Here is a 281,914-nt window from a genome sequence, read left to right as displayed (position 1 = left end):
AACCTATCTCTAATAATCGGCTATGTACCACAGGCCTTCAAGGTGGCTGTAGTTAAGCCTCTACTCAAAAAGCCATCCCTAGACCCAGCAGTCTTAGCTAATTATAGGCCAATCTCCAACCTTCCTTTCATATCAAACATCCTTGAAAGAGTAGTTGTCAAACAGCTAACAGATCATCTGCAGAGGAATGGCTTATTTGAAGAGTTTCAGTCAGGTTTCAGAGCTCATCACAGCACAGAAACAGCTTTAGTGAAGGTTACAAATGATCTTCTTACGGCCTCTGACAGTGGACTCATCTCTGTGCTTGTCCTGCTAGACCTCAGTGCAGCGTTCGATACTGTTGACCATAATAATCTATTAGCGCGATTTACCCCAATTTACCTAGTAATGACATATCACTCAACCTTCAGAGGCTCAGCCAGCATTTACAGGTAGTTATGACGTGTTTTTGTTTTTAGCCCAAAATGGTTTCTGCTCCGTGCTGCACGCGCTCATGAAGGCACTGGGTAAGATTTCAACAGTGATGTCAGCTTGAGTCTCACGTATAAGGAAGAAAATGTGACTCAAGGCATTCGCTACCACATTTTTCTGTGTTGCTTAACTTTGTTTTCTGCAGTGCCTTTCAAAGTTTCTATCAATGAGTACATTTCAGGATATATAACTTTGCTTGTTATCAAATTATCAGCATCTTTGGAAACATTTAATACATCGTGATGGTTTAAATGCTGAGTGGTTTTCTGTTGTAGAATTAATATTCATACAGAAGTTTTACAAGCCCGCACAGTAAAAATGTATAAATTAAATGTCACTAATGGGCTCTTTTCAAAAACATCAGCGTCTGTGTCACACTGATTTTGATCAACTGACTTATTTTATTGTAACCAAACCTATGTCCATATTGTTGTCTTGTTTTTCCTTTAGCGAGGTGGTTTCCTTCCACTTGTAGCAGGACCAGTAAGTCTGCCAGCTCCAGGCAAAGCTCCAGTGACCAGGAAGACCTCAGCATTCGCCAATTCCTGCTGAATTACTGCAAACAGAAAGAACTGGCAGAGGACATTGGAATAGAGGAGGATGACACTGAAGACCGAGGTAATAGGTCTGTCTACGGGCCAGTGGAATATAAGCTATAGGTTGTAGTGGTGGTGAGATTAGATTCAGAGTGTAGAGGAGATGAATAACTGTACATGTGCTCCATTGCAGAGGTCCCTCCCACTGAGTGTGAGGATGTGGCAGATATTGGTAGTCCTGATGTGAAAGCAGAGCTTCCCTCCCACCTCAGCATTACTAAGGATGTTATGGAGCGCTGCATTCATCTGCTGTCTGATCCCAGCCTCAGGCTCCGACTCAAGGTACTGTATCAGTAGTTTTATGTAGAGTCAACTGTTGGACTAATAACAAAAATAATCATTCTTGTGAGGGTAGGACCGCCAGCGTTGGTACAATTCATCCTGTCAGAACTGTGTGGATGACTGTTCACTGGTGTAATGCTCATCAAGGAAAAACATTCAGTCTGGTCCAGGAGTGACACAGAAATAAGTCATGTCTTTAGAGAAGAACTGGATTGCAAATCAAAAGGTCCTTAATAGCTTTTTGTCTTCCCCGACCCTCAAAGCCAAAGTTCAGCCATGAGAGCTGATGGGACACGATTTGTAAAAGTGACATTATCAGAAACAAAGGTGATTAAGATAACATAAGATAACCTTTATTAGTCCCATGTGTGGGAAATTTGTTAATTACTTCATATTTGCAATACTTGCAAATACTCTATTTGCATTCTTTAGAGAAAAGAATATGAAAAGGCTGTCTGCTGTTTTGGATTGATGTCCTTCTCCTGAGCCTCAAAGAAGTAGGGCAGTGTCACGGTCCTTTTGGCAGCAGAAAGCTGCTGAGCGCTGGAAAGAAGCACGGCCGGCCAGCTGAAATGTCTCATTGACACAGAAACTGTTGGTCATCCTCTGTTTTGCTACTGTCTTCACCCTGCTGTTATTTGGTCTCATCTCAATAATGTACTTTTCTATATAGCTAAGCTTGATGAGCGATCCCTTGTTGGCTGACATTTATGTCTTTGAGCGTGTGAGAACTTTAATCATTATAAAACCACATGAATTTGACAAATGTCCTTTTAACTGTCAGCTCATAGTGAAGTACACTGAGCCACCCTGAGCTATAATATCAAAATAGAAGCTGCTACCTTTGTCAAGAGTGGCTGGATCTGAGTGCGTACTACTTTCAGTTATTCAAATTTTGCTGAATTTGTTACAAAAAAGTCCTGTCTATGTGCAGAGTGTCTTCCAGAGGAATGGTTCTGTGGGGATGTTCTACATCACAAACATCAGCCACTCCACAACAGAGAAAGTGTTTTTCTAAAGCCATTCCTCCAACCACATGTATTATTAGAGTGGACGGTCAAAATTGCACCAATATACAAGGTATTTCCTCATGAGATACTCAATTTTGGTTTTCATATGTGTCTACATCCAGTTAGAAATAATCTATTTAAGTGGTTTTCTCTTTTTTGGTAGCTCGCATTCTGCCAACAGTGAAGCTTCGAAACTGCTCCTGTGGGGGCGTAAACTTCACAGTGTCAGCAGGAAAAATAGTGATTTTAATCAACATTAATAGTAAACAGCAACCTGCTATTTAGGTTAGGGTGATGGATTTGAACATAGTGTGATGAAGCATGTTTTCTGCCCTTGCTGTACAATCAGAACATGGTATTGCATTAACAGAAGTCATCTGTGAAGGCAGTGATGTATTAGTCATGTTGTTTATTTTTCTTTTTGGTCCAAGGATGTTATAATGTGCACCAGGCGACATACAGATGTCAAACATGCCAGCAGCAGTGCAGCCCTGATTTAAAGGACCCGATTAGGAGTGGATATTGGCCAGCATCTGTCAACATGTCTACTCTTTACACTTAGACCCTTGAGCTCCTTCCAGGAACTAAAAGTATTTTCTCCATGATTCTCCAGGGAAGCTTTTGCAAAACTGTTGGAGCGTGGTACTAAGTGTGGGGGAAGGGTGAGTGAAGTATTTCTTTGATATTGTTTTTCAGTAAGCAGATGCAAATATTTATTTCTCCGTTATATTTCTGTACATACAGACTGGGCATGCCAACAGCGATGCAGTGCAGCACAGCTTTCTTGTTGAGGAAGAGCAGCTGTGCTGTGATGTCAGCTTCAGCTGCCCAGCATGCACACCTGAAATGTTGGCGGTTTCAGTTGATGGGAACAGAAAGCTATATCACTTTCAGCAAAACGAAAGGTGCTCATTGTTGATGTTATTTGTTTTTGTGTTTTTATGCATATATTTATAAAAATCTTCCATGGTTAGACTTTATTGTTTCTCTGATGTTGCTCTGATGACTGTGACTTTTTTGATGGCGTTTTTGTTGCTGAAGACAGCCAAGTGTCTGCATTTGTTGACTCTTTTTCTTTTTGGTTAATTTGACATAATAGTTTTTACTATAGTAACCAAATGTCTGTCTTCTGCAAAATGACTACTGTTAAATTAAACTAAATGGAAAATCTTGTCATTGACTTTATAATTCCTTGCTCTTTTATTATATTTGTTACATGTCATAGACACTGGGAAGAGGCACATGTGGGGATTCCCAGTGGACAGCAGCACGAGAGGCTTCAAGGAAGTGGAGGTCGCTGTGTGTCCACATGGATTAATGTGTCTTTTGTGTCACTTTCACTTCAGGGACAGCAAACAGGTCGCCGTGGTGTATTTTAGGAACGGTTACATGCCTGACAACTACACTTCTGAACAGGTCCAACTTTTGATTTGCACTCAGAATGATTACATCAAAGAGTTTAGTTAAAAACACTAAAGTGAAACCTGCAGACTTGCTTAAAGTGATTCGTATTCATGAGAAACTGGAACGTCATTATCATTGAGTTTATTTCTTTCCCTGCTTAGCAATACCAAGCCTAGCCCTGATTGGCTGATATAAGTGACAACAGACCTCTGTCGCTGTGTCAGTTTGAATGGGTGATTAGAGACCAACACATGTTTGTTGCTGCTCCATGTTCTCTGCAACATTGTGTGTAGTTACTGCAGCTGTGTGTGCATTCTGCTGGCAGGAACAGGAAACAAGTGAAAGAAAACTGCCGAGCACCCTGGAAGGAAAAGTTAATCGGACATAACAAGTTAAAACAGTTTGCAAGTTTCAAGCCAAACTGCTGAATCTACCGTCCAAGTTCTCCTTGATAGCGTGACTCTGTGTTGTTCTCCTTCATTCTTCTGTCTCTGTCTGTCAAATCTCAGCGTAATATAAACCAACTATTGTCACGCTCTGCTGGTCGGTGTGCTGGCAAGCAGAGAATTCATTGTCTGTTTTCAATTGCAGAGCTGGGATGCTCGTCTTCTGATGGAGCGCTGTCGAGCTGTGAAGAGTCCAGATATCAGCGCTCACCTGGCTGGTACCAAGAAGGTTCAGCAAGTGCTCGCCAGACCTGGAGTCCTGGAGAGGTTCTTCCTGGACCAGCCTCAAGCTGTGCAGCAGATCCGAGCGACATTCGCTGACCTCTACTGATGATAATACTTTTGAAAATGGCAGTTTAATTTATTGGGCAATTATAAAATCGTATTTCTTAGGCTGGCTTTTAAGGAAGGAGAAAAGGTATGTATCAGTTGGCTGGGAAGAAAGATGGAGGTGGAAAGGATGTGCAAGCTATGGGACAAAGTTGCTGAGACCAGGTTAAACAGAGGTGACGATCAGTGAGCAGGAGTGTGGCTTCGTGCTGAAAAGAGCACAACAGATTCTCTGGAGAGAAGGTGAAGGAAAGTCAGCTGAAGCAAGACAGTTTGTGGAGTTTGTGTTGGACTGTATGTTATGCTGGGAGCCTGGGGATTAGTGGACTTTGATTCCAAGTTAATATTAGCTAGTGTTTCTCACTGGTTTTTGGGCGGTGGAGTAAAAGGGATTGGTTGGTGGCTGTTTCTAATGTTAGCCTTTTCTTTGTTTTCTTACAGGCAGGGTAAAGACATGGTGATAAATGAGTGTGTGGGCCATCTGCTGAGGACCAAGAGCTCAGGACACTCAGACGGGGGTGTCACAGCAGGAGTCACCGTGCTCCACAATCCTCTGCTGTTGTGAGATGTCCCACTCCTGCCTGCACATAGAAACCACAGTGAAGTCAAAGTTCCACCTGCACCTCCACCTGTTCTTGTAACAGCATGAACACTGACAGAGGTGAGACAGCAGAAATGTCTTTGTTTATTTTTGTAATAAGTTAAGGAATTAAGTTAAGAAGAGTGATTAAATAAATTGTTTCTTGCATTTTTGATTTAATGGTTGTGTTTAGGATTATTTCAGAAACATGTTTAGAGGATCTTTGTAAGCCTGTATTTACTTTAAAAGAAGGGAAGCACTTCTTCATTCTACAGAAAAGGTGACACATTACAGATGAGTTCATAAAAAGTGTCTCTGTCACTCTTTCAAGGCTCTGTCACTTTTTCTTTTTTACTGGAACAGCATGGTAAAGTAGGCCTAGGCTGCCATCTTGTGGCAGTGTGTTGTTACTACAACATATGAAATTGTGTTTCTATTGGAAATATAATTCAGCGCCACCGAGCCGCTCTCTCAGTTACAAACTGAACCTGTTTTTTTAGACAGATAAATCACTAAGCACAGTGAAGCTTTTGGTTTTGTAAAAGTGTTTCTTTTTCAAAATGCATGTTGATTTTTATAAGGTTGAAGAGCAGTTAGCAGTGCATTCATGGACATCTTTAAACTATTAATTAAAGAATCTTTGGTCATGATGGCATGAACTAGAAACATGAGCTCCAGGTGAGACTGCACAGAAGAACAAGTGTCCTTAAACTGCATCAACTGGTGACTTCTTACAATTTTATTCTACTGTGTGTTTTTATCATTGAACGTTTATGTCTTTGTGTACACGTACTAACACAAGCTACTGTAACTTAGAGAAGCTCAGCAATATATTATTAAGTACACAAACAGTTCCAGGTGCTGGACTGTTTGAAGGCCCCACTTTGGATCATGTGAAGGACATTTAGTTTTTTGTTACAGGCATTGAAGGGTTAATGCTGTTAATTGCATAGTACAGTGATAGATAACTTGGTAGAGCTGGTCCAGCTTGTGAACCAAAGAATAATATCTAGTACGTTGTGAATGAAAAAACTAAATGGTATGACTGTTCATTTACCGAACCCTAACCTGTGAGATCAGGCTCACATCTCTGATCATAGAAATGGGGGACTTTTCAGGAAATGTACTTCAAAAAATAAAAACAAGAGTAAGATGGGAAAGTCAGAAGGAAATAAGAAACTTTCTCAATTGTGAGAAATTCTGTGAGAATTTTAGCTGGATTGTCTGTGGTATAACTGGCCTGTAACAAGAGGAGTCACCCACTGCTGCCCATTACAAAGGAAGAGGTTTTAGGACTTCCAAACCGTCTTCACTGTTCCCATCAGGAGGCATCCATTTCTTTGTTACACCCTATGCTTTGAGAAATACACTGAGATTGTCACTATTAATAGTGACAATAATGAAATACACTATTATCACTATTATCACAACTGGCTCACTGTGGTATTATCACACCACAGTGAGCCAGTTGCATGAACAGCAGCCTAATCAGACTTCTGCAGAGCCTCAAAGTTCTTTTGGAGTCTGCTTCTTGTGTCCAACAGGAAGAATTCTGTCCATAAACAAAGGATTTTAAAATGTACCATTTTTTTTTCTTTTTACTTTTGTAAAGTAACCTAAAATTATTATTGCCTCAAAGGGATTTATACTCTGACCTATGGGTTTTTGGTTTTTTAAATGTTGTTCTAAGCGGCAGGGGAATTGTTAATTTATCGTTTCTGGTTTTACTATAAACAGACTGGGGACGCTTGTGTTTTCTTTCTTCCTCAAATGACCAGATAAGACTTGAGTAAAAGAAATAATGCAAAGGCATTTTGCTGTGTTCACGGATGGTCTTGAGGGTCTGTGTAAATGGAAAGATCTTGGCGATGGGGCATAAATTTGGGCACCACAAAAAAAGAAATGAAATCAATATTTAGTAGATCTGCCTTTTGCAAAAATTACAGCCTCTAAACGCTTCCTGTAGGTTCCAATGAGAGTCTGGATTGTGGTTGAAGGTATTTTGGACCATTCCTCTTTACAAAACATCTCTAGTTCATTCAGGTTTGATGGCTTCCGAGCATGGACAGCTCTCTTTAACTCACACCACAGATTTTCAATAATTTTCAGGTCTGGGGGCTGAGATGGCCATTCCAGAACGTTGTACTTGTTCCTCTGCATGAATGCCTTAGTGGACTTTGAGCAGTGTTTCGGGTCGTTGTCTTGTTGAAACATCCAGCCCCGGCGCAGCTTCAGCTTTGTTTTTATTTTATTTTATTATTATTAGTCCTTTATTTATCCAGGTAAAAAATCTCAGTGAGATTAAAAATCTCATTTTCAACAGAGACCTGGCATCATGGCAACAAAAGTCAAAATACACATACCACATAAGTATATAACATTGATTCCTGGACATTGGTCTCCAGAATCTGCTGATACTGAGTGGAATCCATGTGTCCCTCAACTTTGACAAGATTCCCAGTCCCTGCACTGGCCACACAGCCCCACAGCATGATGGAACCACCACCATATTTTACTGTAGGTAGCAGGTGTTTTCTTGGAATGCTGTGTTCTTTTCCTCCATGCATAACGCCCTTGTTATGCCCAAATAACTCAATTTTCGTTTCATCAGTCCACAGCACCTTATTCCAGAATGAAGCTGGCTTGTCCAAATGTGCTTTAGCATACCTCAAGCGGCTCTGTTTGTGCTGTGGCCGGAGAAAAGGCTTCCTCTGCATCACTCTCGCATACAGCACCTTGTGTAAAGTGCGCCGAATGGTTGAACGATGCACAGTGACTCCATCTGCTGCAAGATGATGTTGTAGGTCTTTGGTGACAAGGACCCTGTGGAGCGAGGCGTCCTCAACCTCTCCACAGCACAGGTGGAATACAGCGAAGACCAGCAGGCCATGCTTAAGGTACGGTTTGAGGCAGGATAGAGAAAGGCTGGATGTAACACGCTTGTCTACAAGACTTAAAAACAGTTTCTACCATCAAGGCATACGACACCTCAACCACAACACTTAAACACACACCACACACTTGTGAAGGGGAGAAATATTTTACTGCTATTATTTGCTGCTATTTTTATAATCATCATTACCATTTCATGTGATGTTGCATTCAGATGCACTCAGATGTTCAAAATATATTGGTATTATATTAGTCTTTATTACAGGTTCAGTTATAATCAGTTGAATCTATAATTTAAAGGTTTTTGAATGTTTTATATTCTTACACATAGTCTTCAGTGGGGGAGAAGCTGAGTTGCAGGCTGACAGGAAACGGTGTGCTTTTGCAGAAGCGAAACCGAAAGCAGAGCGAGTGCAAGCCATAATAAAGAGTTAGTATGCATTTATCTTTGATTTAAGCTTTTAGTAGAGGCTTTTGATCAAAACATTAATTCAGTAGAGTACACATATAGGGATCACTGATAGGGGAAAGTTCAAGTTGCTTAAGTTGAGGTCAACTAAGGTTCAGAAAGCAGATGCAAACTCTGCACGCACAGACAGACAAATAGTGAGAGGTCATGACACGTACGCAGTACACAGCATGCACGCGCCCTTGCACGTGTACGCACACACACATACACACCATGGTGAATCTATTTTGGTAGGGCAGAAATGCAGAAGTGTGCCGAAGTACTTAGAGGAAGTGCACCCGACAAGCGACAGCGAAGAGGGGAAGCACCGACCCGAAGACAATGTTCTTTAGAGCTATGTTAAAGGTTCATGGAACAGTTTGTGGTTTGGATTGACGTAAGCTGTACTATTGTCTATTTTTTGTAAAAGAGGGGGCTTTGTTATTGTACCCATATAAAACCTTGTCTCATGATTGTAAGTTCAGTTCGACGCTGAAATCTGCACAGCGGTCGGACTCACACATGTGTTTATTAAAATACTGTCTAATTGCACACGCCTGGATCTGTGGTTTTTATGGATTCTTCTCTCAACATTGAACCCTAACATTTGGGGGCTCGTTCCGGTGAAGAGAGGGAATTAATTTTGGTGTAGATGGAGAGATCCAGGGTCTGTGGTGATTGGATGGGCAGATAGGAGTCAGTGGTCTGAAGTGAGTGGACATAAGCCGGCTTAAACAAAGGTAAGGCACATACCTGTTGAATTTTCCAAAATGTGCTAGATTGGACATGTCAAATTAAAGTCTACTCACTGAAAATTACTGGTGAATGTCTGTTTTTAATTTTGGTGAAGTTTTCATGAAGTTTACCGGTTGAAGTAATGATAATGAAATGGAAGTTTATAAGTGACAGTACTGAGTTAATGAGAATAAAGGAATGAAGAGAGTTAAGGCAGTTGGACTGCGAAGTGAACTTAGAATGATAGGGAATTTGGTCATTGTGTGGGGTGAAGCCCCGTTGGTCATTTGATCTACGTGTGATGGTCAGTTCGTGGGTTCAAGTCCCTTATGTCCACAACGGGAGATCTGCCTCAATCTTAATCCTGATCCGGGTGTAGATTGTTGTTTCAAATTATTATAAATTTTTCTAGGACGACAGCGGCGTCTGTTAAGAAGCGCATTTTCTCCTTGGTAACGCTTGCACCTGGGCAGGACGCTGACCCTTGGCCTACCCTGAAGAGTAGGGATAGTACCGTCGACAGCGGGAGAGAACTTGGGAACCTCTGAAATTGCTAGGAGTTAGAGTCTCCTATTTTTGCGCTTATTGGGTATGCTGGCAAATTAAGTTAGGTTTAGAGATCTGGACAGGACAGTCTGGGACCGCCCTGGTGAATTGAGCACAAAAAGTCTGGGACTGATCGGTTGGAGCCGTTATGTTCTATTATCGAAATTACATAGGAGTTGAAAAGGCCTAAAAAATCTGTGCAGTTGTAATTAAAGACGTCTGTAATATAAAATATGAGATCTATGAGTAGGATCAGTCTCTGTGTCAGTAATGCACAGCCGGATGTGCACGGATGGTGTGTGTAAATGCAAATGAGCAGTAGTGACGCGCAGAGAGGGTGGTTTCAATTTTGAGAGGACTGAGAGCTTTTTGCTAAATGCCTGTATATGAGAGGGTGGTTTTGCTTATTATGAGAGTGTAAATACAGTGTGAATATATTAGTGTGGATGCATAGGAAATGACTGAATTTTGATAGATGTATATTTCGTGAGCCATAAATGTTGGTGTGTTTTATTTTCAGTTATGTGTGTGTGGGGAGAAGCTGCGAGATGATGAGAGGTTTCAGTTTTCTTTTTCTTTTTCTTTTGACTTGCTCTTTCTGATCATGGAAGGCATGTCCAAAATACTCGTATGAAAGCGTATTTTGTGTGATTTTAACCGTGTGAATGCTGTCAGTATGTGATTTGAGTGACTCTGCATGATTTGTCTGAGTGAGTGGAAAATGGAAGTTTGAGAGAGAGAAGGCAGTGTGTGTGAGACGAGTCATGGCGTCTGAAAGAGGTTAGAATATTTAAAAGTGTGTGTGAGAGGAAGGTGTGTGTGACTGATGATGTCAGGGGAGCACCCAGAGAAATAGACAGAGTTAAATTCTAAGAAGATGAAGCGGATGCATGTTTTAAGAAAAAGTAATAAAGTAATAAAATTATATTAATTACAGGTTTTAGAAAAGAGACAGACTGAGAGAAATAAATACATGAACTAACAATTACATTAATGAATTGAAAACGCACGTACACAAACTGTTACATGTGAAATTATTGTTGGAAAGTTTAATAAAGAAAGCAGTTTACACTCCTTTAATTTCCAGAACCAGTGTGTCCCCTAGATCTGATAACACTCTTGCCCAGTCGGCCCCTGTAGTAGGCGGGCATGGAAGGCTGGACAGCCCATGACGGGTAAGATCCCACCTCGAAACCCTGGGACAACCTAAGGCAAGGCGCAGTCACGATTGCTCGAACCTAAGTCCCGGAGTGACCTTGGAGTCACTGGAGGAGACGGGATTTAACAGGTAAGGCCACTGGGCACAGACGAAGGGGAAATGTCATTAACAATGACCAGTGATGAACCAGAGAGAGAAAATACACCCTGTCAAAAGGAGTTTGAAACACTGCAAAAGAAACATTTACAAGATCACAAAGATCATAAAGAAACATTTATAAAAACCACACATACAAACAGAAAATGCACTAACCATACAGAGATAAGCTCATGAAGAGTAATGTATAGATAGTGATTAAAACTTGGCTAAGAACACAAACATATGTAATTAAATCAGCCTGGTAATTTCATGAGGGTTAAAATGGTGTGAATGTTGAAGAAAATACACTTAAAACATACTTGGATAAAATAGAGTTGTTGTGGAATAACTCAAACGAAGCTGTATGACAAGGGAGTGAGTTATGAAAAAAAAACAAAAAAAAAACAAAAACAAAAGAAAAGTGTCTATAAGAGTGACTCAGGAGTGCTCTTGCACTGATTTATCAAAGTAAGTGATTAGTATAGAAAGAAAATGAAAATAATTCAATAATGTGATAAGGTTTAAACATGTATTCCTCTTGTTAAGTTGGCTGTTGAGCTGTGGGTTTATGCAAATTAGCTGGAGTGAGTGAGTGACAAAGACACTTCCTGTGTGCGTGTGTGTCGGAGGCTTTCAGTTCAAGAGAGATCGGGGCTGATGAAGAGTATTTGGCGAAATATAATGGTAAAGTATCAGGATAGTTGATTACGGTGGTCAGGTCTGTTCAGAGGGGCAGATTTGGACAGGAAATTTATAATTTAAGGATGATATGTGGTTGAAATTGGTTTTTATCTTGTGCTGAATGAACATATGGCAAAGTGAGGAAGGGAGGCATTGTGCAAACGGTCTTTGATCTTTTGACGAGGTTTTCGGTGTGTTGAATGGGTGAAATTTAAGATTGTTTCAGATTTTTGAGGCTGTTGTTTTATTTCCAGAGAGGGTGTTTAATTAAGACATGGATATGTCTGAGAGGGGCCCCAAAAATTTTTTGTAGTAGTAAGTGCACTCAGGAAAAAACCTGTCAGGTGATTTTGTTTGGTACTTTGAGGAGCTAATAATCAGCTCTCTTTTTCATTTTTGTTCTAAGCAGGCCTGGAAGAGAGTGAACAGACGGGCGCTGACAAAATTACCAAGTACGAAAATCAGGTGGGCTTTACAGAATTATAATTGATTACAATCAGAGACTGATTGGCGGCAAGTCTCTGTCTAAAAATGGATTGTATCGATTCAATCCAGTCAAAAGTATAGAGAACTATTTTCCTAAAAAGGAAAACGAAAAAAAAATATCATGTGTGAATGCATGGGAGTGAATGTGAGTGGTTGGACCAAGGGGAAATAAATAAAAAGGTTGACAAACAGGAGAAGTGGAAGACTTAAATCTGGGGATGCTGATGTTCCTTTGAGTGAATTTCTGTTTTATTGATTTGGGTTAGACCATATTACTACATTATAAAATGCTAAAAGGGAAACATTGATGTAACTTAAGTTACCATTAACTGAGGTAACACATGATTAATAACTGTTCTGTTTAAGTTTGTTTTTGTCATGACACAGACTGGATCATAGAGGGAGAGTATGAAATGTAAAGTACAGGTTTTGTTTTCAGGAAATTCCAAGGATCCAGACTTTGCATGGAGCAACGAGTTGAAGGAGATTTGACATGATGATTAAATTGATTTTGTTCCTTAAACACAGGTTTTCAGGGCTGGAGCAAAACACCGGAGAGGAGAATTGCTGAGCTGTTCTGAGAAATGAAATGACTAACCTTTTTTCCTTTTGATTTGTTAAGCTTGGGTGGAGCATGTTGAGTTTTTTGCCACATGAGATGTGTCAAAAAAGAGAGGGATTTAAGATTTAATTTGTTTAATGTGAAAGGGGTTTTACTAGGATTCTATAATGATTGGGGTTGTTTGATAATCTAGATATAGTAAAACTGAGGACTTGTTAAAAGAAAGGATTAAAATGAACTGAATTAGGTTTAGAAGATAAATTGCTGGTGTTAATAAGAAGTTGTACACCAAATTTAAAGGGGAAACTGTGGGAATAAAGGATATGCTTTGGGGAAAATAGTGAACATTTGATGAGTAGAAAATGTGGGATTTCTTTTTGATTTTTAGGATAAGTTGTAACAGTGACATAATGCTAGAATGTTGTTATAATGTAGGCTTTAGAAACAGATAGTAAATAGATTTATTTCTAGGGGAGAGGAGAGCTTTTTATGAGGATGTTAAAAGTGTTATGGACTCAAATGAATAATATTGGAGATTATATATGTAGAAATGATTTTTTCTTACACATTGCAATCGTGCTCATTAACAGAGTTGATGGTTCGGTCCAGTTGAAGGTCATAAGCTTCGATGAGCGTTATGTCTCAGTCGATATATTGTAGGGGACTTGGAGCAACAGAAGGATAAACAGCATTCACGCTTACAAACACATATGGTTTAAACATAGGTGAGGCCTAGGGCCTGAAATTCCTTTAGCTTTTAACTGAATTTGAGTGGCCCAATAACAAATGACAGAAAGAGGAACTGAATAGGAGTTTTGCTTGTAACTAAACTGAGTGACATATAAAATATTGAGATAACACATGCAGCTCTAAATTAGTCCTCTTATATAAAAAGCAGTTACAGGATAACAAATACTTGTTGAAGCAAAACAGAAGCAAAGGGAGAAAGCTTATATATTTTGGTTAAGTCTGATAAAGTTTAAGTTAGAGGGAGTCATTACATTAAAAGCAGCAAAATGAAATAAAATGATATATTCAAACAGGTTATCACCCAGGAAATGGGAGTTCAAAATACTGTTAGAGTTCAGCTTTTAGCTATGATGAAGTTTATCTAGGAGCAATTAACTAGGTGCTTACACTTAGTGATTAAAATGGTTGTTTTTTCTTTGATCCTTGAGTAGAATAAGTGTTTAGGATTTTTCTTGTGAAAGGTGACTTTAGATGAGAGGCCCTTGCAGCAGTGACAGTTTGGTGCACAGGATGTTGATGATCAGATAAGGAGCAAAGAGGAAGCACATGCAGAGACGTGCTTCCTCCGATTCTCTTAAAGGCAGTGCTGTGAGAGTTTTACAAATGCTGAGTACGGTTGAATGAGATATAAAAATAAAAGTCAAAAACCAAATACAAAATTAGGTTCATGTTTTGAGTAACATTAGGTTGAGTAACATTAGGTTTGAATAAAGAAGACAACTGAGGGACATAAGGCAGGGAAGCCGTACTAGGGAGGAAGTGTTCTGTTTCCTTTGCAGGTGGCCAGATTTCCACTAGAGTGGGACCCAGAAGAGGAGCAGAGACCACTTAAGCATGAAGTGTTCTCAAGTGGGAGCGGGCATTTTATAACTAAGACCACCTAGATGACATGAGGTTGTCTGATTTGTTAAGTCACAGGATGCCAAGAGAGGGTCAGAGCTAAGAACAGTGATCCTAAATGTCCATGACGTCAGGGGTGGACAGGGAAGCAGTTGAATGGGCCAAGGAGTGACCCAACATAGTGTATGGCGACCTCTGGTGTGCCAGAGGTCGAGGGTGGGAGTGTGAAGGGAGAAATATTTTACTGCTATTATTTGCTGCTATTTTTATAATCATCATTACCATTTCATGTGATGTTGCATTCAGATGCACTCAGATGTTCAAAATATATTGGTATTATATTAGTCTTTATTACAGGTTCAGTTATAATCAGTTGAATCTATAATTTAAAGGTTTTTGAATGTTTTATATTCTTACACATAGTCTTCAGTGGGGGAGAAGCTGAGTTGCAGGCTGACAGGAAACGGTGTGCTTTTGCAGAAGCGAAACCGAAAGCAGAGCGAGTGCAAGCCATAATAAAGAGTTAGTATGCATTTATCTTTGATTTAAGCTTTTAGTAGAGGCTTTTGATCAAAACATTAATTCAGTAGAGTACACATATAGGGATCACTGATAGGGGAAAGTTCAAGTTGCTTAAGTTGAGGTCAACTAAGGTTCAGAAAGCAGATGCAAACTCTGCACGCACAGACAGACAAATAGTGAGAGGTCATGACACGCACACGCAGTACACACAGCATGCAGCGCGCCTTGCGTGTGCACGCACACACATACACACCATGGTGAATCTATTTTGGTAGGGCAGAAATGCAGAAGTGTGCGAAGTACTTAGAGGAAGTGCACCCGACAAGCGACAGCGAAGAGGGGAAGCACCGACCCGAAGACAATGTTCTTTAGAGCTATGTTAAAGGTTCATGGAACAGTTTGTGGTTTGGATTGACGTAAGCTGTACTATTGTCTATTTTTGTAAAAGAGGGGGGCTTTGTTATTGTACCCATATAAAACCTTGTCTCATGATTGTAAGTTCAGTTCGACGCTGAAATCTGCACAGCGGTCGGACTCACACATGTGTTTATTAAAATACTGTCTAATTGCACACGCCTGGATCTGTGGTTTTTATGGATTCTTCTCTCAACATTGAACCCTAACACACTCCACAGGATGCACTCAGAAGCTACCCTGCAGCTTCACAAGCACACTGTATAATCTGCTCTGGTCACTTCCCTTTATTGGTATTTATATTGAAAAAAAGAAAAGTGCAGATCCTCCTCAATCTGTGTACATACGCCGCCTCTAAACCCCCGATCGTGCCAGTGTCAGTTAGTGAGTCAGTAAAATACTCATCCATTTGTGTTAACATAAAAACTGCAGACTAACTAGAGACAAACAAGCGAGGATCGCTTCATATCTCAGCAGTTTAAAAAAATAAATAAAAGATGACCGATTGTTCCTGCAGGAGTAGATTTGGGCCCCTTTTTGCTTTTTCATCCCAAGGAGTAAAAACAGGGTTACAAGGAGAGGAGGAGGAGGACTAGGAGGATGAAAACGAACTAGAGAGAGAACTTGATTTGTACATGCGGTCTGTTCTGGGATCAGTGTGGTAGTTAACCCTCATATAACACATTCCTCTCTGCTCCTCTATCTTGCTCTAACTCGCATTTATTTCTTCATTTTTCAACCTTATTTTGCACATTAACACATATCTATAGCAAGGACAGAGACACAGCCACATATGTTGAATCCAGGATTGTATTTGAGCATCAGGAACAAATGATAAGAGCACATATCAGGAGTACACTGGATAGCTGTTTCTCAAAGGGTTTAATAGAAGGAAAGAAGTTAAAGGGACTACATATTCAAAGGTCCTATTTCTGATACTACCCCATGAAAATATTTGCTCTGTGTGCCCTGCTGCAGCTGCTACATTTGGCTCCAGATTCACTTTTTGGCGCCTACGCCTCTCGAGATGTGTTCATGTAGACAGGCATTAAAAAACTCTGGTCAACCAACCAGCAGTATGCCTGCTGTGTTGTGGAGGGGAGGAGAGGAGGAGGAGAGGAACCGACTGTCTGTTACATATAGATATAAAACAAAGCTCTGACGTGACCTCGGGTCAGCCAGTCTGACGGTCAGAGAAACAGAAACGTGCTGGATTGTGGATCTCTGAGCTGCACATTAAAGATGCACCTATGCACAGATCAAATCTCAAAAGTGCAATGTACCTCATATACATGTTGATGCGAAGCGCTGCCACTTCTTTTGCAGAGGTGTTTTTATTTTGGATTGTGTATTTATTGTTTGCAGTGTATATACATATATATATTAGTTTGCAGCTCTTTGCGCATATTAACAAAAGGTTCAACTAATTGATCATTTAAAGTCTGTGCGGTTTAGTTGTTCCACTCATATTAAACCAAATGATGGTGTGGCAGCCTGTTCTAGTGTGAACTAAAAGAGGGTTTGAATGTAAGAGAGAGGGGGGGAAGGAAAAGGAGACCTAATGTAACCCCTGCACCCCGACTGAGGAGGTGAGTTACATTAGTGCTTCCTCTTTATTAGAAAGTAGTTTGAGTGAATTAGAAGTCTGTTGTTTTTTTGTTTTTTGTTTTTTTTGGGGGGAGGATATCTACTCATTAGTCATGCTAGGCATCCATCTGAACTCAAAATCTGTAACAAAATAAAGGTGTATTTTAACTCATTTTAATTCTTTCTAATATCAGGGATATAGGACTATACAAAGTAGCTTGTGACATCTAAAACGACAGCACACTTAATGTGTCTTTCTTCACCTCATCACTTTTTTCTGTGTTTGTTTTTCCGTTGATGCCTTTCAAACGAAACTAGCCATGATATTTTCCCCCTCTGACAATTAATATCAGTTAACCCCGCCCCCTTTCAGATTTGTTCACCAAAAGAAAAGGAGAAAAAAACCCGTCATTAACACTGTACATTATTTGTCAGACCGGTTTCATTTTCATACTTTGTAAATATCTATATTGTATGGAGCTTGAGATCAAATGTAAATATGCTTACTGTATTTGTAATAATTATAATCCATTCGCTGTATAGCATAGATGTGTCATGCAGATATCCTAATTCTGTGTATGGTAATCTTGCACCATTGAACTGTTAGTGAATGACACAACAATAAAAGTGCAAAACGTGCATTAGCAGTTGAAGTGCTGCCTGCTTATTTCCTGCTTTATGTGAGCTTCTGCTGTAGTTTATGTGCTTTTAGTCCCAAGAAACCACCTTTTACTCTGGCGCACAATAAGATCTTCTGATGTTTGGTGTCATCTTCCTGTGATCCAGGTGGATTCATTCACTTCAAGTTTATGTATGTTGCACCAAATCACAACAGTCGCTGAACACTGTAAAGACTATAGAATAATTATGGAGGCACAACATTTAAAGCTCCCATCCTTCTATCCCACAGACCTAAAAGTTATTTATATGATAAATAGCCCCGTGTTTGTTTACTTGCTTTGTAAAATGCAAAGTGGTGACTTTTTCTTTTCAAGTACGTCCTCATATGGAGACATTTTTCATTAATGGCATAAAACAAGTCATAATTGTTTACAGAAATTTGTACATTTTATTGGGCAGAATGAGGTAAACAGTGAAGAAAAGTATGAGAAAACGGAGCATAGGATCTCCGGAGACTATGGCAACTAGAATTATTGTACACATGTGTATGTATTAAGGACTGACACAGACAAAGAATTAATCATACAATGAAGCAATGTCATTTTAAAATGTTTATTCATAAACAGGATAAAACCATTCAAGTATTGAGTCATGAATAAAACAGCAACCTCTCATCTGCTAATTGGGAAACAGAGGATGTCAGTGTATTTTTCAGTGCTAGTTGTCCAAATTGAGTGAGACGACTTTACATTTGAATAGATTTGATAACAAGTTATATTTGGTTTTAATTGAGTGCAGTTCAGTTTGATTTAAATCAAGCCAATTCACAACAACATTTTTCTCAATATGCTAAAATTCCCACCGAGACTAGATAAGATTATTCTAAAACTGGTAAAAATACAATTCTCTTCATGTACAAAAATCCCACCCAGTCTCACAACCCAGGACGAATACTCCTTGTGTGTTCTTGAGCTGGCCAGAAATTCCTCTTGCTAAGCGAGGTCCACGCCAGCCTCGTGCCAGGCAGACTAGGAGCCTCCTGTCCCAGTCTCGTCCGTCCACTGGGCCCCATCACATCCCAGCCCAGTTCGCATTCTGCATTGGAGTCCGTCGCTCGATACCACCGCGGCTCCCCTCACGTCATCATCTGTACGTAAAAACAAATAGGAAGCTGCCCTGGCTTATAGCCATGGCGACACTCTCCCAACACGGCTGCACCCAGTGAACAACAATCAGCCACTACTCACAAATGCAGGCAGTGGTATACATCTGCACTGATGTCAGTCACACGCGTTGTTTCCTACTGTCGCCGTTCCTGCTGTCGGGACTGGGTCACCACATCACGCTGACCGGTCTCCAGACGGGTTTCATGCGTTCCTCTTCCAATCTAGGGCCTCTCTCCTTCCAGTACTCAGCTTGCTTCCTTTTAATAAGTCCTATAAACAGCTGAAAGGACACCACTGGACAGACACATGCCTCAGCAGGTGATGACTATCAGCTAATTTGTCCCATGCCCAGCCAATCCACAGTGGATTAAAACAATGTAAAAACAGACTAAAAACATGTGATACAAAGAAAGTAAAATCATGGAGATAAAAACAATGCTCACAAATAAACACTAAACTCAGAATAAAACCAATATAAATGATAAACACAAATTTCTACTATGTGAAACTTACATTCATCACCACCTGAAACTTTTATATTAAAATTTCAAGTACGAACCTAACCTCATTTAATTTCTCTAAAAAATTTTTAACAGTCTCTCCTGATAGTCTCATATCATCTGCTCTAATCAATAACCCTACACTATAATTACAATGTAGACTACAGCTCAAAAGTCTGAGGTCAATTGGAAATGTCTTGTTTTCTGAATAGAATCACATTTGATTTCATGTTGAATCACAGCAATTAATCAAAAGAGTAAATAATCATATAAATGCTTAATATTAACACTGATCACAAATCATGAATGATTCTGAATAGAATATCTACAGAGGTGTTCAGAGACCCATTTTCAGCAATAATCCCTCCTGTGTTCAGTGGTACATTGTCTTATCTAATGCAAGTTTAACACATTAAAGCCAAACTTATCACTCAAAACAGCTTTTTAAGAGATTTTAGCACAAACTCAAACTATTGTGGTGATTAAAGAAACAATAAATGTGTCTGGATCATCCCAGGTTTTGTTTTTAACCTCATTAAACCAAGTTTACATTTTCCTGTAAAGGGGCTGCAACACCCAGCTGCACAAAACCTTCACTTTTTTAACAGTTTCACTCTTTGAATATTTTTCATTTCTTACCATCAGAATTCTCCAAAAGATTTTTAGAAGAAATTTATTTTCTTTCATGCATCACCAACTGAACCTTTTATGTAAACGTTTCAAGTTCCAACCTAACCTCATTTAATTTTGCTTAGCAAAGTACTTGTAACTCTAATAATTAGTAAGAGTATATTTCTTATCATCTATTGGTCATCTGACCTGATAAACTTCAATTAACATTATAACACAGGACTGATTGTCTCTAAAAATGGGCTGCTGCACACTTGCAGACATTTTTCCATCACAACTTATGGATGATGAATGATTTGATTAAAGCTGTGAAAACATTACTGATAAACTTCATGTGATATTACATTAAAGCCAATTTTCTATTAAAAGCAGGGACTTTTGAGCAGCAGTGTGTACTGTATGTTTGTATGTAACTGTGTCTGACCTGGATTTTATCAGCAGTTTCAAATAAGAATTTTCTTTAAAGTCTGTCTTTAAATACAAATGAAGTTCAACTTTAGCAAGGCTGATGGTAAACTGGCCCTAACAAGTCCACTTTATTGCGTGCTCATTGACTTTCTCCTATCAGAGCTGTTTAACAAGTCCACTTTATACATGCTTATTAATCTATCACGCTTATCAGTGGCTCATGGTTGCTTAAAGCCTATGTCTGAACTTGAGCACAGAGCCAGAGCATCATTCAATCCTACTGCTGCCTATCTTGGCAGCAGCTCAAGGATGACAAACTCCACTTTCTCTGCATCAAGACAGCTCATAACTTTTAACAGTCTCTCCTGATAGTCTCATATCATCTGCTCTAATCAATAACCCTACACTATAATTACAATGTAGACTACAGCTCAAAAGTCTGAGGTGAATTAGAAATCTCTTGTTTTCTGAATAGAATCACATTTGATTTCATGTTGAATCACAGCAATTAATCAAAAGAGTAAATAATCATATAAATGCTTAATATTAACACTGATCACGAATCATGAATGATTTTGAATAGAATATCTACAGAGGTGTTCAGAGACCCATTTTCAGCAATAATCCCTCATGTGTTCAGTGGTACATTGTCTTATCTAATGCAAGTTTAACACATTAAAGCCAAACTTATCACTCAAAACAGCTTTTTAAGAGATTTTAGCACAAACTCAAACTATTGTGGTGATTAAAGAAACAATAAATGTGTCTGGATCATCCCAGGTTTTGTTTTTAACCTCATTAAACCAAGTTTACATTTTCCTGTAAAGGGGTTGCAACACCCAGCTGCACAAAACCTTCACTTTTTTAACAGTTTCACTCTTTGAATATTTTTCATTTCTTACCATCAGAATTCTCCAAAAGATTTTTAGAAGAAATTTATTTTCTTTCATGCATCACCAACTGAACCTTTTATGTAAACGTTTCAAGTTCCAACCTAACCTCATTTAATTTTGCTTAGCAAAGTACTTGTAACTCTAATAATTAGTAAGAGTATATTTCTTATCATCTATTGGTCATCTGACCTGATAAACTTCAATTAACATCATAACACAGGACTGATTGTCTCTAAAAATGGGCTCCTGCACACTTGCAGACATTTTTCCATCACAACTTATGGATGATGAATGATTTGATTAAAGCTGTGAAAACATTACTGATAAACTTCATGTGATATTACATTAAAGCCAATTTTCTATTAAAAGCAGGGACTTTTGAGCAGCAGTGTGTACTGTATGTTTGTATGTAACTGTGTCTGACCTGGATTTTATCAGCAGTTTCAAATAAGATTTTCTTTAAAGTCTGTCTTTAAATACAAATGAAGTTCAACTTTAGCAAGGCTGATGGTAAACTGGCCCTAACAAGTCCACTTTATTGCGTGCTCATTGACTTTCTCCTATCAGAGCTGTTTAACAAGTCCACTTTATACATGCTTATTAATCTATCACGCTTATCAGTGGCTCATGGTTGCTTAAAGCCTATGTCTGAACTTGAGCACAGAGCCAGAGCATCATTCAATCCTACTGCTGCCTATCTTGGCAGCAGCTCAAGGATGACAAACTCCACTTTCTCTGCATCAAGACAGCTCATAACTTTTTAACAGTCTCTCCTGATAGTCTCATATCATCTGCTCTAATCAATAACCCTACACTATAATTACAATGTAGACTACAGCTCAAAAGTCTGAGGTCAATTAGAAATCTCTTGTTTTCTGAATAGAATCACATTTGATTTCATGTTGAATCACAGCAATTAATCAAAAGAGTAAATAATCATATAAATGCTTAATATTAACACTGATCACAAATCATGAATGATTCTGAATAGAATATCTACAGAGGTGTTCAGAGACCCATTTTCAGCGATAATCCCTCCTGTGTTCAGTGGTACATTGTCTTATCTAATGCAAGTTTAACACATTAAAGCCAAACTTATCACTCAAAACAGCTTTTAAGAGATTTTAGCACAAACTCAAACTACTGTGGTGATTAAAGAAACAATAAATGTGTCTGGATCATCCCAGGTTTTGTTTTAACCTCATTAAACCAAGTTTACATTTTCCTGTAAAGGGGCTGCAACACCCAGCTGCACAAAACCTTCACTTTTTAACAGTTTCACTCTTTGAATATTTTCATTTCTTACCATCAGAATTCTCCAAAAGATTTTTAGAAGAAATTTATTTTCTTTCATGCATCACCAACTGAACCTTTTATGTAAAGCGTTTCAAGTTCCAACCTAACCTCATTTAATTTTGCTTAGCAAAGTACTTGTAACTCTAATAATTAGTAAGAGTATATTTCTTATCATCTATTGGTCATCTGACCTGATAAACTTCAATTAACATCATAACACAGGACTGATTGTCTCTAAAAATGGGCTCCTGCACGCTTGCAGACATTTTTCCATCACAACTTATGGATGATGAATGATTTGATTAAAGCTGTGAAAACATTACTGATAAACTTCATGTGATATTACATTAAAGCCAATTTTCTATTAAAAGCAGGGACTTTTGAGCAGCAGTGTGTACTGTATGTTTGTATGTAACTGTGTCTGACCCGGATTTTATCAGCAGTTTCAAATAAGAATTTTCTTTAAAGTCTGTCTTTAAATACAAATGAAGTTCAACTTTAGCAAGGCTGATGGTAAACTGGCCCTAACAAGTCCACTTTATTGCGTGCTCATTGACTTTCTCCTATCAGAGCTGTTTAACAAGTCCACTTTATACATGCTTATTAATCTATCACGCTTATCAGTGGCTCATGGTTGCTTAAAGCCTATGTCTGAACTTGAGCACAGAGCCAGAGCATCATTCAATCCTACTGCTGCCTATCTTGGCAGCAGCTCAAGGATGACAAACTCCACTTTCTCTGCATCAAGACAGCTCATAACTTTTTAACAGTCTCTCCTGATAGTCTCATATCATCTGCTCTAATCAATAACCCTACACTATAATTACAATGTAGACTACAGCTCAAAAGTCTGAGGTCAATTGGAAATGTCTTGTTTTCTGAATAGACTAACGTTTGATTTCATGTTGAATCACAGCAATTAATCAAAAGAGTAAATAATCATATAAATGCTTAATATTAACACTGATCACAAATCATGAATGATTCTGAATAGAATATCTACAGAGGTGTTCAGAGACCCATTTTCAGCGATAATCCCTCCTGTGTTCAGTGGTACATTGTCTTATCTAATGCAAGTTTAACACATTAAAGCCAAACTTATCACTCAAAACAGCTTTTTAAGAGATTTTAGCACAAACTCAAACTATTGTGGTGATTAAAGAAACAATAAATGTGTCTGGATCATCCCAGGTTTTGTTTTTAACCTCATTAAACCAAGTTTACATTTTCCTGTAAAGGGGCTGCAACACCCAGCTGCACAAAACCTTCACTTTTTTAACAGTTTCACTCTTTGAATATTTTTCATTTCTTACCATCAGAATTCTCCAAAAGATTTTTAGAAGAAATTTATTTTCTTTCATGCATCACCAACTGAACCTTTTATGTAAACGTTTCAAGTTCCAACCTAACCTCATTTAATTTTGCTTAGCAAAGTACTTGTAACTCTAATAATTAGTAAGAGTATATTTCTTATCATCTATTGGTCATCTGACCTGATAAACTTCAATTAACATCATAACACAGGACTGATTGTCTCTCTAAAATGGGCTCCTGCACACTTGCAGACATTTTTCCATCACAACTTATGGATGATGAATGATTTGATTAAAGCTGTGAAAACATTACTGATAAACTTCATGTGATATTACATTAAAGCCAATTTTCTATTAAAAGCAGGGACTTTTGAGCAGCAGTGTGTACTGTATGTTTGTATGTAACTGTGTCTGACCTGGATTTTATCAGCAGTTTCAAATAAGATTTTCTTTAAAGTCTGTCTTTAAATACAAATGAAGTTCAACTTTAGCAAGGCTGATGGTAAACTGGCCCTAACAAGTCCACTTTATTGCGTGCTCATTGACTTTCTCCTATCAGAGCTGTTTAACAAGTCCACTTTATACATGCTTATTAATCTATCACGCTTATCAGTGGCTCATGGTTGCTTAAAGCCTATGTCTGAACTTGAGCACAGAGCCAGAGCATCATTCAATCCTACTGCTGCCTATCTTGGCAGCAGCTCAAGGATGACAAACTCCACTTTCTCTGCATCAAGACAGCTCATAACTTTTTAACAGTCTCTCCTGATAGTCTCATATCATCTGCTCTAATCAATAACCCTACACTATAATTACAATGTAGACTACAGCTCAAAAGTCTGAGGTGAATTAGAAATCTCTTGTTTTCTGAATAGAATCACATTTGATTTCATGTTGAATCACAGCAATTAATCAAAAGAGTAAATAATCATATAAATGCTTAATATTAACACTGATCACAAATCATGAATGATTCTGAATAGAATATCTACAGAGGTGTTCAGAGACCCATTTTCAGCAATAATCCCTCCTGTGTTCAGTGGTACATTGTCTTATCTAATGCAAGTTTAACACATTAAAGCCAAACTTATCACTCAAAACAGCTTTTTAAGAGATTTTAGCACAAACTCAAACTATTGTGGTGATTAAAGAAACAATAAATGTGTCTGGATCATCCCAGGTTTTGTTTTTAACCTCATTAAACCAAGTTTACATTTTCCTGTAAAGGGGTTGCAACACCCAGCTGCACAAAACCTTCACTTTTTTAACAGTTTCACTCTTTGAATATTTTTCATTTCTTACCATCAGAATTCTCCAAAAGATTTTTAGAAGAAATTTATTTTCTTTCATGCATCACCAACTGAACCTTTTATGTAAACGTCACAAGGTCCAACCTAACCTCATTTAATTTTGCTTAGCAAAGTACTTGTAACTCTAATAATTAGTAAGAGTATATTTCTTATCATCTATTGGTCATCTGACCTGATAAACTTCAATTAACATTATAACACAGGACTGATTGTCTCTAAAAATGGGCTCCAGCACACTTGCAGACATTTTTCCATCACAACTTATGGATGATGAATGATTTGATTGAAGCTGTGAAAACATTACTGATAAACTTCATGTGATATTACATTAAAGAATGTCTCTCTGTCCTCGTATTTCTATGCATTCTTCTGCCATAGATAAATATACGCTATCATTGTAATCAATCTACACTACAGCTCAAAAGTTTGAAGTCAATATTCATCTGCTTTATAATCATGTGATCGTTCCACACATCAGTGTCTAAGAAACGCTCATTTTTTTAGATTGTCTATCATCAAAAATTGAGTTGATGGCAAACTCTCCCTAAAAAGTTCACTTTATTGCGTGCTCATCAATCTCCTCTACAGCTCAAAAGTTTGAAGTCAGTAAGAAACGTCTTTTTTTCTTAAAAAAACAAGATTCTTTTTTATATTTTGTAAATTAGCTGTGAATGCAAATAAATATTATTGCTTAAAACTTGCATTGATCACCAATTATGATTGATGTTTTATAAAATATTAACTTTGTGTATGGATTACAACAATAATAGCGAGTGTGTAGATTATATTACCTATCCTCAGTTTATCACATTAAATCTCAGCTTACTAGTGACCCAGCAGTTTTTCCAAATACAGCCGCACTAACCAACATCATTTTTTCAAGTAATATAAAAATCATTTTTATATATTACCTTTTTAAACATCTGATTTTTCTTTCTAATGTCATTAAAACAAGTTTGCACATTTGTATAACAACAGTTGGACGTCCAGATCTTTTAAGCTTTCAGTTTTTTTCTCAGTGTCACACATAGATTAGTTTTCGTCTTTTTCAATAAGAAAGTCAAATCTTCAAACCCTAAAGCAATCTGTTTCTTTCAATCATTCCAATATTTTTCATCTCCTGTAATATAATTGCAGTTAACCAGGGCTTAGCTACTCTGATCTACAGTGATTTTGGGGGTGTGGATACCTACTTTTTTTTCACAGGTGCAGAGCCTTTTTCTACAAAATTACAAATAAACTGCATTTTTTAAAAGTACCATTAACATTAATGTAAACTGACAAGTAACTCAACATTTAACACAGTGATCAGTAGAGAAGAAAGAAAATAACCCATTTCAACATTTCTAGTTCAGATCAAAATTATTGTTCTGATTAAGGAAACAGTAAATTTGGCCACATTATTGTCCTGATCCTCCAATTTTCCCTTTCCAATGTGACTAAATAAAATTCAACTTTTGTTTTTTTAAATAAAAGCAGATGCAGACCCAGATATTTCTTACAGTAAGAATCCTCCAACAACCTTTCAAAAGAAACATTTTTTTTCTTTCCTCAGTTTTGAGACCAACTGAACCCACAAACCTGAAGCTCCAGACCCCAAACTAACCCAATTTAATGTTTCCTTAATCAGCACAGTAATTTGTAACTCTTTCTGTGTTATGTTTACTCACAGTTTTGATGCTTGCTTCTTTGACTTGATCCACGATTAGCTCTGCACCATCGCTCTGCTGTTTTCTCCTCATGCTTCTCCTTCATGCGTCCTGTCCTCAGATATAATCCAACCTGCCTCCTTGTTTCCTCCTTGACTTGTATTAACAAAATTTCCAGTTAAATTAAGAGAAGTCCAGAAAAGTTTTCCTGCTTCAAAAGCTCTTCCAGTTGCTTGTCTTCTTGTCCTCCTTCAAATGTGCATTTTTCTACATTTGTATTTATTTGACTTCATATTGCCATGACAACATGACACAGAGCATCATGGTAGATTAAGGCAGATGGTTCTCTCCTGTGCAGAAATGCTGGTGTTCCATAGTGATGTAAAAGCATGTTAATAATCTTTAAACAGACACTCACTGATCCTGTAAGAGCAGGAATTTAACTACAAACCCTCACAGTCCCCATCAGTATCAGGCCCTCAGGCCTCTAAATCCACATCCAGGTTTGGGTGACTACTTGGATTAGGGGAGCATTATTTAGAGCAATGTTTGTCACTTTGGTTAATTGCTCAACTCAGGCCGTTTTTGTTCAGTCTTTTTCTAACCGAACCTTCACATTTAACATGCTAACTGAAGCCTGTAGAGTCTGAGATGTAGCTCTTTTATTTTCTGTATTGTACAGTCGGACTTAGGGGTGAATTTGCTGGGATTGGTGACTGTGTTGCATGTTTTGAATAATCTTCTTCGGAGAAGACTTTTGGTGTAAGCTGATAGTGAATGAAAAAACTATAAAAAGCTGACGTGTTTTTAATTTTCCAAGAGAGGTAATGCACATAATGCAGAGACGAGCGCACGGGGGATATCCAAATTCTAGGAAGGCAGCCTGCTGCTGTACACAGGCGGATTCTTCTCAGTCATAGTTCTTAACAACTTGTCTGTTTTCTCAAACCACACAAAGAGGGCTGTTTCCATTCTGGGAAGTCTACTCATTGGTGTAGGCAGCTCTTCTAATTATAAGTAGCTATATATGAGCAGCTATATTAGCTTTGACTTAACATATGTTAAATAGTATACTTTCCTGTTTTAAAATTTATGATGGCTCAAAATTCAAACCTTACAAATTAAAACCCTGAATCATCACCACTTGTGTGAACTACAAGGGTGCCATCATTTTTCTTTTCAATCCATTAAGTGCCACATTTTACACACTGAGCAAGAAAGGAAGTAAGCTCTTCATGGTGACCCCAGAAATTTTAATGTATCACTTTCTAGCATACGGCTGACACTGCTCGACATCTTACAGTGCGGTATAAGAGTCCCGCCACAAGGAGACACTAAAGGCTTTCAAACCAACAGTTTCTGCTTCCAAAGCGGTGCCAACCGTCACCACCGATCATCGTACTTATGTGACATAGACGATGGATGCATGTTTGAGTTGATACATCATTTAAAGCCACCACTGTTCAGGCATCACATCTGTCCATTAGGTTTCCCTTTCATACACAACATTTTTATCCCTGGGTACTAACTTTTTTGTTTTTGTTGACTGTTTATTTATTTGTTTGCTTGTTTGTTTGTCTAATGCTCTTGTTGCATTGCTAAATAGGCTGTAGCCAACATGATTTATGAAGGGATTATAAAATCTAAGAAATTACTGCATTATTTTACCTACTCTTATTAAACTCACTTTCCTAAAAACTGATTACAGCTTCTACTTTGTGATGTCAATGTTATGTCTCTAAATGATTTCATATCATTCATGGGAGATATGCTTGACAAATGATAAGTTAACAAGTCACTGCTACCAGCTTAATCAATTCATTGGGGCGACCTGCGTGTTGTGTTGCATTGTCTGATTTGGTCATAGTGTGTAAACACCTCTAGAGGCCACTGTTGTATAGCTGCTGCAAACTGAATGTACCCGTACCAGAGGTTATACTTAAAATGGCAGCTGCCAGGAAGTCTCTTTGGAAATTTGTGTTCGCCCTTTATGAAATAGATATGTTGTAATACAAGGTACTAATGCACCCTTGCATTGGTAAAATAAATTCTACTAGAATAGCTGATACTCCCTTACAGAAGATTTCTTTTGACCTTTCTAAAGCCTTCTTTAAAATTTAGAAAATAAAATGAAAACAGGCATACTAGAAATACTACTCTGCATTACATCCTAACACTTGGCTAAATCCTAATATGTAATTCTGCTTTAATAGTTTATTACACTAAATGTGATTATGCACTGGAAAAAAAACATGTTGGGTTTACTTAATTCAATGGTGGACATTGGTTGCACACAGATGTTTTGCTTTGGCACGAGCTTAAACACTTGAGTTGAATTAACACAAGTTATTCATATTCAATAAACCTGTGCAATTTGTCTTGATAAAATATGATTGAAACATGTTTTGGTGAAGTAATTTGAGCTCTTGGAATATTTTAATCCTTCACAATTTTCACACTTTATTCCAACACTATTCAGTGACAAACAAACAAAACACTACATTTTCTGAAATATTTGTGGGTTTTTTCTTGTATTGTCCATGTTTTATGGTGTGGTCTGCTGGGGACAGGAAGAAACTGAACAGGATGATCAAGAAAACTAGCTCTGTTCTGGGATGCCCTCTTGACCCAGTGGAGGTAGTTATCTCTGTCAGATAACAGCTCCCACCCCATACAGGTCACTCTGGCAACACTAAGCAGCCCCTTCAGTGACAGGCTGCTGCACCCACAGTGTGCAAAGGGGACATTTTGGAGGCCTTTCCCTCCAGCTGTTGTCAGACTGTACACTGCACAACAGCAGTGAATGTACACCACATATGCAGACACTGGGGTCTTTACATATATACCTGCTACTATTAACACCCAAACACTGCACTATGAAATGTTTCATTCTTCTTCTAATAGTAATCTGTATTATTGCATAATATATATGTATATGTATGTATACAGATATAGATAGATGGATATAGATATAGATAGATATACTTACATATATAAGTACATATCTATTTCTTAGTCTATATTTCTTCTATTTTTGCATTATTGCTGTTAGGTATGCTGCATGTGTACATTTGTTCCTGCCTTGTCTACTCTGCTGCAGTAACAATTTGAATTTCCCACTCTGGGACTAACAAAGGTTATCTTATCTGAAATGTATCTAAACCCAGCTGATATCTGGCTACATTTTCTGGTGAGCATCTAAATCACACTGGACTGAAGTTTACACACTGTATAATGCCTGATTTCTTGTAAATATTTAACGATGGCCTTATGAAATATATATTGATAAAATGTTTACCAGGCCACAGTGAACAATGAAAAATAAAAATAAAACAAATAATTAAAAACACTGAAAAACACTCACAAATATATTTTTTTAGAGATGACGCATTTGTCTTAACCTGGTTATGCTGTACCATCCAGATGAAGACGTGAGCCAAAGAGCCTTTAAGTTTCATTTAATGAACTTACCTTTTCCTACATATGAGAAATGATCTGGTGTGAAGTAAATCGGGTTTTGTATGTCTGTAGCCTCAGATGAGCATGAAATTTCATTTTTGACCTGCCTAACAGCAGTCTCAAATATTAAAGTCTTGGTGTTACAAAATCAATTAACAAATGCAGCAACTGAAATATGACACCAGAGGCCACTCTTAATACAGACAGATGAGGATGTGCCTGAAATGTTTGTTAAAACAAATAACTGGACCTTACTTGTTAAGCTCAATGTTCTCACTGTCACATGGAGAAATTAATGTTTTTTCCCTAATAAATATACATTAATTTTAGGTCTAAAGTGTCTAAAATCTGCACTTTTGGAACTTTCCATGTGGGATAACAAAATTAAAAAACAAACAAACAAAAAAACACTCCAAAAAACAAGTGATACATGTGATGAAAGACTGGCATAATTTGATTCATAAGACTTTATTTGATATTCACATACTGTAAGCAGAAAACAGCTTTAACAAAGCAAACTTGGTGGAAAGGACTAACACCAAGCTTATCCATCTTTTCCTGTAAAGAAAAACTAAAAAAATCAAACCAAAGTAATAAATTACAGATCTATTCAGCTGGGTATAAAAGTTAATGTTAACAGTACCAAATTCATGGAACACATAACATGTGGAATAAAAACTGTCTCTGGCCTGAAATTGATAAAAACAAGGGTGTAAACCTTTATTGTTTTGATGGATAGAAGTGTGTGTTATACGAAACCATTTTAATGAAAAGAAAATCAATTCTGAATCAGTTCTATACACCATAACACTGTTGTTCTGCATTTACAGACAATAGAATAATAACATAAAAAAGCAAGCATAAAAATTGGGTGTACAAGAGTTGCACATAAGCAAAACACTTGTTCAGCACAGTAGCAACTTTTCACTTCTGAGTTATCAAATATCCCTTTTTTTTCATTCCAGTGAACAAAGTCATTAAGGAATCATCTCAGCCTTCATTTAACAAGCAGTTCCCATCCAGCCAGATGAAGGAGAGAAGCAACGTCGGCTAACCACTCACCGTTCATCCGGAGAGCTGCTGCAATTCCGACACCAGTGTGTGTTCGGCTTTGTGAAACAGAGCAACGGTCAGGTTTTTGGAGAGGACAGGAAAAGTCCAAGGACCAGGATGAGATTCCGGTCATGATAGATGGCGAGCCAACCACGTTGAGGACAATTCACCCCGAAGAAGATACACACCCACACACTCATACATACGTTCCAATTACACTCACAAGGACCTTTGAAGTTGGCTGTTGTCAACATAACTTGAATTCCTAAAGGGCCCTAACGAGTACTTTTATTTTGTTTAAGTGTGCACACTATTTATTTATTTTATACTTTTTATCCTGTACAAATTGGACACAAATTTTTTTTACACTTTGTAACAATACAAGAGTGGCTACTCAAAAGTTTACAGTGTCTCCAAGTCATTATTGCTGCTCAATACTTTGGCTCCTCACCAATTAGGTGTCTTCTGATTCTGGCCAGGGTCTTATTACGAGCCCAAGTAGTTATTGTGCTGTAATTCACCTTTATGTCTCTAAAGTTGGTTACAGAAGTGGTGAGCCAGCCAGGAGCCATTTGATTTGAGCATCAATATTGAGGCAATGACCAGTATGGATTTCATACAAAAGTCTGGTGTCAAAATACCTAATGCAGTTGTTGTCGCTGGGATAACACAGGTATCTGAAAAAGATGAACAGGTCATTGACTTTCTGAAACGGTATGGTAAAATTGGAAGAGTCCATTTTGTTGATGATTCACTGTCCGACTTCTACCGAAACCTGATCGTTGAATATTCTAGCAGTTCAGCCTTAGAAGGTTTAGAACCTCGCTTACCGTACACGTACACAGCACAAGCTGACCCCAGCATTGTCTATGAAATTAAAACACTCAGTAGCATGTACACTACCAAGGTTGGGGGTAATGTTATGAAGACCTACTTAGCTGAGCTCAAGGAGCTAGCTAAGCTGAGTGGCAAAGACTATGGTGAGGTGTTGAAGGAGATGATGTGTCAGATTGGGGAGGATGTTGAAGCCATGCGACCTACCACTGAAGAACCTTCCCCCACATATGTCGAGACCACTGTCGTATCTCCGCCCGCTCCTAAAGAGCAACAGTGTCACACCTCACATTCAGATGTTACACCAAGTGATATTGGTGCCACTGATCATGTTCCCCTCACCAATGGGAGGAGAGCAGCGTCCCTTTCAGTAAGTGACTTGAACCCACCTGACATTCAGAAGGTCGTGGTAGAGCATATCGTACGAAGGCAAGATGTCCCACACATCCAGTCCCAGGTTAGACTCCATTCCTTCGCCGGTAAGGTTCCCAGACCTAACAACGAAACTGATTATGACACGTGGTGCACACAAATTGAACTGCTCCAAAATGACCCCAGCATGTCACCCCTGCAAATATCCAGAAAGATCCATGAGAGCCTGCTCCCACCAGCAGCTGATATAGTTAAGAGTTTACGGCCTGAGCCACCACCTGCGACTTATTTGCAAATAAGTCTATAGATTCAGCCTTTGGCACTAGAGAAGATGGGGAGGAGCTTTTTGCTCAATTCCTGAACACCGTTCAAGATCCAGGTGAGAAATCACCCACTTACCTTCACCAGCTACAGCTACAGCTACAGCTAGCATTAAACAGAGCCACGAAGAGGGGGGGAATCGCATGTGAAGAAGTGGACCAACATCTCCTTAAACAGTTCTGCAGGGGATGTTGGGACAATGCCCTACTCAGCGCCCTGAAACTTGAACAAAAGAAGAGCAGCCCACCCCAATTCTCAGACCTCTTGTTAATGATTGGCTCTGAGGAAGATTGACAGCAAGCAAAAACTAGTCGTATGAGAAAACACATTGGCACCACAAAGCAGAGAACTTAGTTACAGTTCCCGGGTGCACATGTTTGTGAACCAGAGGAGAAACATGAGAGTAGCATCGCTGCTATTGAGGATCTGAGAAAGCAGGTGGCGAGTCTGCAAAGTCAACTAACTACATTCATGTCACAGAAAAAAACAAAGTTTGCTAACAGCAAGTGATCTGCAGGGAAGCCGCACAGTAAGATGTCAAAGCCACATAATGTAGATGGACGTCTGCAAAGGCAGACTACAAAGAAACAAACATGCAGACCCAAGCCCTGGCTGTTTCAACTGCGGTGAAGATGGGCACATCGCCCCATGCTGTGTTGACCCTGCTAACCCCCAACCTAGTGGCAGAGAAAAAGAAGCAATTGGAGGCAAAACAGCGCCAGTGGGAAGCGCAAGATGGTTCAGACTCACCATTAAACGACTAGCAGTTCCTGTTGTGGGACAAACAGGAGCTGAGAAGAGTCAACAACGTCCCTCAGACGTAAACAATGAAGACAAAATCACAGCTGAGGTTAACAAAGTAAGTACCCCAGCAAAGAACGTCATAGCACAAGCATGTTCTGGCTTAAAACATTCAGAGCAGAAACAACCTTTCCAACTCCCTAAACAGTTGATTGGCGCCAAGAATACAGCTCAAGTGACTGTGAGAGGTGAAGAAGTCAACTGTCTTCTTGACTCAGGCTCCCAAGTTACCACCGTTCCTGAGTCATTTTACAAGCAGCACCTTTCAGAACAGAAGATCAAGCCACTACATGACCTCTTAGAAGTGGAAGGTGCTAATGGCCAGCTAGTGCCCTACTTTGGCTACATAGAAATGACCACAACTTTTCCAAAGGACTTTATAGGTGTTCCAGTAGATGTAAACACACTTGCATTAATCGTCCCTGACACTTCACAATCCCTCGTGCTCATAGGCATGAACACCCTAGATGTACTGTTCAACATCTACTCAGAGACTGACTTAGCTGATCGTCAATCCCTTCCACATGGCTACAGAGTAGTCTTCAAAAACATTGAGTTGAGACGAAGGCAGACAAGTGACAACCATCAGGGGGTAGTGAAGCTACAAGGCAAGATGCCTCAAGTCATTCCAGCTGGTTCAACTGTAGTGGAGGAGGGAGTCATCCTTGGCAGGGGGCTTCAGGATGAAAAATCAGTTGTCATTGAGTACCCATCATCGTCCCCCTTGCCCGGTGGCCTGCTACTTAAAGCCGGTCTGGTTGGCTTCCCCCAGCGGCGGCCCCACAAGTTGCCAGTTGTTACAAGCAACGAGTCTGACCACGACATTGTCATCCCTGCCAAGTGTACTATTGCAGAGGTTAGTGCTTATTAGTGATGGGATTTCCGGCTCTTTTTAGAGAACCGGCTCTTTTGGCTCGGCTCACTGAAAAGAGCCGGCTCTTTCGGCTCCCAACCGGCTCTTCAGGTTGCTTTAATTAATTTATTATTAACAACAATATAAAATTATGCACAAAAGGAATTACTAATGTAAAAAAATAGTGGTTTTATCTATATATGTTTATATATAAATATATACAGTGGCCCCTAGAGACAAAGTACATACAAACTCCAAAGCACGTACAAACTCTCACAAAACTGGCTTTGATTACTTTAATGTAATCAAATACTTTAATGTAGTCAAGTAAAAATCTGAACACTTAAAATAAACTTAAATCAAAATAAAACCTTGTTTAATGAATCTTTATGAGGATACTCTTGTATTAGCATTTCAAGGATTGTTCTTTTTTTTTTTACCCATGATGCATTTTGACAAGTAAGAAAACTGAAAACTAAATCAGGTTAAAGTATCCACAAAGAAAGTCACACTGCCACTGCTCTGAAGACTTAAATCTGCCCTAACCCCTAACCAGTCTTTGACAGATTTCCTGGTTCTACCAGGGATTGCAACAGTTTTTCCTTCCCACTGTTGCTGATTGTGTTTGCTCGTAGTGGGCTGTCTGATTGGTGGGATTCTTTCTCTTATATTGTAGGCTCTCTACCTTACAATGTAAAGCAACTCTAGATGATGGATGTGATTTGTTGCTGTAGTTACAATTTAATTCAATTTTTAATGTCCATTCAGTAGTTGAAGTTTTATTTCTTAATATCCAATCTATACTCAATGTGAATTCCATAAATTTAAGAGAGCTGTTGACTGATCACCTAATGTGTGACAAAAGAACCCATTGTGATGCTAATGACAGTCTGCGCTCTCGTACCTGTCTGTAAAAGTTGGTCTTAACATTACTGAAGCGATTTATCGGATGTGCAGAATGTCACGCAGGACTGAACAGACTCAGGCACAGACACAGCTTGGAAAACAAAAGTTCACAATTTATTTACACAATCACCGGAGTGCAAGAATATTTACAAGTGATAGACGGGGTCCAGGACTATGGGGGGGATCCACACACAAGAATCTTCAATAATCGCTTGTCCACTCTCAGACAGTACTCACTCCTCTTCTGCCACTCATGCCTTTCCGCTCTCACACTCCAGTCCACAGGTCCAGGAAATCTACGCACAGAAGCAAGTGTTAACACTACACCAAGCAATCACAAAAGCAAACTTAGACTTAGCCGGGGTTTACAAACTCAGGGTGTTCAACGTTCCAGCAATGAGCTGCTGCAAGCTATAATCTTAAATAGCGGCCAGAGAAAACAGGAACTAATCAGCGTTAGGTGCGCGGGCCAAAAGCGGGAGCCTAGTAACGAGTTCCACCTAGGCACAGAGGAGAGCGAGGGGGAGAGAGAGGTACGGAGAAACAACAAAAACAACACTGTGGCCCAACGTGAGCCAGCCGGAGAGACACGGGGACCATGACACAGAAGGAGAGTTTAAAAATAATACAGGTGGTTCACAGTGGGCAATTTACCGCATTTTAAAATGATGTAATCCTTGTAATATTAGTTAAGCTACTGCTAAGACATCTACGTGATAATTTAACAAACTGTTTTTATTTATTTATTCATTGTCAGGATTCTGACGACTTGAGGGGTAGTATGATGATGAAGCTCTGATTGCACAATCCCAAGAAACAATATAAAAAAATGTATAAATTAGGTGTCAGCTGTTAATAATCTCCAGATTTTCATAGTTGAAAAACATGGTATTCTGTGGGGGCAGGTAGGGCTGTTTGTAGACTTGCTCATTAAGACCAGGTTGAACACTAGTAACTGTTAATTGTCGCCTACCTTTCAGCACATGGTGATTTTCCAACTATAACTAAGTAAATAAATACTGCAGGTTGGATATTTATTTGCGGGACATGTACCAGTTGTTGGATTTGGATTGCCCCTTTCACAGCGCAAAATTTTTGAACCAGAGCATTAAAATAAATCGCAAACGTACTGCTATGACTGTCAATTTATTTGGAAAGCGTAACGTCCTGTGCATCCACCCCCAGTTGGATGCAGAATTAGTGGCATGCAGTGGGAATGCAGAGAGTGTAATTTCCCCACGGGGATCAATAAAGTTTACATTATTAAAGACAAAAAACTCAAAATTAAAATTTAAGTAATTACACAGAGAGACAAGATACTAACACTCAACTAGACATAGAAAAACAGATTAGAGGCTCCAGTCAACTACAACACAAAGTTTAAAATATCAAGTTGTAAGAATTCTTCCCCTCAACCCCAGCCGGTCATGGCAGATGGCTGCCTCTCCCTGAGCATGGTTCTGCCCAAGGTTTCTTCCTGTTAAAAGGGAGTTTTTCCTTCCCACTGTTGCCAAGTGTCTGCTGATTCGGGCAGAGGTTCCCAAAGTTGGGGGCGATTTCAGGGGGGGAGCGGTATGAAGAAAAAGAAAAGGAAAAAAAAAAGAACCCTTGGACACCGTTAGCATAATGGAGATGTTTTTTGACGGGGCTCCCACACAAGCGCAAAGCAGAGGTTGAAGCATCGCCAAATATGTTTCCAAACCAACTTCCTTCCAAGCCAAAGGCTAGAAAATGGGGGGCAAGATTTTCTTGTAAAACAAAGGGGGACCTAGCAAAAAACAGTTTGGGAACCACTGTCATAGGGGATGGTTTGTTGGGATTTTGTCGCTCAAACTATAGGGTCGTGACCTTAAGCAGGTCTAGGTGGTGTGGAGGTTAGCCGCAGAACAACCGTTAGCAACAACAGATCTTTATTAGGCGTTAATAGAACAAGACCATACCAGCCAGGTCTCAACGGCTCTACTCTGTCCATACATACATGTGTGGGGTTAGGTAGACGCCGGTGCCAGCACATTACGATGGTACGGTTTCTCCCGGACAGATACACGAGCAGCATGTAATGGCTGCCACTACACTCACACACTAGGAGTCTCCCCAACTACTACAATAGTAGTATAACACCCCCTAGTGGTGCTATATCCCAATAATAAGGGTTGTTACATCAAGCCAAACCTTTGTAAGCGCCAAGACCATCAAACTCAGAAGTGAGTGGTTGTTAAATGGGACAGTGTAGCCTGCAACAGGGATATTTTGGACAGTGTTGTTTGACAGAGACCGGAGGATTTTTTAAATATCTATATTAATAATGCAGTAGCGCCTACATTAAATATATTATGTATAACCCAGCTGAATGAAATACAGTGCTTCAGTAAAATTTCAAGGCACATGTATTCCAGTTTCAGATCCTAGTTGTATCACTTTATACCATCTTCTAGACTACATTGAATATTTTTTATATCTATAAATGATATTGCAACCATTATGTTTGTCTGAAAGTTTTAGTAATAGATTTTCTAATTTAAGTACTGTGAAAAAACATGATCAACCTGACAGCTATCCAAAAGTGTAGCCAAAATGTCTGTATCGCCACCTGGTGTTTGACTGCGGTATATGTCATACCCCACCCACCACACCCAAACTTCATGTTAGCAGATGGGACAGGAGCAGCTAGAGTAGACATGCTAAGAGGAGAAAATCACAGTCAGAGTCAGCATGTAGTGGATTGTGGAAAAGATCTAATTGGCCAAGTTTTCATCATTCATCATTACAATGATCCCAAACACACTGCCAGTGTTCTAAAAGCATAGCTGGATAGGAAAAGACACAATTACTATCAGTTATGGATTGCCTCCCTGCAGGCCAGGCCCCAACATTACTGAAGCAGTGTGGGATTATCAGAGAACAGAAAAAAAAGGCAAAAAACATCCAAAGAAGAGTTTTGAATGTTCTTCAGGAAACCTGGAGAACTATTCCTGACGACTACCTAAAGAAATGACAAGAAAGCTGCGAGAGCTCAGGCTGTGTTTAAGGATAAAGGCTGGTCACATTAAATATTGACTTTCAAGCTCATTAGAATAGTACAAACTCTGTTTTTTTTCCCTTATATCCTGTATTTATCTTTATGTTTTTTTAAGGGGTTGCTCATGACCTTTGGACATTACCATAACTATCAAAAGAACATCCTGGAGTGCCCTCCCTCTTTCTCTCAGCTCATTTCAGCACAGATTTTCACAGGACCACCAGGGGGAGCAACGTGTACTGATAGAGAACTCCTATTCCTGAGAGTTGACAGCACTGATGTGGCTGATTCAGGTCAGTGTTACGGTACAGTGATGCAGAATGAAGTCACAGCTCACACAGAGTCTGGGAAAGGCAAGCGTCAGTGTTTTTGTCCCGTGCCTGATATTATCATCATTTTACCATGTGACAGTTTGCCATGAAAACATTATGATGCCATATCTAAGATTATTTTGAGTTACTGCAGTCGCAGGAAGCTGGTGTTAAAGCAGAGCTGCAAACAGAGACGGACACAAGGTGAGAGTGTTTTGATAACTTTTATTTTACTAAAAAAAAAAAAAGGGGGGGGAGAAAGTTCACATTAACATTTAGCCTCAATATTACAGTATATTGAAATTCTTCTCAAAGGAAGTAAAATACAACATTTTTATTTTCTTTTAACCTTATATTAAAAATATCAAATAGTACTCATCTAGCAGTGCTTGCAGTATTTTAAGATATGCTGCAGGCTTGATAGCAGAAAGGTTGGCTTTATACAGAGCAGTTATGTATTTATTTACTTTTTTTCTTTGCTTTGCAGAGACAACCTACCTTTTTGTTATCTGGCCTAGTTTGATTGACAAGCTGAACATGCAATGAGGGCAACTACACAAAATCATCCTACAGATTATACCGGTGCAGTAAGACACTTGGAACAGGCTTGCAATGCAACAACAAAAAACAAACAAACCAAAAAAGCTAAATGTTCCATTCGTTGTGTTCTCTCCAAACAACTGTCATGTCACAGGGTGCCCTCTCACCTCTACAAAGTGATCTGAAATGAATTCTGGGTGTATTTTCAGTACAGCTTACCAACCATGGACATGGTGAATAAGAAAAGTAGACTAAAAAATAACATCACTACCTGAATAAACTTCAAAAAACACACTCCTTAGAGCATTTCTCTAGTTGCACAGAACTGTACAGGCACACGTATTATATATATTTAAAATAAATAGGGCTAATTTGGCCGAGACTCAGTGAGGAGGGCACTTCTCTCTTGCTTGTCAGTACAGAGAGAGGGAAAAGAAAAATACCAGCCATTTACTGGGACGGCCGTTTTCTATAATTCTTGTGTTCCCTTAAACACGCAAGTACACACACACACATCATGTACATCCACACTGTCATTCAGACACATTGGCCTCCTCCTACCACACACACACACGCACACACACACACACACACACACACACACACACACACACACAGTAAGCACAGGGAAGGAAACAAAAATCAGGTGCTAAACATTATTCCAAAACATGTAAATGCCTTTATTTGTGGAATGCCTCTGACCAGGAAAACAAAAACAGAAAGTAGAGTTTGAGTCGACTGGTTTTTCAAATCATCAAACCAGAACTTGGCAAAGGGATGACAACACCCCACACGCCGAGGCATGATCCTGTGCCACTGCGCCAGGCTGTGGCTTCCAGACCCTTGTCCCCTCCCATTTTCCCCACAGTGGTCCCATAACTCCCTGTCTTCTTGCCAGTGGGAAGCAGCTGGGCTCTCCTCACGTTTACAGGACACGACACATGACTATAAAGACGCCCCGGAAATCTCCTTCACGTGCCCGGCTCCATCTCCTCACAGGACTGGGTGTGGTAGGGTGGGGTGGATGTGGGGTTTAAATGGAAGGGAGATGTGGAAGGGGAGGGCTGGGGGTGGGGGATTGGGGGGCTGTACAGTTGAGACGAGCTGCCTGCTGTGGGTGAGGGAGAGCTGAGGCAGGATTACTGAGTGCTGGGGACCAATGTTTGTATGGAGTCTCTCTCTCTCACTCTTTCGTCTCCAGGTGAAGCCCTGTGGGAGGTGGCCGGGGATTAAACATCAGTGGAGAAGTAGAGCGTGTTTCGCTTCAGCTCAGCATAGGAGATGGGAGGATGCTGCAGGTAGTAGAGCAGCACCTGGACCTAAGAGAGGAGGAAAACAAGGCTGTATGAGTACAGCTGCTGCTGGAACAATTTGCACTTGGATGAGGGTGAAAATGATCATTCTGGATTTTGTGACAGACACATTACAACCCACATATTTTTTAAAATATGGAAGCAGATATGGCTCATGAGCAGGCTGCTGTGATGTGCTTTGCTTTAAAATATCTCTGAATTTTCCTTTATTTTTTACTGCACAGGGCAGACAACTTGCTGCTGACTTAAAAATGAGTAAGAAAAGGTTGTGGCAGTAAGCCATGGACAGAAAGTCACCTTTGACCATTATTAAAAAGAAAACCAGCTTCATAAACATAGATGAATCAATCAATCTAATGTTCTTCCTCTCTCTGCTCCACAAATTCCCCTTAATCTCCGCTTTAATAACCAGTTTTATCATAAGGGCACGTGTGGTTAATGCTGTCGCAGCTCATCAGGAAAACCACCTCCTAGTGAGATTGTTACCACTTTGCTAGGTGGAGGGTCTCTAATTAAAAAAACAAAACAAAAAATACAAAAGAATCCATCACTAATTCACCCAGATTATACTTAGATTACATTGAGGATGAAGCACTGGCCTCATCTCTCTGACATGTTGTATTCTTAATGCAGTAAACATTTAGACTTTAAATAAGCCTCAGTGCAAACACTGGGCTTCACTGTAATGGACAGATGGGACCGTGCATGTGCACTCTGCCCCCATTTATGATGATTTACTCTGGATGTTGTTTATTCTGCCAAGCGGAGCTATTTGTGAACAGGAAACACATCTCTTTGCAGAGATGAATGGATAGCCTGCAGTCTAAATACAGCTGGGGTGGGGTGGGTGGGGGGCAGTGACATTGGTCACTGGGTGATGTGGGAGTGAAATTCATCTGCAGATCACATGCAGCAGCTGTGATACGCATATACACACCAATTTAACATCGACTACTTGTACCTGCTAGGCCAATCGATTTTTTTTTATCTCAATTAACAAAGTGCAGCTTTGTATTCAACTTTCAAAAACATCCATGCACCTGTGCCATGACGTCATGTGACCAGATGTCAGAGGCGGAGGTGATGTGCTGTCCCTTCGTGCTCTCTGACTCTGAGGGCCTGAGCAGAGTGGGGCCGAACACGGTGGCCAGGTTATGAAGGGACATCTTGTTGATGGGCTCCTTCTCAGCCACCCTGCAGGAACAACAACCAACAGGCACCGTTAGATTCTCTGTGATAAGCTTAGTCTTATGTATGAAAGAAGCGAATAAGTACGATTAAAGAATAACAAAAAGTGTGTGTATTTGTGTGTCTGTGTACCGTTTGAGGTGCTCCAGCAGCGTGAGGAAGGTCATGATGTTGGGCTCAGGCAGCGAGCGCAGGAGGTGCATCATGCAGTTCTCCTTGGCTGCTGGGTCTGAGAGAGCTGTGAGAGGGGGAGGAAGAAGATGTCAGATCCAATTATGGCAAAACGGCTTTCTAACAGTCCTCGTCTTCTCCAGTTGGTCAACTGTAACTCACTTGGGCAAAAATCTAAACACACACTCTTCCTGGAATGAATGTAAGAGCTCAAAGGTCGCACCTATGCCCTCCATGAAGGCGGGGTAGAGGCGGTCGGTGAGGAGAGGCTCCGGCAGCTCCCTGAAGTACAGCTTCAGCGTTCCTGCAATGGCGTTGATGTCCATGTCGCTCAGCATCACCAGGATATCTTTGGTATCTGCAAGTCAGACACAAACACTCATCACATTATTCGAGTTTTACACTTGATCTCTGCTTCCTCCGTCTCCAGGACTGAGGCGATCTCTTAACGACCCCGCATGCATTGGTGTTTGACTTTTGTTTGTCACATCAGAGTGGATACTAGGCCCTGCTCAGTCACATCTCAGCGAAGTAAAAGCAGCTGTGACCACAAAGACTCTTATGCAACGGGAGACCTTGAACACGATACAGCTGCTGCTCCTCATCTGTCCTGGATTGCCTGACTGTCAGTTTTCACTAATCCATCTTCTAGAGTGCTAAAGCAAAAACCTGGCTGCAGCAATTTCTCTACATCTAAAAGCAGCATAAGGTGCTACATTTTTAGGAAATTGCTGAGAACAAATGGGGTATGCTGGGCAGCCGGTTTTGTGTTAAACCTATTGCCTTACTGACTCTCACATGACCCAAGTTCAGGACACATACAATAAAAGCCAAATGATGATTTTTTTTGCTGTGTGGATCATTTTATAATGTTTGCCAGGAACATCTGTAACCTGGTTGTTCATACGTGATTCCTGCTAAACAGAGTGAGCGAATGAATTGCTGTGCTGGAAAACAGAGTGAGCCCTGCAGAGTGTCCTCATACAGTCTGTCTGCAGTTTCCTGTCAGTTTCAGCTGTTTGCTGCAGTGAGACCAGTGTTTTTGACAATGTGCAGAGTGCACTGGGCGCCTCACAGACTTTTAAAAGCAAAGTGCAAGAACACAGACAGATGACTCATGTATTCTGCTGAAAATCAGTATAAGCCATCACTGATACTGAACTATTGTTCTTGTGTCTCCATCTGACCAGCTTCAGAGGAATGTTTTTTTCTTTGTTAAGCCACTTCACACCAATCTGTGAATCACTCAAGCATAAAAAAGGCATCTAACTCAGGGGATGAACCAGTGTTGTGTCTACACATAACAGACAACTTAGCAAAGAGTTTATTTTATCTTTGGATCTTTAGGTACTTTGTTGCTAGCATCATTTGGCAAAACACAATTTGCCCCCATTTCTTTAGTCAACCCATTTACTGTTCACTAAAGCTTCATCAGAAATGGTCTAAGTGGAAGGATGACTGTTGCTGAGGTAGGCCAGATTACACAAGAACTGAACTGAAAGTCAGCAGCAACATCTTTAGGACGATGCAATACTATCAGTCATAGACTGGCCTCCCTAGATTGTGGATCTCAACATTACTGAAGCAATGTGGGATCATCTTGTCAGAGAACATCCATCTTTGAGTGTCCTTCAAGAAGCCTCTTCCTACTATTCCTGGGGACTTCTTAGAGAAATTACAAAAAGGCTTCTTAAAGTAAGAAAGTTCAGGCTCACATGAAGAATAAAGGTGGTCATAACAAAAATATTGACTTTTAAGTTTCAGAATCGTACAAACTCTGTATTTAGCTGCATCTTTGCCTCTCAATAAATTATTGCTATTTAGAATTTTCCTACAGCAAAAGAAATGAGTTGTGGCTCATGACTCTTGCACACTAGTGTATAAATGTAGATGTCATTGCACATATTCTGCATCACAGAATCACGTCTACTGCATTGCAAAGAGAAAGAACAATAAACAATATTCTCGTGCAGTAAAGATGACGGGAGGAAGAGCGTGCCACACAGAGACAGTGAATGGAGTCTTACTGGTATCAAATGCCGATTTGAGGGCCTGGATATCAGTGGCCACCCCTGAGATCCTGTAGATTCCCACTTCATCGATCCCCCTCTTCTCCACCTCCTCAATGCACTGACGGACTATGTAAGGCACCTTGGAGCGCTCGCGCCTGTGGACATACACAGCAGTTATTTTCTGATGACGGGACTGAGCTTGCACATCTTCATCACAGGCGCCATGAAAACAGTCGTTTCTTTTCATGAGTGGTAAGTTTTCTCATCATCTCACATATACATCAATGAATGCCTATTCATGAAACTTGCAATGTCTCATTCTATCATTTAGACACATGAGCTCTGAGCCCTTTTCAGTCTCAACAACAGGAGCAAGCTTACTTTGTAACAACGTTGATTTTGACTCCAAACACGCCACTCTGTTTTTTGGACGGCGTTCTCTTCAAGCTGAGGTCTCGACTTGTAAACTTCATGGAGAATTCCACTTTAATCTGAGGAGGAACAAACAACATTAAGAAGGGAAAATTGAAACTCTGGGATTGTTACGAGCCACTGTGTGTGCGAGCGACTGACATCTTTAAGCTAATCGTTTTAATATATGGAGAGAGAAAAAAACCTAAAAGAAAATGACAATTTGTGGAAAAAAGTTTATGGTAAAAAAAAATAAAAATCAAGATTTCCTTTGTATATATTTTGTTATTCTATTCAAAATTCTGTGTGTACAAATCTCCGACCTTGAAGGCTTTATTTACTGGACTAGTCCAAGCTAAAAGTCCCTCTCAGATACTTACCCCATTCATCTCTATGACATCCATGTGCCAGTTCTTGGACTGCACTGTCTGAGGATCCAGCTGAAAGACACAACACAGACAGAAACATGGTTGTTAACATTTTTGAGAAGCCTAAATAAGGACATGACTAAATTCATACTGGGATTTTCCCAGGAAGAGAAAAATTGCTTAATCACATCATCAGTGAGCAGTCGCTCCACATTTCTCGATACAACACACAGAGAGGAAGAAAAAAAAAAAGCCTGGCAACACTACCTATACATTTCCTCGAAACCTAATTCCAGCGTACCCACGGTGGGTGTTGTGACCAAACTGGACTTTACCACCAGGGAAATTCTTTTCCCACATAAATCCCCAGGAATGTTTGTACTTGTAGGACGGAAATAGAGTCTGCTTTTATGCTTTTGTCTGTCTCTAAATAAAACCTGAGAAAGCCTTAAATTTCCATTCTAAGACAGAAAGTGGTGAAGTAAAAGTGAACGTCCTCGTGTGTTTGACAGAGAAATGCCGATTGAACCTCTTTACATTTCACTACAGAAGAATCCCAGTGATGTACGCAGTAAGACATTCAAGTATGATCTGACACCTTTGGGTTTTTGTAGCTACAGAGAATTAAAACATAATTAAAACAACTGAAAAATATCTCCAAAATTATAACCACATGGTTCAGCGTTCGGTTTTAGTGGAGGAGGAAAAAATAAGGAAACTGGAGACATGAAACATGACTGCACTACCCGAAGCGCAGGTAAAGTAATGTTTGTAACTCCAGGCTCTAACGTAGATACTGGACGATAAACTGAAGGCAGCAACAACTTTTTCGCTTCTGCTGACCTTGTATGCCCTCAGCAGTCTCTCAGGCATCGAACGAGGGCTCCAGATTGGCTGAGACACTTCTCCTCGTTCACCGCACATATTCTCAAAGCGTGGCTCTCACGTCTCTCAGTGAGATAGCTTGTTGTTGTTTTAAGTCTCCTGGAGTCTGCGCCCGCTGTGCGAGGCCACAACAGCTAATGCCTTTTTTATAGACTGTTTCAGCATCTGCACTACACAGTTATGTCATCGCAACCCTGCACAGCGATGTGCTCAACGTAGAGGAAAATTACTCTTGCTGGGTGAGCGCAGGGGTAGCACGCTCCTCTTATTGTCGGCATTAAAAGTTTTTAGTGAGTGTATTTCATTACCTCGTAAAAAGGCCATTTGGCACCGGTTTCACGCATTCCTATTATCGCTAAAGCCTGTTTTCCCAGCAGTGTTTGGGCTTCAGACGAGGGACAGGTAATCACTGCAATCGGGGCTTTACACAGCAACTGCCGAGAAGGGAACCGGGCAAAGATCCAAGGCTCACTGATGACGCCTCTTTAAGCCCCCCTGAAGTAAACTAATTGAAAAAAATAAAAAGAAATATCCTACCCATTTCCTCCTTATTACTCTGCTAATTTCTAAAAATCCTGATTAAAAATGAATGTACTCAAATAGGGTTGTAAAAACAAAGCGGGTCCATTACAGCCATTTGTACACTCAGTGACCCTGTCCAAGCCTGTATCCACAACTGGGCCGTTTATTAAAAAATAGCTGAGAGGAACTTGCTCCCCCACTCGCCTGCTTCCCTGAGAAATGAGTTTGAGAGGAGGCCTGCATGAAGCAAGCTTTCATTTAGTTTATAGTAAGTATTTCATTCAGAATAAAGCACAAAATGTCAGCAGGAGGGATTGTACTGCAAGACGCGGTTTGTGATTTAGCAGAGGATGAGTTCAGTCAGCTGGTCTAACAGCAGAGGGAGGATTTAAGGTTTTATTCCGAGTGACAGCTCACAGTCAGGGAACCTTCAGGAAGATGGCAGGAGGTAACAGAGCTGAGAGTTGATATGAGAGACATAAAGAAGAAAAAAGAAGTTTGCTTTACTAGTTAAACTCTGAAGATCTGAATGTGACCACAGCAGAACACGACACTAATAAGACATACACTACACAGGATACATTTTAAAACCTTTCTTCTGGTTGTTCTTTACTGTGCATAAAGACTTTTTAAGGATCAGTAGAAGAGCACAGCTTCATTCCTGCCCACACCAATGAAAAATACAACGACCAATTTCCTTCTCTCAGGAATGCATGAGGCAGATTTGGAGCACATAAACATCTAGTATGTGGGCACATGTCAAGGAAGAGATAAAAGTCAGAAGCTGTCAGACATTCTCAGGCTTACATGGTTCTGAGGAGAAGCACAAAAACAGCTGAAAACACAAATTTGTTCACATTCCAGCTGGAGTACACACATACTGCTTCTTTTTTTTTTTGTTGGAGAGTACACGATGTGCGCTTGTTTTGAGGACAGAGCAATTGACCCGGCTTTTATATGGGAGCAAGTGTGCGCACAGAGTATGAGGTACAGCCGGTTTACTTCCATCCGGCCGTATATGTGCACGTCCCACTAACCCTGTACTCTGTGTGCTTAAACACACTAACCCTCATTTATCTGCTCTCCTGCATGTTTGAGCGTATTGAAATGAACATAACAGGAAGCATGTGGCTGCCATGTGATACAGTCCATTTGCAGAAACCTACAGAAAAGTCACGGTTGATTTGAGTATCCTTTTTCCTGCATGTTGCTGGACTCTTAAGTCAGTCATGCAGAATACAGGTTTTGGTATCATGACTAAGAGTCTTCAAATAAAGAAGCAGGCATACATGAGCCGGGACGTACATGCAGTCTGAGCAGAGTACAGGCTGTGCTCTACTCAGACTGATCTACAAGACCAAAGCTGATAAGTCATTCTTTTGTGCTACTAAATGGTTTCTTTTACACTGACAGGGCAGAATGTGGTTATCAGTTACACAGTATTACTCAAACTTGTACTCTGGATCTCAGTTTTAAATTTCAAGAAAAAAAAAAACTTGTTCCCGCCCGGTTTCGAACCGGGGACCTTTCGCGTGTTAGGCGAACGTGATAACCACTACACTACGGGAACTAACTGAGAGCCCTCCCCCCTCCTTTCTGCATATATAAGCCCGCCCTCCACCCTGCTGTGGATCTGAGACTGACAGCAACAACACATGGGTAATCAAGGGTCTGCATCCCCTGTGGAGCTGTTTACATTTGCGACACAGCAAAGCTGCACAAGCCTCAACACATGCAGCACTACAAAGAATCTTGATGCATCGGTGTACATCATGCACGATGTTCTCTGTGCACAGGGATCCCTCTTTGCATCCTCCACGGGAACGCTCTACAATGAAAGCATTTTCATCTGACAAGCGTGACCGATGCGGGTCTGTGACAGAACAGTTGTTTGCAAAACTATTAAGTTTCAGTTAAGTGCAAAAAGAAAATCTTGCACAGACATGTGCAAATTTGTCACCAATATGAAGATTTAGTATCACATGCTGCTCAGATTTAGTACAACTAAAGAGCGGTGTTTGGACACTTGTTTGTTTTGGGTGATTATAAATTTATGTAAAAGCAAGAGCTGAATAATGCAGACCAAAGAAAAGAAAAACAGCAGGAGAAGACTGAACCAAACATTCAGGTACAAAGTGATGTGTAAAGCCAAAATAATGAAATCTCTATAGACTTAATTAGCTTACTGTTGCTGTGCTTGGAGAGGTAATGCGTGCTGGCGACAACACCGCAAAAAGCATAACTTGATCTTTTGATATGCTAAATTAATGAATCGCTGTTTAATTTGTCCTTTGTGTTTCATCACATTTTTTCACCACTGCTTCTCTGCCTGATTAAATATTCATTCAGCTGCAGAAAGCTTTTTATTAGTCCTTTAATTAGAACTGCGCGGCTCCTTGGATTTAGCAGGATTACAGGAACCGTGTGCACAGTGACTGAACCTTTATTTCATTTTTTTTTCTTTTTAATTTCCAGCTAACACATCCTGCAGCAGAAAATTTGCTACTGCTCCATAAGCAACAGCACTATTTTTGGATTCATGAACCATAATGTTTATATGACTCTTTACTCAACAGCTGCTGATGTCAACGAGGCCATGGGAGGTCTTTGACTCGGTTGCCATGTTGCCTTCTGCCCTCTCTTCCTAGTTTGGGCCAATCGGCAGGGATTTTCAGCCGAATGAGAGTTGTGATTTGCAGACTAGTCTTTTATCTCTGCCAGCAGTGTGTGATTCTCATCCAGCGCCTGTAAGCAGCGACACACAGATGAGTACTACACTTACGCAACACCATCCTTGCCTGCAGCAGAGCGGAGCACTGATACTGAAGCGCAGGAAAAAAAAAAAGGGGGGGTGAAATATTTCTTTAATATTCAGAGTCAAAAACAAACACCTCCTTTATTTTCCTTAAAATACCCTTATGAGCTGTTTTTTGTGATTTCTTCATTGTGCTGCAGCATGAACGAGCTCAGGAAAAGACTGAAATCTCTTCAAATTCACGTGATTTCAGGAACTAACTTTGTTATTGACCAGTGTCATCTCTTGTTTCCACATGGAGGAGAGACACTTTGTTTGATTGTCGTTCACTTTGACAATTTATCATTTAAACGCACCGTTCCCACCGTCCAAAGTCTGTAAACTGTAGCCATGGCAACTAAACTCCCAGCTAATGTGAAAAAACTGGAGTAAGATTCAACTGAGCAACTATGCGAGTTTGTTTTCCTGATTATTTAGTAACTTTTCATCGCATCACTTTTGCTGCTCAGGCTCACAGCATGTGCTTTCTGTTTACCAGCAGTGACAAATAAACTTTTAGCGACCATATGTTTATAGATACCTGCATGTGAGGGGCAAAAGTAAAGTGCACTACACTACTGTGATTAATAGCACATCCCCAAAATCTCACTCTGTAATTAGATGATTAATGCCTTTGTGTCACTGTAAGGAGATTAAAGGCTATTTGCATGCTGCCTGCTGCACAGCCAGAAGCAAGGGGGTCACTGTGGGCATCAACCTGAGAATGCTTTACTGACCTGCCACTCCCCTCCTGGAGCCCATTAACCAATCACAGATCTTGCACACAGGGGGGGATGAATTGGAGCCAATAAAGGGCTATGCCCTCCGGTGGAGACAGGAGGAGATTTATGCGGCCTATATAAAAAGGCCATTAGGGGACTAGATGGCATTTTAGGCGCACAGAAAGGATGAAACGCTAATATCTTGTCTGCACTAATCAACATACTAAAATGGAGAGTATAATTTCCATATGGGGGCTGATATGCTGCAAGGGTAAGAGGTAGGATGAGCGAATGGGAGGGAAGATGATAATGGTCGGATGTTATTCTCCTCAATGGCTTAGTCTGCATTGTTCTCTGCACTAAGCTGGCTAAAAGTCCACAAAAAGGAGGGAAAAACAGAACACGGGCCAAAGCTATAACCCCACATCACAGCATCAAGGCTATTTGCTCCTTTTGTCGCAACACATCAAATATATTGTGTCTAGTTCTACACCAATTAGCGTTTTCCAGCCAGCTTCCCATCTCATCACACTGTGTCTTAATTAGGCGCTGCTTCAGGCTCACGTAGAGAGCACAATTCCCTGGTGTACTTCTGTGCCCTCACCTATCCTTTACATCGACATGACTCTAAACACCCGGTAAATAACATGATGCATACCACAGATGCAGAGACAGAAACAAGAAGCAGTATGCCCTGAAGTCTGCTTTTCCTGCCCCCAACAATTATGATTCAAATTTCTAAACGCATATCTGCATGATTTAATTTTAAAAGCATGCACAACAGAGTATTTCAGTTACACACACACACACACACTGCTTAACCAAAAACTAAGAATGAACCCTTTACAGAAAACAGAACTATTCAAAAAATCCATGCGTGCCTCTGCTGTGTTATGGTTTTAGATAATATCAGCGGATAGTTAAACATCATCGAGAGCAATCACCAGCACGTTGCAATGAAACCCATGAAAGAAAGGGGGGGACTGTAGAAAGACTGATAGGATCGAAAGGCAACCAAGCTTAGAAAAATGACAACACGAGCTCACTCAAGAAAAAAGAAAGAAAAAGTGACATTCAGTGAACCAAGAAAGAATTAAAGGATGAACCTTACAGAGCAGATGGGTGAACAGGGATTTCGGCACGGTGTGAGTGCAGGGTGGCAAGATACCAAAAAAACTTATTGCCAAAGCTGAGAAATTTGGACAGCAGTGAGACAAAAGGACTTCCTCCTCCGGTGCCTTGACATTAACACGGTGGTACCTGTGTACAGAGCAATAAGGAAGGAATCAATATATGTATGTAATCACTGTTTTATCCTGCTCAGAATAAAAGAGTGGACAGCTTTCCTCAGGCTCGTGCTGAATAATGGAAAACATGAAGCAAAGGTCAGCCTAAATCTGACTCTTTGTTATGAACACGATTATTATGCACACAAATTACAGCTCAAAACGCTGTTGATGCTGAAGAAGAGGAGGGCTGTGCAAGAACGTGGTCACCCCCTCCAGATAAATAAATACTTAAAAATTCCTCAGCTTATGTCTGCATATACTCCGTTTCAGCTGTGTGTGCAGAGCTGTGCACCGAATCACAGAACCTGTGCTGCTCAGACAAATGAGTCACAAACCAGAAACTGCATTTAAACTACGTTGCAACACCACGAAAGGCCAGTTGCAGACACTACAAAGAAAGGGATAATAACTGGCTGCATACCAAAACGACATCATGCAAACATTCCAGATGTATATGGAGTAATATGACACTTAATAAACAGAAGAAAAAAAAATATCGTTGCTTTAAATGCCAAAGAGGCGTCATTATCACAAATGAACAGCAGAGGGAGCCATTCTGATCGTCAAACATCAGCATGATATAGCTGCCTTTTAGTCATCACTAGTAGCTTTTTAAAAAAAGAAGAAAAAAAGGCTTGTGGATATGAAGACTGATGGAGGGGAGAGGGCAGGGAGCAGGAAATTATTATTTCATATTAAACAGAGTGCTTTTAGAGCGATCGTGAATTCCTATCTTAATTAAATCGTTGCACAGTCCCGTTTCATGTCTGTACCATTTTGTCAAATATTAACATCTTCCCACAAGTTATTCACAAGTGAGTGTAACCGATCCTGCATCAAACTCCAGTGCAATTCAGGATTAATCAAGGATATTAAATACTTTTTAAAGCTCAAATATTAAAGTTAGTAATAAAGATGCAGATTCTATCAGGGTAAAAAAAGGGAAATAAACCCATATCCTTATTTCTGGGTCACAGTTTAGCCATCACTATCATCACTAGCTACATTCAGTCATCTGACCTTTCAGAATAGAACAATAGTCAACTCTGCACAGAAATAAAGACACCCATTAAGAGAGCACACGCACACAGAAAGGGATGAACGGAGGATAAAAGAGAGGGAGAACCAACAGATGGAAGTGACACAGTGATAAATAGAGGATGGAAAAGATTAAAGAGCAAAACCACAGCTTGTGTGTGTGTGTGTGTGTGTGTGTGTGTGTGTGTGTGTGTGTGTGTACATATGTCAACCAGAAACCTTTTGTCTGAGCAGCTTGCTGCGGACGCGGCCCCATAGCTTGGCCCCGGTGTTGCTGTGCCTCTTGTGCACAGGGGTCTGTGGCTGGCTGGACAGATTGTGCTGATTCTGGTCCACGCAGCAGTGCTGCTCCAGACGCTCACACACCGAGTTCAAGTTTACATCCGATACCAAGATCTCCGTCATGCCAAAGCCTGTGAATTCCTCTCCCACCGAAACACAGGTGGAGGAAGCACACCGCTGACGATGAAGAGGATGGGAGTACGGATCCCCAAGGAAGCTCTTAGTGATCAGTGAGTCAGTGAGTCGCTTCAGCAATCAAGTTTCAGAAAAAGACTCCGAAATTCACTTCAAAAGAGGAATGCGTGATGAGTAGGAGGAGAAGTAGAGAAAGATGCTGCCATGGTGTGCTTGATAAGCCTGATAGTAGGTCCACGCTGATGCCCCTCTCTGTGAGTTCGCTCCACAGTCAGCTGCCAGCATCTCCTCAGTGTGCGATCTGACTTCCACAACAGCAAGCACACATACAGAGCGACTGAGCGAGAGAGAGAAAGAGAGAGAGCGCGAGAAGAGGGAGGGAGATGGGGGGTGAATGGGCTCCTGCTGTCAGTGAGCAGCTCTGCTTCTCCAGATGTTGATGGACACACCTCCAAAGAGAGAGGAGGGAGGGGAGGAGGGCACAATAAACAGTCAATGAGAAATGAGGGGGGAGAGAGGGTGAGAGAGAGAGAGATGGAGGGAGAGAGGGAAGGCTAAATGCTGGACTCAGTTTTGTTCAGTGCTTTGACCCCTTGTCAACCTTTCCCAGAGCCGGCCAGGATGCTCAGGAAGTGAGTAAACACAGAACTGTGATGATGAGAAAGAGGCAGTGAAAGCATGAAACACAGACAGGTAATATCTGCTTCGCCAAAAACATGACTTGAAACACACAGGCAGGCCTCTAAGAAGCTCTAAAGGCTCCTATTATTGTCATATCCTTTTAAAATCTGACAAGAAATATCTTTCCTCTCTCCTCCTCTTCTCTGTGCCTCCCTCTGCAGATGACTTCTCCTCCCGCATTCTTACAGTTCTCCAATTTCCACCGTCTACTCTTTGCGAATGCGTGCGTCATTTTTCCACTACAATGCTCGACGCTTTTCACCGCGCCTGTATGCTGACATTGGAAAGTCACTCAAAGACATCCACACGCAGGCTCACACCCCGGGAGACACGGCCAGCGAATCTCCATGTTTATTCAACAGGACAGCCGGAGCTGGCTGCTCTTAAGAAAAGGATTCCTCTGTATAATGGATCGATATGGGGCAAGGGAGCCTGTGTATGCCTGTCAAACTCCATCTCCATCCACCGTGTCCCATCCCATTTGAATTAGAGGGGGGTGGAGGGATGTGGGGTTCTGCTGGTGGAAAAGGTTACAGACATGAGGCTGCATTTTAAACCCTCCAGACTGGTAAGACGCACCGTCTACTGGGCTGAAATGTCTTTGTGATTCAGAGACGGTATCTGCTGGTAAGCAGCCTACTGCCTGCTGATTGTACAATGATTCATAAAGAAATTGGGAAAAGACGAGAGGCGCAAATTGCACAGTTTCATTGATCTACTACAATGATGGCAAACATGAAATAATTATAATTTAGTTACCTTCTGCTAAAGCTGCAGATTTTTTTATTTGCTGTTTTCGCCTCAGTTTGTAGCAACAAATTGGACTCATCCCGTCATCACGAGACGTCTCCGCTAACAGCAGACAGTCTGATACCATAGTGTAAAAACATGTGGGTTAGACTGTGTTCTGTGGCAATGATAAAACACTAAGGTGCGAGCAGGACGGCCAGCATGTCTCACTGTGTGACCGAAAGTGTAGTACAGAGATGCTGGTGGTGGAAGAGACCTCAGTCAACCCTCGCCACAGACTATTTTTAACTCTCAGAATTCGTAACTATGAAGCATACATGCTCTATGCGTCATATCTTGGAAGGAATGTCTGGGAAAACCATGTTTTTAAAATGGGAGAAAAAAAAAAAAAAAACCCCACAGGGCGACAGGAAATCTTTTTGGGCAACGCACTGAAAGAAAGAATCGTACTGTAGCTTGTTCGATTGATTTCTGCTATCACAGCATCCAGAAAAGAAAAATAAAGACTAAAACAAACAGAAAAAAACTACAATCAGCAAGTGTCATCATATGTGATTGAAGCTTTAAAATTAGTACAAGCAGCAGAGGCCAAGATACTCTGTCTGCAGTCTAGTCCTAAAATGATTTCACATCGTCATTATGAAACAATTCTAAATCTTTCATTAGAACTTTGTGGCTCGATTTCTTACTACTTTCAGATCATACACCTGCAGTCTGGTTCATGGTGAAAGCTTCAAGTTTCGAGCTCAAGCCAAGAAAGCTTTTCACACTTTGGAAAATCCCCCCCAGAGCTGCTTTCACAGGCCGAGCGGCACCGATCCTCGCTCGCAAGATCAGTCAAGTGCGTCTTTAGTCGTCCCACTTCAATACAAGATGAGACAAAAAGACAAATTCCTATCATTTCCAATTGAAACCCAATATGAGGACACCTGATTGCTTCCTTTTACTGGCTTACAGTCACAAAACATGAAGCATTAACAGTAAAAGCAAACAGATATTCATAAATGAAGCCTGCTGCAAACTTTGTAATTGAAAAGGTTGTCCAATCTCAGATTTCAGATTCCAGATCTCATTCATGGTTGAAAATAACCAAATGTGAAGAAAAGTTACTTTTAATCCATGATTAAAATTTTGCTTTAGTTTTTTAGGTTATTTTTTGGTGGGGGGGGGGTAATAGAGGATTAATGGTCTATTAATGGTCTGTGTCCATGTCTACAGAGTATAATCACGGTAAGTGAGGGGCAGCCAATTAGAAGGAAGCTGGTTTTCAGGGAGGGGCTTTTAAAGAGACAGGAGCTAAAACTATTTAGCTCAGTCTAATATTAAATAATATGGTGACAGAAATTAGTATAACAGGCCCAGATAAGCCCTACTTTCTTTCTTGGTGCCATAAAACCACAGCTTATGGCTGCAAGCAAAATTTAGCTTCATGTGTTGTGATATTAATTAGTGTGATCATCATCCAGCTTGCAGGCGTCACTTAGACAATGCTGTTCAGGAACCATTTCACACTTTATGGATGGCGCTATCTGCTTTCCAGTCATGTCTCGTCTTCACTTTGCAAATTTTTGACCTTTGGCTTCCCTTTGAAGTGTCAAAAAGCCCCAAAGTCAAAAGATACTGACAGCAGAGGAGTAGAGTAACAGCAGGTGTTCATGCAACCTATGTCGACTGCTTCACAGCCCATCACGTCAAATACATTCATGCAGCGAGCTCACACACGCACACAGAGTTGCCAGTGTTGCACTCTCTCTTGTGTTGGCTCATAAGTTATTTATGCCTGCACACTATATGCAGACATGTTAGCGCAGAATACCTGTGGGTTTACACAACTCGGCACACATCAAAAACTCCAAGCAGTTCTGCACACAGACCGCCTCCACTCACTCCAAAACTCAAACCGACTCCATACGTGGCATTTAAATGCAAAAATAATAACAGGCTGTCGATGTACCAGAATAATATTTTTCTCAATCATGTCAAAAGCAAAACTATTCGTTTCTGTGGTTTTATTGCTCGGTTTTGCTGTGCGCAAGAACAGTGGAATAATGGCTCCCAATTTTCCCTAAAAACACACACACACAAAACAGGACCTTGCATAGATAGATACGTACTGTAGAGATAAATTAACTGCATGAGATGAATTGTGTGGGGCTTTGAGATTGGGAAACTTGGGAATGATAACAAGACGAAAGATGCATGCAGGGGAGGAGGAAGAGGAGGGCGGCGCCCAATGGGGAGATAAGATTACGAATTCTTGTGAGAAGAGTAGAAAATGTAAAAGTACATGAAAGAAAAGACATGAGTAATTAGCAAAAGCCTCAATGCTAAAATAAATGTGTTTTTTATGTGAGGTTACTGTGGGGGATACTGTGGGGTTTGCCTTCTTTTACTCTCTCCGTCCATCTAACATCCACAAATTGTTGTTTTTATGATTTAACTGAGATATATAATAATACTGCTGGCACTCAGTCAGAGGTTCAGCACACACTTTTATTTAAAATGATCTTAATTTAATACCATTTGGCTACCACATGAAAAGGTGAAAAAGCAGAAGGTTAAGTCCTGAGTGCTTGTGCTCTGACATCATGGCCAGCCCTGGCTCTTAATTATAGATGCGCTGGGTGGCACGGCCCCTCGTAAAGCTGCTCCACATGAACAGACGAGGGAGGGGGCTGCTGAACGAGGCCCTCATTTACAAACTCCACCTAGTTGTGTAGTTGCTGCCTGACAAGCACTGCGATTCTGTTGACTGTGCGATTCTAGGGCCTCCAGTGCTGCGGCCTTCAGCAAACCTCTGCCAATCACACACACCTTCAGAAGCTAGAGACAAATTAATGATCAATCGCACGGCTGAGCCGCTCTGACATGAATATGGAGCAGCTCTGAATCCATGCCTGCCTAATGAACGCGGGATGGTCAGTCTATCAGTCTGCTGTTTTAGCAGGTTTAGTGTGTGCTGTGTGCAATAAGCTCCTGCTGAAGTCTACAAAACATGTTACAGCTGCTGCAGAAACCTACCTTTAAATTCCAGCAGGAGCTGGAAAAAAATCACTATTTTCTATTGGAGATGTGGAGCAGTTTGCTTTTGGCTTTAAAATAAATAAGAAGACCTGGCTGAGCGGGCTGCCAAAGGTGCCAAAAGCTACTACAGGGGTCTGGGTGTAGTCCACCCTAGACACCCCAAAAACCACCTCCTGCCCTCTGTTTATACTTTAAACTATCCTATCAAATAAAGGTTAAAAAAAGACAAAAAGAAGGTTTCACTTTCATGTATGAACAGTAACTAAAGCAGGAGAAAATTACCTCAGCTTCCCATAAACACTAAAAGTAGGGGAGTTATACATAAATAATTAATTACCAAATAAGAAGCTCAAATCTCTTCCAATGTCAGTCGACCCTTTTAATAAAAACCTGGGGAATTTTGCTGCACAGTTGTATAGCTAAGAGATTTGGACTTACAGTTAAAGCTGTATTGTATTTTTTAACATTTCAAAGGTTTAGTGGAGTTTGTATTTTCATTAATTTCATGGTTTTTTGATATTTTTTTTTTTTTTTTTTTAGGACATTCACTTTTTTAGCGCTTTCACCCAAAAAAAAAAAAAAAGGCATAACCTTCTCCAAAGTGCAGGCAGGCCATTAACCTTTATATTTTTCTATTTTGGCTGTCACGATGGACACACACACGCGGGTGTTTTGTTTGTTCCAGCCTGAAAACACAGCAAGAGCAGGATACACAGAAGTCTGGCATCTGAGAATGTGTTGTATGTGTACATCAATATTTTGGCCACACCTCAGTTCATCCCCGAAGCAGCTGACAGTGGAACAAAGGTGATTGTTTGGGGATATCAATCATGTGCATCTTTCTTAGGCCAGCGACCGGCTGACATCAGTGGCCGGGTGGCTGCGATAGCTGGAAACCACACTGCGAGCGGATAATTCAATCAGGGTTAATTCGATGGGTCTGCAAGTATGTTTACAGGATGATCTGCTCCACCTCTTTGATCTCTCCTGCTCCCTTATGGAGGAAGAAGGGGAAATGGGGTAAGAAAAGAGGTTTGTGCGTGTGTGTGTGTGTCGGGGGCTTTCGAGGGTAAGAGTGAGAGTGCTAAGATGAGAGTGCAAAGGCGGGAGGAGGTTTGGCTCGGTGGGAAATCACAGCCTTAGGGTGCACCACAGATTATTCCTGCATCTCTTTCATCTGAGCCATTGGGGGCATCCTCCTCCGATTAACCGCTCCATCACTTATTAAGCACTTTGGAACAAAAGTGGTGAAGGAGACAGAGGAGGGAAGGAAAAGGAGGGAGCAAAGAAAAGGCTTAGCTTGAATCTGTGTGTGTGTCGTTGGGCGTGGCTGAAGAGAGGTAAAGTGTGTTTTTGTGCTCTTTCAGAGTCAGCATATTCAGGGTGTACATATTAATAGATTGTGGTGCATCTAGCAGAAGAGTGAAGTGTGATCAGTACACGTAGATGCACAACGGTAAGGACAGAAAGTGAAGGAGAGGTTCAGGTTGAGAAGAAGGGTGATGCAAGAACAAATGGTGAAGCAGTAATGCTGCATTCTGCATCACAAACCAACTAAACAATGAGGTCACACCCTGTATACACCCAGTTATTCATGGATTTTACTAATTATAATTTACTGTACATCCACTCTGTTTGTAATTAAAAAAAAAAAAAAAAACACCTCTCTGCTCTGTTTAATGCTCGTCTCTTTATTTCTCCTAACGTCTGTGTCCACAAATCTTCATTATGGTTTCCCATGATCCAAGTCACTCTGTCCACCAATAACAGGAATGAAACAGCAAAGATGTTGCAATGCCTCAAACTCTTTGTGTTACATACATCCACCTGAAAAAAAGCTAAAGGCAGAACATCAGATGCAAAATCAACTCTAAGAGTAAACTGTGCTGTTCCCTGGCTCAGAGTGTATTTGTTCATCAAACACAAGATAATCATTTTTCCTCAAAAAGGCAAACAGCAAATCCTCTTTGGTGGAGATAATTACAGCAAAACAACACAGTGAACTTTTTCTTTAATTACAACTGATTCCCCTCCTACCGTCTCTAAAAAGAAATGACTGCATACAGTCTGAGCAGAGCTTTGAGTTTGCCTGAAATAAACATAAAATAAAGTCAAAGCTGCACAAGGCAAATTTATTTTTTTTAAACCCAGAAAAGAACTTTGTGGAACAGTTCCTAACTACTTAAGCACCATAACATCAGGGGTAAGCAGGTGAGGACGTTGTGATAAGAAGTCTTAACATGTCCACGTTTTGCAGGATGGAGATCATCCACCCGTCCGAGTGTCTGTCACACCTGGAATAAGCTTGATCTTTAAAACTGCACTCTGAAAGATGTATAGCCAGTGGAGGATGACACATTCCCCCTGTTTTGGTAACTATTCCCGATATAGAGCCTGGTGTTGGGTGTGATTTCATCATATGAGCCAACCTGCCCTTTGGTGGGATGTGGATGGGCACCCACTATGCTGAGGCTGTGATCTCAGTGTTGTGATCTCTGCTAGACTGGGGACAAGGCTGTGTTACATCTGAACATTGTGACCCAGTTTCAGGATGAAGAGAGCGCAGCCTCACAGAGCGGTGCTGCTGACCTGCTTCAATAATTCACGCTTAAGTGTATAACCGCGGCTGAATGGACGCAGCCACCTGGAAAGATTACACGGCCGGGGCAGGAAGCTGGTGGGAATTACAGAGAGGAAGAGACGACAGTATCAGAAAGTATAACGGAACTGAGATTTCTTAGTTTTTTAAAGAAAAATATGATTGTTTTGGGCAGAGGGTGGATAAGAAAGTGCTTTAAACAATACGCACGGGTTAGCCTGCTGCTTTTCTAAGAGGTCTGATCAATAATGAAGAGGAGGAGAGGTTTGATGCTATGCAGACGGCAGACAGTCCGGCTCTCGTGGCCAAAGAGAACACCTACATCTTCTGCTGAGCAGCATGTGTGCACGTGCATATCACCTCTCTGCTGATGAGACATTACTACTACATTCATTTTTCATAAACTCTCACAGATTCACCGTTTTCCAGCACATGCTACGTTTGTTACACTCCCCACTCCCACATGGCATTTATGAGAAATTTACTTACCAGCAAAGTTTCTCAGCAGTTTTTGAAACAATTACTTTGTGATTTTAGACAAGTCCACATGAGCAGGCTTCAAGTTTGTAGCTGAAGGCTGTCAGCTTTTCTAGGTTTCATTAGCTCCATTAAAACAGTGTTTCTATGTGGCTTTTTATTTGTACCCCTTTTGATGTGCACATTAGAGCTACACAGTACGTACTAATAGACTGGGGCAAAAGCCACTTAGTCTTCAAAAAATGCTAAATTAAGCACTGTAATTATGATAAAGGCCTGGCCTGCAATTTCTCATAATCATTATCAGAACAAATGAGGCCGAGGTGGTGCAAAAGCAGGCCAACAACTGAGAGCACACCTTAATAAAGAACACAAAGTCCCCATCACGAAAAGACCAGTTTTGTAAGCTCTGATGTTTTTGTTCCAGGAAAAGCAGGTCAACTCTCCTGTAACAGACACATCCATCATCGCTTTCCCACTTTCAATTCTCGATAAGGAGCGTTAAAAAAAAAAAATCGGTTTCAAGAAAAGCCATTAACTCGTAGTGATAAATCAATTAGTTAATCAACAGAGAAGCCACCGGCTTAAGCTCCCAGTGGCTTTGTTGCAGTGATGACCGGCCGTTTGTGTTCAGAAAACCATCTCAGACTAAAAGTGTCGTCTCTGATGCAGAAAACTGCTCTCCAAATCTCTCTCTCTGCTTTGATCCTCAGGCTTTTCCCCCTTCCTCCTTCCTAATCGCAGATAAACAAGACAAAGCAGAAACTAAAGAAAGAGTGCTTTCTACTAATGATTGACACAAAGCAGCCAGTGGCACAAATAGGGAGGCTGGATCGTGGCGCCTTCTCTTTAACCAGAGCTGACCTGCCTTTTTCACGCTGCCTGAGTGAAACACTGTCAGGTTTGCTGGGCGGAGAGAACGAGATACAAGTAGGCAGAGATGTAATCAACCCAAACAACTCCTCCGCAGCTCTTAGAACACACACACACACACACACACACACACACACACACACACACACACACACACACATATAAGCACACATCCCTCTCCTGGCTATTATACAACACACATTACATAATTCAAACAATTTGTGACTGTGAAACAGACTCTTGAGATCCCCTCCCTCATAAACGCCCACTCGCTCTTTGAAAGCAGGACTAACGGAGGAAACAGGTACACTCTAGAGCCAGAGCCTCTGTCGGATCAAAACATTTTCTGATTGTGCCAGGGACGCTTTTTGAAAAGATTGCTCGGCTGAATTCAACATGACACGCTGGTTATGCAACAGGCTGCTGCAAGCAAAGCCATGCAGAGAAACTGGAGCTGAAGAGAACAGTGCCATCCTCCAAGGTTATTAAAGGTGCTCTGTCTCTATGTCCACTGTGGACATGCTATCACAGAGCCAAACTGGTGCATGTTAGTGGGTACAGTTTAGTGACACTAACTTTTACTTCAACCACTGATGTGTTACATGTGGTGTCAGCTCAACATTAGATAGCTAACAGGAATGGCCTCATCCTTTACACAGCTGAGAAGTCCAAAACATCCTCACAGGGAGGTCTGGAGGGGAGATGCTTCTTCCATGTGAAAACAATTACATCACTTTTAGCCTAATTTGTGGTGACAAACAGGCCCCGGCACCGAGATCTCAGGTCAGGAAGCCCATAAAAAGAGTTTACGTTTTTACGGCTGTGGAAGGGTTAAACAAAACGTCAGTTTAACCGTTATCAATATATATTTACATAGTTTTAACTCATTACGGAGCAAGGATCTCTGCCAAGCAAGAAGCTAAGCACCTGCTGTGGAGTGTCCAGCTGTCAGCCGGCTGCAGATCAGTACAGCAGAAACTGGAAGGAAACTGCATCATTAGCTGTGATTACAGACTATAAAACATTAACACCACAAGGTCTGATTTAAGAAAGCCTCATTTTTATTAAATAAAAAAAATAAAGGAGGGAGTAGGATGCATCATATTTATCGGTCAAAAAGTAATGAGGGACTCTGTGTTTAGTACAGGAGCACTGGGGTTCATGTGGACAGCAGAGGAAAAGGGAAGCTTCCCTCCTTCGCCTTGGGACAGGAAGTCATAAAGCAGGATCAAACACCTGGCACTGCTTACAGTCGAACTATATGAAGAGCATAATGTCACGAGAGATCAAGGACTCAACAGAAACTCGGAGCCGCTGCAATAATCAAAGTTATAAAAACTTGATCCTTCAGGTGGCGGACAGTTTGCAGGCAGAAGCCGTCTGAGCACTACACTCTTTAACTGCACACTTTCCTGTGCATGTACATGGAGAACACTTGTCCCACTCTGATTACCGGAGCAGAAGCAATATGGAAAGGTCATCAGGACGTGATGAAATGCAAAAAGGGGAAAAAGAAAAAAAGAAAACTACACATGCAAAAGCACAAAGGTTTGGGCTCTAAACGCTAACCGCAGCGTCAGACACCTTATGAGTAAAAAGCATGTAGAAATCCATATTTTACAACAGTTACATTCTTAAACAGCAACCATAGAAAAATGTTTTTAATCAAAGACACGAAAACTAAATCCTTAAATCTGTTTTTCCTTCTTAAGTTTAATCAGTAGTCAAGCTCTTAATAATATTTGGAGCCATTTGTTTTCTTAAGCTATGTTCAGCCATAAACCAGACATCGTAAACAATATCGTCACCACTGTGCATCAGATTATGCCTCCGTTTGGGGTCAAAGGTCAAAGCTTGCATAAAGCTACAGGCTAAAAGTGCTATTTTAAAAGGGCTGACATTCACTTTAAACCTCACTAGAAGCCTTGAAGGAATGCAGTAACAGCCAAAGGATTTCATGTCCACTCGCTATCCTCTCCGTCTCACAGGCATATTCAGTGTATGTGTTTGTGACTGGAGGCTCAGGAACAAACTTAGATCACTAAGAGCTCAGCAGATGCCCGTGTAACACTCCTGCATGCAAAAAGTGCACGCAGTAACCCAAAAATAACAGCTGCATTACCTCAAGCTACTGATTAAGAGTCAGCTACTGTTTCATCTTCAGACTCTGCAGAGGAAACACAAGCTTTTTAAAAATGAGGCACCAACCAGAGACGTGTAAAATTGAGAAAACATCTTAGAAATTACGAGAAATCCAGCAGCAAAAGTGTGATTAACAGAAGCACTGCATACTTTCATGAGAACGTTTCAGGTTTTACGTGCTTACAGAGAAAGTGTGACAGCTGCTGGGGCTTTTGGGGGCCAAGCAGAGCATATAAAGAGTGATCTGCACAGACAGACTAAGAAACGTAAGGACAAGGAGCACCTTTAGGGAGGAGAACAGAAACATGCACTGTTCTTAAAAAAGGCTCAAAAATTGGCGGAAATTTGTAAGAGGAAAATACAGACAGACACCATCAAAATCTCTCATGAGCATGATGGTCATGTTTGCGGTTTTCTCACAGCTTCTTGGGAAAGGCCTCGGTTTGTTTAAATATCACATAGTATTGTGCTCCCTGTGCATGAACTGCACGAACTGTTGATCAGGGAGGTTTTGTGCTACCTTCAGCTCCCAGCAGTGTTCCAGAATGGAAAACTGGGACATCCAAAACCTCGCTGACACACTATACTACCTAACAGATTCTTAGGGATGCTGGGGAAACGTTTAGTGAAACACTGCAGAGCAGTAACAAAGTCCTGGGGAAGAGTGATGAACAGGGAGATCACACTGCAATAAAAGTATCTCCTGGTTCTTTAAAAGCTGCCTGGGACGAAGCTGTAAATATACAGCCTGATGTCCAACACTGACCTCTGTAGTATCTCATAAAAGCACAGAAACATGCACAAAGTATAATATAAAAGCTTTCTGGCAATATTTATAATTCCACATATTCACTTCTGATGCAGACCAGTACTTAGAATTTCTTAGAAGAAACCAGACCTCATACAGTGGGCATCACCCATTCTCTGTAATGAAGTGCAGAACCACTGTGGGTAAATTCTTGCTCAAGCATCAGTCTCCAGTTGTGGACATGTGGAAATTATTCAAGTTCCTGCACAATCATCAGGTCTAAACAAACAAAAGAGGAGGGCATTTGAACAATGCAGTCTTGTTCAAGCTACAGCTTCATAACTGTCCGACCTGATCAGCCATCCTTCCCAGGGTAACGTTGGGTTCACAGTCAGCCCAGAGCAACTGGCAGCCACACATTTTACCGCTGTAGAAACAGCTCGGGTCCCCCGGCTGACCACTTGAAAGCCAGAACAGGCTCTCCAAGCTGGGACACAGCGTGTAGCTGAGGCTCATTTACTTTAATGCTGGCCAGAAGACTGCCAACAACAACAAGAGGGAAGGGAGAAAGTATCCTGGTCTCACTGGGGTTTGGGGGATTTATATAAAAAAAAAAGAGTTGCAGCTGGTGTTCAGAGACTTGTTTCTATCAGAAATGTGAAATCTGATTAAGAAAGAAGGCAGAGAGACACCGTGGGGTGTCTCTGTAAAGCTGGCTCATCAGTCAGCCAAGGACAAAGGGGGACACTGAGGAAGGGCAGAAAAATCCTTTTTCACTTTGTTGCAGAGATTTAGATGAGGAAATCAATTCTCATACTGGTGCACTGATTACAAGAGTGCAGCCAACAGCTGTTTCGTGTAGGATAGAAATAAAGATTATGGAAAATCACTGTCTGGTTTTAACAGATCACACAAACAAATTCGAGCAGAATTTCTGATTTACCACCACCATGTTTAAAGTCACGTTTAGTCTCTGTAGCTCACATGCACCATGCTACCCAAATACCTCCTTTGCAACTAAGTACTTTAGAGTTTTGCCACTTGATTTTAAACACACATAAACAGAGATGAGAAAAGCCCAGAAGTGTACACAGGGCTGGGCCTCACAATGTGCTGGCAGGCAGAGTCAAGCATGAAATGGGCTTTATCCCTCAGAGAGTCAGGCGGGGACGTGATGAAAGGACTGAGGTGATTCGCTGCCCCGAGCCCCACCCCCAATGTCATCTGCTGTGTATAATTCCACAGCTCGAGAACAGCCAGGAGACGTGTGTATGTGAGATATGAGAAACGTACTCCAGACCTGAACTAGAAAATCCAAGAATACAAAAACCAGTCGGGGGAATTTTAAATGATCTTCCTCTGATATGGACTACAAAATCTCTTTTGTCAGCATTTACTGGCTTGGTAGCAGTGGCTGGATAAGAGCTGGCTGTCAGAAACACAGCAGCGTGACAAAGACAACGAGAGGCTGGGGTGTTAACTAAAAGTCTACTTGTCATTACTAATGACCGCTTCTTACTTCTCTTTCTGTTCTTGCCTCCATCTGCAGTGTTATTCTCTTCATGTCTCAGGCCACGATGTTACTTGGCAGCAGAAACAATGAGAACAAGACAAGGAAGTTTGATCAACAGCTACAACAAACGATCATGATTTGCTAAAAAGAAAAAAGAAAAGAAAAAGAAAAAACAGGCTCTTGAGGTTGGACAAGAGGCTCTCATCCTGATCATGATTTTCTGGCGATGTAGTGTTCGTGGCCTCTCATGTTTGAGTGTTCAAACATGACACTCTTTGTATTATCTGAAAGCCCCTTTAGACTGTTACCAATTATTCCTGAACCCTGAACTCTTTTATGAGACAAAAGGGTGGTAGCAACTGCACAGAGAAATTCACGGTTTCTCTCTGGAGAGCATTTCATTTCTCAGGCTGTGATGAGATCCTTTGTTCTCACTTTAACTCCCAGCATCACATAATTGGCCACCATCTGGGGCTCTCATTCCTATTCTTTTGCTCCATGTCATTCTCTTCTGTTTCCCTCCGACCGCCTTTACCACATGTGCTACATATGCATGTTTTCATGGTAGGAAATCAGACATCTGTTGTCAATGCCTAATACTTTCCTGAAGGATTATGTAATGTTATAATGAGGAACAATTACTGAGCTGCCTTGCCCTCGACATTTCGACGGTTCGCTGGAAAGCAGTGCATTTGTACTTTTTAGCAAGGGGGAAAAAAGAAAGGTACAAATGTGGCACTGAGGCAAAATGTGGCAGAGAGCAATGTGAAGGGGTCCCAAAGAGATCCTCTGGCCTTTAAGTGGCCTTTTCACATTCTCGCTTTATTCTTCCACAGTGTCCTTATCTATCCGGTAGCCCTTCTGCTTTACATGGATCACCGTTTACTTTCTTTTCTAGCTGAATCAAATCTAAGCCCAACGCCCACGACTAGCGCAGACAGCAGCAGCTGACGCTTTTTCTTCTGACATCTCTTTACTTGTAACTTTTTAGATTCAGAATCAAATCTGAGATGGCCTGCTGTAAAACTTTGTAAGCACATTCATGTTCCTCTAAAAATGAATTATAATAACTTTGGCAGTTGCTCAAATTTTCTAGCTCCATTATCCAAATTAAAAAGACTTTAGCCTCATCTGTACTTTGTTTTCACTGCTAATCAGTAAATGGTACTTTGGCAGGCTAAACTAGGACTGTAATAACACAACAAACGACATTATATCTAGTAAGTATCAGCATGTGCAGTCATAACCTCTTTACAATTCCTTTACAATTCCTTATTTTTGCTTTTCTTTCCAGTCTAGACTGTCCAAGAAAAACCCAACAAAAGCATCAAGCTTGATGAAAAACTGTGATCAAATGTGACCATTTTGTTGTAACACACACTCAAACTAAATTTGGCAGGTCTGGGGTTTTTCCTATTCTACTCCCAGAGAGAAGATAGATAGGGAAAAAAACGGGGGTATCTGCACATTTGCATGATCTGAGAGTGCGTGTAGTTATTTAGGGCATGCATATCCCAAGTGGCAGGGAGTGAATGTTTTAAGAGGGAACAAAGGCTGTCTAAGTGAGGGCTGTGACGAAGGAGCTTCTTTGTGGAAAGATGACAGGGAAAAAATAAAAATCCATCAAAAAGCTGCTATCAGCTCCACTGATCAAGGATCGTCTGATGAGGAAGTCGGCTTAATTGGGGCCCATCAATAAAAAAAGTGCCATATGCTCAAACACAGAGACCATGAGCTATGAGACTCATTAAAAAAACATGGCTTAAAAACTGCAAAGGGAAGAAACATAATAAAATAAGTAGGTTTAGGAGTAAGAGAGCAAACGAGCACTGGGACAATCCTTGTTAAGCAGTGAACATTCACACTCCCCACCCCAATATACAACACCAGGCCAGACAAAGGAGGTATAAGCTAATAAATGCCAGGTAATGTAGCAGGCTGAAGTTATTGATATCGTTTACAATGTATTAGCCTGTCACCCAGCTGTGTGTGTATGCGAGTCTGTGGTTTTCCCCCCAGGGGGGCTGAACACACACAGCGGAGTCCCATCTGTTAGCGTTGATGACAGCAGTGTGTGTGTGGATGTGTATAGCCACAGGGGCTGTGTGCATGGTGGAAACATGACAAATCGCAGCCCTAAAGGACAGGGCACAACAATAAAATAGATGACACCATCTATTAGACACTAATTAATATTAATATCTACACACTGACACATGGAAACACACACCTTCATTAAAACCACTGAGTTTTGAGTTAAAAACTAACATTGCATGAAATACCACCACCTTCCCAGAGGGAAGACGTGTTGGACTAAACATGCATTCTAGGAGAAAAAGCCTAGAAGAGTCCGAGGCCCAATTCCCATAAAAACAAATAAAAGGAGAACCTAATTTTATTCCTGGGAGTGTTAATAACATCCTTAGCAGCACCAGAATGTAGAATTTCTCCCCATAATAATGAGAAATGAAAAATGGAAAAATCTCCCTACGTTTGCTTACACTTCACTGTTTACATCATAGTGTGCATACTTCTAAATACACTCACCAGGCTGTATTCCATTCTAATGAGAGCTTTATGTTGGCACCAAGTTTGATGCAGTACTTGAGAGATGAGATCAGACCTCAGGGCCTGAGCTTTCTGCACTGGCACATTTCCACCGGTCAAGAAGTTTTACTGCTACGATCAGCCGGCTACTATCCCAAACAACGGCACTTTGACCAATAAACCCCTCAACCTTTGCATCTAATGCTTCATAGTGATGAAAGACCTCGGGCTCCTAAGTGGGAACTTGAGTGCACGTGGATGCTCACCTCAAACTTTACAACCCCTTTGCACCCGGAGCTTTACAGTAATGCCGGCCTAATGTGTGTGCACCCCTGTCCGGCTCCGCGGCTTCGGAGAGGGAGGCGAGAGCTGCCGGGAACAAACAACATCATCACTGCTCTCTTTCTGTACCTAATGCCCAACTTCTCTGGATCCCATTATCTCCGGGTGACTGCTCAAAACTATCAGGTTATTGCTTTTCGCGGCTTGACAACGCTGCGCTCCGCGTCGTCTGTGTCGAGATGAGGGGCTGCCACGCGCTCAGACCAATAAAAACAACCCCCAGCGTTGTGTGGTGCTGAAGGGATGATGGGAACAAGTGGGGAGGGAGATAGCTGAAGTAGTGAGGAAATTATTAGAGCTGTTACATGACTCTTGAGAGAACACGAAGCTCCTCTATAGAAAGAACACTGAGGAGGAGGCGGTTCAGTGCAGCACCACATGGTGTTGGATAAGATCGCTTTAGTGACAGACTGGAAACAACATGAACCTCGGTTTGATATTTTTAAAAATGTGACACAGACTTGAGAAAATCCTGTGACTTGCAATGCTAATTTGCATCAAAGTTTTGATAGTAGGTGTAAGTCCCATATAATCCACTAACACTGTCATCATGTCAGCATGCTAATGTGATTGTGAAGGAAGCCTCACATTTGATGCCAGTTGCAGAAATCAGCATTTTAAAGTAACTTCAAGCCTCAAATAACCAACTTCCTGTTGTTTTCAACTCATCTTTGAAAACTTGTGCCTGTGCAAGATCGAAGGAGTCAAACTAGAGTCTTGGGAAGCACAATACCTGCAGTAGGATCCCATTTCCTCAATTAAAGCCCTGATAGGTGGGAAATGGAGACCGACTAATGTAGTCATGTAGAGCTGGGAGCTGGTGACAAATTCCTCCTCAGATAAGCCAAGTAATTAAACCCATACAGGGTGAGCCCAGAGGAGGCTGAGATGGGCTGCACAAGGGTTATCAGACGAAAGGACTGGTGAAGCAGGGCGATCTGCCGCACAACCTACCCGGTTACATAAGTGGCCCTCTAAAGACGAGTATTGCAAGTTACAGCTGACACATAAAGGGCAAACTTGCACAGTGCATGAGGTAGAGGATGGTTTAGAGGCCAAGCGAGTGTCTGCACTCATAACCAGTGCAGGAGTTAGTGCCCTGTTTTACTTTGGCTGAATCACACTAGCAAAAATCCGAAAAAAGAAAAATGTGACCCTGAAAAGTTTATAGTTTCAAAAACATCCATGTTTTTGAGCTTTTAAAACTAAGTGCCACTGTTTGGAGGCAAATATAATCGCAGACCGAGGCCGTATCTGAGGTAACACCATGTGTGCCAAAAGGTTTCCTTAGCCAGAGAAAATCCTACAAACAATTCAAGCACTTGAGGCAAGGTCAATTTTCTCAATCGCCTGCTTTCAGACACTTTAAGAATGAATTTGTGTTTCCAGTTTGAAAGACAGGAGGGCTGCAGCTCTGATTTTGTTTCCGTTTAGTGTGGGATTAGCGACACGACCTCAGAGATCAGAGTTTATCTGCTGCGGGGATGTCAGCCCAAATGGAAATAAAGCAATTCAATCAAGTCACCTTAATTCCCACAGTTAACGCGTGCGTGTACACTGGCGGAAATCCCACATAATGTACCTCCTTATAAGTCTGTATCAAAAAATGCTTTCTTGGTACTATCATAATAAAATCTCTGGCTCGAATCGTACCACGATCTTCTGACGATAGAGGCGATCGACTTTCTCAACAAAGTAACCACAGCGGATTAAAAAAAAAGAAAAATGAAAAAAAAAAACTTCCCCCTCGATATGCCCTTTTACGGTCAGTCAGTATTCCACAAGCTTTTTAAATAAATCACAGGGTCTCCAGAGAGCAAAGCAAAACACTGAAGGCTCCTTCTCAACCCAGCTTCAGCAAAGCAAACAGCTCAGGTCCTGCTCTCTATCTGTGGGCTCTGCAGGACTCCTTCGTGGCTGTAATAAACATATGATATCAGACTCTAACACAAGTGCCACCATGTCTGAAGCATTCATGAACATTTAAAGAGTGACAAGAAACCAACTAATAAGCAGTGAGACCATAAATCCTCCTGTTTTAGGACACATATGTTGTTTCATTCAGAGACTAAAGCAGCAGTGCTGTGCTCACGATCTTTGCATTCAGTGGATGCACTGTTGACAGGTTCACCCACAAACCTACTAACTATGTATAACATATTCACAGTATTCCCACCCTCCAAGCGTCTGGGACAGAACATGCCATTCTATCCGCCTTACTAAACCTCTACCCCCCCCCCCCTCAGCAAAAGCATGTGGTGTATTTGTTTGTTTTCTGGGGGGGGGGGGTTCTGCCCGATGTTGGCTTGAAATCGATGTTCCCAGTAACGGCAGCAGCAGCAACAGCATCATCATCGGCCTCAGGTTTTTATAGTTAAGTCACAATGTTGCAGAACTAATGAGCTGATGTAGCTTCTATTGTATCCCATTGTCTGTTAAACCAGCACTAAAATCTCAGTCTTAAAAGTTTAACTACTCATTGCCTGATACTGAAGCTGTCGATAAGGCACAAAAATTTCAGGCAGAGTGTTTTTCTGAAGGACGTAAACCATCAAAATGAAAGAGAAAAGATTGCAAAGATGTAGTGACAAACAGGAAATGCTGTAACAAACAACAAACTTCAAAGGCCCTTTAAGAGACTGCGGGAACTTGGGTCTGAGGAGAAACATATCCGCTCATTCACATAAGATTTATAAGATATTTTTGAGACGCATTCCTCCCCTAAAAATCCAACTTTACAAACGTGACTGATGTGTGTCCCACTTTCCTGATATCAGAGGAGGGAGATTTGTATTCCTGATGCAACTTGTAACTGTGCTGTGCATCGAGCGCGACTACGAGTATTATGCTGCGCGTAGCAGCCACAAACAAAACTTCAACTGCTTAGTCCAGAGTCAAAAGCACGATTATAAATAACCTGCCATAAGCTCACCTCTGGCATAGACACCCGCCACTTGAGAGAAACATGAGGGCATGAATTGAAGATAACGGCATTTAAAAGCCCTCTGAGTTGACCCACTTTCATAATGTGAAGTTTGATCGATTACAAGGCAGCAGAGGAGGAAACTACAACAGCTGCAATTTGCAGAAAACTGACAGGAGTCAAGCTTCACTTGACCAAATAGATTTTTTTGAAGACGTCCTGGAAAAAATGGAAATGAGACACCTCTGTAGGCTTTTCAGCAAAAACTAAACAGTGAGTGGAGAACGGCATTTTGCCTCAATACCAAGAAACCGCAGATTCCACTGTGGAGGCCGTATCTAGTTAACGAGACTCTGAAAGGGAGTTTTATGGAGACATTTCTCACAATAAGACAGGGGGAACCCCCCTTAAATAAACTCTCCTTCACACTATTAATCCAACCAGCATCATTAGAGGCAACCACTACAAACCATACAATTGTGTGCAGAAGCTAGACAGCTAATTAAAATGAGTCATATGGTGGAAAATCTCCCCCCAAGAGGACACAGACGTCTCTCTTTGTGCATGGTCTCTTTTACAGCCGTTCTCCTACCTGGACTTGCCCTTTGCCCATGATCTTGTCCACAATCTCATTGTCGTCTTTGTTCAGCATGCTTTTGTCGTAACACTTCTCGTAGCACAGGATCCGAAGGTACTGGGAGCCCTCCAACTCAATCTCAAACTCCTGTGCAGTGACACGGATGTAAACAAGGAGAACAATGAAGATGAAAACAGCACAGTTAAAAAAATAAATACATTTTTAAAAAGAAAGATGTCTTTGCGACTGACTTCGTTCCACTGAGGCTCTGTGGTGTCCCTGAAGACTCGGGTCTTGGCCTTGCTGACAAAGTATCCAAATGAGTCTACTTCGAGAGTGCAGTATAGATCTGAAAGCACAGAGAGTAGTCAGGTCGGTGAGATGAAACAACAACAGAGTATGACAGATAAAATCTGAAGCACTGGAGAACACTTAAAATTGATCAAAGACATCGTAGATGTTTAAAAATGACTAAATCATGCTGTTACACATGTCTAACTGCCACAGACGCGTGGTGGACAGATACATTTATCGTTCCCTGTGTGGAAATTTGATAGTAGCAGAAGATACTTGACATTTCAAAGCACCATATAAAAAAGAAATCACATGACCATAAGACGTAAAGCACACAATATACAGACACTTTCACTTTCCATGCATCTTAGGGATGATTTTGGCCAGACCAGCTTAACAGCACTTGCAATGAAAGAGATGTGGATTCTTTTTGCACCGCGACTGATCGATTTATTGCAAAAGTTCAAATATATATATTTGCTATCTATCTATCTATCTATCTATCTATCTATCTATCTGTCTGTCTATCTATCTAATCTATCTAGCATCAATGCTCCAAGGGAACTGCCTGATATTTAAATATAAAATTTGGGGTCTTCAAAATATAAATAAAATAAAATGTTTTCCCTTGAAGCCGTAATGATGTGTTAACATGTAAAACCAACAGCCAAAAATCCATTAAAAAACACAACTTAAGACACAAGACTTGGCTTATGAAAAGAAGGAAAACAACTAAATATGAGGGAAGCTGTGAACAGTGAGTGTTGGAATCACCATAAGAGCACAGCCAAAAGTGCAAACATGTATAAAAGTATCACTTCTAAAGACTAATTTCACAGATTTCTAACAAATGTGCAATTAAAAGGTGAAAAAAGCCCTCCAATTTGTCAATATGCTACCGTTTGACAGCAGACAGGCATCAATCTCCTCCCCGTGTACACAATCAGCACTGGCAGCCCCTCGCCACTCTTAACATCCTCATACCGCAGCAGTAACCCGGCCCCCTTCCCTCCTCTGGGATCAGCTCACACTCAGCTCTTACACAGAGCAATTAAGTCTGTTAATGTGTTTCTTTAAATGCTCCTGAAACCACTCCTGCAGACTGTGCTACCGGCTGTCTGTACAGTGTCTCCAGTACGTCCCCTATGCTGGACTTAACCCCTCGGGTTAACTTCCATGAGACAGCATGATGGATGGGTGAGTGGTTTCGACCTTTCACCGGGACAGTCACTAAGATTAAGCAAGAGAGCTGAAGAGCAGGGGAATGGTTTAATTACATATATAATAACATAAAAAATACATTAATTAAAAAAAAAGAAAAAGTAAAAAGCAAAGTCATCAACACAATCATCAGATTTAAGAGCCTAACTCGAGCCGGGTTATGAAAGGATACCAACCACATCACCTGGATGAGCTGCGACTGGAGAAAACATGTGCACATGCATCTATAGAATAAAAAGGAGCGTACAGTATAAAGGAATGTCGTCCCATCTGGTTTTATTCCCCCTTTGTTTGTTTTCTCAGCATCCTAAAAGGTTTTGCCATAATCACTCCCAGTTAGGAAGAGATTAGCGGTGGTGGTACGAGGGAAGTTCAATGAAGGGGAATTCAGTGTGACCATCTGGGGGATATTTAAAAAAAACATGAAGCAGTTATTGTACGCTTCCGCTACATAACAGCTCAGGGCTGTCACTTCTGATTTGACATCTGGAAAAATCCTTAAACTACCTGTCACAGTCTGCTTCATTAAAGAGGCGGCAACACTCTGATGGTTGCAATGAGTGATTCAACCAGTTCTTTGTGTGCGACTCTAATGTGATTTTATCCTCTCCGTTTCATCTAGCCCTGGAGTAGAGAAGCGTATTCATAGTCCTGAGCAGCTCCCAGTTTTCTCTGGAAGTTGATTTCCTCTCCAGCTGAAATGGGTTTATGTGCCCAGACCTAAAATTCAAACAAGGCCATGGAGAACATATTTTGAGAGGTCTTTGTGTCCTCACAGTGGATCCAAGAGGGCTTTGAGAAGTAGGACAGACTAAAAGAGGCCTGGAACTCTGAGTTTTCATTTTTCTGGCAGGTCGCCATCAGGCTCAGAGTATGAGGGGGATTTATTGGTCAGCATGGGGTCTCTGACCCCTAAATAAAGGGTTAATGGATACCATCCTTTTCCATCTCAATTAGCTGTGGGCTGTAGCCCTTGTGGGGCGCGTATGTTCTTATACAGCAGGCTAATCTTTGCCTGAGGCTGCGCCGAATTCTGGTTCAAACTGTTGGTTCACAGAATCAGGAGACACGTGATAATCAGTTCAACTAACTAGTGTCTCAGCAGCTACAGATCATAGTCACCAAAACCGCTGCTTCAGGGCAAAATATTCTTCTCAGACTACAAAACATAATAAGCAGGGAAATGCCATAATTCAACTGTTTAAACAGAACCCAGAAAAAGAAAACTAATAAAAGCCTGACATAGAGCGACTGAGAATACATGCAGCCATGGCTGGATTGGATTACACAGAAACGTGTGAACACTTTCAGCAGTATTTTGAATTTGAGCTTTACAGGAAAAATGTTGAAAAGCAAAAACGTCAAAACGAAACAAAATTTAAAAAATGCCAAGTAGGTGCTTTTACTGTGCAGTGACCATAAAATAACATTTAAAAATGCACCATCTCTCATCTTCTAATGTGGATCTGTGCCCCCACCCTATGCAGGAAGTGCAGTTCTATAGGCATGAGTTGAGCTAACTATTGCATCATTTTGAAGGGAACAACATGTGAACACTCACACATACAAACAAATAAAAACAAAGCAAGAATAAAATGACATGACATGCTTTCTGCTTCTCTTCTAGGTCAGTATTTCCATAGATCTTTTTTTTTCCTGAGTTTTTGGGAGACGCTCAACTCCCAGCTTTTCCCTCTGTGACCCAGTTTGACTAACTTTGCCCTGGGCTGCGCTTCCAAGCCCTTTCCCACTGGGGGAAGATTGTTGTGGCATAAATAACAGCTTCAGTAAAATCTTCGACTACATACTTACTCGATTTTTTTGATTTAAAAAAAGAAAAAAAGAAAAAAAGGAGGTGGAGGGGGGGCAACAGAAAGCCTACTGTGGAGCATTCAGTGCCAACTTAACCTGACACAGTGAATAATGACTGCTGTTTCAGATCATTACACATTTCCATTCTAATATGAAAATAATCACCATTCGCAATAACAGAAACCACATGCGCACACATGATTATGCAAAAGAGGAAATTGCTGCAAAATCCTCGCACAGTGAAATCTGAAATGGCAGAGATGATAAAGAAGAGTACCGACAACGCAACTGGAACCGCGCTGAACCTTTAACACAGGCTGGATTACACAAGGAACCCAACATCGCCACACAAAACCTGCACACAAACCGAATCCCATCATTAAGCTACATCTGGAGGGGGCTTTGCAATTTAGTCATTTGTGGTATTGGAGGAAATTCTACAAGCAGAGGAATACAGTGTGTCTCAATGATCTCTTTATGATTACAGGGCTGTGTTCAAAACCCCAGAGAAACTGTGCCGATGCTGGACAGGTTTTAAAAACTAAACATGAATATTTAAAAAAAGCTATAGGAAGCAATTGGCAAAGATGGACTCTGTACATCCGTCCTGATGTTAGTCAGACATATTCACCTTAATCAGGGTGTATTATATTACTAAGGGTTTATTTCATTTGAGCGGTTATTTGATTTCTTTTGTTGAACTTTCAAATTAAATAAAACTGTTGTTGCTGAATTGATCACTTAACCTTTAGTGCAGTTAAGCCTTTTCTATAAAATGAACCTTGTTCCAGACTGATGGACGACAAGAAGAGAGGTGGATGAAATGATGCATCCATCATGCCTTCTACGTACTATGTAAGCCTGTGGGGGACGTATTTTGATGTGGGGTGCTTCAGATGGTCAGGTCCAGATTCACCTGAATATACTGAATGACCAGATTTTTCCATCTTTATCCTCTGACAGGAGAGGATTATTTCAAGAACACAATACAAGAATTCATCGTGCTCAAATTGTGAAAGAGTGGTTAGGCAGACCTCATTTTCTCACATGCACTGGCCACAGCAGAGTCCAGACCTCAACCCCATTGAGATTTTTTGGGATGTGTTATGTAAGACTTCATGTTCTCCCATCATCAATGCAAAACTCTGAATGGAAACAAACGCTGTGACATTGCCAAAGTTTATTAGGGACTCGAATGTTACAGGCGATCTGAGGAAATTCTGGAGCATGTGACTGTTTTTGTTTTGCAGGGCAGAGTATGATAACAGACACTACACTTTCCTCATTCTTCTTTTTTCGATTGCTTCCTTTAGGGGTCACCACAGCGAATCATTTGCCTCCATCTCACCCACTCTCCAGCATCCTCCTATGTAACACCCCCACTGTTGTGGTCTTCCTGTTTTCCTACTGCCTGGCAGCTCCATAGTCAGCATCCTTTGTCTAATACGTGCACTGTCCCTCCTCTGCACATGTCCAAACCATCTCACCCCTATCTCCATGTCTCCAAACTGCTCATTCCTTCTCTCTATCATATCAGTCACCTTCCTCCCTTTACCAGTCACAGTCCCTACATTTAAAGGTGTTTTTGTTTACATGGGGACTCAGAACCCACAGCAGTTCAAAACTAGACTTTTTGAGTAACCTATCAGAATTGAATTCCAATATATAGTATTAAAAGAATATTGGTATAACCATACTGAAGAGACTGCCCAATCCTGAAATCACAGCAATAAACCTTACAAAATAAAATATGAATAATGAACATGTGCCACTGGAAATACATCATCAGGTATAGTTGTTAAATTTACTTCAGTGACTCACACACACACACACACACACACACACACAGTGACCACCGACCCATTTATCTACCACAAGTAAAAGGACTTAAACCTGTGTAAACACACATTAGAGGACCTGTACGAACGAATGAAATCAGATATAAGTTATGGATGGCTGAAGCTTCACTTTAACTCCAATAATTAAATCTGATAATTAATAATTTGACTCTTGTCCTCATTTAGAACACTTGTCTGTGTAACAGTAGTGTTAAATATCATCAAGGTCAGCACTTCTCTCACGGCATCGCCGTAAACCTTCCTTATCACGGTGTTCATCATCATCATGAACACCACAGTCCCAAACAAGTCCAGCACATCCTCCATGCCTCCATGGCTTGCATGCCCCACCCTGGGTCTGTACGCTCCACTGGAGATACTAACATCAAAACTGTATCAGTGAAACTACCAAACTTGCTTCCACACACACACACACACTCCATAAAGCCTTCAGCTCTCTGCGCTCCATTGAGGATCAAACAGGCTTTCAGGAGAGAGCGCTTTCCAATCCATTAACTGGGAAATTCTTGTGGGCCAGCACTGAAGGCTGTCATGGTAACTGAGGAAATCATTTCTCCCTCTCCATCTCTTCTCCTGATATTCGATATTTGAACTGGTGCTTGAGCAACACGGGGCACGAAGTGTACCAGAGCACCAGCTGTCCACCGCTGACACATCTGAAACAGCCTTTGTGGAGGTTCAGCCAACGTCAGGCTCGGTAGATAACACACACACATACACACAGCTATACAAAGAAACATTTGTGCAAGGTAAGGCAATAACATAGTGTGTGAACAAAGACGAGTGGTATTACAATTGCCAGCTGTCCACTTCTGAATGCTGCTGTATGTGATTTTGCCGTTGCTCCTTTTCAATGTGCCTACAGCGTCTTTGTCACTTGTGATGTCTGCTTAACGAAAACAACCACAGGAATCCCACTTTGGCTTCAACTCTTCCTCTGAGACAACCTCACTCTCTCCCTCTCTATCTTGATTTTTCCTTCCTTTGCATCTTAGCCATGTGATGATGGAAACTGCATGTGCCGGCTGTGATGATTGACTGGGTCATGTGTTTTGCTGGCAGACGCGTATATGCACAGCCACTATGTGTAAGCGGATGCTGAGCCAGAGTGTGCGTACAAGTGCAGTTAGAAAAAGAAAAAGAAAAAAGCTGTTTCTGGCAGACTTACTGGCTGACTGCTTGAATCCTTTGGCAGAGTGGACAATCACATGCAGAAAGCCGTACAGGCCAGGAGTCTCCTCATCTGGAAAACAAGCACGCAGAGCAGTTAGTGCAGCACGGGGTGCAAATATGGGAGTCCGAGCACAAAAATCAGCAGGGTAAGAAGAAGTCACTGCAAACTATAAAATGTATGATCCTCTGGCATCCTGTCTTTATCTCTGCGATGACATTGTGAAGAAAAAAGATAAACTGTGAGAGAAAGAAACAAAGGAAAACGAACCCGTCTCATGGAGCATGAGCTCTACCAGCAGGTTTCATTGGAGGCACGTTTCTGCTGCATCTCGTACATCCCAGCCTTTTTTTTTCCTGTACTGCCTGATCACTAAATGCTAGTGATGATACTAGCTCTCTTTCGAGTTTACCCTATTTTGCACCTGTGTGCAGGCTGTTAGTCTTTATTATCACTGACAGCTGTGGTATTATTTTCTATCTGTTGCAGACTCGTTTACTGGCACTGACACTAAACTTGCTTCTGTTGTTTCCAGCAGCAGGACTTTAATGCTACATGCTCTTTGAGCTTTTTGTGAACGAGTCTCTTTCCCTTCGCTGGAAGCGGGTCAGCTCACGTGGCCATTTAGAGCACCTTTTCCCCTCATGAATTAGTGGTATTCATCGAGGTAAAATGAACCGTTCAAATATGTGCGAAGTTTGAAAGTTCAGTGTTAAAACGTGCGTCGCCACATCCAGATCCATTCAAACTAAAATTGCTCAGCGGGGCAGATTAGTGGGAACTCCGGTGGGTTTTTTATTCTTTCTTGGGTGGTCCGAAATGGAGATTACCTTCTTATTGTTTTTAATCATTCATTTGAGTGTTTTTGTTCTCATTCCCTCCAACAGTCAGTTATCAACATTTGAGAAGAGACAGATTAAACTTCACATGACTTCAGAAAAAAACTGAATAAAATGAAATCAGGGAAACGGCTGAGGAAACAACTATTGGAGGATCTGAAAGAAAATTAACCGTTATTACAGCCTTTTGTCAGATCGGCATCAGACCACACATTAGCAGTGCACAGACGTCTGCCATCAAAACTGAGCTGGCCTTTGAATAGAGATCGTGGGTGGAGCTCTTTTTTTTTTTTTTTTTTTTTTTTTCTTTGGGCAGCCCATACACCCCTCTTTGTACCGCCGACAGAAACATGAAGAGGATACAGTCCTGCTTTGGTTGAGGCCTGTGAAGCCCGGCTGCTTCCTGGTAAATAAACTAGGGTGGAGGGCAGCAGGACCGCTGTGAGCTCCACTGTAGGCAGCTGAGAGGAGAGCAGTCAGCCCTCGGGGTTAACTGTGCGTGTGTGTTTTATATAACTAACAGGGGAGTTTCACAGAGAGTCAGTTCATAGGTTCAGCATTAAAGCAGACCGACTGCCCTTTCTATCTATTATGCTCAATGGAAAACCATGAACTAATATGTGATAACTGATGATTATTCAATGCGAGGAGTCAAATGAAAGAGTGAGTATTTAAGTCATCCATCCTCTTAAGTATGAGAAACATTCCTCCACCAGCTGGTCTCCATTTAAACCCCTGCTGTGCTCCCTGCATCACATGTCAGGATGGAGGTGTGTGTGTGTGTGTGTGTGTGTGTGTGTGTGTGTGTGTGTGTGTGTGTGTGTGTTTATTCTAGCTTTGTAATGAGGAGCGGGTCAAAAGTCTAAGACAACACAGGAGTTGAAGTCTGATTTAAAACACAGGAATCTCAGTAAGCTCTCACGGAGAGCAGCAGGAAGATAACATGTAAGGAAAAGTCCACCAAAGCAGTGAGAAGAACCCATTTAGGGAAAGCAAACAGAGTTAATTCTCTTATTAAAACCATGTCAAGTGGTGCAAATGCATTTTTAACAGTAATCTGTCTGTATGTCATGTTGTGTATCCATGTGTGGTGTTATGTACTGTCACGTCTGACTTACTTATCTGTTATTTTGACAGCTTTATGCTGTGTTAAATTTTAATTTAAAAAAAGAGAATCAGACATAAAATTGAGTTGCACTCAAATAAAACACCAGGTTTGGGGGGGGTGAAAGACACCAAAAAATATGCTACCACTTAAGTGTCACTTGTCATTCTGCTGACTACTTTGAAAATACAAAACTAAAATCCCTCAGAAAACGACTTTAAAGCTATTGGATATTAAACACAGGGAAAGGAAACGCAACACAAAAACATCAGGACACTGTGCCTTTCAGTGTAAGAGCTCTGTGTCTGTGCATGTGTATTGTCTCTGTGTGTGAGAGACCCTCTTGCCATCTGAGCAGATCAGAGTAGATGGACCAGATGGCTTTAATGTCACCCCCCCCCCCCCAAGACTCTGAGAGTGGCTTCAATGAGGAGATTGGGAGGAAAAAACAAACATATAGAAACTGCGAGCACGCCACCGACACACTGCGTGGCACTGACCGCTCCGAGCTAGATGAGAAACATATTGTAGCCTAAATTTATCTCCCGCAAGGCCCCCCTAACTTATTATGTGGCTTTTTAGTGCTCAGAGTGTAACAGGCACTTTTGTGTGAAGTTAAATTCAAAGCAGAGGGAAGAGGGAGAGGGAGACAAAACTGATCCTGCTCGTGTTTCTTACCGTCTTTGTTACCGGTAACAGGAATGTTGTGGACCGTTCTGAGTTTGAAACAAGAGCTGGTCAATACTTGGAGCTCTACAGAACTTAACATGCATGACTGGAGGTCTGGAAGAAAAAGAAAACAAATAACCATCATAAACATCATGGAGGGAGGTGGGGATCAAACCTTTATGTTTCTGTGGAGCAGTGTTTGAAAAGTGAACACAATCGTACCTTTCTTTTGGAGTTTCTGAATGCTTTCCCTCCACTCTGACCTCTCGTAGTCAGAGGAGAGCAGGAACAGGTAGCACTACACACACACACACACACACACACACACACACACACACACACACACACACACACACACACACACACACACACAGTTAGCAATTCTCTGATGCTGTTTTGGGGGATTCAAACTTCAAATCTGTAACAGCAGACTCTTTGAAAGTGAAATGTAAAGTAAAATGTGTCCCTCTAGTGGTGAAACCTGCACAGTGCAGTGACACAAATGGAGCCAGCAACAGATTAAGAATACCTTTCCATGTTTGTTGTGGATGCGAAAGGGGATGGTGGGGGAGTGCAGGAGCAACCAGGACTCCTGTTCGTTCATCTTCTTCCTGAGACGCTCCACACGGCTCTGACCCTTTGGTGCTTTCTGCACAAGGACACGGACAGGAAAAGAGACTGTTTAAATCTCACTGATTGCTGAAACGTACTCATTAAAGTGAAAGAGAGTAAAACAGCGAGCCCTTCTGTGCAGCATCCGAAACAGGGCTGTTCTTTTTCCTGATTGTGACAGTGAGAATTGTACTTCTCTGACTCATCTCGGGTCTCCACACATACAGACGCTTATATTTTTAGATTCAGTGTGACTTACAAAATGAGGGTCGAGGTGCAAGGTGGGGGGTGGGTAATGGGGGGTGATATGATTTGACTTTGAGAGCTCCTGCTCTAAGTTATAAGACTGATTTCCTTTTGTATCCATTTCACTGAACGTTGGGTTTTACTGTGAGACCAAATATCTGAAGCTACTTCAACTAGAATTGTATTTTTCCATTAACAAACAGAATGAAGCAGATGTAGCAGACGCCTGACATGATGGAAAAAAGAGTCACACTGAGTGTACAGTCAGCTTTATGGATCTCATTAAGTTATTTTAATGACAACGTGACTGACAGTTAAAACATCTTTATTTGTACGGCACAGTCATGTTTAGCCTACAAAAACAAAAACCCTCCAACGCAGACAAGCCTCCGTCAGGGAGTTTCACAGAGACGTAACACCAAACTTCCACCTCCAAAGTGTCATATTCCAGTAATGGTTACCTAACAACGCGGATTGGCAAATCTGAACAAGTTTAGTGGCTAAAAAGGGTGTGAACGTATGAAGACGTCAGAAGCTGGTGCCCTTTTGTCCCACAGTGTTTGTCGAGTTTAAATTTAACCAGAGCATGATAATCATAAAGTAGTGCACCAGTTGCAGAGAACAAGAGAGTAACGCACAAAGAAGAAAAACATATGCAGTAAAATCTAGTTCCTCATTTAAACCAGGAGATTTAGTGGCCTGTGTTTGGTTAGGTTTCTATTGTCGCCTCTTCGAATGAAAAGCGGGGCGTGAAAGATTAAACTGCAGCTGATTAGTGGTTTTTGTTACATCTGCAAAGCGGTTGCAGTGATCACACTTAAAGGACCTCTTAGGTTTTAGACCCAACCATGTCTGGTTGTGTTTGGTTGGAGGTGGCAACGTAAAATTCATTAACTGTTCAAGTGAAGATCTTTCAATAACACCAGAATTTCTATTATTAATGAGTTGGATTTCTTCTGCTTCTGTTCTGTAGGACATGACAAAATCAAACCGCCCATCGTCTATATTTTTAACAACATACAAACTGAACTTTAAAGTGAGGACTACTCAGCGCTGCCTTATTGAAATCTTTCATATTTTCCAGCAAAGTGTCTATGAGCTGCTTAAAGCAAGCCCCATACTGTGAGAGTCTTTATTTATAATTCATGGAACAGTTTCTTGACGTTATTGGAGGAAAACAAATTCATACACAGTCCCAACCCTCACCAGGAAGCGATGAGTCAGAGCCTGCCTGGATACAATCAGCTCGATCTCTCCCGGCATTCGCCTCCTGCGACTCCACATACCAGCCGTGGTCACTCACTGTGCTCCGGGTGGGCGAGTTTTAACGCCGTGAGAGGGGAATAACAGAAACTCTGCGCTCCTGAAGCCTTTAAACGCAGCTATGGCTGCGGGGGTGGATTACTGTGTACTTGTAACATCTTTTATTTCAACCTCAAAACGACAACTGAGCGTTTCAGCATGTGCTAAACAAAACAGACTCATACTGTGGCACACACAAGTCCCAGTGTAAATCCGGATCAGCACTTTTGCCACTCATACGCAAGGAAAGGCAGCTGTCCTCAGTTTCAGGATGTTTATTATTCATACTTAGACTTGTTTTGCTGCTTGTATTCAGTCACACAATAGTCACAGTTCACTTAGTAAAGCCCACGTAGGCCATAATAAAAAATGAAGTAAAGGGTCACAAAGCTTTGATATGACACCAAACTTCTGATTTGCTTCTTATTTATTTTTATTTCTTAAATAAAAAGAATCCAGCTGATGATTAAAACTAAAAGAAGCTCCTTTTAAAAGAACCAAGTTCTCCTAATCGTGTGGCTCTTGGCCTCAAATGCATTTGTTTTATGCATATGTTAGAATTTAAAGATGAACATCAAAAAGCTCCTGTTATTCATAACAGGACCAGCAACTTTTCTTACTCTAAAGCTGTCTAGAACTGGGCTCCAAACCCTGAATTTGCCCCTTTATTCTTTAATCCTGGATCATCTCAAAATTAAACCCAAGATGGCTGAATAAGCCATTGTAAGCCCCACGAATACATTGAATTGGGCTCCAAATGCCAGGAAAAAGGATTACCTTCTCTTTCTGTATCTCATTCTTTAAGACCGAGATCTTGATCTTCATCTCCTCAATCTCGTGCTCTGGCAGGACCTGGATGCTTGGGCAAGCGTCCGAGTCGTCCAGGGTTTGGAAAGTTAAGTCCGCTAGAGGGATGTACCACTTGCACTCATACTGCTGATGGCGACTGCAGAGAGACAAAAAGGAGGATGGAAGGATGCAGGAATGGAAATGAAAGAGATGAAACAGAATTAGTCAAAAAAATATATTTTCTCTTTTTCACTCATGACTGAACTGAATGGACGCACAAAACCGAAGCAAACCAGTTTACAATTTGAAGCCACACTAACAAATGTTACACTTTTCTATTCAAACGTGTGCTCAGTTGACCTCTTTTCTTTATAGCCCACTCATTCAAAGTCACATTAATAAAAATGATGAATGCACAACATTATTTCCACAGGGGCTGAGGACACTAATGTGCACCGTCTAATGAGATTTTAATTAACATTTCTGAGTGCTGCACAGTCGACTCATCGACGACATAATACCTTCATCAGACGGCTAGTTTAAGCAGCTTGATGTCACAATGAATCCATACTAAACAAGCATTTGTTAACACTACCGGGGTTCTATATATAAGACTTATTGTCAACTATATGCATTTATTTTAACAATCAAATCAAGCAATCAAACGCAGTTTAATGTTTTCATTTCTGTGATATTCTCCTCTGCACTTTGCACTTACACCACTACAACCACCTGAAAGCTGGAGCCACTGTGGACTGGGAGTGGTTCAATACTCTGGCTTCTCTGGCCTGCATGTTAAAATGTCCTTGGACAAAACAGGGAACACACGTAAAGTGACACATGAGATTTTACTGATTTCAGCGCAGCAGCTACTCTAAACACAGTTTATCTACTTTATTTACTGCACTCGTTTTTTTCCGGCGTGCACTGTAACTGTAACTTCAAAGATTTGTTCAGCCGTGTCAAAAAAAGGACTCTTGCTTCGTGTTTAGTCTCACGTTCCCACTCAAAGCTTTCGCAGTGATGCTATCGGCTCCCACCAGAAGGACTTTGTCATTTCTTCATTATCCAAGTACATTAATTTTACATCCTCCCGCTGCAGATTATGTTCCCCTGATCTTCTGCCCCACCCACCCACTCCATTATCAAGCCCTTCTTGTTTCAGCACTCTTGGGTCTTTCGGGAAGTCCTTTTAAGTTACAGACCACCGATTTGTTTCTGTTCTAATCAGACTCTGACACAGACTTGTAGAAACACAAAGAAAAGGGGGTGGAGCTAGGTTTGATACATGACTGAGAAGGAAATGAATAAATCACCATATCAAATCATGTGGTTCTTTAATGCCAGACAGCAAAGGTGGTGCATATATAAAGAAATCATGAATTATCCAAGGCGCAGAACGTGCAGCGGGCAATCGTAAATCTGACTAATTCTAAAATAATAGAGTGCAGATAATCATGGCTTTTGGCAGGGATTAGGGATCCTCAGTGACTAAAGTCAAGGTGATTGAGTTTCTGGATGGTTGCTCTGTTCTGTGTGTAAGCGCGTAGGCCGTAGGCGGCACACTGAGATAACAACCCAGACCATATAATAGCCCCATTTACAGGTTTGGTAGTTATGGCAACACTATGTGTTCCTCCAAGTGAGGGGCGGCTCTAATTGACACAGACAAACGGCGAATGTCAACCAAAACAGGCTCCAATCAGACGAAGGGGAGGCGAGTCGGTGCTGTAAGCGCGACACTGGATCTACTGACATGTCTCAAAGATTCACACGCAGCAGTGCACACAAACACAAACATGAGAGATCTTTTTCTGTCACCTCTCTTTACTTTAACCCTTCTCAGCTTGCACCCTGAAACAACACCTTCAGTTTCTACTTACACTTTTTGTCTTCTTTTTTAAAATAATTTTATGATTCACACATTTAGCCTAACTCTGTCCTGCGTGTAGATCTGCTACTCTGCTGCACTGCTGAAAACAATACAGACAAAAATGCCTGCAAGTCTTTCTCTTTGTTACTGACGCTTCAAACACCACTGTGTTAGTCACAGCTGGAATCAGAGAGGGAGACTGCGTCTTTCCGAAGTGATCCTTTCTGTTGCACGCCGGGTTTGACGAGCTGATGTGGAAGGAAAACTGCACGACACATGGGCAGAAACACAGAGAGGACGAAAAAGCGTGGATATTTAAAGAGGCACAACCCAGTTCAACAGGCTTTATGAGCCTTAAGCTAAATAATAAAACTGCATTGTTATGAAGCAGATGAATGTTTCTGTTAACACTGGCATTTCTATCAATTTATAAAAACGTAGCTTATTTAACGTAGCTTAACATCCTAAACTGTGCAAGTCAGACAGAGTGAAGTGACACCATGACATTTATATGTAAAAACATGGCTGACGCCCTCCAATCAGAGGCTTGTGCTCTTAAATGGAAATCTTTGAAATAGCACACGTTATATCCAGACTGAGTCTCATCATTTAGAACAGTGGTTCACAAACTTTTTTTGCTAGGCCCCCCTTTGTTTCACAAGAAAAATGTTCACGCCCCCCCCAAAAAAACCCACGTCCTCCAACCACACACACACCCATATTTTGTTTTCAAACTCCATTGCGGTTTATTTCACACCTCAAACATTAAGTAAACAATTAAGCAAATACAAGTAAACTGCAATAAATTACAGGTAGTAATAAAATATACTACTAACTCTTTTACGCTACGTCCACAACTACACGGGTATTTTTGAAAACGCAGCCGTTTCTATGCGTTTGGGCCTTTCGTCAACACGTAAACGGCGTCTCAAATCACCGAAAACTGAGATTTTTTAAAAGTCCTTTTTTGCGTTTGCGTGTGGACGAGGATTACAGAGTTCGTCATGCAACGTCAAAGGTATGTGCCTCTTTTCACGTCACGCTGTGCGCCACGTTATTGTTTACATGAGATAAATTGCAGAATGGCAGATAGAGACAAAATAATCTGACTATCTGCAGGTTTTACACGCTTACCATATACACACGCAGTTCCTGTCCCTCCATTTAGAAAGGCAGAGGCGTCACAGTGTAATTATTTTACGTGTAGTTGGGTTTTTTTTTCCCTGTGTAATAATATTCAACATTGCTATCAAATCAAAAAATGTCTCTCTGTGCAAAATGGGTTCAAAACCATAAACAGCTGTGGGATACTGTTTGTCCGTGATTTGAACAGGGGGAACAAATTACAGCAGGGTTAGCCTGATATTATTTATATCCCACTGTAACTTTACTGTATAAAGAGCTAACATGTCCAAAATGTCAGGAGTAGTTAGTCGTTACAAGAAGTGTTTGTGAACTAAAAATCAAGAATGTTGGATACTGTTTGTCCGTGATTTGAAGAGCCCAGCGCTGCTCCTGATGAAGGGAAACTAATTCGGCAGGGGAGACCTACCTCGGCACTTGTGCAGGTGAAGCCAAAGGGAAGATATGCTTCACCATATTTTCTAGTCTTTGGCTTGGAATGAAGTTGGTTTGGAAACATATTTGGCGATGCTTCATCTCCTGCTTTGCGTTTGTGTGGGCGCCCCGTCAAAAAACCTGTCCATTATGCTAGCAGTGTCCAAGCGTTCTTTTTTTTTTTCCCTTTCATACTGCGCCCCCCCAGCAATGGCTCTGCGCCCCCCCTAGGAGGCGGGCCCCACACTTTGGGAAGCTCTGATTTAGAAGTTATTGAGCTGACTCTCTCAGAGTTTTGGAACTTTAGATCAGTGGCTGGGTGATTTTGAATTATTTCCCTTCACTTCCGCCTACATCTGTGCACATTTGAAGATTTAATGAAAGTACGTTGCTGTGACAGGGAGCAAATGAAAGAAAGAGGCCATTACCGCCCAAAGCTGCTTAAGCCTCGAATGAATATACCTACAGTCTGCTTCTAAAGAAAACTCTGTGACAGAGCTGTGTCACCCAGCATTTTTCTCTGCCCTGAGAATTAATAAGCGACTCCTGTGCCGCACCATCCACGCCCCGTCCTCGTTCCACTTTCTGGCTTTGGCATATCATTTTAGCATTTTTCAGATGGGAATGAGGATGGGGGGGTGACGTTAACGATAATAACACTCAAAGCTTTTCACACTGTCAGAAGATGAAGGTGGACTCACCCCACAGCCGTCTTTTTCATCTTGGCACAGAGCAGCAGATCGGTGAAGAGGAAGACGTGCCGTAGCTTTCTGGAGCTTTCCGACACCTCCACCAGGAAGCCATCCTTCACCAGCTGACGGGCCTGTAACAGAACTCTGTGTTAACTGTTGTTGTGAATCGAAACATCGTTGAGATTATGGATTAATAAGTTGACTTACAACATTAACATATATATTACAGTTTGCTTTACAGAGACGTGCATGTCTTTGTTTTTAACTTAAATGTTCCTTTTGGAGTTTTAAAGCAATGCAACCATTTATTATAGTTTTCTCAAAGTCCCTAATAATATTTCATATAACAGGAAAAGTGAAGACAAATGTTCTAAAGATATGAACATAAGTTCTCTATACTTGAGAAGATGTGTTGTAAGAACACACACACAGACCTCGCCCTTGGGTGTAGTAACAGCAGTCCTGCGGGGGTCAATCTCCTCATTGATGGAGGAGAGGAAGTTCTGAGAAATCCGCAGAGCGTCCTGCAGGAGGGGGAAGTCCGGGTGGTCCTTTGGAGTGTGTTTCAGCAAATCCTGTGAAAGTACATTCAATCATCTAAAAATGTATTTACCACAAAGCAACTCTGACCTTTGTGAGCAGAGATTCAGATTTAGTTTCATCTTCTCTTTGAAAATGTCATCGCGCTGCACAAACACAGACTTCTTACAAACACTAAAGCAATCTTAGTTCTTGGTTTTTTTCTGTCAAAGATACTTTTTCTTACTTTCCTCCCAGATTAACATCAACCAATTTTCTTCTGTTTGTTTGCATACGTGACAAGAACATGACACACATCCTCACGCTGGATGCACAGAGCATCTTACTGTCAGCTTTCATGCAAACCTGTTCGTGCATTACACTACAACAACCACACTGGACACATCCAGAGATCTCTGCTTTGCTTCGCTGGCACTTTCTACACCATTATTTCTCTTCCAAAGAGGTAGGCTGATTTAGACTGAGAGGACTCAGCGATAAACATCAAAAAGCAGGCTTTAGGCCTAATTCTTGCATGTCTTTTTAATCTCATGGATGTGTTTGCAACGTGCTCCAATTATTATTTTTTTGTTTTTTATCTTGACACAGTTCTCAGTCTTTCCTCCACCCTAAAACACTAGAAGTAAGACATTTCTGCCAGAACAGCTTTAGAATCAGCTGATCCTTGAAAGCCTTGCAAGAGCAAGCTGTGTACTCACATGAAGAACCAGGGTGCTTCTGGTAACACGGTCAATCGGCTTGTAAAGGAGAGCTGTGGGAGAGAGAAGAGGAGGGCTCTGAGTCAGTGTTACTTACAGGCAAATCAATACATGCAGACACACACAGTAGGTCACAGTTTCACCGCTCACACGAGGACAAAAATGTCCACTTTGGTTACTCTGAGCTAAACACAGCTCTTACAGTCTGACTGCTGATGATTCTTAGGTTAACATTAAAGCCTAATGACGACGAGCTTCCTGCCTGAAGCACTGCTGAAGCAAGAAAAACACTTGATCATAAATAGCCTTGTGGGGGGGGGGTCAAGTAAAACACTGATTTCAATATGGGAGCAGCAAAGGTTTGTGCTACTGTTGTTCATCAGTTTAACAGCTGTACATATTCAGACTTGGACATAAAAGCAAACACACAACACATGCATCTATAAAAAGTGCAATAAGACTGCCTCCTGCCTCATGCCACCCTCCGTGCCTCTCAGTCAGAGTTTAAGCCTGTATCACCGCACTTGGCTAGATTCCCTGGGGAAGGCTTTGCTGCTAAGGTGGTGTGAACAGCAGCAGCCGATATACATGACAGCTCTCTGTGACAAACTCCCACAGACAGGGCAGAGTGAAGGATGGAGAGAAAATAAAATAAAAATAAAAAAACTAATCACAGTGAGGAGATACGCAGGAGGAAAGATGGCAGACATGAGAACCTCTAAGAGGAGACAAAGAAAAAGCAAACAAGACATGTAAGGAAACGCCCTAAATTACCTCAAGGTCTCAAAATAGTAACTCTAGTATCACACTACACATTCGATAAAGCACAGTAACACCCCTCTGCTCATGATCTAGAAACTGAGCGAATGCAATAAAAAAAATTCCCACAAGGTTATAAACATTGTGAAATTATCGGAAAAATTTCCACTTAGTGATCATGCTAATCTCCATTTATTCCAGTGAAAACATCAGAGTTAAAGCAGCTTCTTTCTGAAGTGAAGAAGAAAAGCCGGCCAAGTGAGACGGAGAGGACTGATGTGTCTTCTGTATGCAGGCAAGCTTGCCCCACACTGACTGTGCTCTGCTCCCACAGAGAGATCTACAGGCAAAGCTACACTTCTATTTGAATTTTAAACCTTATCTATTTAAAGCATCCAATAACACTCTCTTTTATATGTACAGCTCTCACTTGCATGCTTTTAAGTGTTTAGTCTTTCCGCCACACCTCTGCCTGCGACTTACGAAATTAAGCGTGAGAGCAGAAACCTGCAGTGACTCTTATCAGATCTACTGATGAGACGCGTCATATTAACGCTCTACGCACACCCTCTGCTTTTAAAATATACACTGGCTCACATGAAGTGTATAGGACCAAAGAGAATCTTTTAGAGGGACTTGCAGTTGCTCTTTGAAGTTTCTCCAACGTCTGGTCATTAATAATGCTGCCTCCACTGAGGGTCCTGGGTCAGTGAACCAATACTGATACCTCCAGGAGGATTTACTACAGAGCCTGTATTGACTGCAAGGGCAGTGAATATCTAAGTGTTTGTGTGTGTCTGTGTGTGCGGTATGTTGGCAGTTTTGTATTCATTTCAATGCAGGGAGGATTAGATGACTTTAGGATAACTTGAGTATGTCGTGCCGGATGACAAAACTTCCTAGTGACAATCTGAGCTAAAAGCTAATGCTAGCATGCTTATATGTTCACAGCGCTAGTCTCATGTTAAGCAAGTATAATAACTGTATACCAGGTATACCAATGTAGCATGTTAGCATGATAATACTTCCTAATAACCGCAAAACGCAAAGTATAGCTGGAGCTAAAACATGTGACACCATCAACCTCCTTGGATCACAAGGCAACCGTACAGGTCACATGGAGGGAGGCAACCTGTCTCCAAACAATTGTTACAATTTAACCAGAGTCACTTTCACACAGATTAGCAAAGCTTTGCAGGTAACTGTGATCTAATTTCTAAACGCAGACAGACGTTGCAATCAATCTGAGTCGTCTCAATCAATAATATTCAGACTGTATAGTATTCTTCATACAGTACTGTGCATTTAAATATCACAGTTGATCAATGATTAATACTCATTTATCAGGAAACTATGAAAAATTAGACACATTTTGATTATTTTGGGGTTAAATAAAAAGTCAAATCCATCAGCAAAGCATGCAACCAGAACTTTTTTTTTAACATTACAAGTTTCAATCAAAGGCTTTTTTTAAACTCAAGATCACATTTTACTGCTTTAGAGTCAAGTCAAGTCTCTTTGCATTACTATGCAAGATAGGTTCAAGACTATTAAGGATGAACCTATCAAGGAAGCTCAGAGATCTCAAACTTTACTTCTTTCTTTTTCTCTTCTCGTTTTCCTGCAGTTTTTCAACCATGCAAAACATAATAATTATATACAAGAGATTTGAATAATGAAGTTACTCTCCTGAATACAAAGACAGATTAAGGATTGCCACCTGAATGCTAATGTAGACAGAAATCTACTCAAGTTCTGTCCGAACGCAGGATTAAGCGTCATCACTTTATGACTCCACATCATGTGGAGTATCTGACTTGGATGTATTTTACAGACAAGGACAGAGTTAGAAGTCTAGTCAAAAGTCAGGACGAGGGAGGATGAAGACACAAAGAGAGAGCGAGAATCAGATAGAGAGAGGGGGATTATTGGAAGTCGATGTCACGTCCCAGTGAGGCTGGTCGTTTTTCCAAGGTCGCCTTGATGACTTGGCTGATGGACAAATAGTTCATCTTTGCTAACGAGGTGCTTGACCATGTGGGCGAAGTGTTTGACAGGACTTTTAGACCTCAGTTAGGACTGCCAGGTTTCAGGCCTCGGTATTTTGGCAAAACTGTCAGCTACCAATGCCAGCCATAAGCCTGTGAAGGAGGGCGAGAAGGACAGGACAGAACTGATAACACAGAACAGGGAAAATAAAGAAGGATTAAGAGAAAATGGTCGTGGTGTAGGACATGAGTCCCCATTTACATTTAAAACATATCAGATGCTTGTTTGAGCGGGTATTTGTGTTTCTTTTTGTATTCATTCATTAGGAGGAGGTCAGGGGCTTTGGCCAGCAAACAGACTTACTTCACTGGAGAAAACACACAAACCTATCAACCTATCAGCCATTTACTGTAGCTGAGATCCTGTTAAATACTTTGGAAAGTAAAAAAACCGCTGATGGAGCAGAGAAAAGAAACAAGGGGAAAATAATAAAAGAAACAAAGAGAGTAGAGAGGAGGCATTTGTTGCAAAGTTAAGGTAGAGAAACCCCTCGGCTGACCCAGCGGGTAATTAATGTACTTTAATATAAACAGCAATCAAAGGAAGTGCCCTGGGTGTTGACACACCCTGATTGTTAAGGGCATATGAGACTAGTTTCATGACACATAGCAGCCATGTGAAACTACAGCAAACCAAAGACGTCATTTTAAAATAATCTGTAACAGGAATGATGAGAAAAGAAAGATTAAAACAACTGGGACAGGTTGATTATTCCTCATTTGCAATGCATAAATTAACAGACACTTCACAGGTACATGCCACTGAAAACTGACATACAAATGAACATTCACCCAGCCACTCTCAGCCCGACAGAGCCGCACAGTCTACTCCTCTTATCTGCTAATGACTGCATACAGCTCTACCCACCAAAATGAATGCAATCCCCAAAACGGCCGAAGTTACCAAGGCGCAAGCAGAGTGCAGGCACGTACCGCGATAGACAACCTCTCTCACACACACACAGACCACACTTGTTCCGATCCTCTTGAGATAAGTATTCTGTGCGAGGAGCAGCCTGGGGCCAGCAGTCCTTATACAGACTAAACGTGCCCAGCTTGTAAACAGACAGATACATTTTGAAGATGCTCTCTATTGTATGTTCTATGTGATCGAAAGACAGTCGTGTATGACAGCCTGAGTGAACACCACACTCCAGAGGCTCATCACTCAAAAACCACACAAAAAGCTCATCACAGGCATGCAAATGTTCAGAAAAAGCAAAATTCCTCAGCAGGCATGAGCACAAAAGTCCAAACGTCAGTCTGACAGCTAATTAATAACTGCCTCCACACAGTATACTATAAGCGCCGTAAAAGCTGTAGATGTCCTCACAGATACCCGACATCAAAAAGCGGGAAGCTCATATCATGCAGTCGTTACCGTATGTGCAGTTACAACACAGTCTAAGGACCAGAAGCACCTCCATATCCCTCTTCTCCTCTCCTCACTCTACTCTCCTGCTCACTGCCTCCTTTCTCAGGCACAGACAGAGAGAGAGAGCGGGAGAGAGCGGGAGAGAGCAAGAGAGAGAGCAGACTCACACATGCACCAGTTTGCCTCCCAGAGCTCACCACTGCATACACAAGAAGAAGAGGCAGGGCTGGAATCTTAAAACAGCAATCCAGCCTAGACACACACACACATGCATGCATAGAGATACAAGCAAACACCAACTTACCCTCCATTGAACTAGTTGTTGTACAGTCTTTGGAGTCTTTAGGACCTTTTACTTTGAGGTTCTGAAAGAAATAAAAGAGTGGAATAATCAATTTAATTAATTGTGCACACTCACAGGATTGTGCTGCACTTGCTTGGCTGAGGCTGAACTAATGGAAGTACAGGATCAGTGCAACCAACTGAGACAGCTGAAGAAGACTGGGCACGGGAACTTTCACAAGTTTCCCTTTAAGTAAATAATACCACCAACAAACCTCCACAGCAGGTCCCAAAAAGCTGATTTGAGTCATCTGGACGGGAGAAACGGTACATTTGTATAATGACTAAAAAGGTTAGTTTCTTGATCATTAATATGCAAATGACCACTGATCACAGATTTGATCATTGGCCATGAGTACCATTCACAGAGAGTTGGGGAATGGCTGCAATCACAGCATTGTAAGATGGTGAAAGATGTACTCTTTGCAGGTGTAAAAGATAACAGGGAGTGGAAGGTTTGATGCTTAAAAATGAAAGATGACCATGCTCCTTAAAGGATGATGAAGATGGATAAACGTAGTTAGATTCTGTAAGCACTTTCCTTTACTGTAATGTCTTTGTCTCTCGATCTTTGTTGAACACACCTAACAATAAGGAACAATCTATAACTATATCCTGTGTTGACCTAAGGTGTGAAAAGCAGACATGGGGGCATGAGGGGTTGTGTTATTATCAGTCACTTCTGCCACAAACATTTTCAGCTAATTAACATCACTGACACCTTCCCAGCAATCCCCCTCCTCCCCAAATACACACACTCTTTTGTTCTGAACGCTCAATATATTCTCTGCGCTTCAAGTGCGTGTAGTCGTATGGTGAGTAAACTCAGACTAGCCTGGATGTTTTTTCTGTGAATGTAACTTCTCATCTTTTTGTTACCTAATACGCGTGCTGGCTGAGTGCTGTCCCAAGCACATTTAACACAAATACCTCTTAACTGTGTTTTCAACAACAGTTCCTCAAAATAAGACCACATTTCCCATAAACATTGCCGTTTCCTGCCAAAAAGAGGACGTTTCGACTCGCCTGGTTTGTGTCGTCGTGTATTTGTTCTCCTGTTCTCTTCACTGAAGAGAAATCATATAATGCCTTAAGACCCTTGAGACCAGTGAAGGGGAGGTTTGATGTATCCTTATTATTACTGCGCCAAGTTTGATATGCTGATGTTAAAATGCAGTACATAGCAACAAAATGACATGTTTGCTATTTAAAAGTTCTCTTGTTACACGTTGTTTAAAATCATGGAGGTTGAACTCACCTCAGATATCTTCTGGAACTGGCTGTTGGCTTGGCTGCATTTCTCTGCCGTCTCCAGCGCCACCTTGTAGTTGTCCACAAAGGCCTTGTACACGCCCAGCTGGCTGGCCTGGGGGAAGCAGAAGCAAAGACGTTCAGCAAACAACAACGAGAAGGTGTGAGGCAAACTAAGACAACGATGATGGCATTTAGTCTTCTCTCATTTTATTCAAATTGTTAAATGAACTTCGGAGACTCAGGAAGTCAACACAAGTATGTCATGGCACTGATGGCAGCTAAAATAAAATTCAGCAAGCCCTACTTTGCATTCACCTTAAATGATCACTTCCAGAGTTTTTCATGCCACAGAATTCAATTTAAATTCATTGAGTCAACACATATAGTCTGATCACATTCCCATAAAGCCACTTCACTAGCAGCGCTTTGCAGTCCCTCCTGATTGAGTCCCTCTCCTTCTCTGTCCTCTTCTCTTTCATTAACAGCCCCTCTCTGCAGCACTGTATGTGCATTGTAACACAAGCTGCAGACCAGCAGTGCATGAATATGCATCCTGCTACAGCTATGCTTGAATGCCTAGGCTGAAGAGCTGACTGCATCCTATTAAGGCAATGAGATTGGATTCAGCTGAATGAGTCCATGAGTAAGACTTTTGTCCTTAAACTCCATGTCCTCATATTTTCATTTCCTCTCCTTCCTCTTCCCTTCGGAGTGAGAAGTAGAAAGTTGGGCTCAAAAGCAAAGACGTGACGGAAGTGTGCGGCCTCATGCGGCATTCGAAACATGTTGCAGCAACAAGTGATGGAGGGAAACATCAGGACACAAATATGTGATTGTAGAATACTGATGACAAAACTGTCAAACCACGTAATGTGTGACAATGGCTGAAGATGAGTGAAACAAATGTCACCACGCGTGGATCATCTATTTATAACTGGAGACTATTTTATGTCAAACCAAAACTGTGGATGGAAAAGAGAAACCACGGTGTGTCATAGCTGAATTTCCAAAGACGGAGATTTGGCAGCTTGGCTGGAAAGAACAAACCAAGCAGAATGACGTTATGAGATTTCATGAGTTCATGTTTCACGAGTGTTTCTCGGACGCACTGTGACCAGTATGAAAGCGGCGTCAGTCACAGTCCAGACAAAACGCCCACGCTTCAGAAAACAAAAATCACAGGTCAAAGTGGCAGGACAGAAAACAACAGCTCGTGTTTGAAAGTGAACGTGGGAAGTAGAAGATGAAGAAACACAGGAGAGAGACTTTTCAGCTGGTAGAAGAGCCTACGGACTATTTAAACCCACATGGACATGTTTGCCAGCTCAGGGGTGCCTTTTTTAAAAATTGCATACAGCTTTGACCTCAACACGAACCCTCAACTAAACACTCGCCACTCTTTTAAAGCACAGCAAGTGATCAGCTATAAGTAACAAAGATCAACAGCAACAAAAGAACCATATGCAGTGAATGAAAACTTCAATATTATATGACATCAGTAACCAAACAATATTTTGGTTATGTTTTTTTTTTTATGTTTAAAAATCCCAACTGCACAATTAGATTGTCCATCAATATGTGCAACGTCCTCAGTTTTCTACAGTGGCCCACAGTTTCCTCTGTCGCCAAGATAAAATCTTCCTTCTTCAGTCAGTTGTGCACAGGTGTGTGCAGAGTACCATCAAGTCAGCCACAACACTCACAGTAAAATGGTGCAACCACTTTTGAGGCTTTGCTAACACGTGACCACAAACCACATGGCATTAAGTTGGCTGCCATTTTGTGACAATCGTGGTGACCATGTAGAATCATGTGAGTAAGGCACCAGCCACATAGGCCTAGAAATGGGTATTCCCCAACCAGTTGTGAGCGCTTGCTAGAGGTTGATGGTAGTCGCTGGGAAAATGACAGATGACTGGTCTAAAGTCCTAAAGGTGACCCCCCCCTAGTCGACCGCCTTTTTCTCAGTTAAAGTAACTGCTTTGGTCACTTCATTCATAGTTTGATTGGACTTGTCCACAAACACTGTCCAGCTACTCTCTGAGCTGTGATAAAACTGTAAAAAGTGATGCAGACTGGAAATGGAGAAAGTTTTCCTCCAAAATAAAAGTTGCACCTTTTGAAACATGTTGGCTACAGCGCTGAGGCATTTCTTCACGTTTCACTACTGCTCGGCTAGAAGTTAGCAAGTATTTGCAGACAGACATGATAAACTGAAGGGAACTGCTAACAACCAAAGCAATTACTTGGAAGTTTTTGGTACGGCATCTTCTTTCTAACAGATTTGACCCATGGAGAGCAAATAACCTCCACAAAGCACTAACAACCAGTTGGGGAACAGACATTTTCCCCTAGAAACCAGTGGTTGTCTCATATTCGATATAGCGGACAACTCTTGAACAACATGCTCTTGACCTCACGTAAGAAATTCTAATTATCTAGCAATGGTATAATTTTTATTTATTTTCTTTAAGGTAGCCAACACTGTATTACCCTCTTCTTACCATTCTTTCCTGAATAAATTATAATAATGTAGAAATAAGTCTAAGGACATGAAAAAAAACCCTGGTATACTCAATGCTAATAGTATGCTAATGCTACTACTCTACAAGGTGATAGAGTGTTAGCATGCTAAAGTCTACTACTGACAATGATAAAATGCTTATCTGCCTGATCTAAAGCTGTTCTAGTGTTTACCACATTTGCCTTCCTAGTTTTATTCTATTATTCCTGACCGCAAGAGATGTTCATCCAAAATTCACAAACCCTTAGTTACATTCATAACTCTCAATTAGCATGCTAGCAACAGGCAGTATAAAACTTGGACGTAGCTTCCTGGTCAGAAAAATTAAGCCAATCCAAAATTGTCTTAGACTTGTTTTCTATGTGAGGACATCATATTGTGATAGCTATGGTTGGAAAAAAAAAAAGATTTCTGGTCCCATAGAAGTCTATAGAAAAACATCTTTCTGTCTTGACATCTGCAAACTCTTTTCTAGTGAGTTTAAGGACTCAGTCACTCAATTTAAGTCATGCTGAAAGAAAGAAATACACCAATAAGTAATATTATAAGTAATAAATATAATAAATAACTCAAGTCTGAATTGTAAATCTTGGTCATACCATGTTTTAAAATGGAAGAATACTTGTGGTATGAAAACGCATGCTCATTGGCTAACGAGTTATCAATCATACGTCGTTAGTCAATGAGCATGTGGTTTCACAGTTAAACTTGCACTTCTTTGTTACACCCAGTTTTTTTGCAGCCAAGAAAGTGATGGCAGAAACTCTAACTTGAGGTTTTACAAATTGGGACTTTAAAAACATCGGGTGAAACCATGTTAGACAGGTACATCTTTGATATTGTCTGAGGTGTTAAACACGAGTGTGAACGCCCAACATAATGGGGAAACTGGCTTTGCTGGTGTTTTTTCAGGTTTGCTCAAATTTTGATTAGGCTAAATTTAAATTCTCTAAAGCTATTACAACTGATCCTGGCTGCAATACTTAATGCCTGTGCTGAATTTGAGTAGGCTTCAGTTGCTGTGACGATAGCCAGCTACTAAAATCCATCAGCAAATGTATGATTAAAAACATTATTATGTGGCTGCACTATACATACAGTTAATAATGACTACTGTGTAAAAGATGGAGTTGTAGTACTGTTTTTATCAGCACCACATCCACACTAAATTGAACCTTTCCCACTTTGTTCCTCTGGAGCGACGAAGACTTCAATAATTTGCTCAGACAAATGCATGCCTTGCAGGCACAAGCTATAGCTAAGCCTTTCTCTCGTCTGAGAAAGGTGAAAAACAAACTTGGACCTGTAGCAGGTCTTTATCCCCGTCTCGGCCTGTTTTCTGTAACCCTGCCTGTCCTTGTTGCTCCAGTGGCACCCATACTGCTGACGATGAGCAGCAGGGAGCAGACCAGCTAATTAAACTGCCATCTGCACTCTCACACAGCCACTCTGACTAATGTTTTGCTGAAACACGACATATTCATGTACGCACATATACACAGCACAGATGGGAGCTGATGACTACACTAATAAGTGCCGCTTAGCGCTGGCCGTCCACAGTGAGGAAGGGTCTGTTGAATAGAAGTACTTAAACTCATAGGATTTTATACAGTTGTATCAAAACTGTCCTCATTTTCTCTCCTGTTAAATCTTTCACTAACACCAACATACTTTCATGTCTGAATATTCATCATTCCTCTTATTAATTAAAGTGCTTCATCAAATGTTTTAATCATACGGATAAACATCAAGCTGTTAATGAAATATTATTATTAATATCCAAGCTTTAAAAATGTGCTGTACATGGGCAAAGTAAAAACTCTTAAAGTCTATTTAATGTTTTCTTTGTCACAAACAAACGCTGAGTTTCACACGTCTGACTAAGTCATGGTGAATAACAGTTGCTGACATCAAAAAGTACCTGAAAACCAAAACTGAAAATGAGATCTACTCCCTGAAGAGCTGTGTTTTTAATTAGAATGACCTTACCAGGTTCCTCAAAATGATACCATGAAAAGATAAGGAAAAAGAAGTTCTCACAACGCTGTGGTGTGAAACCAAAGGGGCTGGTATGTGAACACATACGTTCAACAGTGTGATAAACGCATATATACATCGATCAAGAACGTTAAAGGAACTCTTAAATCACACATCGTATCTTAATGAATTAAACTCTTTCTAGTAGATGTACCGATGGTATAAATTTAAAAATCCTAGGTGATTTTCTGAAAAGTTGACCTCTGACTTTAAGATAAAGGTCACCAGGATTCAAACTTGACCAAGATTTTTAGTAGCTGCACCCATGGTACCACTTTTAAAACCTTAGGTCACATCTTTGTGTTCACTAGATTTTCAGAAAACTTGACCTCTGATGCTGGTAAGTAATGAATCTAAAATGAGGCTGTTTTACAGTAACAGGACTGAAAAGCAGGATCCAGTATAAACTTGGTTTTGTTGACTTCTTGTGTCCAAGGCTCCCGGCTTTAGAGCAAAGCCTCGTTGTTACCAGCAGCTAAAATAAACTTAAAACTTTCTGCTCCTGCTTTTCTAAAGACAGTTGGTGCTCTCGCAGAGTTTCCAGTCGAGGAAAATTACAAACCACAGTGTTACCACCTGTCTGCCCACAGTGGGTACACTCACAACTGTGCAGGTGTTTATTTCAATGATACCAGCCACTCCACGGCTTGTGTTCCCAAAACATTAAAACTGGTCCACCCAACTAAATAATTACTGATGGGTGCTTCAGGCTTTTCACACCTTGTATACAGATTAATTTTATTCCACCAAGAAAACATTGTACAGCATACGTACATACGCGACGTTATGCATCTCTTCAAATCACATTATCCACTGCCTATCTGACGATACACGGCTCTAACCCACTTTGTGACGAGCCGAGGCCAGGATCCCGTCTAATTCCACACACAGGCACATTTACATGCACGTTACAGTGCTGCTGTTCCATTATGTACTGAAAGCACCTGTTTAATCCACTGCAAGTATGACAGCGTGATAGTTCGGAAGCTGCAACTTTTCTGCTAATGCACCCAGGCCACAGTCACGGGGGCACGCGCCAGTCACTTACGCACACAGAGTCTAATTCAGACAAGTGATTCACAAAGTACAAACAGTGACAAGCCTGACAATTCTCCGTTTAACAGCCATTTACATGTACCCTGCAAATGACGGAAAGCGAAATAAAAGATCTGCACACTGTAATTTGTGTCACCCACGTCAGACTCACCAGCTTCTGGAACAAATGTCCCACGGTGACCTTCTCGTCCCACTGCTGGATGCTGGGTAGGAGGGCGTCGTAGAACTCTTTGTGGATCTGGAAGATGTCCTGGATTTTGTAGAAGATGGTCTCGACCTGCTGGATGGTCAGGACAGGCTGAGAGGTCGTGGCTGTTGCTTTCAGGGGTCGCATGGGCTGGAGAGACAGGAGACTCAGGTAATAAGGCGGGCTGCCAAAGGTCTAACCTAAATTAGTCATTTATAAAGTATGAGAGTGATGAACACAGAAAATGTGTTGAAATCATTCCTAACATCTGATCAGGCCAACAAAAAGGACCTATTAGGACCAGTGCCAGAAAGGGAACGTATAAATGCGTCACCCTGTAATAAGTATGTAATCTGAGCCTCTTTTCATCTGGGTGATAGTCTTCTCCTTTGTGTTGTTTGTACTCGGACAGATTGCAGGCCAACTCAGTTAATCATAGTGATGTGTAGAGTGGTCATGTTGGGCGTGCGTGGGGAGGATGGCTCTGAATTACAGTGCAAACATAAAGGCTTTTTACGTCAGCTCTCTAGGGCTAATCATGAGTCATCCTCCTACTGTATTAAGGCACATGAGACAGGTTGCATTATTTTTTAAAAGCACCGACAATCAGTATCTCTGTCCTAGTCTATGTGAGATGGCAAAAGCAGTCAGCTGAAAATTCCTCATTAGATTTAACCAGAAAGGATTTAGAGACTAGTGGTCCTAAATTTCATCTCCTTGGTGGAAAATAATAGTCATCATATATCACATGAGCTGGAGCAGCTGAACAAGGTGATGTTTAAACATTTTTAGTGAACCTTTGCAGCCCATGTTTATATCAAGTAAATGGGAAAGAGAGACTCTCTTATGATCTACTTCCCAGTAAATGTAAATGAACAAACGCAGTACAGGAAGATAATTACTTCCTAGACTGTGCCAAATTTATCACCATAATCATCCACATTGATTGGGATCGTCTTGTTACTTGGTTGTCTTACAAAAACAAACAAATAAAATCATTACATTTACAAACTCTACAAAATATTCTTAGAATTAAAAAAAAAAGTTCAGAATAATTTTATTGTTTCAAATACCCTGGAGACATGGAATATGATTATGAAACATTTCCAGATAAAGAAACATTTCTCTCTCTTAGGCCCAGATGGGAAAAAAACCTGACTTTTCACCTTCATGTCAAGACCCAGTTTATGAAACCTGGCAGCAGGGGGGATCGGACCAGCTTATTAAGCTGTCTGATGGTGAAAGAATCCAGTATTTTGAAAACTGGAGAGAAAACTGCAACTTCCAACTTAAAAAAAAAAAAATTCAAATAACCCATGTTAAAAACAGTGGCACAGAGTGGCATGAAGATCTGCCGTAACAAATACCCTGTTTAAAATAATCCACAGACTACATTTGCACAACACTGCTGTGGTGCCTGAGCATACAATCCACTCTCTGAATGAAATGTAATACAGAGCCTGGAATCTCTATGCCAACGTTTTGGGATTGTTTAGAGATTTGTTGCTACTGGGAAGACTTAAAAAAAAAATAAAATGCAAAGTTGGCTGCAGTATTGCTTTATTTATCTAACACCGGGTTTCCAGGGATGCAGCCAGAGAGTAAAGTGTGACTATTCTGTTTGTAGCAAGTGTATTAATCTGCTGAAGAAAAAAAAAAAAAGACATAAAAACAAACGGCCCCAGTGCCCATTTTAGACCTCTTCTGAATGACTGAGGAAGTAGAGGAGGAGAGGAACAAACTTTTTATTGGTGGAACTGCGAGATGAGTCGTTGTGTTGTCACCAAGAGCTCAAAGGGAAGGAACTGAGAGCCTGACCAGATTTCGGCAAGTGCTAGTGCAATCATTTGTTCTTAGTGACTAATTAAAGCGTGTGTGTGTGTGTGTGTGTGTCTGTGTGCGTGTGCGTGTGTGTGTGTGTGGGTGTCTTGCCCTGGTGAATTTCCACAATAATTGTTGTGCGCATTTATATACCTTAATTTAGCATCTATCTGACTATATATTGGCCAAAGTAGAACATGTGGCCAAGATCGGCAGGCTGTGAGACATAGCGACTTAGCATGAGGAAGTGTGGTTGGTTAGCGTTGCAGTAAAGTGCAGCATCTGTGGTCCTGCTTTAAGTGTGGCCATCGACCACTAATAGTGTTCTGATAGTCTCACAGCTCACACCAATGCCTACAGCAGCAGCAGCAGCACTCCAATGTTCACGTGGTTATATGAGCCTTGTTATATTGTTTCTGTTTCTTGTCTGTCTTTGTCTGAGTGTCTCACCAGTAGCAGGGCCTCCAGCTGGTTAATGTAGATCTCCTCGCTGGCCAAGAATCCAGACAGCACCAGTCTCTTCATCTCCATTCCTTTCTCTATATCGCCCTGCAAGATAAAACAGACCTGGCTGTAATATGCTTTTATTCGTTTACATACACATATAGCGCACTGGAACACACACATTCACCAAAAATCCTGTTATCGAGGCTCGTTTCTGACTAACGGCACATGAAAGTACCCTGACTCTATTTCCTGCAATGGTGCCAGTGGAACCGCCACATCAGGTAAACACGAGATTGATACAAACAGTCGTAAGCGTAAAAGAATGCGCAACCTATTAGAAATCTTATGAAAACATCTAAGTATCTCATTTCCTCTGCAGAATTATTTGTGATGACTCCAGGCAACTGTTGCATTTTGACGTCAACGTCGGGGAAGTCAACATCCTATTGATGTCTGAGAAACGCAGACCAAGGCACACTCATAGTGTATTGTTTACATTTTGTGGGAACTGATAATTAGAGGAAAATTACCAGGTTTCAAAAGAGAAAAAGAGGGACTTCCAACATGATCATAGAAGACTTCATCTTTCTTCCTGCTCCGCATGTTTGATTTGGCTCAAGGGAATCGCACAGTTACTCCTGATACTAATGTAATACACAACAATGGCATGGTGATACAGTGACTCTGTGGTAGATGATACCTGCGTGACAATCAAAATGTCACAGTATCTGTGTAAGTGAAGTAAAAATATTTGAAAAGGAATTGTTTTTATATACTGGACTGTTGAGTGTACAGGTGTATCAAACAGAAAAATGTTTCAAAGTTTCACTTTCAAATTTCGAAGTGCTTTAATTCCAGTAATGATCAGAACACGTACTATGAGAAAGAGAGGGGGGGTTTCATGAGTTTCATATGGTTAGCCAGCAGGCAGCATAACAACAGCAGTGGTTGCAGTGACGCCGGACTGGCAAAAGTATGCGACAAGTTTGATTAGCGTATGGACATATGCTCTGTTTTGTATGTAAACTTGATATTCAGCCATCCATCCAGCAATTCTCTTCCACTTAGACAAATTAGGGTCGCCCACGCGGGGGGCTGAAGCATATCCCAGCTACCACAGGGCGAGAGGCAGGGTACACCCTGGACAGGTTGCCAGTCTGTCACTGGGCTATCACAGAGGCAGACAACTGTTCACACTCACACAGAATTATTCATTTAGAAGCGACAATTAAGACAAAACCATTCACTTTAAAAATATGTTTTTTAAAGATATTTTTCTTTACTTTTAAGTTATCTAAGGTATATTGTATTGTATCTTATCTTAATAACCTTATAGTACCATATCACCCCATTAGAGCACTTCACTCTCACACGGCAGGCTTACTTGTTGTTCTTGGAGTATATAAAAGTAGAATGGGAGGGAGAGCCTTCAGTTTTCAGGCCCCTCTTCTGTGGAACCAGCTTCCAGTTTAGATTCAGGAGACAGACACTATCTCTACTTTTAAGATTAGGCTTAAAACTTTCCTTTTTGCTAAAGCATATAGTCGGGGCTGGATCAGGTGACCCTGAATCCTCCCTTAGTTATGATGCAATAGGAGTAGGCTGCTAGGGGACTCCCATGATGCATAGAGTATTTCCTTTTCAGTCACCTTTCTCACTCAACATGTGTTAATAGACCTCTCTGCTGAATCACACTTGTTATTAATCTCTCGCTTTCTTCCACAGCTCGTCTTTCATCCTGTCTTTCTTCTCTCACCCCAACCAGTTGCAGCAGATGGCCCCGCCCCTCCCTGAGCCTGGTTCTGCCGGAGGTTTCTTCCTGTTAAAAGGGAGTTTTTCCTTCCCACTGTCTCCAAAGTGCTTGCTCATAGGGGGTCATATGATTGTTGGGTTTTTCTCTGTATGTATTATTGTAGGGTCTACCTTACAATATAAAGCGTCTTGAGGCGACTGTTGTTGTGATTTGGCGCTATATAAATAAAACTGAATTGAATTGAATTGTATTGCATACCTTATCAGTGCAGCTGTTTAGGTATATTGCTGTATTGACAGATAAACTCCAGAAAATGGCATTTAAATACGACATGTGTGCCTTAAAGAAGGCCAAAGAACAGCTGTGAGACCAGAGATTAATTATTAATTCCACCAAGTCCTTACAATGATATCAGCACTCCAGGACTGCCCAGTAAGACGAGGAAGGAGGCATGACCTCATCATTTAACCCAATCACAGCTGACATGCACATTCCAACACTGATGTTATCCCTCAGGCAGGAAATCATACTGCATTTCAAGGTTCAGTATTTACCGTATGTGTTATAGTATATGCCATTTACACATGCTGCTTTATTAAGAATGCTGAAGACTATAAAGATAAAAAACACTCGTGATGTGATGACTGCAAAGGGCCTATTTTGAGGCCTGTCACACATTGGCAGTTTTTCCTCAGCTAACCGTGACAGTGTAAAGTGAATCAGTGCAAGAGGCAGGGATGATTTCTATTGATCATTTTTCTGTTGGTTAAATAAACTGTCAGGGAAGTCCTTACTGACACTTACTTGCATTTACATTAATATGAAGGATTAATGCAGCACATGGCCAGAATTCTGTTTAGTTTAATCCTCTGAGCCTTTCTCTTTGCTCGTATTCTTTTAAAAGAACCTAAAGCTCAAAACTAAAGCCAGAAATGAGACACACTTGAAACTAAGAGAAAAATCTTTGATGTGATGTGAATTACTGCTGGTCAACATTTATTTTAAGCACCGAGAGTGTCTCCAGTCACTGTGTTCTTATTAAAATGATATCTCAGAATAGCTGAGGTCTAAAATATGACATCATAACCCACAAAAGGTGTCCTGTCCTTTTGACTAACCAAAACGTTGCAGACATATTCAGTTCATTTCTTTCAGTAACAAATAAGTCACAACTCAACGAAGAAGAAAAAAGACAGGAAAAAGGAATATTTTCCCCCTGCTGTGTACAAAGAGCTACTGTGTGGCAAGAGGGCAAGACGAGGAGTCCATGAGAGGTGATTTTTTTCCACAGCAACCTGCTCCTATGAGTCACAACTAGGCTTTTCACACAGACAAACACTGCGTACTTTCCTGCATTGCCCTCTGCCCTCTGATAACAGAGCTGAGACCTTGAATGGGCAGAGAAAGTTTAAAGTAGCTCTACTTTTTATCAGTTCATCTGCAGGGAGGAGTACACACAGAGGCGCACAAACACAGAAGTAAAGCATGAGAAACAGAAAGCGGCCGGCTTTAAAAAGCAGCAGCACTGTGCACAGACATGCGCTGCAGAGCCGCTGCCTCATCGGGCCACGCTGACACACCAATGGCTGTCACTCTCGCACTCTTACACACACACAAACACACACAAACACACACTTTTGCAGCACAGATGGCTCTGAGAAGAAGCACACGTCACGCCACAAAGACACCAATACACTGACTGGGATTTTCCATTTTGAAAGGCAGTATTGCAAAAGTGTGTACGTATGTGTGTTTGTATGTGTGTGTGTGTGTGTGTGCGCGCGTTTTCCTCTGCATCCAGCTCCTCTCCAGCTCATGCCTCACCTTGAACTGCCTATGTGTCGTAGTGATGGGATCCAGCTCCCCATCTCCATATTCAAACTCCTCCTCCTCCTCCTCCAGAACCCTGTCCAAGTAGCACAGCACCTCCTCCTCTTCCTCCTCCATGGTTCTGTCTTTCCTTTCCTTTCTTTCACCTCCTTCTCTCCTCTTTTCTGCCTCCTATCTCCTTCTACGGGGCCTGCCTGGACACATCAGTGTTTTCCCTTTAGATCAAGTCGTCTGGACACCGAAAGACTGAAAGAGAGAGGACCCCGCCTACTCAACCCCACCCCCTTCCTCTGCTGGGCTTCCTGGTGTTTGTGTGTGCTCTATATATGAGTGTGTGTGTGTCTTTGTGTGTGTGTCTGTCTTTGTGTGTGTGTGGCCACTGTTCCACCTCAGTCGATGAGGTCTGCCCTCCCTCTACAGCTGCCCCTCCCCTCCCCACAAATGCTATCCAGCCACTTCCTTGATGGCTACAGACTCTTTCTGTTGGGGCTACGCTGGGAAAGTCAGTCTTCTCTTGTCCCTTATTTCTTTCTTCCGTTCTCTTCGGGGCAAAAAGCCACTTCCTCATCACACAAACGGTCTCTCTCTCTCACTCTCATCAGCGCACGCTACAGCGTTGATTTCTCTCCCCTTCTTTCTGACCATTGTCTCTTTATTGATCTGCTGAAAGCCTTGGACGTTGAGCCGAGGCCAGCTAATGTGCTGGAAGTGAGGCTGATTCCAATTACAGGTCGCATAGATCGCTGGGCACACAGTTATAGCAGCTTCAAAGGCAAAGCACAGAAATAATACACTAAAAAAAGAAGAAGAAAAACGTGTGCAGCAAGACAAAGAAAGAAAATCAATAACTGTGGTTACTGGAAATAAAATTAAACCAAAAATATAAATAATCTGCATGCAATCATTCAAGTTTAAGTTGCTGCATATGAATGAATACAATTCACTTCCCATGCCCTTTCACCCCATTCCTGACCTTGAGGTGTCACTTTAGAGGAAGGGACACCCCCAACTGCTCTATGAACCTCCTCCTTAATGTGTATTTGTATTTATTTCGAGGTCAAAGCACAATCTGTCCTGATCTTGTCTTCTGAAGGGAAAGTATGATTTTAGAGCGTAATACAAAAAAAAAAAATTTAAGTTCGGTATTTAACTCTTAGTCATGTTGAACACATGCATCTTAGCATGGGGCCGTCAGCACTCTCACTTTAGCAGATGAAAGGTCTGTGCAAACCCAGCGGAAAGAAAACACGACTGCACAGCGGTGTGTGATAAGAGCCGCAAAATCTTTTAGCAGCAGCAGCATCACAAGTGAATTCTTAACAAGCAATCTTTCACAGCAGCTCCTCAAATTCATTCAGGTGCTGAAAAGTGTGTAAATACGCAGATGTAAAATAAAAAATGTTTTAAAGATGGCTGCGGGCACTCCTGACCTCCTCTGTACATATAAATAATGATTTGAACCAAATGCTTTCAATTTGGATTCATCACTCAAAAAGATCTGTTGTTATTGATTTGTTCTTGCGTAATGTGGCATTAATTAAGCCATCCTTAATTTCCCTTCCTTAAAAACGGCTTGTCGACAGCCACCATTACTTCTGATGAGGCTTCACTAAACAGTAGATACATCAACTGAAGGACTGCATGCATCTCTCGGGTCCTGTGTCAGGCCTTTGCTACTGCTTATTTTTTTCCTGTTTCTTAAGAACATGACTTTCAGTTACTGTTCCTCTCCTACAGATATAGCTTTAGGTCTGCCACGTCTTCTTTGTTCCTCCACTTGTCAAGTTTCCTCAATTTTATTTTAGGGACATTGCAAATCGCACTGTGCAAATATGAAAATAAGGTTTAGGCTAATAGCTTTTTGGGAATTACCTTATTGGTGCAAAAATACTATTTTGTATCCATCAAACTATGCTGCCTTTGGCAATTTCACAGATTCAACAAAAGAAATGGGAACAATTGATGTGTTTTTGCCACAGGCTGCTAGTAAAGATACAATTTAAACCTGGCTCTTTGTCACTACTAACTCATTCGGTGAATAAGTGTTGTATTTATGATTGAATGATTCACAGGTTAAAAAAAAAAGTCAAGAAGCAAGCAATGGAGAAAACATAAGGAAACAAGGGATTGCTCAAGAATTTTGCACAGCCCCATAGAAAAACTAATTAAGCCCTCTGATTGTTATTATTATTATTAATAAGCTGATCACAACTCATCACTACTAAGCTACTTTATCCAAAACTTTAACATACAACTGTACACAGAAAACAGCTGAGCTTTTCCACGTTGAGTAATCTCATCCTAGCGGAGATGATGATCAGGGAAGAACTAAAAAGAAAACAACAGTATCTTACTGAGGATACTCTGTGGCTGAAACCATTAATATACCAGCACAATGAACAATTTATTTCCTATTTATTATATGTTAAACAGTCAGACCATCTTTTCTGTTCTTATCCCAGCTAGCCACTAGATGGAGACACATGTTCATTTACATGAGCTGCCCTAGCTCAGAGTGACTCACAATTAATACAGCTGAATAATTCATCAATCAGCTCCATTGAAGCCTAACAAGACCACTGTTTATTTACAATACTGTGTTCATGCATGGATAGTGCAGTGATATTGCTTGGATCTAATGTGAGACAGAGCAGCCAGACTTTAAAGAGCAGGTAAAGCAAGTGGAGGGTGTAGAGACAATCCAGCTGCAGTTAATTAATTAATTCTACATTAATGCAGAATACAGAAAGAATATATGATCATTTCTGTTCTGTATCAATTTAAAAACATATTGATCTAAAGCTCTAAAGATGTAAAGCAATGCTGTTGTCAATGAGTATTTTATTTTTCAGTGGATAAAAAGGCTGCTGACATGTGAATGAAATCCTACCAGCTTTTTTTTTTCTCTGTGTCTGTGAGAAGGTCAGTTCAGGTCAGGGTCAACTCGACTCCCGCTGAGCCTCCGTGGGCTATGCCCCTTCACACAGTCACATTCTTTTAAGTGGGCACCGAGTGACAGTCATCCAAACACACACAGCCGGGAGGCATAAAGGGGGGGGGGGGGGACAGGACCACAAGCCCTGAAACATGACGATGAACACATTCATAAAATATTCTGAATTCTGAAAGCATCACGAGAGCGTTCACATCAGCTGTTCTAAACGATTTGTCAGACTTAAGTGTGAAAATCCACTGAAAACACCAAGTGTTTCTTATTTCCAGCAGCAGCTTATTTGGAAAAAAAAAGAACACAGGAAAGACTGTCACCTACAGCATTCCTGTTCTAAATTATGCACTGTAGTTATACAGGAAAAACTGTCAACAGATTGCTTAGACTTCCCTCACCCCCGCCACCTCCTCCAGCTCAGCAGGGAGGGGGGCAACACTGAGAATTTCCAAGCCAGCCAAGAGATACAATCTCCCCAGTGAGTCCTTTGTCTTGGCCAAAGCCTCCTCTTTCCTAGGTGAGGTATGCACAGAATACCTCACCTAGGAGGAGTCTAGAAGGCTTCCTAGTGAGATGCCAGACCTACCTCAACTGGGAAACAGGAAACTCAGAGGTCATGACCACAGGTGAGGGTAGGAACATAGATTGACCAGTAAATCGACAGCTTTACATGCTCAGCTCTGTCTTTACCACAGCAGACTGGTACAGCGACCACATCACAGTGGACACCAGCCAATCTCATGTTCCACTCTCCTCTCACTCATGAACAAAACCCCAAGATACTTAAACTCCTCCACCTGGGACAGTAACTTGTCCCAGATCCTTTGCAAACAGTAAATGTGAAATCCTGAGGCCATCAAAGAAAAGACCCTCCACCTCTGGCTAGATATTCTGTCCATAAACACCATCAACAGAATTGGTGTTAAAAGACAGCCCTTGGTCAGTCCACACAACATTGCAGAGATGTGTCAGCCAGGACGGCCCTACAACATCCAGCCTTCAGGAACTGAGGGAAAATGTCACCCAACCCAAATGCCTGTTTAACTATATCAGTGGCTTCACCGCCAAGTCGTCTCCCTCCTCCCCAGACTCTGCTTCTATTATAGAATACACTGAAGTGCTGCCAAACAGCACTTCAGTGTATTCCATTTATATTCAAGCTAGCAGACGGTTGCTGTCGTACCCCATCTGGGTCAGTGGTCATTTCCAAGTGATGTGAATACACATCCTGCAGTGCGCTTCGGGGAGCTCCTGTGGCAAAATTTACACTGGGTCAATATCTGTGGCTAATATCAGAAAGAGTACTGGCAGCCCACATCTTAAAGTATAATCATTTCGGGTGAAACTCCAACCATTAATACCAAGAGGAAAACCTGGCTGAATGGCTGAAAACCTCATATTATGTTATAGTTCAGAATGCAAGGGCCACTGAACACTTCATTTAAACTGTGTCCAATATTTTTATATACATTTCTCCTATATACCCAGTTATGTTTACTGGGTCTTGTGGTGAATGATCTTTTCTTCAACATTTTTTTTTTAATATTTGTCTAAAACCATGCTGGTCCATTCATTTTCTTCCACGTATTCAATTCAGGGTTGTAGGGCAGCTGGAGCCTACACCATCACCCCTCACAGGTCATCATCCCAGCTGTCACTGGGCAAGAGGCAGGGCACATCCTGGACAAGTCGCCAGTCTGTCACAGAGACAGACAACCATTCATGCTCACATTCACACATATGGTCAGTCTAGCTAACCCATGGATGTCTGTGCAGACACGGGAGCACTAAAAACCTTTGTGCCGTGAGGTAACAGTACTAACCACCACGACATGCCCCAACTGTTCCCTTCTGTCAATAATTTCAATTATTAAAATTGTATTAATTCTCAAATATTACTTCCTAGTTGCACAACAATTGTTCTCCTGTAAAGTTAAATCACTTAACAGACTCCATAATAGGAATTAATCATCTATAAATACCGACATGCAAGGCTTTTATTTTTAATTTGGCAGCCTCCTCTGCACTGAGGAAACCAGTGTTACACACATTTATGGAGAGATTTTGGGCCATTCTTCTGACAATTGTCTGGTTGCATTAAAACTTTCAGTCTTCAGAAACTCTCCTCGGATATTCATCAGGATCACCGTTTTCTTGTGCCAGGCTTGCAGTGCTTCATTCTGATACTATACTGCAGCAGTCCTGACCAGGTTTATGTCAGTTATGCTGAACTCTGAACATGAACTGAGCAAATTTCTCTTGGCATTATTAACAAAGATTGTACCGCCAATTGTACCGCCAATCCTCTTTACACTCCTTATATTGCAAAGTCCTCTGCAGAGCTAGACTGCGTACCACACTGCTGGGCGAGTCCCTTCAGCACAGCTACTGTGGCTCTGGCCAGATTTTTTTTACTTACTTGTTTGTGATTTCATCTCAAAATCTAGATAAAAAAGTAGATTATTGCGTGTCAAACTCTGGACTTCCCAGCAACCCTGTGCTGCCAGTTGCAGCAGCAAACAACAAGTGAACAACACCAACACCGTAAACAAGTACATTTGATAATCAAATCATTGGCTGATCTATTTTAAGCAATTTACACCACGTTTACCACCAGCCTGTCACTTCAAAATAAGGTGTAGACAGGCAATGTGAACCATTGTGTGCAGGTTGCTTCTAAAATAAATAAGTGTGTGTGTGTGTGTGTGTGTGTGTGTGTGTGTGTGTGTGTGTGTGTGTGTGTGTGTGTGTGTGTGTGTGGTTCTTACCCCAGCCAGCAGAGGTGTGGGCAACACCGTTTCTCCATCTGGCCCTTGGGGCGCGCAGAGCTGGGGTGACATGGTGGGCGATTCATCTATAAAGGGCAGCGTTTCTGAGCCATCCTGGGACTTGCCGTCCTCTCCTCCGTCCCCCTCGTATCCATCTGTGTTGTAGTTAAAGTCTGGAGGACAGGACAGAGAGTGAAGAAGAGGAAGAGGGAAAAAAGCAAAAAAAAAGACAAATATGCTGATCAGCAAATCACCCCAAAGAACAAGGCAATCACTCCACTGACATTTGTTTTCATCACCACTGAGAACAGCCCAGCACTTCCTCAATACAGCATTAATTCTGCCATGACCTTGAGTTGAGGGGTTATATAAATAAAAGCCAGAAGAAAGCTTTTCCAAAACAATATGATGTGTGGGTGAGGCTGACCACTGTGTTACCCCATGGATATAAAACGTCATCATTCATACTTTATTTTGCAAGATATTGTTATAAAGTGTTGTCATAATTACTGTATGAATTCTTACGTTATGGTGTGTTTAGTGCAAGAAACATCAATGATCATCAGTGATCAAATTACTCAAAGCACTTGCTGAGGTGGTCTGCTACACATCTGACCATATTTAGTTTGTCGTGTATGTACAGAACACCCCTCTTTGTACTGCCAATTAAACAGCCAGAACTGCCCCAAATTGAATTTTCTTGGGACATTTTGTTGTTTTAATAGATCTTCAGCTTTGGCTCCTAAAATCTAATGAGTACATTATTGTGTGCAAGTGAATCTTTGTCTCAGATTTAGACAAATCCACTCAAGATTTCCAGGAAACCCAAAAACAAAATGCCCCTGGCCATGAGTGTCACCAGGGCAAAGACATAAAAAAACTATGGTTTACATTTTAAAAGCCAGAGCCAAGCAATGAATCAGCTGGCTGTTATTCTCAACCCATATTAGCCATCGAATTATTTTAATATTAACAATCTTTGAGTAAGTTAAAGTTGAAAAGGAGACACCCTTCAAATATTTTATGTGTTTTTGCACCGCAGCTTCACTGTTGCCAACACTTGTTTGAAACGCCACAATGACAACGACCTGTGGATCAGGTCAGGAGAGTCGTTTTTCCAACCAGCACGGCAATTTACTAAATACCTTTCAAGAGACGATATATAGATTCATCTTACAAATGTAACGAAAAAGAAGAAGCTTTTCAAAAATATACAAACAAGCCAAGGCTAATAAATTAAAAAATAAAAACAACTACTATTATAGATGCTAATCCATTTTTGAATAACCATCAGTGATTAGATTATAATTCTATTTTGGTTTGCTAGTTTCATTCTTGTATTTGTGATACTGCAGTCTTATTTCATATTGTGGGAGTATTGAGGTCAAAAACCATGTCCTGTGACAACGCTGGTGTTCAGGCCCGAGTAGCAGTGACAGCTCCAGTGGAAGGAAACGACACTGACACTGAAATGACTCCTGTCCTGCCTTCAAAGGAACACTGGTCAAGAAAACAGTGGAATAACAAAAAGGCAGAGGAGATATAAAAAGCCAGTGTCAGATCCTGTAGAAGAAAAGAGAGATGTGGACTGTTGCTGTGGATGATAAACTACAAAGTACAATACATATGCAAAACTAAAAGAGAGGCAAGTAACTATCAAGTTACATTTTCCAGGATGTTGTTCTATTTAGCTTTCTGATACAGTGCAGCATCTTTAAGGAACTTGGAATAGGAGAAGAGGAGGAAGCTTGTAGCTTGTGAAGCTATCACAAAAAAAGCAGAGCCAAGTAATTCAAGAGCAGGTTATGTGGGAGGTGCACAGGTGTCCCTATCTGCTTATATATAACATGCAGTGAGAAAACAATAACTTTGATTATTACTACTTTGTACAAGAACTAATTGAAAAATAAAAACAGGGATCTATCCCCACTGGGAACACATGCACACTATCAAGCTATAATAATCCACAATCACTGGACCACCCACCAGTCAATCAACTCCCCCTCCCTCCCCACCCGTCTGTTAGCTTGTGTGTGGACCGTGGAGAGTCACAGTTACCATATGGGTTGCTTGTAAATGGTGCACGTGGGTCTTTGCTGACCCAGTGAAGCAAGTACTGATTATGCGAAGTGCTGCTAAATGACAAGAGTGCATTATGGTGATTAGTGTGAAGAAGGCAGTTAAAAACAACCATGTAAACTCATTTGTCCAACTCCAACTGCACTGTGATCGTGCCATAGAAAAGATAGGCTCTTCCAATATGCAACTGTGCATGCATTCGGTTTTCTTTTCTCGGTCTTTCCGTCTGTTCTCTCTCTGACTCTGCTGAACACCTTCTGGCCTGCTGTCAGGCTCTTTTTCCCTAATCTGCTTAAATTGCGTGAGTGTATGTAAGAAAAAAATACAGGGAACTCCCTAGACACTTAGCCAGTGCTGAAGCACTCAACAATGTCTGCAAATCCTCAAATTTCCTCCCAGCTTATGGCTGGTGTTTTGAAGCTTAACTGCGAGTTGGAAGGACGGATGGATAACTCAGAAATGCTCAACAAAAACACTCGAGTCTAGACAAGCACAGAGGTTTCCTCCTCTTTTTAAAAAGAAGTTGCCTGTGACTCATGTCTATTTGCAGAAACACCAACATGCAGAAGAAACCATTCACAAATATATTCCCTGCTGTGCTAAGCAGAGAGCCAGTCGATTAGAGAGAGCAGAGCTGGAGCAGTGGAGACTAAGCACAGCCAGTGGGCCCACAGTAAACTCTGCTCTTCTTGGCTCCGTGCACTTCTGTGCTTACTTACAGTTGCCTGAGCTGACACACATTTGTTTATCTGATAATTGTGAACACGACGTGAGCGAAGCTAATGTGTGCCATTAGAACCAACTGGTGTTTGTGTGAATCACTCAGAGCAATTCACTGTGAGCGGTCAATATTTGTACTCGTTATCTGTGATTAGCCACATTAATGCAGAACACAGAAAGAAAAGAAAAGGCCATTGTGAACATGTCTCTTTCGCTTCGCTGCTGTTGCTTTGCCTTTCACTGATGAGATCAGACCAAGATGTAATACAGTCACACAATTGAGGACATTAAGGAAACATAAATAAAGGTTGTGCACAGATTACAATCATACGTTAGCAGAAAACACCACGTCAGCGGTGACAGTGACCATAAATTAGCCCTGTGGGGACATGCTGGACACACTGATAACTACTAGAGCACCATCTGCAATGAGAGCACACCAACCACAAAGCTAATGAGTCACCGGACCACACCTAGTGTTCTCATGTTAGTCATGTATATTTGTAAAGTTTCATACCTGTATCTTTCATTATTGCAGTGCTCTTACTTTGGTAAAATCTGTCCACAGTTAGAAATATAAACACTCGCCAAAGTACTCGAAAATACCTTTGTGGTAGATAGAAGTTGTCTCCATGACAACCTTTTGCCAAGATGAACAAAGACAAACACGGTAAAAAACAATGAACTAAACTGAAAAAAGAAGATTTAATCATTACTTCCACATGGGAAGTTCAAATTTACCATTAGACAAACATTCATTTCAGTGTAAGTCATTTCTACAGTTTACAGAGTTCTTACTGTAAACTGCCAAAGCTACATTTCCATATCTGTACAGAAGACAGACAGACTTTTATCCCAGCATGATATTTACGGTCGTTTTTTTCTGATTTGAATATTCATATAATTGTTTGTATACCGCAAAGTTCACAATACAGGTCCTTCATAGTAACATGTCTCGCACAGCCAGTGCTGATCAGAGTGTACGTCATACCTAACGTGGGGGAATTTCTTTGAAAGCTGTAGATTACAGCACAAAGGGAAATACTGTAAAGCAAAGATAGCACACAGTGTAAATGCAAATAATATTCTTACTTAAATGAAAGTTTAATTTGCCCAGATGATGATGCCCAAGAATCTGGAGCTGGTGCTGGCAACGCTGCTCACAATGTTTGAATCTGCGCGAATCAGAAGCAGGTCCGCACGTGCACGCGATTATCTGCACACACTGTGAAAATCTCAAATGTGGGCTACCTCAGTCAGCTAATGCATCCTGATAATCCCCGTGCATGGTAAACACGCACACGAAAAGCAATTTTTCAGTAAAGAGGATTCATCAGCCCTAACCTGTTTTTAACTGCTCAATAGGGAGGTCCCCACACGTGCATGCACCAATATTTTAGAGGATTAAAATGGGGACAAACTCTAAATGTCATGTGATTAAAGGGTCAAGGACTGTAGGGGAGAAAGAGCAGAGTTAGAAATCAATACAGCCTCAGCCCAACACACCGCTGCAGAGAACATGTATGTGGGTGGAAACATTTCCACATTTTTTTTTTTTTTCCCACACAGAGTAAAGAGCACACTCAAATTCTCACCTAACTCGCCATCACTGGAGAAGAGAGAACGAACAGCACACACTGCCTCAAAGAAGAAAGCCATAAGTGTTGCCTGACTAGAGAAAAAAAAATCCCTTTCAGTTAACGTTATCCATGTCACAGGCTACGTCCAACCTAAAAGTGTCGCACCTGAACTCTCACTGATCCTATGTCTTCCTCGGCTTCAGTACTTCCTCTTTTTTAAATCGCTCTGATAGCACTCATTCAAATGAAGGCAATGTTGTATTCAAGTACTGTACAGCCACATCCTATGAGGAAGCAACACAGACACAAAGAGCAGTTTCTGTGTGGAAGCCGTAAAACATACAAAAAGCATCAACGTGTCTTTGCATCCACTGGACAATGTCCAGATGGTCAGCAAAGACTGTCCTGTTATGTTTTATGGACATTGGATTCACTATTGTTAGTATATGTTCATGAAGTTCAGATACGCTCTGTGCACTGTACCACGAAAAAAATCAAAACTGGATTTCTTGTTCAGATATTTTAACAATTTGCAGCGTGATTGAAAGCAAACTGCCCAAGCTTAACTCTAAAGCTTACAAGCTGCTATAGTGAAGCCAACTGTGGATTAGTGGAGTTTTCATATTTGGAAATTATTCAAATCACCGTGTTCCTACAAGCTTCTATGAACCCAGCGAGTATTTGAAGTGATGGAATGGCCTGTGACTGTTTTATAGCGCCATCTGAATATATAACCTGGCTTTTTCCAGTCTAGAAACCACCTGACTGTTATCAAAGAAAAAGATACATCAAACAATCTCAGACTCATTTGTAAAAGTGCATTGTACTGTAAACAGTCCATTAAAAATGAGATATTTTATCATCCAAACACAGCAAAAAGTCCATTTTTAGATGGTGTAAGCAGCACTCAAGACAAGCTCAGAGTGCCCAGCTTCGGTTCACTTGACTATTTCCTTTGGATTTCATCACTATCGGATCACTCATATCAGAAGCAGAGACTTGTACTCAGCACACAACTTATACAATGTGAGGTTCTTTCCCTTAAACAAATTTAAAGGTTATACCAAATGACAAGGGTTCAGTGTCTGATAAATGAAAAGGTGACTTGATGATCAAGCCTAGCAAAAACACTTATCCGAGAAAACATATTTTATTAAAAAGAGGATTTTAATAAAACCACACTATTACTTACATTGAAGTAGGGGGACGGACCTGAGCCAGAAACTCCACATACATTCATTTGATGCTGTTCTTGTGTACCTTCTGCGCTCCACCTAATGCTTATTGAAACTGGTGTAGCCCGTGAGGAAACACAGACACATACACAGTTACTCATGTGCTCTGCTGTGTGTTGATTGGGTTAAATCAATGAGGCCTCAGTTAATAAGACATGGCTCCTTTCAAACAGGCACACACACACAGGCACACAGAGAGCACTAACTATGGGAGTCTGTGTTAAAGTCTGCAAAGGCCAAGTGTTTAAATCTGCCATCTGCACAACCAACTACCTCAGCAGTCTCAGAGCAAACAACTTCCACATGTGGTGGAAGAAAATCTATTACAGCGAATGCTCTGAAAGGAATTCGAAAAATTTGGGTGCCCAAAAGCTGCCAGTGGTATCATCGGAGAACAGAGCTGTAACACAAATTTGAACGGTAGACTTTTTTTAAAAGGTATTTAAAATTAAAACTAACATAACAGAAATAAAAAGGTGCGAATGTGTCATTTGCTGCTAGAGGAATCAAAATGCAAAATGTGTTGTCATTAAATAGGTCAGGGATTACAGGCAGTGTCTGCTCCCTCCTGCAGTTTGCCATCTTATCACGCTCTTCTTTCTCTCTCATCATTCCCTGGATCTTCCAAAGAAAGAGCTCTGTCCGTTGAAAGGAGGGGGTCTTCCTCCTCACTGTCACCAGATGTGAACTCAAAAAGATTGTTGGTGTTTTACCAGACACAGGAGGGTCTTTACCTTAAAACAGAAAGTTTTTGTAAACTGGTACAGTATTTAAAAAACTATTGTTCCTGCACACGCAAAGAGCCTCTACAAAGAATCACTGCTGGAGTAAGTAGACGGGTATATATGGTTTTAATTCCACACCGGGGAAATTCATTGGGGTGTGTGTGTGTGTGTGTGTGTGTGTGTGTGTGTGTGTGTGTGTGTGTGTGTGTGTGTGTGTGTGTGTGTGTGTGTGTGTGTGTGTGTGTGTGTGTTTGTGTGTGTCCCTAACCTAATGACCACAGCCCGATGTCAGCTCACATTGCTGTCACCATTAACCCATCTTGACAGACAGCTCTAAATCCACCTGTCACACTCAATAAGCCACGATCACCATCCACGTTGATGAAAATGCTTTCTGCTGCTGTGGTGGTGTCAGGAGGTAAAACTCAACAGCCTGAGCAACACTAACTGATGGAGAATGCTTTCTGCATAGGTCTAACACTCCTTCACACTAAATATAACCCTCTGCAGGGATGGGATGGATTACACACACACAGAGACTATAAATGCGCTCAAACGAAGATCTATTGGGGTAAACACCCCAGCATATTTTCTCTTTAACACTTTCTGCCCCCAAAGCAGTTTTCTTTTTGTGTTAAGTGTTAAAACTATTATTGCAGATATAAAAAGAAGATATAAGAGAGAACTGATTCAAGTGTGCAAAGCATTTAACTGTCAATAACATATAATCACCTATTTCCCATGTCCTTTTGTTGGTCTCTCACCCTGCACAGAAGGGATTTGAGAAAAAATTCCCATCTCTGAATAAGTTCTTCAATATAACAGTGAAGTGTGATAACAGGCGTGATAGCAGCATATTAATATTCTGAGTGTGTATGCCTTGTAACTACACAAGGTGGTGACTCCTTTTGTACATGTGGAAACATTTTTGTCCACTTTCTATGAAGAAGGCTTTTATATGCTTCTGCTCATTTTGTGCAACATATACTGTTTGAATGTGTATTCGCACATTAAACATGGCCACATTTGACCTCTATGAGAAGTAAAGGCTCAGGACTTTTTCTCCCTTTGCTCTGTGACAGGAGCCGTCCCTAATAAGGTCACCTCAGGCACACAAAAGCACCATCCACCTGCTGTTCAAATGTGTCGTTACAAGAAGGAGCCAATAAAAAGAAAACTACATCTCCAGTCACACAGGGTCACAGACCAGTTAGTGAACACTTACCAGTCTTGAGGGAAAAATTAATATTCTTCGAACAGTTGTGAGTAGTTGCTGGAGGCTGATGACACTTGCTGTGAGCCAGTGATGGATGGCCAAAGACCAGTCATCAGTCACTAGGTAAAAATGTGTATTCCCAGGCTGTTTGGAGAGTGGCTGTGGGAGGTTGCTTGCCATTATCATTAGCTATTAAACTTCTCTTTTTCTTTAGAAGAAAAATCAATATGGCCTGTTTTCTCTGACAACCCAGAAGGCAGAAGATGAAATGATGCTGCAATTCTTCATATTTAACAGAAACAGAACTCCTGGTAGCTGATATCAACATAGCTACTGTTAATTTTTCTCTAAGTCAACTCAGTGATAGCGACTCAATGTTCAAATCACAGATTCATATATGTGAATATGTATATTTCACATTGGAGAGTTCAACCAATAATCTGTCTTGAAGGAAATCTAAAAATGTAAAAATCACAAAATTGAAGATACAACTTCATAGATTTCTCTTTACAGTAACTATGGTGAATACTGATAAATTGCTTTCAGCTGGTTAAGCCACTGCTCTACTCCAGAGTGGAGGAGGAAACGCTACAGTTCCTACACTCAGTTTCTTTCACATCCTGCCAGCTCTTCCTCTCTCTATGCACAATGTCTCAGAGCCCAGTCTGCCTGTGCACATTTGCACACTAATAAAGTCAGGGGGAAGAAAAGTTGCTGCTTCAGTGTGAGAATTCAATGTGGGAATCGTGCTGCCTACCTCAGCAATTTTGTCTTAAGAGAAGATGGATTACATCATGCCCTACAGCCAGCTTACACTGTGTGGGCACAGAGAAGCAGCCCTGCAAACTGATTCTGTACAGAGAGCAGTGAATAAGCACACACACATTAAATTTTACAGCGGAGATGTGTGTTCCTGAGCCAGGGCCCAATGTAGTAATTTCAAAAAGAGACTGTGTGTATGGGTGTTTGTGTTTTGGGTTGATGGCAAGATATTCCTCTGTGTCTCTAGAGCTTCTCTCAAAAGATGTAAGTGAGCTCAGCCATAACAGATCCAATTCTCCAAAGATAAAGCAAAGAGAGGAGACAAGGAAAACAAAAAGCCTGCTTCTTGTTCATCTCCTGGACTTCCAGGCCTCGTGTAGCCTTGACAGCATGACAGTACATCAGTGGCTTCACAGATGTATGGTCATTTTGTGTGTGTTGACAGCATACATGTGGGCTTTTAATTTCCCCAGTGACACACGTTGATTGATGATGGCACGACAGGGAAGTTTAAAAGTGTTACTCCTCACTATTCCACTTAACGTCAGTAGCAGCGACCTCGCATTACATTTGAAGGAGATACCCAGTGGGAATCAGTTTCATTCTATGCAAATATGGCAAAGCGTCAAAATAATTGATGTAACTGGTCCTAATTTTATTTTACATTTTACAAGGAGCTCCTTTCTCGATTGCTCAAGAATTATCGTATGCTTAAGTTCAACAGCTGACCAAAAGTAGACAGCACAAAGTTAGCTGACAACAGGCAGCTGTTGAGGCAGATGTGGAGTATCCTTTAATGGGCGTTGCCTCTCCTCGGAGCTTTCTCAACGGTGATCAGTGCAGCAAACATAGTGATCAGAACCACCCATCCTCACCCACAAGCACACACACACACACTAAAGCCGCAGATTTCGAAGTGTTGCTTTCAAACACACAGAAGAGAACACGCCGCCAATTCCACATGTTCACACAGCGACAGATCAGCAGATGTCTGGAAAGACAAGTACTGCTGCACAACGACAGATTCCAATCCATTCTGTTTACTTGAGGATTAAATTGGAATTTTATTTGAGCATGAATTCAGTACCTTGGCAATATTAGCACGACAGCCCTTTACAATCCAGTCTTAACCTCGTGTAAGATAACACTGCTGATCAGTAAGCAGAGTGTAGCTTTTACAGTGTTAAAGAGTCTAAAGATAGCAAAAATATTCTAGAGTCAAATATGAGTCAAATAATATGTGTTTGACATCTAAGCTTGACTTACAATTGGTCACGCAACAGGAAAATGATCTCAACTCTACAACAGAATGATTATTTTACTTTTTTAGTTTCCAATGACTGAACCTGTCTGAAATACAAGAGGTGTAAATGAGTCATGCGAACCTTCACCATACAGGAAAAACAAAACACTGATAGTGATCAAAATAAACATTTAGATTTGTAACTTCAAATATAATTTTGCAAGCTTGCTCTTTAGCCACTTGGCTAGAAAAATCAGAAAGTAGTCTATAAATGCAGACTATCAATACACTGCTACAGTGCACTGTGATTCTGTCCTGCGGTGAGTTTTCTGTCTGTTCTTGACAACCTGTAATGGGCCTTTTTCATTGTTGCACCATGTCAGTATCACCATAACTACACTTGCATCTGACTAAAAAAGGATTCTGAAACATTTCCATGGTTTTATCTAACAAAACTGATTAATAACAGTGAGATTTCTTTTTATTCAGACCCAAAATTTCAGCATGCACTTTTTCCATTTCAACAAACAGAAGATTATCCCGCTTGATGTTGCAGTAATGCTACAAAATGCTAACTAAGCAAGTGTCGAGAGCTGTGAGGAGCTGGTCTGTGAGTCATCACTTAAGCTGGGGTCTTTGTTCCCATTTTTCCTGTATCCAGCCTGATTGCGATTATAATGATTGGCTACTCTCACCGCACTTACCACTGTGCTGAGGAAATGGGCTGAGCACACTTTAATGGAAAACAAGCTGCGAGACTCCCACATTAGTTAATAGAGAACGAGAGAAACAAGTAGAAGAGTCCAAAGGATCAGATTTAACGGAAAGATAACAGGAGAGCCTTGCCCTAAACGGAAAGCCCAACCAGGTTCAGGCACAGAGACTTTCTGCGTTCTAATACAAACTGAGCAAGATTTGCACAAGATTTAAAGAAGCGAGTGCAGACATGGTGGAGGTTTACAAATGGTCGCGAGACCTGCTATGATGTATGGTTTGGAGATAATGGGACTGACAAAAAGTCAGGAGGTAGAAATAAAGGTGTTAAGATCATCGGGAGTGATCAGGGATGAATAGGGTTGAGCGGTTTGGAGACAAAGTTAAAGATGGAAGGTTGAGATGGTCTAGACGTGTACTGAGGAGGGACAATGGATATATTAGACAAAGGACAGTGAGTGTGAAGCTGCTAGGTGGGAGGAAAAGAGGAAGACCACAGAGAAGATTCATGGATGTAGTGAAGGAGGAATCGCAGAGGGTTTGTATGAGAGAAAAGGATGCTAAAGAGACAGATGATTTACTGTGGCAAGCCCTAAAGGGAGCCACCAAAAAAGAATATGCATTCTAATAAAAATGTACTGGGATGAGGCTAATAAAGTGGTTCCCATTACCTACTTCACAACCTGTGTGCACAAATCCAGAGCACTTCCCTGCAGAGAAGGGTCCGATAACAGGCATGTCCCTTAATACCTCAAATGAGTGACAATTCTACTGCTCCATATCTTCATGTGCCATGTGCCTGTAGGCAGCAAGAGATAAGGACCCCCCCCAACTACAGATTTACATGGGTAAATTGCTGTTATCCCCCCTCCAGCAAACCCCAAACCCACCAAACCAATGTTACCATGGCAGCCAGCTCCTATACATTGTAATTAGCTGGTTTAAATCCCCAAGGCTCGGACTAGCTGGAAACATCTCACTGCTTCCATAGATTAGGACAAGCACATTCACACACGGGGCCCGAAGCTACTCCCCCAGTCCACACGGTAAGACACACAAGAGGTCACATCCAAGTGCAGACACACCTACTGAACACACCCACACAAAAAAGATGCACCAACCAATGTTTTACAGTTCACTTCCCACATTCATGCCTGTGCTTGTAAGCAGGTGTGAAGAGATCAAGTAAAGCTGTACAGGGCCAACACACACACACACACACACACACACACACACACACACACACACACACACACACACACACACACACACACACACACACACACACACACACACACACACACACACACACACACACACACACACACACACACACACACACACACACACACTGAGCACAGTTAAAACAGTAGAGCAGCTCCACTGTGTGGGCATCTGGTCCCCTCTGCGTTTGTTCGTGGGCATGTGCTAATGGAAAGTGTATCAAACCGTGCAGTGAAACAAAGGCGCTACAATGAGTAAAGCTATTAAAATGCAAGCGGCTGTCGATAGCCCTCAGGGCAGCCCTAGCAGAGACTGTAGTGTCTATTGCACTCCACGGCCCAATTAGAGGAATATGCTTCAGATTAAAAGCAGTGAGATTGATACACTTCAGGTGTATCACAGAAGCAGCAGTGTGCCGCTCAGACAGGCCCTGTAAAACCTTTAAATCACCATAACACCCTTTGTGGTTGGTGTAGGTTTAAAAAGAAAATACACATTTTATGAAAAAAAAAAAAAAAAGAATTTATAATAAAGACTGCATTCCTGAAACTAATTAAGCCAAAAGGCAGTTTTCTAAAAGATCTGCTGGCTTACACGGAACATATATGTGGACATGTATTGGAAACACCCTATTTTAAAACTGTAGTCAACTCCCAGCTGAATCATATTCTCATGATCACTTTGAAATGTCAAAAATCCACTACCAGCCTGCAAACCAGTGGGTACATATAAGCCTCACTGGTGTGAAAAAGCTTGCACATTATTGCACCACATCCAACCAAATATTTATGCATGTCTTTTTTACTTTCAAGCTTTCAGAGCTGCCGGGTTCTAAAACTAGACACAGCTGATTTAAACCAAGCGAAACCTAGGGAACTCAAAAATGAAGCCGACGAGGAAGTTGCACAAACTGCGGTTGCCACTTGAGGCTGCACTACCGTTAGAAGTCAGTGTTAAAATGCCCAACTTTGTAGCACTAAAAAGCATATAGTTTTTGGCATCTATAGATAATTTTTGAAGGGCGAAAAGTTTTTATAACTCATCCAGCTGGATAATTGACTTCGGAGTGTAGCCACATTGATTCACACGTGTCCTAACAGAGGCAGCTGGAGTTGACTGGCATCTTCTAGCAGGCCTCACTAAAGCTTTTTCCTGTGTCTGTGCTGCTGGTAACTTTAGGATCACTTTGAATAGATCATCCGCCTTGATATCAGTTTGGATTCGGGAGACACACACCATCTCTACTTTTAGATTAGGCTTAAAACTTTCCTTTTTGCACATAAAAGCATATAGTTAGGGCTGGATCAGGTGACCCTGAATCCCTCCCTTACTTATGCTGCAATAGGTGTAGGCAACTGGGGGATTCTCCTGTGACGCATTGAGTATTTCTTTTTCAGTCACCTTTCTCACTCACTATGTGTTAATAAGCCTCTCTGCATTGAATCATACTTGTTATTAATCTCTGTCTCTCTTCCACAGCATGTCTTTTATCCTGTTTTTCTTCTCTCACCCCAACCAGTTGCAGCAGATGGCCCCGCCCCTCCCTGAGCCTGGTTCTGCCGGAGGTTTCTTCCTGTTAAAAGGGAGTTTTTCCTTCCCACTGTCGCCAAAGTGCTTGCTCATAGGGGGTCATATGATTGTTGGGTTTTTCTCTATGTATTATTGTAGAATCGTCCCTTACAATATAAAGTAAGAAATTTCATTATTGTACAGGTGTGTTACTGAGCACTAATTAGCCAATGTGTGTCTCTCTGTGTGATGTACGCTTACAGTTTACAGCCAACTTTTCATCCATATAAAGTAACTCCTGGCTTCAATAAAACAAAAATTTTTAAAAAAAATGAATATGGAACTGCCAAACGCCAACTTTGAAGCTTCAAAATGTGAAGTCCAAAACCAATCTGTGGTTTAAACAGACCAAGCATTTAAAACATCCTGTGGGATAAAACCTTAATGAGCTTAAGCACAACACTTTATGATGACTCCTGTTAATAATAACAACAATGTTGAATTTTTAAAGTGTGAGAGTTTATTTGAAGTGAATAAACCAACCATGCATTTTTACTGGCATGCTTATAAAATATAAGAAAAAGGTCAGATAACAATAGTAAAAAGTGCAGTTAGACTAAAAAGCTCACCAAGTACCAAAGATACTGCACAGTGGTGTGTAATACTGACACAATAGAGCTTTTTTTTTTTAATCTTTAGCCATGACAAGTGCACCCAGTGGGATTTCATGTATTTGATGTATCACTGCAGTATTTTGCCAGAACAATTGCCGACTCTGGTCCAACTGCGGTACAATTTTACTTTTCAGAAATACTTAAGTGAATCAGCTTAAGTTATGCACATCATATACAAAAAAGCAGCCGACCACAATATCATGTTGAGGCAGTCTGTCTAGCCCCAGAGTTGAAGTGCGACTTTAAAGAAAAATACCCACACAAGAGGGGGGACAAATAAAAAAGGAAGTCAGTCTATTTGAAGTGGGTCCCCGTAGGTTTCTGTTCTCCGCTCGTGCTCACCAACCATTACCCTTACTGCTTTATTTCTGCCAAGCTGTAAAAGCAAAAACATGCCGTCCTGTTCTCTTGCTGTGCATGAATGCAAATGCACAGACTTTACAGACAATGAGTCTAACCGCTTGCGCTTGCTGTAGAAGTTTATTTTTAAAAGATTTCTATTAAATGTGACCCTGGAAAGAGTGACAGGACAGATAAGAGAATTTGTGGATGCAGCACGATGTCTGATAAAGTGAGGAGCGCACTTGAAGCGCAAGGCCATCTGGCACTCTGAGAGGACAGAGGCCCCCGTCGATATCACTCCATTGATTTTGAGTTTGGTCGTTCTATAAAAGGTCACAGTTAAGAGGTGAAATAAAAAGGAGGATAGTGATTTAAAAGATGGCCTTCCCACAGAAATCTGTAACTGTAATGATGCCAGTATTCTATTTATATTATTGAAGGAGATTAAAAAAAAAAATAGAAGGTTACAGGTGAAACCAAATAAATAAAGTTATAGATATAAAGATATCTCAATTACAAATCATGGCTTACATGTTTGCCTAATTTTCTCATAAAAGCACAAACCTACAAATACCTTAGAATCATATATTTGACTGTAATCCCCCCATCTCACAAGTTTAAACATCTTTTAAAAGATTTAATAACCCACCACCTGCCTGAATACTACTGTTCTCGTCTACTTTCGCCATGCTTCATTCGGGATTATTTAATGACAAAGAGCCACTCGGAGTGAATGGTTTCTTTGACTGTAACAGAAAGACAACTTCCTGAGGTCAGAAGGCCAACGCTTACTGTGGCCTTTAATTTTTAATGAAACAGACAAACACACACACACACACACACACGTAAACATGTAGCCAACACACGCACCAGATACAAAGGACTACTTTTAAGGGTTTTACAGCTTCAGTCATACAGGCCAACCAAACACATACACAGCTACATTGTTATACAAGGTTACAAATGTGCTACAGGCCCATTTAAGATAACATGATCTGATATATGACCTATATGCATTCGTTTACCTGAGTCTGGCAGGGTGACTGGTTGGTGCTCGAGTGCATCCATCAGCTCTCTTTACTCATAATGGCTTCATCTCGCTTTCCTGTCTCCTCCTCTCCTTCCCTTTTTCCCCTCCTCTTCTGTCTTCCGCTTGACTACCCTGAATGCTTAATGATGGTCCCTGCCTTCCGGGAGCATGTAAACATGCCAGACGCACTATTGGCCGAGGCAGAGGAGTTATTGTGCGCTGATTGGCTGGGGCAAGCCAGGCATGGATGGCAGAAGAAAAACAGGTTGGTGGTTACCATAGCCCTACAGGATGACTGCTGTCCATAGTACACACACACACACACACACACACACACACACACACACACACACACTCCTAGACCCTCAGGACATGTTGAAGGTCCCCACAGACACAGAACACAAACACACTCAGACACATGACACACCCTCTAACATCAAGCACAACAAAGGATTTCAGAGCTTGTGAAGATGGCAAGACGCCTTGCAAACAGAATCTGGCTAACAATATAATTTAACTGTTAACAGCTGGATAATGACTCAGTTTAAGCTTTCTGATGAACAAAATAACATCAAAAGTCAGTTTAATATATGTTCTCGTTGCTCTTTGAATTGATGTTGGAGTTAAATTGAATATTTCAAAAGAAATACACAGCAAGAAATTGGGGGAAAACACAGTTTCCACTGTCTTAAATTTTTACCTAAAAAAATGTATCAACACCAAAAGCTCCAATACCAACAAAATATAACAAGAGCTCCCAGTCTTTCCAGTCTCGTTTGCTAGGTCAGCTATCATAAATTTTAGTGTTTTTTTCCATAAGACATTTTAATATCGTGTCATTTGGAAAGATATGTTAAACCATGTCTGTCATGTTGATAAACTGTATCAAATATGGATGTAACTTAAACTTGCATTTCATTTAACGACCACCAGGGGGGCAATAGCTGTGGTTGCACATAGACTTATGGTCTTATAGAAGTCTATAGGAAACAGCTGTAAACTCTTTGCTGCTGAGTTTATGGGCTCAGCCAGTATATCAGTGAGCTACGTCAAAATGATCAAAATGATCAAAATAAACTACAGTAGTAGGTTCTTTTTACGTCAGTCTATTTAACATGTGTTTTGCAGAAATCCTGTTCAGGGACGAGGTAACATACTTAAGTTGTGCTATAATTAATTAGCCTTATATATTCGCTTACCATTTGATGACCTCCAATGCAGATATCATAGCTAACATAATATAGAAGGTGCTTATATGCATGCTGGAAACAGTTATAAACTCTTGGTAACCAAAATGAAATGCACAGTTACGTGGAATAAAATTATGAATCAAGATTTATGAGTAAAGCTGGAAACCGTTGCGATGTAACGCAAGTGCACAAGTCTGTTTTATTTATTTATTTATTTTTATTTATTTTTTAACCTTTAAGCTCCTATTAGAAGTTAAGATTTGATCAAGCACCCGAAGCGCAGAGCCTATCTCTAAGTTTGCACTTGACTCACCAGCATTTAAGAGTGAAAGCTCTGTAAGCTGAAACTCTGCACACAGAAAATAAGTTTGATGTCATTTCACTACTGCAATAAAAGCACTTGGCTGCTGTTCAGCTCCAGTGATCGATGGGTTCTTCGTTTCAGTTTGTTTACTAGATGTAAAAGAGCCACCGAAACACACAATGCAGAGCAAAAAGCTTCATATATTATTCACAAGGTTGTCACTGAATGAACCCAGGCGGCCGAGGTTACAGTGGAAACACCAGCTGGGTTGTCAGTGAGCGAGCAGCTAGCATTATGACACAGTGACAGATTTCCCCCCTTTGCTCCTTCCAGCTGGACTCACCTAAAAGGATGAGGTTTTAACCGTACCCATATTTTAAGGTTTAACCACTTCTTCACATTTACTCCAATCGTATATATCAAAGGTAATTCATCTCTCTTTAAGAACTGAGAACAGCATCCACATTATACATCATGTCCTCTAAAGTGGATCCTGACAAGGAGATTATAAATGTCTGCTAGATAAACAGTGAAACTGTTCTTTCCCCATTAATGTTTCCAGGATCTTGTATTCAGACACCCAAACCGGGGAGCAGCATTGTGCAACTGTTATGGAGAAGCTAACATGATGCCCATTACATAAAGGCAAGGCACACTCTTGAGGACACCCAATGGGAGGAAGATGTTTGAACACAAAGCAGAGTAGCGGTGTACTGAAGAGGCAGTAGAGATGACTGCATTACATAACAACAGTGCTTTTAGGCTGACTCAGATTCTTTCTTCCCTACTGTAAGTGTGCATGTGTGTGTGTGTCTGTGTGTGCATGTGAGAGAACAGCTCTAAATGCGTTTCTATAGCTACAGCACAGACTCATCCATTTATCAACATAATGGATGAGCTTGAACGGTAGAAAGAAAACAATGTAAGACTTCACATGAAGCACAGATGAAATTACACAACACGGCTCCACTCCTACGAAGCAAAACCACTTCTCTGCCTCCACTTTTAATCCACACAGAATGAGTGCATATCAGTGTGCTAGGAGCAGTAGTACCAAACAGTAGTATCTGAATTATTAATAGTGGTTTGATCTGGTATTTATGTCCTTTGACTGTAGTCACAGCAGATTTATTGAAATGTAGTTATGAGTACAGTCTGATTTTAAATATCACAAAGGAACAAAGGTGACCCTGTTGCAGGTTCTTGAACCTGTTGCTGCACTACTTGTGACCTTTGCATCCGTTCAGGAATTTCCGCAATTAAAATGAAAAGCCCAGGCTCCAACCTTTTACCAACAATGAATGAATGTCATCCTCACAGTGAATTGGGGATTTAAGAGGCTCGCTTGGCTTGTATTGTGTTGTGTTCTCTCTGCAGCCACACCATAGCTGACATGTTTGGAAACACTACCAGATCCCATTGATTTGGATGTGTTGCTGTTGGCATCGAGAACAGAGCTAGTGGCTATTCAAGCAGAGTGAGACTGAGAGCGAGAGAGCTGGGGAGTTTGGTCCAAATAGATTTGTAGGGAGTGATAAATGAGACATCCCTGTTGTATTAACCTCCCCTATGAAATTCTACTGGGAAGCCATCCAAAATTACTTTGCTGTGCCCCAATTTGCTGAAGCAAGCCCTGTGACAACCAACTAACTGCTAACATTAAACACTTAAAGACAGAACTGGGACTGCTGTTGGCCAGCAGTGAAGTCCATCCATTACAGTTTATATGCTGCAGAGGGAAACCAGACAACAAGACTGACAGCCTGTGAAAACCCTGTCTGATCAGGGATGTGAGGTTGGGGTAAATCTGGGCTGATACAGATGTGTAAAAAGATATCAAACCTTTCATTTATTCAGGTTTTTTGCAAATTATGGTGTTAGACAGGTATTAAAGCAGGCTGGAATAATCTGGATCAGTGCTCCGGCAACTTCATTTAATAAGTAATTAAATCGCATATGCAAGTTAACTGCATACTAACTTTCACGCAAAGTTAGTAGAGCTGGGGGCAGAAGATCCGCTGTGGTGGCCCCTAAAGGAAACGGCAAGGAAGAAGAAGAAGAAAACTGTCACCTGTCTGTTGTTTTCTCAAGAAAGTGAGCCTACAACATACAATTTAGAGTCAGCTAATGTAATTCTCTTTTATGTGCGGTGTTTCTGTGGAAACCTATTTGAGTGGAATCTCCAGCATCTGAGATTCAGTGTATGATTAGTCAGGAAAGGCAGCAGATTACCATCACCAGCAACATGTCATTTAATATTACTATCCACAAGTAGTGGCAGCAGAAACCATATTTGTAGCCCATTTAACCCTCAACAAACAGCCAAATGGCCCACCCTGACTCACACGGTAATATTTTTATAAGGTTTTCCGGGGCTGAAGTGACAGGATGTACCAAAAATGAGAAAAGATTTTTAATGCTCCCTCAGAGCTGCGCATAAATTTGAGCCTTCCTCACTGCGGATTATGAAAATCATTTTTGACATATGTGCATGTCAGTGCACGTGCCACCTCTGCTCTGCCAAGCCAAAATGCCCGTTTTCTAGCCATTACGTAATCTAGCTTTCCTTTGATGTTGCCTTAGCAGCACGTGGAACCAAAGCGAGGCAGAGACAAGTCTAGCTAATACTCTGAAGGCTACAGTGCAGGCTGGCAGCAAAGCAGAAGTCAGAGACCGTCTGCCACTCAGGCTGTGGAGGAGATAGTAACACTACAGTTCAGAGCTTTCTGTAAAAGTCAAAGAGGGAAATTATAATTGGCCAGTGGTTGATTCAGAGATACGTCCAGACTAAGTTAGGTTAAAAGTGTGCAAAAGGTATATGGACTGATTGGTGGATTATTAGCCCTGAAATGGACTGGCAACATAAGGGTGTGCCTGCCTATCACTTCATGGCAGCTGGGATAACTCCAGCCTTAAAAAAGCAGTTAAGGACATATATGGCTATGACTTCTGTTTAAATAATGAACAAAAAAAAGAATTTGCTACTGGATTTATTTGTTTCAGTATACAAAATGAGGAAAAACTGTTGCAAATTAAAAATGCCCTGGCACACAGTAAAGTGAAAAACACATTGTAGGCCTAATTACTTTTAATTAAGGTTTCTAAAACATCTAAATTTGCATTAGCGGTGCAAGTGTAGTGTAATTAACCAGTTGGTGTAAATATTAGCAAGCTTAGTGAAATGATTTTGGCCTATGCATGCTGCATGTGAAACTCAAGTTCATTACTGACCACTCTGTCTCTTTGGTTTCCAGTTTTCCCTTCTAGTCACAAGCATCTGGAAAGTCCACTGAATAAGTTGTGTAACCAAGGTTTGAGGGTACGGTTTTTAAGAAACCGCCAGGCCACGTGGCTAATCGAAGAACAGTCCTATTTGATATTGGAAAGAATAGACTGATCTAAAACTGGGACAAACACTAGCACAGAAAAAAAATGAGCACCTATACATCTGTGTGTCAATGGAACAGAGTTTCGACTGCACAAAAACAAAACAACTGAAGCAACAAAGAAATAACCAGTGATCACCAGTGTGATCTGCAATAGTGGGCTAACTGACGGAGTAAAGGGGGGGTTAAAGACAGAAAATGGACACAGCAGCAGCAACAAAACGCTTCTAAAAATCAGATCAGAGGTAGAAGAAAAACCCTTTTACTCTGCTGATGATTACATCAAAGTGATTATGAGAATATGTGAGGAGCACATTTGAGACTGTCCTAATCAACCGCGCAGATTAGGACGATAATAGGAAAAACAAGTAAAGAGGTGGAAAGGGTGAGAGGAAAATGAGAGTTTTGTTAAAGTAATACACACACACACACACACACACACACACACACACACACTCTCCAACCAACCGCCGTCTGGGAGTCTACCACTTATACTGCTGACCGAACAAATGGATGACTGATGAGAAGTCTGAGCTGGTGATTCTGTTCGTGCGCTTACATTGATGTGTGCGCAAAAGTTCTCTGTGCAGCTTTTATTACATTTCGCTTGCTTAGTGTGCGTACATCTAGGTTTGTGTTTTATGACTTTCATTATTAGCAGAATATGTAGTGAAACAGAGATGCCTGTGGAAAATGCTGTCTCAGTGAGCTGTGGTTCACTCGTGCAGCTGAACAGAAAGACTTCAGCCTCTCTGGGGACAACGTAGCTGTGGCTTCCAGCATCCACTCCCACTCTGCTTGGGAGAGTTAAGGATGTGTGGTCACTGCTTAACACAGTCATTAGCACAGTTTCAGAGGCTGAAGAGAAAGGGCAATTAGAGCCATGTGTTTAGTAATCCACTGACAGACAACAGAGGGAGCTTCGATACTAATGGTTTAGGGCAGGACTGGGTCATCTTTCATCATTAACAACCAGGTATTTGTCACACAGACAGAGCTATTGTCAACTTGTGTTGCAACCTTTTGTAACTAAGTGGTGTAGTGGTATTAAGGAAGTATACAACCATTTTTGTAAACATTTCAAAGTAGTGGTGAATTCCCACTTCCCTTAGCAGAAAAGAGGGTCAGCTCAGCGGCCACACAGGCACACAAAGAGTATGAGGTGGATAAAGGGCAGGCGGAAAGCAAAAGGATGATGAAATGACAGGTGCATAAAAAAGAGGATTGTGCCCTTTTCACTAACAATAGTTCATAATAAAGCCCTGTTTCAAGGCTCTTGTGATGGTAATAACCTGTCTGCGAGTGTACACATGCAGCCTCATACAGAATTTGAAATGTGTTAAAGCACATCGGGTGTTAAATTCAGATGAACTCTGTTAACCAAAAATAGCAAACGTTAAAATAGTATAGAGCTATGGTATAGTATACTGTGCTGTCCCTGCTTCATTCCCCATCAACACACTTTGGAGACAGGTTTGCTTTGACAAATCTTTATAGCCATCATTTTTAGATTTTAGTACGTACATTGTTCAAATCAAAATTGATTAAATAAAACTTTAACTTGTTTGTTTTTCGGCTCCATGCTGTAGTGGTCAACATATTTGACTTATACACAAATGATCCTTTTTGATACCAGGGCAAAAAAACAACAACCAAAAAAACATAAAAACACAAATACACACAGCCTCAGGAGGTCAGAAGCCTGGTCCTAGTGTTAGTCCCTCGCCCCAAAAATGGGACGCTGCATAAGGAAGGGCATAAATAAGTACTTTACTAAATCAAACAGGCAACTGTGGCATCCAATTGGGGAAAAATGGAGCAATAATATTTGTTTTAAGCTTTTCACTAACCATCCCAACCCACAAATGCACCTTCCACACTGAGCTAGCATTAGCTGATAGCTCTACCCTGCAGGGAGAGTTAAGAAGGAAAAAAAAGAAAAGAAAGGCAACAGTCAAAATGCTAAATTCTAGACTTCAACACAGTAGCCCAAAAACCAGTGAGTGAAATAACGAGACTATATACCCCCAGACTGGGTCTCAGCTTTAGCATACATACACAAGAGTGGCATTAATCTTCTCGAGCTCTTGGCAGGAACGCAAAATGTGTCTTTCTGAAATAATCTAACAACTCTTTAAAGTCTCTCTAAAAACAAACAAACAAACAAAGCTGATCAATATGATATAAAGTATGTGTAGTCTGCTTGTCACACCACAGCTTGGCATTTACGTTGGTATTACTCATTTCCACATCACATCAAGTTAAAAGGAAGCCCAAAAGCCTAACAATAAAGCACCACACCTTACATTTGTGTGATACCCAAAGAGAACCACATATACATTGCAGTACATTAACAACATTATCACTAATGCATAAATACCTTCACTGTCAGTTCAACTACTGCAAGGTCTCGCTTAAGTATCTAATCAACAGCATCGCACAGAAACCACGTTTCACCTTTCTGTTTTTCAGCATCTTTATCACACCCCCAACCCGTTCTCCATCAGTCTTGCCTGTTCATACCATGTCCGCACATTAAGATATAGTAACAAAAGTGGCAAAAGACAATTCTCAAAAGACTATTTCATGCACCTAATACACCTAACACACACACACGCGCGCAACACCTCAGCAACACACAAACAGCTGTGACTGCATGGATGTGTGTACTGTTGCAAAGAGCTTCACACAGCCTCTGTTCTAAATTACAACAAGAAAAAACAGCTCATATTCACTTCTATGTAAATCATCCACATACAAAAAAAAAAAAGAAAAAACAATTCAAGGTCAGACTAATTTAGGTGACAAACTAATTGGAGCAGTTTTGTCCGTTGTTTCATTAATCAACGTCGTAACCTGAAAAGACACAGCTGACAGCTGCTCTCATGCAGTGTACAGTACGACGGGGGAGACTACAGCGCAGCATAAAGACTACAATAAGGAGTGGTTTAAAAATTCAGCATCAGACAGCTTGTGTCCTCGATAGGATGGAACATAAAGTTCTACCTCCAGGTTGTAAGCATGACTCACTCTGCCTCACACTATATAATCCCTGGGCTTTCCCATGCTTCTATGATTACTGGCCAGCAGAAAGCCTGATGGCAGTGGGCACGAGTTGTTGCCACTAAAAAAAAGTGTGTGTGTGTGTGTGTGTGTGTGTGTGTGTGTGTGTGCGTCATGGCCTTGGGTTGAATGCCTTGTTATAGACAGCCACAATAATACACACTAATTGGAAGTCCGGAAAATACAAAGTGCTCCCTGTGTGCAGATCGCTGGGGCTGTAACGCGAACGGGCAGCGGATGAGATGGAGAAGAGAGGGGTGCGGGGCAAAACACGGAGAGATAAAGCGCACAGATAAATGAGAAGTGATGAGTGGAGAGGAGTTAAGTGATGGAGGAGAGGTACGTACTGCTGTAAAGGGTGTCGATCCAGGAGAGCCGGGGCAGGCCGCGAGCACTGAGGGGCTCCATCCTCTTTTCCTCTCCCTGTCTCAGTTGCTCTCCCTCTTTCTTATGTCTTCAGTTCTTCTCTGCAGCTGCTTTTTGCGTTGCCTCGCTTCTTTTCTCTTATCCTTGAAACACAGCCTTCATCTCGCTTGGAGAAGCAAGAAAAACCATTCGGGAAAAAATGTCAGAAGGCACCCCAGGGTCCAACAGGCTGACAAGCAAGAGAGCTGAAGAAGGAGTGAAAGACTGAGAGGTGTGCGTCTGTGTGTGTGAGAGAGAAAACAACAGGCTGGAGACAGACACCGCCGACCGTTGCTAGGGAAAGGGAGAAGCACTCATTCTCTCTCGCTCTCTCTTTGGCTTGCTCTCTCACTCCCACCCACCCCTCCTCTCTCGCTCTCCTGATTCTGCGTGAATGCCTCATCAGCCTCGCTCGCCGTCTCTCTCCCTCTCTCTCTCCCCCTCAGTGTCTAAGCAGTGTGTAGAAGCTGGAATTGAGAAGCCGTGCCTAATGACTGAAGCAGCAAGGTTTGTGAGATGTGAATCAACTGACAAAATCTCAGTTTCTCTCTTCATAAATGAAACCACCAAACCCACTAAAATCCAAACTTGCTTTCATCTCTCCTTGCCTTTAGGTTAAGCAGCTTTTATTTTCTTGCATGTAGATACAATTTGCTTACTCTGACTTTATCGAGCACATCGCAACTTTGTGTCAGAGGTTTAGAAATCATCCTAAATATTAGCCTATTTTAGAACTGCTCAGACTGAGGCTTTCTCTAAAATTTAGAGGAAACATATACAGAAAAGAGAAACCACCCTTCAGGAAAAAAAAACTGGGTTACCTTCCCCTGATAAAAGTTTAATGTTAAATCCACTGTGTGATTATGTTTTGTTAATATAGCAATGACAAAGGTAACTATGAAAGGTCTTTCCATGGTTTTATGAGGCAATCTAGTCATAGCTGCACTACATGATGAGTTCAAGATCACAGCCGCTCGGCTGGGACGCACAATTCACACTTTGTGTGAAACAGAGTCAGTCATTTAGTTCAGAGAAAGAGAGAAACAGAGTGTGACGGGTTCACTTGTCATGGTTTAAGCTAGTTCTGTTCCCGTGGCAACGAAGAACATGAAAGCAATGCACACATGTGCATGTGTGTGTATGTGCTGTGGAAACTGTGCCTGCATACTGATGCTCTGTATAAGACGATATATTACAGACTGTATGATAGATGGCAATAGAAGAACCATGGAGCCCATCTACTGTGTGCATCACCAGGAACAATAGCTAAAGAATATTTAGAATAAATGTCTGGAGCTCAGCCACAGCTGGATTTTTGAGGACTGAAACAGATGCATAGGGACTAAATAGTTCAAAGTTATTTTGAGAAGTTAAAAGGATGTCTGTATCAGACTAGTTAGGAATGTAAAGTGAGACACCACTTAACTCCACCCTACTACCTGCTCCAGTGTTTCAGAATAAACTGTGTTATGACAGTGACAAAGAAATTATATCATTCTATTGCATTACAACCCCCCCCAAAAAAGTTGGCATTTTCCACATTAGTGGCTGGGCTCTAGCGCAAAAGCCAGGAAATCTTAATTTTTCAATATGCAATTAAAAATTTCATGCTGTGCTTTATTGATTTTTTTGAAATTAGCAGGCTTTAATGGGCACATTAGGACGTTAGGTCTCCTGTTGCTCCCTGTTCCCAGAAAAAGACCTGGCAGCATTGCCACACAGCACTATTCCTCTTCATCAGGCCCAACGCCCGGTGAGTTTATTAACGCACATGCTACATAGGAGGCCAATCATCGGAGACGAGCATCGTGCCAGCGACAACAAAGCCTGATATGAAACGCTCCCCTCAAACCTCAGACCTCCTCCCCCTTCATCCTCCTCTAACCAGCATGGGGGAAGGAAAGATGGGAGGGTTGAGAGGCAGAAAAAACTTCAATTAGGACACAAAGGCTGACAGGAGGAACCCCACAACCGCTCCCTGCCTCTTCCCCCAACCTCTGCAGGCAGAGCACCTGGCCCCGAGCTCTGCTCTTTGTTTGTCTACAGCGCGTGTATGTGCCAGCTGGAGGGAACGTACACGAGTTAAACGACCTGGCATCCTATGAGCCTCTCTTGGTCGTGTGTGTGTGTGTGTGTGTGTGTGTGTGTGTGTGTGTGTGTGTGTGTGTGTGTGTCTCAAGGCATTTAATGTATGCCTGCATGTGTTAATGTACGTCAGGGTTATTAATGAATATAAATGTGTCATTGTGATGGTGGGAAAGCACACAGGCATGACAAAAACCCACACACAAAGTCAAGGCGTACACGCACACACAAAAACACATGGGATTATGTAAAGGGAAAGCCAAGCGGGCAGAGAAGAACACGGGGCTGGTGAGTGGCACTTCATCAAATATAGATTGATCTACTGTACAGCCTTACACCTCCTTTGTCTTAAATCTGGGCCAACACAGACAGACACACGCGCGCGCACACACGCGCGCACGCGCACACACACACACACACACACACACACACACACACACACACACACACACACACACACACACACACACACACACACACACACACACACACACACACACACACACACACACACACACACACACACACACACACACGATTTAGGGTTTTGAAAGCAAATCTGCCCACCTCCTCTTTCCAAATACCTCATCGTTCAACGGGGACAGCCAAACAAAGAGAGCACACATGCCATGCTCAAACACACAAACTGTATTTACACCAAACCGCGTGTTCTGAAGACATTCACAAAGCTACATTTAGAAAATATGAATAAACAGTGAAACTGTGTAATAAAAACCCATTAATAACTGTCTCTGAACCCTCCCAAACACACACAATTTCAGTCTCTTCAAAGTTCAGCACGTCAGCAATGCGTCGTTCTCCATAAAGGTTAACTTTCAACAGCAGTCCTCTACTATGTGTGTGCGTGTGTGGTAGCTGGACAAGATCTAGATGTAAGGCACTCATATCCTTTAGTGTATCCACATAGAGATACATACTTTTTTTCCCTCAACACAGATCATGGATTGTGCTGGACAGACACGATGTACCTTTGTGTCACAGAAAACATCTACTCAGAGTTCCCCCTTCATTGGACACTTTATTTAAACAATTACATGGTTGTGTGTTACAAAAAGGCCACACATCAGTAGCCAGCGCAGCATGAAATGTAGACCACACAAAAAAAACTGGATATTTAAAAAAAAATAAAATAAAAATCAATCTTTGCTTTTGATTAGGTGTCTCATCCCACTGTGAGCTAATGTGAACAAAGGACACTGGATGTGGATGTGTACTGTGTGATACTCACAGGCATATTTAGGCCCTGCAGAAATCAATGGACACGCATTTGGGACAGCTTTTAACAGCTTGAACTGAAAGTAAGCTTTATAGACAGCTATTACAAAACATCAGAGAAAGCTGGAACTCAGAGTGGATAAAAAGCAAAAATTATGACGCTTTATAAAATTTAAAAGGTCATGAAAACATCACACAGTACATCCTTTGAATATACAACTGCACAATTAACTTCTTAATAATTCCAAAAGGTCTGCTGTAATCACGTTTAAATTTGTCCTTTATCTTTTGCTAAGGTTCGGCGTGTATTCACAACAAGGCTCTAACTAACAAGACCCTGATAAATCCCAGCTTCCATAAAAAGACAGGATGATGCATTTATTATATATCCCATTTTGTGACTGTTGTGTTTCCTGCACTTCACTTGAAATTTCAACAATGATTTCCTGTCATGAAGGAGGAAGTTGCTGCGGTCAAACTGTGGTGTATTAGTGTGTGCGTGCGTAATTTGGCGGCACAGCATCCCACCAGCCAATCAAACTGCTATCCACTACTCTCCCACCCCTCTATCCTCCCTTTTCTACCCAGATACCCCAGCCCCACCTCACTCCACCAACCCCAACCATATCCACCCCTTTTTGCTCTTCGACCCCGACCACAGGCCTGCGGGGGTGACTGGGTGGAGGTGGCAGCATCTGTGTGTGTGCGTCTGTGTGTGTGTGTGTGTGTGTGTGTGTGTGTGTGGTGCTACTCTTTCCCTCCAACCCCACTGGTTCATCACGGGAACATGAACTGGCTGATAAAAATAAATTAAAACTATTTTTTTTTTTTTTTTAAAAAAGACCAGAAGACCAGGGTGGGAGTCTAAACCCTTCAACATCCTGATTGTTCAACAACCCTCCACACCCACACTTCCAGCATTCTTGGTTGATGTGCATACGTGAGTGGGGCTGCGCACTCAGGAAGCAGACAGCTGTGTTTCCAAATAAGTGAATTCAAACAAGCCTAATGAAGCACTGGAGCGAAACACAACTCACAAACATATTTAAAAAATTGACAATAAGCACAGATGGAATTGGTGTCATCAAAGCAAAAATATTCACTGAATTAAAGTGAACTCTTCTTCCAAATGACAGAGACTCTCTAAGTGGAAACAACAATGATTCACATCCATAGATTAACTGCTACACATACATTACATTAGGATTTCACTGCAATAATGTCAGCATTTTATTACCGTTAAATTAGTTATGATATATATGGATATAGATGGCAATCAATAAACTCCACTACAGTCGTCTACACTGTAAGGAAGTCCAAACATGCTCCTTGGAGACTGATGATGATATTTTCTCTAGATGTGTGTTTTTCCCACACATCCCTTTGTTTTGGGGGTTGGGGGAGATGGCAGCAGGGACGAGCAATGATGATGCATTATTAAAAAGCCCGGAGTGCACCACTGATGAATATGTGCCTATTAAATGAGAATGTCTGAAATCATTGTTTTATTATGTGTTACTGTCTGCTGGTCGCTTTATTTTGAAGTGAAATCAAGTGCAAAAATAAGTCACTTGTCTCTCAACCGTTGTCATAATCACTGCTTTTTTCTCGGTCCAGCAGTTCAAGGTTTTTACCAGTCCTGAAATATGGTCAGAGTCATTCATCCAACACTTAGTTCTTTGACTCCATTCCTGCTCCCTCCGTGCTCTATGAACGCGTGTTATTAAAGTAACACCAACTCTTAACAGCCTTCTATCCAATTCACAAAGCTTTTGCCTACACACACAAAAAAGGCAACAGAACGTGTGTGTGTGTGTGTGTGTGTGTGTGTGTGTGTGTGTGTGTGTGTGTGTGTGTGTGTGTGTGTGTGTGTGTGTGTGTGTGTGTGTGTGTACGGGTTCGTACTATCCTGGTGGGGACCAAAATCTGACATTTACTATACTGGTGGGGACTTTCTGCACAGTGGGGACCAAAATCCAGGTCCCCTCGGGGTTGAAAGCAATTTTCACACTCAAAATGTGGTTTTAGTGTCAGGGTTACAATTAGGTTATGGTTAGGTTTAGGGTAAGGGTTAGGGTTAGGCATTCATTTTTGATGGTTAGGGTTAGGGTAAGGGGCTAGGGAAAGCATTATGTCAATGGGATGTCCCCACGAGGATAGCAAACCAGACATGTGTGTGTGTGTGTGTGTGTGTGTGTGTGTGTGTGTGTGTGTGTGTGTGTGTGTGTGTGTGTGTGTGTGTGTGTGTGTGTGTGTGTGTGTGTGTGCATCACAGCATGTGCTTTGGCAGGCGAGATCCACCGTCACCTCATTTGTCCTGGATCTCATCCTTAACTCCTCCACCATCCAATTATGTGGAACGACAGTGTCTAGCAGACCCCTGTGACATGTGTCTGTGTGTGTCTGTGTGTGTCTGTGTATACCGTGTTAACCCATTTATGATATGACTTATGATAAGATAGAGCTTCCTTAAATACAATCCTTGGCATGTTTGTGTCAAGGAGACAGGAAGAGAAAGGGACAAAGAGATGTGTGTGTGCGAGGGAAATGCTGTTTATCTGGTGTCTGTCCAATCACAGCTTGATTGAGTAGATTTCCACATTGACCTCAATAGATCAAAGCGAATTCAGCTGGCATAGGATGAATATGCTCTGCCGCTAGCGTGCTCTCTGTTTCACTCTCACACTAACACACACACACATACACACACACGCACGCACAGTAAAAACACATGTGGATTTATGCGGTTTGCAGATCATTAGTGGTTATTTCCCACATATACACAGGGAGCTTATTTTATGTGTGAAACCATCTCGGTGAGGTGACAGCACAACGCTGCACAATAACACAGTTTGCCTGTTTGTTTGTACTCGACAAACCTAATTGTTGCTTAAGTTATGCCGACAAACTGCTAAGCCACCATCGGGTTAGCGGCAACAATGACTAAAAGCACACAAGAACGTGGAAAGAGAGAATAGCAAAGGAATCTAAATTAAGAACTACTGCACTCTAGTGTTTAGTGTCGGTCAACACAAGCTAAGACACCCAAACAAAGACCTTCACTGTGCACACTGGATGGAAATATTGTATGAAAAGATGAGAAAATAGCTGCTTGTGTATTTGTTATTATACTCTGTGTCAGACAAACTACTGAGTCTGTGAGCAGCAGTAATGAGTGGAAAGGAGAACATCCTCAGGAGCTAAAATTTGAGCACAAACCCACTTAAAATCCCATCACTTTAAACCTCTGCTCATAACAGTATCTTGAGATGGCGCTCCTGCAATTTAGTGTTGCCCATAAAACTTGAAGACTCACAGGGGGGACGTTAACAGAAGAACAGACAAAATCAAAACGGGAGAGACTGAAATATCCGTCAGTATCAGTCAAGCTCTTAAAAAGCTGGGACCTACAAGTTTCCGCAACAGTAAAAAGAATATCAGCTGAATGCCAATCTAAGGCTTAGTGCATTGTTTTCTATCATACCTGGATATATGACAGAATTACAGGAGCGCTGCTGCACAAAGCCAGTGCCACAGGACCTGTCAGAAATATGATTGGCTCCTAGTAGTACACCAGGATTAGGCTTCAGAAGGGATGTTGGGATGATTTGATAACTGTTTTCAGCTACATAGCAGAGATTTACCATTTCCAAGTAAGGGGAAAGAATGAATGAATGAATAAATGAACAAAGTACTGCGATTCTGAACTGTGTGTTTCTTGCTTATGTTCTGAAGAGTAAACCTGGTCAACCACTGAAATGTGAGAACAATTCAGTCCCAAACATAACATTATTTTCACATTTTAAATACATAAATAAATACTATTAATACAATTAGTAAAACATATTTGATTTTAATGGTACATAAAACATTCAGAAAGATTCCTGAATTAACTGCATATTGGACAATTTTTAAAACCTACACTTTAAACTTGATGTAAAAGTAAAAGTTAAAAAACAAAACAAAAACAAAAATCATCAATTTTATGATTTGTTTTGCATTATCTGACCAAAAGTGACCTCTTGCATTGGTTTACCATTATGTATGCATTCATAGACTCCTGGCTTTATGTAGACCCTCCTTCATTCATGTTTCTTTCAAACACTAAAGGCAATCTTAAACATTTGATACAACTCAGCATATTATAACCTGCAGACATTGCCCTGATGAGCTCTGCACAGATTCAGCATTACTTTCACTTGAATCATTAAACAAAGCAAAACCATTAAGATCACAACCTTATAAAAGAAACACTACTGCTGTTAAAGATGTCCACATGAGGGTGCTGTAGCCATCTAGTCCACATCCAATGGACCACCTCCCACTGGTGGGAAATCTATCTAGCATTAGGTCTAATCCAGCATACGGAGATATTCAGGTTTTTACCTTCCAGGGAACTTTTTGTAGAACCACTGGTGAACCAGTATTTTTGGAAGCTATGAGCGGTTATCAGTGGTTCACAACCACCTACTGCATTCTGTCAAAGAGAGATTCAAAAATCAAGGAAAAATTCAAAGTGTTAGGTGTCTGCTGCTCCATAAAGCTGCATAAATACAGCTACTGATACTGTGCAGCAGAGCTGAGTGTGCGTGATGTTTGAGCTTCAGAAAGCTTTGTTATCTAGTTTGCACTCCCCCGGAGTCAGGTTAACTGTATCATCAGGATAGAGTACACCCCCACACACACACACACACAGACACATGAGAAGAAACCAAAGAGAGAGTGAAAGCTGCTTTGTAGAACAATAGCAGATCTCTCTCCATTCATCCTGATCAGTTTGTTTTGTTTATTGATAAATGCATGGCCAGAGAACCAGAGAGCCCTGCCACACATTTCTGTACCTTTCTGCTTAAACCGAAAAGAAAAAAAAGAAAACCCGATTATTATTATTATTATTATTATTATCAGCTGAATATACACTGGTATTGAGGTTTTTAGCATTAATGAGGACTCATTACGCTCTTGTTTTGCGTTTCATATGGTGGAGGATTGAAAAAACAGGGATAAGTTTTAAACAGCGAGGTCAACATGTGTGCAAGTAAAACTTGTGAGCCAAAAACTGTGCTCTGCCATGCCTGGCACACAGCTTCACACAGTAAACTGTGATGCTGTAAGCACAGCAGCCCCACCAATATTATATTTCGCTTTTATGAGGGGCAGCCAATCAAAAGATTGCAGGCTTAAAGGCTGGGTGAAGTGAGCTGGGTGAAATGAAGAGCTTATTTCAGACAGCAGATGAACTGAGAGAATGTACAAACATATTGATTTTTTCCAAGAGCAATTCATGCAAAGCTACTTTCAAAATGGGCCTTATTGAGGGTTACTATGCACAAAAACACAAACTGTCCACACAAAGGGAAAGAGTCCAAAAAATACAGATTATATTGTTTCATTAGTTTTTTTGAGTTTTTATTGGTTTTAAAGTCTACTTTAAAATTAACTAATTGATCTAATTTACTTAATTTACTGTTTTTTCACAAGTTTGAATGTGTAGTTTTAGTTAAGTATAATAACTTTGGTATATGTTAACTTACTTGATTTTACGCTTGAATAAATCAATCCCTACTTCCTTTTTGGGGGGGGGGCTTGTTTTTGTTTGCATACAAAAATTCTGTATGCAGAAAACCCCAGTATAATAGGGTGTGTTGTGTGAGAAAAAAAATGCACCAACAAGTGATCGTTATGCATGAGAACACAGCATAACACCATGAAAATTCAACAGCACCAACAGTACGCCAGGTTTAAGTCTTGTCAATATAGAGAAATCAAGGCAAATGCGGAGTAACGAATAAAATTACTTGCAAAAAGAAAAAGAAAAAAAACATAGTCAAGGAAAGTTACACAATTAGCATGGCCTTAAATGAAATCCTCGGAGCAAACAGCGCTGTCAGTGACGTGCTCTCGGTTCCTTTGCCAAGACCTCGCGGCTAAAAGAGCAATTATGACAGAGCCCCAACAGACAGCGTCTGGTTCTTCAAGACTGAACCAACAGCCTGAATAAAGCAGAAGGAGTGATCCTCCTCCAGGTATAATGCTACATCGACTCCTTTAACCACTGACCCGCAGGTTCTCTGTATCTCGGGTTTCCAAATGGGACTTTACACAGCGACACTTTATACCCAACAGAAGCCACTCCTGTGACTTGAAGAGTAATTCCCTCCGCACCCCCTCACGTATCTCTACCACGGACTTTGCATTCCTGGCAAATGTTGTGAACGTTTAGATCAAGTGGTTTCAAAATGCAAAACGCTTCACCTGCTAATTGTCCATCTGTTTCCATCTCCGCTCGGCAAGAAGAGGAAGCGAAAGTGATGACTGTGGAAAATGATGTCCTTGAGAAACTGCAAACTGAGAATCTGGGTAAAGGTGTATTAACACCGCTGCACTTCAGTAAATGCCAATGTTTCTATTAATTTTTGGTGTGCAGCTGAAAACAAACAAAAAAATGCCTTGAGGTCACAGGAGGAAACAAGTGGCCAAGACCGATTGGGGTTGGGGGATGGGAGATGCAAGTTTGGGTCATGAGAACACGTCCTGACAGGTGAGAAGGCTAAAAGCCTCTTTATTATTGAAGTCTATGAAAACACGCATATATTTTCAGGTTTAAACAAGGCTCCCATCTGACACAGTAACACCATCAACACGAGGACTTCACACAGCAGCAGGTTGAATGTAACAGTGTTTTCACAGTTCTATTATTGACAACCTACATATCTGAAATTTGGAAGTGGTTACTGAAAATTATATTCTCATAACATGCTCACTAAACCGTGGTAATGCCCTGCTTTAAAATAAAAGAGGGCAGACCACATATGTCGCTAGTCCATTTACCATTTACCGCTCCATTTGGTTGTGAAACTAAGCTTTCTAAACACGTGGTTATGAGATGTTGCATGCTGAAAAAAGGAACATTGTTTTCTCAGGTTTTGTTCTCCCTTTTAGCCAAAGTCCAAGTCTGCAGACGTCTTCTGCATTTAGCTTCTGTGTGCAACATAGGATTGTGAAAACTTCACCAAAAAAAGGGGGTATCATTTACAAGGTAGAGTAAATCCAAGTCCCTCAATTTCCTGCTTCTGCTGGATTAAAACTTGACAACTTCACAATATAGCCCGCTCACTGCGAATGAGTTCACACGTAAAAATACCCTGATACCACACGGCTGGTGCACAAATTACGCCAAGACTGAAAGAGTGATAAAATCTGACAGTCGCTGTAGTGTCTGTGTGAAATCTCTAATAAACTAACTGATAAATTCAGTTAAATATGTAAAATTGTAAAAACAGCCAAACTGGTGTTCAGTCTAACATACTGGAGCATCACAGCTGACTGTAGTTTGAAGGATGTTGTGTTCTGCACCTGGGAATAAAGTTTAATCAATAAACACTATATAAAATTCTAACTCACATCAGTATTCTTACCTTAATCTTTAAGCACTTATATCTCATAATTCATTTTCCATTTCATGCTAAACGTCACGTTTTTACAAGCAGTGGTGCTCGTGCTGATTAAAAAAATAAAAAACGGAATTAGGGTAATATGGATTTTGCTTCATAGCAAAGTTCAGGTCATTACATTATTATAAGCACATACAGTAGCGTTACACACAGTTGAGCAACAATAAGCTTCTTACTAGTTCACTTCCCCAATATTTTAGCCCTTTATACTGCCTCAAAATCTTTAACATCATCAAGTCAAAAATCTCTAAAAGGTCAAACTATGAAATAAAACCTCATGTAGTGATCCCAGTTAAGGGACATTTTTGACATCATGAAATAAAAAAAGAGGCTTCTATAAACGGATCTGCAAAATTTAGCTTTCATTCAGAACAAATGGAAAGTGAAACATTTCACAGCAATTCTTCCTCGATTTTTGGGTCACTTTGTTCTGTCAAACTACAATTCATCCCACATAATGTCTTGGGGGTTTTTTTTGTTTTTTTTAATTATTATTTACTTGTAGGAACTGAAAGCAGCAGTCTCAACAGATTACATAACATGCACCAGGATTCAGAGAAGTGAACATTAAGTACCAGGCTGACAGCGTTTTAGAAGCATGCAGGGCTCTGTGGGTCCATATGCACTGTGCACCCTGGTGTCTTACCACATTCACACACACCACACTGGGGTCTCCATGGCAGCCATATCTGTCAGCCAATCATAAGTGACCTGCCTCTGAGGGTCTCTGATTTTAGATTTAGAGCAAGTTGGGGTTTTTTTCCACTTTTGTTAATAAAAAGAGTTGCACTGTTTCTATGTCAGCATGCAAACCGCACCTATATTAAGACTGATGAGAGATAGAAATGCATCAACGGTTTGTTTGGTTTGAGGCCCCCCACCCTCTTTCCACACACATGAAGAAACAAATAACATTGACACTTTCCAAAACTAAAATAGAATTTATAATCTGGTTCAGATGATACAAATTCTGTTTAAATGAAAGAGATTAGAGAGAACGATTAACAAATATCTGGTGCTCTGACTCGAACCCTACAAAGTTAAATTATGGGGAAAAACTGACACTGGAAAGCTTGAACCTAGTTTGAATGTAACCTGTCGTTTCTTTACCAATGAAAAACTGCAATATTTTAAACACAACTGGACAATTTTCTTGGAATAACTCTTGAATTGGCAGGATTTTCTCTTCTTATTTAGCATATGTGGCATAAATTTAAAAAAAATAGCTTTTGGACACTAGTTGGAAAGAATAACAAGGAAATGACATTTTAAATATCAAATTATTCTAAGCTGCTTCCATACCACATTCAAGTACACACAAATGGTTCTCTCCATTCAGCTATATGAATCAGTTAACTGACAGGAAAACCACAACTCTCAGGCTCTCCTAGATCGTGCAGGTGCTCATCTTGATTTCAACTGAGAGAAATTCATATCTAGAAGTGAGCCTGCACTTCCTGTCCATGCATTCCCCTGTGTAAAAATCCTGCTGAGTGCAATAATGTGAAATGAAACTCGGTGAGAGAGATAGCATCGTTGTTTGTCTCCGTGTTTGTTTAGAAATGGTTTAAATGAGGGTGAAAGTAAGGAGTAATTCAGCTCAGCCCTGTCCCACAGGAGATGGAAAGAAACCACTTATTACTGACTTGAGAGCACAGGGTTTTTTTTTTTTCCTAGATTACATAAACTTTAGAAAGGTTAGCCTCTTCCTTCTCTTCTTAATGAGGAAATCTTTCTCACATAGTTGTGTCCCTGTAACAAACCCCTGAGAGGGCCACACCTTTCTTTGTTTAAGACGAACAAACAAATCCAGGGAGCAATGTACACCTGCACCCAAAACGGTAAGCAAGTGAAAAATTAGGAAACAAAAGCAAAGATTGGTTCCTGGAGTCATATTATTAGAATAATACACACAATTGTGCTACTAACTTTTTTTTTTTCAAATTACAAATTTAACATACTCTCCAGTTGAAATAATACACCGACCACTAAAGCCCAATCTAATGACCCCCAAATCATCTTGATGTATCAAAGACTACTTTCACTTCTCACAGGTAGTGGTTTTCACCAGGAGGACATTGCATCACAGGGCTTTGGTTCACACAGGGCTTTGTGTCAGGTGACAACAGCTGAGGTGGGTCATTTGAAAGCGGGATTGCACTGAGAAAAATTCTGCTATGTCGAAAAAAAACCAACAAAAAAAGAATACCACAAGTCACCAAGGCCGAGTTAGGTTTAACTAGCACAGAGGGAAAGACGTTACACATGCAGGTTACAAATTTTGGTTTTGCACATGACGGTGCAAACATAGTGGTGGCTTACTTGCAGCATGGCAAGAACTTCAAATAACATAAAAACTTCTTCACCCACAGAAGAGGAAGAGTTCTGCAGCAGATGCTATGGCCCCCACAAATTGCATATAATGTAGCCACGAGCAGAGTCTTGATGTCAAGATTATAGTTTCAGTTTGGTAAGAAATAGACGCTACTGAGACAGACTACATTATCTACAGAACATTTTTACCATTTTATGCATTTAATTAATGGATCGGTAAAACATTAACAGCATCATCCAAAGCATCTTCAGCAGTGCTTAAAACCTGTATGCACTACTACAATCTACTACTACTACTACTAACAATCTTTATAAAGCAGTACTTCACTTTGACTTTTGCCTGCATGCATGCTCTTGTGCACACTCTGTGCTAGATGTACAATGAGCGCCAGGCAGTATTCGGCTTTCTTATTTGCATTGCACGTCCTGACTGTGCATTTCACGTCTCTGCTGTAGAGCTAAGGTCAAGGCTTTCGCAAACAAATACACATTTTCAGGCCCACATCCATCTCACAAGCAGGCAATGATGCTGCAAAACCCACACCTCCTCCACCATCACAGATACATCCTGCCTGCTTCCCCGCGACGCATTCATCACCAAGGTAACACAGGAACAAGTTGAACCATAAATAGGATTTTAGCTTTGAGGACTTTGACATGGATTATTTGAGTGCTTTTACTGTGAAGAGATTTCAGATTTCATGGATATTTAAAAAAAAAAAAAAAAAAATTGTGCCTCAAACCCCCATAAGGGTAGATCATTGAACACAATATACTCAAGATATTTATAGTGAGACCCAATATGCTTTTCCTTGTTATATTCCTTATACATAAGGTTACAATGCAACCTGGGTACTAATAATGTGACAAGTTCAGACTGACTTCAGACTGCCCTAAAACACCCAATTCCAGGCATTTTTTCTACTGCTGAATCTGCATGACATCAAAGGGAGGAGATATTCCCAATTTAGTCATCTCAGACACACAGCTCTGGCCGTGAGCACTGAAGCTCCTCCCACTTGCTGTTTAAACCTTTTGTTTGCAAGTGACGACCAATTAGAAGAGAGCGGAGAAGACAGCAGACAAATGATGGGCTCCATTAACACCCAGTATAGAATAAATAAAGATTACTTTGGACTGGGAATCATGTAAAACTAGTCTAGTAGAATTCAAGACTGAAAATACAGCACATGAAATGAGCAGAACAGTCTTTTTAAACATAGTAGGAATTGTAAGGAATTGTACATTTGAGACCTCAATTGGTCATTTGAGATAATCAATTGCCAACAAAAACAAATACGACTCAGTTTTGGTCTTTTATTTCACAGTTTTACCTTTTAACTCACAACTACAGCAAAGTGAAATAATGCTTATGCGTTCAATGGTTACGTTTATGGAGGCTTTCATACTCGTAATTGATTTAGGTTTAGGTTTGACTGTACCTATCTATCTTAGCTCTGTTGCCTAGGAAATTAGTATGATGGGCCAGCATGTGGAGAGAGATTACACTGATTTAAGGTTACTTTTGTTTTTCTCAGGACTGGCCACCACAGTGTCAAATTTCTACTTTGCAGTAAGTCGGTGCACTAGCTCGAGCTGTTAAACTGTCATATAGGTGTGAGCACCCACAGCATATGCTGAAGCTTCAGAGGCTATGAACTGGAAATCACAGTTTTAAGAGAAAAGCGAAAGGTTCGAATGACGCCACCGAAAATGGAAACAACATGACAAGCTCATAGTTCCCATGCTGCACATACTACTTGGGACAGGTCTGGACAAGTACCGCTTATCTGGAGTAAGAAAAGGCAACTCAAAGGAAAACTAGAAATGTGGGTGCTGTATTCAACAGTTATTTCCTAATGGAGGGACAAAAACATGCTTATTCCACGGCTTCTTTTCCTACTTAGTGATAAAACAGGTGAAATTTCTATTAAAAATATTATAGAATTTTCTTTATTGTGCCTTTTTTTTTTTTTTTGCTGCAGTTAGACATGAAAAGCCACATTAGCAGCATGACACGGCAAGCCTGCCTGGTTGGTGGGGAAACTGTTTATTCATTACATCACAGCAGTTAACCGTCAAAGAATAGTAGTATAAGAAACCCGCCAGATTTTTGGAGAAACTAAAGTTCAACTCTGATGAGCAAATCTAAAGACTGTAAGGTCAGTGGACATGCCAATTTGAATTTTGGAGTACCTACAAAATTATCAGAGTACGTCTTTTCCAGACGTTTTCCAGAAGGTTTTCATCCCAACAATAGACCTGCACCTCTTTTTGTCCATGTTTCCCTGAGAATCTCTGCGAAATTGGTTTTAAGAAAGAGCAGCTATAGATAATTTTGATATATTTGAACACCATCACTCGGAGGGAAAGGACAGCAGTTACTGCTTCACTTAACAGGAATAACTTCTAACCAGTGTTTCGTCTCTGACATCAGCTTGCTGAACTTCTTACGTGGAAAATTCCTTTAGTTAAAAGTTGTTGCTAGACTTTCTCAGAGCTTCCTGTTTCAAATGTCCCTACAGCATTTCAGTGCGATTCACTGCTTCTGTCTGTCATGCAAGTCAACTTTATGGAATCTCAGTTTCTGACTTTACCCTTATGCACTTTGACAGCAAGAGTTGCGATAAAATTTTAGGGTTATTTTTGAATTTGCCTTTGGACTGAACTTACCCAGGTTGGCCGTAAGCAGCCATCTGAAACCTACTTGAAGTTTATTTCCCTTAATTTGAAGAGTTTATTTCCTTTATCCGTGTGTCCTGGTTGATGAAGAGCACTTAAAACCTTGGCACAGTGACAGTACACCCTTCAAAATATCAAAGAAATCACCAAACAAAACATCAGCCTCATTTACACCATCGTTTCCTTTTGTGGCATTATTTTTGATACGTTGGCTCCAAACATACAATATTTCACCGAAACATAAGGGCAAGGAAATCCTCTACTTATTTAACTTGCCAAAGTCACTACTTAATAAAATCGCTGGCAAAGCTTGCTAATTAGAGAGGCAATAAACTGACGTTATTGAAATTGGAGAACAGATACACAGGCTCTATAATCCAATGAATACATAAATAATTTATGCTTTTCTGCCTTTTTTTCTCCTCAAATTACACAGACTTTATCATATGGAGTCTTGAGTATTGGAGATGCTCCTCCTGACCATCTCTGAGGAGGTTCTAATAACTGGAACTTCTGATAATATTAAAATCCAATAATATTGATTATTATGGGTTTGAAAGTTCGGCTAATGTTGGGATGAACGTTTTCCATGTGGCTGATCTGTTTTTTTCCCCCATTTATTTAAACTATTAATATGATTGTATGTCAGTGTCATGTGTGATTTGTTATTCTTTATCGATACTGTCCAAATACTTCAAAAAACCAAGAGTTTCCCATCGCTTTCATAACTGCAAAACATTTTCTTATTGTACATTTTGATATGGCATTCACTCAAAACACTGAAATACCATAACGCCATGTCTTATCACTCAGCTTTTAGAGTTACTGTCTATATAATAATTATTCACTTTAAGAATTTTTTAAACTACTATTATAAAAAATTTCCTATGTCTAAGAGTTAAAGAACTTCACATTTAAATACCTGACATCTTAAAAAAAAGAAACAGTTACACATCTGAATGTTTTCTTTCCTGAGCTGCCAGATGCTTAACAAAGATATGTGTTATAGACAACAGAAACAGGAAATAGCCCTCTCAGAGGGCTCCTCCTTCTGGCAATGTGACTAGAGAATTATGAACTCAATTAACAAGCAGGTCGTTCAGCTTTCCTGCGAGATATAAAAACATATTTTCCTATGGAGATCAAAGTGGTTATAGGCTAAAAATAATCTTTTTTCCTTTGGTATGCCTGCGCTCAGTAAAGATATTTCTGAATTACAGTGCTTTAAATAGCTGGGAGAGCTAAAAACTGGACTGTGTTCATCACTTCTAGCAGTAGTATACTGTATGTTGGCATGTGCAGACTGGACTGAAGAAAATTAAATACCTGTGATGCCTATATTGAATTCAAAGATCTATTTTATGAATTTTTAAAAAATCTAATAAAAAACAACAACAATGCTTAAATGAAACACTGTCACAATAAGAATGGATTCCTTTCAGGTTTCAGACCAACGCTGCTGCGAATCAGAGGTGAATCAGGAAGAATACTGAAAAACCATAGCGTTGGACAAAGACTCACATGACCTGATGGATGACCTCTTCCTAGGAAATGCACACTACACAAAGGCATCAATATGAGCAACACCCCTGGCATTCGCCAACAGCTTGTGCGAATGTGCAAGTGGGAGTAAGGGGGGACTTCATCCCATAATGCTGAGTGACCAGGAGGGCAGATGACTGTTGTTGTTTAGATTATAAAAGGTGACCTTAAGCCCCCCTACATCCTCCCACAGGTTCACACACCCTCCCCATTGTTTTAGCCACAATTAAAGTCTTTCCACTGATTATCCCAGTTGTCAGAACAAAACATCAATATCCTGTTGGATAGCAAAGATGGAATAGATTAAGAGGCTTACAGTAAGTGGTTTTCCTTACTGACCCACAGGTTTATGGGAAAATGCATCCCCTGACCTGTTGCAATGGAAGAGCAAACAGCGTGTCATGGTGAAAAGCTCAGCAGGTGTTTTCTGCTCTTTTTCTCAAGACCATCAATTCCTGTAGTTCAGGCACCAAACTGCCTCTTAAGGCAAAAGACCCTGTTTAACAACGTCCAACACATTCGTGTTTCTTTGACACAAAACAGCTCTTAAAAGAAAATTTTCCATTTTTGCTTAAATGCATTTCAACACCAAATGAAGCAAAGCGTAGTGCCACAGCGTCGGTATTCATACAACAATGCCTGCTTGTTACTTCTCCATTTTTGGCTTCTGACCCAAACTGTAAAAACTGCCACTTTTCCAAATCCCTGCACATCAGCCAAACCAGTCAGTAACCACCAAATCAATGAGCAGAGCCATAACAATGAAACTGTGAGCTTACAATTAGTGTCAAGCGTTCCATAATCCTTTCATATTTAAAAGAACAGAACAGACTAGGGAACTGGGGATGTGTCACAGTCTATTAAAAAAAAAAAAAGCCTTCCTCAATCTATTCTCATGTTTAAGTTACTCATTCACTCCTGACTCATGACAAGCAGACCATCTCCGTCAGTATTGCCACACTTCTTAAAACAACGCCACAGCAAGACATGACTCCAGTTTCCTGGATTAGTATTTAAATTATTACTTAAGCTCAGAGTCTTTGCTTCCAAGTAAATTATTTTCTTTCAGTCCTGCCCTACAGTTTACGAGGGAATTTCTGACCACTGTGAGCGCCTCTGATGAAAGGACGCCTTAAAGAAAATGTTCTGCGTTGCTTTTTGTTGACAGTCGGACGAGTGGTCCGATGGCGTGTGTTGTAAATATGGAAGTAGACATAAAGGATGTTTGTCTAGTCCAGCACACAGACAGGAAATATGAGGAGACACATGCAAGGAACTGCAAGCACCTCTGCAGTTCGATATTTAGCACCTCTCACACCTCAGATACAAAGTGTCATGGCCGAGTGTTCTCCACAACCCTTTCTTCTTTCAGAAAGCATCTGTGCCTTGTCCCTTTTGTCTTTTATTCATATTTTGTCTCCCTTCTCTCTTTCCCACTTCATTCTGCTTTCCTGTTTGGAGTTTGTAGAAACCACTGCCCAGCCCTTACCAGAAATTATACTGAGGCCTGTAAGAGTCAAACTCAGACACAGGAAGAGACAATGTGCCACAAATGTCTTAAGGACTTGTGGCAGTGACATAACCATTGGTGAGATAAATTAGCTCAGTGCCAAGTTAAACAAATCTTAACTTTGAGGTTCGACCTTTAAGTGACTAACAACACCACTGAAGAAAAATCTTGACTAACTGCAAACCACCTTGTAGCCTAAAGCTCATCACTGACGTTTCTAGAAATAAAGACACAGCCCTAGCTAAAATAAGATAAGCTGACATTATATACGTTTACCAGAACCATGCATTGCAGCAGTGAAATGCAAAACATGCACAGCCACCTCTATGCTGCTTTGCTGGTTACTCATGCAACTTGTGAGGTCTTTCAACTCCTGCGTCAAACAGCACTTGCATGACATCAGAACAGGACTTTAAGTCCGTTTACAATAAATCCACTGACTAACATCCCAACAAGCTCAATATGACTCATATCATAAAAGAAGCCAGAGTGTTCAGTGCATCTGGTTGTATCTATATTTACCACCAACTAAACTGAAGCTCCTTCAAGGGTGATGTGACACTATAGACCTCTTACAGACCACTGATATAGAAAGGGAACATTTTGTCTTCAAGGTCAATATAGACGATGCAGAGTACGTCACACAAGTGAAGATGGTTTCATTTAACCGGTAACCCTCTAATCTACATAATTTAAAGGCCAATGGTATGCTCGAGTGGGGCTTTGCAAAGGAAATCCTGTCTTTATCTTTACACCTACTGCTTACCTTATCCTGCAGTAGGTCTGTCATAACAGGTGGTAGTTCTCCTAATGTCTGATATCTACAACACCACTTAGAGCATTTAGTCTATTATGGATCTGTTCCTCAGCCACACTTATGCAGGGTTTTATTTGTTTCATGAAATCCACTCCATCCAGCGGAGTCAGGTAGTCATACGTTGATAAACATTTTCTTCTTGATCAAGTAAAAAAAAAATTAATAAAGTAAAAGTACTGATCTGTTATGCAGATCTCTATTACTTGCAGGTAAATTCAGCTTAATCTTAACTAGGGTTTGGAGTTACATGCAAGACAATTAGTGGAATACAAGTTATGGCAAGTTCTTAATTTTCACTTGTGTGAGAACATTGAAGAGCAGTAAGTTATTGTTGGTGATTGTGTTGCTTCATTGACCTTTGGGGTTGGGGGGTTATATTGGTAAATGAAACAACGTGAGCAACTAAGTTGTAAACATAAGTCAGAACACAGAAAAACATATTTCCAACAGAGGTTTGTGACATTTGATCTAAAGACCATACCCTTTGCTTTTTAAAAGAATGGCATTTCCTTGACACGCCCCATTCAGGATGCAAAAATAAGCTACTGGAGACTACAGCAGAGAAACAGGTGTTTGCACTGTGCATTTGTCCAGGACAATACTACAAATATTTTGTAACAGCACTCAGTAATTGGTTTGGCACACGGTAAACTTGTTTTTTCTCCGTGGGCGAATCTGAAAAGCTAAAACGGGGTTACATGAATACATCTCGTCTTGTGTTTTAAACAAATAAAGATCATTTCTAAACAAGGCACATTCGTGCCAATATACAGACTGATTTTGTATTATTATCACTGACTAACATAAGTGCATTTGCATCTGCTGAGATTTCATTTATTTTCACTATGGAAGGAGGAAGTAAGAGCCAGAAACCGATGAATTGCATAACACTGATGATCAACTATAAATGACTGAGTACTGGAGCACAAAATCAATTGCAGTACTCACATTGGTTGCGTAAAAAAAAAACGCATTCTGCAAATAAAAACATGCCACATTTGATTCAGTTTGAAGTAAGCTGCTACCTGTAGATATGATATTATGATATATGATATTTATGGAGCCTTGTGTCTTCCCTTCTCTGACATCAGTGCCTTTGACACGTTTAAAATGCTTGACTACAGATCCCATCTGGCTTTTACACTATAAATCCAGACTTAAGCCTAGCTTAGCTGCCAGTGATCTCCCAACCAGGCCATTTCATGTAGTAAAATCGAAAATACATATTGCACTTCTTATTTATAGCCATTACCGGCGGCAGTGGTGTTGACATTACCTGCGGAAGAGGAGTCCTCGTGGTCGGAGCTCAGGTACCCATCACTCCTCCTCTCTGGGGTGCTGCACCCCGAGCCTCGGGAGGGTCTGCGTTGAATGTGGGGGAAGGACGGTGACAGTCTGCCATCATCGGAGTCAAACTCCCTGCTGTGGCGGAAAGGCCGCCGGCTGTCCCGTTGAGCGCTGGAAGTCTTCTGACCGTCTCTTCCCGCGGTCTTTGGTACCAACAAGTTATTCCTGACGAAATTTTCATTCAGCTCCAGATCCTCATATTCCCGGTCGCTGCCTTCCTCGTTGTCATTCGCACGCTGGACGATGGCAGGGGCCGTGTCCCCTCTACAAAAGATGGGCTTCTGTGGCGGAACCGGGATAGGGACTGGTTTGCCCATCTTGCCGCTGAACCTGCCTCGCTCCCGGCCGAAGGAGCTGGTGAGCCCCGCTGTGTTGCTACCCGCAGCGTGGTGCTTCACGCCTCCGGGGTCCGGCACCTTCATCTTCCCCTCTTCACGCTCGGCGTCCCGCCGCGGCGGTTTCCTGATATTCTCCGTTTTGGAAAAGGTCGACATGTCAGCGTTAAAGTTTACATCTTTGCCTTCAAACCTTTCCGGGTCGTTTCTCTTCTGTCGGGCCACAGTGGTCTCCAGGTAAATCACCTTGAATTTCTCCTCTGCCAGAGCCTTCTGGAGCCTCTTCAGGTTGGCTTTGCATGTCTCCAGCTCGGACTCGATGTCCTCTACAGAGTTCAAGTCCATCTGGGGTACTTCTCCGTCGGGAAATTCTTTCCTCCAGTGTTTTTCGAATTCCTCCTGCTCCCACATATTGATGTTCACGCGGGGCTTCACGCCCGTCGCAGTCTTGTCATGCAAGTCAGAAAAATATTGAAGCTAACTGTTGTCTTCACCGACACTGTCGCATAAATCCACGTTCCTTTCTCACTTGTTTTCCGGAAAAGAAAAAAACAAATAAACGCTATTAACTTAATAACTGACCATCTTGCACCTCCTTCACGTAACTGGCGCACGGCGCACTCCTGCGTCTAATGCAGATAACAAGTTTGCCACTACGCTGAAAAGTTTCGAGACTTCCTGTATCCAGACGTGGTGCGTTCAGGTACCGCTGGGAGAATTAAAGTGGCCATGGTTTCATGACAGCATTATCCAATCAATGCCGCGGATTCTGAAGTGGATGTGTGCGCTATAGCATGGTGGAAAAAAATGTTTAAAAACAAGCAAACAGAAAAAATAAATAAATAAAAAACACTTATTATAAGGATGAGGGCAGGGATGTTAGAATATTATAACTCATGACTAATATTTCTACATCGATTGCTCACACTGTATCTGCGGATAAACTAACCAGTTTTACTTGAACGCTATTCTTGATTTTTTTTTTTTTCACACCTTATAATAATAATAATAAAAAAAAAATTAAAAATCCGACAGGATCCGACAGGATATGAATGCAACAAGCACTGCTAAAGGAAAGCAACCATTCTTGGTGGTGCACATTTTAAACTCATTTAAAAGAAATTATATTCCAGATAAAGCTTTGGTCTCTTATCAGTCACAGAACTGAGGTCCTTCATAAAATAAATTCACATTTATTGGATTAGAAGTAAAAACAATTATGTACACATTCTCATGGTGGTCAGAGACTGCAAGGACCAGGCTTCTTACCTGGGTTTTTTAAATGTGCATTTATGTCACAAATCTGCATAATGTTGATAGTTCTTTTTGATGTTCCTGTCACTTGTTTACCTTGCACATAAAATGCAGATCTGTTTGGTAGTCTGTATCTTTGCCAGTTCAGTCTATTGTGAAGAAACACCGCTGATCTAAATATACTGTCAACTTGTTTCTATTCTCTTGTTTGTGGTTTTCTATTTTGGTCACACTGGTGGTCTGTTGAACAAAGATGCTGAACAAATCTTGTTATGACACATTTGAAAAACCTTTAATGATATACAAGAAGAACAAAAACCTGCAAGTTGCTTTAAGTGACACAAAGAATTAATTCCTCCTGACCTAGAGCCATTTTTCTTTGTGCTTTTAACATTTCAGCTGCATACACGGGCACTTCCTAAAGCTGACTGGGCAGCATGTAATGTTGCAGATCAAGCAGACCTTGAAAGCAGATGTTTGGTTTGCTTCCCTATAGCTACAGGTTTCGGTGGTTTGACATTAAGGAAGGGACGGATGCACCTTCTTCTTTTTTTTTTTTAAATCTATCAGGTAGCTTGTTATCTGTCTGCAGAGGAAACAAATATACTGCAGGAACTCATGTACGAAAACCTTTTACACGCACCTGTTTCTTCAATGCCAAAACTTCAAGCACACATCCTCCTTCTCCTCCTTGTTTTCAAGACTGCTAGTTTATAATTGCTAAACAGTGTGCTGAAAAGAAGGTCAGCTTGATTCCCCATCTTGATTTGTGGCACAACAGAAAAACATTTATTGGACATTTAGCTGGTAAATAATTAAGTATGTCTCCTTTTGAAGACTCTCCATGTCTGTGATTTTCATATGAACAGAACCCATCTCTGGGAAACTCATCTTCCATAAAAAAGTAAACATACAGCATGATTATCAAAATTCATGCAGCAGTGTCCTGATAATATTAAAGAAGATCTTGGTAAGAAGCCAGACAGGAGCCTTCCAGTAAAATAAAGTGTAATGCTATACAACAGAGAAGAAAGTTATCTGTGCAGAGAGAGAGAGAGGAGGGTGCAGGCAGAGATGGGTGCTTGGTATATCTGAGTGCCCATTTGGATACCTGCCCAGAACTGAAAGATCATCCTCCTGAAAGCTTTCAGTGGCCATTGATCTGCACTCATTGCAGGCCTGGGGGCCTGTATTGGGTTACTGTAATGAATAGTCTACCAAGACTATGACCAGCTATGAAGCTGGATTACCAATCACAGGCCTGATATGACAAAGAAAGCATAAAACGTGTGGACTTTTCCTGGTTAGTCTACAAGTTATAATAAAGACTTTTGGGACTGCACAAACATGACTGTGTAGCTGATCCAGCCATACTTCTCATGCTTTACTCACACGATTGCTTAATATCAGTGAAACAGACACCTAACAAGTTTGCTCAGTGTGTGGTATTCAGTCGACAGTTAATGACCTGAGTGGGTAAACGATGCAGAGAGTGTGCACAATGCTGGAATTCTGTTTTAATGACATTTCGCAGCCACAACCACACCTACATGAACCACGCTGATCAGAGGTGCTCAATAGATAACCAGAAAGTAACAATGTAATAAAATGGCTGGTAAGTGAGTTTCCTTTTGTTTGTGTGTGTGTGTGTGTGTGTGTCATATATTCACAGCTTAAATAACACCTCCAGCCCAACAAGCTGTGGGTATGTACTCTGTGTTACTATCCAACCCTTTTTAGTGAACATATTCTTAAACTTTGCCACATACCTCTCAGCACTCCTTCACCTCCATTCAAATCCAGATGCCTTGGATTCCTGAAACACTGAACTCAGATAGTGACTCGAATTCTTTGCTGTCATCAACAAAAAGAGAGAAGCATGAACAAACTATCCAGCTATGTTATAATTACAGCACGCACTGTCATTGTAAACACATATGGGTGCCTTCTACGGTATGGCACATGTATAATATATAAAATATATAATATTGTACGTGTCAAAGTTGTGTTGAATCTTACACCTAAAGTCTTATGGGACAAGAGTACTTGAAATAAAGGCATTGAAAGTGCATATATTGAAACATATTGATGGGTCAAGTGTTTTGTTTTTTTTTGTTTTTGTTTTTTTAAAAAATAATACCAAACAAGTAGAGAGCTGCATTTTTTCCTTAGTGGGTCAGCAGCTCTGATCAGGAGAGCTGCTGTAAAAGTGGACAGGTTCTTGTGACACATGATGCACCAGTGACACACAAAGGAGCAAAACAACTAGCTCGGACATCATTCCACCGGCTGCACCCTCCAGTATATTCTGTCCTGCACCACAGTGCACAGTGTAAGGGACTTTAATCAGTGGTTGCATGACGCCCTCTTGTGGCCACATGCCCTGCAGGACTAAACGAGCGTGAGTCAAAGCAGCACACACAGTAAAACACACTGTAGTACAACATTTATTGATAGGATCATTTCCGCAGGACTTCTAGTACAGTGAATTTCACTAATCACAGAAATGATTCTAACAGATATATTGCTCAAGTCTAAGACCACAGCGAGACACTTTGGGACAACATAAAGATGAAAACATTAAAAAGTAAATATGCTTTCCAGGATGCGACAAGTTCTATGCATCCCTTTGAAAGCAAACTTACAATACAAGTATATCAAAATAGACAGATATATTATAAAAACACATCTCACACTGCACCTGGTTTATGTGGAAGAGAACTTAGACTGTAATCGAAACTTTTAACCGAGACATAAAATCTACAAAACTCTACTCCAGATTTGTTGCACAACTGTCTCTGAAATCTCAGTTAAGGCAAAAAAAGGACAGCACCACAGATGCAACCAACGGAGTTACAGGTAGGTAGTATCAAAGGCCACAAAACAACCCCCCACCCCTACACGTGATACAAATATATTTTCAGAAAAAGACAAACATCTACAGTTTGAGTCAAAAGTTTGCAGGTGACGATCCTCTACACAGCCTTCCTGAGCAGTAGTCGGAAACTTAAAAGGAGTGTTTAGGATGATTGAGAAGCCATCAATGATTAGGCCTAGTCTTTAATATAATAAAAATCTAGTTGATTTAATGTAAATATGTACAATATCATAAATACTTCTCACAATAATATAGTAGTCTTCAGATCAAAGACTTTCACAGTGCCTGCACAAATGTTCTTTGCATAGTTAAGTGATTTTCCGATAGTGAATGCATAAAAACCTAAATCAGTTTGTAAAAGATGGTATCTAGTCTGCAGGATTTCTGCTTTTCTAACAGAGCAAAGTGCAAAATCTTGATACAGTTTGCTCCTGTGGCTAATACATAATCATGATTGCTGTTAGCCTTAAGAAACAGTTCTTCATGCTTTTTTGATGGCACTTGCTACCAAGGTTTCTCGCCTGGTGGTTATAAATGCCTGTTGTTTCTCATAATAGGCTGCCTCGTTAATAAAAGTGGGATAGACCGTCCCGGAGCCTTGGTAGTGGATAGTTTTTCCATCAAATGTCTGGAACATTGGGTCACCAGGGTTCAGCGGCTCCCAGTCACAGTCCTGCAACAATAACAAGCAAGAGCCACAGGGAAAGTAACTCGAGTATGTTGTTTAAACTGAAACAATACATTCTCACGTCATCTAAAGAAATCTCATTTCCTCCTTAAAGCAGCACATTCATAGACTCAACGGTCCAAACATGACATGAGAACTAGAGATTGAAGGTGGGAGCAATTCTAAATTTTTTATTTCTACCTGCAGGTTGGGGTGAACCATGGCTATGATGTTTCCATTGGCATCTCGGGGGTAGTCGATCCTCTCTAGGACTCGGAAAACTTCAACTGTACACGGAGGGAACTCCACACCTAAACAGCACAGAAAACAGAGAGAGTATGTGAGTGGATTGGGATAACATATGAAAGCTGGAGTTAGACTGAATTCCCAGAGTTAATGTCCCTGGGTTTAGAACAAGCCTAAAAAAATAAATAAATAATAATAAAAAGAATAGATTTAAATAGACATTTAAACAATATTTAACAAACTGTTTCAAGGGCAGCTTTATTATAGGTCTTAAGAAGGGTATAAAAGCTGTAGTACGTTAAGACATCGAGTCGAGATATCTCCTAGATGAGCAGTAGATCAAACATTAACATTAAGTCAGTGCAGACATTTATCTTCACATGAAAGGTAAAGCCCCACTCTAACAGGTGAAAGTCCTCTGTTTCACCTAGCGGTTGTCGAATTGAAGGGCAGCTTGTTAAAACAAAAAAATAAATAAATAAATAAGGAAAACACTGACTTAACTCACTGAACAAATGCACCTTGCTTCCCAACTGAACTTGTCTGTTTTTATGCTACTATACTGTAGTTGACTGGCACAGTGGTGCAGTGGTTACCAATTTAGCTTGAGAGCAAAAAGCTCCTGGGTTCAAATCCAACAGCCAGTTGGGGCCTTTGTGCGTGGAGTTTGTTTTGTGTGCTGTTCCTGTGCCTCTGTGGGTTTCCTCCAGTTCCTCTGTCTTTCTCCCACAGTCCAAAGACATGCTTGTTAGATTAAAAGACAATTCTAAACTGGCTGCAGGTGTTGGTCACCCTATGATACACTGGTGAAAGGGTGTAACCAAACTTTCGCTAAGATGAATAAGCAGGGTAAGCAGAAGAACATTGATGGATTTATAATCGTTGCCTGATCTTTATAGAACTCTGATTGGCCTGAGAAAACCTGAAAACAGAGCTCAGAGAAGGTGCTTAAGTGTCGTCGTCACCAAAGTCTTGTTGTCTACCCCTTCCTTTATTCAGCTAACTATTCAAATGCAGCTTTCTAATGCTGTTTAAACAGGTTACTTAAAGTCTTAAACAAAGTGTTACTTAGAGGGTGGAGGTAAACCTTTAGTCCATTCAGTGATTTTAAAGTAAGGGAAAAAATAAACATGACGGAGATAGCCATATAGCTAGTTTCTCAGGGTTAACATGCAAACTCATGACATTGCTATCAAACAGATAAAGATTATATGCATTATATTATCTCTGTATTATTACGTATGTAGATTTTTCACTCTGGACCACAGTAACGAGCTTAGTAACATTTTAAAACTTGGTTTTGATTTTTCTTTTTAAATACAGATTAGAGAAAAAAAAAGAACTTACCTTTCTATGAAGATGGACATAAAATACACAGTAAAATATAAATCAAACTAATGTCACACAAAGTTGCCAATTTTCCATGAGATTGTTCCACTGTGATTCGAAACCAAAGTGGCCTTGTTCAACCTTAGGAATTACACACGAGGTTTTGTAATGTTTGGCAGAGCTCTGACATTAGGCAACCATTTCACCTGCACTCAGCTGTATTCATATGCAAGTAGCAGTGCGGAACAGGAAGGACAAATGCTTCTGAGGTCTTCGTTTCCCTGCTTTACTGGGGGGGCTATCCTTCTGAGCAAGCCTTGTATAGCTAAAGGACTTGTTTCATCATGCTGCTCAGCTGCAAAGCACAAGAACACCGCTTCAACACCATGCCAGAACATTCATTATCACCACGGTGGTCCTAAGACAGAAGACTACCACCCCAGTGCCAGCCAGTCCCTAATGACATGGAAACTGACCAACTCCCAGTTAGCGGCTCTTTCAAAGGCGGGACAGTTGGGGAAACCAACAGCCTGCAATTCTAACTTGGCACAGATCACTTGTTTACGTAAAGATATGAGGGAAACGCTGCCCTGCACCTAAACACTGAGAACACTCTTCCGATTAGGGGTGGAGAACGAGCCGAGTGGAGGCGTAATGCAGATAAATTTAGAGAGCGAGGACTAGGTACATCTGGATGAGTCAGATGGTCACCCATGGGCATTTTGTCACAAAATGTTTCTCATCACAGGGATGCTGACAGATGGTAAACAACTTATTTTTCTATTATATAACACATTATGAATCACACTTGCTGTTTTTGAGCCCAAATTCTGAACACAGTTTAATACTTTGTAACTTCTGTAAGAGCTACTTCAGAGGTCATTCATTCTTCACACTATGCTGCAGTGCTATAACCCTTTAAAGTCTTGAGACACAGCCTGTTGTCATGTAGCTAAATGTGACTACAGCTTAATATTTCAAGTCTCACCTTCATTAAAGAGTTCAATAAAGTCCAGAGCATGTTTCAGTATCACTCGCATGGCTTCAAAGATGTTGCTTCTTAAAACACCTTGAGGCTGAGGACCCACTTCCAAACCTGCATAGAAGAAAACAATCAAATGATTCATCTGCAAGTAAAAGAGATTTTCTACCAGCTGAACGTATACTCCGGTTAGATATTTTAAACGTGTAAGGGCTAAGGGCTAGCTGGGATTTGTCGAGGGTGGCACACAACCAAACATGACTGTACTCGCTGCAGTGCCTGCTCTGCAAGAGTCAGTAAAAGTCATACATGGTTGCAAGTTCGAGAATGATGGCTAAACAGAAAACAGCCACAAGGCCCCAGGTTTAATTTAGGAAACTGAAACGACAACATTTAACCCTCTCAGGCTCAAATTAAGTTTTTTGTTGCTAATGCACAACCAAGTCCTGCAGTGGTACTTCTGAGTAAAAAAAACCTCATAAAATATGTATGTGGGGTAATCAGGTTGTTAGTTTTTAACTGTTGCAAATCTGCAACGCCTGCCCTGAGAGGGTTAAAAGACCACTAAGAGATACAAAATGACCACAAAATTGTGCAAAATGACAAAAAAGCATAAAACATGGCAAGAAAGTGATGAAAAACCACAGAGGAAACAAAAAGAACTCCAAATAACTGCGATACAACCAAGTGATTAAAATAATTGTGATCGAAAGCCCTAATTACCAAATCAAGAATTAAGAAATGATTCACACTTTATGTTTTAAGATGGGCAAAACACAATGCATAGAAATGTTCTGTTCATAAACTATACACATTATAGACAAGGTGCATAATTTAAGCGTACAAGTGCTCATAATGATGTTTGTTGTTCTGTACAGCGTTAGTCTGTAAAATGCACTAGAATCACCACAAAATTGACCACAAAGAGACACCACACAGCAAAACACCACCTACAAAGCAACTAGAAAGTGCTGAAAAAACAACAGTTTGTGTCATTACGTGCTCATTATTGCTCTGGGGTTGAACCCCCTTCTTTAAAACTATGGCTTTAAAACTTTAAAACGTTTTCTTAATCCACCTCTGCCACTGTCCACAGATAAACTTGGCTGGACTACAGAGACTCACCAACAGGGTGCTTGGCAACAGAGCGTGAAGTGGAATATTTCAGAAGAGGATGTTCATTCAGCAGAACAAGACAACTGGCTGGAGCCATGGCTTTCTATAAGACAAGAGAACAAGAACATCATATAAAAAGCAGATAAAAGAAAGCCAAACACAAACGCTGTGAGGCACAAAGGCAAAGGGGTTACGGTCATGCTCGATAGAATGGAAAATTAAATCTACACCAACTAACGCTGTATCAAAAACAACTGTGTGCAGAATGAAGTTTAAGCTGGTGGGCTATCTTTGTTTGTCAGCAGAGGCTCGAAATCCTTTTCAGAAGGAACACCATCATAGCGGTCGCCTTCATCATTAAATTAAAAGCTGTTTCTCTAACATTAAACTGGCAGCGGTTCAGATCATCTGCCGAGGGGTACATCCTTCAAACTATGAGACAGAGTAATCAGTACCGTACTAGACCTGAGTCCTTTTCTACCTTGTGTGTTTGCGATTATCAACAAACACGAGCAAAAGCGTCTGAAGTCACAGCATCTAAACCGGAGGCATTTACTAAGCTGGTGAATATTTATGAAGTCAATGAATCCTTATATAACTGATGTCTGTGTATTGGTGGGGCAGTTTGCAGCTTTAAAACTTAGGAATGCATTTCCTGTGAGTTGTATTGTACAAAAGACATGTTGCTTTTGGCTTCATTTCTCCCCCCTGCAGGTGCTCACCATGGATTGTTTTTAAGAACAAGAAAGGAATGCAATAGCTGGCATTTTAAAATGGAAGTTAATGTAATGTAATAAGAGGAGTTTGCCTTGTTATTACCACGAAGCAATGTGAATTTTTGAGGTTGTATTAATGTCCCAAAACAAATTATTTATAAAGATTTGCTGTCTCTGGAGCATTTTACGCTTCTTTGTTAGTTCCCATGTGGGATTTAATCAGTGTAAAGCTGTGGTTAAACATGCAGTTTATCCCTAAAAAGTCAAACACTGGACAATGACCTGATCAGCCAAGATCAAACAATAGCCAACACCGTTTTGGGCTAAATGATACCCCAAAGCACTGTTGATTATTTTGGCACCTTTATCCCATTTGGTAGTCAGCAAAGAAGTCCTGTGTTACAGTAAAGTATGAACAATTTTGGGAGGGCAGATCTAGTTCAACGCCATGTTGATTATGCTGAGACCTTCTGGTACAGCAGTTTTCAACAGTAAACATGCCGCGGACTCCTCTCAGAACAAGCTTGTTAGGGTTACGTCCAAGATGTTCTGACACATTCAGATCTGGGACAGTTATGAAATCCTCGTTGTAACAGTGGAAAGAAGAATTGCTTGAATTAAGTTATGTTTTACTGGCAGAATTATAACTTTTGGTTACACCAGAGAATGTAATAATTATGTAACAACACCTGACTAAGTGTTGACTAACAATATTCCATTTAAGATTAAAAGGTTCCAAGGGCAAAAATAAATGTAAACACTGCTGCAGTGCTCTCAAAACAGTGACTTTACCCTTTTTTTTGTTAAATCCACAATCAATTAGAGCCCTGTTTGTTTTGTTGCTCTCCTTAGTCATCACTATTAAGTAGCTTTCATTGCATGTGTTTGTGTTTTAGTTGGTTTTGCTTGGATTGAACATCTGGCATCTCCTCCACTTGTCCCCTGGGAGGCCCACTAAAAAGGGCAGGAATAAAAAAATAAGCATTTAGTTCTTTTTATTTTATCCTCAACAATGTAATTATAGCTCAGTTCATCTGTACTTACTTTACTTAATGCTGTCAGATAAAATCCATCTTCTAAGAGAGGCACTGAACATCTAATGGTTTTATTTGAAAAAGATCAAGAAACCATCTCCCAAGGCTCATCTGGGAATTTGGCTGAGAGTACAAAGACAACAGGGATCCTTCTGTTGTATTTGGATGAGCCTAACATAGATGGATTTAAATATCTCAACTAAAGCTCAGCAAACAGATCAGCCTCAGACAGAGGTCAGAGAACGACACAGGTTGACAAGTTGAGCTACATCTCGTGTTTCTCCACATACTGCACACTGTGCAGCACAGACTATGGGTGGAACAATCATGCAGTAATATTATACAGTCATCAATGATGCCTGCTGAGTAATGATATACAATTTGGACTTTCTGTGAATATAATGGCAGGACTTGATGACAGTGATTGTTTTATCTCATTTAGGTCTCAGTACTCTTTTTTTTTTTCTACATTAACCATCAATCGATTTTTAAAAAAACTGCAAATCTTGCCAAACTACTCTTTTCATCACTGATTAAGCTTGCCGGTCATTACAGTTGAAGTACGTGGTTAAAATGTCTCAACGGTTGTAGAGAAAAGGTTCCACAAAAGCTCCTCTCAAATACTAGAAGTTACTGGATGTAACTACAGTTCTGTGAGCATAAGTGTAGCGCCCTAACAGGCTTCACCACTGTTTGTGTAAACTGGTCAGAGGGGTGGTCAGATTTTAGGGTGTGACAGCTCTTCTCATAAATAAATCTCTACAGTGTTTGTATCCTCAAGGCCACCACCTTTATGTAGTTCATCATTTGCAGATTGAAGTAGTCTTTGGAGCTTTCCAGAATCAGAGTGCAGCCCATGTTGGATGTCGTGTTGTGAAGGTCAAAGATGACATCGTAGGCCTCCGGGCTTCCTTTGGGACCAAATATCCTGTTGATCTCCTGGGCTCTCAGCACCTCATAGGGCAGGTTGTTTCCACCTGGGGCACTGCAGGGTGTGTGCAAGCACATACAGCATTATAGAGCTGCCACAAGCCTAACTATTCACATAATATCACACAAGTCAGCTCAAAGAACAATGAAGCATGTTAATTATTTACACATGAGTGTCCTACATACAACACTTTAACCTAACGGTTGGCTATAAGGGAAAAGGCTAGTATGTCGGAGTTAAACTCCACATGCAGAACTTCATGGTTAAACTATTGGCAGCCATGGAGTCAATGCTGGGAAGCAATAGCTGCATTCAGTAAGCCAGTGGCCTCCTTCTGTCAAAGTTAAGAAGAAATTGTATTCATTAACTCCAAGTCTTAGGATCTTTCCAAAGTGTATTTTGCCCCCGGGCCTTGCTCTGACCAGAGGACGAGTGCTGCCCACTTTCACGCTCTTTTAAAGCATTTCAAAACACCAACCAGTCTAGGTCATTCTCCACGCTATAGCAGAATAGCACCTCTACTGTCTGTGTTGTTTTGCCTCCCTCACATCTGTCATTTACTCCCTGTTTTCAGAGACTGTCCGGTATTGTCTGGACTGCTGGGAAATGAGCACACAAGCACAGTGTAAGCAGCAGCTGATGAAGTGGACTCCCAACATTCATCTGAAGGGGTCAAGCGGGTGCTCATTTTGAGGGAAGAGCAGAGATGTCATTCTATACAAGTGGGGGGAAAAATGACATCATGATGAGCTGTTTTTGGAAAGAGTCTCCAACTGTTTAATCTTCTTATATGTTGCCTTCAGAGAGGCCAAATAGTGAATATGCTGGAGAGCGCTGAAGAAGATCTTAAAGTGTCAACTAATGCTTGTACGATGAGGCTGGAACACTTCACTCATACGGTTTGAGCTCTGGGCATCACTTCAGCTTTACCGCTAAGAAATTATGTGTCACCTCTGTATATGTGAAGCGGGAAGCGCTCAATTCACTTAAGTGATATGGTGCTAACTGCACTCCATTAAAAAGGCTATTACAAATGATGAAGGATATTTTTCAATGAGGATTTTAGGAAAATGTTATGCAGCAATAATTTTAAAACTGTACTTCAGTAAATACATACAGATGACAGGGAAAATGCACACCATAATAACACTTTGTATGATTAATGAATAGATGCTGTTATCCAACCACATTTCTAAATGGGCTGTGTGCATGAACAGACACATGGGATCACAAGGGCCAGCGTTTGCGTAAGACTTCATTTTACGGTGTAGTGCACATGAAAAAGAACAAACAAATAAACAAAAAAACCGTCTTCAATCATTTGCAGCTCGGTCACGTTCCGCTCACGTTTTTCCTGCAGGCCGACAGTCAGCTGAAGTTCGGGAGGAGGGGACTTGCTGCTCTGCTCTTATTGGCAGAGGGGGGCACGGAGGGGGAGACGCCACCGATGGTAAACACACACGTCCCAGCTTACCTGCCATAGTAAAGCTTTGATGGCAAAGTCCACGTGATGGATCATATTTTAAAGACATGTGCAGCCCCCTTTTCTTTCTTACGGATACATTTATATGTCGCGTTGTGTTACGTTGACTCGTTTGTCCGGTACAGCGCACGCATGCAAACGGCTATGCCAATAATATTCCATAATTGTGGAGTCATTACATTTTTCCACGGACTGTAGGGACATCTTCCACTGCTTGGTTGCGATTAATTAAGACAAACATCTAGTATGCGTGGGTGCCCTTTCTTTAGCTGACCCAGTTCAAAATAAAGCCAGTAAATCCCTACGTTACATCTCTTACACGCCAACAGGAAGTTTCCATTCAACATGTAGTTCAACAGAGACTCCAGAGGCGTACCTACCTTAGGTTTTCTGGGGTGAAGGCTCGGTTCAGATCCGTGTCTACATATCTGGTGCACTTCTCCACAGCCTTGGGATTGGTGATAAAAGGTACGGCCTCGACTGCCTTCCTCTGTATTTCGGCGCCGTTCTTCGTCCACAGGTTAACGAGCGTCACGCCTGACATCTCGTTTCCGTGCGTCCCTCCGAAAATCGCCACTCTCCTCGCCTCGCTGAAGCGCGCCGTGTTGTTGTAAGAAGACATGCCTGGGTGGCAGTAACTGTGCAGAGTGTGGATGAAGACACGCTGGTCTCCTTGGCGTAAGAAGCAGAGGAAAAGTTCTCCAGCTTGGAGCTTCGCAGCCTCGCTGTTTAAATGCCTGTTGACGCCGCACGCTTACGTAACGTGCCCGCTGGGTTGCCGTGGTCAGTCACCGTGCGTGGAAAAAAAAAAAAAAAAAGTTGAACACGGACAACTGGGTTTGCAGGCGAAACTCCCGTTAACCAGGTTCCTCCCACTGTTTACCTGTCACCGTCACAACTGTGGACAAGACGAGTTTCCGGTGAGGCTCTTTCAAAATAAAACGTTACTTACATAGTTTTTTAAAGTAGTAATTTAAAGAGGGACGCCGAGAAAAAGAACATCGAAAACCCTAAACCTATAAAATATCCTGATTCTAGTACTTCCGGCTGTCTTTTAATGTGGTATTAAATTATAACATAGCAATGAACTCCAATCTGACTCAATCTGACATCATAAACACTCGCTTACTCTGGAAACATTTGTGTTAAACTGCACTGTAAAACCTAATATTGTGCTCACTTAAAAATTAAATAGACTGAACTCAGTTTTTATCAGCTTGTTATTAACATTCGGTTTAATTAAGTTACCAGTAATTTAATTCAAAAAGCTGATCAACTCAAGTCAGCTGGAAATGTTGCTTTTCAGTGGTGGAATGTAACTAAGTACATTTACTCTATTCTGTACTTAAATAGGCTGCAACTCACATGTCGCCTGCTTTACTTGAGCCTGTGGCATATTTTATTTCATTATCTGACAGTCTATTATTATACTGTATATGTTTTTTATAATACGTTTTGTAAATAAAACATACACAGCTTGGTTACTTATTTGTAAGTACAACTAAAAGTATTAAATATTTAATTTTCTATTTGCTTTTTCTTGTTGCCCTTTTCGTGTGTGTGTTTTGGTTTTTTATTTTTGGACAAAAACAAAGAACTAGATTGAGAGAGAGCATCTCTGGTCATACCAGTGGTCTCCAATTGGCCGAGAGCTATTGTCCTGCAGCTTTTAGATGCATCCTTGTTCCGACACACCTGAATCAAATGAATGGCTTGTTACCAGGCCTTTGCCAAACTTGATGGCATGCTGAAGAGGTCATTCAACATTTCATTCAGCTGTGCTGGAGTAGGAATGCCTCTAAGAGCTGCAACACAGTAGCTCTCTCGAGGACTGTAGTTGGAGACCTCTGGGTCAACATATGCTGTCATCATTTTCATTAACATTAAAGCATGACTTTGCAGAGAAACGGACAAAAGACCGTCTCCCTTCAGCAGAAGGATAAATTATATGGTTTGAAAATGCCATATGTCCCTATTTTCCTCCTCCCTGGCAAAGATCAGTCGGCATGTTCATGGCGTGCTCGGGTCTTTCTGGAATATGCTGAGCAAACCTAGGAGCAGCTGGAGAAGATTCAGCTTAAGTGGTTATTTTTGGCATCGCTGTGATTCTCATACGTGATACACTGATTTGGTGAGTAAATGTTTACTCTTATGCAAGCTTTTTTGTGTCTTCTCGCAGTTTAGCACCAGGTTTTGGCCTTGATAGCTAGCTAGTGTTAGCCCAGCTTTCGTATGACCGACGCTCTGTGTGCATGCCGCTGCCTCTCGGGTCATGTTGGTTAAAAAAAAATATAAATCCACAGCTATAAAAACCTTATGTAAAAGTCAGTGAAATTTACTGTTGCTTTGAAATGGAAATGTGAACTTAGTAATTACTAGATAAGAGACGAGATTAAACTTTCCCAGTGTTTTGCCAAAGTCCTTACCCCTGGCAAAAATTGTTTACCCTTTAATGAGAGCGCGCAGAGGATGAGGAGCTCAAAAGTTGAAAAACAACACACTCGTTTCCTAAATGCAATTTTATGACATTGTAATGTGCCTTAAGGACTATTTACCTTAAACTGTGCACTACAATAACCTGTTGGTAATAGTTTCTGCAGACAAAGACTTTGATACTATAATACTATGAAACCAGTCGTAATCATGTCAACACCTCGCTCCCCAGTGAATTTATCCTGGGTTTATCCTTCTATAATACACATTAGCGGTGGAGTGTATTTGCTAAATAAATCAGAGTATAACCAAGAACCACAGTGACCTTGGATTGGATTTCTTTATTTTAGACTTCTTAATTTAAGATCTGTACATATTTATTTGTGAGTATATGTGTACAGTGTGGGCCCTTAGCAAAAAATGTTTCAACTATGTACAAGCCAGAGGTGGGTTGAGTATCCAAAAATTGTACTCAAGAGTAGCATTACTTTAAAATATTATTACTTAAGTAAAAGTGGAAAAGTAGCCATCCAAAAAGTTAAGTAAGAATAAAAAAAAGTAGTTGGCAAAAAGGCTACTCAAGTACTGAGTAACTGGTTGTAATGTCAAATTTATGTTTTTAGTTTGTTTAAATAAATGCTCAAACAAAAATACACGACTGTACAAAATTCAGTATTTTCAAATAGAAGTAAACAAACAAAATAAGGCACAAGAACTCTAATTTCCAGATTTCAGTTTTTCACAACATAAAGCTTTTTTTAAGCAATACCCACAGTAAATATATTCAAATTTACAGCAGCCTCAGAAAACATTAGAACAAGGCAACTTCAACATATGTATGTAGACACTAAAGCTGATGTGCCAGAATGTCATATTAGAGGTGGTTCTTTTAAATACAAGGAGGGATGAAGTAAATCAGAAGCAAAGGACACAGAGATGCAACGGGTATAATCAGGAAAAGTTTATTCACCAAGGCAGACAGCAGGAATTAAAAAAACAAACAACAAAAAACACACATCTGTGCTAAAATTCCACAGGAATAGACAAACACAATTCTAACAAACTATAAAATGTTTGTCTACTAAAATATACTAAAGTATAAACAGTGGATTAACACAATGTTATATAAAAACACTAAAAACATGCAATGCAAACATCAGAATAAAACAATTAAAATAAAAACTACACTCACAAATAAACGCTAAATTCAGAATAAAACCAATTATAAAAGACAAATACAAATTTCCACAATGTGGATTTACATATGTGGATGTGCATGGCTCACTTTACCATAAATTGTTCCTTCACTCAGTGAAATGATGGTTAAGCTTCAGCAGCAGTTTGCTCTCAAGGTTCTTGCTGTGAAGCTGTGACTGTTTGGCAGTAAACAGGAGTCCTGCCTGACTAAAAAGTCTCTCACAGGCTGCAAATGCAGGAAGAGCTGTATTAACTTTGACTGACAGCTTCTTGATGTGAGGAAAGCTACGCAATAGATCCATACCTCCAGTGAATGGACATGAAAGGTACCTCTCCAGCTCCCCTGCTTCTGGAGTTCCTGACCCCATGGACCCAAAGAAGTCATCTTCATCAGATAGGCTGCTGTTTGTGCTGGCCTCACCCAACTCTGTGTGCAGCTGCAATCAGCTCAGGGTCTTTCATTATTTCTCCAAAACGTTTCTGGATCCCATCCCGCAGCGCATCAACAAGAGGTCTACACATTTTGCAAGATGACTCCAGCCTCCTCAGCTTCTCCAGCAGCTGGTAAAGTGTTAGCAGCAAGAAGCACATGTGCACAGATGATTCCCTTTGGAGGATGTTAAGGGCCATGTCCAGTGTTGGGGGAGTAACGGAATACATGTACCGCCGTTACGTATTTAAAATACAAAATATGAGTATCTGTATTCCGTCACAGTTACTGTTTAAAAGGGTGATATTCAGAATACAGTTACTTTGTTGAAATAGATGTATTACACAACGGTCTTTTCCTGTTTCATATGTTAGGCTGTCCCCTCTCTATTTTTGGTAATTCCACGCAGGTGGAAACCCAAACAAAACACGCATTAAGAGGCTCAAATGCCTGTGTCTCAATCTCGCGGCCCATGTCACCTCTACGTGCGGCCCGCATATTGACGTGAAGAAATATTTTTAAAAAAAAATTATTCACAAAAATTATTTAATATGAAGGCAATAGGCAGAGTGTTACAGGCATAGCCCTAAAGAATGTGGCCTGATGGGCAGTGTAGTCCGTGCTACAGGGAGACTGGACTGCCATACCCGTTATGTGTCTGTGCGCGCGAGGGAGGGAGAAAAGGGAGAGTTGAGTACGAGTTGCCATCGACCAGAAACGAGAGATGGAAGCATGTAAATATAATAACCGCTGCAGCCAAAAAGAGTGCCTGACGAGCCCAGTTGTAAGCTATTAAGAGTCGACTGTACACTGTTGTGTTTTCCTCCGAAACAATAAGTTCCATTGGAGCAGCCTTTCAACGCCTCTCTCTCTTGCAGCAAAGTTGACCCAGACAATGAAGTAAAGCTAGTTTTCGGCTACGAGCCCGACACAGAACCCGACGTATTGGCCAGAGGTCCCTGTACTATGGTTTGGAGCCGTGGACCTGTTTTATATAATGCGCGGAATAGTTTTCTATACGAGATCGCTGCAAAAAGTCCACCCTACCCTACTCATTTTATATTAAGAGTTAAAAATCTAGTTAGTATGGGTATGGCAAATAACCTTCAGTAATAGTAAAAAAGAATATCACACAGCAACAGTACATTCATGTAGTTGTAAAAAGCATGATAATATATGAAGTAATCCAAAGTATTCAGAATACGTTACTCTCATTGAGTAACGTAATGGAATACATTACAAAATACATTTTGGGGCATGTGTTCTGTAATCTGTAGTGGAATAGATTTTAAAAGTAACCTTCCCAACACTGGCCATGGCAACGGGCTTTACCACAGCAGTGTACTCAACAAAAAATCCCATTTCAGCAGGATTGAACCTAAAAAAAGGTGTAAAAACATAGAAGAAACTGCAACTTGCACTCACGTTCCACTGTTTCATAAGCCATGATTGAGCTGCTGGTTTTATTCCACAGAGCATGACATTTTGCGAAAGCAGACTGAGCTGGTCTCTTGTATGTATCATTGGTACTTCTGTAGCAGTGGCATCAACTGTTGATAAAAGATTGAGTAGATGACATTAGGGCTGCCACGATTAGTCGACTAGTCACGATTACGTCGACTATCAAAATCGTCGACGACTGATTTAATAGTCGACGCATCGTTTGAAGCTTTGTAAGATCACAAAAGACGCAGGAATAAGTAGTAGGATTTAAGAGTGTAATAACGGACTGAAACAGAAGATGGCAGCACTGCATGTACAAGGATGCCAGCTGCCGTTAAACCCCGAAGAAGAAGAAGCAGCAGTGTCCCAGAATTCATAGCGCGGCCCTGCTCAGTTTTCAACAATGGCGGCAGCTAGTTAGTTTTAATATTACTCTTATTAATCTTTCTGGGTCACAAAATAAACGTTTAACATATTTTCAGGCGAGAATGTAGCTGTGTAAACCTCAAATATTTGCTCAGTTTATCAAGACACCACATATTTCAAAAGCGCCCGACGCTGGAGACGTCTGTTACCCACTAGCTCGATAGCTAGCCGGGGCAAGGCTCACTAGAGCCCGTGAGAACACCGGACTCCCGGCAAATCGTTTTCAAACCCACCACTGTCTTTCGCTACTCAGGTTAAACATATATAAGTCAGTTAGATAACTTAAAAAATGTTATTGTTTGGCCTTTTTTTTGAGTATTTTATTTGTTCCTGAGTAAATCGGTTTGGCTGAGATTAAAGTTATAGTTTATACACGACTGAATAAACGTCAAGCAGACAACTGATTATCAGAAGTGTGAGATGTTCGAGAATATACTCCGGTGTCCCGTTATATTTTAGATAGCAAGGAGTTTATTAAACTTTACCGAAACAATCTGTAAATCTCATTAAATTTAATAAACTATCATCTTGTCTTTATTTTTAGTTAGCACATACCCTAAACACTTAAAACTGTAAGCTAATGTTATATAAGAGCAGATGCTGCTGGTGCAATAAGCTGTACGTTTTACGTCCAATGGATGCATGATCCGATTAGTCGACTAATCGCAAAAATAATCGGTGACTAGTCGACTATCAAAATAATCGTTTGTGGCAGCCCTAGATGACATGCACACTCTTGGTGCCTTGGAAGCTGGTAATCCAGACGTGTGATGTCATCCAAAAGAGCCGGAAAATGGGAAATGACGCAGGTTGAGTCGTCTTGCGTTTCACGAACTGCAACGTCAGGTTTTTTTTGTTTTTTTTGGCTGTTTTAGTGTGGACGCGCAACTCTTTGAAAACAACTGAAGAGGCTAGTGTGGACGCAGAGCGTTTTCAGACAAACGCCTTTTTCAAATCTATCCGGGCTAGCGTGGACATAGCTTAAAACAAACAGGATGTAAGTAACTAAATACAATAAAATAATCAAAATGTGCTCATACACCTTAAGTCACAGGCTGAGAGGCTGCCAAGTGCTGCAAAGCAGCAGCACACTCAAAAATGAGTCTCCTCTCAGCATCCAGTGCTTTATTGGGGCTAAAGAAGCCTCTTTTTTTTTTTTTTTTTTTTTTTTTTTTTTTTAAACCTTGGATCCAGCAATGTTGCCAGTGACATGATGCTCATTGACTGCAACATGTAGAGCTTCTCCTTTAATTGTCTCCTCAGACACTCAACCATGGTGGACCTCTCTGGAGTTAGGACAACTCCCATTTCCTCTTAATTTAGTGCATGGTGCAACATGGTTAGAAGTGGAATTACTTTGGATTCAGACACTCTTTTCCTCTGACAGCTCAGTGGTGGCATCATTAAATGGGGAGAGCATTTTGAGACATTCTGCCATAAGGTCATACTGTTCAGAGGATAGTGGGCAAATATCAGTGTGCAGGCCAGCTAACGATGCTCCAATAGGTTCCCTGAGCTCATGAATACATTGAAGCATTTGGAATGTGCTGTTCCAACATGTATCCACCTCTTGAATTAACTTCAGTGGAGGCCGGCCCATTTGCTCTTGCACCTCTGTCAGCCTCTCCTAAGAAAACAGCCAACACAAATTGATTAATTCAAGCTGTGTTATTGCAGCAGCTCCTTAAAGCAATAATGAAATAATGGAACAAACCTTAGCAGTTGCACTGCTCTTGAAATATCCCACGGTCCTCCTACAGGTGGTCTGGATCTCAGACAGCGCGGTGTGTTGATCAAGAGCTTTTTTTGACCATTAGGTTCAATGTATGCGCCACACAATTACTGTGATGCAAACAAAGCTCCTTTGCACAAGCACCCATGTTTGCTGCTCCATCAGTCACATAACATGTAACTTTGTCTGTAATTCCCCACTCTGACATGAGCGCTGCTGTTACTTGGGACAAATTGATAGCAGTATGTGCTTTAGGGAAGTGCTGAACACCTAACACTACAGAATGCAATGCAGTGTTAGAATCAATGACATGGCAGGTGACAGCTAGGAAACCCTCTGTGTTAATGGAGGTCCACATATCAGATGTCAAACTAACTACAGAAGCCTTTGCCACAGTCAGTTTTTCTTTTTGTTTGGACTCTTTGTATCTTTGGTCCACCATAGCTTTCAAAGCCTAAACAAAAGAAAGTACCGCTATTAATATGGAAATATAGGCAAACTGGAAACATGCTTCATATTTTTAAGATACACACCTGCCTTGTGGGGAGAACAGTTAAGGTTCAAAGCTTTAACAAGCTTTCTAAACCCACTGTCCTCCACAATAGTGAAGGGCTGGGAATCTATCACCATGTTGACCAATGCCTCATCCATATCATTCCTCTCCCCTGATAAAACAAACAAAACATTAAGAAATTACATATAGCAGTAATTACAACCCAAATATAAATGAATGACATGGGGAATGTAAATGTATCAAATGACTGTATCCTTGCAACCTAAAAAAAACTTACCTGAGCTTGGTCCACCTTGGATAGTCTCCTTGTTTTCACACAGGGCTCTGTAATGCCTCAGCATAGTTGAGGTGTTGTTGCTGTATCCAAGTTCTTTGGAGCACAACAAACACTTCACCTTTCAATAAACCAAAAGACAGAAATCAGATTATAGGATCTGTGGTGTGGTTTATTTATATTATGGTACTTATCATTTGTGATATTTATTACTGTGTGCATACCTTATTAGGAGAGATGAGATCAGTGTTGCCAGACAGGGGAAATCTTCTCTTCCTTGCTGGTTCCATCGAAGAAGAAATGCTCGAGTAACTATGTAACATGTACGTAATCCAATTCCACAAAACAATGTGATGGGGGAATCAGCTGTGTTTTGTTACCCATTTTATTTGGAAACTGGCGAGCCAGTTCCTGAATCAGTCATGTGGTACGGGCTGCCCGCGAGGCCTCGAACGTCACTGCATACGTAATCAAAGCAAGCCTCTGTACACACTTCACAAAAACTCCCCCGAGATTACCCGACACGCTTTGAAGCTTCGACACACAGGACACATCACTACCCAGACGGTCCTGATCCCCAAAGACAACCAAACTGTAGTTGCAAAAACCATCAAGCGCTACAATGAAACTGGCTCACATGAGGCCCATCCCAGGAAAGGAAGGCCAAGAGTCACCTCTGCTTTGTGTGTCACCTGTGCAGTGACAACCATTTCAGGTGACTACTTTATGAAGCTTACTGAGAAGGCAAAGGGTGTGCAAAGCAAAGGGTGGCTATTTTGAAGACTAAGACACAAAACCTCTTTTTATTTTATACTTTTTTCTTTACTATATGATCAGGTTAGGGTTCCATATGGGTTCGTTCATAGTTTTGATGCCTTCAGTGAGAATCTACAATGCAAGTAGCCATGAAAACAGAACTTTGAATGGGAAGGTGTCCAAACTTTTAACTGGTAGTGTACATTATAAGTACAATGTCAATTCTGAACATTCTGGTTTACACAATAACAAAGAAATATGACTCTTTTTTTTTGTTGTTGTTTTTGTTGTTGTTGTTGAAAGAATCAATTATTTATGTCACGTGACACATGTGAGTTACAGCCTTGCTTGATGAAGGTATATTTTTTGAAAATGCATTAACAGAGTATTGAATTTTAAGTCTTTTGAATAATATACCTAAACCAACAGGGAAATTGTGTAAAATATCCTGTGCCATGATCTAAAGAGTAATGTAACAGAGTATCATAGGAATAAAGGGCTTTTTAAGCAAATCACAAAATTGTTATTTTCTTTTTCTTTTTTTACATTTCTCTGCAACAGCTTGAGTATATCTTTGAGGTGATGATGCTGGAGGTGGTGCAGGGGGTAGCTTGTAAGGCTGTTGCTGCTGTCACTGGTAGTACTGTTGCTTCTACAGTTTGTGCTGTAGATTACTTAGGAGTAGTTGATGCTGGTGGTGCTACAACCTGGGGAGTAGTTGCTGGTGGAGTTGTAGCTTTTGGATCGAGGTCTGCTGCTGTGGTCTGTGAGGCTGGGTCTGCTGCTGTTTGTGATTTGGCTTGTGGACCTGCAGCGCGTGCTGGTTCTGGTGGCGTTTTCTTCCTTTGCTGTAGCTTCTGACCCCTGGATCTGATACTATTGTTGCTTTTAAGGTGGTGATGTAGCATGCATTCAAACTGTTCTGCCTGTGCATCAAAAACTTACTAAGGTGCTTTGCGTAGGATTTTCCTGTAGTCTGTCACAGACAGAAAGACCATGTAATGTTCTGGGATTTCATATGGATAACGAGCCTCTCTGCCAAAAATCAGGTAATGGGGTGAGTATTTCAGTGGTCATTTGCTTTTTTGTTCTGAGACCAAACATCACAACATCCAGATAGTCATCCCATGTTTCTGGATGGTCACCAACAACCTTACAGAGGGCTCTGGCAATAAAAGCATATGCAAAACATTCATATGAAAGATCATTTTCCTTTTTTCTTTTTTTTTTTTAAATGTCATACCTTTAATGTTTTAGTGGAAGGGAACCCCATAAAACTAATGTTTTACGTGTTAAGCTGGATGTACCCAAAGTATCAGGCTTTGGTGTGGTCTATTACAGAATATAACAAAGAATTTACCTCTGGATGGTGCCATTCATTCTCTCTACTGAGCCATTTGTTTGTGGGTGATATGGGGAGCAGAGGTTTCTTCTGTGTAACATTCTGCATAACCTTTTGAGCTGCAACAGCAAGTCAAATATACTGACTAAGTACATTACAAGAAGATTTGAAATATACAGCAGTCATAAAAATATCAAACAGATTTATAAAAACCAGAAGTAGAAGCTTAAAGACGTATATAATTTTTTTTAAAGTGTTACATGCCAATAACAATTTTTGCCAAAGACTGAAGTACTTACTGAATTGACAAATTCTTTTCCTTGCTCACTAAGAACCCTGTTAGGTGCTTCAAACTGATGGACAAATTTGATCAGTTTGTCACTTCCTTTGCTGATTTAGACTTCAGTGGGGATCCGTGTTGGTATTTTGAAGTAGCCAATGAAAACACAAATGTACTGATGTCCCCTTTTGGTTTCTAAGTTTCCCAAGAAGGTCCATTCCAACCAATTGAAATGGCTGAGAAATCTTAACTAGAAAAACATACGTTAATAATAATGAAATTACACAGAACGCTAATCTCCTATTCTTATTTTTGAAGTACACAATCAGTAGGTAGGTTTCTAAACAATCAAAACATTCTGTGATTAAACGTGATTATTTTCTATGGTTGATGACTCCCTTTATGGGAATGTATTATTTTTGTTGTTTTTTGTTTTTAATTGTTGCAGCACTTGCTTGGCAAACTGCACACTGGGAACCCTGATCTAAAACAAAAGCAATTAAGAAACGCACCAGTTACAGTCAGTCCGACCTGTGGCCCTTTGCTGCATGTCTTCCTTCCATGTCTTCTATCCGCTTTCCTGTCTGTCTTCACTATCGCTACCCAATAAAGGCAAAATGCCAAAAAATATATTTTTTTTGTGTGTGTGTGTGTGTGTGTGTGTGTGTGTGTGTGTGTGTGTGTGTGTGTGTGTGTGTGTGTGTGTGTGTGTGTGTGTGTGTGTGTGTGTGTGTGTGTGTGTGTGTGTGTGTGTGTGTGTGTGTGTGTGTGTGTGTGTGTGTGTGTGTGTGTGTGTGTGTGTGTGTGTGTGTGTGTGTGTATAAAGATAACAGAGTTATTCTCAGAACTCAGAGCTGAGGTTCCCCTTTTCTAAGTCTGTATCTTCCAAACCAGAAAGAGGAAGCTGCAAGTTGTTTATCACAGAAGAGTTCATGTCAAAAGTTACTAGGTGAAAAGTCACATAGACATGTGCTTAATGATAAAATAAAAAGATACATTTCATATAGCTGATCACATTATACAATATTCTCTTTTGACATTCCCTCCTGTTGATCACGAAATGAAATGTACAATTCATCAGTGAGTAACTACTTGTCTTTCACATTCTCAGTTACTACATCATTAGTTACACTTCATCTTCATCTAACAAATAGGAAAAGAAGTCTTCATGATCTTCATCGGTTTTGGTACATCTGCGTATGCTGTGAGTGACAAACTTATCATCTGTGAAATTACGGCTTTAAACAAGGAATAACTCAAATAAAGAAAAATAAAATCAGGAAAAGTCCAACGACAATCAACAGTCTCTTTAAAACTTGTTAAAGTTGAGCGCTTCTTCCTGGATGAGGATGTTGATGTTGTTGTGCACTTTACAAAAGTCATTCTCAGGGTGTTTCCCATATATGGTTGTGCTAATACGCTCGGCATGTGCGAGCAAACATAACAGTCTTTCTCTGCAGTTCTGTTAAACGCGTATCTGTACCAGGCATAGTCCATCTCTTTTCTCGGCTCGTGTATTGTTGTCTTCCTTCTTCCTGGGTGGATAGTGTGATGAGCAGAGCCGTTGCCAGTAGTGAGACACCAGTTACCACCTGAGAACACTACATTTTACTTAAGGCATTTAGGTCATTTCTATTTTTTTCAAAGAACCCACACATCTTACATATTTCAAACTTTTAAGTTAGGAAAAAACTTTGCATTGCTCACAGCTCATAGCTCACAGCTCTAAAACCAGACATTAGTAAATCATATGCCTAATCATTATGTGTCATTGTGATCCACAAGTATGATCACAAATTTGTGATCAAAAAGTTTAAGCTGAAGTAATGAGTGCTGGATAGCAAATAAATAAGTGTGTGTGTGTGTGTATACGTGTGTATACGTGTGTATATATGAGATGGCATTGTTTAACGAGATTGGGGTCTCAACAGTTGAGTTGGCTGAGCATGGTGTAGCATCTCAGCATGTTCCCCTGTTGCCAGATCAAGCTATAGCACCATCTGTGTCTACGCCTGTTGCTCAGGAACTGCCTGAGGGCACTGCCGACGACACTGCCTCATTTTGAGCCACTCTCGATACAGTTCTTTTTGGGTTCAAAGCAGGATGCTAGGCTACGAGTTCATCTGGCTCATCTCCAGCTGGAGAGAGAAAAATGCGAAAGGGAGTTTCATCTGAAGGAGGAGTTGGAACTTAGGCGTTTAGGGGCAGAGCTGGCCAGAGCCAGGGAGATTGAGCTGAAAAACGTGAAAGCAGAGACAACTTTTAAGATGTAACATTTAGAACTCCAACAGGTTTCCCTTCTTACGACTGCCACCATTCCACAGCCACGGGCAGCGTTTGATGTAGGAGAAAGGTTGGCTAGTTGAAAAAAGTTGGTTGATGTGGCACATTGACTTCTGAAGAAATTTTAGATTGCACTCATCAGAAAAGTTGCCAACCCCTGCTATAGAGTTTAATTTGACTGTATGAGATTAACATTCAGTTTCTATGTTGTCAGCTATAATGGCTGGACAGCCTTTAAGAATCAAATCAGCTTCTAAATAATTTGCTGGTTTTTCCTCTTCTTGTTTTTTACTTTCTTTGAGGCTCTGGTGACTCTGTAGACTCTTGAGTCTAGAAAAGCAGCTGTTGGACAGAAAGATGTCAACTGAGTGGTAAGTATTTTGCTCTTCCAATATATTGTTAATCTTCAGTGTGGGAAACAAGATATTTAGTAAGTAGTAAGGAAATAAAATTTATTAATAACTTAATTTATAACTTAATATTTTGTTGCACAACCTTTTGAGGCAATCACTGCAATCAAACGATTCCTGTACATTATGCAGCATTATTCAACATTATGCACTCCATACTGTACATTAATGCCACTGTTTTGCACATACCAACCTCTGTATATTTTATATATCTTATTTTATTGTTTACTCTATTTCATTTGTAAAACATGTGTGTATATATATACACACACACACACACACACACACACACACACACACACACACACACACACACACACACACACACACACACACACACACACACACACACACACACACACGTAGAAAAACATATTTAGTATACACATTCAGTAATGTATATACCTTTATATATGGTACATATATTTATTACTTTTTAGATTAACCATTTTTATATTTTGCTTGTTGCACGTTATTGTATTTTGCACAACTCTGTTGCTTGTGAAGCTTGCACACAAGAATTTCACTCGCATGTACTGTACCAGTGTACCTGCACATGTGACGTGACAATAAAGGTGATTTGATTTGTAACTGTCAATGAGACTTCTGCACCGCTCAGCAGGTATTTTGGCCCACTCATGAGCAAACTGCTCCAGTGTTTTCCGGTTTGAAGGGCGCCTTTTCCAGACAGCATGTTTCAGCTCCTTCCAAAGATGCTCAATAGGATTGAGGTCAGGGCTCCAAGAAGGCGACTTTAAAATAGTCCAATGTTTTCCTCTTGGACATTCTTGGGTGTTTTTAGCTGTACGTTTTGAGTCATTGTCCTGTTGCAAAGACCCATGACCTCTGACTGAGACCAAGCTTTCTGACGCTGGCCAACACATTTCTCTAGAATCCCTTGATGGTCTTGACATTTCATTGTACCCTGCAGATTCAAGACACCCTGTGCCAGATGCAGCAAAGCAGCCCCAGAACATAACAGAGCCTCCTCCATGTTTCACAGTAAGGAAAGTGTTCTTTTCTTGATATGCTTCATTTTTCCTTCTGTGAACATAGAGCTGATGTGCCTTGGCAAATAGTCTCATCTGTCCATAGGACATTCTCCCAGAAGCTTTGTGGCTTGTCAACATGTAGTTTGGCATATTCCAGTCTTCTCGGTTATCTCCCATGTAGTCCACTTTGGCTCAAACAACAGATGGTGTGATCTGACACTGATGTGCTTTGACCATGAAGTTCACCTTGGATCTCTTTAGAAGTCTTTCTGGGCTCTTGTTACCATTCAGATTATCCATCTCTTTGATTTGTCATCAATTTTCCTCCTGCGGCCACATCCAGGGAGGTTTGCAACAGTCCCATTAATCTTAAATTTCTGAATAATATGTGCAACTGTAGTCACAGGAACATCTAGCTTCTTGGAAGATGGTCTTATAGCCTTTACCTTTAACATGCTTGTCTATGATTATCTTATCTCCTGAGACATCTTTCCTTTCGCTTCCTCTGGTCCATGTTTAGTGTGGTAATAATTCATTTCAAGATTTTAGACACCTGTGATGCTATTTGGTGGACACACATTGTATTAACATGTCCCCTTGGTCACATTATTTTCAGTCTTTTGTAAGGGTACCATCATTTTTGTCTAGGCCTGTTCCATGTGTTTATTTTTTAAATAATTCTGTTGAAGCATGGTTGAACAGAATTGCTCTTGACGAAGGCGGTCGCATTTTTCTCCTCTCCTCCTCCTCCTCCTCCTCTCCCTTAGCTTCCCTGCTTAGCCTCTTATGTCCTTGTCTAGTCTCGTGTTTTTTGTATTACTTTCCCTGGAACAATCTCTCACAGTCTGTTTTCTAAAACCTAAAAGAGGAATCATGGATTTGATCAACTGGTCTCTGAATGCAATTGACACGCCTTTCTCAACGAGAAGTCTGGGCTTGGGTGAGCCTGAGTGCTGAAGATTTCTACCTATTCGGAACCATGGTAACAGGGTTCTGGCTGATCGGAGCTGGCTTGGCCCTGGCTTATCGAAGAATTAAGAAAGCGGAACCGGCTGTTCAAACCTCCACAAGGCTGCCCGCTGGGATTGAAACGATGGGACGAGGCGTGAGTTTCTCAAAATGGGCTCATTGAGTGCAGCACGGATAAGATCTTGGAAAGGCTACGGCTGCTGTGAATACTCAGAATAAGATCTCTGAGTGTAGACTGGATTACATCTTGGAAGGGCTAGCTCGGAATAACATCTGTGAGCGCAAATTGGATGACATCTCGGGGAGGCACACTGTCGTGAGTTTTTCAGAATCGGCTCCTTGAGCACAAGAATGACAACATCACAGAACATAAGTATGGCGAAGCTCGCGCATGCTCTCCAACGGGAGATTGAGAGACCAGTGTTGGACTGTAGAACTGCTTTGAAATTCATATAAGCTGTTCGCACTAAAGTAAAAAGCACCATCACTTCATGCGGATACCTTCTCGGCGCCAGCTGCGGTCGCAAGGCTGGAGCTGTACAACAACACCCTGATTACAGACTGTGTTTAGTCTGTTCCTTCCCATTCCATGCAAGGCCACCTGGGTTGGCTGGAAGACTGTTTACTTAGCCTGGCAGGGCGAAGGACACTGTCTCAGCTGAACTCTGGACACGCACACACATACATATACACTGATATGCACACACTCATCCCCCCCTCCCTTTCCAAACGCCTTCGACGCTTATTCCCTTCCGATGCTGACGGTGGATCAAGGAGACCAGCGCATAGGCTGCAAGCCCGGATGTACTGTCTAAATCGGCTGTCTCTCACCCTTTACCCACCCCTGTTGCTTGTCATGTGTTTCTTTGGTGTATTAAGAGTTTTTTTCATGTGCTATGTGCAGAGGTGTTTTTTTTCTGTTCTCAAACTGATCTCCCTGTTGGAGCTCAGTCTGGGGGGAGTTATTTTTTTCTCCTTATCTTTCCTCGTGTGGTGCTTTTTCCATGTTATACCTCTCTGACCTGTCTTCCCCATGTGATGTTTTGTGTAATGTATGTATGGTCGGAGGGTAAGATGGCGCCGCCATTGCGTGCAATAGGTCGGCAGCCTTATGAAATTTCCCCCTTGTGGGACTAATAAAGGTATATCAATCAATCAATCAATCAATCAAAAGCAATGTCTGACTTTCATTGGTTAACATTCATAGAATTGTTGTTATTACTTTTGTCAGAATAGTGAGTTCAGTGACCATTGTGACTTTTTCTTTCATTGACCGAAGGGTGCCAGCAGTTTTGTCCACGTGTGTATGTCCCACTGGGAGGAGTTCCCCTGGATAAAGCTGGAGGTGGTGGCTGGGCAGAGAGAGTTCTGGGCTTCTCTGCTTGGGTCCCAGAGGCAGGATCCTGACTGCAGATAAATGGAACAGTGCAATGATTCAGCTTGATTGTCTATCTTGAGGTCTGTTCTGTAGCAAATGCAGGAAATAAAATGTTTTAAGAAGAGCAAATATAACCTGGTGTTCTAAAGAATATGATTGTTTCCTTGTAGGATACCAGGAGAGACGAGCCCTCCGTCACAGATGGTGTGTTCAGTGAAGAAAGTCACCTGCAGATTCAAGACCATTGCATCTCTATCCCACATTCACTGCCACTGTACATAAGGGAAGTTGAACTTTCTTCAACCACTGCATTTTCATCATCTTAATCCATGAGTCATTCAGGCAGTAATGCCTGGACTGAGCAGGACTGCTTAAACTTGGGTTCAAAATAATTCAATCTAAAACTTTGGTTTTGTTTTTTTTGTAAGGTTATTAAAGTTTTAAATTGTTTAACAAATAAATATGAAAATTTAATTTGATAATATTTGAAGTATAATTAAATAACACAAGCTACAATAGTGGGAATATACTTGTTTGTCATTACAGTGTCCAGTATGTTGGCTAATAAATAGTTTTTGCATTTGAAAATAAAAGTTGAGCTGATTTCAGCTGCATCACAAAATGTGTTTTATTATTTTTTTTAATCATACTTGCATACATTGTTTATTGATTAGGTGTTGTACTAGAAAGCTCTTGTTCAAGGATGACAAAATGTAATGTGATTTAGTTGCATTATGATTTGTATGCAAGTAAAATTAAATTGCAAGTTACCACAAATTGTTTTTAATGTAGTTAAACTTAATGTTTATTTCAGTGGATAAACATTTAATGTCTCATTCAGGAAATTTGGGGGGGGTGGCCAGTTTAGTGGCGACCCTGTCATCAAGATATATTCTGGCAAAATTGAGAGGAGCCTTTATGTTCCTTTTGCTTAGCGATGGTTTTCGTCTTGGAACTCTGCCATGCAGGCCATTTTTGCCCAGTCTTTCTTATATTGGAGTTATATTGCAAGTGAGGCCTGCAGTTCTTTGGAGGTTGTTCTGGGGTTTTTTTTGTGAACTCTTCAATGAGTAGTTGCTGTGCTCTTGGGAGTAATTTTGGAAGGGCGGTCACTCCTGGCAAGGTTAATCACTGTTCCAAGTTTTCTCATTTGTTCCTGAATTTCCTTGGATTGTGGCATGATGTCTGGCTTTTGAGGATCTTTTGGTCTACTCCACTTTGTCAGGCAAGTTATATTAAAGTGATTTAGCAACCACAATGCCTTAGAAATGGCAAATGGCAAACCACAGCCCTCACTGGTTTGCTGTGCTGCCTGTGGACACTCAAATTGCTCAGAAGACATGCATATTTTTCCCACTGATCACAAAAAGAGAAAGGAATAGTTGGCTCGAGTCAGTAGGAGTGACCTTAAACTGACAAAAGATTACAACAGAAAAGTATTTGAGGTAAAATCGTAACAATGCATTTGCACTTTTCACAAAGATCACACCACTGGGAAGATTGATTAAAAGGTAAATTAAAAACCATTTCAGGAAATGTTTACTTTATTGTTTTTACGTGGTTGGAAATCCTTTAACCACACAGGTGGAGTAGCAACTCTTGCACTTCTTTGAACCAATAGTCTTTTTTTTTCTGGCTTTGCTGTTCTGAGTGGGATGTCTGGCAGCATACATTAGTACTTCCTCCAATCTGCTTCTCAACAGTCAACAAACAGGTGGTATAAACTTTGAAGAGCATCTTTTCTGCTTGGCACAAAGACACAGCTCAGATTTGGACTCATTAGACCAAAGCACAGATTTCCACTGGTCTAATGTCCATTCCTTGTGTTTCTTGGCCCAAACAAATCTCCTCTGCTTGCTTTTCCTTTGTATTGGTTTCTTAGCAGCTATCTGACCATAAAGGTCTGATTTGCGCAGTCTTCTCTGAACAATTGATATAGAGATGTCTGGTACTGGAACTCTGTGTGGCATTTATCTGGGCGTTGAGGTGCTGTTAACTTGCGATTTGTGGGGCTAGTGACTCAGATGAATTTCTCGTCAGCAGCAGAGGTGACTCTTGGTCTTCCTTTTCTGGAGTGGTCCTCATTTGAGCCAGTTTCATCATAGTGCTTGATGGTTTTTGCAACTACGCATTCAAAGTTTTAGCAATTTTCAGGCCGACTGACCTTTAGTTCTTAAAATAATGATGGACTGTCATTTCTCTGTACTTTGCTGATTGGTTCTTGCCATAATATGAATTCTAACAGTTGTCACATAGGTTGGTACATAGCTGACAGCCCTGACTTCTGCACAACAAAACTGATTGTCCCAACCCCATTAAGAAGGCAAGAAATTCCCCAAATGAACCCTGACAAGACACACCTGTGAAGTGAAAACCATTTCATGTGACTACACCATGAAGCTTATTGAGAGAAGGCAAAGTTTGCAGCGCTGTCAACAAAGTAAAGGGTGCCAAAAATATATATCTATACAACATATCTATGTATACATGTATATGTGGGCAAGAGAATTAAAACACAGTTGTTAGGCTTCACTTCACAGTCAGTGTTTCAGTAGTTTTCCTCTTTTTCACCCAAAAATATTTGTGTTAAACTGTCAACCAATGTTCCCTCTAAGCTGCGCACGTGCGCAATTGCGCACTGCTGGCACGGTCTCTGCGCACAGAAAATCTGTGCTGCGCACAAAAAAAATCTAACCTGAATTGAAATTAAAATTAAAACTTTAACAATTCTGTTTTGCAGTGTTAGTCAGTAAGTGACTGCCTGCTCCTGTATGGGATTAGAACGATGCCACCTTATCCCATAGTCCCGCCAATAACGCGATTCACATTCGTATATACGCAGCCAATCAACGTCGTTGACAGGCTATGACAGCGTCCTTATGTGCCGACACCGGTGTTTTAGCTAGCAAAGCGGCGTGGCTGATGTGGAGTGAAGCCACATTAATGACAACGTGTACAACCATTGGAGATGTGAGCAGGACAGACGGAACAATTGACGGAAAAAGTGTGGACTTTATACCAGTTTTTAAATTGTGTTGATAGGCCACGTAAAACCAGAGTTATGATAAAAATATCTGCAATGTTTGGTTTTCTTCCTGAATACTATCGTTGTTTATATTTACTGCGGGAAGAAACTGTAAAAACGGCGTTTTATAAGAAAAAAAGGCTCGAAAGCACTCTCCGCCTGTGAGCAAAACCAAAACCAAAAAACCCCCACCCTTTCCTATTGGTCGAAAAAAGTACCGTGTCGACCAATCAAAAAATGATATGGCAACGTGGCATCTAGTTGTTAAGAAACGGGGGGAAGTTTTAGGAGTGACGGCGGTGTTCTGAGATGTGAGAGATTTGAGACGTTTAGCGCAAATATTGTGTAGTTAGTGTGTAGTGTACTCAATAGTTTTGTTGTGTGTGTCAGAACAATGAGGCGGCTGCTGAATGTTACAGGTGTTAGTCAAAGGAGTTTGCAAAGAAAAAAGCGTCTGGACAGACGCTTTTTTCTTTGCAAACTCCTTTGACTACGATGACCTGGATGACTGAGAATCTTCACAGACATGTTACAGGTTTTACAGCAGTGATACATCTCCTGTTGTCAGGCCTGCAGGTATCAGGCTGGTGTTCTCCTTTATCTCATAGTGGACAGAAATAATTTTTTGGAGTGGCACAAATAATTTGTGTGGCATCAGATTTGATGCAGAACAGCTGATTGTTCTGTAAATAGTTTGAAATGTTTATTTAAAAACGCCTTGGCTGCATTAAAAAAAAAATAGCTGCAAAAAACTTTGTTGTTTGCCAAACTGAGTTACTTTTTTTGAAGTAGTAACTATATAATTAATTGCCCAACATTGGTCATTATATACTGTATTTGGCAGACAGAGTTACAGGACTCTCTCCCAGACCACAGACTCATACTCATAATACAAGTCAGAACTTTATGAAAAAAAAAAAAAAGAAAGTTGTGTTTTCAAAATTGGAGTTCAAGTTATTTTTACTTCCAATAGTGTTAACATACTACACAGGTCATGAACAGGATTTTTTACATTTTCATTGTAAGTGGGCTAAAGCAGTTAATTAAAAGTAGTCGAACATAAATGTAAATGCTGTAATTTGATTATTTTAATAAACCGTGTAACTTGGATGGATTTGATGCTGGCGTGACCACAGTGCACACGTCTGATGTCGCTCACAGTGGTCCAAGGGATCGCTCAGGGAGTTTGTGTGTTCGCTCAGACACATGAAAAATTAGAGGGAACATTGCTGTCAACCCTGTACCAATGAATGACAATGACTGAAGTTAACATGCTACCATGAAGTAAAATATTTGTTACAGTATCATACTTAGTTGTATTTGAACCTCAATTTCTTCAATTTGAGGTTTTTTTTAAATATTTTTTTTCCCTGTTGAGCATTTTGAGTAATTGTTTTTTACAAGGAGCCAAGTTTTATTTTATTTTTTTGTCACTCTTTCTTTTCATTCTCTTATATACTTTGTCATGGTCTCTCTCTCCTCACTGGCAGAATCTCTCACTTTTTCTGTTTCTATGTTCTAAAGTAGCTGTTCTACATTTCTAGGCTCCACTCCACAGTCGGTGCTCCAAAGGAACAGTTACTTTCGAACTGTAAACATGTCTTCTTTGGTCTTATAGCTTACACGTTTGACATTTTTACAAAATAATGTTTTGATATATTATATATAGAGATTTTTTCTTTAATAAACAGTGGTGTCAAACTGTCAACAATGTTTTCATCATTGTAGCATGATGTACCAAGTTTAAGTATTAGCATGAAGTAAAATATATTTAAATTTGTAATGTCATACTTGATTGTATTAAAAGATTTAATTTTTACTTGTACTTTTTAATTTTATTCACTTTACGCTATTAATCAATTTCTTCTTTTGGACCTCATCTTCTTTTCCAGTGATGACACAGTTGCTTGGCTCTGCTCCACAGTCAGTGTTCCTCTGGAAAAATTACATTGGAACTGTGAACATTTCATCTTGCATCTTGAGCCTTACTGCATTTGATGTTTTTGCAGAAATGTTTTTCCGGTCTGGGCAGCACGGTGGCACGGTGGTTAGCACTGTTGCCGCACAGCAAGAAGGTCCTGAGTTCAATTCCACCATCAGGCCGGGGTCTTTCTGTGTGGAGTTTGCATGTTCTCCCCGTGTTTGCGTGGGTTCTCTCCGGGTACTCCGGCTTCCTCCCACCGTCCAAAGACATACAGTTTTAATTGGATAATCCAAATTGTCACTAGGTGTGAATGTGAGCGTGAATGGTTGTCTGTCCCTGTGTGTTGGCCCTGCGACAGACTGGCGACCTGTCCAGGGTGTACCCCGCCTCTCGCCCTATGACAGCTGGGATAGGCTCCAGCGCCCCCTGCGACCCTGGAAAGGATAAGCGGAAGCGGATGGATGGATGGATGGTTTTTCCGGTCTTCTGGGGCACATGTTTAAACAAGGAAGGTTTATTTCTTAAAATCATTTATTAATCAAAAGACATTCAATCATCTTTTTCACCCCCAAAAATACACGTTCAAAGCACCACAACGGCCCAATATCACACAGAACAGTCACATGATATTAAGCGTTATATGACAGTATGTTTGCACTAAGTACCGCAGCAATTTCCTAATGTTGTAAACCTGCTCAACATTTGGCAATAAAGTGTAGTGACACTGAATTATAGTTACTCTCTCACTGAGTCTGCGTTTCCCTGAATAATTAATGTTTAGTCTCACTCTGACTATCACCTTTTCACACTTGGAGTGACTTATTCACAATCACTGTGTTGTGTGTATTTCCTTAGTGTTACTCCATCCGTAACTAACAAACAGCAAAAGAGCATTCCACGTGAGGGATTCTGGTGGTTAGGGACAAATGCAATCGCATAGCAGGATGCTATACACGGGGCAAACTTCAGTGAGGAGAAAAACTGAGATTATTCATCCACAATACAAGGTTAGTTATTAATATACTGCAACAACATGGGAATAGAGCAGCTGCGAGAGAATTCAACATTAATGAATCAATGTTACGGAAGTGGAGGAAGCGCAGTTTTTTTTTTTGGCTTTCCCCATATTTCAAAAGTGCTTCATTTCTTTGCTATGACTGTCGCCCGGCATAATTTGCAGATGATAATGGTTGTAGCCGCTGCGATGCTTTCGACCAAAACAGGCGCAGCTTGATGACATCATCAACATGCGCTGTTGCGATAGAGCATTGACTGTTTTCTACAGTCAATGCGATAGAGCGGTATATTTTTTTTTTCCAAAACCTTTATTTAAACATCAGTACAATACAAAATGGAATTAAACAGTACCACAATAATGGTGTTGTACTTACAAAAGAATTGTATACCATAGACAAACAAATACAAGAACAGTATTCAGAACCAACAATATACATATGCTAGGGGGAAAGTAACTGATCAAGCCAAAGAATAAAGTGATTGAAAGATGTTGATTTTTTTCACAAACACCAATAGTTTTTATAGCTTTTGGGTTAGTGGAGTTCTTAATTGAATTAAGATACTGTACAAGTTCAAAGGAGAATACATAAAAAGAGGGATGTCTTCCTAAATATTTGGGCTTGTGAATATGAAATCTAGCCATTAAAATTAACAAGTTAATCATATATCTATTATCAAAGTTGAATTGTCTTTGGTTTTTGTGTAGACCAAATAAAACATATTTCCAAAACAGTACAAATCCTTTAAATACATTTTCTGAGATAAAAACACAAACTCCGCCAAAAATCTTGTACAAGGTTACAAAACCAAAAAAGATGTATAGTAGATTCCTTGGAAGTTTTACAAAAGCTTCAGCTTGTATCAATGTCTAAACTGAATTTGCTTTGAAGATAATCTTTAGAAGGATAAATTCTGTGTATTAATTTATAAGAAATATCTTTAATTTTGTTGGTAATTAAAAACTGATTAGGGAGTCTCCAAACTTCGTTCCACATAATACCATCTGACAGCCGGTTCCAGAAAAAAATTACATATGGTACTGTGGTTATACTACTCTGAAATAAAGCTCTGATCGATTTGTTGTTTTTAGATTGCTTAGAAAAGCAAATCTTGCCAACAAGAGTTTGTATGGGAGATGCCAACGGCCTGTGGAATGAGGTGATATTAGGTTGATTCTTAAACAGCATACAAACCCCTGATGGTATTGATCCAAATACTTTTGTATAATCATGACGATTTATAGCTAAATTGAAATGTAAACAAAATTCTTCATAGGAGAAAAGCGTACCATTCAAATCAAATAATTGGTTGACTAAAACAATGTTATTCCTAAACCAACTATCTAAGAAGAGAGATTTTCTTTTAAATAAAATATCCTTGTTATTCCAGATATAATAACTGTGTGGACTAAAGTTATGCTTGTAAATGAGAGTCCATGCTAAAAAAGCTTGACGATGAAAAGCGGAGATTTTTAAAGGGGTTTTATCAATATCAAAATTACAAGTAAGGAAAAATTCAGTGCCACCTAACTTAGAAAACATAAACACAGGTATAGTATTCCAAATGGAAGTAGGCTTAGTAATTAGATTCTTTAACCAATTTATTTTGAATGTGTTATTTAAAGTGTTAAAATCTAACACATTAAGTCCTCCATTGACATAGGGGTTCATAAGAACTGTTTTTTTAATGTAGTGTGTCCTATTTTTCCAGATAAAGTTGAAAAGTAACTTATCAACCTCTTTTATGAGTTTATTATCAAGGTGCAATGCCAATGCAGCGTATGCAAGACGAGAGATGCCTTCTGCTTTAGTTATTAATACTCTGCCTTTTAACGACAAATCTCTTAAGAGCCACTGATTAAATCTGTGTTTGAGTTTCTCTAGAATAGGATAGAAATTTTGAGTGATTCTTTCCTGGTTTTTGGTTATTATGATACCTAAATAACGAACTTCTTGTTTTATTGGAATGTTACACAAAGCTGTTTTCGAACATTCTTTTATTGCCATAAGTTCACATTTAGGAATATTCAAGTACAATCCAGAAGCTTTGGAAAACATGGAGATTGTTTCAATAGCAATAAAGATTTGATATTCATCTTTTAGGAATAATGTAGTGTCATCCGCTAACTGTGTTATGAGTAAATCTTTGCCAATTAGCGATATACCTTTTACATTGCTTGATTTTATATGGTTAGACAATAGATGGGCAATTAACAAAAACAGGTATGGAGAAATGGGACAGCCTTGTCTTATCCCTCTTTGTATGTTAAATCTGGGTGAAGTACCGTTTGTTAATTTAATACTGCTGTTACTGTTATGGTATAAAGTTTTAATCGCTGTAGAGAAGTAAGTGCCAAAACCATATTTATCTAGAGCTTGAAATATAAATTCATGCTCCACCGTATCGAAGGCTTTATAAAAGTCTAAAAATAATATGAAACCATTGCTATTTATTAGGTCAGAATAATCCAGAATATCTAAAACCAATCTGATATTGTTAGTTATGTGTCTTTTGGGCATAAAGCCAGATTGTGTTTCATCAATAACTGATTCAAGAACCATCTTAAGTCTGTTAGCTATAATTAAAGCAAATAATTTATAATCATTATTTAGCAAACTAATTGGTCTCCAATTATCAATCATTAATAGGTCCTTATTAGGCTTCGGAATCAACGTAGTCAAACCTTGATTCATCGTAGTGGGAAGTTGTTGGTTTCCTATGCTTTCTACAAATACCTCAAGAAGAAAGGGAGATAACTCTTCAGAAAAAGTTTTATATAATTCAGCAGTAAGACCATCCGTACCTGGAGATTTATTATTTTTTAGTAGCCCAATTGCATTTTTGACTTCTTCTAATGAAATGGGTTGATCACATAATATAGAATCTTCTTGGCTGATAGATTTAACATTCAGCGATTCTAAGAGATGATCTGCAGCTTCCTGAGAAAATGTAGAGCTATAAAGTTCCTTATAGAAATGACTACAATGTTTAGAGATTAATCTGTAATCCTCTGTTATAACCCCATTTATCATTAATTTGCTAATATTATTTATACTTGAGTGTTTCTTTTCTAAACTGAAGAAATAATGGGAATTACGCTCACCTTCTTCAAGCCATTTAGATCTTGATCTGATAAAGGCTCCTTTTGCTTTGTCTGAGTATAAACAATCTAATTTATCTTGTAATTTAGCAAGGTTCAATTTATCCTCTTCAGTTAAAGTGTAAATTTGTTTATTAGATAACTGTGTAATTTGAGAGATTATATTTTCTTCCTCTAATCTTTTGGATTTCGCATTAAGGCTGCCAACCTTCCTTAAATATTTGCCAATTTCAAATTTTAATAATTCCCAGTTATTTCCATACTTTAAATCTTCTTGAGCTATACACTGTAAAATCTAATTAGTTCCCAGAACTCAAAAAAATTATGGAAACTCGTTGCCTCAAAAAAATTGAGTAAAGCTTAACTAAAAATGACTAAGTTAGGACAACTTATTTATTTTGAGTACTCTGTACAAGCTCATTTGTTCCCAGAACTCAAAAAAATTGGATCAAGTTTACGTAAGATGACCAAGTTAGGGCAACTTACTCATTTTGAGTACACTGTACAGCCTTGTTAGTTTCCAGAACTCAAGAAAATTATGGAAACTCGTTGCCTCAAAAAAACTAAGTAAAGCTTACTTAAGATGACTGTTAGGACAACTTATACATTGCAAGTCTGCAGTATTAACAATAACTTGATATTTCTGACTGTACAATACTAATTGTTTACCTACTGACAAACATGTTAAGTTCAACTAAAGGAAAAAACAATTTGTGGCAACCTGAATATGATTAAAAATAATTAACAACAATTTTTGTAATGATGTTAAAATGAGTCCAACTTTTATTTTCAAACACAACAAAGTATAACAGCCAACATACTGGACACTGTTCTGCTGAACAACAAACAATTATATTGCCATCACTGTTATAATCTTACAATGAAACAAAGTCTCAGATGTAATTATTCTGAAAATAAGTTTAGGCCTACCACAGTTTGTTTTGTACTTACATTACTTATATAATCAAAATAAAATATTTGTTGTTCTGTCACAAGTGCAGTCTCTAATTTAAACAACACATTTGTTTTCCATTTCAACACATGAGCTGGAATGTTGTATTATTTTAAGGATGCTTGTTTCCAGTCCAGGCATTACTGCCTGAATGACTGTCATGGATCGAGGTGATCCAAATGTAGGTGCAGAAGAAAGTCTTTAACTTCCCTTAAGTACAGTGGCAGTGGATGTGGGTTGGAGATGCAATGAGCTTGAACCTGCAGGCGACCATCTTCACTGACCACACCATCTGTGACGGAGGACTCATCTCTCCTGTTGTCCTGCAAGCAAACAATCATGTTTTTGGAACATGAACTTAATTGCTTTCTTAAAACATTTTTTTCTGCATTTGGTATAGAACAGACTCCAATTTAGACAATCTCAGCCCCCCCCCCCCACCGGAGAGGTGACATTCAATGTCCCAATTGTCAGTCTGGATAGCCCTGACCACCACCCAACACACAATAATGTCATGAAAGCATCATTTTAAAAAAGGGCTATGCAAACATGGCCAATAACTTTCATTCTAATGATGTGCAAAATGATTTTGGGCACAAAACAGATTTTGCTGTTAGAAAACTTGCAGACTTCACTATATACAGTGTAGACCCTCTAAACTAAGTTTGGGGGATGTGATCTTTCAAGAAATGCAGACCAAACTGTTGTTGTTTGTTTACTTACACAGCTGTCTTGTAGAATTAACTGTGGTCACCAGCAACAGCATAGTGCAGTCATATCTCAAGTCTAATAACAGAAGACAGGACAAGATCAGTAAAGAAACAACTTCCCCAAACCAAAGCACAAATAAAACAATAAGTAAAACAGGCTGATCTAAAGTATGATTAAAGTTCAGCCTGATTAATATAAATGTCACTGACAGTTGCTATTGGAAAACCAAAATACTTACCACTGAGTTGATGTCTTTCTGTCCAACAGCAGGAGTGCTGGTCCCGAACCTCAAAGACAGTAAGAAGCCAGCAGAGGGAGAAAAAACAGAACATTTTTCAGAAACTGATTTGATCCTTAATGGCTGTGCAATCATTGTAACATAGAGTTTGCTTATGTTGTTAAATAAAGGCTAGATTTGACATTAATAGATGCCACAGATGTTCTAAAGCTGCCACAAAGCATGAAAAAAATGGACGTCTCCGAAAACGTTGGCGCATTTTTGCAAATATGTGATGTCTTGATAAATCGAGCAGATATTTGAAATTTACACAGCTACATTCTCGCCTGAAAATATCTTAAAAGTTTATTTTGTGACCCAGAAAAAGTAATAAGTTTTTCAGCGGCGCTCCTCCGCCATTGCCGCGCTTACAAGCACGCACAGGCTCCGACAACCGTGGCCGACAAATGCGATCCTCCTTTTCCCCAGACTACCCTTTCTGGGTCACAAAAACCTTTAAGATATTTTCAGGCGACAATGTAGCTATGTAATGCTCAAATATCTACTTAATTTATCAAAATATCACATATTTGCAAAAGTGCTTCCACGTTTTCGGAGAGCTCTGTTATCCACCCCCCACATCCCACACCTACCCCACCCCTAACGGCTGCACCTCCCGAAGAATTTTGTCTGGGCTCTTATCTCACTTATTTATTTCAAACAATCAACAGAAAATTTCACCACATAGTTTTATGTAAGGTTTTAAGGCTGTGGTGTTAATTTTTAAGTAACATGAGCCCAGCGGCAGCAGCAACGCTTAGGCTAACACTAACTAGCTAGCAAGATTTTAAACCTGGTGCTAAACTAAGAGAAGCCACAAAATCAGTTTGAATAAGAGTAAACATTTACTCACCAAGTCAGTGTGTCAGGTAAAGATCCACAGCAATGACAACAATAATATCTTGAGCTGACGCTTCTCCAGGTTTGCTCAACATATTCCATAAAAATGCACCGTGAACATGCGGACTGATCCGAGAGGGAGGAGGACGGTAGTCACGTGGCATTTTCAAAACACATCTTTCATCCTTCCGCACTGAGAAGCAAAACTTCCAGCTTACTTAGTTTTTCTAAGTTAAGACAACTCAAATAAATGGAGTTTATCAGCGTTTTTGCATAAAAAGTACTGGTAACTTATTTAAATTGAGTTCTAATAACAAATTGATAAAAATTGAGTTCAGCCTATTTAATATTTTTAATTAAACACAATATTACATTTTACAGTGTAGACCAAAATTTTGAGATCAGATCTTTAAGATCCTTTTTCACATCGTCGTTTTGTAATAATGAGCTGTTGAGTTTCCAGTATGTAAATTTAACAACAGAAGAATTAGATAGAGAAGTTAGATTTATTTTAATATATATGGCTTTATGATCTGTTGCTGGAGAAGGCCATGCACCTACATCTATGCTACTGCTGTCAAAACTCTCCGAAACTAACCAAAAGTCTATCCTTGAATGTCTCGAGTTAGAATTGTTGCACCAAGTAAACATTTTGGACTGAGGATATTTGAATCTCCAAATGTCTGTGAGTTTAAGGCGTACCATAACAGCCTTCAATGTAGTACTAATTCTGTTCGAATGTCCTGGAGGAAATTTATCTAATTCAGCATCCATAATACAGTTAAAGTCTCCACCTAGTAATAATTTTGCATTTGGAAATTTATTTAACCAGCTAGATATTTTTTTTTCCCAATCGTCAAAAATAAATGATCATTTTCTAGCTTCGTGTTAAACCCATATATGTTAGTTACAATTAAGACTAAATCATTATATTTTATGACTTGACATATGTAATGGCCTGCAGAATCACATTCTGTATGTAAAACATCTCCATTATATCTGTTTTTTAGGACTGATACCCCTGCTGATCGTTCAGTTCCATGAGATAACCATATAAAATTTCCCCACTGAGATCGCCAAAAACTAACATCGTTGATAGTAGAGTGAGATTCTTGTAAAAACACAAAGTCAGATTTAAGTTTAAGTGCTTTCTTCCATTTGCGCAACATCTCTAAAATTAGAAATATCCTGTCTCAGAGTGATGCTGAAAAACTAGTTCATGCATTTATTACTTCCAGGCTGGACTACTGTAATTCACTATTATCAGGAAGTCCTAAAAACTCGCTGAGAAGCCTTCAGCTAATCCAAAATGCTGCAGCAAGAGTCCTGACAGGGACTAGAAAGAGAGACATATTTCTCCTGTTTTGGCTTCCTTCATTGGCTTCCTGTTAAATCCAGAATTGAATTCAAAATCCTGCTCCTCACATACAAGGTCTTAAATAATCAGGCCCCATCTTATCTTAATGACCTTGTAGTACCATATCACCCTATTAGAGCACTTCGCTCTTGCACTGCAGGCCTACTTGTTGTTCCTAGAGTATTTAAAAGTAGAATGGGAGGCAGAGCCTTCAGTTTTCAGGCCCCTCTTCTGTGGAACCAACTTCCAGTTTGGATTCGGGAGACAGACACTATCTCTACTTTCAAGATTAGGCTTAAAACTTTCCTTTTGCTAAAGCATATAGTTAGGGCTGGACCAGGTGACCCTGAATCCTCCCTTAGTTATGCTGCAATAGACGTAGGCTGCGGGGATTCCCATGATGCATTGAGTTTTTCCCTTCCAGTCACCTTTCTCACTCACTATGTGCTAATAGACCTCTCTGCATCGAATCATATCTGTTATTAATCTCTGTCTCTCTTCCACAGCATGTCTTTCATCCTGTTTTCCTTCTTTCACCCCAACCGGTCGCAGCAGATGGCCGCCTCCCTGAGCCTGGTTCTGCCGGAGGTTTCTTCCTGTTAAAGGGAGTTTTTCCTTCCCACTGTCGCCAAAGTGCTTGCTCATAGGGGTCATATGATTGTTGGGTTTTCTCTGTATTTATTATTGTGCTATCTACTGTACAATATAAAGCGCCTTGAGGCGACTTTTGTTGTGATTTGGCGCTATATAAATAAAATTGAATTGAATTGAATTGAAGTTGCTTTGCATAAAGAAAAGTGGCTTTACGTTTTAAGTTGTTACGAAGACCCCTAGCATTAATAGAAACAAAAAACAAAGAACACAAATTGACAAAGAAAAGATATGTATTGAAATGTAAATTGAAGTTAAACTTTTTAACCTAACACTGAGATCAGCACTAGAATATGAAAACGTTCACAGAATACAGTATATATATAAATAAACTTTAGACGCCTAATAAAAGCGTAACAACAAAAAAGTGTTATATCTATTTAACAGTAAGTTTGTTTTTTGTTAACATCAAAGAGCAAATTAAACAACCAAACATGACACCTACAGATATCAGGCACATCAATATAAAGAACAACTTGTAAACAAACCTGAGAAGAACTGAGGGTCAGGGAATATTGAAGAGTTTATGTGTGAATTTCAGCACCATTTACAAAGCCTCGACCTCCAACAAAGTAAGCAGATTTCCCTTCTTCACGCGCCTTCTTTATAATGGGCCACAGCTTCAGTCTGTTTTCTTTGTCCTCTCTCGTCAGGTCTTCAGTGAACCGCAGATGATTATTTTGAAGGAAAGTATTGTTCTTGGCAGCTTTCCACACCGCATCACGAATTCTCCTTGAGATGAACCGGATGATGATCCCTCTGGGTCTCGGGTCATTTTGTTTTGGTTTCCCCACTCGGTGAGCGATGTCTAAGACCTCTGGAAGCTTTTCCTTTTCTGCAGGCAGAATCGTTTGGCACATCTCAATCGCCTTTGCGCGCACATCTTCTTTCTCCAACTCCGGTACCCCATAGTCTCAGGTTCCAACGGCGGTTGTAGCGTTCAACTTCAGAGATGCGTTCATCACATTTCTGTGTAAGCCTTTCGTTTTTCTCAACCCTCTTCTCAATGACCATAATCTTATCACTTATGTCCTTTAAATCCGTACGAACTGTTCCTACCATTTCTTCAATGGCGTCACTTCTGGTGTTGATCAGATTAATCAAAGTGTTGACCGCATCAGCTTTCAGGAAGTCGCCATCAGAGTGACTGGTAGACAGTGTTGGTTTTTTTAGCCACTGGAGGCTTGGAAGGCGTAACTGGTAGAGGTGGAAATTCTTCTTCAACCATCTGCTGACACTCCATTTCTTTCATGTAGCTATGGTCGCTAGCTAGCATGCTAGTTGCATGTGGTTTGCCGGAGTTACTCAGCCTTTTCTGAGCAGATTTCGACATGCTGTTGTTATTAAATTTGGTTTCAGATTTAGCAGGTTTAGTGCGCCGATCTTCAAAAAAGTCTTGAAAGCTAGAAAGACGTCAAATAGGTGCTATAAAACTGCTTTATATCTTTCTAGTGCTGAGAGCTCGAAAAAACACTCCTCTTCACGCCGCCATCTAGCTCTAAAAATGATATTGTTTGGCTTTTTTCAGTGTTTTATTTGTTCATGAATAAATCGGTTTGGCTGAGATTAAAGAGATTAGATTAGATAAAATAAAACTTTATTAATCCCCTGGGTAGTTTTCACACAGCTGAATAAACGTTAAACAGAAGTGTGAGACGGTTGAGAATTTACGCCAGTGTCCTGTTATATTTTAGATAGCAAGGAGCAGACGGCCGAGTTTATTAAACTCCACCGAGACAGCGGTGACGCAAATCAGAAGGCTAGACCGTCCCATTTCACAGCCTCGCACTTCCGGCCGTCTCGGTCTTTGAAGATCATTTCAATACGCATGATCTGAGCATGCGCGGAATGATACGGAGCGCTTCTTTGATCTTCTCAAAGGAGAGACTGTGACGTGATGCTCGATGTCACCGTCACAGTTTCGACGTGGCAGTGACGTCACCATCTCTGCCATATGAGTCCATAAATAGAGGTGCTATAACACAGTTTGGTACGTCTTCAGAAACAGCGAGTTGTCTTTGACAAAGATAATACTTTCATACAATTCATACAAAGTTTTTTTTCTTTCGACACTGTGCTTTTATACTATTAAAGAAATGTCGGAGGAAACATTAAATAATTCACCTAAGGACGGAGATAATACAGAGGAATTACATTTTATGCGACAGATGGCGTTTCTCACTGAGGAGCTGGCCAAGGTTACAAGTAAGTCGGGTGAATTACAGAAAGAGCACAGGACTCTCAGGGAAACTATACAGGATCTTGAGACTAGTCGCTTGGAGCAACTGCAGCAGTTGCAAAGAGAGAAAGAGAGATTAGTTCAGCATGTGGAGTTTCTCCGGCAGCAAAATAGAACGGATCTTACTAGGATCGACAACCTTAGAAGGGAGTTTAAAGAACGAAAGACTCCTGTCACAGAACCACCTACTGACGAGTCTCAGACTAGTGGTTGGTGGCGTGCTGGTGCCAAAGTCGCACTTACAGTAGGTCTTGTCACAGCAGCAGTTGTTGTTCCTGCAGCTTGCTGGGCCGTCGCAAATATTTTCCGATGAAGTGAATGTCCGTCCTCTGTGGGATTATCCTTATTATCCATTCCAGCCCTACTGTAGTTGTGGATGTGGACCGGGTGCCTTTTGAAAACAGTAATAATGTTTTCCAGCCACGGTCCACAATCTGTGCTCTCCTTTATGTTCAATTTTATTTTGCCCTCACCTCCCAACCAGTAATGACAGAAGACTGCCCCTCCCTGAGCCTGGTTCTGTCACAGGTTTCTTCCTGTTAAAAGGGAGTTTTTCCTGTCCACTGTTGCTCACAGGGGATCACTTGATTGTTGGGATTGAATTTTTGGATTGAATTTAATTGCCTTAAACTGAAATTCAAAAATTCAAGTGAGGGGTTGACCAGGGCTCGCAAAATCGCTAGCCCGACGTCCCGGGGCTAGCGATTTCTCCAGTCGGGCTACCAAAATCCATCTCAGCCCAGCCCATCGGCCCGTCGGGCAGGGCTGAGATACAATTTGGTGGGTTCTGATAGTAGAGAGCACAAAATTGGTTAGCTGGATTGTTTTTTTTTATTTGTAGTTTTTGTGGTGCTCCATACTTGAAAAACTACAAATATAAACAATGTGGTTGGTGGCTAATCAAAATAAAGAAAAATAATATTTAAAAAAAAACATCCACTACTGCTCTGTGTGTTTACTTCAATGAAGACTTGTATTTATTGTGATAGAAAAATATAAATTGTCTAAAATATTTGAGTGTTTTTAAATTAGCACTGCATGAGTTTAACTGTGGCACAGACGGCTGTCAATCCTGGTGAGTGAGAGTTCAACCTCCAAACTGAATCCAGTGTGTTACTCACAGAATCACAGATTTACTCACATTTACTGATTGTTCTGTAGGGTCTTTACAATTTTCAGCCCCTTCAGGTGACTGTTGTCTTCTGACTCCATCTTTAGGGTTTAGTTAGATTAAATATTTAACCAGTTAATTTAAGAATGAAAGACACATTTATCACAAAGGCACTCTTATAATGTAGATTAAATGTGTGTTGACATAACATCTAGATGTATGATTAGAAAGAGAGAAATGTTGTAATGACATGAACAAAGTGCAGTATTCCAAGATGGCATCAGAGTTTTAACACCTTTTATACTCATGTTTTTATAATTATGTTAAGTGTAAAAGCTCAAAGATAATGACATAGATGCATCTGTTTCTGTTATTATCACAATAATCACAACATAAAATGATTATTGTGACATTTTTTCTGTGCTGTATTAAGGTTACCAGAGTCAGCTGGGGATTCATGAACATCATCAGTGATGTTTTTCCACAGCGGGCTCATCAGTACCTGGTGACAGAAGGTCAATCCAGCTCGGACTTGAGGCTGTTCAAGAATCGGCTCCGCTTGATCTGGTTCCACCTCTATCACAGGCAGAGAAACACAGGGTGAGATCGCCTCCTGCCAGTCATCACGCTATAACTGTTTCTAGAATCGATTCGATTCAGATTCACAAGGTCCCGAATCGATCGATTTGATCAGGGAGAGGATGGACAGACTGATTTCACTTCTTGAAAGATCAGTTCCAAAATCAGTTATGCATTAAGAAATGTATTTATTTGAATATTTTGTGACATTGTTATGTGTTGCATTAGTTTAAAAGTGTTTTGTTATTAATAAATTGATTACAACAAACACTAACTGTCACTGAACTCATCTTATTTTCAGGTATTTTTAACATCTATGAACATAATGGTCACTTTGAACAATTCTACATGGATATTTATTTGATGGTAAATGGCCTGTATTTGTATAGCGCTTTACACATCCAGTCATCCAACCATTCACACACACTCACACACTGGTGATGGTAAGCTACATTGTAGTCACAGCCACCCTGGGGCGCACTGACAGAGACGAGGCTGCCGACACTGGTGGCACCGGGCCCTCTGACCACCACCAGTAGGCAACGGGTGAAGTGTTTTGCCCAAGGACACAACGACCGAGACTGTTCAAGCCGGGGCTCGAATCGGCAACCTTCCGATTACAAGGCAACCTCCCAACTCTTGAGCCACGATCGCCCCAATATGGCAATAAAGTAAATAACAACAACAATTCAGTGGGCTAGTTTAAGTCATTATGCAAATGTACTGTTTATGAGATTGGGGGAACCTGCAGTCAGCTGAGACCGAAGAAGTCACTTGGATGAGTGACGAAACGTTTCTCCCACAAAACGCTACATCCAGATGAACAGAATCAACTTTTTGGAGAACAACAATTAAACAAGAATATTTCTAATAAGCCAACAATATTTAAAGAAGGAAAAACAATATTTACAGTTGTTTATACAGGATTAACCTGAGTGACCTGTTCCTGGACCGTTTTTTTAACAACTGTAATAGATTACAGGAAGCCTCTGGCTGTGTTGCTGAATCTGCCGATGCAAGATCAGACATGGATGGATGAGGTGCTGCAACTGAGACCTGCCGTTTGTCTTTTCTGGTCGGCGAGTGGAGAATCACACAGGCTGGTCTGCAAAGAGAGCTTTAGGATGCTTCCTCCCACTGTCCACTGCATCGTTCATCCACAGGGTTTGCAGGGCTGGCTCAACCCATGGCTGCCACACCACTAAGATGTTTTCAGAAATATGCAAGCAGGAGATGGTGGATGCTATATTACTACTAGTACAATACTTTTAACTCTGTAGCAGACAACAGTTTGATAAAATGCTATGGGAAAAAAAAAAAGAAACCAAAAGATTAGATTCTATAAGTTTCAAAGAGATTTAATTTATATATTTTATATAATAAAGTAAATATACGAATGACCGGCAATAATTCAGTCACTGAAATTATCCATGAAATTAGCTAAGTAATTCCTAAAAGTCTGTAGATTAAAGAAAATGATTTTACCTGGATACGATTGTCTCTGATGAGCCTGAGGTACAAAGCATGCCGGCGATGACGATAAAGTTTTCAAACACTGTTTGAATAATCAAAGAGACATTTATAAAGCACAGTCTACAACAGACATACTTACTGTGTGAAAGGGAGCAGAGAAACACGCTGTATTGTTGCAATTCTCTTTTGCATAAGCCACACCAGAAACGCTCTGTGCAGATAGCAAAGTCACTGCAAAGGCACTGCAAAACTTGTAGGCCCTAGTTCGGCTCCCTACAAAGATGCTCCAGTTTTTCTTGCGTCCAACAAAATTAGTTCTGATATGTTTTATTTTTAATCTTACTCTGGGCTGTGTTGAACAAAGTGAGTTAGCACAATTTCAATTCAAAGAAAGTATTAGTCTCTTAAATGACTGGCATCTGACATAGCTAGACTGTCACCGGGGACTCTGTGAGTGGTAAGAGGTTTAAAAACAAACCATCTATACCAGCGGTCCCCAACCTTTTTTGCGCCACGGACCGGTTTATGCCCGACAATATTTTCACGGACCGGCCTTTAAGGTGTCGCGGATAAATACAACAAAATAAAACTAGTACCGGTACGGAAAAAAAGATTTATTCGTAACACACGTGAAAAGACCCAGGAAAACCGAGTTAACAATAAAAACGATAACAGAATAACGCTGAAAACCGATAAAAACCCTGAAAACCATACATTTCACACCTGAGCGAGGCCCGGGGGTTGGGGACCGCTGATCTATACTGTCAACAAACAACTCTTCATCTGCATTTTTTTCAGAACAAATTGTTTTCAATCTTGTGCACCTAAGTACACCGATTTAGCGATGAAACTCGAAAAGTGGGATAAATACACACAAATATACACACACACACACAAATTATTCTGACTCCTTCTTGACCCGTGGTGTGCGTAAAACAAGGCCGTTTCTCTTAATCTCGCGGTAACTTTCTTTTAGGGTTTCTGTTTTTCTGTCTATTGAGCATTTCTGCTAATGAGAAAACCTGTTTCCTTGTTGTAAAAGTCAATCTACAGACTTTTAGGAATTACTTAGCTAATTTCATGGATAATTTCAGTGACTGAATTATTGCCGGTCATTCGTACATTTACTTTATTATATAAAATATATAAATTAAATCTCTTTGAAACTTCTCATCTCCACCCAACGCGAGCTCAATAATGGCCACAGTAAGCGTGTGAGCAACTATTTGCCTGCGCTACTGTGCATGTATGAAGTGGACCGACTTGTGATCAGGCACACATGAGGCCGACCGGCTGAGAATACTGAAATCAAACTCTTCTGTCTGGTGAAATGTTATACTTACCAAATCATGCTCCCTGGCCTTATATCCTTTGCAGGTAGAACTGGACCCAGTTGTGAAAACCAATGATTTCCGTTTCTGATTTTGTCTGGCCAACAAAGAGTCCAGGCTGGTGATGATCAATTTAAGAACAGAAACACACACTTCTTACCAAAGAAATGAATATTATTTTACAGTGTTGCTGAATCACATGGATGAATTTAACACCTCAACACAGTTACAGCGTGATGACTGGCAGGAGGAGATCTCACCCTGTGTTTCTCTGCCTGTGGTAGAGGTGGAACCAGATTAAGTGGCGCTCATTCTTGAACAGCCTCAAGTCAGAGCTGCCTCCTCTCATCAGGTGAAACGGACTTCAGTGAGAACACCTGAGCAGCAGGAGCCCCACTTCATAGACTGCAGACTGTACCTGCGAGACACGATTCTTCAGGTCAACATCAGCTGCAGCACACTCACTGTGACGCTTACCCTTCCGCAGCTCTGATTTGGGACACGATCCCGGATTGAAGAACAGGCCGTGTGGTTTGGATGCTTCACCTCAGCACACTGAGCACAACTGGCACACACACAGGCACATGTTACACCTCAGTGCAGTCAGTCCATATTTTTTATCTAAACAGCTGATTGATTATCTGAGAAAACAGTTCCCGGTGAAGTGTGTGACTTTACAAAACCGTCCCTTTCACTCTCTCACAAATTCACCCCCCCTTACCCTCGTCTCCACCCAACACATCTCTGTCCTTGTCCTGCTCACTCGCTGTAGCGCGACAGCTCGAGTCGAGGGATGACGTTCACGGACTGCAGCTCCTGGTAGAGCAGCTTTCTGGCGTACGGGACACGGCGTACAGGTTCTCTGAGGGAAAAGCAGGGCTCAGGCAGTGTGTGGACATCAGGCTAACACATACACAGTTATAAAATTACATACGCATATAAAAGCTATCATTTTCTGTAATAAGATAGGGGATAAATAAAGGATGGGATGATTACAACAAAAATCAGCCTTCTTTTTGGACTGGTAGTCCACAAATCAAAATCAAGAAATATTAAAGATGAATCTGTACACATGATGTTTGCTGACAGCCGTCTGTGCCACAGTGAAACTCATGCCAAGCTAATTTAGTAACTCTCAAATATTTTGGACAATTTATATTCTTCTTTATATTTTTGTAGTAGGGAGCACTACAAAAACTATAAATAAACCAAAGATATCAGCACAGACCAAAATTACTTTGCTGATTGAGAAAATAATACATTTTGACACACTACTGTGTGGATCATCCCATTTTCTCTTTTCACACCGATTAAACCAAGTTGGCACTTGTTCCATAAACACAGTGGCACATCCATATGTTCACAACCTTCAGCTTTTGATCAGTTTCACTTATGGAAGAGTTTTCATTTTTTTAAATAATAAATGCTTACAATGCTAAACAATTCTTTAAGCTCCAGATCCCAAACGAAACTTTTTTTTATCATTACAATTTTTTCATATATGTTAGCGTATTTGCGGCTTACCAGGGCTAAGCAACTTTGAACGACTTTAGAAGCGGTCTTACTTTACTGTTTGTCTTAAAGGTTTAGGAGCTGTGTCTCTATTTCACTAAGGCCTACGATGCTCCAAATAAAGTACATTAATTAACTACAACTACATTTTTTAAACCACTGAAGAATGCAGAGAACTGACTAAAGCTCAATAATATTGAGCTCTTAGTGTGTTTTGTCTACTGAGTTTGGTGTCTGCTTCTTTACTTGGTCCACGATTATCTCTGCACCATCTGAGCATGCGCGGAATGATACGGAGCGCTTCTTTGATCTTCTCAAAGGAGAGACTGTGACGTCACCATCTCTGCCACATGAGTCCACAAATAGAGGTGCTATAACACAGTTTGGTACGTCTTCAGAAACAGCGAGTTGTCTTTGACAAAGACAATACTTTCATACAATTCATACAAAGTTTTTTTTCTTTTGACACTGTGCTTTTATACTATTAAAGAAATGTCGGAGGAAACATTAAATAATTCACCTAAGGACGGAGATAATACAGAGGAATTACATTTTATGCGACAGATGGCGTTTCTCACTGAGGAGCTGGCCAAGGTTACAAGTAAGTCGGGTGAATTACAGAAAGAGCACAGGACTCTCAGGGAAACTATACAGGATCTTGAGACTAGTCGCTTGGAGCAACTGCAGCAGTTGCAAAGAGAGAAAGAGAGATTAGTTCAGCATGTGGAGTTTCTCCGGCAGCAAAACAGAATGGATCTTACTAGGATCGACAACCTTAGAAGGGAGTTTAAAGAACGAAAGACTCCTGTCACAGAACCACCTACTGACGAGTCTCAGACTAGTGGTTGGTGGCGTGCTGGTGCCAAAGTCGCACTTACAGTAGGTCTTGTCACAGCAGCCGTTGTTGTTCCTGCAGCTTGCTGGGCCGTCGCAAATATTTTCCGATGAAGTGAATGTCCGTCCTCTGTGGGATTATCCTTATTATCCATTCCAGCCCTACTGTAGTTGTGGATGTGGACCGGGTGCCTTTTGAAAACAGTAATAATGTTTTCCAGCCACGGTCCACAATCTGTGCTCTCCTTTATGTTCAATTTTATTTTGCCCTCACCTCCCACCCAGTAATGACAGAAGACTGCCCCTCCCTGAGCCTGGTTCTGTCACAGGTTTCTTCCTGTTAAAAGGGAGTTTTTCCTGTCCACTGTTGCTCACAGGGGATCACTTGATTGTTGGGATTGAATTTTTGGATTGAATTTAATTGCCTTAAACTGAAATTCAAAAATTCAAGTGAGGGGTTGACCAGGGCTCGCAAAATCGCTAGCCCGACGTCCCGGGGCTAGCGATTTCTCCAGTCGGGCTACCAAAATCCATCTCAGCCCAGCCCATCGGCCCGTCGGGCAGGGCTGAGATACAATTTGGTGGGTTCTGATAGTAGAGAGCACAAAATTGGTTAGCTGGATTGTTTTTTTTATTTGTAGTTTTGTGGTGCTCCATACTTGAAAAACTACAAATATAAACAATGTGGTTGGTGGCTAATCAAAATAAAGAAAATAATATTTAAAAAAAACATCCACTACTGCTCTGTGTGTTTACTTCAATGAAGACTTGTATTTATTGTGATAGAAAAATATAAATTGTCTAAAATATTTGAGTGTTTTTAAATTAGCACTGCATGAGTTTAACTGTGGCACAGACGGCTGTCAATCCTGGTGAGTGAGAGTTCAACCTCCAAACTGAACCCAGTGTGTTACTCACAGAATCACAGATTTACTCACATTTACTGATTGTTCTGTAGGGTCTTTACAATTTTCAGCCCCTTCAGGTGACTGTTGTCTTCTGACTCCATCTTTAGGGTTTAGTTAGATTAAATATTTAACCAGTTAATTTAAGAATGAAAGACACATTTATCACAAAGGCACTCTTATAATGTAGATTAAATGTGTGTTGACATAACATCTAGATGTATGATTAGAAAGAGAGAAATGTTGTAATGACATGAACAAAGTGCAGTATTCCAAGATGGCATCAGAGTTTTAACACCTTTTATACTCATGTTTTTATAATTATGTTAAGTGTAAAAGCTCAAAGATAATGACATAGATGCATCTGTTTCTGTTATTATCACAATAATCACAACATAAAATGATTATTGTGACATTTTTTCTGTGCTGTATTAAGGTTACCAGAGTCAGCTGGGGATTCATGAACATCATCAGTGATGTTTTTCCACAGCGGGCTCATCAGTACCTGGTGACAGAAGGTCAATCCAGCTCTGACTTGAGGCTGTTCAAGAATCAGCTCCGCTTGATCTGGTTCCACCTCTACCACAGGCAGAGAAACACAGGGTGAGATCGCCTCCTGCCAGTCATCACGATATAACTGTTTCTAGAATCGATTCGATTCAGATTCACAAGGTCCCGAATCGATCGATTTGATCAGGGAGAGGATGGACAGACACATCTCTGTCCTTGTCCTGCTCACTCGCTGTAGCGCGACAGCTCGAGTCGAGGGATGATGTTCACGGACTGCAGCTCCTGGTAGAGCAGCTTTCTGGCGTACGGGACACGGCGTACAGGTTCTCTGAGGGAAAAGCAGGGCTCAGGCAGTGTGTGGACATCAGGCTAACACATACACAGTTATAAAATTACATACGCATATAAAAGCTATCATTTTCTGTAATAAGATAGGGGATAAATAAAGGATGGGATGATTACAACAAAAATCAGCCTTCTTTTTGGACTGGTAGTCCACAAATCAAAATCAAGAAATATTAAAGATGAATCTGTACACATGATGTTTGCTGACAGCCGTCTGTGCCACAGTGAAACTCATGCCAAGCTAATTTAGTAACTCTCAAATATTTTGGACAATTTATATTCTTCTTTATATTTTTGTAGTAGGGAGCACTACAAAAACTATAAATAAACCAAAGATATCGGCACAGACCAAAATTACTTTGCTGATTGAGAAAATAATACATTTTGACACACTACTGTGTGGATCATCCCATTTTCTCTTTTCACACCGATTAAACCAAGTTGGCACTTGTTCCATAAACACAGTGGCACATCCATATGTTCACAACCTTCAGCTTTTGATCAGTTTCACTTATGGAAGAGTTTTCATTTTTTTAAATAATAAATGCTTACAATGCTAAACAATTCTTTAAGCTCCAGATCCCAAACGAAACTTTTTTTTATCATTACAATTTTTTCATATATGTTAGCGTATTTGCGGCTTACCAGGGCTAAGCAACTTTGAACGACTTTAGAAGCGGTCTTACTTTACTGTTTGTCTTAAAGGTTTAGGAGCTGTGTCTCTATTTCACTAAGGCCTACAATGCTCCAAATAAAGTACATTAATTAACTACAACTACATTTTTTAAACCACTGAAGAATGCAGAGAACTGACTAAAGCTCAATAATATTGAGCTCTTAGTGTGTTTTGTCTACTGAGTTTGGTGTCTGCTTCTTTACTTGGTCCACGATTATCTCTGCACCATCTTTCTCCCGTTGTATCTCTCATCATGCCGCACCTTGATGTGTCCTGTCCTCGGATGTATTCTTCCGGCTGCCTCCTGGTTTCCACCTCGAGTTTTATTATCCAAATTTAATGGTCTTGATGGTCACTGTAGCGGCTATATTCATTTCTTGAAAGTTCTCTCTTTCGCTTATATTTAATATAACCACACGACCTGACAAGCGCCTATTTTTATGCGGTGTCAACAACGATGTAAAACCATCGCGTGTCCGCTTGTTTATTTTCCACATAAGCCTTTCAGAATAAAGCTCAAGATCCTGTTGAGACTTTTCAAAATAAGCCGAATCACGTGAAAGATTATGCAGCGTGTTTAGGGATGAGAAACAAAAAAGAGCAGTCAGGTGCTAAAAAAATAAACCTTAGACTCAAACGTTAGAACAGGCTTTCTTTGCTAATTAACAACATCACAAAAACCTGTTTTATTGTGAATACATATGTGTGATGGCTCTTAGACATCTATATCCACTTCCAGGTTTTGGTGGTTACTTGTATTAGCGAGTGGATTATTTAGAGCAAATTTAGAGCAATATTTGTCACCGTGCTCAGTTACTCACTGAGACTATATATGGACCTCAGCAACCTCAGGTTCTATCGTTCATTCTTCCAGGTCATTTGGGATTATTTGAATTTTATTTGCTTTACACACACATCCACACACACACACACATTACAGACAAACTGATGATATTTTTGACTTTGTTTTGAAATACAATTATTTTCTTCAGTGAGGTGTCCATATTTTGTCTTTGCCTTTCAGCCAGGGGTGTGAAATTAATGTTGGATGATGCATGTGATGACAGTCACACATAATTAAGGGCAAACACTGAACTTGAACGCGTGAAATCATCATGAAATTTAAATTTTGTGGCAATAAAGATATTTATTATTTGTATAGTAGTTTAAAATATGAACAGCTCCCTCATTTAATGTGATTAAAGGATGAAAATAAACAATGCGCTTGTTAAGACATTTACCAGTAAAGAAAGAGAGGGATTGGTTAATTCATAAAGTTACAGATTCAGGGGCCTTCACACAGGACTTGGCCAACAATTGAATGACTCTATAAAATATATTGAGTCTTTGGATGCGCTAGTGAAGCTCTGAGGTGTGCTGGATTTGTCAATAGAAACAAGTCATCTGACTGGCAGCGAGAATGTCAAGACCTCAGGAGGACATTTCATCCTCAAAATTTAATCTTATTCAGCTCGTTTTAGAACTGAAGAAGCTTCTCGGATGAGAGGTGAAATGTTTTCATGAAAAAAGCCCACTCGCTTTCTTTCCAAGCTCTTTGGAACAGACAGCTTATTATAAGTAGCTTCCAAACAGTTTTGCACTGATAAATGTTTCTGTAGATTAATGTAGAAATACATTAAAGCATCATAGTCAAGGGAACAGAGGAAAGAGCACAGCTGACTTCATGATGCTAATATATATTCATATAGTGACAATAGCTTTATTTTACAGTATAAAACAATAAAATTATCACTGTTTAAAACAATATTAACATTGTATTGAGCAGAATAAAATATAAGATGAAGAGAAGTCAGTGTAATAACTCCATATGAGGCTGTCAGTAAGCCAATATGCCTACTAGACATATTCATATACATGAATGCATTTAAGGACTTACATGAATAAAGAATCAACCATACAGTGAAACACTGATCTTCTTTAAAAATGTGTAATTTTAAACAGGATAAAACGATTACATTGAAAATGAAAAATAACAGCTGCTGGTTGTGAAGCAGAGGCTCCTCTGGTGGGTTTTTTGGAGGTGAGGAGGACCTCAGAAAGAAGCTGATCCTTCTAAACAGCCATTTGAGCTTCCGGTTGATTTTGTTATGTTTTGTTGTTCTGATTGTGCAAATTAAGAGAAATGACTTTAGGTTTGACAAGGAGTTACATTCAAGTTTCTTTTGAACTTGAATGTAATTCAAAATATATACTGACAATTCACAAAACAGTTATATTATTTAAAGTGTTAATACTTTAAATGCTTAAAGCGATTTCTGTGATAGTAGTATTTACTGTTTACTGTAAATACTACTATCTATCACTCATTTGCTTTCACTTTACTGTTGTAAATACTACTATCTGTTTAAGAATGCCTCATGACCTCCTAGATTTTTGGTGCTTTTTAATAAATCCGTTTTATTTTGCCATTACATCTCACATTGTTCCAGGTCTTGAAGAAGTTTGCTCTGGGATCCACTGCTGCACAGCCCTCATTGCTGATATTATTCGACTCCTTTCACTCATTTGCTTTGAGTTAGTCCACATTATTCTCCTTTTATTACTATTTTCATTTCTTATTCTGGAGGAGAATGCAATGTTAGTAAACGACCATTTCCTAAATACACCTCACCGTTGACTTATAAAAGTTTCACATGTGTAACATATTAAACTTTTACCCTTCAGTGACAAATGTTCCATCCCACCATCTCCAAGTCCCTTAATAATCTCTGCAACTATAGGCCAACAATGCCACGGTGATAATGAAGAATCAAGAAGAGCTAGGTAGAATAAATCCACATCTAACTTCTAACAGTAACATCTAACAGTATGAATTCACTTCCAGGGAAAAACTAAATGAAGATTAATGGACTTCTTGCCCATGGCCGTCCCTTTTATTTGTAAAAAGAAATTTGCCCCTGCATATGCCAACATACTCATGGCTGAATGGGAAACTGCAGCCCATTCAAAATGTGTCAAAAATCCATTACACTATTACAGGTTTCTTGATGATATCTGGGGTGTGTGGCAACATTCTCAACATGTTTCTGAGTACTCTGAATAACCATAATGTTTCAATCAAACTCAAATCTACAATTAACAAAACCACAATTGACTTTTTGGAAACAACCACCTTCAAAGGCCGAAATTTCTCACAAACCCATAAATTGGACATTAAAGTATTCTTTAAATCCACGGACACACATGCTCTGTTGTTTAAAATGAGCTTTCATCCAAAGCGCACGTTTGCTGGTCTAATTAAGTCCCAATTATTAGATTCCATAGAATCTGCACCCAGCAAACTGACTTCAGAGCAGCCACTGAAATTCTATTTTCAGCTCTTGCCACTAGAGGGTACTGTCACTCTTTTCTAAGAAAATGCCTTAAATCATCCTACAGACTAAACCCATTGATTTATCTGCTATTCTGCCGGTGGTGGTCACATATGCCCCATCAACATGCAAATTGGTCAGAGTGATTAAGAACCATTTTTAAAATCTTGTCCAGGAAACCCAAATGCTGGGGGGAATTGTAAGGTAATTGCTGCCTTTAGAAAGTTTCACCTCTCTCTGAGCCCGAACTGAGAGACCAGGGGCAATTTTTTTCAGCACCAAAAATGGTTGCGCAGCTTTTCAAATGCCAATGTGTTCCTCTCACAGTGTAAAGTTACTCTACGCTCTAATAATTGTGTTTATTTGATTACCTCCAGTAAATGTGGTATCCAGTATGTTGGTGAGACAAGTAAGTCTGTTTAGGTTCTCAGTTATCCAGGTCATCGTAGTCTAAGGAGCTTGGAAAGAAAAGCGTCTGGACTTCTTTAAGTTAAAGAAGTCTTAAAGAAGTCCAGACGCTTTTCTTTCCAAGCTCCTTAGACGTGAGACAAGTAACACACTTCTGACCAAATTCACCCAGCACAGATATAATGTGTATGTAAAATGTGTCAAGGAAAAAGAACACACACACATATCTGGTGAAACACTTCCTATCACATGGCTGGGAATCTGTCAGGGCCACAATGATATAGGCAAATCCCAGATGGACAGCTCAGCAGAGGAGAAAGGCTGAGAGAGTCTGGATTGCCAAATTAGACACAGTACACCCCAAAGGGTTAAATGAAAAGGGACCTAAAGTCCCTATATGTATATAATAGTCTCTTATTACTGTTTCTATTGTTGCTGTTGTTATCATCAATGTCACTGTCACTGATTGTGCATTTACTGATGTAGGATCCTGACCCTGAGGTTGATCCTAACCTTACCCAGTTTTAGCCCTATGCTGGACTTAACCTAATCCCTGAAGCCCAAAGCTGAGGTTAATCCTAAACCTAACCACTTTAACCCTACACTGTAAAATGTAATTCTAGATGTTTGTTATTTCAACATATTATTCTATATCAGTTTGACGATAGATGACTGAAGTTGTTGTTATAACATAGAATTACAAGTTAAAACGTCCCAATTACACCAAAAAAGCTAACTTGAAAACTCATGTCCAGCTAAATCAGAAACTTATGTGAACTTGACAATGTGGGTAAGTTGAGCACAGCAGGATTCAAAACTGCCTCACGTGACTGCTACCGAGGTGCATCATGGGGAATTGGCGGTTAACGACATGCTCACTTTACTTGGACGTTTTCTAATCGTCTTCTTTGGAATATGCTTTCAAGGTGAGTAACATTGGTTATAACTATAAGGAAAGAGAGCTACAAAAGTTGGAACATGTTTTGAATCTATGGCATGATGTGTGTTTTTCTCTTTTACCGAAATGTTTGCTTTAGCTAATGTAGCTTTAGCGGACAAGGTCCAGCTTGTATGTCATGACCAAACTTGACCTAATAAACTGACATATGGCCTTTTTTATGGGTTTAATGTGGCACTGACCAAATCACAAGTATTGTGCCGCTAGCTTTAAGATTGTGCACTCAACCACTGTTGCGATATTAGCAAGCTAACTCAGCTAATTAATAAAGCTTATTTCATATTGTCTCTGTACTTGTAAATTTCTTTCAAGTTCACAGGCTGTTGTATTTTGGTGGAAGTTCATTTTGGCAATATTTCCAATAACTGACTGGGTTCAAAAGAACTTTTGGCAGGACTCCGATGCTTGTTGTCATCTGTTTACCCCTATGTAATCACTTAAGTTGTTATTAACTGCTGCATGCTAAGCTGCAAGAGTGCACTGAGGACTGAGACAAAATATGGTCTACAAACCAGCATTATATTAGTTTTATCAGATAGTCCTCCAGTGTGTTTATTTTTTTGCTTTAATTCTATTGTGCAGTTATTTGTTACCCTGAAATGCTTTATGCTTAACAACAGCTCACTATTTTGACTTATTTTTGAACTCTTGTGATCAGTATGACTAGTTTGTGTGAGTTTCCATACTAAAAGAGCTGTAGTGATAAAATAATTGGCATCAGAGACACTGATTTTTGGCATGGTATACTGCAGAAGTTTTTTTTTTTTTGCATAATTTACCTTTTAATTAAACTGCATTCTCTGTATTGTAACAAAACTAACATTGTTTATATGTCAGAAAATTAGCAACATGAATAAATGGCGAAAACAATATAATTATAACATATATTTTTATTTTACTTATTTTAGGTCTGTGAAGCCAAACTTGATGCTGGGGATTTATTTTTGTCAGTGGAGTCAAATGGTAAGTTACAATTTGTGCATTTTGTCATACTGGAAACACCACAGATTATATTGTAACTTAATAGCTCTGTAGAACAAATGATATAAAGATTGTAGTGTCAGGGTACTTTAAGAAGTAATATGGCACTATTGATGATCACATGCAGGTGGCATAAACTAAATATTCAGACCTGTTACCAACAAGTGATTCATTAACAAAAGCAATGGAGCAGACTGTTTAGGTTCTTGTGGTTGTAATAACATCCATAACTGCAAGTTTGTCATTAATTTATTTTCACAGGTCTAGATGATCACATCTGTCTTTGTCATTTAAATGAGGTGGACTTGCAAACTTTGCACTCTTTGGGGTAAATTGCTGTCCACTACATATACACAGAATCTGCACAGTATTTCAGATCTAAAAGGGAGTATGTAATGGACTTGCTGGCTTTAATGTAAAAAGCCTGTTGTGTAACTTTAATGAGGCAGTTGGACTAAAACAGTATTGCTCATCAAGGTAAACATCTGAGGAATAAGGAAATTGTTACTTGTCCTTTTACTCAGTGTTCTTTTAATCGCACGTTTACTAAAGTTTTACATCACATAAGTCATTTTCACAATCATTCTACTTTAAAAGATTTCAAGACAGAGCTTATTGTTCTCTGAACTTCCTTGTTCGCTGAACAGCAGGTAAAGTGCATCTTTTGTTTGTTTGCTTTTGTGTGTTTGTGTGTTTTCTCTAATGGGCCTCAGATGACTGTTTGCTTAAATTTGGGTCTCAAAGAATCTTTTTTTATTCTGCCTGTACTCTCCACCCTCTTCTTCTATTGCTCAGGTTGAAGCAGAATTTGCCCGTCTTACATCTGTTGACCTGAAAGGGTTCCTTTTGCTGTGCTTGACCATTATGGAGAGGTTCGTGGAGCTGTACAAAATCAAGAGCGGCATAGGAGGGCTAACTAGGCTCATAAAATGCTTCGGAGATGATGTAAGTGTTCAACTGCGAAATGTTCTCCTTTGTTTAAGTTTTAGGTTATCCAGTTCAACTGATGAACTCATTGAAAGAAAGCTGATAAGTAAAGTCTGTCATCATATTTCACAACTGGACATTTAGTGTGGTAACTTTTACAGAATCTATGTATATTGGTGGTAGGTTGGATATCATATTCTACTTGAATGTCCTGATAAGCCTGATTCAAAATCTCCAATGATAATCATATATTGATGGAATTATGTATCAAAAGCTGTGAATTTGGAGCTGTCTACATGCTTCATAAACACTGTTTAAAAAATGTTTTGGTTTTGTTTTTGACTTCTTTGACCAGAGCCCTACACAAAGGAAGAGGACAGAGGACCTCATTTTCTAAAGGAAGATCCCTCACACACTTTCAAGACTGTGAAGGTTAGCATTGTTTCTTTTAGTAAATTTAATAATGACAGCACCACAGTGGATTTTAATGAAACATGTGGCATCTATGAAACAATAGATGCCACATGATAACATGTGTACTTTTTCCTCACCAAATGTATTATTACAAGATCTTTGACACTGGATTTGGTCTGGGTTTCAGAGAAACTAACTGGCAAGCTAGCATTGATATTATTAGTGTCTTGTGTTTATTCATGTCTTCACCAGGGTCTTTGACATTTCGCTGCTGTACTGTTCACTTCAGCTTTACGTTTGATTTCTCACATTGTATATTGTAATGGCAGAGATATTAGGATATTTAAGGGGCTGCAGTGGCTGCTACAGCTGTGGGGGCAATACTTTGGTGAAATGTCCTGGACCCTGGAAAAGAGACTGTGTAGACTGGGTAAGCAATTAAAGGTTACTGGCCGAGAGTCATTGGGCAGCTGGGTAAAGGTGGATGTTGATATTCAGTGCCAATTATGCAACCTGTTCAGCCACGTCTATATGCTCTTTTTCATGCTGTTAATATAGGGGAAAAATAAACTTTAATCAATAAACTGATTAAAGAAGCATTGTCTATGGAGCCATAATCTGATCCTGTAGTGTAGCTGCAGTTTGCACATTTCATGTATTCTCAGCCAGATTTGGTTTAGAGCACAGCCAATATTTAGCATAACTAGATTTAAATTCACACACTGGTGATGGCAAGCTACATTGTAGCCACAGCCGCCCTGGGGCGCACTGACAGAGGCGAGGCTGCCGGACACTGGCACCACCGGGCCCTCTGGCCACCACCAGTAGGCAACAGGTGAAGTGTCTTGCCCAAGGACACAACGACTGAAACTGTCGGAGCCGAGGCTCGAACCGGCAACCTTCCAATTATAAGACGAACTGTCAACTCTTGAGTCACGATTCAGTCATCCACCCATGTGTGTGAATGACTGAATGTGTAAAGCGCTTTGGAGTCCTAGGGGACTAGTAAAGCGCTATACAAATACAGAGCCATTTACCATTTAAATTGAAAATTTTGTTTGAATTCTGCAATTGAAGACATGCTCAGTTATTTATGAACATGGTCTTTGTTTAAAGCAAGAAATGGATTTGTAACATGGGGTGCATATCTCATTCTGAAAAAACTTTAACAACTAATAAGTGTTACCCAAAGCCAATCACCATCATCCAAAGCATCAGTATGGCTCTTCTTTGGAAAGACATGAATTCTTAAGCACAAGGGATATTGTGTAATTGTAATTGTGTAATTTTTTTTTTTTTTTTTTGTCTTTGAACCCTTTTATAGCCGACAGGTATTGAAGACACGTTTTCTAAGAGGATGAAAGTTGGCATTGCGATGGTGAAAGAAGAAGACATCATCGATGTGTTGGTTGTCCTTGAGGCGGCAGTAATCCTGTCTAATCTGAGGGATGTCTCAAGTGCCATTTCCATGCTGATGGGCCTTCTTTTGCCCTCAACATAGACTATCCAAAGGAACTTAAGGACATCTTTGAAGTCATTCAGAACATCCTAATGAACATTGGTGGAAGGCAGTGCATCTCACTAGTGCATGGTCTAAGAAACAGACTCTTGCAGAAAGCCATGCAGAACTGTAATTGTATGTTCCTTAGTGTTAAGGACAGTTTTTATTTTACTGTTTGTTTTTTTATTCTTGCAAGTTCTCATTCTCACTTTTGTATGTCACTAAATGACTACACTTTACATTCCAGATTAGACAATTACTCATTTGTTCATGGTTTAAGAAACTTATGTGAACAACAATATAATGCTGGACTTTGCAGATGCTTATCTCATGCAAGTCAGTAGTTTTTCCTTTGTTTTGCAATTGAGCAGACTCAAACTGATGTTTCTGAAATATCCATATTATCAAATGTTTCAGAAGCATGCACTCATTTTCAGAGATATTGGTTCTGTGGAATTTGTTGCAATTGTAAACGAAGACAAATACAAGAGTTACTTGTCTTACTTGTTATAAACTGATCTTTACTGTCACTTATCAAAGGTTTTGTACTATTTTAATATTTCAAGTTTTATGCTAACAGGTGTGACTGAGCACAATGAAGTTTAAAAATTTTGTAAATGTAAAGAATAACTTTTCTAAAATAGCAAGTGTCCCGTTGATACATTACATTAATGCAGACTTTATGTTGTTACTTCACAAGAATCACTACTGCTCCTAGAGTATTGGTCAGAATTTAATCTTCACCCAAACTGGGCTCAAGACCAAGTTCAAATTTATTGTTTCACAGGGAGCAGCCTTTGAGTTTTGATGGATTGTGAGCCTGATGAGCTACGTCACTGATTTTTCTGTTTCTCAGATGACTAAGATGGCACAATAAATGGTGAATGTTGGGTGCTCATGAGTAATTGTCTTGTCATGTTCTTAAAACAAACTTTCTGTATGAAATGATCAGATAGACTTTAATGGAATCTGTGGGGTTTTTTTTTTTTCTGTAAACAACAGAAAATTAATTTAAAGGAATGTAGGTATTTAAACCTGAGCTCTAAGATGAACCTAACAGGTAGTTTTGCTGAAATGGATGTTAGAAAGCTAAAAAAACAAAACAAAACTTAAGATGTTTAATACACATTTTTCTTTACATCCAGTCAATCAACTCTGATAATTAAAATGAAACTGATTTACAAGTTCACTCAGCTACCTGAAGGAGCTCAGTTAATTAATAAACTTAAATCAACTTAGCTAACAGGTTATGTTAGTTAAGCTAAAATAGATTCCTAAGTTAAAAGAACTACTAAAGTATTTGAATTAACTAAAAACCCAAGTCAACTGAACTAGGACAAGAGTTTAAACAATAGATTATTTTAATTTAGCTGAAAGGGTTTTCCCAAGTAAAGATGACAATTAAAGGAGTTGAACTGACTAACAAATCTCAGTCAACTAAACTAAGATGAAAGTTTAGACAACATGTGATTTTTCATTAAGATAACAATTGGTTGTGTTATAAGAACAAACTCTATTTCTTGACTTAACTTAAAATTTTAAGGCAGCCCTTTACCTCATATTTTTAAGTTGAAACAACAAGTTATATTTTACAGTGTATGCTGGGAGGACCCTAGACTCCAAACTCAAACTCTCTCTCTCTCTCTCTCTCTCCTCCTGCTAAAAAACAAACTTATTATTAGTTCTAATTTGTGTTGAAATATCTGTGTTTTATAAACTAATAAGTGTTGCTTATATGACTGTTCAAGGATAATAAAAAAAAATCTTTAGAGGTCACTGGAACCATGGCAACGTTAGCTGGCTAGCAGCTAACCTTGTTGTTAGCTGCTAGCGATCTGGAGAATAACAGCATGTAAACACACTGTATTTTAAAAGGCACAACACAGAAATGAACCTTCATAAGATGCAAATACATTTTATTTACGCTTTCCAACAAATAATGCCTGACTGTAGCTTGTTGAAGTTTTGACTTTAATGCCAGAGTGATCAAGAGCAGCTAGTGTCCAAAATCATTTTCTTTCATATTTTGGAGTCACACTTGTTTGTTTGCTTTTTCTATTTCTTATTTGTGCTCCAACTTTCTCTAACTCTTACCATAGTAAGCTGGATTGTCTTTTTTTGTCATACTGTATTATATTATTGAGCTCCTGAGTCACTTTACTGTGTTTTGATGTTTTTGCTGCTGGACCCCAGAAATACATTTCACAGAGAAATTGTTAGAATAAAGATGTCCTGTGTCTCTGATCAGACCTGAAAGAGATTTAGCAGTTTGAACTACCAAATTCACACCTTCATTAACCAAAGCTGACATGTATTTATCTATTTATTGGAGCTGCCAAGCAGGAGGAAAAGTGTTGGAGTCTAATTGGCATCGTTTTAAAATTCAACCGAAGGAGTGATGCAGCTGTTAATAATTTGCTGTTTTGTTATGGTATTTTAATGTACTCTAGTCTGTGCCTGGTTGCATTTTGTTGTGTTTGATTTTTGTATTATAATGTGTGTACATATGATGTAGATTGTGTGTGTCATTGTTGTTAATTTTGTGTAATTAGCTTTATTGGAAGACTAAACCTCTAAGGATCTTCTACTTTAAACCCCTGATTAGAGATTAGAGCTCATGTGTTTTTGATGGAAGAGTTAAGGTCCCTTCTCAGATATTAGCAATTTTTAGAGATTTGAAGAAATAACCTGGGTAGAGAAATAACACAAAAGGATGGAGAGCAGTTTAAATTTATAAGGTAGGCTTTATATCAATATTATAACATTTAGTTTTTCTTCACTATATTGCATTACACATTGTAAATATAAACTTGCAAATGCTGTTATAAAGCTGTAGGTGATGGGAAGCCTGTGGCTTTATTGCACAAGAAAGTTAAGATGGAGAATTAGGACCAAAATGCAAAAAACTGGCATTTTAAGAATAGAAACAAAATTTCAAGAGTAAAACTGGAATAGTATTTTGAAGGAAAAAAATCAAACTTGGAAGTGGCTGCATTTGTGCGAGAAGAAATAGTGGCAATGGACAGATGCAAGGCTATTGATGGGGGAGTTGTATGAGAAGATCAGGCTGCAATTGAGGGTGTGAGAAATTTAAACAATGACCATTTTATGTAAAGGTTTATTCTGTCCTTCTGAAACCCCTCGTCCTTTCTTATTCAGTTTTTAGCTGTTTATGTTGTGCACTTTTAGTCTTTTTGAGTTTCTTGATTACTTCCTGATGTGTTCTTTTAGCTCATGCCATCGGCATCTGTCTTGATGTAAATCCACAAGGATCTGTTAGGGACATATCTTTTCTTTTCTCAAGCTAAACTGGTTCTTTTGAAAGATTTAGTATTTCAGCCAGTCATTTATAGAATTAATAGCAACTTGGTGATCGCTGGCACTGCACCGAAAAGTATCCATTTACAGTGAGCTGATTAACACGCAACAAAGACATAACTACTGGACAAGCAAATGCATGACTTATTAATTAGTCAGTCTTATTTACAGTGTGTGCTCCATGTTTCCAGAATTCTCCATGGTTAACCGTAGATAAAAAACTCAAAGACATTTTGAAGGTTACTCCAGGAGCATATCTATAGTATGTCATCATTGAAGGTAATCAGTCTTTTTTTTTGTTTTTGATGAGGACTAGAAAATTTATTTATTTATTTTTTTAATCTGAAAACTTGTATACCAGCCTGCCTCTCGTTCCCTGTTACTGTATGTGTGCTCATATACATTTTAGGTGCCGTAAAACCAGCTAGAAGGCCTCTCATTAGTTGGTACAACAAAGACAATGTTGGCATGCTGCACAAATTCATGGTGAAAGAACCCAGGCTGTTGTGGAACGGACTTTTACGTACATGGTGAGAACATCATTAGAGCAAGCTGAAATTCCAGTACATCTAACATTTTCTCCTTGTTATCACATGTGCAAACTGTTCCTCACGTTACCTTTGCAGGACAGTGGTGATGTGTCGCGAACGAAACAGCTCTTACAGCCGGCTCTTTGAAGTTACACGGTAGTTACAGTCGCAGTAGCACAGGAACAGAGCAGGAGGGAGAGAGAGAGAGAGAGCCAGGGGCAAGAACAAGAGACAACCTCATCACATCAGAAAGGTATAGTAATCATCCACGACTATTTTCATTTACGGATGATAAAGGATTCAGAAAGTTTATTCATGCAGTGAATCCTATGTATGCAATTCCAAGCAGGAAAACACTCTCCACAAAAATCCCAGGTCGATATGACAGACAATGTGCATCTTCTTTTTGTTTTGCATGTTTTAATTTATATTTTATTGTGTTGTGGTCTGCAGTGTTTTGTGTTGTTTCACTTTAACTTTGTTTAAAAGGAAAAGCTGAAAATTTAAATAGTTAAAAGTTGAAGTGTAAATAGTTGGTTTTTGTACTTTATAATTTATTTATTACATTTTATGTAGAGTGAATAAATAAAAGTATATTTACGGTGACCCTTAGAGACAAAACACAGCCGATTGAGCCAGTTCTCTATAAAGAGCCGGAATTCCCATCACTACAGGACAGATAATAAACGACTCTTGCATGAGAAACTAGAGGCGGTGCCCTTTTTATTAGAGGGACTGGATAATACCGAAATCAGAGTCCTGTCGCCTTTACCGGCCGCTGGTCTGGACAAGGAGGTCACATATGAGAAGTTTCACCAGGTCAGTCACAGTTTGGGTGACCTCGTTGGACAGTACTTTACTGGGGAGAAGCCAAAAGATCAACTGGAGATCGAGGGAATTCTCAAAATAAGTCATTATATTCAAACTTGAATGAATTAGTGTTCACTTCATGAAGCCTAATTTACTGCCAATATTAATAATTTATTCTTTTTGATAAGTGACACACCTTTGTTCCAGGTGGGGACAAATATTACAGGTGTAGGCGAGTTGAATCTGGACACAGATGGCACTCTGAGTCTTCGACCCCCTTCTAACGGTTCACAGTACTTCCTGACCCCAGTGGACTTCGACGCCACATAAGGAGAGAATGAGAACTTTTTGGTGGAAAGTGTAGGTCATTATTTCTGCTTTGGCAGGGGCAGCAATCAATTTCTGGGCCGGGTTACGCTACTACCGCCATTGCGCCACAGTGGGCAGACGTTTCCTCAGCTTCCAGCTTTTTCCTTTCCTTTTTTTTTCTTGTGTTTTAAGCTTTTTTCCCCAACACTCTTGGTCGTGTTTTATTTGAAGTGCAACTGGACATGAACCCACAAATTTTCATGAGAGTAGTAGCATGTCTTTTACTCTTTTTTGGAACTTTTCACCACCACTTCTGGAGAACCTGTAAGCCACTGTGATTGCTGTGATTTTAACTGGGACAGCAGCCTTAATCCCTCTGAAGACTGATGACCCAAGCTTTGAAGAAACAGTTGGTGCTACCAGCCAGCTTACACAGACAAATGCACATCTGACTACAGCTCCTGGAATTGATTGCCTGTACAAATATATCAATACAGTGGTCGGAAAGATAGAAAACACTTCAACAAGTGCTGGGAGCATGGAAAACTGTTCTAGCTGTTCAAAAAACAAGGATACGTGGATGCTCAAATCTTCACAATGTACAAACAAAAAAGACTGTGCACTGTGCAGACTGTGGAAACCATTGTGAAATTTACCTTCTTGCTGTTGCTGCTAAATTGCTACTGTAGCCAAAATCCTCAGTCACCTTCAGAAATATCTATTAGAAGAGATTTTTCCTGAAAGCCAGTGTGGCTAGTTGTAAATTCAAGCTACTCTACATATTTTTGGCCACCAGATGTCACCAAAGAGGACTTGGTTGAAAAGCTTTGAGTAATGAATGAATGGGTCACAGCGCAAAACAAGCACACTCATTCATAGAAATTCTCATTCAATAATGGTTTCCAGAGAACCAGCTTCTAGGCTGTGGTGGACAAGTGCTTCAACAAGAGAGAGGAACATAGGGTAATCCATGGAGGGAAGTGCACACAGGCGGACTACATCTTATGCAGAACCCCCAAAAGAGGATTCTGTTCATCTGGACGCAGCGTTTGCAGTGGGAGAAGCGTTTCGTCACTTATCCAAGTGACTTCTTCAGTCTCAGCTGATCGCAGGTTACCCCAATCTTATAAACAGTACTTTTGCATAATAACTAAAACTAGCACCATTGAAGGAACAATGGGCTGGGAGGTCAGTTCCTTGATCATTAACATACAAATTCTCATGACCATTAATCAACAACCACTGATCACAGCCCATTGATCAAAGACCACTGATCAATAGCCATGAATACCATTCAAGTATCAAGAAGAAGTGATAACGGCAGCAGCATCCTTGCTGGAGACGCAAGGATGAGATGGTTTGGACATATGCAGTGGATAGTGGACATACTCTTTATCTTTACTGGACAATGGATGTTGACTATGGAGCTGGAGAAGCTTAAATTACCTAAGCATAAAAATACGTATCAAACAGTGTTGATAATACTGGAAACTACAAAGACTCCCATAGAGTAAAGTTAAAAACCCAGTCAGGAAAAAACTAAACAATTTATCATTTCATCAGGTTAGATGGTATTGAGGTCAAATTAAAACTCCAAACAGCAAACTTCCAAGCAGATTGTTGATGTATATTCAATGTGGTATTGCACAGCTAAAAATACATTTCTTCGAAATAACTACTTATTGAATGAAATAATGACTTTAGTATTCAGAAACTTTTATTTTGAAAAAAGTATTAAAATCATCCATCATGGTTTGTTTTGATGACATGCTTTTCGCCATTAAAAAGCTCACAGAGCCATTATAATAAAATGTTTTGACACAAAATAAAATGGTACAAAGTCACTCAGCAGTTACAATGTAAACACACTGACGGCTGTTTGTGTCCCAGTGACTGATGAGAGTTATTTTATTGGTACTGACTGTGTGTAAGAAAGTCCCCACTGGGATTATGAAGGGTGCGCTTGAGCTTTTTTGGCTTGTTTTTCTTGATGCTGTGTGGAGAGGGCAGCACAGAAGTCTTTGACTGCGTGGTGAAACTGCAATCAGCTGTTCTCTTTCGCTCTTTCATGTCAGTTTTACGCCCTGCTTTGGATGTGATTAAACGCTCATAAGATTGTTCTTTACTCCATAGTGAAACATTATGAGCAGATTTCCCTTTTTTCTTCTTTTTGCTGTCTTTTCCAGGTGTATCTAAAGATGGCGAAGCATGTTCAAACAGACTTTCTGATTCAGTTTCTTCACTTGCAGCTGCTGGTGTTTCTTGGATATTTTTTTCCCTCTTCTTTTTTAACACCACAGCCTCATCAGAGCATCTTGCATCAGCATTTTCTGATCCTTTCACGGGGGTTGCCGACTTGGTTTCGTTCCTCTTACGTTTCTTTTTCTTCTTCTTCAGCCCTGTGTCAGACAGGGCCTCCTCAAGTTCCTCAAAATCTGGTTCCAGATCTTTTTCCACACTCTCTTGTTCATCTGACATTTTCCTCTTCTTCTTCTTTTTCCTGACTCTGTCATTAGATTTGTCCAAACTTACAGCGATTTCTGCTGATTCAGCAGAACTGCCGGTGCTGACGCCTGGCTTTTCAGCAGTCACAGATCGCGAAGGACAATGTTTTTCTTCCTCTGAATGAGCAGCTTTTCCCTCTACATCAGCACAGAGGAAGACAGATTTCCTCTTCTTTTTTTTCTGCTGCACAGACAACAGATCAGAGCTTTGTGCCACACTGTCATTGGAGCCCTCCATGCTTGACATTTCTTTCATTTTCTTCTTCTTCTTCTTGGTCATCAGTAAACCAGCATCATGGTCTTCAATCTCATCTGTTTTCTGTGGATTTTCTTCATCTTCGGGAGTGTTAGATTCGTCTCTCTGAGATGACTTTTTGTGCTTTTTTCTTTTCACAGAACTGGATTCCAAAGTTTTCTCAAGGTTTTCCTGAAAAGCTTCAGTATTTCTGAAACCGTCACCTTCACCACAATCTTCAAACTCTTTCTTTTTCTCTGTTCCTTTTTTCTTTTTCTTCTTCTTTGTTGGTATCTCCACATCATCGTGAAGAGATTCAGCAGCGGTGTTGCACTTTAACCGCTCGACATCTTCCTCCTCACCATCGTTGCTTTCTGACGTTTTCTTTTTCATCTTCTCCTTTTCATGTTCTTCAGGTGACTTCTTTCTTTTCTTCTTTTTCTTCTTCTTCTGTTGTGAATGAGGAATGTCACTCTCCTCCTCCTCAATGATTTCCTCATTCGCAGATGCTGCAGTACCCTGAACCTCCAGCTCATCCTGATTCTGGCTCTGTTCTTCTTCTGCATTTTTGTTTTCTTTGTTGTCCTCTTTCACCTTCTTCTTTTTCTTTTTCTTCTTTTTCTGTTGTGTATCAGTCATGTCACTGTCCTCCATCACAGTTTTTCCGGTAACATCAAGCACGCTGGTGACCTGCGACAAATAGGGAGTCTCCTCCTCCACCTCATTGATTTCGTCATTCAGAGATGCTGCATCGTGCTGATCCTCCGGCTCGTCCTGACTCTGGCTCTTGTCTTCTTCTGCATTTTTGATTTCTTTGTTGTCCTCTTTCACCTTCTTCTGTTGTGAATCAGGAACATCACTGTCCTCCAGCCCAGCTTTTGCATTAATTTCCAGCTCATTAACAGTCTGTGATAGATGTTGAGTCTCTTCCACTTCAGTGATTTCCTCATTCAAAGATGATGCAGTGTGCTGATCCTCCAGCTCGTCCTGGCTCTTTTCTTCTTCTGTATTTTCGTTTTCTTGGTCGTCCTTTTTCTTCTTCCTCTGTTCTGAATCAGAGATGTCACTCTCCTCCATCCTATTATTTTCATTAAGCTCCAGCTCGCTGATGGTCTGTGACAGATGAGGACTTTCCTCCACCTCAGTGATTTCCTCATTCATAGACGGTGCAGCATACTGAACCTCCACCTCCTGACTTTCATTATCAGCTTCTTCTGCACTTTCATTATGTTCTCTGTGATTTCGCTTCTTCTTCACATTGGTTTCACTGCATGTAGCAGCGTTATTGGTGTCACTCTGGAAGAAACTTTGGTCTGCAGGCTCACTGTCTCCCCGCCCTTCCTGGGATAGCTTCTCTTTGGTTGAAACTCTGCACTTTTGTATGCATTCCTTTGGACTTTGTGGAGGACTGCTGTCACTCAGCTCATCCTCCATTTCTTTTTCCTCAGAGCGGTCTCTCTTTTTCCTATTTGTCTTTAGCGTTTCGGTTTGAGCGCGGACGCTTTGGTGTGTCAGTCGTTTATTACTCGTCCCCTTCTCTCTCCGAATTCTACAAGAAGGATCTTCATCGTCAGAGCTCTCCAAATCTGAAGACAGTGCAGTTCTCAATGAGGGTTTCTTAGCTGGTATTTTATGTAACACAACTCCCCATCCTCCTGGTGGCATTTCATCACCAGTAAGTCCTTCCCTCCACTGTTTTCCTTTACTATTTCTCTTCTTCTCGCTGTACCAGGACTGTGAGTGTCTCCTTTTTGATGGTATCACAAAATGCTTCTTTGCCTGTCAAATGACACACAACTTAGGGCCTGTACACGCTCATAAAGTGCTCATTATAGTATCAAGAGCCTGCTTACCACCACTTTCATGTCCTCGTCTCCTAAATCTTCTTCTTCTCCCCTGAGATAGAAGAAAGGAAGTGGTTGAATTACCAAACATTTCAGCTGTATTCCTTAATGTCTTTAATATGCATTTGCGTATTTCAAAGTACTTTACATGCAGCTGATAAACTAGTAAAACGTGTCAGTAATATGTTCAACAAAGGTTTCTTTTTTGAAAATGAAGAAATGCCACTCAAAGGATGTAAACAAAGCAAAACATGGCAGATTCCACATTCCATTAGCCACTTTACACTCTGAAAGTCCAGTTCCCACTGCTCTAGTGTCCACTTCTCGTGTCTTAGTCCACACAGCTCTCTTCTTACTATTGGCTAATTCACACACAACTCTTTTGCTTCAGTTCTGCCTTTGTGCCTTTACAAATCAACTCACATTTTGACAGATTTGAGACCTGAGCTTTACATGGTTGTGCCAGCAGATGTTAGGCAAATTTATGTGGGAAGAAAATCATGGCGGACAAAGGTTGTGTCTTATAGCCCCTCACATGTTGGTGAATTTTTCCTGGTAGCACTTCCCATATCTGCTGACATCAGTACTTTGTCCAACTTTGGGCTCTGTAGTTTTGCAGTAAGGACCCTTCAGTTCTACACCCAACATTGGCCTTGCTTAGGTAGAAAAGCGATTGAAGCCTCCTTCAAAAGTGAGATATGTCTGCAGCTCTAATCTGAGGTGATGTTAATAGTTTGTTTCATCAGGCTGGTACCTTCTGCGAACACCTCCTCTGCAGTAAAGGGAACTTTCATTAACACTTTTCTGGAGTAGACCTCGTGTCGTCTGACAGTTTCATCACATGGAGTGAGTTTTGAGGACTCAACTTACTTTCAAGTTCTTGACAAAGACAAGCATCAGTCCCTGAAGGCCAATTAGGATGGAGAATGTCAAGAACTTCACCTTCATGGGCTAATGATTCATTTTTCCTGTCTCTAATGGTCTCAAATACATAAAGGAGGAAAACATCCCACCACTCATCTTTTGACAAAACTCTGGAGTTGCTTTTGAGGCATCTGAAACACAGCTTGCTTTGTTTGCCATTTTTGTTCAATACATTATTCAGCGGTTTCCGATATAATACTGTTCTACAATGTAGTGAGAATTGCAAACAAAAATAATTCAAATGCATAAGACGAAGTGAAATGCAGTGTAACAATATAAGAACTGTAAACCTTTTGGAGTTACCACTAAAAGATGCTTTAAAGGCAACTAAGGAAATCAGTAAAAAAACAAAATTTCAACTAGCATTAAAGACTTACTCTGATATTGGAGATATGCACTCTCCATTCATGTCAATTGCTGGTAAATTTGACTCCAGATCCTCTACGGTTTGATAGCTCTGTTGCAGCTTTCTTATACAATCAAAGAAGGCCCCCATTGAAGAATACTGGAACAAATAAAAGACTTTAGTTCTAACATTTGCTGGCATTTGCTGTAACAAGTGTGTGCTGTGCTGCTGTTGCTTATGCTTACATGTAGCCTCGTGTTTTGCACTTCACTTAAAAAAATGCCCTTGGCTTTCGGCATCTTGTCTTTGAGGAATGGGAAACTGTACTTTGGCATTCTGAGTTTTGTCTCTTTTTTTCTCCTTTTTTTACTTCTGGTGTCTTGAAAGGAGGCCGAAGGTGAACTGTCATCTTCACTTTCCTCTCGCTCTCTGGGAGACGTGAGACCTGATCGTAGGCTGCGGCGCTTCCGTCTTCCTGACCTCACAGCCTCAGGTACAGGCTTCTGAGTGATGAACAGGCTGTCTCCTGAGTCACTGCGCAGACACAATTACATGGTCAGTGTGTCAAGCTCAAGAGTTTTTGCAGTTTTCAAAACATTTTCATGACCTGGAGGTAACAGACAAAAAGATATATTTTAAACAAATTCAAGCGTGAGCCAATTTTTCTAGAATTTGGTCATAAGCACATCTTCAGATTTGGGGGTCTAAAATCACCAGCTACTCTGTTAAGTATACATTGATTTTGAGATCTGCTGGCCACGGAGGCAATTTGAGTGCAAAGAACTCATTGTCGTGCTCAAGAAACCAGTTTGAAATGATATGGGCTTTGTGACGTGGCCCGTTATCCTGCCGGAAGCAGACATCAGAAGATGGCTTTGACTTTGGCGATAGAGACATAGTCAGCAACAATCCTCAGACAGGCTGTGGCGTCAAATTTGGGGTTGGTTGGCATCAAGAGGATTAAAGTGTGCCAAGAAAATATCCCCCACACCATTACATCACTTCAGTCGTCTTCGATGCTGATACAAAGCAGGAAGGAATAATGCAGACAGATACTCTTCTGCATATCTTGGTTGCAAAAAGTAATTGAGTAACTGTTAGCATCAATAATGTTCACAGGATATTTTCTCTTTTTTTGGATCATTCTCTGTAAACCAGAGCAATGGTTCTGGGGGAAAATCCTAGTAGATCAGCAGTTTGTGAAATACCAGGACATTCAGCACCAACAACTATGCCACTTTCAAAGTCACTTAAATCACATTTACTCCTCATTCTGATGCTCGCACAGTAGTTCAACTGCACCACAGGAAAGTGAGTGTATTTAACTTTTAAAAAGGTATTGTTGAGGTTTTTCTCAATCACCGATATCCGTTTCATCCCCTCCACCTGTAGGCCTGTGGGGCAGGGGCTTACTTATTTTTATACTCTATTTAATACGTGATATATTAGTTTGGAGAAATGAGCTCAGACCCTAGCGATCAAACTTTATTTTTATTCTGTAAAACTGGAGGTGTCCCACTGAAAAGTAGGCACTGGAAAATATGTTTACTGAACTTGAGTGCAGTATCGTGTACAGGATAATGAGTGAAACTGGAGGAGGAGGTGTACATAAGCAGGAACACCCTGACCATGAAGAGGAAGAATGTGTGGTGTTGTGGCAAGGAGAAAGGTGCAGAAGAGTGCAGAGGATGGAAGGATGGATGGATGGATGGATGGATGGATGGAGGATACCTGACCGTTCTTCCTTTATGACATTACAATATAGGGCATTTATGTGGGAGACTGATGACAATCTTATGACACAGTACACTGTTTACCTTGTTGTAACGTGTTATGGGATCATTGCAAGGAAGAATATCAGTTTTTCTTCACATTACCTACAAATCCAAGTGCTCTTTTATGAAATACAATGTTAATATTGCGTTCGTGAAATTTGGGGTTACCTTTAGTGGGTGGTTTTCTGCATGTGTGTGCTGTTTGTGGAAAATAAAGACATTTAGATACATTTGTCAGAGTATCTGAGTCGGAGTGACCTCCACTCCTCACCTGTCTGCTTCAGCGGCCTCTCCTTCAGTTGCACCATCCTCTCTGTTCTGACTCGAACAGAGAACAGAAGAAGACTCGATAAACCGCGAAATTCTCTCCACATATTCAGGAGGGAACGTTTCCAGCACAAAATCCGATGGATCCGCTGTAGCAACTTCGGCAACAGCGTCGGATTCAGTCCACTCATTGGACTGACCCACTTTCGCCATCGTAGGACTCACTGAGGGATCCGTGAAAAATCTTAGACATGAAACACGTAAATACAAGAATCTTCATCAAAACACGCAAAACACTCCACATGCGATTTGACCTGGAAGTGTTTAGACGTCACCGAAGTGACGATGGTCATCTGACCAATCGCCAAAGAGGAGGCAGGCGATACTAAACGAATCAAGAGGTTACAGTATTTCCACTTCCGGTTTTGTCTCCAGCTGAGCTCTATATAAGATATTTATTTTTCTTGTTGGTTGATGGCTCCTACGTCAACTCGACATAATAATGAGCCTCACACAGAGATATAATTTAGATTAATATTGTAATTAGCAGTAATAATGATATTAGTTCCGTTCAGACAGCGAAGCACGAGCAGCTGGTTTTCTGTATGAGACTGCAGCAAACCAGCTTACACACTACATATATCCACAGCCTGTCCAGCAACTTGTGACAAATGTAAAGTGTCTCCTGATGTGTGAATCACATTCATCGTCCGTGTCGTAGTCTGCATTATTTAATGAGCTCTATCTTCAGATATTAGCTTTAAATGTAACCAATTATATGAACTGGTGTGCAGTTCATAGAGTTGGGAGATTTCCCGAGCCCAAAGACCCCACTTCTAGAGCCAAGCCAATAATAATGCTTTCCTTTTTATCTAGAGAAAATTATTCATTATTAAGGCGAATATGGGCAATTTTTGTTCGATTTTTTAAGTGAAAGAAATAACCAACGTCTTTAAATTGGATGCGGAAACACTTCCGGGGAGGCTTATCATCTTGTTCATATTTACTCTTTGTTTGAAGTTTAACCCAGGTCCTGTCCGCTTTTCTTATCCACTTTCCCTGGACCTCTAAACTGTATCCCAGCGCGCTCACTCTCAGGTGGATCTATGGCAGACACCAGCAAAACCGAGAAGGTTCAGCTGCACGCCCCAGATCTAGAAGAGCTTCGTGGCGGTAAGCTCTGATATATAAGCGCAAAGTTGTGCATGTGTGTTCATGTGACTGGGCGCTAATGAAGGTGTTGTTGCTGATTGGTTGCAGTATTACAAGCAGGACTGGAAACCAACTTTGCTGAAGTTCAAGTGAGTATTGTGGAGTGTCCGGATCTCACCAAAGAACCCTTCCAGTTTCCTGTCAAAGGTAGGAGCCTATCAAAAACACAAGTGTGATTAAAAACTAATCCTTCTTGTATGTTCCACTACGTGCATAAGCATTTTGGTCAATTTAAAACACTTCATAAAACATGCATATGAGTGGGGATGAGCTTCATTTGCAGACTGTGTATCAGAAACACCCTGAAAGATTCTTAATTTCGCCTGTATCCTGCAGGCTTGTGTGGAAGCCCTCGCATCACTGATGTTGGTGGTGTGCCATATCTGGTGCCTCTGGTCCGAAAGGAAAAGGTAGTTTTTAAAATAAAAGAATTGTATTGAGAAACTTTAGTGAAAGGTTTTGCTAAAGCATATTCAGCATCTTCTTCTTCTTTTACTGTCAGGAATACAACATGAACACTGTATCAAAGGAACTGGAACTTCCGGGCGCTTTCATCCTCGGTGCAGCAGCTGCGCCCAATAGAATAGTTGGAATGAACGCAGAGGTGAATTGCCTTCCTTCTAATCCAAAGCGCTTCACTCAGCAAATGACCTCAGTATAAACTAGCTGTCATTCTAATCTTGAAAGGGCAGTTTGGTAAGTCAGCAGTCAGTGGAATGAATGTTCTTGTCCACAGCTGATGCCTCTGGTTCTGACCGAGGCGGAGGGAAGGCCCGCAGTGAACAGCAGCTACTTCTCCTCAATCAATCCAGCTGACGGCCAGTGTCTGCTAGAAAAATACAGCGACAAGTTCACAGACTGCAACTTTGGGCTGCTGGGAAATCTGTATGCTTGTGAAGGGAAACCTGGAAAGGTAGTCAGTCGTAGCCTTTTAAAAAATGCACTCTCATCCTGATTTGGCTTTTGGAAAATAATGAACTAGTTATACTTAAACATAATTACCTGTAAGTTAATAACATTGCTGATGTTGTTTTGCGTGAACTTTAGCCCCATGTAATGAGAGAATAAACATTAACAAGAGATCAGTGACTAAACATGCTGAGTTGGTAGTCTTCACCCGTGCGCCTCTGCAGGTCATAGAGATTCGGGCAAAGACGAGAACAGGAAGCCACAGTCTGGTGACGGCCTTGCGGACGACCCTTGAAGGTCATTACCCTGATAAAAGTCTGGCCCTGGGAGGCACCTTCATCATCCAGAAAGGGAAGGCTAAAATCCACATCATGGTAAATAGTGGACATGACACAGAGCATGTTACAGACTGCTGCTGACACAGCCACGTGATTTGATTTGTTTCCTTGCCTGTCAACAGCCAAGAGAGTTTTCAGTCTGCCCCCTCAACACCAACGATGATGTCAACAACTGGCTCAAGCACTTTGAGGTCAGCGCTCCACTCATCTGCCAGTCGGTGCTCGTATCCAGAGACCCTGTAAGTTAAAGCCGATAGACTCACACCTCAGTGTGATGCAGAAATATAAAAAGATCTGATTATAGTTTTATTACCTGATTACAGTGTTTTTGTTCAGTAGGCTTCTTTGTAATGTCCGCCTGGTTGCTTTGCAGGGCCTGGACCTGCGTGTGGAACACACCCACTGCTTCAGTCACCACGGAGAAGGTGGCCACTACTACATAGACACTACACCTGACAGTGTGGAGTATCTGGGCTACTTCATGCCTGCAGAGTTTGTCTTCCGCATTGACAGGCCGAAGGAGACCCACGGAGTCGGACGAGATTGAAAAACTGCATAAAACATGTTGGCAGCAGAGAATCTTCTGATAATCTAAACTGAGGCGACTCATTTATTCATTTAAAGCATGTTACATTTCATACATTAAAAAAAAATATCACTGCACATGAATCAATAAAATAAAAGAATCCCAATGAAGTGATCTGAATTGTGTGAAGAAAAAAAAGGTGGACAGTGACATCACAACGCTGACGTACTTTGGACCTTGGCCTACATTAATGCTTGCCAACTCCAGTGCAATCAAAAAAAATTGTGCAACGTGTTGCAGGCTAGACTGTTGCAGTAGGTAAAGCTGCTTAGAGAAAGCTAGCTTTTTAAAACTCTCCATGGCCAACCTGCCCACATCCTGGATTCACTTATTTGTATGATTAGGCCTCTTGTGGGTGTGTGCACAATGTGCTTGATTAATATCCACCTCACATCGCTTTCTTATACTTCTACTTGCTGAAATAGGGTAGAATAGCAGTGTTGGTGCTTAGAAAGACAAGTGGTGTAAGCGTATAACTGTGTACACCTAACCAGTGATACGGTTTTAAAGTAATACAGGTTTTAGTGTTTTAAATCTGTCTTGTGTCATTTCAAATAAATCTTTCCTCAGCAGAAAACTGTCACAGCAAAATTGATGGAAAGATGTGTTACTTGTAAAGAACTGTTACTTGTAAAGAACTTCGTTTTTTAAATAATAAACTAAGACAATGATTTTCTTCTGAGTGACTTTTTGTTTGTGTTGTAAAATAACTATATATTGTGTTTGGTAAGGTTCAAATAAGCTGTGGGAAAGGCTGAAATGATTTTTTTGTTGGTACCAAGGGGTCAAAGTGTGCCAAGAAAATATCCCTCACACCATGACACCAGCCTCAACCATTGAGACAAATAAGGATGCATGTTTTTATGTTGTCTACATGAAATTTTGACCCTTCTATTCGAACGTTGCATCGCTAAACATTCATCACCAGGCCACGTTTTTCTAATCTTCTATTGCCTAGTTTTGATTAGGGCCTGTTTGCTTTTTTTAACAGACAAAAGTGGTACTTGGTGTGGTTGTCTACTGCTTAGCCCATCTGCTTCAAGGTTCAAAATGTGTGTTCAAAGATGCTCTGCATACCTCGATTGTAACAAGACAGTTAAATCACCTTTCTTCCCTATTCTGATGTTCTGTTGGAACTTCAGCAACCTCTCTTCGTGTCCGAATGAATTACATTGCTGCCATGTGGTTGGGTGATAGTAGAACTTTGAGGCTTTCTAAATGTTTCCCCCTAGTATTTGGGGAAACCTTTTGGAAGGAACGTTTAAGAAATTCTCCCTAAAGGCTGTTTAAAGGTTCTTGTACAGCTACATGTACAGCCAACAGGCATACAGGCTTTTAATATTATGTTTCTTTACTAATACCTGTCTCACTGTGGGCATACCATGTTTCCAATATAATAATTAAATTAATTTAATGTTTTGTTTTTATTTTATTTAAAAATTTTGAATACCTCTATAAAAATGTAAAAACCAAATCATTTATCAAAGGTGACTCTTATAGCTTTAATATTCTTCACGTGCAAAGAGCGCCCTCTGCTGACCAACGCAGGCGGTACACCATTTCCCACAATGCTGCTGCCGCACCAGCCCGGAAGTGAGACGTTTATTGACAATATGGCTGCCGAACTGGGTTTCGGATTTGCAGAAATGTTTTAATTGACAGCGCTAGCCGTGGCTGCGACAATAACCCGTTTCCAGGTCAGGAGTGTACGCGACAGTTGCATTTGAATGAAGACAACCGCGAATCCACGGGATGGTGTCAGTGAGCTGAGGAAACGTCCAGAGTGTGAATCCCGTCATGTCGTTTTTCAAGAGGAAAGGTGAGGAAAAAGCTCCCGCTGAAGGCTGCAACGTCGACGGTAGTTAGCGCCGCGGAGAGGGGTGCCCGATAATATGTGACTGATGAGGTTGTCGGTACATAAGTTAGCCGTGTAAACTGAGACGTTTGAGGGAATGCGTTTCCTCCTTTGCTGCTGCTCCTTACTGCTTTTACATGATTAGCTTAGCGCTGGCCTCCCTGCCCCCCCACCCCCCTTCCTGATTTATCTAACTTCATGTTAGCCGGGGTGGCATTAAATCCACCACAGAAACCTGCCACAAGTCTACATCAACGCCTTCCTGTATGCAGACATAATTCAGGGCTTCCAGAGCATCAAAGGAACACTGTTATCTGCTCTAAAGCAACGCTTGTGTCGAAATGTTCAGTAGCAGCTAGCTAGCTCTGTTGAGGTATTTTCATACATACTTAACAAGCAAGATATGTCAGAAATATTGCCGGTGGCAGGTTGTGTCTCAGTCAGAGCTGTTAATTATCAAAAGGACACACGTTTCCTGTAACACATTTGGCTGTAGAGAACCTGGAGTTGGCTAGTGCTAATTTCCAGTCACTATTGTGTAGAACCTAGATGGGCTGGGCCTGCTTTTTTCTGTATTTTCTTGAACACAACGTGACAATGAATTTCAGTTCAAAGCCCCACAGTTTAACCTCTTTTGTGGTCATTGTGAAGGCTGGAGTCACACTGACAGGCGTCTTTTGTGTCTGGTCTACATCTTTTTTTAAAGTGGGTGGGCAAAATGTCAGATTCGCCACCACCTACAAATGAGCCCTTCTCTGAAACCCTGTCAATCAAACTGAAAATTATAACGTTAAGGGGGATAGAGTAGGTTTAGCAAATACATTTGGAAAAGAAAGAAAGGACTTTATTTTTCTGCTGCACCATCCTACAACAGGTGACAACAGGTTTGTCTGATGCTTTTGATAGAAATCACACAATAAGAAAAAATATATAAAGGCCAGAGTCAAATGGAGTCAATAGAGCTCCTGTCCCATTTCCTTAGGAAGCCACCATAATAACTTCACTGCTGAAACTGGCCTGCAGTTTGGTATCCCCTAAAGATTAGTGGGTTTTCCTGGTGGCAGTGACAGTGACTAAAACAGCTGACACAGCAGATCACCAAAATGAGGAAATATAGACTTCACTTATCCATACCCAGAATGCTGCTCAGGATCGACAGGAAGTGAATTTGTTCCTGTTAGAAGGAAGAATTTCAATGCCAAAAAAAGAAGGAAGTGAAAGTTTTACTATTAAATTTGAATGCAATTTTCCACTAAGTCCCAGGCACTCTGTTCATACATTATTGTAAATTATCTTTGTAGTTATTAAAGGTTTATTATTTTATGTTACTATTTTTTTCTTAACATTAGCATCCATTTCACTAACCTGTCATGGTCCTGTAATAACATTAACATTGCATAAAAGCATTACTTCACTGTAGTTATTTGCATCGTTGTGTTTTAGTCCAGTTGTTTAAAAATGACTGGGGTCCAGAGTTTTTAAAAGCCATGTCGCTTCTCTGTGGCAGACAGCCTGTTGGTCTCAGCCAACATTGACTCTTGGTTGATATGCACACACGCACACACACACACACACACACACACACACACACACACACACACACACACACACACACACTCACTCACTCACTCAGATATGGCTCCATCCCAAATGTCTCACATAAAGAGCATCTTCAGCTCCATTTGTTCAGGCCTCCCGGTCCATTTTGTGATGTCACTGCTTGAAACGGTCGCTTGGCCTGACCAAACTGCTTCATCCGGAGATATGACTGGAGGGTCACTCTGATGAATGGTTGCCACCATGTCTGCCAGCATGCACTCATTCCCCTGCAGGGTGCACACATCATTCTTTTTGGTTAATCTGACAGCTGCAGAGCTTTGGAATGGCTTCACATATCTGCTGTATTATGCACTGTGTATTTTTTCGGGACAATCAGTAAATCTTGGTGACCTTCAGGTGTAAATTAGCTTACAGTCATGTGAAGGAAAACCAGAACTGATAGACCAAGGGCACAAATTGTAGGACTCATGATGCAGACGTCTAGTATAAAAGCCCTGACTGTCTGCACGCTGTAAAACAGCGATTCTCAAACTGCGGTGTATAGAGGCCGTGGACGACCATGGAGTAATCTGAAGTTGAATGAGCATAATTCATGTGGGGAAAGTAAGCAAAAAGATTGCTGATGATGTTGTTTGGAGCTTTTTAAAAAAATAATTAATAATTGATTTAGAACTGTGGGGTCCGTCCTACAAACTTTCTTTATCTTTGGAAGTGGAGGATGCTGGGAAAACTTTGAGAATAACTGTGGTATATAAAGCAGGATGGACATTGTTTTCACATTTTAGAACCCAGTTTCGAGATTTAACCCACATCTGTCAGCAGCAGTGTGGCCAGGTGGAGGAAAGCATATGTAAGGGCTAATTAACTATTAACACAGACTAACAGCACACAGTGTGAAATGACATTGCCACGATAACGACTAACAATGTCTTTTTTTTTTTTTTTTGCCTTTTCAGTAGTTTTCAGTTCTGCAGATATTATTAAGCAGCCTTTCTTAGAAGTCTGTATTACAGTTCAACAAGTGTTACAGAATCGTTGTTGTGGGAAACACATCCCCACCACACGACATCAACCCCTCGGTGAAATCTCATGTGTTGATTCTTCACCCTCCCTGTATTATGATTCAAAACACTGCTTGCTTCTCCATTTCCAACCACTGCTCTCCTCTTTCTCCCCACAGCCAAAAGCAAAGAACCTGAGAAAGGGACAGACACTAAAGTCAATAGAGGTGAGTTCTCTTTACTCTTGTGAGGTTATGGAAGGTTTGGTAGTTGTTGAAATGACACCGCTGTGTTTGGTGGCAATATAAGCACAAATATCCAGTGGTGTTGTTTTTTTTAAAAATGTTTTTTGTTTTTTGATGCGCTTGTGTACCCTCGCCCACTTTGAGCTGACTTGGAAAAAAGTGCATCTCTGATTGCTCCGCCAGCAACATTACAGGATAGTCTTGAAATGTATAACAGGATTACGTTTCCTCAAAGAAGGGCTTAGACTGTATTTAAAAGTTTGAAATGAATTCACCGATCCAAAGCAACAGCAGCAGTCGGGAAGCTTGAGCTTAATTAAACGTGAAAAGCAAATCATTTACTTTGGCTTCATCCACTTACACAAGCCACTTAAATTTTGTAATTACATTTCTAGAAATTATTATAACCTCTAGATGGCAAGTAGAGACAAACATGTGATATGAATGCAAATAAATGCTTGCATTTATTATGTAATTGTAAGCCTTTTTCCTTCCTCTGGCTTTCCCTTATTCTTGAGGTATGGCTGTGGAAAAACTGTTCTTATGTGGTGTTAAAAAGGTCTTAAATGATCACAGCTGAAAGAATCATAACTCTTTCCTTTGGTTTTCTCTAAGTATCTTTAATCAGTGCTGGTTAAACTGTCTCGCGGACAAAAGCTATAGCCTCTAGCTGCTAACAAAGCTCACAGCTCACAGCGCACAGTGAAGCAAACACTGAGCAGTCTGTCTTCTCAAGCATCTGCCACAGCCCGAGGCTTTGTGTGCACTATGAGCTTGTTCAGAAACTCTCACTAAAAGGACCCTTTCTTACAAATCACACTGTTGTCACACATTCAGGCCACTCAGAACATCAATGCTATTATATTTCTTTTCTTCCTTCACCTAAATTCTGTTTTCTCTCCTTCATCCTCTGCTCACAGCTCCAACCAGCCCTCAATCTCCAGGAGTGAGGAACCACCATGCCATCCAGGAAGCTGCTGGGCCGAGCCACGTGGCCATCAACGCCATCTCGGCCAACATGGACTCCTTTGCCCGTGGTCGCACCGCCATCCTCAAGAAGCAGCCGAGCCACATGGAAGCGGCGCACTTTGGAGATCTCGGTACAGAAGCTGCACTCATGAGCTTTTGCGTTGTTTTCAATGATTGCAGATAAACACCCATAATAATATTTAGCTATAAAACATTGTAGATTCACAATCACAGAGACAGAATTTGTTTTGGGTTTCTTTGAGTTTGATCCAGATGCAGGTTTGTTGTCCCTCTTTGGTTACAGTTATTAATAAGTCTATATATAAGGATTCATTTATTTAGTCTGTGACCTTTGAGACAGTTTGAGTTATAACATGCTGCACACTTTGAAGGACCTCTCTGCTGTTCTGTACTTATTTGAATGCGATTTGGTTAAACTAAAATGAGCTTTCCTCAGAAATTAATGCAGAAGGATAGGAAAGAAGCATTAAGACTGTGACTTTGTTAACTTGCTCAGAGGTTGTTTCCTTATCCCGGAGTTCAAAGTGAAGTCTCCTGGTTATATCGAGTTTCATACATAAAGAAACTTTTCTTAGTCCTATATTAGAAATAAAAGCAGACACGATGCTGAAACTGGTGCTGAAACTGGAGATATGAAACCTTTGTCTTTGAAAAGTCATTTATACATTATTAAAGATAATTAATGTGTTGTTATTTGATAGATTAATTAACTGGTTCACAAAAGCTTCATGTTAGATGTACTGAAACCAATACAGGAAAGCTCTGCCAATCAAGAAAAACACTGCACAGAAAATAAATACAGTGAATTTTGACAACCTATAAAAAAAAAAGGGAATTACAGCTGTCACTAAGGTTGGACCGTAAGCTCCCGTTTCTGGTGTTACAGCGATAGTACGCCTCTTGCGTCACTACAAGAGCAGAAATATCCTATTGTCTTATGCAAGTGGCAGTATTCCATCATTAATCCTGTGAGCCACTCACTGGGCTACATGTATCAGGTATCGTGAGCACCCAAACATTCCTGTCAGGGTAAGGTTGGCCTTATCTTCTCAGGCAGTCACGTGAGGACGAAAAATACTCTATAATTAGATTCTGTGTACGCTCCCCGGATGTCATGATATGGAGCGGTGAGCATTCACTTTAGTGACAGGAACTGTACGAGCAGGTGGGGCGTGCCGGACGGAGGTGGAGGAACCTGTGCTGCGGCTTAGATGACAACGTCTCAATGAGACTCGCTGGGCAGTGGTGATTTCTGGTCTGTGGTTTCAACAGACTGGAGAAGAAAAGGAAGGAAGCATTAATGAGGGTGCGTCTGGGAGGCAGAGAGACATAGTTTCACGGTTGGATTGAGGGTTTGTGGCTTCTGAAAGCACAAGCCATGAGGTTTTTTTTGTTTTCTTTGCTAGTGTTTAAAATATAAAACAGGTACCACTATGACAGAAATTCAAAGTCATTCTAACAGACATTGAATTACTGTGAAAAGGTTTGCAAATGAAACAGGAGCCTTTGATTATCCCGGCGTAGATGCCGGACTAGTTGCTGTGATTTCTAACAGCTTTCAGTGTTAAGGTGGCCGTGACTGTGTGATCTTTAAGAATCTCAAGAGGCTGACTAAAAGCACCACACACTGCGTGACACATCTTGAAGCACCATCTTGTTTTCAAAGAGCAAACATAACACTGCCAAACTTCAGCCCACACTTCAGACTAACTACAGCTGATGTGATGTGATTCAAAATCACGCAAGACAGTCGGGTGTCTAGTCAGGATGGATAATAGAGCACTCCGTTTGCTTAAACACAGTCTCCCTTTGAAGCATTATTTAGCCAGATTACATTGACAGTCACTTCAGTTGCACATTAATGCAAATAACTAATCAGCTGGTCACATGGGGTCCATTTAGGCATATAGACAACTGGCTGAAGTTCAAACTGAGCACCACAATGGGGAAGAAAGTTGAATTGAAGACTTGAATGTGGATTGTGATGTTTGGCGGTCTGATATGAAGATTTTTAGAAACTGCTGATCTGCTGGGATTTTTCCAAACAACCATCTCATAGGGTCAAAAAAGAGATGATGTCCAGTGAGCAGCAGTTCTCTGGGTAAAATGCCTTGTTTATGTCAGAGGACAGTGGAGAATGGCCTGACTGCTTTGAGATGACAGTAACTCAAATAGCCACTTGTTACAACTGAGGTATGCAGAAGAGTGTCTCTGAGCAGACAAGCTAGAGTATCTGAAGATCACGCTGGGTGCTACTTTTATCAGCTAAGAACAGGAAACTGAGGCTATGATTCACAGAGGCTCACCAAAGTTGGACAAAGGAAGATTGGAAAAACATAGCCTGGCCTGATTAGTCTCAGTTTCTGCTGAAGCATTCAGTTTGTAGGGTCACAGTATGGTGTAAACAGCATTAAAGCGTGGATCTGTCCTTTTATCACTGGGGCCAGCTGGTGGTAGTGTAATTGTGTGGGAGATATTTGTTTCATGGTGCACTTTGGAGGACCTTTGAGATGTGGTGGAATGGAAAATTCACATCAAGGATGTGTAGTTGGCAGCAGCTGGCAGCATCTGTGTGATTCTATCATGTTGATATGGACCAAAATCTCTGAGTAGTGTTTCCAGAATACCTGTAGACTAAGATTGGAGTTTGGAGCATGGTGGGATTGTACTGTCAAAGATTGCTGTGGATGCCCCTGTAGTTGCTGACCACTTAATCCATGCATGACTGAAAGAATGGACAGGACATACAGATGTGTGCCCGTGACGCACGGTCGTGAAAATTTTGTCTGTGTTAAATCATCTGTGAAATTGCATAGTCTAAGACCAACTCCAGACAGAGAATGAGCTGGAAATTCACAAACCTTCAAAACAAATATCCAGGAGTTAAAATTCCCATCACGGCACCCTTCAGCCAGGACCAAATGTTCAGAGAGAGCTGAACACAGAAAATCCTCTTTTTATCTTTCATTTCATGTTGCAGCTCCCATCAATATAGTGTGCACGTTACCTTTGAAGGTTGATGCTGTAAATAAGAATGTAGCCCACAGCCTGTTATTAAACTTGAGCACTTGAGTAAGTAATGTGTGTCCAAAGCAGTGTTGGTCAAGTTACTTGAAAAAAGTAATCAGTTACTAATTACTGATTACTTCCCCCAAAAAGTAATCCCGTTACTTTACTGATTACTTATTTTCAAAAGTAATTAATTACTTAGTTACTTAGTTACTTTTTAAAAACACGATTTACAACCTGAATAGGTGTTAAAGTGATAGATCTTTCAGCCCAATTCTACTTTTTCTGCATAATCCATCATACAAAATGTAATCAAATGGAAATGTCTCTTTTTAAAACTTTAAATCTTTTAACTTTATGGATCAAGCAAAAACTTAATTATATGCAACATTCTCTGACTGGAAGAAATTTGTTTAACATTTAAACCTATTTTTTGCACATTCCAGCATATAAATTAAAATATTTTTTTGTGTTTACACTCAGTCTTTCAAATAGATGAAAGTGAAACACAGCAGAAAATAAATAAAATCAAAGACTAGCGGTCCTGTTGCTCTATTTTCACCTGTAAAGCAGGAGTAGGTTAGGCGGAGGTTTACCCTGGTGCAGGTGTTATAAAGGTCAGTTGAAGAATCATGAGTTTCTCTGTGAATTTCACATTAATGAAGCGCACTCGGTGCTTGCTTGGAAGTTTAGGGTTTTTTGCTGTAAAAGAAGTTTTCTTCCCACGCACAACGGACACTAATGTTTTTGTCACTTTTATGGAATCAAACTCAAAGTAAGGTCAGTACTTCCACGCTTTAAACGCTGCATGCTACACTCTCTCCCTTTTCGATATATTATGATCTGCAGACAGCGTTGTTGTCACGAACGTCGCGACTCGCCACGTCACTGTCATGAGACGTTCTCGCAAAAAATCACGGTTTTAGTAAGCAGTAACGCAGCCCTGGCGTTCCTACGTGAAAGTAACGGTAATCTAATTACCGTTTTTGCAATAGTAATCCCTTACATTACTCGTTACTTGAAAAAAGTAATCAGATTACAGTAACGCGTTACAAGTAACGCGTTACTGCCCATCTCTGGTCCAAAGACAGCATAAATCTCATTGTCATTTAAACGGAAGTCTTTAACAATGGATGGAGTTTCTGCTGTTGTGAGTCTTTAAAAGCAGGCATTAAAGTCTATGCTGTGTAAATAGCATAAAGTAAATATCAGTGATTACGGTTTAACTTGTATTATAAAGATGGTGTAAGTTTTATCATTAATGAATGCACCTAAGTTGCCTGTTAATAAATGTGTTGTTGCTAAAATTTTACAGTTGAATTGGTGAATTATGCTCTGATGTTCCAGGTCACTCCAGTGTGAACTATCAGCCCCAGGAGACGCGCTCTCGCATGTCCAAGACGGTTGAGCAGGCCCTTCAGGACAATGTCGCGATACCGCACTTCATGCATTTCATGGAACTACGAGGTGCAGACCACCTGGTTCGGTTCTGGCTGGAGGCTGAGAGGTTCCGCTCCACCAGCTGGTCACGTGTTAGAGCGCATAGTCTAAACTCTGTCAAACACAGCTCCTTGGCCGAGCCGGTCCCTGCGTCTCCAGACGGCTCAGAGCTCTCAGAACTCACCCAGAAAACGCCCAATGTCCTTGCACGGCACAGTAACAGCGAAGGCTCTACAGTTCAGACTCAGCAGCGGGACTCATCCAGCACAGAAGCAGCAGCGAGACCCGGTGCGCCTCGAACAGCAACACCCAGCAGGCAGACATCCTCCAGGACGGGGACCCCCCTTAAGGTGCAGTCAAACAGCACCCTGCGAGACCTCTCTGACACACTCATGAAAAGTGAGTCGCCTTTAAACACCTTTTTATCTTGACATTTGTTGTCTTGTTTAAAGGTTTTTAACTTTCTTTGTGGATTCTATATTTTGACAGGGGAAATTATTTAGTATTTTGATGGCCAATCACTTTTCAGTAACTGAGAAATCTTCATAAATGGCAGCTTTCCTATTTGTCTAAGATTGAAGACCTTAATGTAGATTTGTCAGATCTGTCCAGTACATTTCCTGATGCTGCCCCTCCCTGAGTCTGGTTCTGCTGGAGGTTTCTTCCTGTTAAAGGGAGGCTTTTCCTTTCCACTGTCACCAAGTCCTTGCTCAGAGGAGGTCATTTAATTATTGGGGTTTTCTTTGTATTATTGTAGAATTTTTTCCTTACAATGTAAAACGCCTTGAGGCAACTGCTGTTGTGATTTGACACTATATAAATAAAATTGAATTGAAGCCTTCGCTGCTGTGGCAAAATTGGTACATCAGTAAACTGAAAATGTTACAGTGACCTGCAATGGAAGTGGATTCAGTGTCAAATCTTGATTTGAGCCATTTCCATGCATGAACACCGGACTGTGTCAGGAGAATGGGGTTGGCACATAGTGCAAACTTGTCCTTTCTCACATGTAGATTATGGCAGGAGAAAATTCAGAAACTTCAGAGACATTCTCAGTTCTGTGAATACTCACTTTGGTTTAGGCTAGGGTGCTGCACACAGGACATCCACTCACTTTCCATGATGTCAACAGGACGTTATCTGCTCTGATCTCACACGCACCGTCTCAGACATCACACAGACTTTGTAGAAGGAGCTGACAGCTTTAAGACTGTTTATTGTCCTGTTGTGTTCATGCGTGCCATTCTTTGATTAATGTCAAAGATAGTACAGGGCTGCAGTGGATGAAAATGGCTTTACATTAGAGCACTGATTTCCAAGGTGTTGGCTGGGACCCCCTAGTGGGTCCTGACGTTATTGCAGGTGAGCCATCATAGATACTTTACAATTGAAAACTCATCTTTAATTTTAAATTTGTATTTTAGTTTAAAATGACCATAAATATTTAGGTTGCTTTATTTAAAACTAATGAGTCTTGAAATTAACACAATTTCACAAAGAAGAAAACATGTTATCTTGGCTTAAGTTTGTAAATGGTGCCATTAGGCATTTTTCTGAAGAGCTCAGGATGAAACAGCAGGTCTGTGTGAGGTCACATTAAAGGTTTGAGTGGCATTCTTAAGCATGTCATCTCTTTCCGTCCTCTCCGTCTGCACTGGTTTAATGACATTGTGTGAGCATGATTAGTGCCCTCAGCTGTTTATTTTCATGACCCAGCTTGTGAAAACTTCATAAAAGCAGTGGGTGGAATTGTATACTTGGTTTTTACCGTGACAGAACGACTCCAGCAGCCTGAAACAATTTCACTGTGCGCACAGGCAAAGACATGTGGGCATTAGAGTGATGCATTAATTGGTAATTCAGACTGACCACCTGGAGGAAGAGCTTTACTTGAGCATCAGTTGAGAGATAATTTGTGTGTTTCGCAGGTATAGAGAAAGATGCTGTTACTATCTTCACCAAGTACATCTCTCCAGATGCTGTGAGGCCCATCCCCATCACAGAACAGATCAGAAATGACATAGTTGGTAAGACCACAGATGTTGTCTCACTATTTTTAATACAGCACATTATGGTCCATCTGTTCAAAAAGTGTGTGTGTGTGTGTGTGTGTGTCTGTGTGTGCGTGTGCACGCAAGTGTCCTCACAAACAGCTTCTTCCCCTGGGCCATTCGGACTGCATGTTCTGTCCACTGTGCCCCCACACCCCACCCCTGCCCATCCACTTCACTAATCTGAGCCATGGTCTGAGTAACCCCCATCACTCAGGCCACTCACATACAGACTCGACTCAGACCAAGTCTTTTCTTTGCACTACTTCCAAGCACTTTGCAACTTGTTCTCCAGTGTGTGCCTTTCTCTTGATTTGTATCTGTCTCCCTTTATGGTACATATTTCTCCTATTTGCTATTTATTCATGCTGTCTACCATTTACTCCTGCACCGTTGGTGTGGAGCACCCACAATTTCGTTGTACGTGTACAATGACAATAAAGGGCTATTCTATTCTGCAGTAAGTCTTCTATTTTAAATGTGATCCTGGTGTGTGAAAATATCCGCTCTCTTCTGTTTTGTGTAGCTAAGATTTGTGGAGAAGATGGCATGGTGGACCCAAACTGCTTTGTCATTGCACAGGCGGTAGCCTTCGCTATCTTGGAGCAACAGTGAGTTTCTGTCCATTCATTTCCAAGAGCAGTTAATATTCGCAGCACGTTTTGACATTAAGATTAAAGCCCGTCCCGTGCCCCGTGTCGTTTCGCCATCCTGTCTTCCACACTGCTGCACTATTCACCTCCCACCTGCTTTCTGATTTCCAGGCACTTTAGCGAATTCCTGCGGAGCCATCATTTCTGTAAATACCAGATTGAAGTGTTGACTAGTGGCTCTGTGTTCTTGGCTGACATCTTGTTCTGTGAGTCAGCTCTTTTCTACTTCTCTGAGGTAAGTGGGCCTACTGGTTCCTCAAACATGATTTATTTGTACCTGATCATTACACATTTTCACACTGTTTCAGTTAGAAGAATTACAGTTTTCTAGCTATAACACACAGAGTCTGTGCCTCCTCTCGGCTCTGTTGCTATACACCTTTCCATACACACAGGAAACTCAAGACAGTAAACATAAGAAACCCGTAGATGCTCCTGTTACAGTGTCACTGATATGACATAAAACTCCATCCACAAAGAAAGAGTAAACATTTAGCAAAAGATTTCCTGTCAGCATATACACAGTGACGTTCACTGGAATTTTCTCTCTTCTTTGTTTGCCTTCTCATAGTACATGGAAAAGGAAGAAGCAATGAATGTACTGCAGTTCTGGTTGGCGGCAGACAACTTCCAGAACCAGCTAGCAGCTAAAAAGGGCCAATATGATGGCCAGGAGGCTCAAAATGATGCCATGATTCTCTACGACAAGTAGGTCCTCTGTCTGTGGTTGTAAGATGTTATTGTGTCTGATTCAACCAGTTACTTTTGCTAAAAGTGTGGAGATTGACTTTATTGTTGGAAGTTGCTGTTATGTTGAGGTCATTCATTCTTTTGAGTTTGAGAATATATTTGTAGTAGAAAAGTAATGTGAGACTCTTTCAATGTTTTCTTTTGTTAAAAGGTTGCTCCTCTTTGTTTCCCTCGTCATTCATTTTCAGTCCAGATTTCACTTAAATCCATCAAGTTATCACTTAGGTTATTCATCAAATATGAGTTTTAAGAGTAGTGTGCGTTCAGTAACGGTGTTTTATTGAAGACCTTCGTTCCTGGTGTGATTAAATTGGTGTGTTTTTATCTTTGGGTACATTATTTGGTAATCAGTGACAGTGAATCAGCAGCAGTGAGTGTCTGCACACGGTCAGGTTGAAGGAGGGTTAAACTGTACTTGTGTCTTTGACTGACTAGTGTGGAGTACACTCTGCCTGCTAGCCTTGTAAGCCTAAAATGATAAAACTAGTATTTGAAGCTTATTAAATTATTTCTGTTTTGTTATCTTAAAATGAAGTCTTTGGACCATTTTCCATTTACACATGAGAGAGGAAGCTTTACATCTAGTGGAGCTGCTGCTGACAGTAGGTGGGGCAAGTTGTGGGAGCATGCAAATGCCATTACAAAACAAATTTTAGTAGTCAAACAAACGTTTAACTTATTTTGAGACCGAACATATTCAAATTTTCCAATTTGGGTATGTTTGTACTGAGACGCTGAGCATTAAAATTGAAAGTTGACAGAAAAGTTTGCTGATGGTAGTTAAACTGTGATATGCAAACTGCAGCAATGTTTACACGCAATGTTTCAGACACGGTTGATGTCACGTTAATTTGGAACTGACTCAATGTAAAAGTTCAGTAAATGAGAATGTTATATAGGCTAGCAACTAATCTTTTCCACTCGTTGCCAAAAAAAGGCCACAGTGATGACAAACAGCACTTTGATTTCAATATTTCACGAATGGGATCGGCTGTATTGTCCAATTCAGCAACTTGCTAGCACACACATTCTCTTGGACATGTAGTGGTTTCAGAGTTCACCAGTGCCGTATTTTATTTAGCAGAACAAAATCTCGGAAGCTCATATTTACCTTTGACCTCATTTCAGGCATTTTCACAAAAACAAACCACATATAAATAGTCCTAAATTCAAAAATCCTAACACATTTCCAGGTATTACGATTTGTTCCTGCAGCACTGTTGCAGGAACAAATCTAACACAGGCAGACAACAGCATATTGACCTAAGATTACAGACCTAAACTTTGGTTTAATGGGAATTTTGGGGCATAAGGAAGAGGCTGACATCATCTGTTGAATACGAAAAAATGAATTATTGAAGATCTTTGTCTTTCTTAGACTTTATGTACTACACTCTGCTTGGCATTTATGAAGATTAGTCTGTCAGCCACGGAGAATTGAGATGTTTTAATGTGTTGGTTGATATTCAGTGGAGGCTTTCCACCAGGCTCACAGTAAGTTAAACTGTGCAGATAGTTTGTTTCACTTTGTTAAAGATGAGAAGGTAAAAGGTCAGTAATTCATCTATAGTGAGATGACAGTAGTGGAATCTTGCACTTTCCTCCTCTTAGCTTCAACTTTGTTATATTTGCTGGGAGCTATTTTGCTTGAATTGTAATTATTTTTCTTCATAAATGTCACCTTTTTGCGCACTAAATAGTTTACAGTGTCACGCTAAATCATCTGCGCTTTATAGAGTAAGATTTAAAAGTCTTGAGGTTTTGTCTGAATTGTTCAGTTTTGATTAATATCTTAAAAATCCCTTCAGGTATTTCTCACTCCAGGCTACCAACCCACTGGGCTTCGGTGACTCTGTGCGGATGGAGATAGAGTCAAATATCTGCAGAGAGGGAGGGCCACTCCCTGACTGTTTCACCACTCCACTCAGACAGGCTTGGACAACCATGGAGAAGGTCAGATCATCTGATAGAAAAACACGCCAAGGTCTCAGTATTTAATAGAGGTTTTCTCCTAAGGATAAAGGGATGATGAAAATGAAACACTAGAAGAGAAGCATGTGAAGGCCTTATTTAATTAGGTTTGTGAATTGAATAGGATCCTCCATAAAGGTTTTTTTGTTGCAAGTCACTGACAAATCGTCCCATTACACCACTGATAAATGCTTCTGGCTTTGGTTAATGAAAGGAAAGCTGAAAACTGTTGTTAGGACATAAAGGTCAGAAGGGAATCTCTGTAACTTGTGCCCAGAAATATATCAGAAAGCTCATTAATTTCTCCCAGAGTTCACCCTGCTTTGCATTCGTTCAGGTCTACATGCCAGGTTTCCTGTCCAGCAACCTTTACTACAAATACCTGAGTGACCTCATCAATTCAGTGCGGGCCGATGAGTTTGTGAATGTCAGCACTCCAGGTCAGGGCGGACCGATGGACAACGACCGCTCGAGTTCAAATGTCAGCGAGAGCTCTCACACTCAGGTGACCCACACCTTCAGCCCCTGCAGGAATGTCTGCTGACATTTAGACCTGTCCCGCCTCATTACACTGATAATAAAGATGTTTTTGTTAATGTCAAATGTTCATGACCATTCGTGTCATTTAGTTGTCTTACACAACAAAACAATGTAGGGATGGAGATATAATGATGCCAAGTAACATTTTATAAAAGTGCTATCTGTAATGCTGCTAAAAATGCTGTTCCTGGTCTCTTTGCTGCAGCAAAGTGCCAGAAAGGCAGCAATCAAAATCCTCAAAAACTTTGACGAGGCGATAACGGTGGATGTTGCAAACCTGGACCCTGAGGCCTTGTACCAGCGGCCGTACGCTGGGTGAGTGTTTGTGCCTCTATCCAGTGACAGAAAATGTTCATCTTTTCATAGATTAACTGTTGCTTGATTCATGGTTTTGTGTTTCCTTGCTGTTACCTTCGCTTTTCTCTCCTTTTATGTTCCTTTGATTGCTGTTTGGATTTAGTGCTTGTACGTGTTTTGTTATTATTGACTCCGTTGTAGGGTTTTATGAGCGTGCTTTGAAAAATCATGTGCAAAAATAAATCAAGAGAATGATCTTATTGAAAGACAGAAGTTTAGTCTGGGAGATTTGCTTTTATCTCCTTGCTGAAATTACAGTTGTTGAAGGGATACGCACACACTCACACCAGTGCTGGAATGGTGTGCGTTTGTGTGTGGATGTGCCTGAGGCTCAGTTTTGTCCTGTTTGTCTTCTCAGAAAGATGACATTTGGGAAAGTGAATGAGCTGGGCCAGTTTATCAGGGAGGCAGAGCCAGAGCCGGATGTGAAGAAATCCAAAGGTATGATACGGTCACACTTCTCTCACCCTACACTCTGTCATATTTTTATCTGATTTCTCCTTGCCATGAAAGTCATCATCTATGTCCGCCATGAATATAAATCTCATCTTCTTCCTATAGCTCATAGTCCTCTGAAATATTTAGCAACTTTTCCCTTATTATAGATTATAAAAAAACAAAACAAAAACAACTTCACTACTTTCCGGGTCCACCGAGATTTAAATCTTCGCTTATTAGAGTGCCGTCTATAGGACTAGAACAGGGTATGACAAACTGACTTCTTACTGATTAAATATTATTCATATGTTAATGAAGGCACTGGAGAGGAATTACTTAATGACTTAATTTTGAGAATCCTTCTAAAATGCTAAGATTAGCCTTCAGTTTTTAGCCATGTTAATGATTTCTGAAGTCATCTTGTCTTCTCGCTCCTCTCACTTAGGTTCCATATTTTCACAAGCCATGAAGAAATGGGTCCAAGGCACCTCGGATGAGGTGAGATTGCACTATGCTGAGTTATCATAAATGATTAAATAGCTCGAAGCCCATAGCGGTGCTCTCTCAGTGGTGTGTATGAAACTTCACATTATACCAGTCCATTAAAGAATATAAATAGAATGCATTGTGTGCACTGTGACCAAAGGCCCAGGAGGAGATGGCGTGGCAGATTGCCAAGATGATTGTCAACGACGTTGTCCACCAGTCAAACCACGACAGCCCCGGCAAGGCCACCAAGGTACGCAACCACACTCAGCAGTCTCATTCCTGCGTGCATGTGGGATAACCGCAGGTTCTCTTAAATGTCTTCTTCTGTCTGTCTGCAGTTATGACCCCACTGAGGAGCCAAAGGACTGTCACTCCCTACAGATTCTGGCCAAGCCAGTGATAAACAGTACACAGAGTTCACACTGCAATGAACTGCATTAATCTGAGAAAGAACAAGGCATTATTTCACTTCCCCAACCACCAGGTGTGCATGTGTGCGTGTATGTGTGTTCGTGTAGCTGAGAGTTTGGATGAGTGATTGTTCACGCTTGGGCTAATAGAAAACTTGAAGTACATCATTGTTCCACTCTTCCTACTCCATAACACTATAAAGGTACACGTGTTGTAGCCGAGAGTAAAGCAAAGTGCATCAGACTGGAGGAAGGAAACTTTTGGCATGATACCAGGAGAAGCTGCAGCATGTCAGTCAACACTCCCACTTTTGTCTTATCTCGGACCTGCGGAGGATGCAACAATAGCAACGTTTTGTTCACTACTTGATGACACACCTCCCCACGCTTTTTATAACCATTCCTTGTTTTTACATGAACTTCTGTCTTTTGGTCAGCCGCTTAAAGGTTTGTTGGTTTGGAGCGTTGTACAGTTTTTGCATACGCTTCCACGAGGCTGCCCAGAGAGGCATTGCCAGCTGTGTTAGCTGCCGTAGCTTTACTTGTTTGGTACTGTACAACATCTGGAAATGTTACAGTGAAGAAGAGTGGATTCAGTTCTTGGACTTGTGGACCTTCTGTATAAATATCCTGGCACCTTTACAGAGCATAGAAGAAAATACTCCCAGTTGTGTTGGAAAACTCCAAAACTCCTCGTCCTAAATATTCTATGTATAAATATCTATTTAGATTTCTGGTTTACCCCAAATATTAATGTTAATTTTTTTATGGTGATTGCTGGTTTTTTTTTTTTTTTTTTTTTTTTTTTTTTTTTTTTTTTATTATTATGTCACTGAAACAGACTTCAGTGATGAGCGGACTGTTTAACTGGAAGGTGAAATAAATGATTTTTTTTTTTTAAAGGTCTTTTGAGCCTTACCAAGATGTGGATAAGAACCAGAACAGACTCTTGGTACTATGTACCACTAATGACATCTATGTGTACTTAATCTATAATATATTTAAATTGTGTTTGATTTAAATACATATATTATGAAACTTTGTCTGTCTGTCAATTATTTTTTCCTCCATTGACATAGTTTTACTACATTAATGTTAAAAGGATTGGGAAAAGCCAATCCTTGTGCCAACACCCATAGCAATAGGGTGGACACTTATCACCTCTGACCAGGTGGGGGCAATGTTGAATATGCTGTTATGTTTAGGGTAAAAATTGGAAACGAGCTTGTGTATTTTTTTCTTCCTCTATTAGGAGGCATTCTGATTTTTATTATAACATGTCCAGGAAAATGCAACAATTAAAAACTATAAACTACAGCTGAAGGGGCTCAAAAATAGCCTGTTAGTGCAGCATTTCATATCTTTAATTCATTTTAGTAGTGGATCTTACTGGTGGTTAATCACATAGAGTTAAGTCGAAGATAAAAATGAGCGTAAAACAGGCTCTCATGTTGTCTGGGGAAATAAACTTCACAGCTGCTTCCTGGCCAGTCCACGGCACGGTCTGCAGGCGGTTTAAGAAGATCTTGTGGAATGAACACTTGCACGTGCAGAGGCAACGCCCACCTGAAATACACAAAACCCCGTCCCCTCCTCAGCTCTGACCGGCAGGGGGGTTGTTATGGTAACTGAGGGACACAGTCCTGTTACCTTCCGTCAAGAAAGAAGCAACTACAATAATCACCTTTACCGTATAGACTATATGAATGCTCAGGGTCAGTTTGTCTGGCAGGAAATAAAATGTACCCGAGACCGCAAATATTTAATAATTTTATTCACTGTTTTATTACAATTTTGTGTGGTGCACAGAAAATAAAGTACAAGGCGCATTTTATTCAGGTACCTGCAGACAGACTGCTTTTAGGAAAGTTAAGGAGACAAAAGCATCGGAAATGAAGCGCTCTCCCTTCAAAATAAAATCCGTATTACGCTATCAGTCTGAAACTTGGCATCATCTAGCGTCGTGTTCCTAAAATTAGCACAAGGATATGTACATTTTATACCAATTTAGGTCGTGCTATTTTCTGTCAAAACTTCATCATTTCATAAAAGCTCTGGAAAATGCGTCCATTTGTATATGACACATAGTAATTTCGTCCCCTATGATGCACTCTAAAATATACATGCAGACTAATGAGATAATTATATGGTGTTTGATGTACGATGTTTTGTACCCTTCTATAAAGTTTGGATATTTATAAAATACACATAAATGAATAAATAAATAATGAACCCACACATTTTCACATGTAATCCCTGCTTAATGTCCAAAAACATTACGTTTTCCAACTAATATAGTATACCTTGAGATACCATCCTTCGGGCTACGTTTTTTCAACAGGCTCTGTGTAAGTCCTTCACCATAGTGAATAAACGGACATTTATGTTTAAATATTGTGTAGCGCTCTTTTAGTTTAAACTGTTTAAAATAATTTATCGCTTTACAATAAATGCAATTATTAATTCATTACAGAAATAAAATCTGCACGACCCCCTCAAACTTTGTCACCTCTTTTCTAAGCGGAACTTTACTTTGAAAGTCTTAAACGGAAGTCTCCCTATTAACCTGCGGTAGCTCGACGCTGTCCACGCGCACTCGTCCTGAAAAGCAAAGTCCGGAGCTTCCCGTGTTGAGGCGCTGGGAGTATCGGAGGAGAGCGGCGGCTGCAGCACATGTCTGGTCTCTGAGTTGGTGAAGTCCTCCACCTGCACTGCTATGACAGCTGCGCATCCAGTGTTGGGTGTGCCAAACATCTCCAGAGTCACATTTGCGCTTTGTACCAGCATAAGTGTGGGCGCGGATGATTTGACTTTATTGTATAACCATCACTCACCACAATTTTCTTAGTGTTGTTTTTTTTCTTTTCTTTTTCTTTTTTTTCCCCCCAGACCAGATGTTCTGGGGAGTCTCACAGCTGCTGTTGCGGATGCCCAGTGACTGTAAATGTTTTTCAGTTTTAGTTTTTGCTGATGTAGTGCTGGTCAGGAGGCTGAGGCTGAAGTTGAAGTGCCGCTCTTGAAGGCGTGAGCTCCAAATGCATTCGCTCCTGGGCCGGGAGAAGAAAGAAGAAGAAGCAGGGTTTGGGATTGATCTGACTCTGTCTCCGGGCTTTCTGCCCCAAGCTGCTACCATGTTCAGCTGTGTGGGCTGCTTCTGGGTGCTCCTGTCCTCCGTTCTGGTCGCCGTCTGCAGTTTCAGCTTCATATCCCCTGCTTGGATTGTTAAGGATCAGCTAAGGAGCAACCAGCATCACCACCAGCACAACAACAAGGACTCCGTGAGCTTCGGCTTGCTGTGGCACTGCTCGGAGTCTCTGGATCACATGTACCGGTGCTACACCTTCGGGGGACTGGGCAAATTTGCAGAGATCCCTTCCAGCTCCTGGCAGGTAGTTACCTATACACACCCATGACCGTCACATGTGGATGGATGAGAGCATGTGGGGCATCAAGTGGGTAGGGCAAGATATGGCACTGAATGGAAGAAGCAGCCAAAAATAAATGCAAACATCCAGACCTATTACCAAGCTGCAAAGCAAAAGGATTACATCTGATTATCTAAGATTCAGGAAAAGTGCTTCAGAATTTAGACAACAGGATTTGAATCAAAAATTGGTCTTACAGAAACTAGTTTTTGTTTTGAACATACTGGTTTACATTCCTTGTTGTAACATATCATTTCCTGCTTTCAAAAAAAAAAAGAGTCACTTCATATTTTAGCAATTTTTTCAGATGACCAAAGGTGTAGTGACTCCAAAAGGCACCTGTGTCACCGTAAACTGAACAATACTATAAGACTAAGATGGTCCTGACTCAGTCCTCACAAAAAAAACAAAAAAAGCCCACATTTGGGATGATGCTGTGCTTTTCAGTCAGGAGGACGATGCATCATACAGAGCAGCATCTGCAGCACAGCATGCCAGACACACATCAAAGCTGTGAAAGTGGCACCAGGTTGGCAGACTGCTCACTCATCAGGGCTCCCCACTAGCAGGAATTTCAATTTTGTCTCACTTCATGAAATTGAACCTGGTATAGCAACTGTGAAAGTGGACCACATGTATGATGCTAAAGCTGTGCAACTACATACACCATCAATAACAACCCTGCAGACTAAACAACCCCACTTTGCGATACTTTGCAATATGCACCCCTCCTACATGACTGGTTTCATTACTGGACACACCCATTTTATTACACACATCGACTTTACTGCACAACACACTCTGTTACCAGACACATAGCCAGTGTACCAAAAGAAATCCACTTTACTGCATGTCACACCCACTTTACTACACACGCTCACTACAGCTGTTTTACTGCAGTGACATACCAACTGTACTATATAACACTTCCACTTTACTAAACACACATCCAATTTAATAAACGAGCAATCACTTTACTGCACAACGGATCAACTTTACTACGCACACTGACTTTACTAGACACACAGCTATTTCACTGGAAGAAATCCACTTTACTGTGTGTGTGTGCATGAGACACCCTCTCTACTATATGACACACATACTTTACTAAACACAAATCCAATTTAATAAACAAACATCCACTTCGCCACTGCATGGCACCCACTTTACTGTATAACGTATCCATTTTACTACACATATATCCAATTTAATACAAAAAAATCTGCTTTACTGTATGACACACCCACTTTACCATATGACAAATGTACCTTTCCACACACATATCTACTTTACTTCACATACACCCACTTTACTGCATGGCTCCCAGGTTACTCCGCAATATATCCACTTTACTATACACAACCAATTAAATACACAAAATCCACTTTTCCGCATGACACACCCACTTTACCGTACAACATATCCTGAACACACATCCATTTTAATGCAAGACACACCCACTCTAGACATATCCCCATTTTACTGCAAGAAATCCACTTTACTGCATGACGCACCAACTCAACTGTATTGCACACCTACATCACCACACACACACACATCCAATTTAATACACAAACATCTACTTTACTGCATGACACATCCACTCTACCTTATGACAGATACTCTTTGCATCCACTTTACTGCACACACATTCACTTTACAACACAGCTCTTTCCTTCGGCATTGTTCCAACAAAATAACTGGTTATTATTGTTCTGTTTTTGGCTGGATTGCAACAGTATGACTGACTGAGTGATACATCATCGAGGGGGCTGAGTGTTAACCCTTGTCCATAAATCCATTTGGTTGTTGCACATCACTTCAACTGTTGGTCACTAGTGGATATCCAGTTGTCAAGTACCCCTCTAACATATTTAGTCCGCCTTTATATGGCAGTCAGTGTTTTTCCCTACTTCCACTCCAGTCACTTCATTAACTTTACTAAAAAATTAGATTGGTTTAAAATCTGTACCCTACCATGTTGCAAAGCCAATGGTTACTTTCCCTGTCTTGTCTACAGGTCGATTAATTTTATTGACATGCCATGTTGCCCTCTAGTTGCCACATTGCAGTCAGTGAGACTCTTCCTTTTCTTTGTAGATTCCCCTGTAGAGTTTCCCCACTGGCCATTGCTCTTTTACAATACATCAGAGCAAACAGTGGATTTGATTTTAGCAGACCTCTGTCAATGGTGCACATGTGAAGCATTTATATCTATAAATTGTAGCTTGATGAAGTTCTGCATGTGAAAGTCTTGCACATGCTTCACCATCCACCAACACAAGAATATACTCAGCCTGTACTGGGACAATGAGGAAGGTTAAAGAAAATATATGTGCTCGCTATAGCAAAAACAATTGGCCTGTAATAGTCTTGTATCTGGGATGCAAGTTGTGGTATAATATCATTACTTTCTGCAGGGATCCTGTTTGTACCCTCTCCCCTCCTCTCTTAGCCCTGCACCTTCCTACTAAAATCTACAGTATACCAGCCACCTCTGGAGTTATGATTTATTTATGAAGGGGAATTAGCATTTGAAAGGGAGATATTAATAAGTGCTGCCTGTGTGATTCTAGCTCATCTGCAAAGGAGAGTAGAGTCTAATGTCTTGTTTTTTTTTCATGGGGAAGCATAGGTGTGTAAACGGCAGAGACTGGAATCACTCATTGGGATCTCTGTATGTATGTTTCATTACGTTTATACTGAGATGTGTCCCTAGATGAATTAAAGTGCGGTAAACTGCATTTAAGGCTCATTTGGCTAAAATCAGCAGCAATTTAGCCAGTTAGCCAGTTGCCACTGCGTTAATTAGTGTCCTCCCGGTTATGAGCTCTTCCTCAAGTGCGTTAGTGAGTGTGAGGCTGATGGAGCTCATTCCCTGCGCAGAAATACACGTGTTAGTCCAGTGGTGAACCTGAGCGCATGATATGCTCCCATGGCCATTAATAAAGGTGAAGGGGCCATTAAGTTTTCATCAGAGCCACTTTATTACTCCAGCACTCCTCACTGATGAGTGCATCATTTCTCTGATGCCTTTTATTTTCAGCTTGTCAACAACAAAACATGCAGAATGTGCTTAGGGTGCCAACACTGTACACAGGTGAGACAGGCCACTCACCCACATGCTACTAGCTCCCCTCTTTCTTTGTTTACATAGAAGCAGGCAAGTATCACCGTACACTGAGCTCTGTTACATCCATCAGGGTGGAAGACAGTGCTCTCGGTTTGCTCTGAAAAGTCACTCTGAGCCCCGCGGATGCTGTGAGAGTGAACCAGAGTATGAGGACAGGACAGGACAGGGGAAGAGGTGGGGGAGGAGGAGGCTCCTTGAATGGCTGGCCTACTTGTGCTGTAGTTTCTGTGGGCTTTTCTGTTGTCACTCTATGTTGTCAAAAGCTTTTCGCTTTGCTTGGCGCTGCTGAGCTCCAGTGCTGCTGGCGCTCACAAAAAAAAGGAGCTGGAGGCCAGGCTGGCAGGGCCTCTGGCTTCATTCAGGCACACAGAGAGAGGGAGAGAGAGAAACTCCTATGAGATGTAAAATTGGGTGGCAAATAAACACAACCTTATGCTGCACTGAATTCATGTGGCATAAATGGTGAAAAAGGGGAAAACTGATGTATATGTAATATGAAAAAACCCTCAACACTTGGACGTGTGAGAGGTGATGGAATCGAATTCAAATTCAAATTCAAATTGTATTTGTCACACACACACAACCATACACAGTATGACATGGGGTGAAATGCTTGTAGCTGTGCAATGCCCGACCATTAAATGACAGTGGTTTTACAGTATTTACAATTTACAGGTTTACAATTTACAGGTTACTACAAAAAATTACAAATTAACTTAGAAATTTACAGTAAAAAATGTGCAAATAGCAGAAAGAGATTATAAAGATTATAAATTATAGGAATTGTGCATAAAGAAAACCAGAGTGCGTGTGGTGATGTGATGTGTGTGAGAGTCCAGTCTTATAGTGATGTGTGTGGGAGAGTCCAGTCCTACACCTGGTTCAGGGCCCGAATAGCCTGGGGGAAGAAGCTCCTCCTCATTCTCTCTGTTTTGGCCTTAAGGGAGCAGAAGCGCTTCCCAGACCTCAACAGTGAGAAGAGTCCCTTGTTGGGATGGGAGAGGTCCATCATAATCTTCCTAGCTTTGGTCTTGCACCGCTTGGTGTAGATGGACAGCAGGTCAGGGAGCTCTGATTGAATGATGTGTTCGGCCGAGCGCACCACTCTGTCCTGCTTTTACTCTAATAGCAGGACAGACGAGATGTCTGTCCTGCTTGGTGCTGTTCCCAAACCAGGTGCAGATGTTTGCCGTCAGGACGCTCTCGATGGTGCAGGAGTAAAAGTTCTTGAGCGCCCTCAGTGGCAGATGGAAGAATCTGTGTGGATGCTGATGGTGGCATCTTTTCTCTGCTTTAATAACCAAACTAAATATAATGAACAAATGAACAATCTTCATTGAGAAAACTTCACAGTATCCATATTTGTTTGAATTTTTTTGTTTTTTGTTTTTGGTCACCATCTACAGGCACAGTACGAAGTCAAGCTACGGCTAGAGATACTGCTAGTCTACAGGAAGCCTTTTCTCTTGCTATTTATACCATTGAACTGAAATTGGATGCAATTGCCAGGAGAGCTTTCAGGAGACAGTTTTCAGCTAATAGCAGTGAATGGAGCTAAACAGCTTAGTTATTGACATTTGCTTTGAGACAAAAAAGCATAACTCTTAAACGTTCTTTTTTGCAAACATAGTCTGCAATTACATATATATGTGTGTGTACATATATATATATACATATATATATATATATGTATATATATATATATATCTATATCTATCTATCTATCTATCTATCTATCTATCTATCTATCTATCTATCTATCTATCTATCTATCTATCTATCTATCTATCTATCTATATATATATGTATATAAACTGAGGTGAAACATTACTTCAGTCTTTTATTTTTCATTCAGACATGACATCATTCTGCTAACGCGTGCTGATTGCTCAGCTGAGGATGACTGATTGCAGCAAGACGTCCTCCCTCGATTGTGCCTACTTCACAGTGAAAGCCACAACAGACATGAGGAGAACGGTTAAGCAAAAACTTCTCCATGCTCAGGTTCCAGCTGACTGTGGTGGTCGATCATGACTACTGTGAGAAAATTATCTGCTGCCTCTCATTTGACGTGTGAAACTAAAATGGCAATTACTGTAAGTGTCTTGTTGTACGTGATGTTATTAGTACTTACAGGAAGGTATTTAAGTTTAAAAGGTGCAAATAATCTAAATATTTAACCACATCTACTTGTTCTTCTTCTACTGAAAGCATCATGAAAATGGCTAGGAAAAAAAAAATCTAATCTCCGAAGGCCTGGCTTTCTGTGAAACCTAAGTTCAGAGAGTGGGAGTTCTCCTTGTTTAAAATTATCCACAGAGGCATTCAACGTCAAACTCTGGTCAACCTTTTGCAAAGAGCCTGCCAATCAGAGGAAATTGGGCTTTTAGGAAGGCTGTACTCAATGAAACAGGAGCTAAAAAGGCTTATTTCAGAGAGAGTGATGAACTGAAGGGCAACATAAAGGACATGTATACAATAAGTTAAGATTTATTTATTTATTTATTTTTAACTGTGAATCATGCAAAGCTACTCTAGTAGAGTTCTAGAATAGAATATAGGGCTGGAAACACGCACAGCTTTTATTGCAACATCTGGCGGTTTTCCACATAAATTATTCCATATCTTACTGCTGCTGTTTTCCGCCGGGTTGTGTGATATCCCGTCAGACCAGATGCAGTGCAGCGGCCGCGTGCGTGCTTATCTGCGTACGCTTGAGTATATATGTCGCTTTGAAGAAGCCGGTGGAAGTGTGAAAGCGTGTGTGCAGCCGTGGTGGTTGCCAGGTTGGACATGTCAGAGGAGGAGGTGTACTGTGAGCTGCTGCTAGGTAAAGTGTGAAGGAGGAGGAGGGCGCCTGCCAGCAAACATTTTCACCTTAACTTGTTAACAGCTTATGCGCTTCCAGCTGCTTCGCAGGAACTGAACACTGCCGCTGGATTAGCCGGGCCTCGGTATTGGCGAGCCAACAGTCTGACACAGACACACACACACATACACACAACTGCACGTGTGTGTGTCTGGGCAAGGAGGTGGTGCGTTTGGGTGCTCTTGGATTGTACCGCATGTGTTTTGCCGTCTCTGTGGTGGCGTGTGTGTTCGGGCCTCTCTTACAGTACATGCCCACTGAGTGTCAAGGTCGTCTCGTAGCCTAAATGAGCGGTGGCCAAGCTCCAGGAATGCCTGATTGGAAAATGTCTGAGTCGGTCCTCGTCTTTTGTTTTTCTGTGCAGAAAATGGCAACATGACAAAGCAGAGATTCTGGGCCGTGGAAAAACAAATGCGATTGGCTTCCATTGAAATCCTCTGACAAATGAGACAAAACAATCGGCCCATGTTGTCTTCCCCACATGCCATGAAGATGAATTGTGGCGATGTTTTACCATGCCTAATTACCAGCTACCTATGAAGTACGTCTAGTGGTGCATAAAACCATGCTAGATGCTCATTTTATCACTCACTGAGCCGGAGCTAGTTTTAAGTAGATAGATAACTCATTTAATGAAATTCACTCATGAATCCTGTGTCTGGCTGCTAGACAGTTTTTGTCTTTGGCCTCTGTCATTAATTTCCATATCTGCAGTGGATTACACCGCGCAAAATTGTCAACAGGAAAAATAGAGGTTTCTGCCACAATTTCAGTGTACTGTTGGTGAGTGAGGGTTGGTTTATAGATACAGACAGAAATACCAGAGTCTGCTGTCCAAACTGTGTTTGTCTGCAGAGAGGGGAACATAATGAGTCAAAGCAAATTAAGGCTTTGATTAGAAGCAAAGGGTAGTATAGAAAATTCTAAATACACCAAAGAAAGATGAAGAATGCGCAATCATCCAGGTAAGGAAATCTAAAAAAGTTGATTCTGTTTATCTGGAGGTAGCATCAGTCACACAATCTGATACTGAAGAAGTCACTTGGATGAGTGACAAAATGTTTGTCCCACTGAAAATGCTATGTCCAGATACTTTCCGGGTCTGCGGACACTGTAGGGTCCGCTTGGGTCCCCTTGTTATACATTTCATCATCAGATGGTGAGGGTGGACGTCTGCATGCATGCCTGTCTTTTGTGGCCACACAGACTAGTCTGCAGAGAATTTACATTACAGTGCACCAACTACCCATGCACACAGGCAGAGGAATGCAAGTGGACTTCAAGGAATTATACCAGGAACGAGTGCTTGGGTGTCGAGTCTCCGGCTGTCTGCAGCCGGCTTTAAGAGCATGGTCACTGAGTACTGAGATGGATAATGTGCAAAAGTCACCAAAACTCTGCTGACTCAATAACTGCAGAGTTCCAGACCTTCTCTGGCTTTTACATCTGCACAGAAACTGTGTGCTGACAGTTTTCATGACTGAGCAGCTCCTGTAGGTGTACTGTGGCCCAGTATGTTTTCACCATATAGTTTGCATGGCCTCTCAAAAAAGTAACATAGTGCTTGATTTCTGTGTTTATTTTCTGTATGTAAATTCAGTAAAGATAGAAACACGTGAATAAATGAAAGACCAAGACTGTTTTTGGGTTCAGTCCGAGTCCTTTAAAATAGTCTTGTTTAATGCCTTTTTAAAAAAATCATCATTTAAATGATTTAAATCAAGAACACAGCGTGTGACTTCTAATTAACTTAATGACAGTTACTCTGAGGATAGCTTCTGAATAGATTAATAAACAGCCCAGTTTTTTCAGTCAAAATAAATTAAATTCACATCCTATTTAGTAACTTTTATTTCTCTAAACTGATCATTTTAAACTATAAAAGTCAAGAACAATCTTCTGAATTATTTTACTGAATGTGTCCTTTGCAGCACAGTGTGATGGTATGCTCTTGGTAGACAGCAGGTTGAGGCAGGGACTCAGTGGTTCATGTGCTGCTTAATAACAGAATGATGGACAAGGTCTGCCCTTTATCTCTCTGAACAACATTAGAGAGAAATGAAAGGTCTGTGCTCTTGACTTGGCCTCCTCACACAGGGGTCTTAAGGTCCAGTGGCACACACACACACGCGCGCACACACACACACATTCCCGAGGGACAAACACGTGAGCTCCACAGAGGCTGTGAAATCTCTGCTCAACAGAAAGCTGTCATTTGGTGCCTGACGCGGGCTCGAGTTGCTCCTTAGATTTACTGTAGCAGTAAAGCTTCTCACTCTCCTCTCTGCCTCTTATAGGCTCTCCGCTTTAATGCTAATGGGGAACCTCTGTGGTGAAAGCCATTTGTGTGGAAGTGTGTCTGCCTGTTATAAATGATGTTATGGGGTCTAATGCACATGTTGTATCCCCCCCCTCCCTCCCATGGGGAGTCCACTGCTCTGCTTGCACGAGAGACAAAAGGCGGACTTGTCTGGCTGCTTTTTCCTCACGACCTCATTCTGTTTAGAGCTTCATGCGCAGCAGCGCTTTCTACAGAGGCAACACACACAAGTATGATTAGACAACTCAAAGTGATGTGCTGTAGCCGCACACACACACACACATATGCACACATACAGTGCTTTCCACATGCACAGAGAGAGATGAAAAGAGGCAGCTGCAAAAGAAATTCTCTCAGAGTGTGATCAAAAGAGACATTGATGTGATGTACAGTGGTTGTCCATGTCAGCACTGATGCAGTAATTAGGGGTTAAGGGAGGGATGGCTGAGGGACATTAGGCAGCAGAGTGAAACAGAAGAGAGCCAGGGAGTTACATGAATAAAAATCCCTCTGTTGTTCCTTTGCGGAAAAACGAGCTCTAACCTGGTAAAACAAGTAGGTACCCACTCAAACGCCGGCACTCCAGTAACCTCCACAAAGGAGCTAACATCCATTTTTCCCTACTCGCGCTTATAAACTGAACTCCCTTTCCTTTCAGCTGGCATCATAAAAGGAACTTGACCTGTAATACTGTGGCCACCGGGCCTCTGCCCGTTTCCCCACTCTGCTCCCCTCTGACCTTCAGCTCAGTCTCTTCCTCACCAGCTCGTTTACCATCCGCAAGATAGAAAGGGAAATAAGTACAGAGTGCAAGCAGAGGTGGTAGTGCGAGCCGGAGATGTTAAGAGTCGTGTTTTACTACCATCTCATCTGCCGAGGTGTTTTTCAGGGCGTTAAATTCAGAGCAGAGTTGCACATCATCTCTGTGGTGGTGGTGGTAATGGCAGCATGCTGCCTGAAAAAACAGACAGCATACCGCTTTACGAGCCAAACATAGCCTTGGCCACGGGCTCGGCCCAAATATAAATTAGTGGCTTTTTGTATTTTGCTGCTTGTTCGCGTTGAGTTATTCCAGGTATGTAAATAGAATTATTTAAAAATGGAAAAAGAGTGTAGAGCAGGAGAAGAAGCTGGAACTGGAACGAGAGATAGATGTTTGGTCTTTTGACAGCAAGTCTTGCGTGAAATGTGGTGTGCCGACTTATTATCATACAGCACATGTTTACTTCAAGGCCACCATTTGCCTGGTGACAAAATTAATGGTAGGGAGTGTGTATACACAGGAGCATTTTACGATGATAGATTTGGGGATGAATGGGCCATTTGGAAGGCATCCCGATTCTCATTTTTACTCCCCTTAAAGGCCACAGTGGGCCTTTTTTTGCATTGTTTGATCTAAAAATTATTCCAAACTCCTGCTATGTTTATGGTTACATAATGCAATTTGACAACAACATCTGCTGGATGAGATAATGGGTTAGAGGTATATAATGGCGTGATGATATGTCAGCCTGTTATTTATCTTTTATATCAAACTGAGCCAGACACTGTTGTCTGCTTCTGATACGAGCTGTTTGTGGAATGTGTCAGTGGTCTGACGGTTATCTATAGATGGTTATCTATAGAAGGCACTTAAAGGGGTTTGACATTGTCAGGGGTTTCACATTCCTCGTTCAATTAACACAAAAGTTTTTAAGGGAATTTTCATGCTGATTGTCTACGTGTACAGCTGGTTTTGTGTTGTGGTTATCAAATGAACAGATTTTGATGTCTTCATAAAAATATGCAAAATCTGTTTGCAAGGGAAAAAATTTATGGAAGCTTTCTGGTTTCTGTCCTGTAGTCTGAGTTCTGTTAACCAGTCACATTTGAGCAGGCTTAAGATGCCAGCAAGTAAACAGCACGGAGACGAAAAGAGGGAAGGCATTCGCCTCAGTCCAGTCTCAGAATCCTCGGCTGGTGAGCTTTTTATTAGTGTTTTAAAATGTATTTATGGTTGGGAAGTTCGGCTCAGATATCAGTTATTGGCTATTTGACATGTTCTACATTGGAAATGCTGAAATACTCGCCATTCCCCCCACAGAGGCTCACATAGCAGATAAATAAGCAGAGCAGTCCCTATTATTATTAAATTCTTTCTAGGTGGGCACATTGAGATCTCATTTTCAAATGTATGAAATATAATATATGTATATATGTCATAAATATCTTTATTTATACATACTTTTTATTACATTATATGCATATATAATGTATATAAGTATTAAGTGTCCTTATGTAGGCATACAGGCACTTTATATACTGCACTTGCAGATACATAATACATCATACATTTCAAAATGTTGATATAAAAACAAATCATTTTCTTTCCAGATTAGCATTTTAGCACTATTTTAGAAATAATCTATGGACCACCTGTTATAGAAATGAGAAAACACTTTTAGAATATTTCAAAAACTTGTTTAAAACTAGAACTTACTGAATTCATAATTTTATACCCAAATTTGAACCAACACACTAGACTTCTCTGAGAAGTCAGAAATTAATCAAGCCTAACGTTTAACAACAAACACAATTTTCTTTGGTCATGAAGGCAAGTAAACAACTGTAACTTGGCAGTTTTGCAACTTTTATTTTTATTCTACCAACTTTAATTTTTGTGTTTTCTTTTTCTTTTTCAGCAGATTTATACATAACAACAACAATTATAATTAAGCATCAATGCTAGTAATCGATGCTAGTGGATTAACCATTACAGAAACATGAAAAATGATGTGGTAATTAGCAGTACTGTTGATTTAGGGTAGCTGTCACATAAACCTTACTTTGGCTGCTGGTCTAATACATTTTCTCTTTCACTGTAGTTGAGGTGCTGTTATGGATTAAAACCCTTATAAAAGAGTAACAAGATGAATGGTATAAGATGGACTTTGTCAATTCTGATGGTTTGAAAAAGGCTTCTAATTAGCAGCTGACTCAAAGCCTGAAATGTCAGAGTACCCTTAAAGGCAACAGCATAAAGAGCTTTAAGGCAGCGTCTGCTTGCTAAAGTAGCGCCACAAAACAACAATATTTAATCACGGTAGTTCGTATAAAAATATAGAAACACACAGTGAGAGCAATAATGATCTGATCCCCCCGGCAAACCTGAATTCATAAGCAGGAGAAAATGGATTTATAAGGAAACATATTTTTGGAGCTGTAAATTCTATTTTATGTGCAATACTTAGTTTTTGCTAAGTTTACTCTGAGTGTCTGGTGTTTTTGAATCTTGTAATAAAATGAAGACTTGGAAAGGCTGCTGATCCTGATTTTGTGTTTGAACTCCAGCAAAGTTCACAGACACTCCACTGTAAACAGTCCAGTTTGCTACTGATTAGTCATGCCTGGATCACTTAATCTTTTCCCAGGAAGATTACCAAAAATGTCAACCTAACCACCAGTTAGTTCTACATTTTTACAATGCTACCTCTACCTACATGCACAGGAGGCATTTTCAGCGTATCCAGAGCAATCAGGTGTCCCATTTCATCCAGGACTGCAAGACACTGTCATGCCTTGTTCCCATATTGAGACTGTATCCCACATTTGGATTGGATTGTTTACAAAAGTCAACATGGGTCTCACGATGAACATGTGGCTGAAAGACAGATGTATTGATCGATGGATGCATCTCAACTGAAACCCAAACACCATTAGTAGACAGAACAGCAGCTGAAATAACAGTTAACAGTTTGACAGTCAATACAATAAAAAAAGGGAATGCCCAGGTGCACAAAAACTGTCATGCACAGCCATTTATGCCTGTAAGAAGTTGGTGAAAGTACATTCTTCTTATTACTTATATTCTTTATGATTGATGCCAAATGTTTGCATGTTTTTGCATGCGAATTTTGCATTTTAGAGTGTTCTTAAAAACATTAACAAAGAGGTTTGTCCATATCAGGAAAGTTCCAGCTCTCTGCAAGTTAATTGTCACTCTTTTCTCTGAAGCCTATAAACCGGTGGCTTGCTCAGAGGTAGGAAATCAATGTGAAAGCTTTTAAATATGTTTGACAGTAATGCTAAAAATACTGGATTCATGCTCCATTCAACTGAGTTCACTTTAATGACCACACAGCTCTCCTGGTGGAATCTGTTAATGGTGCAGTTAGTAACAGCAGGTATCTGTGGTTCAAAACATAGCAACTCCATTGACAGTCAGTCATTAATACTTGCAGCATGCTCTTTAATCTCAGTATTATTCATGTGTTATTGTTTCTGTTGATTGCGATACAGAAAAGTGTGCCTGATTTTTCCCCCTTTGTTTCGTCCCCACATGAATACATATTAGGAGCATTATGGTGCGTGGGTTTGGCCCAACATGTCCCTGCTATGCCAAATATTTCCACTTGTTTCAGGGAAAACCTCCATAGCTTAGGTGTGTTTTTGCCTGTACAAAGCAACCCAGTCTAATCTGTGGATTTTGTTACAAACTCCTGGGTGCAACATTTTAAACAGTATCTGCGGCCTAGCTTTAGAGGGAGCGCGTCGCCAGGCGGTCCGGGGCAAAAGGTCGGCGCGTCACAGGGGAAAGGAATTGAAAGTGCAGAGGAACAGCTGTCTAGATGATGGATAGAACAGGTGGCTTAGGGACAGATGAGGAGGAGAGAGACGAGCATGTTCATCTGCATTTTATGCCCATCTCGGTGAAATGGAGAGGAAATCAGTCTGGCTGGGAAGAAGAAGGATTTATGATCTCATCAGCCTTGATGGATGGATGCTACCTGTGGTGTATGATCGTTTTTGCCGCTTTTTTATGTCGGTTATTTGATATTCTCAAAGCGGTGGACACAGCAAAAACACATTCTGCGATGATGTGCAACTCCAAAGCCACCGGTGGTCAAAAATGTGATATACTCTTTCAGCAAGCGAGGGATGTTTATTCAAATATTGGCTGTATTCCCAGCAGCAGCAAATGCGTCGGCAGCGTGAGAGTTCATCTCTCTTATGAATGATACTCTTTGCTTTGGTGATATTTAAGAGCCTCTGATCAGCAGTTCGCAGGTAGACACGGCGAGCTGTCTGACTGATCGGAGAGGGGGACGGATGGGGAGTGGTGTTTCCTCCGCCGGGGATCGTGCTGAGTCAGCGGGCTCCGGGAGGCTGTCGTCCATTTGTTAAGCGGCCTGTCACTTCCACTGCCTTCGCTGTGGATCCTGCGGGTACTTTATGTATTGATTTAACAGGGAGCCTTTCTCCATTTTTTAACATAAATGATGGCTCACTCGGCTCGATGTGTTGAAGCCAGTTGTAGCCGTGTGAGCCGGCCTCCATCAGTACTCAAAGCACAGGGGTCACAAGAAAATGAGCTCTGGGAATTCGGAAACACAGTAAATCTACCTGCAACTTATTCTGAAAACCGGCATCCCACAGCGAAAAAAGGGACTTTAAGAGGAGAAGATATTAGTCTGATGGAAACAACTTTTGTGATTTTCCACTGTGTCTTAAAATAGTTTTACTGCTCCAGTTTTTCTCCGCTTCTCCCAAATTCCTGCTACATCAAAACATAAGGCTCCTGGGATCCAGCAACGCTCCGGAACACAACATCTCTGTCAGGCTGTGCCGCTTCTGAGACGAAAATCCACAAGTCCCATGTGTATGTAGACTTATTTAGACTTATAGAAATGGAAATATCAGTGAATTCCAGCTTTAACTTTCTTAATCCTGACTTTTAAATTCCCTCCAACTGTTTAGATGTTAGACATTTTTAAAAAAATAGCCATCGGTCGGGACTCAAACTCAAACAGCGGTTTTGGGCTGAGAAAAAGCTTTTGATTTCTAACTAGTAGAACTTTCTTCCTCTCTTCCAAAAAATATGTAAAAAAACCTTTATGACAACTCACTTTTATATAGTATTATTAGATATTAACTATTCCTCATGAACTTGATTGGATACACAGGCTGTGACCATCAACTTCACAAGACTAAATTACAACAGCTGAAGTATATTTAGTTGGCATTCTTTTTCTTTAAATAATGGACAGTACTGGGGTTTATTATAATCTAATAACACAGGTTAGTTTAGTTGACACAAGTTTTGTTCTTGTCCCCCAAAACTGGCTGTAAATAAAGGAGGAAAAAACACTCAGTAAAAGTTAATTTCCTGCTCAGCAACAAGGCGGACTTGGAGGCCGCTGTGGTAACGTTCTGCTCCACAGAGAGAACTGAATGAAGGGACAGGACGAGTCTAGGAGCACCCAGTAGAAAGTCGGATGCAGATTACACTAACTTGGATCCAAGTGAATTTGTAAGTCGGTGTCTGAGTCAGAGACTGAAGGCTACAGTAGAGTTTACACTTGAAAACTATTTGTGATTAGAAGTGTAATCCCTCCACACCCACAAGAATAAGATTCCTTGATTTTGTAGTGTTTTTTCCTAGCAGTGGATCAATTAATAAAGGCTTTAACGCGCATTAGTCCTGTAAAATTCCCTCGTCCTCTTGTTCTAAGACATAACACCTCTGGGTATCTTTGAATTCATCCATACCAGTCACTGTAATAAATGCCTGAACAAAGCTCGGCTCACTTATCATTTATTAGCATTTGCCCAGCAAGGCACAGCACATTATCAGAAGTGAGATTAATTAGTGACCTGCTGCGTAACGATAAACTGTCATCGTGCAAGATGAAGCAGCTCGGTAACATGTTGTTGTCCAGTTACATCATTCTTCCGCCGAGCTTCTGTAGACCAGCCTCTGTGCTCCTTAACATGCACCAGATGCTCTTTCTGCCAAGAGGATGATACTTTATTAGACTGATGCAACTGCGATCCAGATCTGGCAACCGATTTTAATTATTAGCCCTGCGGAAATCTGCTTTCTTCTCGATTTGTGAGAAAAAGAAACTTCCTGACTTATTTAAAAGCAGTGTGCCATCCTGAGCTAAAACGCTAGAGCTGTAAATGTTGGTTTGACTTTCGAACCGAAAGGTGTTAATTAGGTTAAAGGTCATGAATTGTGACGATTAGTTTTTGGGTCCTTTTTTAATAAAGTCTGAGGTGTAAAATAGTTCCACCAGCCTTTCCACAACTGCTGATGGCCTGCCAACCATCTGCAAGTCAGTATGGATTTTATCAAAATGCATCTAGATAACCAGTAATCATCAAGAAGAACTGGTGCATCTCAGCCCACTCGCTGCTGCTCGCTTCTGCCAAAGTGAGCCTCAAAGCTCAATGATAAAATGCATTACAGTACACTATGAGACATATAACTCAGTCACTCAAATGTCTCAGTTATGAGGAAAGAATATTGCATGTTGTTGTCAGAAAATCTTTTACTATTTATGTGTAGGTGCCATGGTTCTCTTGTTCTCTTAAGTGCCATGGTTGTGAATTCACAGCAAGTAAATACTGAGTTCAAATCTTCTGATGTCTGAGCCTTTCAGTGTCGGGTTTGCGTGTTCTCCCTGTGTCTAAATTGGTGACACTAAAGAAGCTGATGTGAAAAAAAGTAGAACAGACCCTTAAGTGCCTCCTGCAACTTTTGTATGAACATTTCTGAAAAGGTAAAGTGTGGCTTGTAGCGTAAAATGCATTTCTAGACCTACTGACCAATCAAAGCACAATTCTCACTTAGAATAACTTCACGTGTTTCTCCATCATCAAGCTCTAAGTAAAGGATTTTCTTATACAGAGTAATTGTTGTGTGGCAATATGCTGATTGCAATCAATGCACATTGAGTGTGTCACACACGGGAGTAAAATCAAAACTGTCCGGTGCACCTGTCTTGAAGCATTTGTGATAGTTTTGCATTTGCGCTTATTTTGTGTATGAATTAACAACATTTCCATGCACATGTGGCACAAAGTCCCCGTAACTATAGGAGAAACCCTTGCATTAGGGTGTTGTTGCCCTTTAGGTGGATGTTTTTTTGGGTCAGGAAATGTGGTGTAATGTCAGTGTAACCTGGGCCGGTCTAACATGCTGATGAAATGAAGCAGAGTGGTGGATGCAGATATGGTAGCATTTCCAGTTGCTACAGTACTGTATGCATGAATTATGAAATGTGCACTTGGGACCAGGGGTAGTGCAGATCATGCATAAATGCAAGAACAAGCTGGGCCTGTGTGAGTTTTTGAGGGTATGAGTGCGAGCAGTTCACTGAAGGACGGCCTCCGCTCCAGCCCACACGCTCTCTTAAAGTTCTCAATAACAGCTTAGATGTGCTTCAGTATGGGAAGTCCTCTATAGTATGTTAGAAAGTAGCCGCATGCAAACTGAGGAAGGTTTGTAATTGTAATTTAAGACAAATATGTCAGCTCACAGGTTATGTGGGATGAGTCATCCAGTTCAAACTGGATTGTAGCTCATCAAATCATTTTCACTCTTTATGGCTAATTAATTTTAAAACACTTAACATCAGTTCATTAACCCAACATTTCCATAATGCAACAATCTGTTATGTTTTTCCTGGCAAACAACCCTGTTGATCAAGTGCAGTTTAACTAATCCAGGCTGAAATGACCCACTTAATCTGCTGATGTGATTCAGATTTCTTTGAAGAGAAATGAGCTTTCAGTTTGTAGCGAAAGAAACGCAATCGGAGAGGGAAAAAAATCTCCATTAGCGTTTGTATTGCGGGCATAGTGCTGATTATTTGACGTCGCATGACACAGGTGTGACAGTTATTATTAGTCAGTGTAAGAAAAACAATGAAAAGCGAGCGGATTTGATCGACATAACTTTAGATGACTGATTGTTTTAATCAGTATGGGTGCGATTAAATCAATTACAATGACTGTTTCAGTGACAAACCCCACAAATTTCATACTTTTCTTTCCATTTATTAATTATTCTATCATTTTTAAAACTGACATAAATATTGTGATGTTATCTTGTAAATGTGAAATTGGTGACTGCGTGTATATTGTCATTGAGATGGTTTTTCCCATTAAAAGAGCTAAAGGAACGAATACTATAAATATAAGACAGGATCAAATCAATATTGAAACTTTCATTTTGCAAGGTTGGATCAAACTCACCACCAGAGATAATTGTGCATTTTGGGAAATTCGAGGCTACTTTGTAATCAGATTTCACAAAAAGAAAATAGTTGTGATTTTAGGTACGATTCATCATATAATCACATTTGAGCTGAGCCTATTCAGAGGAGAACAACATCCTGCTTTGGATACAGCAATTGCTTTTGTGTAACAAGAGCAGCATTATGACAGTTTAGGTTATTTGGTAATTCTGAGTTGCCCATAGGTGTAAATGGTTGTCTGTCTCTCTGTGCTACCCCTGTGACATACTGGCGACCTGTCCAGTATGTCGGTTAGGGATAGGCTCCGATGACCCTGATAAGGATAAGTGGAAGATAAAAGATGGGAGTTTTCATACTTTAAATGTGTAATTTTAATCTCAGAGAATACCAAAGAGATTAAAACATCTCTGCAAAGGCCTCGTTACACCAATGTAGAATCTGACAAATTTCTGGTTTTATTACAACTCAAATTAACTTTTTTTGTAATTCATATTTTATCATCTACATTCAATATTTTGTCACCAGTTCTTAAATAAAAATAAATATTTGCATATTAAAATCAGTCTGTTATTTACAATTTATGGCTGTCGTGATTTAGCTGACTGTGCGTTAGCCTCTAAATGAACTAAGAGCACCAGTAATACTTCAAGAGAAATGTGCTTTTCGGGTAATTAATTTTACTAGCTTGAGTAGGTGGGCTGGAAAAGAGCTACTAGATGGGTAAAGCATACACAGATGGAGCCTTACTGTATGTGGGTTGTGGTGTTATTATGGCAGTGTGAGGGACTACAGTATTTTCTTTTAAGGTTCTTTAAAAGTGCTCCTCCCTCCCGCTCCCGCTCCATTTCTTTCGCACTCCCCCATCCTCTCATCTCACACTCTCCCATCATCTCGCTCTCTCGCTGTCTCTCCTGCACTGCTGTGATTTTTTTTTTTTTTTTTTTTGATGTAAAAAGATCAACTGTAATTTTTGGATCGGGCCTCTTTGTGCGCCAATTAAGCTCTGATGTTTGTTAGGATGCCAAGCCTAGGTTTGTTCTAATGAGCGATGATTAAGTTATGTTCTCTCTTTTCCCCCCTAAATGTATTCAGCGCTTCATTTCAGTTTTTAAACAGTCTGCTTTTCATCTATTTCTTATTAGCAGCTGTCTTCAAAGCCAAGAGACAAAACAAGACAAATGCCACTGCTGGGATCTTTTGCAGAGATTCAGGAGGGAGGCCGAGTGGAAGGTTTGACACCAAAGTATCAGATGCACGATAATTCAATTACAACGTCCATTGAGAGACAAGAGAAAGGAGAAACTTTGCCTGGGGTTTCTTCCTTTTCACTACTCTTCGCCCCCACACCAGCAGCAGCAGTAGCCTATTATCTGAGCCGGATAAAAACCTCTGGCCTTCTTTTGGGGATGTCATCATTAAACCGGGCTTTGAGGGATCCCATAGAGTTTCAAACCAGCTATTTGATGCTTCTGTCTGATCTGGTCCGCTTGTGTGATCTATTATGAATTAGAGAGCAATGGAGAGAACAGAGAAGAGGTGGTATTAAGGAGTTTCTACTGCAATGGAGCCATATACCACCTGAAATAACTCATCCATCCCCCCACCCCGCATTTCTATCTCTTCTATAGAACCTCATCCAAATTTTTAACTGAGTCAGAGAGAAAGTAAAAAGGATAGAATCAGGGAGAAAAAGGACTTTGCTGATGCTGCTTGTTGTTAGGATGCATTGTCATGTGGAGTAGATGATGTTTCTGATGTGAGGTTTTGGAGGCACATGGCAGCAGGCCGAGGCACAGTGATGAATCTTTGGCCAGGGAAGAGCTGCGGTTCTGATCTCTGCGCTGTAGGAACACAGTGGGAATCAGCCACATAATGACTGGCATGTGTTTGCTCGTGTGTGGGCAGGTGATGCTCAGCGCTTCCAGACTGATGCTTGATCACTTGACATAAAGTTCCTGATTAACCCATAAAGAGAACCGAGTATATGAGCCCTTCTTATCATCATCATCATCATCAACAACTTTTCTCTTAAAGCCCACTTTTGATTTTTCAGCGCTTCTTTTGATCTAAATCAGCAGGACTTGCAGGTCTGCACTGTTTCATGTAGTGTTGAGCGATGGGTATTTTTCTCTGAACACTGCCTGAAATAGCAGCTTCTCTCTGTGTCCTATAACCCCCCACCCCTACCCCAAAAGAGTCTCTTCCACATGAGTCACTGTCTGCCTGTGCTGCTCCACCTGAGGGTTTCATAAAGATGATTCTCCTTTGGGATCATACCAGCATGCATCTATTTCCTCTTCCTGAACTGAAACTAGAGCTGGTGGTTTATGTCTTTCTCCTGCAGTTCTGGGACCAGAGCCCTGCTGAAGATTTTTTTTGGCAGGCTGGCAGGTACCTCAGGCAGTTTATATTCACACAGACTTCTATTCATAGACTGAAATAAACCTTTTTTTTCCTTCTAAAAGTCTCGAAAAATGGAAAACATGATAGAACATAATGGCTTTTACTGTGCAAAAAGCTTCAGTAATTTCTCTCTGGAGTAATCTTTGGTCCTATTTTCTCTTTTGTTGGTGTGGAAATGTTTAGGCTGCCATTTTTACTGCCCCCCCCCCCCTTTGAACATCACTGATCAGCAGCACATCACAAATGATGTCCTTCCTGCCATGGAATTGTTTTTGTTGGCTGCGTAATTTTTTTTAGGTAGAAGCCAAGAAACAAATGTAGGAAAATGAAGTGTTGCGAAGACGAAATGTTGAAATCACAAATGGAAATTTTAGTGACAGAAATAACCGGTAGACAGTGGAATTCTCACAAAGCGTTGTCGTTGCTTTCAAATCATTCAGAAATTTACTTAAGAGGCACATAATCTGCTTATAGTTGATTAATACCATAATTTGCTTGCTTCAGGCTCACAGTGAGATTGTGTTGGCTGTGAAGTTTGCGATTTGTTTATGGTGACAGGTCGAAGTGCATCTTTGGCTCGTTGATCAGCAATAATTTGGATTTATTCATCAGCCCTGGAGCCCACAAGTGAAGTCTCTTTGGTCTCCAGGTGGTACAGCAGGAGGTAGTTAGTGGCCTGGCAGGGACGCAGCTGCCTGCAGCTTCAGGCAAACTGGAACCAGGCCAACTACACTGGAGCACCGTGAGCTTGACCAGATTTACCCCTTAAAAAATGTGCTGAGTCCAGAAGGTTGAGTAACCAGTACTCCAGTGCTGGCATGAAACTATCGTGCACCTGTTTTTTTATGATTCAGTGGGTAATTCTGAGGAGGCCGGGTGAAAAATTGCAAGTGGGTCAGTGCTGCAAACTGCATTTTTCCAGTCACAGTAAAAAGGATATGTGCTGTCAGATATTATAAAGTCAATGCACCAGGTGGATTGTATTGCCTCTAGCTGCTTGCTGCTGTATAGGTGTGCAGGTAGGTGTAGGTGTGCATATTATTAATTGTTACTGCAGTTTTGCAGGTATTTCTGTCTGTGTGATACAGTACAAGTACAATCTACAAATGCAGCTTTCTAACCAGGCTTCCTACTGTGAACCAGAAACTTGGCCAAATATGGTCATTTCCAAAGGGCCAAAATGCTAAAGTGAGGCTACGAGCAGGAGCCCACAAACCAGCGGGTGTTGTCCAACTTTAATACACAGTCTATGCTTGGATCCAACTTCCTACCCTCTGCTGTGGTCCAAATCAAACATCCCTCCATACCACATACACTGCATGCCCCACAAAGTTAGCAGTAAAACGTTGAGTGTGTTTTCTTGTCTCGTCAGGAGTGTTTCCTGCATGAGCACATCTCAGGTCATTCAGCTGTGTGTGTGTGCATTTTGTATAGTAGGTGTGTGAAAGCAACAGTGTCTAAGAGATTCCCACGGTGTTTTCATTTAACATGACACCGAAGAATCGACACCACATTAAAGCATTGCATTGCAGCAGGGAGCGTCCCGTGTGGGTTCTTGCAAAAACTACACATGATGAAGATGAGGGACTTTTTATGCCCCTGGGTGGGCAAAAATGACAGCATGTATCCAATGAGTTATAGCTGCAAACAAGCTAAACACCCAGATAGAAAGGTAGTGTATCAGCAAACATATTTAAACATATTTAAAAACAACAACATACAAGCCTCAGTAAGTCAGCTTCTAAAGTGAGATTAATGCAGAAACTTGGCTTTTTCAGACAACACAAAAAATGTGCTGAAACTGAGAAATCTGCCCCCTGGAGCACAGACTTTGAATTATTTAACTTACATTTTTAAATTATTAATTTTAATGTCATTACTTTGATAAAAATTCTTCACATCTCCCACTACATAATGACATCAGAGCTGGCACTTGACCTTACGCGCTCCGCTATCATGAAACGTAAGAAAGTCTAATGCAAAGTTTCGTGAAGTTGCAGCAGGGTGTGTTATCTTAAAGGTTCATAAAGATTTCTGAGCTAAGAATTTAGAAAACGTGAGCTTTAGTTAAGGGGCTAAGTCGTGGTAACAAAAAGATGCGAGAGGATTATCACGGTTAAATCCTTTAAATATGGCTTCAAATATTTTGAGTAGTTTTTTTTCTTTTTACAAAATTGCAAGGTTTAATGTACGAGATGTGGTGGATCGTCTTGACAATACCAACGTGCATTAAAAAAACCCTCCGAAATGTGTCTGTGTGTCAGAAAAACACTGCAGTGATAAATTTGAGGGACAGGCGGAGGGCATAAAGTGGAAACAGTGGAGGGGTTTTCCATTTAAACTACCGAGACCACACAGACATTAGAAAAGATACGCTGCTGCTCGTCAGCCTTTGTAACCCTGTGAAGGAATGAAAGGATGTGTGAGGTTTCTTTCCTGTGAACCACTGCTGGGAGACAGAGCGGCAGAAACGAATGTCAAATTAGAGAAAATCTATCAAGTTTAGACACCAAAACGTCCTTTTCTGTGCGGAAAAACACATCTCTCTGAGAATGGTTTCTCTCGTGTTCCTGAAGAATACGGACGGACATTAAACACAAAAAACAAAACAATTTAAGACCTTTTTCTGCTACTGCTAGGACTGACGATTTCATCATTGTTTGTCCTTTACTGTGCTAGTGTTTCCCAAGATTTTCTTCCGTTGAATAAAGCTCAAAGTCTGAGTAATAGAGCATGGTTTTAAACCAAGCTGGTGTCCCCAGTTTGTGCCTCTTGCTTATTAGCATTACATTTGAGTCACAGTGGTGGCCATTGATTTCTCAGGGAGTTTAAAGCCCAGAGACTCAACATTCAGAAAACAGCTTAAGGCCCACTGCAGTTTTTGATCCTCAAAAACTCTTTTAAACCAACTGTGTGAAAAAATATTCTATCTGTCGCATGTTATTTGCAACTCTGCAGCGCTTTCTTCCACGGATTAGTCAGCCAATAATCTTTCAGTGGTTTATACTCTAAATATAATATTGCACCAGAAAAGATCCTTTTGGTCCAGACTGTCCATTAAATTTCTTGTAATCTAAACAAATTTGCCCCCAACTTTTCCCCTTTAGTGTCACTGTGAAAGGTCACATTCGTGACCTTTCTCAAAAAAATACAAAAAAAACAGGATCCACAATTCAAAATGATCGTTCTGAGCCTTTAGCCTGTCTGAAACAAGATGTTTTGGCTCCTCTCACTTTGAGGCCATCCTCCTTTGAACCCAGCTCTCTTCTTCGCTTTGGCAAACCCAAGGTTTGACATCATACAGACCCAAAATTAGGAAGAGACCATCTGAAAGTGAGTGTTTCGAGGATTCCCAGACCCGAGCTTTGGTATCAAAGGTATTGCTTGTGCAAAGTGTTAATTTCGTTGAGCAGTAATTTTCAACATTGTTTTCATCAAAACGAGACGGAGCCCGTTCTCATTCCTGATGCGTAACATACCGACGATTTGTCACGTCCTGAGGCGTCCCTCAAGAACGCGAAAGGTAACCTTCCACATGCCAGAGTGACGCGCCGGGTTGTGGATGGAATCCAATAGATTGACACTCCTGGTGGTAACACTCGTTCCAACCGTGTATTCCAGCCCTAAACCTGACCTTAATAATAGTGTTTTCCAAAGCGATTGAAGTAGAATAAATGTACATGTGCAGATCGAGTCCAAACGGTTTGGTAACATAGGAATGTGTTGGGTGGCCGAAAGCGTAACATACAGACGATTTGTCCTATAGCGTAATATGTTACGCTTCGGGAGTGAGAATGTGTGTGAGATGATAGCTAAATAAAAACTAGAGCACAAGAGCAAATGCTATGATGGAAAGTATTGATACTTTCATGAATAATGAATAAAAATTAAGTGGAAATATTCTAGAAAGACAAGATCCAATCAGAACTAATTAAGTTGTGTGGAAAGGCGGGATGAGTTTGGAAGTGATCCAATCAGAAGTAATGTACTTGTACAGTGGAGAAACAGGGTGGGGTGGGTGGAGCTCCCGTGTTTCTCATGAAAAACACAACAAAAGGAAGAGATGGCTTTGAAACCGCGTGGAGCAACTCTCACTGACTTTTACGCTTTTACAATTGTTTATGGCTGAATCAACTTTAGATTTAGTCTATGATAATCTTATGATCGTAAGTTGTCTAAAACTGCACTAAAACTAAAGGAAATTAGAATTTTGGATGCCTAAAACCAAAATCAAAGTTACATACATATATATGACACAACGTAAGAAGGAACACTTGGGTCCCCGTGTTTTGACGCCATTGTCAGGTGAAATTTTCAGTTTGCCCATTTGTGCCATGCAAATGCAAATACTCACATTCCTGTGAGCAGGACTGTGAACAAACCTGGCTCTGTTTTACCAGCTTTTACCATTATTCTTTATCTCAGTAGATGACATCTGCACTGTACTTCACTGCCCACAACCATGTATCTCATATTCTGCCACTCATCCCTCTTTAACAAGTGGTTTTCTATGGCTGATAATATCTTGTGCATTTCATGACTCTGTGTTTCCACCTCTTAGCCTTACAATAGGAATTCCCCTCAGAACGTGTATGTTGTACTCTCCATGACTCTCTGTTTGCGTCCCAGTGAGTGTCTGTGTGTCTGTGTGAGAGGGTTCAAGAGGGAAAAGCATGCACTCCCATGTCCTCCTAAGTGCTCCTGAATGTCACATCCTATCTGCAGCCTGTCCCTGAGGCACAAATGGACACTCCATCCACTTGTCAGGTGATTAATCTCCGCTCCTCTCTCTCTCCCTCGTCTCCTCTCCGCCTCGCATTCGCTCTGCACACACACCTTCGTCGGCCATTCTCTGGACCACCACACACACACACGCATACTTGTCCAAATAACGCTCCCTCTCTGAGTCACTTCTCAGTGAAGATCAATGAGGGGAGGATGTATAATTCAGCACATTGCTTTAGGGGCCGTTGTGGGGGGGCTTTTTTCTATTAGTGCTCAGAATGGCAGTGTAATCGTGGTTCCACTGGAAGATGATGAAGTTGCACGACAAGCGCAGA

General features: G+C 40.6%; 6 protein-coding genes, 3 long non-coding RNA genes and 1 other non-coding gene across 19 annotated transcripts in view; 4 read left to right on the top strand and 6 right to left on the bottom strand.

The window, feature by feature from the left end:
* Positions 1-39,319: 39,319 nt before the first annotated feature.
* Positions 39,320-157,284, bottom strand: abr (ABR activator of RhoGEF and GTPase). 5 transcript variants are annotated; one of them, XM_031735585.2, is made up of 23 exons: positions 156,225-157,284; positions 111,888-112,060; positions 102,593-102,691; positions 100,286-100,471; positions 94,522-94,629; positions 93,226-93,286; positions 88,740-88,792; positions 87,936-88,076; positions 87,511-87,632; positions 83,368-83,536; positions 80,960-81,079; positions 80,653-80,728; positions 80,440-80,544; positions 77,815-77,889; positions 71,712-71,809; positions 71,476-71,607; positions 44,610-44,669; positions 44,200-44,309; positions 43,834-43,973; positions 42,030-42,164; positions 41,768-41,873; positions 41,488-41,641; positions 39,320-40,453 (listed from the first exon to the last, which is right to left on the bottom strand). In XM_031735585.2, exons 1-23 carry the CDS (start codon positions 157,039-157,041, stop codon positions 40,364-40,366), a joined length of 3,330 nt encoding a protein of 1,109 aa, XP_031591445.1. In that variant the 5' UTR covers positions 157,042-157,284; the 3' UTR covers positions 39,320-40,363. The 5 variants fall into 5 exon arrangements, with proteins under 5 accessions (XP_031591445.1, XP_031591453.1, XP_039474177.1 ...); XM_031735593.2 differs by lacking the exon at positions 156,225-157,284 and adding an exon at positions 135,231-135,520; XM_039618243.1 differs by lacking the exon at positions 156,225-157,284 and adding an exon at positions 116,282-116,360.
* trnav-aac lies at positions 47,502-47,574 on the bottom strand. The gene has a single exon. It is a non-coding gene; the product is annotated as a tRNA-Val (tRNA).
* Positions 157,285-160,313: 3,029 nt separating the features above from the next.
* Positions 160,314-170,171, bottom strand: aspa (aspartoacylase). The gene is made up of 6 exons (XM_031735579.2): positions 169,647-170,171; positions 167,642-167,837; positions 165,112-165,205; positions 163,993-164,100; positions 161,631-161,740; positions 160,314-161,435 (listed from the first exon to the last, which is right to left on the bottom strand). The coding sequence occupies exons 1-6, from the start codon at positions 169,886-169,888 to the stop codon at positions 161,244-161,246; spliced, it is 942 nt and encodes a 313-aa protein (XP_031591439.1). The 5' UTR covers positions 169,889-170,171; the 3' UTR covers positions 160,314-161,243.
* Positions 170,172-175,806: 5,635 nt separating this feature from the next.
* LOC120442275 lies at positions 175,807-180,783 on the bottom strand. Its single transcript, XR_005614617.1, has 3 exons — positions 177,719-180,783; positions 177,461-177,592; positions 175,807-177,381 (listed from the first exon to the last, which is right to left on the bottom strand). It is a non-coding gene; the product is annotated as an uncharacterized LOC120442275 (long non-coding RNA).
* A 370-nt stretch (positions 180,784-181,153) lies between these two features.
* On the top strand, positions 181,154-188,539 carry LOC120442276. Of its 2 annotated transcripts, XR_005614618.1 has the most exons (4): positions 181,154-182,747; positions 183,718-183,788; positions 186,027-186,205; positions 186,296-188,539. It is a non-coding gene; the product is annotated as an uncharacterized LOC120442276 (long non-coding RNA). The 2 variants fall into 2 exon arrangements; XR_005614619.1 differs by lacking the exon at positions 183,718-183,788.
* A 16,255-nt stretch (positions 188,540-204,794) lies between these two features.
* Positions 204,795-210,673, bottom strand: LOC120442145. 5 transcript variants are annotated; one of them, XR_005614513.1, is made up of 7 exons: positions 210,405-210,673; positions 209,997-210,067; positions 207,434-207,574; positions 206,973-207,277; positions 206,725-206,830; positions 205,394-205,463; positions 205,071-205,210 (listed from the first exon to the last, which is right to left on the bottom strand). It is a non-coding gene; the product is annotated as an uncharacterized LOC120442145 (long non-coding RNA). The 5 variants fall into 5 exon arrangements; XR_005614512.1 differs by having other exon boundaries at positions 210,469-210,673; XR_005614510.1 differs by having other exon boundaries at positions 209,997-210,673.
* A 16,020-nt stretch (positions 210,674-226,693) lies between these two features.
* On the bottom strand, positions 226,694-233,189 carry pho (phoenix). The gene is made up of 5 exons (XM_031743598.2): positions 232,882-233,189; positions 231,081-231,369; positions 230,867-230,994; positions 229,575-229,617; positions 226,694-229,500 (listed from the first exon to the last, which is right to left on the bottom strand). The coding sequence occupies exons 1-5, from the start codon at positions 233,088-233,090 to the stop codon at positions 226,891-226,893; spliced, it is 3,279 nt and encodes a 1,092-aa protein (XP_031599458.1). The 5' UTR covers positions 233,091-233,189; the 3' UTR covers positions 226,694-226,890.
* Positions 233,190-233,890: 701 nt separating this feature from the next.
* On the top strand, positions 233,891-236,594 carry c10h11orf54 (chromosome 10 C11orf54 homolog). The gene is made up of 8 exons (XM_031743585.2): positions 233,891-234,050; positions 234,138-234,236; positions 234,426-234,499; positions 234,592-234,693; positions 234,826-235,002; positions 235,223-235,372; positions 235,459-235,575; positions 235,710-236,594. Exons 1-8 carry the CDS (start codon positions 233,984-233,986, stop codon positions 235,881-235,883), a joined length of 960 nt encoding a protein of 319 aa, XP_031599445.1. The 5' UTR covers positions 233,891-233,983; the 3' UTR covers positions 235,884-236,594.
* A 922-nt stretch (positions 236,595-237,516) lies between these two features.
* On the top strand, positions 237,517-254,724 carry akap10 (A kinase (PRKA) anchor protein 10). The gene is made up of 15 exons (XM_031743571.2): positions 237,517-237,741; positions 240,518-240,565; positions 241,504-241,683; positions 245,930-246,421; positions 247,951-248,049; positions 248,600-248,684; positions 248,838-248,961; positions 249,298-249,434; positions 251,285-251,429; positions 251,785-251,952; positions 252,193-252,302; positions 252,703-252,785; positions 253,228-253,280; positions 253,429-253,521; positions 253,610-254,724. Exons 1-15 carry the CDS (start codon positions 237,720-237,722, stop codon positions 253,613-253,615), a joined length of 1,845 nt encoding a protein of 614 aa, XP_031599431.1. The 5' UTR covers positions 237,517-237,719; the 3' UTR covers positions 253,616-254,724.
* Positions 254,725-256,262: 1,538 nt separating this feature from the next.
* The window catches only part of LOC116324219 (transmembrane protein 211), a 122,777-nt gene continuing 97,125 nt past the window's right edge, over positions 256,263-281,914 (top strand). Inside the window, exon 1 of the mRNA XM_031744797.2 lies at positions 256,263-257,070. Within this exon, the coding sequence (XP_031600657.2) occupies positions 256,717-257,070 (354 nt within the window). The 5' untranslated portion in view covers positions 256,263-256,716. The remainder of the gene's footprint in view (positions 257,071-281,914) is intronic.

Source organism: Oreochromis aureus, linkage group 10 (assembly GCF_013358895.1).
Source record: "Oreochromis aureus strain Israel breed Guangdong linkage group 10, ZZ_aureus, whole genome shotgun sequence".
NCBI classification, from domain to species: Eukaryota; Metazoa; Chordata; class Actinopteri; order Cichliformes; family Cichlidae; genus Oreochromis; species Oreochromis aureus.
The sequence above is the reverse complement of the archived record's forward strand: the minus strand, read 5'-3'. Positions and strand labels throughout refer to the sequence as shown.

Coding starts and splice junctions, on each gene's coding strand:
- abr (XM_031735585.2), bottom strand. CDS start 157,041: ATGTGGGAGCAGGAGGAATTCGAAAAACACTGGAGGAAAGAATTTCCC. Junction 43,974..44,199: donor AAAATCAACGTTGTTACAAA/GTAAGCTTGCTC, acceptor GTATGTCCACAG/GCGCGAGCGCTCCAAGGTGC. Junction 42,165..43,833: donor CAAATCGGCATTTGATACCA/GTAAGACTCCAT, acceptor TCTGACTTGCAG/ATACCAAAGATATCCTGGTG.
- aspa (XM_031735579.2), bottom strand. CDS start 169,888: ATGTCTTCTTACAACAACACGGCGCGCTTCAGCGAGGCGAGGAGAGTG. Junction 167,838..169,646: donor TTCACCCCAGAAAACCTAAG/GTAGGTACGCCT, acceptor CACACCCTGCAG/TGCCCCAGGTGGAAACAACC. Junction 161,436..161,630: donor TGGTTCACCCCAACCTGCAG/GTAGAAATAAAA, acceptor TTATTGTTGCAG/GACTGTGACTGGGAGCCGCT.
- pho (XM_031743598.2), bottom strand. CDS start 233,090: ATGGCGAAAGTGGGTCAGTCCAATGAGTGGACTGAATCCGACGCTGTT. Junction 230,995..231,080: donor TGCAAAACACGAGGCTACAT/GTAAGCATAAGC, acceptor TATTTGTTCCAG/TATTCTTCAATGGGGGCCTT. Junction 229,501..229,574: donor ACGAGGACATGAAAGTGGTG/GTAAGCAGGCTC, acceptor GTCATTTGACAG/GCAAAGAAGCATTTTGTGAT.
- c10h11orf54 (XM_031743585.2), top strand. CDS start 233,984: ATGGCAGACACCAGCAAAACCGAGAAGGTTCAGCTGCACGCCCCAGAT. Junction 235,003..235,222: donor GTGAAGGGAAACCTGGAAAG/GTAGTCAGTCGT, acceptor GCGCCTCTGCAG/GTCATAGAGATTCGGGCAAA. Junction 235,373..235,458: donor AGGCTAAAATCCACATCATG/GTAAATAGTGGA, acceptor GCCTGTCAACAG/CCAAGAGAGTTTTCAGTCTG.
- akap10 (XM_031743571.2), top strand. CDS start 237,720: ATGTCGTTTTTCAAGAGGAAAG. Junction 240,566..241,503: donor AGACACTAAAGTCAATAGAG/GTGAGTTCTCTT, acceptor CTCTGCTCACAG/CTCCAACCAGCCCTCAATCT. Junction 251,430..251,784: donor CTTGGACAACCATGGAGAAG/GTCAGATCATCT, acceptor GCATTCGTTCAG/GTCTACATGCCAGGTTTCCT.